Source organism: Diadema setosum, chromosome 4, assembly GCF_964275005.1.
Source record: "Diadema setosum chromosome 4, eeDiaSeto1, whole genome shotgun sequence".
Lineage (NCBI taxonomy): Eukaryota > Metazoa > Echinodermata > Echinoidea > Diadematoida > Diadematidae > Diadema > Diadema setosum.
This window is the reverse complement of record NC_092688.1, coordinates 15,918,837-16,185,414: the sequence shown is the minus strand read 5'-3', so window position 1 is coordinate 16,185,414 and position 266,578 is coordinate 15,918,837. Positions and strand designations below refer to the sequence as shown.

General features: G+C 38.4%; 6 protein-coding genes and 1 long non-coding RNA gene across 7 annotated transcripts in view; 4 read left to right on the top strand and 3 right to left on the bottom strand.

Annotated features, from left to right (window-relative positions):
• LOC140227652 (carboxypeptidase B-like) overlaps positions 1-20,498 on the top strand; it is a 23,645-nt gene extending 3,147 nt beyond the window's left edge. Inside the window, exons 2-10 of the mRNA XM_072308069.1 lie at positions 6,597-6,772; positions 9,668-9,889; positions 10,738-10,839; positions 12,467-12,571; positions 13,145-13,255; positions 14,562-14,652; positions 15,751-15,959; positions 19,403-19,487; positions 20,106-20,498. Coding sequence (XP_072164170.1) covers positions 6,597-6,772; positions 9,668-9,889; positions 10,738-10,839; positions 12,467-12,571; positions 13,145-13,255; positions 14,562-14,652; positions 15,751-15,959; positions 19,403-19,487; positions 20,106-20,296 — 1,292 coding nt within the window. The 3' untranslated portion in view covers positions 20,297-20,498. The remainder of the gene's footprint in view (positions 1-6,596; positions 6,773-9,667; positions 9,890-10,737; positions 10,840-12,466; positions 12,572-13,144; positions 13,256-14,561; positions 14,653-15,750; positions 15,960-19,402; positions 19,488-20,105) is intronic.
• A 7,547-nt stretch (positions 20,499-28,045) lies between these two features.
• Positions 28,046-45,323, top strand: LOC140226946 (carboxypeptidase B-like). The gene is made up of 10 exons (XM_072307375.1): positions 28,046-28,153; positions 30,682-30,763; positions 31,552-31,770; positions 33,062-33,163; positions 34,173-34,277; positions 35,279-35,389; positions 38,862-38,952; positions 42,255-42,463; positions 44,175-44,259; positions 44,788-45,323. The coding sequence occupies exons 1-10, from the start codon at positions 28,095-28,097 to the stop codon at positions 44,976-44,978; spliced, it is 1,254 nt and encodes a 417-aa protein (XP_072163476.1). The 5' UTR covers positions 28,046-28,094; the 3' UTR covers positions 44,979-45,323.
• A 7,658-nt stretch (positions 45,324-52,981) lies between these two features.
• On the top strand, positions 52,982-57,558 carry LOC140226945 (uncharacterized). Its single transcript, XM_072307373.1, has 3 exons — positions 52,982-53,156; positions 55,437-55,968; positions 56,870-57,558. Exons 2-3 carry the CDS (start codon positions 55,440-55,442, stop codon positions 57,496-57,498), a joined length of 1,158 nt encoding a protein of 385 aa, XP_072163474.1. The 5' UTR covers positions 52,982-53,156; positions 55,437-55,439; the 3' UTR covers positions 57,499-57,558.
• A 6,000-nt stretch (positions 57,559-63,558) lies between these two features.
• LOC140227594 (uncharacterized) lies at positions 63,559-65,175 on the bottom strand. The gene is made up of 3 exons (XR_011901061.1): positions 65,082-65,175; positions 64,525-64,664; positions 63,559-63,592 (listed from the first exon to the last, which is right to left on the bottom strand). It is a non-coding gene; the product is annotated as an uncharacterized lncRNA (long non-coding RNA).
• Positions 65,176-90,940: 25,765 nt separating this feature from the next.
• LOC140227650 (uncharacterized) lies at positions 90,941-156,366 on the top strand. Its single transcript, XM_072308068.1, has 17 exons — positions 90,941-91,078; positions 102,466-102,543; positions 121,724-122,611; positions 123,532-123,612; positions 133,541-133,688; positions 134,414-134,601; positions 135,317-135,541; positions 136,305-136,510; positions 137,854-137,988; positions 140,146-140,278; positions 140,344-140,491; positions 144,624-144,847; positions 145,779-146,444; positions 149,441-149,636; positions 150,011-150,124; positions 154,765-154,838; positions 156,348-156,366. The coding sequence occupies exons 1-16, from the start codon at positions 90,941-90,943 to the stop codon at positions 154,821-154,823; spliced, it is 3,627 nt and encodes a 1,208-aa protein (XP_072164169.1). The 3' UTR covers positions 154,824-154,838; positions 156,348-156,366.
• A 10,004-nt stretch (positions 156,367-166,370) lies between these two features.
• LOC140226944 (pescadillo homolog) lies at positions 166,371-185,501 on the bottom strand. The gene is made up of 14 exons (XM_072307372.1): positions 185,409-185,501; positions 183,430-183,509; positions 181,771-181,924; positions 180,933-181,042; positions 179,757-179,928; positions 178,626-178,715; positions 177,977-178,093; positions 177,245-177,433; positions 176,709-176,842; positions 173,888-174,013; positions 172,918-173,090; positions 172,094-172,326; positions 169,680-169,847; positions 166,371-168,493 (listed from the first exon to the last, which is right to left on the bottom strand). The coding sequence occupies exons 1-14, from the start codon at positions 185,427-185,429 to the stop codon at positions 168,413-168,415; spliced, it is 1,848 nt and encodes a 615-aa protein (XP_072163473.1). The 5' UTR covers positions 185,430-185,501; the 3' UTR covers positions 166,371-168,412.
• Positions 185,502-193,553: 8,052 nt separating this feature from the next.
• On the bottom strand, positions 193,554-217,110 carry LOC140227649 (sodium-dependent serotonin transporter-like). The gene is made up of 12 exons (XM_072308067.1): positions 216,477-217,110; positions 201,337-201,471; positions 200,773-200,983; positions 200,098-200,236; positions 199,443-199,577; positions 198,648-198,751; positions 197,478-197,602; positions 196,639-196,751; positions 196,191-196,322; positions 195,172-195,372; positions 194,183-194,350; positions 193,554-193,622 (listed from the first exon to the last, which is right to left on the bottom strand). The coding sequence occupies exons 1-12, from the start codon at positions 217,108-217,110 to the stop codon at positions 193,554-193,556; spliced, it is 2,166 nt and encodes a 721-aa protein (XP_072164168.1).
• Positions 217,111-266,578: the final 49,468 nt, after the last annotated feature.

Here is a 266,578-nt window from a genome sequence, read left to right as displayed (position 1 = left end):
CCGGGGGGGGGGGGGATGGGGGGATATATCCCCCCTGAAATGGAGGAGGGGGGGATGGCCTGTACAATCATCCCCCCTGAATTTTGAAAAAAAAAATGGAAGCAGAAATGTGATTGTATCAATTTTGGCATATTGCATGACGTTTGTACGCCGGCCTTCAGACAGGTAACAGAGCTGAACAGTCAAGACAGTATTCTATCTTGTAGGAAAATGTATACATAATTTTCTCAAGCGCTCGCTCGCTTTGCTCGCTCGCGAAGAAAGTAATATCGACATACACTGTAAGGTATGGCTCAGACGTTGACAACGTCAAATAGTATAGGCCTACATGTAAACATGCTATGACGCGAGTAACTGGGGACCATCTGCAAAATAAGTACGAAAACAAACAAACAAACAATAACAAAAACTATATCGCCATAATTGAACCCCCTCCATTTCCTGAATCATTCCTGAGAAACGACAGTGACTGGTGACTCAGTCAGGATACATCTATGGGCATACCCAGGGAAGATCAGGGGCGTCGAATCTATCTCGGGGTGGGGGGGGGGGGGCAAAGGGGCATTTGCTACGCCCCTGCGGAAGTGTTTAGGCAGACAAATCATTTATCCCCCAAGCAATTCCCGAGATAAGGACAAATCTCGAACTTTCTTAATGGAAAATTGTCCAAATATCGCCAGAACTATGCACCAGATCGTTGTATTGCAATCATAAATATGCAAAAGCTCCGCTATACAGGATCCCTTTCGATAGACTTTGTACACTTTTGAGATTGACGTATATTTCCCTAATTTATCAAAGAGTGTGCAGCAGATCTTTCACTTAACAAAAGCACCCTCATATGCAGAGGCGTCGATGGGGGTGGGGGATGGTTCCCCCGTAAAAGTGGGACAAACAAAAGCGAAAAATATAGCTACAAACGGCAGTTTTTGAAGTGTAAAATGTCAAAACTTTAAAGCTCGCTCGCTCGCATTTAATCGCTATGCCATTCTCCTGATGTTGCTGCCAGTGAATGGCAGCAGTTGCGCCCGGTGCGCCCCCCTTAATTTTCAAAGCGAAAAACATAGCTACAAACGGCAGTTTTTGGACTGTAAAATGTCAAAATTTTGAAGCTCGCTCGCTTCGTTCGCTCGCATATGCCATTCTGATGTTGCAGCCAGTAATTGCCAGCAGTTTTCGCCCGATGCGCCCCCTTAATTTCCAAAGCGAAAAATATAGCTACAAACGGCAGTTTGGGGACTGTAAAATGTCAAAAATTTGAAGCTCGCTCGCTTCGCTGGCTCGCATTTATGCCATTCTCCTGATGTTGCTGCTAGTAAATGCCAGTAGTTTTCGCCCGGTGCGCCTTCTTAATTTCCAAAGCGAAAAAATACAGCCACAAACGACAGTTTTTGGGACTGTAAAATGCCAAAATTTTCAAGCTCACTCGCTTCGCTTCGCTCGCATTTAATTGTTATACCATTCTCCTGATGTTGCTGCCAGTAACTGCCAGCAGTTTTCGCCCAGTGCGCCCCCTTAATTTCCAAAGCGAAAAAATACAGCCACAAAGGACAGTTTTTGGGACTGTAAAATATCAAAATTTTCAAGCTCACTCGCTTCACTCGCTCGCATTTAATCATTATGCCATTCTCCTGATGCTGCTGCCAGTAATTGCCGGCAGTTGCGCCCGGTGTGCCCCCCCCCCTTAATTTCCAAAGCGAAAAAATACAGCCACAAACGACATTTTGGGGACTGTAAAATGTCAAAATTTTCAAACTCGCTCGCTTCGCTCGTTTGCATTTAATCGTTATGCCATTCTCCTGATGTTGCATGTTGCCAGTAATTGCCAGTATTTGTGCCCGGTCCCCCCCCCCCTTAATTTCCAAAGCGAAAAATATAGCTACAAACGACAGTTTTGGAACTGTCAAAAGTCAAAATTTTCAAGCTCATTCGCTTCGCTCGCTCGCATGTAATCGTTATGCCGTTCCATTGATGTTGCTGCCAGTAACTGCCAGCAGTTGCGCCCGGTGCGCCCCCCTTAATTTCCAAAGCGAAAAAATACAGCCAAAAGCGGCAGTTTGGGGACTGTGAAATGTCAAAATTTTCAAGCTCGCTCGCTTCACTCGCTCGCATTTAATTGGTATGCCATTCTCCTGATGTTGCTGCCAGTAATTGCCAGCAGTTGCACACGGTGCGCCCCCTTAATATCCAAAGCAAAAAAATACAGCCACAAACGGCAGTTTTTGGACTGTAAAATGTCAGATTTTTCAAGCTCGCTCGCTCCGCTCGCTCGCATTCAGTCGCTATACCATTCTCCTGATGTTGCTGCCAGTGACTGACAGCAGTTGCGCCCGGTGCGGCCCCCCTTAATTTCCAAAGCGAAGAAGTATAGCTACAAACGGCAGTTTTTAGACTGTAAAAGTATTATGTCAAAATTTTCAAGCTCGCTCGCTCTGCTCGCTCGCATTCAATCGCTATGCCATTCTCCTGATGTTGCTGCCAGTGATTGACAGCAGTTGCACCCGGTGTGCCCCCCCCCTTAATTTCCAAAGCGAAGAATGTAGCTACAAACGGCAGTTTTTGGACTGTAAAATGTCAAAATTTTCAATGTAAAAAGATTTCACCGTGGGAGGGGGAAACCCCCTACCATACCCTCCCCTCCCCCCGCTTGCTTCGCTCCCTCACGATCTCATAACCGCTCCCCCTTCCTGTCTACGCCGGTGATAGGCCCCACTATTTAGTAGGCATTCGCAGTGATGTCGCACAGGCGGAGCAAGAGCTGAAATACCACGATTTAGTCATTCAATAATATATTGTGAATATTTCATTTTCTATTGTTATTTTTTTCAGAAAAAAAAATTTCACCAAAAGTGTGCACCAGATCGCTGAATTTCAGGACTTAAAATGGAAAATCTTCCTCGTGTGGGAGAGGGATACACTCCCCCCCCCCCATACACACCCTCCCCCCATTCGGTCGCTCCGCTCCCTCTCACAGATATTTCAAAAACAAAAAATGTCTTCATACTTTTAAGGTTTGATTTTCCGCCGCAAGTCATCTGACAAGCAAAAAAAAAAAAGCAACAACAAGAACAAAAAGTTTTCATATTTTTGCTCCCACTTTCCTCCCACTTTATATTTCATGCAAAAGAGTGGGACATCCGATCCCTGTAAAGTGTGCGCCGGTCCGGTTATGGGCTTGTAATCGTGGTGATGGTGACCATCCCCCCAACTCCTCAGTGCGCATTTACGCCGTTGCGGGGGATACCCCCTCCGAAGCACGAGAGATTTTGCATTTTTTAAATTGAAATTTAGCGATCTGGTGCACCCTTTGAATGAAGTATTGAAATTATGATCTAACTTGATGAAAGGTTGAAAGGGAGACCCGCCTCATGTACATGCATACAGTATACACGCATTTTTTTCCGCCTCCTAAATCCCCGGTCCTAATCTTGGGGGGGGGGGGGGGGGATCGCTCCCATCGCCCCCCCCCCCCCCCCCCCCGTGGAGGTGTGTCAGAAAAGTTCCAGGACTGGTGTTATAAAATGTTTATTTCAAACCCAAACTTGAAACTAAGAGGTTTCACCTTCAAAGTAATCTATCTTGAGTATGTAACTGTGATCTTAGCTCTCTACAGCCATCACATTTTTTCTACACAATTTTATATACACATCCTCTGTTTAACGTCGTTCAGCAATGAGCACAGAACAATGAACAAACTTGAAGTTTCAAGTAGGGTTGGGGAACTCTGTCAGAAGCGCTGAAAGTGTTGTAGCAAGTCAATGGAGATGAGACGATGTCGTGCACATGTGTTTTTGAGTGGTGCAAGAGGTTTAAAGAAAGATGAGAAGATGTGGAAGATGACCCCATGAGCAGAAGGATCCCTCAATGACCAGGACTGAGGTGATGACTGGTAATGACTCTCCCTAGCAAGTCTGGTTTTGTTTCAAGTTTCAAGGCGCTCGATGATGTCGTGGCAAACTTGCAAGCGTCGATTCTTCTGGTCATCACTCGGGAGTTTTGGCACCATCTTTCCGCATGTCTAAATCTTCAGTGAGAATCTTCCAGACGCTGTCCCAATTCACGCCCACCTCATTTGCCATCATTCGAACAGTCTGCCGACGACACACCATCTGCCTGACGCACTCAATGTTGACTTCAGTCCTGGTCGTTGAGGACCTTCCGCTCCTATGGGGTCATCTTCCACGTCTTCTAATCCTTCTTTAAACCTCTTGCAACACTCAAAAGCATGTGTGCATGACTTCATATCACCTCCGTAGACTTGCTGCAGCACTTTCAGCGCTTCTGACAGAGTTCCCCGGCCCTACTCGAAACTTCAAGTTTGTTCATTGCTCTGTGCTCATTGCTGAACGACGTGAAACAGAGGATGTGTATACAAAATTGTGTAGAAAAAAAAATGATGGCTGTAGAGAGCCAAGATCACAGTCACATACTCAAGATAGATTACTTTGAAAGTGAAACTTCTTAGTTTGAAGTTTGGGTTTGAAATAAATTCTATGATATCAGTTCTGGAACTTTTCTGACACCTCGTACGTGAGGGATGAGACCTCATTGACTCTTTTTTTTTTTTTTTTTTACTGGATATGTTAACAGTATTCCATCAGATCCCATGCCCTTAGCAGATTTCAAGACTGAAGTGACACAAGTTGGTTTAGGCCGTATAGATATGAGACATCAAAACACATTAGATCATCATTGTTTTTTCTATGGCATTTTCATTAACCATTATTTTATGTGTGTCTATAGTTAGTTCAGATGGTGATCCTTCGAGGATAAGCTCTATGGAGTGCTAAGTGTCAAACGGTCGATTTCGTTTAAAATACGAAATTGACCGTGCGACACTTGGCGCCCCATAGAGCTTATCTTCGAAGGTAGCTTGGAATCATCCACGAGATTAAAGATCTCACACCGCGTCTGTACGTAACTTGTTTATTATGGATGTGCTTCTGATGTTAATTTGCATCACTGTGCAATTCTAACAAGGTCACCCAAGTATAATTTGAGTGAATGAAGCAATATCAGTAGAACACATAAGTGAAAGTTTGCGTAAAATCAGACAATCCGTTCAAAAGTTATGCATATTTGAAGTTTTGGGGCAACCATGGCTTGAGTACGCTGGGTGCTTTTTGCGATCTTTCAGGGATCTTTCAATAGTCTTAGTGGTCTCTCAGTGAACGTTCGCAAACTTCAAGGTCTCACAGAGATCTCTGAGAAATTTGTTGGAAAGTTACTTTTTGGTCTTTCAATGATAAATGTACAGGGTTTTCAGAGGCATTCCGCATAGACGTTGTTTTTCTCTAGTCTTGGAGACTGCTGAGGACCTTACCAATTTTTGGTCTTCCAATGGTCTCTCAAGGGCTTCCCACCTCCCTGGTCTTAGTTATGTGGGATGGGGGTGTTGTGGTTCAAAATATTTATTCCGCAGTCTTTCGTGAAAATAGTCTTTCTGTGGTCTTTCAGTTGTGCTTCAGCCATCTCACAAGGAGAACTCACGGTTCTTATCAGTCTTGCAATTATCTTTCGATAGTCTCTCAAGAATTGACACATTTAGTTTGAGACGATTACTGAAAGTTTATCGAGGGACCATTGAAGTATCCTTGAAGATCTCGGAGATCTCAGGAAGTGGGCCTATTCCTGACGATTTTTCAATGATCTCTGAATAATCTTATTGGTCTCTCAGTAGATATACGGCAATCTGATTGAAAATTTTGCTGGAAACGTACTTCTTGTTCTTCTAAATGAGCTTTCAAGAATTTTGTTTTTGCTTTGTAAAGCTTAAGCCATTCCACATAGACACAATTTTCATATGGTCTTGAAGACTGCTGAGGGATTTTGCAATTTTGCGTGTCTTTGTGGTCTCTCAAGGGTCTCCTCTTTGTGGAATGGGGGCCTGGTGCACTACATCATTTTTTATTGTCGTTGCCACTCGGATTTTGGTCAAAGACTTCCACCGTCGAATCCAGCGCGTCTATTCACAGCCAACATTTTCTCCACTTGCCTTGCTTCCTTATGCCAAGATTTCCCCTCGCATACAAATGGACGTCTACGAGGCATCCTTAGCCCTCACCTAAACGAAAACAAACAACAAAACAATGCTTGCCTTTCGTTGGATCTTTGACATCACATTTGTTTGTTAGAGCAAAAGGATCTGGGTTTTATGCTATAAGGTCTTGTCTTAGAATAGCATTGGGACTTTGTCATTACATCTGCTTGTCGTAGCAAAAGGTTCTGAACTTTAAGAAGGTCTTGGACTCTAGGATAGTTTTGGATTCCAGCCTAAAGACTCAAACCTTCTCCAATTTTATGGGTGATCCACTGTTTCATTTACTTCATTGATTTACCCCGTCCTCCGTTTTTCAATATTTCTGTCAACGCCTCGTATTTGTCTTCTTCATTTATTGTTTTCTTTATTCAGTTTGCAACTGGCAACTTTAAAGTAAAACGCAGATACCGGTTTTATAACGTGCAATGGCACTCTGATTGCTGCGTATCTGCTCTTTGCCCAAATTTGAGATAACCCTATACACAATGACACGACTTCTCCCTCCATCTACACCTATCCCCTACCCCTATAATAACCATATCCCTATTCCTATCAGTATATACCAAGTCCTCTCCCGCCACAAAGAAACCCATCAACATGTTGGATTATCTTAATGGAATCCTGCTTCGTTTTCTGCTGTATCGGAACAGATACCAAACTCTTTCCATCCAGCCGCGTGACGAAATCCAGCTGAAATTTCTTTCTTCCCTCGAGTCCAAACTAGTTGGAAAGGTAAGCCCTCATGAACATCAAGTGCAACCTGTATATCACATACGTTCAGACGGTGATCCTTAAAGGCATGATTTACCATTTGCAGATGAAACAAAACCCCAGCATTAGTGCTTTGAAATAGTTCCAAAATCTGAGCTTGGGGTAGAAGCAACCACTGCAAAAATTTGAATCAGTATAATCAATGTTAAGTATTGTTAGCTTCACGAAATGTGAACAATAGTTATGATAAGAATGTTGCCAGACTAAACCGTCTACAGTTATGGTTTAATGAGAAAAATACTGATACCTCCTTATATTTAAGGCTTTATTGCAAACTTTTTATTTGGTAGGATGTTTTGTGATAAAACTGACGTACACATATGCATCAAATGTGATATCTTGAACATATTCAAAATCATTGTTGCCAAAGGTAGATAGGACCTTTAATCTCCATCATAAACTAACCTCGAGGATAAGATCTACGGGGCGCCATGTGTCGCACAGTCCTTTTCGTAACAAGTGGCGTTTGTGTTTGTGTGTTCATCCTCCAACCATTATACATGTAGCAAGACAATACATATTACAGTCATGTAAATTCCAGCATAAACAATACAAAACCAGCATTGTATGGTTGGATCCGATAGTGTTCTTCTCTATTCATGTTGACATTTCAAACTCGCCAATTTCAACTGTTTGAATGCTAACGTATATATGCCGTCACTTCCCAGGTCAAAAAACCAGTAGAAACCAGTAGAAACCAGTAAGCATTTTTAACTGGTCGTTACTGGTTTTAACTGGTCTTAACTGGTCTTAAATGGTTTCAACTGGCACCAGTTGAAACCAGCAAGGTAACTCCAACTTTCCAGTAACAAAATGAGCAATTCTAATTGAAACCAGTTGAAGACCTACTGGTACCAGTTGATACCAGTTTAATCCTACTGGTACGAGTTTATACCAGTTGAAGTTGCACTGCTTACCAGTTGAAACCAGTAAAAGTCTACTGATGGCCAGTTGTATACCAGTTCAAGTATCACTGTACCAGTTGGCAACAGTTTCTGTCGGTTGAAGTCTTATGGTACCAGTTGATACCAGTTCAAGTGTCATTTTGTACCAGTTGATACCAGTTGAAGTCTTACTGGTACCAGTTTATCCCATTTGAAGTTGCACTACTTACCAGTCCAGTTGGAGCCATTAAGTCTACTGTTTACCAGTTGATACCAGTTCAAATATCATTTTGTACCAGTTGGTAACAGTTCCTGCCAGTTGAAATTTTACTGATACCAGTTGATACCAGTTCAAGTCTCATTGTGTACCAGATGATATCAATTGAAAGTCTACTCTATTGGTCTATGAGTTGATACCAGTTCAAGTCTCAATGTGTACCACGGTGCCACTTGATACCAATTGTAATCTACTGGTACAAGTGGATACCAGTTGAAGTCTCATTGTGTACCAGTTGATATCTTAAGGTAATGGTAACTGCGTCTGATGCCAGTTTGAGTCTTACCTGGAGTCTACTTTTTGAATTCGATCAGTTCATCAAACTGAATTAAAAAGTAAATTTGATGTTTTAAAACATCAAATTAAAAAGTAAACAAAACAAAATGATGCAAAACATTTGACATGATTGAACTTGGACTCTTAATGACTTCAACTTAATTCAACTGGAACCAATGTAGATCAGTTGACACTTAAACTGAAAGACTGTATTTCGACCAGTTTGTGTGTGTTTGTGTCGGTTTGTGTGCAAATGGTTAGTTGACACAATTTGAAACCCATGTACCTGACTGCATGGACTTGCTTACCACTTCATTCTAGATTAAAACCCAGTGACTAAAACATTGAAATGTTGATACCACTTGATACCAGTTGGTTTCTATTGGTTTCTACTGGTTCTAGTGCGCATGAATATTCATAAGCTATTCAAATCCTCTATGTGAAAAAGATAGAATATTGTTAAATTTATTGTTTTCATGATTTCAATAAACTCCTAAATGTCTGAAATGTAATTAGAAATTTATCTAATATTATTGCCGTGATATTCACAATTTCCACTTGTGCCTTTGATGAGGTATTTTCATATTTTTATAATAAAAATGTAATCTACTTGGTAACCATGTCTTAAAGTATTGCAACTAGATGGCCCTATATATATGAATGAAATATCCCTTGCACTAACTAGGTCTAGGACATAGGCTAAGCCTAGATGTACTTGTAGGTATAGGCTTTAAGTCTAGCTGTAGGATTATGATAGGGTAAATATTAACAATGTCGTGACATACACATGTTCTGGTATGAACCCATACATCAAATAATTCTACAATAAATTGATTTTGTCAACTGGATCCTAGTTGATTCCAGTTGATACCAGTTGATTCCAACTGGTACCAGTTGATTCCATTTGGACGAATACCAGTTGATACCAGTTGATTCCAGGTCCCATTTTCCATATTGAAACCAGTTGCCCTAACTGGAATCAACTGGTACCAGTACCAGTTAGTCAACTGGTTTTTCGACCTGGGTTGGAATTTTACACCATAACGATCCTTTAAATTCCACAGAGAATCACTACACAAAATTGTAAAAATGGAAATAGATTGACAGGCCTGGATGGGGCCCATTCACTATGAGGTCTGCAATTATTGTACTGTGCAGCAATCGCAATCACTCTGGCAACATTCAGGAAGTTAGAAAAACAACAACAATAACAATGGTGGGCATTTAAGTTGTGGCATAACTGCACATCACTGCAAATTTAAACAAGTGCAAAATGATGGAATGGGTCCCTGTTGATGCAGAATGCTATCTCACTCTATCTCACTATTGATTTGTGTTACGTTTTCATGTTAACAAACAAAACAGAAAGAACAATGAAGAAATCATAATAACATGCTTTGATAACGGCTATATATGCAGGTCAACTTCTGGTCATACCCCTCCACCACCACTCGGCGCTCCACTGACGTCCTCGTTCCACCGCAATTCTTGGACGAGTTTAAGGAACTTCTGGAGTCTGTCGGACTCGAGTTTTCTATCATGATCAACGACGTCCAAGCCTTAATCGACGAGACCATGCCTTCTCGAGAAATCGACGCGGCTGCCGACTTCGATTACAGCGTATACCACACGTACGATGAGGTAAGGCTTTGGTTGCTCGACTTTTGTTAAGGGATGAAATCAATCGATCGTATGACTTGTGTCCTATGTTGCTACCGTTTGAAATGAATGTCAGTCAGTGATAGAGAATCTAAACATAATCTTTGAAACGGAAACTATTGATTCAAAGACATTGCTCATATACCAAACAAATTTCATCCACTCTTACGTGCAATCAGTAAGGAAATATAAATCTCGGAACGTGAGTAATTCTGGACTTAAAGACCGATATTCTATCACACTGCGAAAATGATCTCATACGATTCGATTCAAGAGTCAAACATTTCTCAGATCAGATTATAAGAAAAATTAAAGGCAAAATCTGTTGAATGTGTAGAAAAAAACAAAGGTTCCGTTGTGCTTCAAACATTGTCAAATGTGGTAAGACCAGGCTCTATCTTTGACAATTCATGGCAGTCAGTTTTCGCAGTCTATATGAACATCCAAACCATCAGCTTGCACTCGGTATAGATTCAAGTGAACAGTCATCAGGTCTCTGATGTTGACCATTGGTCAAAACCTTCTTTTCATCCGAAACTTGACCATCATCATTCTATAGAGCAAAATATGTTTTATGTCTGGAAGGGGGAACAAGGATATTAGCGATTACTGGCACTTCTTCACTATGCATGGTATACGATCAGCCTCGGTCTTTAATATTTTGTGGCACTGACTCGTCTGTGTTAAAAAAAAAAATCTTGTTCGTTTTTGGAGTCAAAGCTTCATAAGGAGGAAAATGCACAAGAGTCAGCTGGATGAGGACAAAACTTATTTGGATAATATCATTATCATCATGATTATGAGGTATGCTTTCTCCTGCACCCCAACAGATCCAGCAGTGGACGGCTGATATTGCAACTCAGTACAGCTCGATGGTTGAGCGATTTCAAATTGCCGAATCTGGAGAGGGACGACCAATCAATGCCCTCAAAGTGAGTTTGTTTGTGATATAGGCTATGTTGATGATTTCTCTATACGTAATCATTCAGGGGTTAGTTGTTTCACAAACGAGACTTTCACTCGTGCGAAACCTCCCAAATCATGCGTACACTCGTAATTTTACAATGTTTACGTATACAAATGTAAATTTTGTTGCAACAAAGCTCCTTAAAGTTATGCGTCATTTCTTCGCAGGCCTCATGAGTCATGCGTAGTCTTACGCTTATTCGAATTCATGCGTAAAGTTCATACATTAAACTTTAGAGAAGTGAAATTTCAATGTAAAATGTAAATCTGATACATAGTATTCAGCTTCCGAGATACAATAATGCCTAGTTAATACGCTGTTATTCGCAGTATTGGTAATATGACTCCTTAATGTAGTCACCATGATAATAAACTTTGTGTATCCCTTTTGCAACCATGAAAATTAAATTGCTTTCATAAGCTGGTATATTGCTGAGGTAGGTCAGTGTTAAGGGCTTTTTACACTTGTAAATTTTTGCTTAGCCCCGGACCAACGGTGGGGCTATAAGGGGGGGGGGGGGGGGGGGGGGGGCTTAGCCCCACCGTTGATACGGGACTATCCTTAGCCCACTTTCTGTTTACACTCGTTTTTGCCAAGGTGGGCTAGCCCCACCGATAGTACGGTACTATCTGGCCCTGCAAAATAGCAGGGGTTAGCACCGCAATTGCGGTGCCAAGCAAGTGAGTGTAAACAGAACGAAAAAAATAACATAATCCTGAGCTAAGCGACGAAGACGAAGTCCGACCCTCACTGACCAATCAGAAACGAGGTAATCAAGTGCTGCCGGTGCGTGCGTGTACGTGTACAGTACACAGCATAATTATGAATATTCATGTGGTTTGGAAAGTCCGGGGCTAAGAAATACGAGTGTAAAAAGGTCAGTTTTCTCCCTAGCCCCGGACAGGAGATAGTACGGGACTACTACATAATTGGCGAGTGTAAAAAGCTGAAAAAATTGGTACGGGACTAACGATAGTCCTGGGTCAGAGAAAGTCCGGGGTTAAGAAACACAAGTGTAAAAAGCCCTTTAGACATTTCCTCAGAATGATGCAACAGTTGAATGAATAAGTAAATTATTTATAGTTATTCAAAGTTTTGTGATACGCAAGAATTCTTGGCATTCCAAGCTTTCTATGAATAGTTAGGCTTATAAAGTATCGATATTAATTATTGCTTTCTAGATTGTGACAAAAAACAAACACACAAACAAACTTGCAGGCCTACTGGGTGAGAAGGGTCCTGAATTGATATAAATGTATGGATTTGGTGCATAAAGATGATTAGCAATACAGTATACGTGGAGATGTGAAAGGAAAACAAGAGACTGTCAAGAGAGGAAAATTGTGTAGCATTCTGATCATTTTGGTGTATGTATAACAAAGATACTTCATGAGCATGAATTTAGGATAGGCCTACGTTCTCGTTTCGGTGTCTAAGAAGTGAACAGCTCATACCAAATCAAATTGAATGTAAGACCGTCAGTAAAATTTATGTTGAAAGCGTCATTTCCACGTGATGCAAGTTACTGTAAAGATTGATTATGACATCTATAACTGTAACACTATGTCTCATACCATATTCCTCACCGATAGATTCGTACTGGTGGCGTCGGAACCAAGAAGGCGGTGTACTGGCAGGGCGGTCTCCACGCCCGTGAATGGATCACACCAGCCACTGTCATGTACATCACCAATACGGTAAGTGCAGATTTCCCGGCGTAAAGACATGCGGGAGCAAGAATCATGTCGTGTTGCGATGGATTGACCACCGTAAATGGATCGAGGGACGGAAGATTCCGGGTTCAGTACTTATCCAGTGCGCACGCTCATTGTCGACCAAGTTGTCAAACTTTCAGTATCCTTCAGTCATTAACGACCGATGTTATAGAAATGTTATATACAAATAGTCAACCTTTATAAGTGCGATTCTTCCAAATAATTTCATGAGCGTGCGAATTTGACCGTTTTATTCAACGACGCGAAGTTGAATAGAATGGTTAAACTTGCACCGAATTTAATTCGAACTGTCGCACTAATGATACAACATTGAATATATATATATATATATATATATATATATATATATATATATATATATATATATATATATTTGTAATACAACACACGATATAGGCCTGGTCTAGACCAAATTAGATCTAAGCTTATATCTAGGAGGAGGACTTACAGTTAAGCTTGAATTTACGTCTAAGTCTGGCTGTAGGTTTTGAAAAAAAACAACTAACGAAGTGTGGTATAATTTCATCAATGCAGCTCCTCGAAAATTACGGAATTGACCCTGATGTGACGGAGATCTTGGATACCTTCGACTTCGTCATCGTCCCCGCAGTCAACGTCGATGGATACATTTACTCCTGGACCAACGTGAGCTCATGCTAAAATGAAACGATTTGTACTGACAATCATCTCCGATTTGAATTGTAGCTCATAATTTCGCCTCTTATAGTATTTGTGGAAACGGTGTTGTAAGTACATTTTCAGTTGCATACAGTCACTATTTCAATTTCGATTTCAATTTCATAGATTTCATAGGAGTCAATAAAGGTTGCGTTTGCCTACCCCCACCCCCAACACACACGAGTGAGGTTTTGCAATTGTTAGAACGGAAATTCAACGATCTGACACGCTTTTGTGGAATATATGGAGAAAATGGGTTTAAAAATCTGTCAAAAGTAGTACGATACCGTTTTTTTTGTTCCTATGGCAAAAAAACATAAACAACAACACATACACCGTGAAGTAAATTCTTTAATCAAATCGTAGCTCTTTCATTTATTGATCAAAATGAAAGTGTAATATCTAAGCGACCGAGTGAGGGCAACCTTATTCATTCATTCATTCATTCATTCATTCATTCATTTAATTTTAGAGTTTAAATTCACTGATCTTGGTCCCTTTTCATAAAACTTGTTATCGATAACAAGTTACGACAGTAACTACTGAAATCATCGCATATGATTGGCTTGAGAACAAATTTGTTACAGAAATGTGGCAGTTCTTACTGATAACTAACTATACACAGCCCAGTCGCTGTGCTTCTCAATGCGTCTGGCCGGGGTAACTAATAACAAGCTTTATGAAACTGGACCCTGGTGAACAGGTTGGGTGGAATATTTTAACGTAATGGTTTTCTATCAAAATTTCATTAAAGTAACCCATATCCAACCAGTCTTGATTATTTACGTTGTATGACTTTCTGTATTGCTGATTATATCATTTGAAGTTTATAATATCCGACTCTAAAAACAACCCACAACCTGTCATATCGTGGATTATGGGGAGAGGAATATCTTTAAACGTAAACTAAATATTGTTCAAGAAGGCACTGCTCGCCGGCGGGGGAGCGGGAGGGGGAGGGAGGGTCGTTACCCCCGTACACCTATCCTCCCTCCCTCCTAGGTACGGGACTGAATATGGGCCTATACTGTGATCATAAAGAGCGAAAGTGAAAATGGACCTAAACTCAAACTCATAACCCAAAACTCATATTTCAAAATTCAAACCTTAAAACTCAAACTCAAATCCAAACCTAAACCAAAACACACACTCAGGTAAATTCAATCCCAAACACAATTCATATATATTGTTATGAGTTGTTCCATTCCCGGACCCTTTATATAAAGTGTTTACTGAGAGGTGTTGAACATTACGTTCTCTCACTATTTCTCAGGACCGTCTGTGGAGGAAGACTCGCTCCAACAACGCCGGCAGCGTCTGCCGTGGAGTCGACCCCAACAGGAACTACCCCTTCCAGTGGGGAGGTATGTCGGGGGGGGGGGGGATGTCTTCATATACCAATTTATTCATGCTACTCTTTTTCTCGTTCTCTTTCCTTTTTTCATGCTCTTTCTCTTTCCACCCTGTCATGTTAGCTCGTCTATCTATCTATCCATCTATCTAATCTATCTATCTATCTATCTATCGATCTATCTATTTCATCTATCTATCTATCTATCTATCTATCTATCTATCTATCTATTTACTCTGTCTATCTATATCTATCTATCTATCCATCTATCTATCTATGTATCTCCATGAATTCATTCATCTGTCTGTCTATCTATCTATCTATCTATCCATCCTCGTTTATCCCTCTGTGTTCATATCCTGTTCCATGTGGACCGTGCTTTCATTTCTATCTTGGTGTTATGGCCGGGTCAAGCCAGAACAGCTTGGTGGCCCAGGCAACAAGTTCTACTTGAAAAGGAACTCGATTTGTGAATGCATGCGTATATCGCAAGCCAAATGTTCAATAATTCGAAAAACTCGGTTTATCGATCGATTTACTGGACGTTTGGCTTGCCATATACTTATGTAGACCTACAATAAGTTACATTGTAACATGTGCACTGCACTTTCTCACGTGCACTAAAGGTCATGAAAGTTTTTTCGTCATAAAAACTGTTATCGTCTGATTATAACTAGAAGACATCCATAACGGCGCGACCTCAAATTTTCCGATGACACAATCGTATTTTCCCCAGTATCGTGAAAACGATTGTAATCATCTGGTCTGTGGCATTCTTTGTTACAATCCCGAGTTTGAAATAGTTATGTTGTACCATATGGGGAGGAAAAAAAAACTAATTTATAAGGGCCTAGCATACGTTGTGTAGCTCACATCAGAATGTATTCGATTGACTCATATTCAAAACACAGAGGTGATTCAATTCTTCTGCTCACCAGATTCGAGAAATAACACACTGTAATAATGATAATTGAAGATGTCACTACCAGGTTGTTCTTGTTATAAGTTTTTTTTTTTTTTTTTTTTTTTTTTTTTTTTAATTCAGAGTATTCGGAGTAACAAACTTGTAGGACCTATTTGCATTTTTAATATATTGCAATAAATGTTACAGGAGAGGGCGCCAGCACCAGCGCGTGCTCCGATACGTATCGTGGGCCTAAGGCAGCCTCCGAGCCCGAGGTCGATCAAACTGCTCAGTGGCTACTCGATTCCAACCAGGAGTACGTCTGCTTCATCGACTTCCACAGCTATTCGCAGCTCTGGCTGGCACCGTGGTCGTACACGGCGAGGGCCATCCTCCCGCAGGAAAAGGACGATCACGTGAGTGATGGTGGTCGAGGTGATGGGGAGGGATTTGGAGGGACTGGGCGGGATCGGGGTATAAAGGATTTGATGGATGATTAAGAACTTTACCATTCATTATCTATTTTTCATCTTTATTGTTTAGGATGATGGGAACTGAAAACAAGACAGGCAGGATTAGTACACACGATGAAGACTGCAGTAATAATGATGCCAATGCTTTTTGGATATGAAAAGGCGAAACAATTGCTATTCAAATTCAAATGATATCATTTCCATATATAAAGTAATACAAAGTTGTATGCATACAGCTTACATGAGTACAGAATATATATATGTATTAACCCTATTAAGCCCAAGCTATTTTGACCCCTCGCAGGCCCAAGGGGGGGCACATTGTGCCCCCCCCCCTATATAACTTTTTTATTATTTGATGTATCATCGTCATATTTGGCACGTGGGTAGAGTAACTCATACTCTACATGACCGTACATTTGAATTTTCACAAGGTCACCCATGGAGGGCGCTATTTACAAAAATATAAAGAAATACATAGGAAATATGCTAAAAACATGATTTTTCGGTATAATTTCTTTATCCCCATTATATATGTCTTATTATAGACCAAACATTTTCATATTTGCCACAAGTGATAAGCAAGTGGAATTTTATTATTTGTTATGTTTGAAATTTCTCAAGGTCACCACGTGGGGGCGCTATTCATATCAACATAGTAATACATTATGAGACCTGAGATGAAATGTTTGGGATGGGTACATGTATAGTTATGACATTTCATATTTGCATAATAGTGGAATTTTGAGATTGCAAATTGATAACATGATAAACTAATGATATTAGAGGCATGACTTGGGTGAAGGAATCAAAATAACTCAAAATATAAGGGCAATCTGTAGAAAATATTATTGTTTTCAATTATCTCTATTATATCTATTGTTTTATGCCTTTGTCACATAAAAACAAAGGAAATAATAAGAAAAACTTTCCAGGACCATAATTACTTCAAATTTTGCTTCTTCAACAAATTTCAGCCAAGAAATACCCATTTCATACACCGTAATGCTGTTAAATGAAATGGGAACAGAAAAAAGATGCAAAATCTGACTGACATGGTTGTCAGTTTATGGTTGCCATGGCAACCAGCAACATCAAATATAGCTAAATTATATATCAAAATGTTCGCAATAAGATTTTAGGAAAAGTCACCAAATTTGGTTGAAATCGGATTAAGGACGAAGGAGTGGCAAACGAAAATCTGGTAGGGGGGGGGGGCACAATGTGCCCCCCCTTGGGCTTTATAGGGTTAATAGAATGTATACAATCAATTATCAGCTTTATATTTTGATGAGTTAACACGTATGTAAATACAATTCAATTCTTTTTAACTGTACATGTATATGGAAAAGAGGAATTCACAAGAGAAGAATAACTTGTAAATTTTGTGAATTACTCTGGAAAATGAGGGCATCTCAAGATCCGTCAAGGACTCCATGTATGAAAATTTTGATATGACGTCAGGACTATGACAAGCACAAGTAGAAAAACAAGGACGAAACAAGCCGGAAAACAAACTAAAGATAGGCATAACAAAAAAAAAAAGGGAAACAAAAACTTAATTCATGAAATTCACGACCCACATACTCCGATCATTAATTTCTATATTCTATATTTTGTTTATGATATCGTCATCAGTCTTATGAGTAGGCCCTACTAAGTTCGAGTGTCATTGTAATTAACTTCTTTTTATTCCCAACATTATAATTGCATTATCTTCCTCGTCTTCCCCACCGATACCATCTTGCGAGAACACACTTCGTAGTTTGATTAACTATTCATGATCCAAGACCTATAACCTAAGTACTACCAATGATAAGATGTGAAATGATTCAACGAGACAGTTTGACGAGGCAGATAATTATCTGAACATAGCACCAAGTTTCAATGAGAAGGTAGTTCTACATGTAAATGTATTTTCCCCTTTGTTCTAAGAATGTGTATTTTCATTTTGTACAGTAGTGTTGCTATTGCGTTAATTTCTCCTGACTTCATTATTAAAAAATTCCTATTACCTCACCAATACGCGATTTTAATGCCGATAATCGCCCTGCCAATATTATATCGAAATCACATCGGCCCTCACAGCGGGATATTTCTTCTAATGCTTTCTTGCCATCACATGAATTACCTTTTTTTTGACACTTTTTATAATTGATATGTCCATCAGAACAACATTAATCATGTTATGAATTTATACAGTAGGATCAACATGCAGCAACAAAAATGAAACAACAAAAACAACAACAAAAATGTGAGAAATTACATCATAGTTATACACATAGCGCGTAATGATATTAAGTATAAGGATCAAACTAAATTTTCTGCTGGGAACTGTTTCTCGTAATGAATTTCTTTAGTTACACATGAATTATCGTATCCACTATATTTCTGCTATCATTCACTCTTATACCAGCGGCCATCCTCTTCATTTCCACATTATAATTAACAATCATGCAATAATGTTCCTACCACCAGTGTCTTATATCAATTGAGTTAGTCAAGTACCGGTTAGTGATTGGCTAAACACAGTCACTTGATGGAGGCACATTGGTTATGTTCGCCCATGGGCAGAACAGTTTTGTAATGTTCTCCCATGGGAAAAATTTTTCACGTAACAAATGACAAACGATACCAAACGATTGAATGATCATATTTTTCACGCAATCGATAGGATAAATTTGCCTATTCCATACAATGTGAAAAAGCAGATGACCGATGATGGTATTTGACTAACCCATAAAATATAACAGATTATGACTTTTGTTGTTGGGAACATGTACCAATCGTTCCACCCTCAGGGTTTGAAATACTATTTCGGGGGAGGCTATACATCCCTCGACTTCGTCTCGGGACTTATAATCTCCCTCGATAGCATTTCAAACCCTCGACGGGTGGAACATTCGGTATGTGCCCTCCCCCGCCAGTCATCATCTATTATAATATACACCACCTTGCCAACGATCTTCCAAACCACCAACCGACAATCGTCAAAATAAATCACTAAATTTGCTAATGCCTCCATCTATCGTCCTATATCAACATTCTCCTCTCATCATTCGATTTGCATCAGTCCTCTTGCTGTTATACAAATGGACCTCTTCCAGATTGGTAGTCTCGGCACCAATATGTTGTCCTGCCAACAAACCACCTTACCACCAGACACCTTCCAACAATTTCTACTGGCCCCAGTTACATCCCAACGCGTTTCAATTCATCACAATATAGTCCAATTATCCATGAGTATACCAAAATTAATATTGTCCTTTCACCATCTCCCCCTGCCCTTTACAACCTCTCCTTCTGTGTGCGAGTACAATGTATCAATGAATTTCTGAGCTGCATCAGTCCACAAATTTCTTCTTACCACTGTTTTTACCTTTAAGGACGCAGCTTCCGCTAAAGCCGTGAACGCCTTACAGAGTGTCTACGGAACCGAATACATCTATGGACCATCAGCTAGGACTCTATGTAAGTGTAACACCTGCAAACACTCCTGAAAAGAACACGAAACGGAAGATTTTTAGCCCCTTTTTGAATTCAACCAAACAAACTGATTGTGCTAGTATAGTTCAGATTAGAATCTTACGAAGCATGTGATGTTTTCTTTTTTAATAAGTAACTTGTGGAACATGTGTCGTTTTAAGCTGGCAGCAGTTGATTTGAAGAACCGGCCTCTATGACATCAGTTTGAGCCTTTCTATAATATTTTGTTGCCTATCGGACCCTTGGATTTTGTATACAGTGTATGGGAATTGAGAAACTCGTATAGGAAGTGAGTTAGTGCATGTCCGTGTTTATTAGTGTGCGGGATTATCTTTGCATGACCATTCTCTTATAGCGTCATTGCTTGAATCCATCTCCGCATAGATTATCATCATTAAAGAAAAAAGTATCTGTGTCGATGGAGGGCAATTTTTCAATCAGTTGCAAAGTATCTGTGTGTGTGTGTGTGTGTGTGTGTGTGTGTGTGTGTTTACAAATTCTTGCTTCGAAACTCACGAAACGCACAAAATACGTCCACTCTCCACTCGATTTGCTATGCCCTCGTTTAACTACTCATTCTCTGCCACGGTGTTCCTCCCACAGATGCGGCGTCGGGTTGCAGCGTAGACTGGGGCTTCGCTACTTTGAAGGCCAAGTATTCGTACGTGTTGGAGCTGAGGGACGACGGCACGTACGGCTTCCTCCTCCCCGAGCGGCAAATCCTGCCGACAGGACGGGAGACTTACGAAGCTATCAAGGCTCTCTGCATACACATGGTGGAGGAATACAAGTAAAGCCTGGACTATGGGGACTGAATTGGCATGTGAAGTTACACATCAACCTATATGTTAATAATGATGATCTTACTACACTGTGCAATAACAAGCTATACAGATTGTTATAGACAGATAGAGATGCCTTCATTATCTCACAGATCATATAGAAATTAAAAGATAATTCGAGCACTTTATTTTTGAGAGTTGTTTTAAAACAACAAAGGGCAAAATGAAAAGTACATTGTTCTGTACAGTGGAGATCATTCCTACAGACAGTGACGCTAGCTCGTACTGTACATAATGGGGGGGGGGGGGAGAAGAGAAGAGAAAAATAAAACCAAATAAAACAAACTATTTGAAACGTGCAAATGCGTTCAAGCATTCTTTTCTTGTGTCATTCTTTTAATCAAGGTTTAGATTCTCAAATTACTGAATACAGATGTTTACACTAAATAAACGACTCAACTTGATCTACATTGCATCGCAAAGTTCGTCGTGGGCTTAAGTGTACATATACAGATGACTGTTTTTGAACCCATGCAATTCTTCCAGATACGTCTTCCAAATTTCTCTATTATATGAATACCCACACTCATACACGTAATGGTGATTAATGAAGGTGATGATTGACTAATATTTGCCTTCACTCTAAAACACACGTAAAATCAAAGGCATATTGTTATTTCGTCTAAACAGGCATGTGACATCCCTGGTCTAAACAATATTAATACAGTGAAAATGAATGACAAATGGATAACAGGAATGATACATGAATTCAAAATCATATATTTTATTATATATATATATATATATATATATATATATATATATATATATAGGTCTTCCTAAAGATGGATCAACAGTTATTATAAACTCTTAAAGATCGGTAAAAACTTTAATAACATTTCAAATGTTGTCACTCCTCCGAACTTACGTTAAAGAAGAAATCAACTCCAAATTTGTTCATTTTCATGAGAAAGAGAAAAAAACCTGCAATACAGTGCAAAAATAGTCAAAATCGGATAAGAAATATGAATGTTATGACATTCAGAAATTTCATTTTTTTTTCGAAAACAGTTCTTGACTGTCGTTATGCATATTCAAATCAGCATGTAGATGATTCCATGCACTCGCAATTTCTCATTATTTTATTCTATATGAAATGACTACAAATCTTATATTTCAGCTGTGCAAATAAAAAAAAAACTTACCTTAGATTACGGTGAATACTCTTATTCATATTATACTATTCACATTATATTTTTGAAATATCTTTGGCTAATTTTGTAACATGAGATCTGTAATAATGAAACGTTCCAAGGGACTTTTTCTTTATACCGAGTTTGATAAGCTGTTTTCCCCTAGTCTTTTTGGATATGTAAACTAGGCGGAATTATTGTACATGTAATATGCATGATGTGGGCAAAGGTATTAGCTCTCGTGCACACAGCACCAGATAATACAGACAACTCAAGGAGACTTTGTCATAGAGTGATAAGAAACACTGCATCTGATAAGTTACGGAAATTTTAGTATACCATGTCCAAAACACCTGTCACGTCACACCAAACTGGGAAAAAATGGTAGTATACAATATTTCAAGCTTATTATAATACATGTACATTATGTAGTCCACATGCTGCAAGTAGGCCTAATCATTGCAATAAAAAGATTTTATGGCGAAGACGTTTGTGTTTTTTCTCAACTGACTGATGAATTTGCGGTATACGGAGTATGGTTTTAAGACCATTAAACACCAAGAGGGAACACTAAATACTTTGCATTTTGATGTGAGGAAGCATGATGTATAAATACATAAATATGTGTAAGTGTATAGGTGTGAGTGTGTTTGGAGAAGGTTGTTATGGGAAAGCAAGGAGCTTCGCGACGCTCCTTGGGGAAAGCAGCACACAGTTTGTTTGTTCATTTTACATCTGAGAAGATGGCTGGATAGTCAGCTATGCTAAGCTATTATAGTAGTCTTCTCATCCAGTGACGCGGCACTGAAACTTCAAAAAATCATAACTATCTATAGCCTTTTAAAGGTTTATCCCCAGTTAGAGGACAAGTTCACCTTAATATGCATGCATGTGAATTGAGAAAATGCAGGCGTATCAATAGAACACATCAGTGAAAGTATGAGGAAATCGGACAAACCTTTAAAAGACTATAGATAGTTATGATTTTTTTTTTGAAGTTTCAGTGCTGCGTCGCTGGATGACAAGACTACTACAGCTTGGTAATGTCACATGCGTAGAAGGATATCAAGAAGATAAAACGAAATTTAACATATTTTTCTCGCATGATTGAAGAGCGCTTGACTTGCCTCTTTCAGAAGACAGGGAGAATAATATTGTATTACCCTTAACATACGTCTGTAACAAGACGAGGGAATGTGCATTTTTAAAAGAAATTTTGTGGAATTTTCTTTATATTTTCCTTATATTGCTCTACGCATGTGACATCATAAACTGCAATAGTCTTCTCATCCAGCAGAAACTTTAAAAATTCATAATTTTTTTAATGGATTGTCCGATTTGACTCAAATTTCACTGATGTGTTCTACGGATACTGCTGCATTCTCTCAATACATTTGTCTGTGAAGGTGAACTTGTCCTTAAAGGGATGGTACAGTATTGGTTGAGATGATAATTGGGCTTTTAACTTTTTGCGAGATACCAAGAAAACACTTATGATATATAGTACATCGCCAGAGCATTCCATTTTAAGAGGAAATCAAAGTTTATTTAATGAAAATCGGGTTTGGAATGACTGAAACATCAAAAAAACAAAGTAAAACAAAGCTATCGTAACAATGTGGGTCCTACACTTTATTAGAATCGCTCTTTCTTTTTGATATCTCAGCTATTTCAAAACCAATTTTCATCAAATAAGTGTTGAATTCCTCATAGAATTACATGGTCTTTCATGTTTCATAAGAGGTTTCTCATTATCTCATCAAAAAATGTAGAAACCTGAAATAGGTCTCAATCAATACTATACAATCCCTTTAAAGTCTTTTCTCACTGTGTGTGTTAAACAGGAAGCAGCATGCATGGCATGCATCAACTGAAGGGCACAATTGCCACCGTGTTATACTATTACATTATATACACGAAGTTATACTTGTGGCTCAATGGAAGAGATTACAGACTACCAATAACGATGTTGGTGGTTCAAGTCCCCTGGCTGCAGCGATTGCGCCCTGAGGCAAAGCACTGATGCATCCTCATTGCCTATATAGTCCTTAGAAGGGCACTTTTTAAAACCGTCGGTCTAGTGCTTGCTTGCCTATAATAGGGCCTGTATAAAACATTCAATGGTCTAATAGAAATTACGTAAAATAAATCCATATTAAACTCAAGTATCAGATGTCAACACAAGATTACAAGTTACCATGTCATTCTTCTGTAATGCAACAGAGTGTCTATACCAAACATCAGCACAAAAGCGCAAACTATCGTGTAACTTTCGTCGTTGTTTTGTTACAACAAAACAAAGTCACAGGTAAAATGGTAGGTCCTACAAGTCGTCATGTCGTACGTTGTTACTCAAGAAATAGTGCCAAACATCAAACCCAAAACAAGTCATCTGTTGTTTGATGTTATACATTTTGTACAACACCTGAAATAATTTTGCTAGATACAGGCCTACTAGCGAATGGTTACAATTTCGATGGCGCAAAATTTTGCACTCTTGACCATTCCTCTAAAGAAGAGTTGGGACTTAAAATAACTTATGTCAAAGTTTGAGCATGGACAGTTAGTTATCCGCAAAGGAAGACAAGCACATAGGTATTACTCTTATTGCATGTTTTTATATTCCAATACTATTACATACGATATATGCCAAAAACAGGTCTGAGGAAAATTTCTCTAGGGAAAAAGTAAGAATTTGTGAATTTTTGTAAACAAGCCGAATAGAAAGCTGGTCAACACCTGTATTACACAGAAGCCAATTAATTTAACTCCCTAAACTTTTACAATTCATAATAATTTGTACGTTCGAGTTTTTCCGCCAAATTTTCACTGACCTACGTCTCTGATTTTCCTGTTTTCATTCTTAGCAGCAAAATGTCAGGATGGGATTCCCCCTTAATAGTTCAACTGTAAAGAAAGAGTAAATATCTATAAGCTCAACAGTGAAAATTTGATCAAAATGGGATAAAAATCAAGGAAGCCATGAAATTGTGATTTTTGACGTTTTTCACAAAACAGTTCTTGAACAGTCAATATGAATATGCAAATGAATTATATGATGCTATCGCCTCACAACTTGCCGTATAATCTTTACTCTAGATTTTAGCTTTTTTTTTTGTTCAAACACAATGATGCCCCAGTGTCGATCTTAATAATAATCTGACTGATCATCATTAATTTTTGTAGCAAAGGAATTGAATTTCCTTTTTATTTTAATAAACACAACCAATGGAAAACTGTGAGATGATGACAACATCATCACTCATTCATTTGAGTATTCATATCAACTGTCTGAAAACTGTTTTGAGAAATATTAGGGATTCCTTAAAATTCCATAACTTCCATGATAATATAGGTTTTCTCGGCCAATTTCGCACTTTTGTCAGTACATTTGATAGAAGGTTCATTCATTTTAGCAAAAACCCCTCGTTATCGCACAGTCTGTTATTCAAAATTGCAACTTGTGCTTTCAATTGAGCATTTCGATCAATGAAATTTGCACATGTGGCTTTCAAATTCGTAAATAGGGCATTCAAATTGGCTCGTCTACGTTCATTCAAATTCACCACCACTCGCCGAAAAGGGTACTTGAGTCATTCACTTTCGCAAATGGGCAGTCAAATTCCGAACATTTTCATTCAAATTAACGTCATGTTATTTCTTTTTTTTTTTTGAATAGGTGAGAACATTTAAATGTTTGCATTTCTATGTGACTACTTTGTTTCACCCACACACTGTTGAGTAGTAAAAGTATTATTTTTTGACCCGATATAACTCGAGTTTGTTGTTCTGTGACTCCCCTTTTCTTTCATACAATAGGCCTACATCTACCAATACTACAGATTAACTTCATCTTCTTACAGTCATGACAGCTTTAGTTACTGTACTTACAGACGTATATTTCAAGAAGAAAGAGAAAGAATTATAGGAACATTTGATGATCATAACCTTGACTTCCTAGAACTGGCCGACACACTCGGAATAAAGCGCTCAACCGCCAGATAAGTTGTGGCCACATGTACTATCTTCGGACTGGGAGACTCAATAAGCACATTGAAAAAAAAAAACTGTTGCCGAAATCTCCAAAATGAATACGAAAATATGAAGTGTAATGATGCTTACAAAACGATAACTATGTTGTATGAAATAAAGAAAGAACCAAAGCATGAACATGTGTGCTAAATTGACTGCAAAAGATGTTAGATCGGATGCCCAAAAATGAATTCGCATGAACGAGCGCAGCATATACATGATCACATTGACCATATCATTCTAAGTTGAATGAACAAATAACGAAATGGTGCTTGTTTTACGAATTTAGATTGAAAAAGTGTTAATTAGAATGAGGTTAAAAAATAATTTGAATGCTCCAAAATGAATTTAAATGAAGAGATCATAAAATTGAAAAACCGAACACGTCATCTACGCTGAATTTTGCTAAATTGAAAGCAGCAATAAGGAATTGGACTGACAAAAGTGCGAAATTGGCCGGGAAAACCTGTAATAATCTGTAATCTGTTAAACATTTAGCAGTAGAATAAGATGGTCTTAACTATGGCTGACAATTTGCAAGGAGTTTGTCAACACTTAGATATGCGTAAAGTTGACGCTCTGTCCAATAGTTTGGACAAGGTTGTTAGCACAGAAATTGGTCTAAAATTATCAATTTCAGAAGATCCCCCTTTAGCGGCTGTCTTAAAATCTGTATAGGAGGAATCCATGCTTGAAAAGTCGCATTGAATAAATGGGTCAAAGGGCCACCTATATACTCTACAGACAGTTTCAGAAGCTAATAGAGTAATAACATACTCACGAATCTTAACCAAATTCTATTTTTTTTTTACATGGAATGATAAAGAAAACTTGTATCCTTCGCATGACAGTTTTTTTTTTTTTGCATTAAAAGAAACCAGTGTTTACTTTTTTTTTTGAGTTGTACAACATTGTAGTTGGTACAAAGTAATCATCCACTAAAATCGTGAGCTTTTTCATGAAAAATTTGTGCGCAGACAAAAATTATATCGTTACCTCAGCTAATTAACATAAACATTATGTGGCTTTGACCATTATCAAGTGAGAGAGAGAGAAAAAAAAGGTGGATCTGTTGATACTTCAACCACTCGGTCGTCTATCCTTACGTCTGTCTGTCAGTCCGATGAAGGAGCTACAAGGTCCGATCTTCGACTTGAGAATGATGTGGAGTTGCACTTTTGGTTTGCACACGACCCCTTGTTCGAGGGTACAGCTTTTATGCACTCGGCACAAATGAATTGTATTCCGATTCTCATTCCTCGGTTCTCCAATCCTTTCTCAGAATACTGTAAGTCACGCCTCCATACAGGCACAATGTATTGTGATGCAGCAATGAGGAACAAGATGAAAGTCCTAATGACGCGAACTCGCGTGCAGCAGTGCTATATACGTGCCGTTGATTAATATCATACATGTGAATGGTTGCCAGCTGTGAAAATTCTCACCACTGATAAAGGAAAAAAAAATAGAATAAATGGCAAGGTGCTAACCAATGTCCTGTAAACGAGCCACCTTGCAGTTTTGCATGTGTCTGAATTGACCATGACAAAATATCGTTTTTTTTTTTTTTTTTTACTGTACTGACGTTGATGAGTTCGCCTCGTTTTTGTTTTATTTTGTTTTTCTTACTGTACGCTATTTTGTGTATGTTTATTTAGTCTCCATAGACAAGAGCTGAATGGATGTTCCAACCATATTTTACGGCTCTTTTCTTAATTCCTTCATTCTATTGTTTATTTATTTTGGCTTTTTTTTTTGGCAAAGTTGTCAATAGTTGTCTATTGTACTATTCAATGAGTTCGGAAACTAAATAAATAAGTACAAAATACATATTTACCCTTTTGAATGCAATATACAAATGCTCATCATTAAGTCACACAATGCGCCTAAATGTGAACATACAACTGGGATTCAAGTAATAAATATAGTAATTATATGAAAATGGAGAGTAACCTAAGAAAATGCATTCTTTCACTACCTTTTTGTTTTTCTATAGATCTATTCAGCCATCACGTCGTTATCACTTAATCATTAATAATTGCGTGGGAAATATGACTCGTGTCTCTCCTATCAGCTCTCTACCCCACTCTGAATATGGTAACTGAATTTGCCAAATTATACAAGACTTAGTATTTGTATACTGCATATCTAGACAGTCTGTTGATAAGATAATTATTCTTTTGGCCAGCGTGTTTGTGCGTTACCATTGCTTCCTATATATTTCAAAAGTTTGGGGCCGATATGTATTAGTACCGCGGCCGTCTTGTATTGTTGTTGTTTTGTTGTTGTTGTTGTTGTTGTTTTTATTTGGGGGGGGGGGGGGGGAGGGGCTACTTGCAAGCGAATGACTGAAAAGATAATCCCTGCATATTGTCTGCAGTTACTGGGCGTGGAAAATTAATCGTGAACCGTTGTGGGCAGTGCTTAACTCCATTTTGTGGGCGTTACAATTAATGGCTGATTTCAATCCTGTGTAGTCTGCTCACATCCAGTAAACTTGGGGAGGCAAAGACCAGTAGGAATCCGAATCTTTATAAGTCACAGCGGAGACAACTTCTATAGGGTTCTGATCCCAAACTACCACGATGAAGCTCCTGCTTTTTCCCGCTCTTTTTGCGCTCGTTTCGGCTGTCCGCTACGATGGGTAAGTATAGGCCTATTTTGTATATATCATTATAATAGCTGTAAATCTATCTCTCTTAGCACTTTTCTCTGTCATTGGCCTGCAACATTATGTGACTTTCTCTTGTCTTTTTCATTAGCAGTCGCAGTATATCAGTTTGTGCTCTTAATTTTCTCCTTTTTCTTCGATTTGTGCTCGTGCTACGCCTTTTTCATTCTTTTTCTTTCTACTTCTTCTTCTTTCTTTTTTCTCTTGTTGGTCCACCCCTCTTCGACTCAGTCCCTGAGGTCAAGGTGGACTTTAAAGGAAACCCAAACCCAAAGAAAAATGTGGATTGAGTGAAAGCAGCAACATTAGTAGAACACATCAGTGAAAGTTTGAGGAAAATCGGACAATCGATGCAAAAGTTATGAATTTTGAAAGTTTTGGTGTTGGAACCACCGGATAAGGAGACTACTAGAGTTCATGACGTCATGTGTGGACAACAATAGAAAGAAAACATAAAGAGAATTCCACAAAAATTCATTTTTCATGAAAAGTACAAATTACAACTTGATACTGACATATGATGTTAAGAGTAGTAATGGTTCCCCCTGTTTTCTGAAAGCGGTTTGTAAAGTGCTCGTTCGTTACCCTATATAGAAAAGTGAAAGCATGTTGAATTTTCTTTATACATGCATTCCAATGTTAAAGGACATTTGAATGGATATCTTTCATTGCAATTTTTCATTCATATTTTCGTTTTTTTTTTGTTTTTTTTGTTTTTCAAATCAACCTGAACGTGGAATGGGGTTTTCCTCCGCGCCATTATAGTGAGAGCATATAATGCTGACTTCAGTGTGTGATGACGATATTGTTTGTGTACAGACACACACACACACACACACACACAAAATAATGTGATGTAAGGCCTATAGGCAGCATACCTAAACATGACGAAAAGGAGTCATCCTCTGTTGCTCGTTTCATTGTTGCTAGTATAATAATAGATGGTCAATGCATTTGGCGCCACTGATTACATCCCATTTCACATTGAGCCAAGACCTCTGAAAGACCACTGAAAGACCGCAAAAATTGACAGATCTCTCGGTGATCTTTCAGTAAACTTTCTATGATCTCCGAAGTCTTTCATGCCTCCTAAGTGATCTTTCGGTGAATTTCGTCGTCTCTGTGTCTCAAAAAAAAAAAAGAAGAAAAGAAAAGTGAAACGGTTCAAAATAGTCTTTGGGCAGTTTTTCATGAAATGGTCTTTCTGTGGTCTTTTAGGAATCTTTCAGCGATCTCTCAATGATCATTCAATGGTCTTAGTAGTCTTTCAATTATCTTTAGACAGTCTCTCAAGAATTGCCACATTTTTTGGAGAAGATCAATGAAAGATTATTGAAAGATCATTGAGGGATATCATTGAAAGATTAGTCTCTCAGAGATAATGATAGATCTCTCGAAGATCTGTGGAAATATAATTATGTCTGATTATTTTTCAGTGATCTCTCCAGAGTCTTATCGGTCTCTCAGTGAACATGGTGAACGTTCAGTAATCTTCAAGGTCCCACAAAGTTCTCTGATTGAGAAATTTGCTGGAAAATTACTTCTTGTTCTTTTAATGATCTTTCAAGTTTTTTTTTTTTTTTTTTGCTTTGTTCATTCTAAGCCATTCCACATAAACACTATTTCCATCTTGTCTTGGAGACTGCTGGGGGAGCTTGCAAATTTTCTCAAGGGTCTCCTTTATGTGGAATGGGGCCTTATGCATTACATCCTATTTTTGTTCCTGCCACGTGGATTTTGGGTCATAGACGTCTAACACCTTATCCTCCGTCTCTTTAGCAAAAAAAAAAAAAAAAAAAAAAAAAAAATCCTTGCACTTGCTTGTGCCAAGACTTCCCCTCCCATACAAATGGACGACTCCGTGACATCTTTAGCCCTGCTACTTATAAATGACTTAAAAATTGTTGTCTTTCCTTGGATCTTCGTCATCAAATCTGTTTGTTGAAGCAAAAGGATCTGGACTTTAAGCAGGTCTTGTCTTAGAATAGTCTTATGATAGTGTTTGGTCTTTGTCATTACATCTGTTTGTTGAGACAAAAGGTTCTGAACTTTAAGCAGGTCTTATACTTTAGAATAGTTTTGGATTCGAGCCTAAAAACTCGAACCCTTCCCTTTTTAGATATTATGTTTAATTGATAACTTACACTGCCTTACCCTGTCCTTTATTTCCGTCTCAAACATTCGTTTTCCAGACTCGCATTCATGTTCTCAAAGCATTCTGTTTTCTTTACGGTTTGCAACTGCCAGCTTACAAATTAAAGTTAAACGCAGATGTTGGTTGTCATGGTTGTATAACATGCAATGGCACTCCGATTGCTGCGTGTCCGGTCTCTGCCCAAATTTGAAATAACCCTATACACAATGACACCACTTCTCCCTCCATCTACACCTATCCCTCCTCCCAGCCATATCCCTAACCCTGTAGCATACCAAGTCCTCTCCGGTCGCAAAGAAACCCACTTTCATGAATCCTTGTTTCGTTTTCTGCTGTATCGGAACAGATACCAAACTCTTTCCATCCAGCCCCGTGACGAAACCCAGCTGAAATTCCTTTCTTCCCTCGAATCCAAACTAGACGGAAAGGTGAGCTCTTATGAACATACAAGTATATCTACGTTCAGACGGTGATCCATAATCTCGAGAATAAGCTAACTTCGAGGATAAGCTCTATGGGGCGCCATGTGTAGCACGGTCGATTTTGTAACGAATTACAATTTCGAAACGAAATCGACCGTGCGGCACTTGGCGCCCCATAGAGTTTATCCTCGAAGTTAGCTTATCCTTGAAGTTCAGGATCACCGTCTGAAAGTAACTATTTGTGTGTGCGTGTGTGTGTGTGTGTGTGTGTGTAACAAAATGCATACAGTCATGTAAATTCCAGCATATAGACCATACAAAACTAGCACTAACCTGATTGCATCCCATAGTATTCCTCTCTATGCACCATGTTAACATTTCAAACGTGCCAACTGCTTGTATGCTAATGTCATATGCTGTCACTTAGATTTTACATCGTCCTTTGAATTCCACAAAGGACTCCTACGCAAAACTGCAAACATGAAAATAGATTAGATGAGTTTGATTGATATGCCTGGATGGGGGCCATTATTGTACAGTGCAGCAATTACGGTCACGCTGGGAACAGCCAGAGAATTTTAAATAGAAAGCAATACTGGGCATTTAAGTTGTTATGGTAACTGCAATCACTGCAAATTTAAACAACTGCTAAATGATGGAATAGGTCCCCGTTCATGCAGAGTACTATCTTACTTAAAATTAATGCTGGATCTGTGTAACGCGTACATTTACAAATTAAACAGAAAGAACAAAGAAATTAAAATAACATGTTTTGATTACGGCTCGATATGCAGGTCAGCTTCTGGTCGCATCCCCGCACCACTCAGCGCTCCACTGATGTCCTCGTTCCACCGCGATTCCTGGACGAGTTTAAGGAACTTCTGGAGTCCGTCGGTCTCGAGTTCTCCGTCATGATCAACGACGTCCAAGCCTTGATCGACGAGACCACGCGTTCTCAAGAAATCGACGCGGCTGCCGACTTCGATTACAGCGTATACCACACGTACGCTGAGGTAGGTCTTTAAATTGTTTGTCAAAGTTTTGTTTGAGGATAAGATAAATTGATTTGCTGACTTATTTCTGATGATACTACAGTTTGGAATGAAGGTCAGTTAGTGATCGAGATTTTAAACATAATCTTTACAACAAAAACTAGTGATACAGAGATATTGCTCATAACAAACGAGTATAGCATACACTCGATTGAGTGATTAGTAAGGAAAAATAGATCTCAAAACGTGAGTTATTCTGGACAGAAAGACTAAGTTTCTATCACAATGCAAAATGATCTCATATGATTCGATTCAAGAGTCAAGCATTTCTTCACACTTGAATATTTTCAGTATTTCTCAGATCAGATTTTAATGGGTGTGTACAGTTCTGGTTGAGGTGAGGATTTAGCTTTTAATGTTTTGCGAGATATTCAGAAACCACTCTATGAGATGTCAAAGAGCATGCAATTCTAGGGGTATCAAAAGTTTATTTGATGAAAATCGGTTTTGAAATGGCTGAGATATCCAAAAACATGGTGAAACAAAGAGATCCTCATAAAAGGCGTGGCCTGTCGCCTTTTATTATTATCATTTTTTTTTTGGCTATCTCAGCCAATTGAAAACCAATTTCCATCAAAAAAAAACTTTGAATTCTTCTTAAAATTACATGCTTTTTCATATTTCATAAGAGATTTCTCATTATCTCACTTAGGAATGTTCAAAACATGAATCCCCACCTCAACCAGTACTGTACTGTCCCTTTAACAGAAATCTAACTTTAACAGAAATTTAAGGCAAAATCTGTTTTATGTATAGAAGAACAAGGATTTCATAAGTGATGACTTGCACTTCTGCTTCAAGATGTGGATGTAGTAAGATCAGGCTCTGTCTTTGATTATTCATGGCGGTCACTCTCTGCAGTCTTATGAACATCCAAACCATCAGCTTGTACTTGCCATACAGTTTCAAAAGAACAATCAGGTCTCTGACGTTAACCATTGGTCAACCTTCCTTTTATGCGGCAATTGATCATCATCTATCTTTAGGGCAAAATAAATCATGTTTCATGTCTGGAAGAACAAGAATTCCATAGATTACTGGCACTTCTTCACTATGCATGGTAAGACCAGCCTCTGTCTTTAATATTTTGTGGCAGTGACTCTCTGTGTTAAAAATTTTATTTTCTTGTTCGTTTTTGGAGTCAAAGCTTTATGAGGAGTCAAATACACAAGAGTCAGCTGGGTGACGAAAGATGAGAATTATGCTATTATCATTATGATTAAGAAGTATGTTTTCGCCTTCACACCAACAGATCCAACAGTGGACGGCTGATATTGCAACTCAGTACAGCTCGATGGTTGAGCGATTTCAAATTGCCGAATCTGGAGAGGGACGACAAATCAATGCCCTCAAAGTGAGTCTATGATATAGATTATGTTAATTATTTATATTATATATAATCATTCAGGGGTTAATTGTTTTACAAACGAGACTTTGACTCATGCGTATAAACTCCAAAAATTATGCGCACATGTAATTTGACAGTGTTTACGCACAACTTTAAATTTAGTTCCACAAAACTCTTTTAAGTCATGCGTAATTTCTGCGTAGGCCTCATGAGTCATGCATAATTTTGCACATGATTTATTCAAATTCATTCATTAAGTTCATAAATTCGACTAAGATGGTTGTAGTCACCATGATGATAAAGTTTGTGTGTCCCTTTTTCAACCCTGAAAATCAGATTGCTTTCATAAACTGGTATATTGTAGAGGTAGGTAATTGAGACCTTTCCTCAGAATGATAAAACAGTAAAATGAATAAATGAACAGTATAGTCATTTATGGTTTTGTGATGCACTTGGTTGGCGTCTCAAGCTTTCTATGAATTGTTAGGGTTACAATATTTACGATATTAAGTGCCAAATTGCTTTCTATGTTCCAAAGGAAAAAAAAAATGTTCTAGATGAGAAGTGTCCTGAAGCAAAAGTGTGTGGATTTAGCGTATAACGATAACATAAGTGGTACAGGAGGAGGTGCAAGGGGAAGAAAAAAGAGAGACTGTCGAGAGAGGAAAATTATGAACGCAAATCATAAACATTCTCATTATTTTGTTGCACACGTATAATAAAATAAACACTTCATGATAATGAACTTAGGATTTGTGTCTCGTTTCCTTGTCTAGGAAGTGAAGAGTTCATGCCAACCCCAATTAAATTTAAGATATTAAACATTCCATATTATAAATATCCTTACTTTGTGATGCAAGTTTACTGTCAAAATTGATTCTGATATTCCAAGAACAACCAAGTCCCTCTGAAAAGAGGATGAAAAATAAGGGCAGGGAGGGGGCGGGCTTCAGCTAAAGGCATACTCGTACTTATTTTCCTCATCCATCCACTTATGCATACCACTCCTCAATAGATTAGCACTGGTGGCTTCGGAACTAGGAAGGCGGTGTACTGGCAGGGTGGTATCCACGCCCGTGAATGGATCTCACCAGCCACTCTCATGTACATCACCAATTCGGTAAGTGCAGACTTCCTGTATCCTATACTCAGTATATGGGAGCTGATATCTATGTCGTGCTGTTGTGGCGGATGAACCATCGTGAATGGGTCCAGGAACGGAATATTCCGAGTTCAATGCCTGCCCAGTGCGCAAGCGCAATGTTGAACAAGGTGTCAAACTTTCAATGTCCTTCAGTCACGATCATTCATAGCGACCGATATTATAATAATATGATTTATGTTATCATCAAAATAATTATCATCTTGATAATCACCATATAGTAGCAGTAATCGCTATCAGCAGAAATTATTGTCAAAGTGCATGGTAATTGAAATAGTTGAAGTTGTAAAACTTGTATTGGTAGTTGTAGCTGTAACTACAGTGCAATCAAATGTTACAAATTCAAGTAGTAGAGGTACAATATATAACAGTCTTTCTGGACATGCTTCCTGCTTTCCATACTGCAGAAGAGGGCAACTGAAATCAGTGCTTTGTCATCACGTTCGTTTTGTTTTCAAAGGGTTTCAGATTGCTTTGATACTGCATGAGGTCGTCGTGAATTCTGATGATGATGATGATGATGATGATTATTATTATCATGTATATATTTATTTGGCATTTCAAAACAAAATACAAGCAGAAAATCACATTACATGAAACAAAGTTTGTGGTGATTCTGATGAGCTCAAAGCTCTAATTTTTACAATCACTACACCGTTATACACATGCACAAAGACTCAATACCCGTACACAAAGACGATGCTATATGCTCTTGTAAATGACGAATTTTCCACTCTCTTGGATATACAATGCAAATTATGATGTAATGTAGAAGCAGAGAAAAAAAATTAACGATTGAAATGCAGTTGACAACCACCAATTTGATTCTTTTATGTGCACAATCCTTAAGAGTATAACCGATAACGGAACAAACACTGTCACACTGCAGCAAACAAAGGTATAAGGGACTGGTTTCTACATGGCAACTAACAAAGTGTAATGACATTTCATTTTTGCAGCTCCTCGAAAATTACGGAATTGACGCTGATGTGACGGAGATCTTGAATACCTTCGACTTCGTCATCGTCCCCTCACTCAACGTCGATGGATACGCGTACACCTGGAGCGACGTGAGTTCATGAAACAATTTTAACTGACAATCGTCTCCGATTAGATTAGATATAAATCTAGTATTTGTGCCAACGGTTGTGCAAGTATATCTTGCAGTTGCATACAGTGACTATTTCAATTTCAATTTCAGTTTCATAGAGTAGATAAACTTTCTGTTTGCTTACCCCCCCCCCCCCACACACACACATACACACACACACACACACACACACACACAAAATACAACCAAATGAGATTTTGCATTTTTAACGATCCGGTGCACACCTTTTGCGGAATATTTGTAAAAAAAAAAAAAAAATCTATCAAAAATAATACGATACGTTTTTATTTGTTTAGATGCCAACAGAAAAAAAAAACAACAACCATAAACTAAATTCTTTAATTACTTAGTGACTTTCTCATTGACTGATTTACTGATCAAATTATATGAAAGTGTCCCTCCATGGAGCTTTAGTAGCTCCATGGTCCCTCCCATGCCGACTTATACACGAGGGAGCCTTTTTTTTTTAATTTAGGGTTGAAATCATTATTATTCTTTCTAGTGAACAATTTGGGTCGAATATTTTCAAAATCTTGAATAAAAAAGAAGTTAGATAACGCGATGGGTTTCTATTCAGGTTGCAAAAAACGCAAACAAACAAACCACTCAAAATTCATTACGTTGCATGATTTTCTGTTTTGCTGATCAAGTTATATGAAGTCTCTATCCGAGTCTAAAAATGACCCCCCCCCCCCCGCCTCATACCACCACAATAGATTATGGGGAAAAGAATATCTTTAAACGTGAAATCAATTGTAGGTAAAATGAAATTTCAATCTGTTTCAATTTTTCGAAAGATAAACTCTTATATCCTCTAGTATAGAATATTCGTCTTCCAGTATATATACGTAGTTAAGATGAAATAACATGACGAACATAGCAATTTGAGAGCGTTTCCTCGCCAAAAGTGTTCGATTTAATTTGTGATAATGACATTATGAAGACGTCATAACAAGGAGTCAGCACAGCTTGCATGCATCGACCGATCAATGTGGACAATTGTCTATGCGAAATCGCACATGAAAGATGTTAAGGGACAAGTTCACCTTCATAAACATGTGGATTGAGTGAATGCAGCGATATTAACAGAGCACATCAGCAAGAGTTTGAGGAAAATTGGACAATCCGTTTAAAAGTTATGAATTTTTGAAGTTTCTACAAGTCACTGCTGGATGAGGAGACTACTACAGCTTGTGATGTCACATGTGTACAACTATATAAAGAAAGTATAAGGAAAATTCATGATATTTTCACTTTTCTCGCATAATAAAAAAACACCTGATTTCCCTCTTTCAGAAGGCAAGAGGAATATTACCCTTAACATAGTCAGTGACGAGTCGAGGATACGTGGACTTTTTACAAAAAGTAACATTTTGTGAAAGTCTCTTTATATTTTCCTTATAACGTTGTACGCATGTGACATCACACATAGTAGTCTTCTCATCCAGCAGTGACTGTGAACTTTTGAAGGGATCGTCCAATTTTCCCTAAACTTTCACTGATGTGTTCTACAATATTGCTGCATTCACTCAATCCATATATATATATATATATATATATATATATATATATATATATGAAGGTGGACTTGTCCTTTAATTACTGGGAGGATTAACTTTTTTTTTTGCAGATTATTGCAGTTTTAGTGTGATATGTTCCGATTTCTAATATAATTTTGGAATTGTAGATGTAACATGGCCAGCCTAGAGTAGAGAAAATCCTCTCGTATCACTTTGCTATAATGGGCTTATGACCCACTACTGATCCGCGCCGGCCAGTTATTTTCAGTTCAAAACGCCCTAAAGGGGGCGTTTCAGCTTAGTGGAACATCTTAGCCTAATCTATTCCTAATTGATGATTGGCTTACCGATTTTATGAATTAATCCGAAAAAAGTTGTGTTTCTTGCACCGGCCTCTCAGCTGCCTTCCCAAAACACAGCGCAAGCTACTGTGTATAGCTCGATACGGTGTGCGCACGCACAGAGCACTTGAATTCAACAGCGCTGTGTTTTCGAAGGTAGCTGCATGCAAGACTTGTGCCAGAGAAACACCTTTTTTTTTTGGGGGGGGGGGGGGTGGGGGTTAATGCACAAAATCAGTAAACCAAACACTCTTTAATTAAGAATAGATTAGGCCAAGATAATGTTCCAATAGAGCTGACTCAGTGAGGCTGAATGCCCCTTTTAGGGCGTTTTTAGCTGAAAATTTTACAAGAGAGCGCAGATCAGTAGTATTGCATAGCAAAATAATGATGGATACGAGAAAACTGTGTCTCTACTCTGGGCTGATCCCAGACGATGTTACATCTACAATTCCAACGTTATAGATAAGAAGCCCTGCGAGAAGAGACAGATACCATCGGTCTATACTTACCTTTTTTATTTTCTTTTGAGATATGCTCCTCTGAAACTTGAACGTTCTTGAAGAGTCAGCCTCATTAGGCTCAGCTGTATACGTAGTTGAACATGAAGCGGCACCATGAGGGCGTACCGCGGCACTGCTAGTAGCAGAACCTGGCTCGGCGGTGGAAAGAGTTCGTTGTGTATAGAACGTGCGATTGTTGGTGCTTTGATTATTGAAACTGACAATAAGGATTAACTTAAATAGACAATAGAAACCCAATTTCCTCTTTATTGCCACAAATTTATCAATACTTTCATCTTTGAAATGCTCCGAGCATATTATACCAAGGAGTGTTTCGTAAAATTAAATTCAGAACCTCAGTGCCATTTTAGAAATCGGAACATATTAATTTTCAAAAAGTAATCTTTAAAGTAACATCTTTCATGTGCGATTTCGCATTGATAGCTGTGTACATGAGTGTAGCTCGGTCTGTCGGTCGATGCATGCAAGCTGTGCCAACTCCTAGTTATGACGTCTGCATGTCATTATCATAAATTACATCGGAAACGTTTTTGGCAAGGAAGCGCTGCGGGGGTGGTCGTGCTCCCCGTACACCCATCCTCTCTCCCTCCTAGTTACGGGCCTGAACATGAATCTATACTGTGGTCTTAAAAAACCCCGAAGGTTAAAATGAACCTAAACTCAAAATGGACCTTAACTCAAACTCAAAACTTTTAAAAACTCAAAGCTTTAAAGCTCTAAAATAAAAAAAAAATAAAAAAGTACAAAATCTAAGATCTAAGATCTTAAATCTAAAATCTAAAATCTAAACTCAAATCTCAAAATTCTAACCTTAAACTTCAACTTTAACGCAAACCCAATCCCAAATTAAAACTCAAACTCAGACTAAAACTAAAACTCAAATCCAAACCCAAACCTAAACACAAACTCAAACAAAATTCAGTCTCAAACACAAGATGTTACGTTACCGATGTATATCGGTATGAGCTGTTCCATTACACACACTGTGTTTATAGAGTGTTTCCCGAGTGGTGTCGTTGTGCTTCATCACTCTTTCTCTTCTGTAGGACCGTATGTGGAGGAAGACTCGCTCCATCAACGCCGGCAGCCTCTGCCGTGGTGTCGACCCCAACAGGAACTACCCCTACCAGTGGGGAGGTATGTCTGGAAAATGTCTTCATATACCAATTTTCCATACTTCTCTCTTGTTCCCTCTCTTCCTCTGTCCATTCTGTCATCTACGCCCATCTATCTATCTATCTATCTATCTATCTATCTATCTACCTATCTATCTATCTATCTATCTACCTATCTATCTATCTATCTATCTATCTATCTATCTATCAATCTATCTATCTATAGTAAGCAAATAATCAACATTGATTAAGGATGTTGGGACAAACTATCCTTTCCGAGGAGATCTGAATGTAGATATCTTTCCGAAGCGCAGCTGATTAAAGGACAAGTCCACCTTCATATACATGTGGATTAAGTGAAGGCAATAATATCAGAAGAACACATCAGTGAAAGTTTGGGGAAAATCGGACAATCCGTTAAAAAGTTATGATTTTTTAAAGTATCTGTGCAGTCTCTGCTGGATGAGAAGACTACTACAGTGTGTGATGTCACATGCGTACAACAATATAAGGAAAATGAAAAGAGAATTTCACAAAACTTTACTTTTTGAATAAAGTGCACATTTCTTCGACTTGTTACTGACGTATGTTTAGGGTAATATTATTCCCCCTGCCTTCTGAAAGAGAGAAGTCGAGTGTTTTGGTTTTTTTTTTTGTTATGCAAGAAAAATTGAAATATGTTGAATTTTCTTTATTCTTTCTTTTCTATCGTTGTACGCATGTGACATCACAATCTATAGTAGTCTTCTCATCCAGCTGTGACTGAGTACAAACTTCAAAAAGTCATAACTTTTGAACGGATTATCCGATTTTCCTCAAACTCTCACTGATGTGTTCTACCAAGGAGGTTCGAGAAATGGAGTCACAACAGTCTTATTCGCTTTGATCCCATGCTCGAAGCCGCAACTCAAAAATATTTGAAGTATGTGTCAAACTGATCTGCCGATCAGATGCGAAGACAATTGACTCGTGTCTCATTGCATAATCACCAGCCACTTTCCAAGGAAGATATGTCTTTGTGATGGTAATTACTTTTCGCTATCCCTACTTACAAACGATGGGCGGAAGACAATGGTAAAGGCACAGGGGTGCGCGAATAGAAATTGCTCAAATATTGCTGAAATAGATATCAAAATTACTCGAATGTACGTGATTGTACGCTAATCTGACATATTTATTTATAAAGAACTATACTTGAAGATGATACCATATTAGTTTCATTTTTGCGGAAATAAGGAGAAAAGTGATAAAACCGGCTTTCCATGAGGGTAAAATTTCAAACACTTTCACAAAATACAGCTCAGATTTACACTTTTCCACATATTTTCGAACGGAATTGACTTTTGTTTTATATGCTTTATCATTAGGTGACTTAATTTCATTGCACTTGATACGTAAACGAGCAGCATATACCCGATATTATGTTAGCGTTAAAAATGAATCTTCAGATTTCTCAGAAAGATAGCGGCTTCAAGCATCGAACATCAAAGGCAAAAATGCACCTGTGGAATTCTTTTGTCCATCCATAGAAAACTGACAGCTGATTGAATAATTATAGTCAGTTGTAACTCCATCTCTCGAACCTCCTTGGTTCTACTAATATTGCTGCATTTGCACTCAACCCACATGTCTATGAAGGTGAACTTGTCCTTTAAAGATAGCGTACACATTCAAATTGCAGAGGAAGTGGTAGTTTGTCTCATTGCCGGAAACCAGAAGTTGACTATTTGCTTTATTATATTCCACATCTATATTCCCATTTAATTCCACATCTGAAGCCATTTTAACTGACGGGAACAGGACGAGGGGGGGGGGGGTGGGCGAACAACACAGCTAATTAGACTAAATAGGTATAAAAAAATTTAAAGTGCAGAGCGAACGTTATGTCTTGTTAGAGACGGAGAGTCACCTACGTAGGTATAGAAATCCGGCTTAGGCTACGTTAAGTTACCAATCATGTTGTTGCTAATACTGAGCGTTCTGAAACACGAGCAAGGCAAAACTCCAACAAGGCAACTAGACTACTTACACGCACGGTAACATACGAGTCAACTTTAGACGTAGCTGACAATTACAACAAATTTGATTGTAATTGCCGTGCACCGCGGCACCGTCTCACTGACGCTCGGACTATCACCTGACCTAGGTCAAAGGATAGTCCACAGTGTAACGCACTTTTATATCGCACGTCAAAACTATAAGTGATTCACGCGCTACTGATGTGTGGACTGAAGAGATCAGCGAAGCAAAAATGACTATCACCATATTAATAGTGTAACGAAGGTGCTGTGATGGGTAAAACTACGCTTTATCACGTGATCAGCTCTTGACCAATCCTATAGCAAGATTCTTAGTATGTGGAATATAAATCTATCTATCTATGCATTCACTCATCTGTCTGTGTGTCTGTCTATCTATCTATCTATCTATCTATCTATCTATCTATCTATCTATCTATCTATCTATCTATCTTTCTGTCTATCCCTCATGTTTGTTCATATCCTTTCCCGTGTATATTGTGCTTTTATTTCTACCTCAGTGTCATGGCCGGGTCTACGCAGAACACTTTGGTGGCTCTGGCAACAACACATTTTTCATGAAAAGAAACTCGATTTGTGAATGCGGGCGTACATGGCAAGCCAAACGTTCAATAAATCGAAAAACTCGGCTTAATATATCGACCAATTTATGGAACGTTTGGCTTGCCATATACGTATGTGTAAGGTACATGTATAATGTGTATGTTTTCTTAAATCACGAGCATTGAAGCTCATGAAGTTCTTTCATTTCAAAGTTGTTATGGGCTGATCGTGACTGAAGTTAAATGACAACCTCAATCAAGCCACCTTCAACTTTTCCGATGACACAATCGAATTTTCCCCAGCAGATAACGGGTTTTTGCAACCCGGGCCGATTGGTTCGAAGGCAGACGCGCTACCGACTGAGCCAAGTCACCGCCCTTGTGTGATCGTGCACGGAGCAATTTAAGTTATCGAGACGAAGTTTTGTTTTGTTTTGTTTTGTTTTGTTTTTCATTCAGAGTATTCGGAGGAACAAACTTGTATGAGCATTTATATTAACAAATATTGTAATACATGTTGCGGATGCCATTCATAAACGTCTGTATTGTTTTGCGTACGAACCCATGATACGATACGCAACGCAACATACACACACATCGACTTACACAATTTACACGTATTCACCCCATTAAAAACAAAAACAACAACCAAACGCACGCACACACCGACATTCTCACAAACTTAGCAAAAAAAAAATAAATAAATAAATAAATAAAAATTTATGCGCATAATAACATTACAGGTCAAGGCGCCAGCACCAACCCGTGCTATAGCACGTATCGTGGGCCTAATGCAGCCTCCGAACCCGAGGTCGCTCAAACTACTCAGTGGCTACTCGATTCCAACAAGGATTACGTCTGCTTCATCGACTTCCATAGCTATTCGCAGCTCTGGTTGGCCCCTTGGTCGTACTCGGCAACAGCCGTCCTCCCGCAGGAGAAGGACGATCACGTGAGCAATGGCAGTTGGGGTGATGGGGAGGGATTTAGAGGGGCGGGGCGGGATCGGGGTATAAAGGATTTGATGGATGATGAAGAACTTTACCGTTCATCATTTTCATCTTTATTGTTTAGGATGATGGGAACGTAAAACGAGGCTAGTCTGAATTTTGGAACACACGATGGTGATTGCGGTGATTATAATAGCAGTCAATGCATGTCGGATATGAAAGCGAAAACGATTTTACTTCATAAAATCCACGGCACACAAACTGTGTCATTAATACTATTTATGTTCATATTCTATATTTTGTTTGTGATATCGTCATTAGTGTTATGCGTACTAAGTGTGATTGTCATGTAAGTTTACTTTTTTTTTTATTCCCACCATCATCATTGCATTATCTTCTTCCTCTTCCCCAATCTTGCGCCAACACTCTTCGTAGTTTAATTAACTGTTCATGAATCATGACCTAAATACCCTAACTATTATACCAATGTTGAGATGTGTAATGATTCAACTTACACTCGCTCTTTGACGAGGCACCTTCTGGACATCTGAACGTAGCACCAAAATTCGACGAGATAAACCATGAGGTTAAGCTGTTCCTATTTGACAAAATATGTATTATCTTCTTTTGTTCAAGAATGTCTTTGTCCATTAATGTCGCTAATGCATTAAAGGGATGGTATAGTTTTGGTTGAGACCTGGCTTCAGGTTTCTAACTTTTGTGGTGAGATGATGAGAAATCTTTTATGAAATGTGAAAGAGCATGTAACTCCAAGAGGAATTCAACATTTATTAGATGAAAATTGGTTTTGAAATGGCTGAGACATCCAAAACAAGCGATACTAATAAACGGTGGCACCCACCTTTTATTAGGATCTCTTTGTTTTATTTTGTTTTCGGATATCTCAGCCATTTCAAAACCGATTTTCATCAAATAAACTTTGACTTCCTCTTAGAATGGTTTGCTCTGTAACATTTCATAAGTGGTTTCTCAGTACCTTGCAAAAAGTTAAAAGCTCAATCATCATCACCACAAAAACTATACTATCTCTTTAATTTCCCCTGACTTCATCATTAAAATTCCTTTTACCTCACCAATCGGCAATTTTAACGCGCAATGCCGACAATTGCCCGGCCAAATAACTTAACCTGACATCGGCCATCCCAGCGCTATATCTCCACTAATGTTTTCATGCCATGGTATTGATTGTCTTATCCACTATTATTCTGCCATCATTCACCTATATACCAGCGGTCATTTCCTTCATTTCCACATTATCTCAACGATTCTGCAATCATGTTCCTATACCTCCAGTCTCTACACCATCTTACCAACGATCTCCCTAAACACAATCAACAATCGTCGAATCATTCATTTTCTAATAATTCTCCAACAATCCTCCTAAAAAAAAAAAAAAATCCCCTCATCATTCAAATAGCATCAGTCCTCTTGCAATTATACCGCTTTTTCATCCTGTAACTGTCCAGATTAGAAGTCTCAGCTCGTCATACCAACAAACTTCCTACCATCAGCCACCTGCCAACAATACTAACTACTGGCATCATTAACCAACAGGCTTCAAACCGTCATTTCCATACCAATTAATAATATCCTTCCACTAACTCCCCCTCCCCTGAACAACCTTGTACCCACTATAACTTCTGAGCTGCATCACTCAACAAACTCTTTCCCACCACTGTTTCTGCCTTGAAGGACGCAGCTTCCGCTAAAGCCGTGAACGCCTTGCAGAGTGTCTACGGGACCTCGTACACCTATGGACCATCAGCCAGGACTCTGTGTAAGTGTTGTATAGCACATGACAGCGTTAAAAAGAAAACGGAACGGAATGATTTTTAGTACCTTTGCGAATTCAACCAAACAAAACTCGATTATGCTAGTATTTCTAATTAGAATCTTACAATTTTAAGCAGCTTGTGCAACGTGGTAATCACAAACAGACAGCTGTTAACTTGAACCGACCTGTACAATATCAATACGAGCCATTCAATCCTATGCCCATCGGACCTGTTGAATTTTTGTATACCGTGTATGAGAATTTTAGAATCTCGTGGGGAATGAGTTAAGCAAAGTGTCCGTGTTTAGCATAGTGTTTCGGATTATCTTTGCATGTTCATTGTCTAATAGCAACAATCCTTGAGTCCCGATCTCAGCTTATTTATATGAAAAAGAAAGAAAGAAAGTCACTGTGTTTTTATTTTAAACGAATTCTTGCTTCGAAACTCACAAAACGCACAAAATACGACCACTCTCCATTGATTTGCTATACCCTTACTACTCATTCCCTGCCGCGGTTTTCCTCCCACAGATGCGGCGTCGGGTTGCAGCGAAGATTGGGGCTTCGCTACTCTGAATGCCAAGTACTCGTACGTGGTGGAGCTGAGGGACACGGGCAACTATGGCTTCCTCCTCCCCGAGGAGCAAATCCTGCCAACCGGACTGGAGACTTACGAAGCTGTCAAGGCGCTCTGCAAACACATGGTTGAGGAATATAACTGAAGCCTGGACTATGGAGACTATAATGACAACTCCAAAGTTACACATCAACCTACATGTTGATATTTATGATGATCTTACTACATTGTGCAATGATAAACATAGATTGTTATAAAGACGCCTTCATTATCTCACAGATCATTATTAAGGTATTTTCATTTCTTTTAAAGAAAATGAATCCGAGCATTTTATCTTTGGGTTTTAGTTTAAAATGACAAAGGGCAAAATAAAAAGTACATGAGGATAAAGTGTAGATCATTCCTGCGGCGATGCCTATACATAATGTAGAGGAAAAAAAAGAAGAGGAGAGAAAAATAGAACAACCCCACCCCCCCCCCAACAAAAAAAAAACAACAACAACCATAACAACAGATGGACAATTCCAAAAGATAAAACACGTTTGAGTATTCCTTTTATCTTATGACATTAGTTATCAAGATCTGACTTCTCCATCTAGTAAACACAAATGCTTCCTTATAAAAAGTCGCAAAATAATTCAAATTTCTTTGCTTTCTTTTCTAATTTTAAGTGTTAGATGACTGTCTTGGAAACCACACCATTCTACCAGATATATACGCATATACCAACATGCTTATATGAATATCAACGTTAATAAGGGTGCTTAATTACAATGATAAGGATTAATACTTGCGTTGTATTGAAACACACGTAAAATTAAAGTCTTGGTGATTTCGTCTGAACAGTAATCTTTTTTACGTTGTTTAAATTCTGCGTTTTAGGGCTCGGGGAATGTGTTCAATGTGATGTAGTCGCCTGCCACCACACTCGGAATGTTGTTCTTGATGATGATGATGATGATGATGATGATGATGAAGATACTGCTTCTACGGTTACTACACTAAGACAACCCCTTATCGTTTTAGATACATAATAAAAACAAAAAGTTTAGATTGTTTATTGTTAAACCACAAGACCCGTTGTTTTTTTTCGCAGGAGAGAGCATTATCTTTGCACCGCATTTTGCTACACTGCAGGCGAAGTTATTTATAACAAAATATTCAAACATATTCCCTCGTTGGTCAATATAGCACCGAATACGCTTAAAGATGCTTAGGGTAAAGTGCCTGTTGCCTTTATTGCGAATTACATGGATTACACAAATTACATAATTGTGTGTGGATGTATACACACACACACACACACACACACAATATATATATATATATATATATATATATATATATATATTATACACACACACATGGTATTATCATAATATATCTAATTTCTGTAATTTGTATTGCACAATGTATCCTGAATTATATGTAAGCGTTCGCGTGTGTGTGTGTATTGTTTTCTATACGAATCGTATATAAGAGTGAGACATTGGCGTGAATTCACGAAGGTGGTACAGTCTTGCCCATGGTTTAAACCATGGACAAGATTGTGTACCACCTTTGTGAATTCGGGCCATTGGGTTTTCAACTTGCCCTTTATCAGTCTAAAAAGGAAACTCATTATAATTTGTGAATGGAGGTGTTTATGTTATGTAAGATAAACGAAAGAATAATATAGCGAGGCGTATTAATATCATAACAAAGTCAGAGAACACAGCATTTGATCAGGGGCATCACTAGTCTTAAGCAGTGAAATAGAATCGTTAAATCATACAACGGCAAATATGAGACAAATTCCATGGCATGCATTTTCACATTTTGCTAAAGATTTTGTTTTTCTTTTTGTTCCCCCTTCTGTTGTAACCTTAAAAGAGAGTCCATGCACTCCGTGATTTATAGTAAATTGAATAAGGAATAACACAGTCAAACTCTTGTGTAGACTAAACTATACAAAATCTTCTTTGGAAAAATGATTAAAAGAAGAAGTACCATCGTCTTCCTTCAAATTGCTCTAGAGATGTAATGATAAAATCAATTTGATGAATGTGAAGGAAGGGGGGTGGTCAGTATTGCTTCACTATTGACCAAAAGTGGTCTGTAGTATAATGATAATGTCCAGACCAACACAATATTTATGAAACTGTGACACTGTCACTTCATTCAATTTTCACAATGTAATATGACCAACTTAATCAAGATGATAAAATTAAAAGGTGAAAACATATAAGATTCCATAAGTTTCTCCATAGTTTCGGCTTTGATAACACCTATTACAGTTCAGTTTAAGTTTGACTCAACTCCGTTTATCAAAATAAGCTGTATAAGGTATGAGCAGTGATTGGAGCACGCCTGTTGTCGTTTTTCCTCCATCACGCCTCGAAAGCAGGCGTCAACTAGCAGATCTCAGAGAGAAAATAAACTGGTGCTGTTCGTTATTCCGAAGGTTCGATATTCCGAAGGTTCGTTGTTCCGAAGGTTCGTTAATCCGAAACACACAAATTCCCTATACCTAGAGGTTCGTTAATCCGAAAATGAAAAAGGGTTTGTTAATCCGAACATTTGTGGCGTTATTCCGAAGGTTCGTCATTCCGAAGATTTGTTAATCCGAAAATGAAATTCGGAAAAACGAACCTTCGGAATAACGAATCTTCGGACTGAAGAGCCTTCGGAATAAGTTCAAGTTGTTGATTTCAAGTTGATTTATTTCATTTCCAACAAACAAAATAATTGGAAGTACAATGAAACATTCGTATACAAAGATGTGAGAGAATCAGTACCACAATGCGATGAACAGAAATAACATTGTAAAAAAGATACAGGTAAATTATCAACAGAGATACAATAAACAATATATACATAAACAATATTGCTGGAAATGGAGGGGACTGCTAAAAAGCAGAGCTTGTAGAATGCAGTCCCCTTATACAGAAAAAAAACCAAAGTAGCAAAAACAACAACAATTTCCCTAAGCGGTAGTAAAAAAAAAAAAAAAGACAGAGTAATACACACATACATGCACACATACCAAGACACATTGACAAACACAAGGCGGCTCTCTTGTAAGGAAAGATTGATGAGAGGATAGAAAGATAGTGAGGAAGGTAGTAAGTCCGAGGTGGACAAGGGGGGGGGGGGGAGGGGGAGAGGAGAGGGAAACGATGGGTCATAACCAGGGCACTGAAGGCACAGAAGCTCGGGCTCACTGATAAACAGAGAGTAGTGAGATTACCGAGCAACAACAGTTTTGAAAATCAAAAGTAAAAAAAAAAGAATGAATCATTATGCGGCATACGAAGTTTTTAAATAATTCTTTAACTTTAAAGAAAATGTATTAAAACTTAAAGCTTCTTTTATATCATTATCAAGAGAATTCCAGAATTTTGGTCCAGAAAAGGAGAATAAAGATTTTGCAAAAACCGTCCTAGTCAAAGGCAAATGATATTCATGGGATTGACGGGTTGGATATGCATGAACAGTTTCATTCTTTAAAAACATAGAATCAAACACAAGGGGGAGAGAATGGTTGGTGAGTTTATACATGAATTGTCCTAATTGCAAACGATAAAGGTCATACATTTTCAAAATATTATTTTCGTGAAATAAATTATTAGTACGACTTCTCCACGATTCGTGACAAATGATACGAAGAGCTTTTTTCTGTAATAATAATATTCTTTCTGTGTAAGTAGAAAAAGTGTTTCCCCATGCGAGTATCCCATAGTTTAAGTAAGGTATAGTATCAAAGTAGAATATAACATAAAAAGTATATTTTGGGAAGATAAAATTTAACTTTGTTTATAATACCTATATTCCTTGAAATAACACGACATACAGAATCAATATGCAATCTCCAGGAAGTTTATTGTCCAGAATCAAACCTAAAAATTTGATGGAAGAGACTTCTTCTATGACCGTGTCTTCCAGAAAAACATTTCTCGGTAAATTTTCCAGCGAATTACTGAACAGCATCAATACATTTAGTTTTTTTTTTTTTTTTGCAAATTTATAGACAGTTTATTCGCTCTTATCCAATGAAATAACTTCGTTAATTCACTGTTTAAAGTATCAATTAATCGATCAGAATCAGAATTAGATAAAAACACATTAGTATCATCCGCAAATAATAAGAAAGAGAGGATGTTTGAAGAATTTGACATATCATTGACATAGAGAATAAATAAAAGGGGACCTAGTAAACTTCCTTGAGGAACACCACAGTTAACATTTTGCATAGTCGATGCGTGACCGTTGATAAATACAAATTGTTTTCGATTAGAAATATAACTTTTGAACCACTTGGCAAGGCCTTTCCCCTGATGTAATGTGATAATTTGTGAAGCAGTATGTTGTGGTCTATGGTATCAAAGGCCTTGGAGGGGTCCAGGAAGACTCCAATAGTATGATGAAATGTATCTATCGCTTTTGAAACCCTGTCAAGGAAGGTAAGGATTGCATGAGATGTGCAATGCTTTTGCCGAAAACCGAATTGATGGTCAGAAATAATTTTATGAGTGTCTAAGAACTTCAAAAGCCTGGTGTAAACAACCCTTTCTAACATTTTCGAAACGGAGGTTAGCAGGGATATTGGTCTATAATTGGAGACATCTTCCCTTTCCCCCTTTTTATGGACAGGAATTACTTTCGAGACTTTCATAGCCTCAGGGACAACACCATTACTTATAGACAAATTAAATACATGTGCAATTGGATCAACGATATAATCAAAAATACTTTTTAAAAGGACATTATCAATGCCGTCATAACCAGAGTTTTTTTTTTTTTTAATTCTGAACTATATCTAATAATTCATTTTTGGGCAAAGGCGTGAAAAACAATGAGCTAGGATTGGGGACTTCTAAATAATCTTGAAAATTCAGATGAGTATTTGGAATATTTTGGGCAAGATTACTTCCTATTTGTGAAAAATACTGATTAAAAATATCAGCTATTGAGGAAACATCATCAACAAATAAATCACCGTATTTGATTGATGTAATACGGGGTTTGTCCTTATTTTTATTGATAGCCATATTAATAACTTTGCAAGTATTTTAAATGTTATGTTTAAACAAACTTATCTGATTAGTAAAGTATTATTGTTTCTCGTAACGTAATATTTGTGTGAGGACGTTTTTATATGACGTGTATCTATCATGAGATTGCTGGGTATATACGTTTAATTTTGTCAGCATAATACAAATTATTCTTTCGATTGATTGATCGCAGAAAAGACCTAGATATCCATGGAAGTCTAGGGGATCTTTTATAATTTCCTGATTTCTTTTTAACAACAGGAACATGCTTATCCATAAGCGGAATTAAAGTACTCATAAACAAATAATAAGCCTCATTTATATTTTCGGTATTATATACAGAAGACCAATCAACATTACCGAGGTCATTTTGCAACCTCTCTACATTTCCAGGTGTCACTTTCGAACCTTCGGAATAACGAGCTGTAACCAAATAAACAACCATCACCATTCTGATTCTGATTTGATTCTGACTTCTCTCTTCTATCTCATATTTGCAATTGTATGATTGTGCGATTCTATTTTACTGCTCACAAGTGATGCCCCTGATCGAAGCCTGTGTCTCTGACTTTATTATGATATTAATACCCCTCGCTATATACTTTCGTTTATCTTACATAACACCTCCATTCACAAATTATAATGAGTTTCCTATTTAGAATGATAAAGCTCCTTATTCCGAAAATGATAAAGGGTTTACCAATCAAAACATGATTCTGTGTCCGTCAATTTTTTTTTTTTTTTGACGGGGAAGGGGTCTATCATTTTGTCCAAAATCGTCTCCATGAGGTGATCAGTTGCCTTCCATGCCAGTTTTCACTCCGGTGTGCAGCGATATTATAGTGATTTGACTTCCTCGCTCTGCAACGGGTTCTTTGCAAACTATCCCTGCATCTGATCTGACCACCACCAACCCCACCCTCCCCCGAGAAACAAACAAAGAAACAAACAATAAAACAAACATGGAAACAAAAACACACACAAAAATCCAAAACCAATTGTTAATCCTACTATATGGCCCATTTCTTATCTTCCCTGAAAATCCCGTCCAGATCTGTTCACAGCTCTGCGTATAAGACATCTTACAAACTGACAAACAAACCAAGTTACAGAAAAAACAAACAAACACTTGAACTTTGTAAAAATTCGATGAAAGAAGTCCGATGTGCATAGGGCCTGGCTGCTGCACCGATTGTGCATCATGAAGTTCTCTGTCAGATGTGGTGACTATAGCGCGCGGACCAGTTCACTTATATCTCCTTGCTATATCTTGGACCTACCACATCGCTCGTTTATTAATTCAAACATCTGTTTCTGTGAAAAGCAGCACAATAACATTTCAAAGATGCTTTCCTGTTGATCTCATCGTGCATCACCGACAGCCAGCTTTGCCTTAAAGGGGCCCTGAAATCCAAATGCATGTTGATTTGTGCTGATTTATGATACCCGGCCTCAACATCACTTTTGCGGTAAAACCAATATCTAGAAACATTCCATATATTTTTGACGATTTTTTCTTTTATTTTTCTTCAGATTACTTGGGAATTACGCCCACAAAAAATCCTTCCAAACCAATATTCTTGAGATGACATCATCTGTCAATCATTGCTAAAGTACTGAAATGTTTAATAAAAGACATTGGAATGCACCTTCCTCTCGACTAAGCATAACTTCCATGTTTCTGTGATATTAATGTGACTATAACAAGACATGGCGAGGGAACATGCAAGTTATGCTGAGTCGAGAGGAAGGTGCATTCCGATGTCTTTTGTTAAACATTTCAGTACTTTAGCAACGATTGACAATAAAGACGATGTCATCTCAAGACTATTGGTTTGGAAGGATTTTTTATGGGCGTTCCCAAGTAATCCGAAGAAAAATAGAAGAAAAATCGTTAAAAATATATGTAATGTTTCTAGATATTCGTTTCACCACACAAAAGTGATGTTGAGGGTATCATAAATCAACACAAATCAACATGCATTTGGATTTCAGGGCCCCTTTAAAAACAAGACAGCGCTTTTGAGACATTTAAAAACTACATCATGCGCAGAAGATAATAACTCTCTTAAATCAAGAAAAATGCATGTGCAGTTGTAGTTTACATAGGGAAACCATCGCTCAGTTAATTTCATTTGCGAAATGCACGTACTTTACGAGAGAAAGCAAGTATTTCGGCAGGTTGGTTGTAATTTGAAATCTTATTTTTCCCATTTTTCGCACATTGTTTCAGAGTGAACATGGACAGTAATGGTAGACGACATTATGTCTTATATACACCATTAAGCAACGTTACATGCGCGTCCACAAGCGTCCTGTACTAATTTCGTGACACGAAATTTGTCATGATTTGAGGTTTGCTGCTCCCCATCATTGTCGATTTCCCAAAGGCAGTTAAAGGGACATTCCAGACGATTTTCATAATTTCACATCATGTAGTACATAAATCGACAACTCCATGTATAGATTTGTGGAATTTATTGTGGTTCTCGAGCAGAGAAACAGTAGTTTGAAAAACCTTAATCAAATTACACTGTACAAGGATGATGACATAGGAGGTTCACATATTCTAGCAATGTAGCAGTGTAATTCCATTACAATACCGCTTGCTTGCGAGTTCACCTGTGTATAATCTATGCATGCCTTCTTCTTTTGTTCTGCTTCCTTGAGCCCCAACTCATGGATTCTTATGGTGACTCTGCCATGTCATCATCCTTGTTCATTGCAATTTGTTCTCAATTTTGAAAATATTCTTATTCTTCATCCCAATTACCACAAATTCTGAAACTCTGTCCTCAGTATAACTAATTTATAGTTGTTCAAATGTAAAAATCTGAAAATCATCCGGAGGTCTCCTTTAAGTCTGAAAGGCACCTCAGCGAAATAAAACCGAAATGAAGGAAACGGTTCTGTTGTCAGTCGGGATGAACGATTACACAATCGTCATTGTCCATACATGTAATCATCAAGATGCACGTAATCAGGTGGCGGCGATGCAGGTCGGATCAAAGAAAAGACCTCCGTTCATAGTCCATGTGTGTAGTAGGTCCATGCTTATATCATGACCTATTGTGAGCGTATTATTATGTGGAATAACACTTGTACTTCCAAAGGCAATGATCCGGGCATTATGGTCACATGAATGAGACTTATCACCGACATTAGAACTCGCCATTAGAAGCAACTCAAGTGCAGTCCAGCGCTAGACGCAGCATATAGTTCCAATGAGCTCCAGATGATCGCTGCTGTTTCTCATCACTGTACGTCTCTTTGCGTAGCTGTTTTCTGCCGTAAGTTTGCTAGTGCTCATCATCATGTTACACGTTATCACGCGATACTGCGTCTGTTTCGCAACATTTGATTTGGTCAGACTATTGCAAAGACAAGTGTATCTCACCTCTTTGTTTCATGTATCTTCGGTATGTTTTCTGGTCGTTGGATACTTCGGTCCCTACACTGGCTCCCTGTAGAAAAACGTATTAACTTCAAGATTCTTCTTCTTGTTTACCGTAAATTGCACAAATTTGCCCCTGTCTACTTTCAAAGTACTCTTCATCTTCACCAACCACCACGTAATCTCCGTTCATCATACTCGCTAAAATTACAGGTACCTCGAATCAAGCATAATTGGGGGGACCGGGCTTTTTCATAATATGGGCCCAAAACTATGGAATGGCCTACCAAAATCTCTTAGAGAAGCATCTTCCATTGACGGTTTCAAAAAGAATCTCAAGACCTACCTTTTCAATTTAAATTGACAATTGTATACCTGTATGTATATGTGTACGTATATATTGTTTGTTGGTTTGTTATTATTTTCTGTGATACTGTTGTAACGTGACACAATATGTACTCTGTTATATAGCGCCTTGAGTATCTTTTTTTAGGTAGAAATGAGCGCTTTATAAGAGTCTCACTATTATTATTATTATATGAGGACATTGTTTCCAAATATAACAGTTGGACTGTCTTTTTTTATAACGATAATAGTAAAAAAAAAATGGCGAGATTATGCAAAGCAGTTGATATCTTTTACATGTAAAATGTAAAATCATTCCATGTAGTAATTTGGGTACATGTATACCACAATCGGTAGATAACAATATAACATTGACTGACCACGAGGGTCTGGAATACTCTGGATACGACGTATGTTGCCAGAACAAGATTCATATTGCAAGAGTCGAAGACGAGGGCTGTATGGATCTTAGTTTTATGACAATACGTCGTATCATTGAAAGAGTCAATCATTATCATTTACCAATCATTTACCATATCAGACACATTGAGCAGCGACGGAAATAAGTAAAAAAAAAAGAAAAAAAAAAGAAAGATCAGATTTAAACTTTGTGTAACAGTACCAAAGTACTACAGATGTACTAGTAAACGTAATGGAATGCTGTGTTTGTTTGCAACTTCCCAGCAGTAAAGATTTTCCACGCAGCACCATCTCGAGCTCTACACCATTGCGCTGCATGTATGCATGCACATAACATACACAGCTCCTCCACGCGGCACGCGTATACAGTGCACATGACGGGATGGGTTACGGAAAATATGCAATCTGATTTGTCAATTACCATGTAATGATTTCTCACTGACTGCATGCATAATCTTCCTTTCAGTCATACAATTTTCCATAACCATGCGTATATAATATAACTCCATACATCCGGTATAATATGTACGGGACGTATTACTTTTCCCAGTCAGCGCGCAGATTAGCCATAATAAAAGTTTCTACGCATTTTGTAAAACAAGCAGGTGATTCACAGTTTTGTTTTGTTTTGTTTTTGTTTGTTAGTTGTTGTTTTTTGCACAACCGCAGCTCAAGTTAATCTGTCTATTATGAGTAGTAATCCACAGAGGTACATTTTCGCTTATAAAGTCCTGATTTTGATTTATGGAATGAGGAAATTGGCGTTGGAGATTCCATTCAGGTAGCAACTTCAATGTTGAACAGCAGTGATCTGGTTTGATACAGTAGGTCCATCAACAGTGCGGTAGATACGCTTTGCATTTCTGTATCGTATAGGACAGACAGTCTTGTTAGCTCTTATCGGGATTCTCAGGGCGTCGAAGCATCATTAGATAAGCAGAACAAACTACGTTAACTCTTCCGACTAAATGGGGATTATTAAGTCTAAACAACACTGTAGTCCTAACTCTGTTTCATAACGCAAAATGGTACTAGTTACCCCTCCCCCCCCCCCCCCCCCCGGCGGTCAACCGTACACAGTCATGTTCTAGAGATACCCCATGGAAATGGAGGAATATTTTGACCCCTTATTACAAGTTTTTGGAAGGGAAGCTATATAACAAAGCAGCGTGACAAAATTTTAACAAAATCAAATTCAAAAGTGATGAACTTCGAGGAACTTGCATCGAAAAACGACAGACATTCATCACTTTCGTCTCCTGTCCATGTAAGAAGAAAATAATATCGCTATAGTTAGAATAAATTCTTATCACGGAGCTGCTGTGTTGTAGCTTCATGTTCTCATCATCATACATCGGAAATAGCATCATATCTTATTTACTGCATTGTTGTCCCTTTATTTACTTCACAGAAAATGATAATCTCGTGCAAGCTCGGCATCTGCGTGATAGTTGTTGCCATCATTCTCGCAGTCTTTACCCAGCGATGTCTTCCAAACCAGTACGATCCACACGTCTACCCTGAGAAGGGGCCCTTCATCGAGGGCTGGTACATGAGACTAATCGACGCAGACAACGCGCGGTCGCTTGGCGTCCTCTTCGGCCGCGTTCTCCCCCGCGGTGACGATGGAAATTCTCCCGGAGAGTCCAGCTCCGATGCACCTGACACATATCTCGGCCTGATACGCAGCAACGGGAGCGATGCCTCTATGGTGGTCGTTGAAGCCTATCCCAACGAAGACGACATCGAGGTAACCGTAAAGGGCGGGAAACCGGTGACGAAAAATCCTTATCTGATGCCGTCGTCTTATTTTGAATGGACAGCTCGTTCTTATGGGTTTTTCAACGTGACGCCGAATTCAACGGTCTTCGATTTCACAATAGATGAAATCAACTTTTCTGGAAACTTTTCAGGACCGGTTGCCTGGGACTCTTCAGGAAGAGGTATCTATTTTACCAATGCAATTGAGATTTATTTGCATTTTATTCGTTCACACACAAAAAAACGTAAAAGATACAAAGTATACATTATACAATCACCCTTTTTATTTTTCTACCCATCAAATTAGTTCTGGGCTATTTATAGTGTCAATGAATTGTTTTTACAAAAGTATCAATAGGCATGGTAGGTTCGATAAAAGGTTACATGTCAGCGTGATTGTACTGTCCCTGAAAAGTCTCGTACAAAACGTATTATACTGTATACTGATAGACACTCAAGTTAAAACTGATATTTCTTCTGCTGTTGATCGGCCTTTGACCATGTTGGACAGCTTGTTGGGGGCCGGCTTCGCACGAAATTGAATATTCTGCATCCATATTGCCATCTTGTTGTCAATTTCGAGACAGTGTGACCCCATCTTAACCAAGCGACAAGCTAAACTATAGGTGATATCTCGCGTTCCATTTCAGTGTTGCATTTTTTTTTCGGCATAAAAGTTCTATAAATGTAACAAGACGATCTTATCTTTTATTTTGATGGCTGTGGTAGAAGAGCTTGCATGGTTCGTCGACATAATATTCTAATGACTCATCCACCCACCAATGTGCATGGCGCGTTGAAGTTGAAGCCGAGATGTTGATAAAGACAGCTATACCACTTCTCTGAGAGTTCTCTATATCACTTATTTAGTATTATATCTTTTCGTTCAGAAACTTTTGACACTGATCACGAAGTGGAAATAGTATCATATTATAGGCCTATGCACTATGTGTAGTAGGCCTACTGGCGCTGTTTAAAATGTTTGGTGAGAAACCGCATTTGACCTTCACAACAATGAATGTCGAGACGCACATAACTCTAAACTGTGTTTACAGTCATGAATTACGTTATCATTTTGCATAGGTCCAGAGGGTTGGCTCACGCATCTACCTTCGCTGCCTATCCATTGGTTTGTCTACAGCCTTGCGTCACCCGGTACCTACACCTGGCGCAATCTCGACACCGGGCGGACGCTGTCGGGAAATGCTCACGCTCATCAGGAAAAGAACTGGGGATCGGGATTCCCGGAAGGCTGGGTGTGGACACAAGGTTTCAACAAGTCCACAAACACTGCTTTTGCCGGTACTTTCGGCGTCTTGTCCCCGTACGGACTGCCAGCCATCGTCCCGGCGCATTTGTTCGGCTACAGGAATTTTGCGCGTAATCTTAGTCTCGACTTCAGACCCGACAATTCTGTGACAACTCGAGATCTTCATCCGTGCGAGGGACGTGCAGCTATACGAATTTATAGCCCGACTCATCGCGTCGAGTTGACAATGATAGCACCTGTGGCCACCTTCGATCGGTGTTTGCGAGGTCCAGTCGAGACCGGCTTCGAATACAACTTGGTAGAAACCTATGTGGCAACGATTGCGATTTCGATTGAAGAACTTGGACTGTGGGGTTATTACGTGATAGAAACGGGAACATTCCATAGCGCCGCCTTCGAGTTCGGAAAAACATACATGTGCCCACAAAACCCGTGCACGTAAAACTTATCCTCACCAGCATGTTTTCTGTTAAAGAGATACCAGCCTTGCAGCTTTTGTTTGATTGCTAAAGGTGCAATCACACATCGCCGGTTTAGACGGCGGTTCATGGCGGTTCAGCAAATCGCCGTGCTCCGCCAAAGACCGTGTTTACACCGTACACAAACCGTGGTCATCCGTCACTCATCCGCCATGAACCGCGAGAACCGCGGGGAACCGCGGGGAACCGCCAGAAAAATTAAACATGTTTAATTTTTCGTGGCGGTCTTGGCGGTTTGAAATGGACCGTGTTCACATCGCCGTTCATCGTGTAAAGAACGGCATCCTCCGTGTTTGCACCTCAAGATCCGTGATAATACCGTGTTAACACCGCCATAATTTTCAAGCGAAAAGAAACAATGAACTTAAAAGAGAATAATGGCTCCGGCGACACTTTGCGGCGGAGCAATAAGAATGGAAAAAAAAAAAAGCAAAAATGAACCCATAATTCAAGATCGGGTAAATATATTGAATGTTATAGTTTCCTTATACTTCTTTAACACATAGTATTATACAGTAACAAATAAAGTTTGATGTTCAAAAAGTTGTTAGGTATGTTGAATTACCTTATTTACATCAAAACCATCATTTTCATTAACTGGTAACTTCATAATTTTACTTAAGCTTATAAATAACAGCTTTTAAGATGGCCAGCCTCGTGAACGTGATGAGTTATACACAGAAGACTTATGTAAATATGTTATGTTGATACAGATAAAAATATTATGTTGAAACTTAAGAGAGTAGAGGGATGTGCAATGTTGAAAATTGAAAAAAAAGACACCATTATTATGTTACGTGAACCTGTAAGTAAAGAGGAAACTATGCACACATACTGTATATGCTTGTTTGATAATGTATAATATACATAAATGTCTTTTTATTGACTGTTGTTAAAGGTATTATTATTATTATTATATTATCATCATTGCCGCTCTAATAAAGCGCATATACCTTTGGCAAGGTCTTATATGCGCTTTAGAGGGGGAACAAAAGATAAACAGGAAAAGGTAATTCCAGAAACAGCAACATGCTCCTCTAATCATCATCTACAAACACTATGTTACTATTTTATCAGATAAGTTTTTAAAAACATTTTGGACTTATTGATGGAACTTGCATGTTTTATCTCTTGGACTGCTGTTCCACAGTCCTGGAGCGGCGTAAACTACGTTTGCCATAGTAGTTTGTTGTAATGGATCGAGGGTATCACATACAGATTCCCCTTACGATTTAGGAACTCTCATAGGCTCATATTTCACAAGGAGCACTGAAAGGTAAGAAGGAGCAATTTTGTGAAAACATGGATAAACAAGCAGCAAGATCTTAAATTCAATACGCGAAATAACTATGTGAACACTAAAAGGGGTTAATGAAAAAGAGAGATGTTGAAACAAGCAAGTACTCGTACGTCACTTGATGAATAAACCTGCAAATGAACAGGAAACTTCGGAAACTATGTTGGATTCTGCTTTGATATGCATGTCTTTTAATGACAGTTAATACAGATATTTTGAAAATCAAAAGAGAAAGAGAGAAAGCACGTTGAAACTTGAAGATAATTGCTTGTTGCATCACTAATATCAATCTGTAAAACATAGGGGGCTACAACGATTCATAATTTCTTTAAAATTGCGTTTACCTAACAAAGCAAAACGCTCCTTGTTGAAACCCATTGAGGACAAGTGAAAGGGCTCTGATTGCATCCAAATACACGGGCTTGGTATGGACTCCTCCACCTTTCGGGGAGATCCGCGTTACTACCGCGTCAATCCGCGTTTGCTCCGTGTTCAGATCGTGTTGAGAACGTAGTCAAAGTGCTTTCCGCCATCATTGGGACACGGTTCACGGCGGTTTGAGAACCGCCATGAACCGCCATCTAAACCGGCGATGTGTGATCGCACCTTTAGTGAATTACAGGAGGAAAAATCATTTCGCCACATTCAGTCAGCATAACTGAAGGCTGGACCCCCCTTTTTTTTTTTCTTTCGTTTTTTTTTTTTTTATTTACAGAGAAGAGATTTCATTTCTATATTCTTAACCAACACTTTCTTGTAACGGTTCTATAGGGCAATTACCCCCTGGACAATTACCCCAGACCCTTCTCCTAACCCTCACCCTAATCCTAATCCTGAACCCAATCCTAGCCCTAGCCCTAACCCAAACTCTAACCCTAAACCTAACCCTAACCTTAATCTTTACTCTAACCTTATCACTAACCAGTGTTAGCCGGGGTGCAGTATTGTCCTCGGGGGGTAATTGCCCAGATACGCTTCTAAAGTGTATTGTATAACGACGCTTTATGTGTGTAATTTGATGCATAGTGATATAGTAGGCCAGCCAAGACGATTTGATTTACTTTGGACGGCAAAATTTGTTAATGCTAAGTTTCCCAGCTGAAAGTCTTGCAAAAATACTGAATTTTAGCGTACGGCCGGATGTCAAGCGCGTTTTTGCCAAAAAATGCCTTTTTTAGCCCAAAATTTGAAAGAATGTCAAAAATCACGATTTTTATTTTTTTATCGAAATAAGTAATGGTTGATAAGTACCTTTCAAACTAGAAATGTGTTATCTTCCATTTCAAGTTTAGAACCTGACTAATATACATTTGAATGTAGAATATTACACGCACATATATGGCGCAATGAAATATAAACCGTGATTTACTCAAAATTGTACTTTGTAAAATCTACCAATACTTCAAAGTTTTTTTACACTACCTAAATCAATCTATTCAAAAGTTTTTATTTTTTCGAAATATAATATACGTTCTGATATGTTATGCAGCAAAAAAATTATAAGATAAGGCGAAAGATAACTCGTTTTATGTTATCCTAAATGGGACGATGTATTTTTACTGGACGCGCATTTTGAATGAAAAATCGAATGTATAGCGTAGGCCCATATATAATGTGTATGGTATAGTGCGTGTAAGTATATTATCTTACATAATCGGCGACGTCAATGGACAGGTTGGATAGCTGACTGCAAAAACCCTTTGTGGCACCTTGATATGACTGAAATGTGCTTCTTTGCACAAAAAAAAAAAAAATACAAAGAGGGGTGGTCATTAGTGTTGTTACCATGGCAACTGATCATTATTAGGTCACTCCCTGAAAATTTCAAATATTCATGATTGTAAAACGTACAAGTGTTGAAACATGTTTTGTGTGTGTGTGTGTGTGTGTGAAAAATGTATCAATCTAACTAATCTATGTTTAACAATGAAACCTAAGAGTTATATATGAATTGTTTACTCTGTTTGGAAATGGTTGTCATGGAAACCGTGATAACAAATCACGTTTTACTGGGAAAAATTACGATACCAAATCCCCCATCCTGCATACTCACCCCTTCCCCCGAGAATGCTTGGGAATTCATGGTTATCAATACAATGCTATATAGTTTGCATTCTCAGGCCCTGAAACGCAGCCCTGCAAGGGATAGGCACGAAATCACTGTTACTTTTGGAATGTTCTAAGGCGAGGTGTTTGCATTTTATTTTGATCTATCCTCCCGAAGACTTACTAAATGTTTCTTTTATGATGGTTGATTGTTTACATGAACGTTGTTTGGAACGCACACTTATTCGGCGACATAAGAATATTATATATGTACCCCAGATACTTGTGTGAAAAAGTAAGGCAAATATCACCCTCAAAAAAGAAAACAAGAAGTAAAAAAGAACTAGAATTGAAATGCGTACAATGCAATAACAGCCTCATTTCCCCTTCCCATCATTAAGTCGGTTGAATTATCTAGTCTATAGTACAGATTATATTTATCCTTAGCCAAGTTCTATGTCCTTGGAGCAGACATGTAACAAATTGTTTGTTTGCAATTCGATTTTTTTTTCTATATTATCACATCTTTGTGAAAAAAAAAATCATTTCAGTTATCACCAACACTCTATATTCCCAGTCAACCAACAAAACGTACTACACAATGTGCACACCACGCCCGCAACCACCGTCTCAAACAGCGTTCACGGACTATATCAACACACAATGAAATATAGTAAACAGTAAACGGGACAATTTCTCTTTTTTTAAATAATGATTTGCCATTAGCGTACATTTACTAGAATAGCAGCACTTGACATCAATGTTGCTGGTTACCAAAATTCTGATAGAAATACCATACACAGTAAGAACATGCTTGAATCCTGCAAAATATAAATAAGAACCTCAGTCTCGATTTGTGGACATCTAAAAACAAAAACAAAAATTCCATCTGAAAGCAATCTTCTTAATGATTAAAAGCATTAAAAGAGAATGAGTCCTCAGTGAAAATTTTTATCATGAACAAATCTCTGTGACATACATCCAAAGACTTTGAAAATCAACAATACAAATTGCGCTGACTACATTAACTGCATTGATAAACTCATTTTTTTAATGTGACATATACTATGTGTCCACCATCACAAACATTACACCAGTAAGAAAAGCAAAATTTTCTCTGTAGGCAATATTTCAATATCTCTATCTTTTTCACAGTTTTGTGGTTACATATCCTAGCTAATTATGACTGTACGCTGTTGCATTGAACTTTCGTCACTGTACAACTAAATTAGAATGCTGACTGCCAAATTTTTAAGATTCTGCTTTTAGTCTGATATCATTTTTGTGTTCAGCAGACCAGTGTGATAAGATATCTGTACTGAGTATTTGTCTCTCAGTGAAGAAGAAGAAAAAAAAAAAAGAAATCACCTCTCCAAAATACGTGGGTAATGCTACCCTCTAATACTTTCCCTTATTCTAAGTACCAGAATACATTGCTGGGGCCCTGAATAGCTAACATATATTACAGTATTACCAACATCATGACAATTACGGCACATGTGAAAAAAAAAAACTGGCAAAACATACATCTTGACCAGATCATATTCTTTTTCACTACTTCTTGTACTTGGTGTTTGGATTGGAACCTTTTACTTATGTCTTTCATATCTTAAACTAGAAAAAAAAAACATGCTCTGTGCTATTTCCCTTCAGATTCACGAACTGTTCCTTTGTGAAGTTTTCTCTTTTTAAGCACTTCAACATGCAGTTTTCTTTTTCTTTTCTGACCAACATGTCATATATTTTCCTCCATCTGATGAAGAAAGGCAAAGTTCACTTCCCTTTTGTTGACTCCCCCCATAAAACCAAAAACAATAGACATTCCAATCTGACAGGATTAAAATGTTGGCGTTTGGGCTTCAAAGGAAATAAGAGGATCAATTTCCATGAACTACTAGTATGCGGCTTGTAACTGTGAGTCTCAAAGGCATGGTATAGTTTTGGTTGAGATGGAGATTCAGACTTTAACTTTTTGCAAGCAAATTAAAAACAACTTATGAAATATGAAAGAGCATCAAATTCTTAGAGTAATCTGAAGTTTGTTTGATTAAAGTTGTTGGTTTTGAAATGGCCGAGAAATTTTTAAGAAAGTGACACAGAATAATAATTAAAAGTGGGTGCCACCTTTTATTAGGACCTCTTTGTTTTCGTACATCTCAGCCTTTTCAAAACCAATTTTTAACAAATAAATTTGGAATTCCTCTTGGTATTGTTTACTCTTTAATATTTCATAACATGGTTCTCATTATTTCACAAAATCTCCATCTCAGCCCCCATCTCAACCAAAAGTAGACCATCCCTCATCCCTTTAATGCTGCAATCAAAATTGGAAGTATATCTGTATCAAATCATATTGTAAATTCTGTTTGCCAAGTACTGTTGAGCACATTTTGATATCAGACCTTGTTTTACTTCATCACTAAGAAAAAAAAGAACAAAATGGTTGGAAAAGAAGCATTTAATCTGGATTAGTAGAAATTCCTAATGTATACACATGTCTTTCATGTATATATATATATATATATATATACATATATATATATATATATATATATATATATATAGCTGTATTCAACTTATATGATAGTCCTGAAAGCACATTGTGATTACATTTGAGAAGTTTAGATGGATGCATTCCACATGTAAGTTCAGGTTCTAATGACATCCTTCATACGGAATCTGGATGCGGACCGGATAGCCTAGCAGGGTTGTTTCTGGAGAGAGAGAGAGAGAGAGAGAGAGAAAAGAATGGTGTTACATCTGTCTTTACTTTTTGAGGAAAGTGACATGGGCATTTTAATCTTTGGTGAAGACACAGTGACATATATGCTAAAGATATATGGTTACTTGATTTCCTCTATAAGTAGTGTTTCCTTAAAACGGTAGTATATTTTATACAGTAGATCCTAATTGCAGCAATTTAACCGTGAGTACACAATGAAATATAAAATGTAGGAAACTTTCATGATCCAAATATCCAATTCTGTCCATTAAGCTTTTTATTCCATTCAGAAGAATTTCAAGGTAGTGCTTGCCTGATACTGCAACTGGATACATTCAACACTTTCGCGCATATGATAACCCGGTGACCTTTCACATCAATACTCTCATACCTAATCAAAGTCAAATTGCTTAGAGGTTATGGTAACTTTGCCATCCAAAGGTAAATACAATACCATGGTAGCAATGCTCTACAGTCAATAGAAATCAGGGCTTCCATGTAATTTACAATCAGCGGCAAAATCACAACAGAAACTAAAATGCTACAAGGCCCAGGTAATCATCTCTTCTGTATAAAACCAAATTTGAAGATGATCTGCTGAGTACATGTTAAGTTACTGCAAGATGAGAATCTATAGGACAGATGTGCCACGGTGTGAATGGATGACTGCAACAACATTGAAAGACTCCTGCAATCATCTTTGACAGAGGCTCAAAAAAAAAAAAAATCAGCTAATTCATGTGAATCTTGGTTGTTGGAGTGATTGACTACATGCATATGCAGTACTGCATTCATTTAGCAAATCATGCATTAATTTTCTGCCCAATGAACGATCGACAGTCAAAAATTTGGTCAAGATGTCAAAGGCTTGACAAAATATTCCAACCTATTTGGGGTTTACATTTTACATGCATTATTGCTTACCTCCCGTATTTCCTTTCGAAATAGGGTACAGGATGCACAGATTAGAAGTTGGTAGTCAGGACATCTGTCTTTTTTTTTTTCTGTCTTGTCCGTAGTTGGCTGTGGTTTGCAGGGTCCATTTTGTCCACTTTGTGCTAATTCTGGTCGAAAATATAATTAACAAAAACTTAAATAATTTATCATTTTTATGAGTGAAACAGGATACTTATACTGCAACAAAAACAAACACATTCATTATGAATTAGAATTAATCATCACGATCTCATGAATCCCTTAGTATGAGATTTTGGATCTTCAGGTCACTGTCAACATTAATTTGTATTACATGTAATACATTAATCTTGTCATTGTTATTATCATCTTTGATGCTCTGAAGCCATATCTTACTGAAAATGAATTATATAGGATGGAAGTCATCTTGACACCTATAATTCCTGTACACAAATATTTGATTTTATCATGCTCTCATTTGTATGTGGATTAGGATATGATTTCCTTGCATAAATCAGTTTGTATTCATGACATAATATTCCTAATTTCAAATCGTTGACACTTACTTGTGAGCTCATCGCAGTCAAGACATCTTTCTATCTCCCCCTCACTCTAGTGGATGTGATCTCAAACTCAGCATGTCCATTTGTTGCTGACACCTTGATAAAAATAAAGAACAATACATCACAGCATATTACCCTTACATCATACTTAGCGCAACATAATAATAATGGAAAGTAAATTGATTTGAGACTACAGACGTATTTTCATCTGTGCACACATTAAACACTTGTGCCACGGCCATTTCCATTTGACATGGTTGAGAAATATTTCATTACATATAATATCTTACTTGATTACATTTATGTTTGATTTTTATATCATCTCCTCTTCAGTGGATAGAATACCATTCTTTCATATGATCCTCTACAATAGAACATGCAATGAATATACCAAAAAAAAAAAAAAAAAACCAAGAATACACACTTGATCATAGATTTGCTCCCCTTTGTATATAAATGGAGATATAAAATTCTTCTCCTCTCTTTGTTTGCAAAGTACTTGTACATTGTATTGTAATGCAACTGTCAAAGTGAAAACATGCTTGTTTCAACTTATTCAAATGGAATAGGAATACTTAATACTCAATGTATTTAGATTTGTCATTATTTTCAACTGAGCACTTAACTGATACATTTGATAATGAAGCACTTAGTAACTTCGTATTTAAAATATGTTTGAAATTAGACCGCCATAATGTATTTCAGACATTTACCGTTTCTTACCTTCTGGTTGTTCTGCACTTTGTTGTAGGTAGAAAGAGTTACTTTACAATTAGATTTTGGCAAGTCGGGATATGTCTCTCTCTGGCGAAGTTTGAAGACAAGACTCAGTCTGTCCACTTGTTGGTACATCTAGCTGAAAACAGAAATCAACATGACTCAAATAATTTTTTTTTCCATCTTTAAAGCAGAGCATTATAAGCTAACAGTGAACAAAAAAAAAAAATCAATTTGAAATTTGTTTTGAAAAGGCATCTTGGCATTGACATAATTTTCTTTATTCCCCATGCAAATCAATTATAACAATAGATATATACTGTATCTCTTTTATTGAGATGCGATTTTTTTTTTTTTTTTTAGCTTTTTGAAAATTTAAAAAAGAAGAAGAAAGATATTCAGGTTTCAGTGAGTCGGTATAAATGATCCATTAAAAATGTAATATTTACATTTTTTTTTCAAATGAACCTTTATTCTATGAGACATTAACATAAGAAGTTGGTACTTTATATGAGTAAGGACATTTCTAAAGAGTTCCTTTTTGACTATCTACCTTATTTGTAAACTAGTAGAAGAGTACAATGATTCACAGATTAGGAGAGGTTGGCAGTCAGGACTGAACACTTTCTCTCTCTCTCTTTCGGGCATATTCGAATGGAAAGATCACTTGGTTGTAGACCCACTTTTATAAAACACCTAGGCCTAAATCCTAGACTCTTTTTCTAAACCCATGTAGGTCTACAGTACCATAAAGAGTGGATCGAGTCAACCTCAGACCTCTGCTGTAGAGACTGCTAACGTTAGAGCTAATGTTAGGATATTCTAATGTTAGATCAAGATAGAAATGTTGGATCTAATTAACGTGAACTTTTACTTAGATCAAAGTTAGCCCAACGTTAGATATATAATATATGCATAGATTTTAGAACCTCTAGATGTCTAAACTTAGGTCTAGCTAGGCCTTGTTAGCTGGGTCTTTACAACAAAACTGCCTAGTAGATATCTAGTAGGTTACTAGAATTAGAAACCTCTAACGTTAGGTAGAATCAGTGTCCCAGATCTCGACTAAGGTTAGATCCTATTCCTAATTCTAGACGCCAGCTATTTATACTTCAGACCCGCTAGATTTTATACAGGTCTAGTATTTGATTAGACTCTATAGATCTAGACTTCTGTATAGATTACAGTCCCTTGCCCTGGACCTGGCTCTAGCCCTACAAATACATCTAACGTTAGTAGTAGTGGGCCTGTACTGTCTACGTGACTACGTTATACAAAGTGTTCTGCTAATGTGCTAACGGTAAAGTTCATTGTGACTAGGGCCTAGCCCGATTGAATAATTGTTTTGGCATTAACAGGCGTAGGCTAGCCGTACATCTAACACTTTAGTGACAGTAACCCCTAACGATAGCTAATGTCGACAGTTAGACTCGGAGAGAGTGTAACCGTATAGATTAGACCTAACGTTAGACGAGGATTCAGTCTAACTGCATGTGATGAGGCCATAGATTAGAAACCTCGATCGAACGAACAAGACACCTAAATCTAGAGGTAGGCCTAGACCTATAAATGTGTAGACCTCTTTTCGCACCGTGTCAAGACGTGCCTTGCGGAATAATCGGTGTTCCACTAACAAGCACCGCCGGCACTGTCGGGTGGCGGCCCGGGGGTTGGTAGGCATGCCCACGGGATCGGTGCGAAATACAGTCACAAGACATCGGCCTAACGTTAGATTCTACTAGCGCTTGAACCTTGATATTTACCAAGTCTCAGATCAAAGTTGTATATCTAACTGTTAGATCAAAACAGATTTTAAACTTCCCATATGCAGTGCAATAAAGAACTATGTATTTATTTACTAATTTACTTACATTCAAAGGAAATATAGTCCCTTTTTCAGTCACCACGTTTCCAGCTCAACGACTGAAACATGCAGCTAGCTCTAGTAAGTCCCGCGAGAGACTTTACCTACGCACACGTATTCAGCATTTGCGCGCACACAAGCAGCGCGGGGCTACTGGAAAATGCTCGAAAATGCATTTTCTGAGTTCCTACATGTTCAGAGATTTTATTAAAAGTAAAAATTTCTTCAAGAAAACTAGAAATAATATTGACATATTCAATTAAAGAAGCATTTGTAGTTTTATAAAACATTGAATTACTTTTGGAAGATCATCTAATTAGCTTGGAAAAACAAACTTTGCAGAACGTTAATTAATCTGTGAATATTATTTCGAGAAAACAACACCCAAACATTTGAGAGCCCCATATATGGCTGTACAAAATGACCTTTTAAAATGCTAAGGAAACACATTTAAATTGCAATTTCATGAAAAGGGACAACTGAAACTCAAGATCTTTCAAATATGAATTGAATGCAAGAAAAAAATAAAAATCGTGATTTTTGATATGCTTCTGAATTTTGAGCTAAAAATGACATTTTTCGGCAAAAATACGCTTGACATCCGGCCGTACGCTATTCCTTAGTATTTTTGCAAGACTTTCATCAGGAGAACGGAGCATTAACAAAAAATGCCGTCGAATCCTTATCTAGAGCCTTTTTTGAGGTTTGGCTGGTCTACTAATACGTTTGTTTGTAGCTCCGTCTTTTGTTATTTTTCATGTACTTTTATGAAAGTGTGAAATAAACGCAGGCATTGTTGACATTGTTGGAAGTAACTTGACACGCACTTAAGACATAAAAAAAAATATCAGAAGTGAAAAAAAAAACCCACTGAAGAATTAAAAAAAAAAAACTTTCAGACAAACTTTCACAGTTTCTGAAGGTCATGCCGTGTTGTTTTGAGGCTAAAGTGACACGAAACAAAAGCAAATCCATGATTCGGAAGGGGGCAGTTACTGTCAGCATCACGTAATAATTTCTGTCTAATGCCAAACGTATACTTGATTGTATATTCTTGGTCTAATTGGTACCTCTGAAGAGTCTGAACTTACACATCGAGAACTGAAAATAATCATGCAATATAAGCCTGTTCGGGGTTCCACTTTGAGCATGAGCAGAAAAAGGTCATCTGTACCAGCAGAGCATGTTGGTTTTTAAATTCACTGAGATAAGCATCTATGATGTAATGATTATTCAAGTGATACTTATAAGTGGTGCTTGCCAGCACATCCACCTGACAGCAAAAGCGGTATCTGACAATATCGATAGAAAGAGACTGTTAGTACATTCAATACAAAATAATGAAATGAATGCTTTCCAAAAATACCAATGGAAGGACCATTCTGGTCACCTGATCTACACAAGTTCATCCTTTGTTTGAACATGACTGATGAATTCCAAAAATTGTCACGTTGGGCAAGCTTATAGTAGCCATATGTTCAGACGTATTTCTAGTCGGAGTAAAAATCTATGGCACGGCAAATAAAATTCAAATTAATGCATATCTTACCACGACCCTTGTGTCCACATGACGGTCGTGGGAAGAGAGTGGGGTACTGATGTAGAGGAAATTGTAATTCCCAATGATAAGAACTCTCGAATTTTCAAGAGGGAGCTTTATTTTAAGAAATATTTCCAATACTTCAATGATTCGCAGTGAAATTTTAAAGCAAAGTCCGTCGGGCAAATCCCAAGTGCGAGGGTCGGTATAACTTCCGGAAGTGGTAGCGCCGTGCTCGTCGACCATGGTATTGTTTTTTACCAGTGGCATTTGTCTTCTCCATTCTTGTTGACGGAAATTTCTGCATGAGCGCTAGCTTCTTCGTCGCAATCGACTAGGTTAGAATTGCACTACACGCGTACGTGTAGTCGCAAAATGTCAACATTGCGATTTGACCCAGGAAGTTTTACCTAGGTCGTAAGGCATGTAAGTTCATAGATGCTCCGAGGGCTTGTCCGCACGGGCAATTTACTCTGACCGGCTAGTCGTGGTTGCGAGATACTCCTGAGAAAACTCAGGAGTATCTCGTTCGGAGGAAGAGGTCGTGGTAAGTTCCTCCGATCCGAGGAAGTTACCACGACCTTGTTCAGACGGGCACTACTCCGACCTATCCTCCGAATTTACTCCGACCAAGCTTCCTCCGACTCTTCCTCCGCAGTTACTCCGACCAAAACTGCCTCCGTCTGAACACAGCTAATGCCTTCTGTTGCTTGAAACTAGTGGAGTGTCTTATCAACTGAGAAAGAAGAAAGGTCATTTGTACCCATGTGCCCATGGGCTAACCCCGAACTGGCTTATTCACTTTGGTCTTGTGTACAGTTGTATAATTTTGTACTGCAATTCCAGTGTTCCCTCACACAAAATATCTCCCCTTAGTAAATCCCGATGCGAAAATGAACAATGTACGAGGTTTATCTGTCAGGCTTTCGTCCATTGAACATAGACATTACATCAGTTCAATAACCATAGTTCAACTGGTGCACTTCACGAGACCGACACCCACAAGTCATACAGCCCTCGAGTCATACAGCCCATGAGTTATACAGCCCACAAGTTATATACAGCTCACGAGTCATCTGATAGCCCATGAGTTCGACACTAACAAGGCCCACGAGCCCGACACATTAAGCGCCGTGTTGTATCTGTCGAACTCGTGGGCTGTTTTTGCCTAGTGTCGAACTCGTGGGCTTTATTTGCCTAGTGTCGAACTCATGGGCTGTGTGACTCTTGAGCTGTATGACTCATGGACCTGATCTCAATGTCGAACTGGTGGGCTGTATGACTCGTGGATGTCGGTCTAGTGGGATGACCCCAGTTCAACGTCTTCCTGTGCACACATGCTACACGGTAAACTTCAACGTGGTTAGAGTGCTGTTACGAAACTTTTCTTCCAGAACCCCTGAACAATCTGTATTCAATGTGATACAAGATTTTTTTCTTTCAGTAATCTGTATTTCTAATTCCATGAAATCCAAAGGTAATCTACACAGTCACTTTTAATTGTTATTGAAATGAACAAAACAATTTATGCAAAATATTCTTAATGAACAAATAAACTAATTATGATTAAAATGGAGGAAATGTTGTGCATTATTTTGACACTGAATTATCGTGATTATAGGAGGGGTATATAGAGGGCTGATAATTTTCCCAATAATTTATTCACTTCCATTCAAATAACACCCAAAAAACCCCAACAACAACAACAACAGCAATTCAATTGCTGTATAATGTAACAAAAAATTCTTTAATAACATGTCCGCACTTGAAAATAGAAATTAGCAAAGGTACAACAATTGAGACACACGTTTCATTTTTCATTGTATCAAAACGGAATGAAAGCAGTTCAGCAAATTACCAACCAACCCCCCCCCCCTAAAAAATGGAAGAATCATATCAAAAATAAAAACCCATCCCAAAAACATTTTCCCTTCTCCCAATACACCCCTCTACACATATTATCTAGGCACAAATACAAGCACACACAAGCAAAAATACACAACGGCACGCGCGCGCACACACACACACACTAAAATGGCTATATCTTCATCCATTATCAGTCTTGTTGTTTACCAATTTAGCCCAAGGGCAAGCGACTGGCTCCAATTACGGTTGTGTACACATGGTTAAGTGAATATTAAACTGTGATACAAGGAACCTGTTTCATAAGGAGCTACGATTGATCTTACGCTCAAAACTCGGGAAATCGAGCATAAGATGAGTGCAATCGTAAGTCTTGTTTCATAAAGGTGCTTATGGTTGATTTAAAGTACAGATTAAATAGCAGATTGAGCGTTACTTTTTGAATCGCATCAATCGTAAGATCAGTCTTACGATCAATCTTTATGTAACGCATGCCCACTTTCAGTTTGTCTGATATCAGTAAACCCTATTAACCTCTTTCTGTCATCAGACTGAGAATTTGGGATTTAAAAGAATAAATTTGTCACATCAGATGTTTAAAGTTGTATCAACCCGAAATTCACGTCATCTTTGCCGCGGAAATCAAATGTCACCCCGTTATTTTACACCACCGGCAGAAAAAAAAAAAAAAAAAAATGTATTATGATGCATCTTGTGCTGACTATAGCTACTGTGCAAGATAGCTGATTAAAAATGAAACACGGCGGCACTTTTCAGCTATGACAAATAAAAAACAACTGAAAATTGAGTGATATCATATAGAAATGGTAGTAATTCAAACATGTATTCAAACCTTACATTATTTTGTTACGGAAGCCTTGATTCTATCATGCTTTCATCACAGCCCCATGCAGCTTGATTGATTTTCCGTGAAATATTATAAAAATGGGGCTCGCCCCCCCCCCACCCCCATTTTTTTTTTTTTTTTTTTTGGTTATAATACAAAGGAGTATAGGGTCTTAGGTCTTTGTTTTGTATTGTTTAGTTTTGTTTTGTTTTGTTTTTTGCTTCTCAGCTGATGAAACCCGGAAGTGGCACCAGAAATATAAACTGTCCCCAGTGGCGTATCTAGGGAAAACGGCGCCCGGGGCAAGCATGAAAATTGCGCCCCTAATTTCTGAAAAAGTGTTCAACCCCAACCCCATCCCGGTATAAGGGACTTTAAACAAAGTCCACATGATGCTTTTTCAAGCACTTAAAAGGGATCTTTTGAGGGTGATTTAAATGTAATGAATTTTGATAGATTTTTGTATTTCAGCTTACAAAACATGGAATTTTTGTCATTTTTTGCTTACCAAATCTTGCAATTCTAATCAAGATATAGTGACGGCCTTATAGATAACAATTTATACCAAAAAACTGAGGACTTTAAAAAATACTCTAAATTAGTGCGCGCGAGTGAGCTGAATATATGTCCTCGTCATCATCACGTATTGTTTTTATCTTTTTTATATAAATCTTGGCGAGCGAGCGCAGCGAGCGAGCCGAAAATTTTTGTATTTCAGCTTACAAAACATGGAATTCTTGTCATTTTTTGCTTATTAAATCTTACAAGTCTAATCAAGATATAGTGACGTCCTTTAACGATTTATACCAACAAACTGAGGACTTGAAAAAATACTCTAAATTACTATGCGAGTGAGCCGAAATTTGTATATTTCCGCGTCATCATTACGTTTTGCTATTATCTTGTTTGATTTGTTGTTTGTTTGTTTTTTTGCGCCCCCGTATGTTCGAAACCGTTGGCGCCTTCTTTTGATCCAATTGGCGATCGCTTCAGAACGAGAGAAATTGTAGCTGCTAAATTAGTGCGCGCGAGTGAGCTGAAATTTGTATATGTCCTCGTCATCATCACGTATTGTACTTATCTTTTTTTATATAAATTTTGGCGAGCGAGCGCAGCGAGCGAGCCGAAAATTTTTGTATTTCAGCTTACAAAACATGGAATTTTTGTCATTTTTTGCTTACCAAATCTTACAATTCTAATCAAGATAATAGTGACGGCCTTATAGATAACGATTTATACCAAAAAACTGAGGACTTTAAAAAATACTCTAAATTAGTGCGCGCGAGTGAGCTGAAATTTGTATATGTCCTCGTTATCATCACGTATTCTTATCTTTTTTATATAAATTTTGGCGAGCGAGCGCAGCGAACGAGCCGAAAATGTTTGTATTTCAGCTTACAAATCATGAAACTCTTGTCATTTTTTGCTTATTAAATCTTACAAGTCTAATCAAGATATAGTGACGTCCTTTAACGATTTATACCAACAAACTGAGGACTTGAAAAAATACTCTAAATTACTATGCGAGTGAGCCGAAATTTGTATATTTCCGCGTCATCATTACGTTTTGCTATTATCTTGTTTGATTTGTTGTTTGTTTGTTTTTTTGCGCCCCCGTATGTTCGAAACCGTTGGCGCCTTCTTTTGATCCAATTGGCGATCGCTTCAGAACGAGAGAAATTGTAGCCGCTGCTCCATGTAACGTTTTGCCTGCTAAATATGAAATGACATGTGTGAACACAATAGACACTGTCATTTTGTCATCATCACGTTTTGTTCTTACCTTCTTTTTTATATAAATTCATTTGGCGAGCGAGCGCAGCGAGCGAGCCGAAAATGTTTGTATTTCAGCTCACAGAACATGGAATTTCTGTGTGAACACAATAAACATTGTCATTTTGTCCGCGTCATCATCATGTTTTGTTTTTATCTTGTTTGATTTGGTTTTCTGCCCCCCCCCCACATACACACACACACCATTCTCCCTCCCCCCTTTCCGGGCGAGTTTTTTTTTTTCCTTCTTCTTTTCTTTTTTTCTTCTTCTTCGTTTTTTTTTTTTTCGTTTTTTTCTTCTTCTTCTTCGTATTTTTTTTCGGTTTTTTTTTGCGCCCCCAAGGATTGGCGCCCGGGGCACGTGCCCCCCTTGCCCCCCCCCCCCCCCCCCATACGCCACTGACTGTCTCCACTTTTAAAAACGCGCCGCCGGTCCTGCATGAGGTTTAATGCCGAGTGAAGTTTTTTAGAGCAAGAATTCATTTCGTCAACCACCATTCTATTCAAGGTATTTGATATGAAGGACTTTTTTTTTTTGAGGGGGGAGGGTAAAGGTCAATCATTTTGTTTTGACATTTTTGAAGTCAAGGTTATCAAGAGCATAATCCTACCGCGACAAAATTAATGTGCAACAAGAAATTATGTGAGTTTCATCAGGAATCTGCTCAAGGAGAAATCACAGACCACCTCAAATTTAGCCTGAAAGGAACGACTAAACTGTGATAAGAAAAGAAAAAGAAACAAAACAAAGCAAAAAAAAATACAAACAAACAAACTAATAAATAAACAAAGTAAAAAAAAAACAAAAATTGATTAGAATCGGATATAAATCAGGGAAGATCAGACATTTTCAAGTTTCGCTAATTTTTGCAAAAAGTTATATGGAACAGTTTGTAAATATACAAACGAGTGAGGGGAAAATTGTTATAAACGAGAAAGAGCGAAAAAGAGTATGTGACTGAAGGAGTGGAAAGTGATGATGGCAATGAAAACACTAAACACATTACATACAGACATCCTCCCAGCTAAAATAACCAAACAAAAAAAAAAAAAAAAAACAACCCCAAAACAAGTCATCACAAAAGCACCGCTGTAGCTGTGGAGGACACAAACAGGGAGGGGTTTACTGTTCCAAGTCGGGAGAGGGCAGTCTTACACCACCTGAAAGTATAAAGGGACAGCTAACCTGGCTCTCACCAGGGAAATTGGAAAGTGTGTGTGTGCAATGCTTTGGGGATTTCCCTGCCTATTGGACAGTCAAAGGACCCAAAGGGTTAAAGCGATACTAGTCACAGTCACATTAGCATAATATTTTACATGCTTCAAAATCATGGAGCCATAGGCCCTTTGTATTCACCACGCCTGCTCATTACACTTATTGTGTTCCCTTTCGTTTTCACCTGAATTCGTGGTCAAGCGATAACAGTGTAGGGATATCCTTCACCCCCCCCCCCAAAAAAAAAAAAAAAAAAAAAAAAAAAAAAAAATGTCCAGTGTTGTCAGATTTTTAATAGATATAGTGAATTTGTGGTGGAAAGGTATAGTCAAGTGTATCCTTGTTTTATCAACACACAAGTATTTCACAATCTTTTTAGGAACAAAATATTTGGGAAAGTTGTGAGAATCTGATGGTTGCGCAATTTCCTGTAACACGCTTTGCTGAAACGTATATTGATGTTTCGCGAAAATACGTCATAATTTGAAATTTCGTATTCAATTTATTTTATACAAGCAAAAGCGTCTACGTCATTCTTTGCTTGTTTTGCTTGCCTCGAGATTTTTTTCAGATTAAAGTAGAAAAAAGGGGGTGGGGGTAGAGTAAGGATTGGAATTTGCCTGCTAATAATTTGCCACTTAAAGCAGTGAATTTGCATACGTTTGCGTGAAACTGAACATCAGGATTTTAACCCATCAGCAATGACCGCACCCAATTTCCGTCACTTCGTGCAGAGGGCTGTAAAGAAACTATCTATTCCTTTTGCACCAAAAGGCTAAACACCACTCTGACTTGTGCAGATCAATATACTTTAGCACAATCAAATGGACGACTCCATGGAAAGAATTTTCATATTGGACAACCGATTTGAACTCGTAGGAGTTTCAAGTGTCACAATAACGTTCTCATCCGTGCGCTGTCGGTCATAACCCGTAATATACTAGTATTGAAAATAAAAATTATTACATGACGCAACAATCATGTTATTTCGTCACAATGCCTTCATTATAATTTTTGCTAAAGTATTACGATTAAAAAATGCATGTGGAATAAATCATTTTGTCTTCTCAAATCTTATCAGAGAAGAAATGAATGAAGACTTGAGTCATTTAAGGATAGTTAAGAGTTGATGACGTTGTTTCCTCTTTGTGTGATATTATAGGTTTTCCTGGCCACTTTCGCACTTTTTTCAATCCAATTCGTAATTGCTGCATTCAATTTAGCACAATTTAGCCTAGATGGCATGTTCGGTATTTCAATTTTATAATCTTTTCATTCAAATTCATTTTGGAGCAATCAAATTACCTTTAACATCATTCGAATCAGCACTTTTTCAGTTCAAATTCGTAAGACGAGCACCATTTCGCAAATCGTTCATTCAATTTAGCATGATATAGTCACGTGATCACGTATACGCTGCGCTCGTTCATTCGAATTCATTCTTGGGCATCCAATTTCGCATATACTGCAGTCAATTTAGCAGACACGTTTATGCTTTGATTCCTTTCTTCATTTTCATTCATCATAGGTATTGTTTGCAAGCATCTTGACATTTCATATTTTCGTATTCATTCTTTATTCTGATATCATCTTTGCAATAGTACTTTCAAAATAATATTTTGAAAGTACTATTGCAATTCAATGTCTAAACAAACTTAAGATTAATGTATCTGTGAATAAAACAATGCTATCGAACATTATAAACACATACACATAATATGTGTATGTGAACATACACATAATATGTGTATGTGTATGTGTTTATAATGTTCGATAGCATTGTTTTATTCACAGATACATTAATCTTAAGTTTGTTTTGACATTGATTGGGAGAAGGAGGTTTCAATTTACATCGTGATTATTTCCTTCATCTGCATGTTTCATTATTTTCATTTGGTGGGTGCTATATTGCGTTAATCATCATTAGGAATAAAGTTCTTGGATCACCTGTAGAGATCAATGTGTCAAGGTTATTACCCTCAAATGCTTCTATGATTCTTTCCCTGTCTTCTTGAGAGATATGCCTGTATCTAACTTGTGCTGCCATGACTGGACATAAGAAAGTGAAGTGAATCTATGGTAGTGGTGCATGTATAGTTCTGAGGGGCATTACAGAACAACAAACTTGAGTTATTTAGGATCAAAGATACCTTTACTATACTTAACAGTGTGTGGATGAAACAAAAATTCACATTTAAATACGTATAAATCACGGTCCTCACCTTTTCAAAAGAGAAATAACATTACGCCAATTTGAATGAACTTGTTTGGAATTTGACTGCCCATACGCGAAATTGAATGACTGAAATACCATTTGCCGCCAGTGCTGGCGAATTTGAATGACTGAAGAGCACGTGTCAATTTGAATGCCCGTTTTACGAATTCGAAAGGCACATGTGCGAATTTCATTGATCGAAATGCTAAATTGAACGAACAAGTTGCAATTTTGAATGACAGAATGTGCAGTGACGAGGATTTTCGCTAAATTGAATGAACCTTTTATCAAAAGGACTGACAAAAGTGCGAAATTGGCCGGGAAAACCTATACTAGTATTCTAGTTTTTAAAGCCAACGATAAACAACAACAACAAAAATACATTTCACATAAACTTGTATATACTCGTGTTTCCCCGTATGCATTAACGTACAATTCATCGAAGGATACGGAGAGATTGAGAAAAGCAAATTGTAGGTCTAGTAGTAACTGTTGTAGCATGAAATGAGTTTCGAGACATGGATGGCTGTATCGCAACGGACGCCATTATACCGTATGTCCCCCCCCCCCCAAAAAAAAAGATATATATATATATATATTTATATATATAAAACGGGACCTTCCACAATGACAGCTTTAAAAAATAGTGAATCAATCCAAATACAATTTCCGGGTATGAAACTATAACTTATTACTCACATCTTACAGAAAACCCCATCCGATTTGCTTCAGTGGTCAAAGAGAAATGAGGAGTTTTGTTAAGCATGTCAGAAATCCCTTCCCTCAAGTTCTCTCTATTGTGTTTACACATTATGCAGTTCCAAGAGACCAATGACATGCATTCGTATACAGTAACTCACATTTATTTTCTCTGTGACCACTTTACCAAATTGAATTGGGTTTTCTGTATAATATAGCTAAGATATTTCATTTTAAGACCATGAAGTAGTATTTAGACAGTTTAATTATATTAGAAGTTATCTATGTGAAAATCCGATTGCAATTTTTTTTTTTTTTTTTTTTTTGTTTGTTGGGGGGGGGGGGGGGACAAAGATTGTACACTGTACTTTCGAACGCTCATGTCGGTACCACGGAAAACCACCTGTTTGATGAACCATTAAGTGGTATGCTGCCATCTGTTGTCGAGAGTCCACCAAAACATTGTCAAGGTTTCAGCCACGAAAACCCGAAGCCAGCGCGCGTCGCGCGAGAGCCCAGCAAATCCAGTGGTTCATGTTGGGGTGTGCTGCAACTGTCAGGTGAGGTGAATAATATCACCGTCATATCACACGGCACGGACACCCGTTTATCCTTGGGAAATCTTGAGGTGGTTGGTAGAGATTTGAGAATCAGTGACAATTGGTGAGTATTTACTCTTTGATAAGACAATCAGGGGCCTTATGGTGAAATGTGAATCAATACTGTGTAGGTACCGGTAAATCATTTAGCTACCAAGTCACTGATCTAACGTTAGCTTTCTGTTCTGTAATTTTGTCGTAGGTCCGTCGAGTAGTTTAGATACCGGGGTTGGTTTGTGTATTGGTGGGTTAGTTATGATGTTCGTAGCAGTCACTGCACCCTCCGTCCAGCTTGGCCAAACAACCTCCAGTATAAGGACTAATTTAAGCAGTAGAAATGGTAGAGTCCAGAGCATAAGTACTAGAACACTTTGCTTGTTTTGTGACTGGGGATTGTAAACTGAAAAATGAGTGACTCTAGATCTATCCATTGTGATTCAGCTGAATGGATAGTGATGATGTTCGGTATATAGTCTAAATGGATCGATGAACATATCCTCAACAAGATACAAACCAATTTTTTCGGTCAAAAAGGTACAGGCCCTACCACTACCAGTACCATACCAGCTACAACTTTGAAGTGTGCAGTAGACCATGCCTGGTCCGATCCTGGAATGCCTTTTATTCCATACTTATCATGCTGCTTGTGGAATGATAGAATTTAGTAGTATTCATTTGGTTGTGATGGATAGGTAGGAGATGATACTTTCATTCATTTCATTCATTTCTAGCCCGACCAGACCCTGTGCGCTAAGCTAGCACGGGGTCTGACGGTGTGTGATACACATATCTACGGAACCCCATACACATATCTACTAAACCCCTCGAACACGGCCACACAACAACAAAACTATTGAAAATTTCTACATTCTTTTCACAAATTTTACGAATCACTCACGTGAATTGAGATACTTGGACTATGAGCATGGTATTTCAGTCCATAGTGAGCCCTCACGCAACATACACTGAGCAAAAAGTCCAATCTTAACCCGGAAAGCTGTGATCATCGCGGGGCCATTCAAAATATATTTCCCAGCTTTGAACGATGCAAATTGCGCTGCTAGAGTTTGTACGCCCGCGAAGTCGACAGCGCCCTCTTTGCCCAGTGCTACGCCGACATTTCGAATCATTTCTGCAATTTCTACGATTTCTGCGGCGTACAGGATTAAAAAAGGTGCAATTTTTGGTAAGTTATAAAATGAGTATATCAATATCAATAGCTGAAAACGGTAGGTAAATAGATAAAGTTTTCACCTTATGTAGTCTTAGTAACAAATATGGTGCAGTAAATTAAAAATCGCGTCGGCGTCCCGGAATACAGAGATTACGGAGTGTCCACACCGTACAGCCCTGTCGTGACTTACACTTGTGTACAGCGACAGGGCTGTGTATAATTAATTCATTTCAAGAATATTATGTGCACAATTACCTGGTTGATACTGTTTGGTGCTGGAAACATAGTGATAGGGTATTGCCTGTATTCCGAGTGTATGAAATCTACTGAAAGACAGAATTACAAACAAATTAGATAATTCATTTCCTTGTCTTTTCTGGTACCCATCTTTTCTAATATAAAAATAATATGTGTGTGCATGGTTTATGTGTGTGTGTTGTTGATGTTTTTTTTTTCTTTTTCCTGTGAAGTCATACAAAACATTCTTTAAAATATATGAATGTAAAATAATCTTTTGGTTAGTATATTATGCCTTGAGAGTTTCTTGTTAAAACTATGGGCAGAGGTGACTCCAAATCATACTTTTGGAGACATCAATGTCACAATTGCTTTTTTTTTCACAAACTATATGCACTATATTTAGGAAATGTCGAATATTAAAGTGAAGTGACATAATTTTCCAAATAGTATAAGATGGAGTGTCACACACACCAACATGCTGAAATAGTTACTGTGTAAAACATGATATATTCGCGGTATGAAATTTTCGTGAATTGGAGCGGACAGCCTTTTTTGCGAATTGCCACTGCCATTCAATGTATATACTGTAGTGTAGACGAACTTTCGCTACATTTTAATTTTGCGAATCTTGGCACTCGCGAAATTCGCAAAATTAAAATGCATGTGAACATTCCTCGTTTTACAGTATACATATGATCATGTGGGCTTGTGCCGAAAGGGTGGGTTGGGTGGTGGCGCGTCGCGTTAATGGGAACATCACCCTTCGTCCAAAGCCCCCCCGGTTTTGCCGAAAGGGTGCGTTGGGAGCGTTGGATCGCGTCGCGTTGACTGGAACCCCACCCTTCGTCCAAATCCCCCCCGGTTTTGCCGAAAGGGTGCGTTGGTACTTTTTCTCTTTTTCTCATGTAACCCTATAAAGCCCAAGCTATTTTGATGTTATTTTTTGATGTTTCATCGTCACATTTGGCACATGGGTAGAGCAACTCATAGTCTACATGACCACATACTTGATTTTTTTCATGGTGACACATAGAGGGCGCTATTTACCATAATATAAAGAAATACATAGGAAATATGCTAAAAACATGATTTTTCTGTATAATTTCTTTATCCCCAGTATGTCTTATCATAGACCAATATTTTTCATATTTGCCACAAATGATCTGCAAGTCAAAGCTCATTAGTTTTTATGGTTGAAATTTCTCAAGGTCACTACATGGGGGCGCTATTCATAACAAAATAAAGAAATACATTATGAGACCTGTGATGTATTGTTAGGGATAGGTACATGCATAGTTATCATATTTCATAGTCCAATAATATCGGAATTTTAAGTTTGCAGATTGATAATGTGATAAACAAATGATATTAGAGGTATAACTTGGGTGGAGGAATCAAAATGACACAAAATAGAATGGCAATCTTTGGAAAATACTGTTATTTTCAAGTATCTCTACTATAGCTACTGTTTTATGGCATTGTCACAGAAAAACAAAGGAAATAATAGGAAAAACATTTCAGGGCGATAATTACTTCACATTTTGCTCCTTCAGCAAATTTCAGCCAACAAACGCCCATTTTATACATTATAATATGGTTAATTGGAATTGGAACAGAAAAATATGCAAAATCTGACTGACATGGTTGTCAGTTTTATTGTTGCCATGGCAACCAGCAATATCAAATATAGCTAAACTATATATCAAAATGTTGGAAATAAGATTTTTTGGAAATAAGATTTTTGGAAAAGTCACCAAATTTGGTTAAAACTGGATTAAGGGCGAAGGAGTGGCGAATGAAAATCTGGTAGGGGGCACAATGTGCCCCCCCCCCCCTTGGGCTTTATAGGGTTAAAAGACGAGTTTTGTATTAAACAACAAATAGCAATTAGACCAAACAGTAATTGGACGAAATGATGACTAGACCAACTGGTATATATCAGACCAACTGATATTAAACAGTCTATTAGACCAACTGGCTGTAGACCAAGTTGTAATAGAGTGTAAACCGATCCGGACGATAGCCTCTTTGAAATGGTTGTTTGAAGGTTAAATATAAATTCAAAACGCGTCTTTTAATATTACATGAGAAAAAGTACCAACGCACCCTTTCGGCAAAACCGGGGGGGCTTTGGACGAAGGGTGGGGTTCCAGTCAACGCGACGCGACCCAACGCTCCCAACGCACCCTTTCGGCAAAACCGGGGGGGCTTTGGACGAAGGGTGGTGTTCCCATTAACGCGACGCGCCACCACCCAACCCACCCTTTCGGCACAAGCCGATCATGTGAGGTTCTTTCAACTAATCACTAAAACATTAATTTTTGATCCATAATACCCGCTAATGCTGTAATTAAACAGTCCCCAATATGTACTGTGAATAATATTGTGCAAATGCAAAAGAGAGTCGATTGTCTAAACATTTTTTACATGGTCAAGATGAGGAAAGTTGGACCGAGGCAGGGGAAATAAAGAACACACGTATTGAAATTAAGATTTTATAGAATACTCTTCAACGAAGCAGTAGCCTGCAAGTTATTTCTTAAACTCTAGCGTTGCGAAGGACTATTAACCCGTTGAGGACGAGTCCCGAATATACTCGGGCAGGTGTCTGTGGGAAATGCGTGTTGTAGCAAAATCAGTCCGTCCTCAACGGGTTAAACTGTCCACAGCTTTATACAGGTTGACTTGATATTATCTGTCAACTGCTATAGCCATACAAAGTCATTGTCCATGTATGCACTGTATTTAAATCTCACCAGTCAGATTGCACACATGCTGTATACCATACAAGGGATGATGCAGTTATCAGAGGAAGTAATCACGATCTTATCAGATCAATCTCCAGAAAGACAAATTTTTTCAGCATGACTGTAATTGTGTAGGACTGGGGAAAAGGGCAGGTGAAATATTGTACATGTACGTCATCAATTAGTCATTGTTTACTAGTTGTATATTGCTCAACAAGCACAGCAAGTATGAAGCATGACAAAACAGACAATACTTTGCAACATCGACTATGATGAACTTCTTTAATGGTTCCGTTACATTTACGTGTTTGTACCCGGTAAACACTATTAACCCGTTAAGGATGGACAGATTTGCTACAACATGCATTTCCAGTAGACACCTGCCTGGGTATACTCGGGTCTCGTCCTCAATGGGTTAAAGAAAGAAAGAAAGAAAGAATACGTGTATAAAGTTCTATTCTCTCTGGCTTCAGATGGTTATGAATCATCATTTTGATGTGTTTGTATTAAAATCAGTCCTTTCATTTTCATCTCCACTCGTGAAGCTTCCGATTAACTTCAGCAAGACAACAGACAAAGTCATTGACTCTGCAAATGCAGGGAGCATTTCACGTAATGTAAACACATTCACATTTTAATAGGAGAGACATTTTAATAGGAGAGTAGTGAACATATTTAACATGTACATTAAGCAGTGAAAAGTAGGCCATATAAAGTCCCTGCAGGAAGTGAAAAGCTCATTACAAGCTTCACGTTACGTATAATTATCCAGCCTGCAGTGACATGTTTTGATCTTATTCAAGTGTTTTGCAAACACTTGTGGTAGATGTATTCCACTGCACTCTCATTGTTTTGTGACCTATTGCATAGTGTACAAATTCTTAGATTATCAGCACAACTATTACAGCCACTGGTGTATGTATGATTTCCTGTACAATCAGTGAGGATCCATGTAAGAAATTGGACCCCCCTCCCCTCATTTGGATGGGATTGAGATATTGGGCAAGGGGCTCACTGCAGCTGAAAATAGCTCATAACTCATCTTTCTTGGCCTCACTGGGCAGACAGTAAATTTATTCATACTGAAATACACCAAACCCTTTGAGTCTGGGTGCCAGTACAACATGTCAGTGAAGAGGTGATTTGGAGTTGCTGAAAGATGTTACTTTTAGGTTGTAAAAGAGCGAAATGCCAAACACTTTCACAAGTAAATAAAAGAGAATACTTTTTTTTTTTGGGAGGGGGGGGGGGGTAATTTTAAGCTGTCTGATGAATTCAACCTTTAGACATGAAGAATATCTTTTTACTTGAGGAACAATTCATTGATTTTTCTCAACTGAGTGTGTTGTTTGTTTGAAAACATGAAATTTTAGTTTTGAAATCATCCAGATTTGAATTTAAATAGCTTGCTCAGAAAATTAGGGATTACAAGTTAGGGAGCCAACTAAGGTACTTTAGATATACATTTAAATCCAGAAGGAAGCTGTAAACATTCTACGACAGTGTTTAGTGGAAATAATAGCAAAAATAAATAGTATGAAAAAGAGAGGAATAGATGTCATCCCAGCCATCCATGATCCATGGTGCATTCAGTTCATGCTCAAACCAAGATACAACACACACTACAAAGTTTATTGCATGTTGTTCATGAAACCTTGAATTGAAATTGATTTTTATTTCTTTCTTCTTTTTTTCTCCCCATATTTTTAAGGGTCACTGTTTCGTACCCTGTAGTTTTTCATCTATGATGTGTGAGCATGCATGAAAACAATACGACAAGATGTACTCATCATCAGCATGCATGCTTTTTTGTTTCTGTGATTGGTCCATAGTCATACTCTGTCCCATTTTCATTTCTTTTAAGAGAAAAAAAAAACACACACAAAAGAAATAATAAATTAAAGAACAATGAAACAATTATAGGCTGGATATTACCTGCTTATTTTGGTATAGTGCTTTAATTTTTTGATTTAATTCTCACCAATGTAAAACAGAAATATTGGTTGCAAGTTCATACCACTATGCATTAGCATTGATACCATGATGAGCATTGTTTATAGTACAATGTATGAACTGTTAAAGGACCCGATAGTGTGGGTATGCATGAGGCCCGATTCATTCGCAACCCATACAGGTATATTTATTCAAAAAATTATGAATAGCAATGGTCATCGAAGCATATGCATACATGTAATTATATACTCATCAGTAGTGGTCAACTCCAGTCAGGATTCTTCAACTGTGTATGCACTTGCATGGAGATCAGGGGGGCATTTCATGAAACGGTTTGTCAGATATTTCGTCTGACAAACTGTTAAAAGCTACAGAAATCCTTACATCTGATTGGCTGACAGCAAATTTGTCTGACAAGTTGTCGGACAAAATGCTTCATGAAATGCCCCCCAGTGATATAAAGCTTTATACAGTGTACAGTTTGTTGCGGGGATTACGTGTATCTATTGAATATCTCTATGTCTGAACTGGGCCCACCTTCCCACTCTACAAATCCCCATGCTATGGGGTCTTTAAATGATGCGTTAGTCTCTCTTCTCTATCTATTATTCGTTATGAGGGTCCTCGATTATATCCATGTCGGGCTAGCCTTCCCTCTCCGTGGTGTACCCATGTTCCTGGGTCTTTAATACTTGCAAGCCCATGAAAAGCCACAACAACAACAAAAAATATCCGGTACAATCTGCAGAGGATGTGATCGTCAAATGAGAGCAGCGTATTGATCCATTGTTGTTTTTTTTGACACCATGCTCTCTGTCCAGGTTTGGCACGAGGGGTGTCGTGTGCTATAAAAAGATCAGCCACAGTTGCTGTGTTGCTACATTACATACAATGTTGTATGGCACACAGTGCATGCACATCCTACACCCCTGTTGTGGTGGATCTAACATTGGAATTATTCCAATAAGTTGAAAGTTGAACTTGGCTCCAGCTTTAGTTCTTGGTCATCCCACAACTGTGAGTTCTGTTCTTTTTTTCGTCTTTCTTTTTCAAATCAATTCTGACTATCAAAGGGTATGTACAGTTCCGGTTGAGCTGAGGATTTAGCTTTTAACGTTATGAGAGATATTCAGAAACCACTCTATGAGATGTCAAAGAGCATGCAATTCTAAGGGGTATCAAAAATTTGTTTGATGAAAATCAGTTTTGAAATGGCCGAGATATCCAAAAACAAGGTGAAACAAAAAGATCCTAATAAAAGGCGTGGCCTGTTGCCTTTTATTATTATCACTTTTTTGGATATCTCAGCCATTTGAAAACCAATTTTCATCAAGTAAACATTTAATCCTTCTTAAAATTACATGCTCTTTCATATTTCATAAGAGGTTTCTCCTTATCTCACTTATTAATGTTATAAACCTGAATCCCCACCTCAACCAGTATTGGTACTGTATAGGCCCTTTCTTAAAGCTTGTGATGTTTTCTTGAAATTACTCAAATGTGGTACATGTATTTGTATCAAAATATATAGTTTCGTAGTTAAAGGTATACCACATAGGCCCTACATGTATTACAAATTTGAGTTCATTGTTTGGCTTGATATACAAAACTGTAGTTCCCATGTTTAGTGAAACCCAGCCCAAATGTGTACAGTAATCTGTCTACCGCATTTGAGTTCTGCAGGATTGTACAATTATTTCTTAATTTGATATGAATTAATCCATGCAGACTTGATTCAGTTCCTGTCTTGTTTTCTTTCTTTTTTTTTTTTGAGGTAGGAATATCCCCTCCAAATTGATATTGATGTTTTCAGCCCTCAACCAAATTACAGCCTGTACTATGATTTCTAGTATGAGCTACACGTTCATTCATATGTACGTGTAGAGAACATCTGAAAAGTGTTTTGGGAATGCAAGTCACAGTGAACCTATTTTCTGTCGGGATTGGGTCCTTGATGCTATATTTGTGAGGGGCTCCTGGCTTCTAGGGAATATTATGGAACTTCATGTTGTTGATGTGCATTCTATCGTTATAACCCTCAATTGTTTAGCCAAGGAATAAAAATATCCTAGTTAAAATGGAGATGGAGAGCTTGTACACAGTTCATTATGCATGTTTTCCTCTGTTTGTTTAAACTACTTTGTAACAACAGAGTTGATAAAGTTAAACTAACAATTTGTGAGCAAGGTAACATGTATGTTCATGGCATAGGCCCTACATTGTACATCTGCTAAAACAAAGGACTATGGATATTTGTCACAGCTACCCATTGTAAATCAGTAACAGTATCTCCACAGCATGTTATGGGAAATGTATTTACCCTCTGTAGTAATGATCCAGCTTCATTATAAATCTGTTCATGTGCAGTGTGGATTTTAGTTAAATGACATGATTTAATTGTGTTTATGCATGATTGTAAATAGCTTTTTGCAAGTATAGACTTTAAATGATTAGAATTCAAAGATAAAAGTCCCTACAGATGGTGTATTTGTATAACAATACAAATTGTAGATTAGATTTTGCAAAGGGAATAGATTTTCACCTGCATTGTTTGGAATGCTTAATTTGTAACGTACAGCTTGTACAGGTAACTGGTAATGCGACTATTCCAGGTCTTGTGAACAAGATAACAACAAAAAACTTGCACAGGAACAATCTTGTTCTGGAGCATGAGCTCAGGTATTATGATGTAGCCTGGGTCTCACTGAATGATGATGATCTTCAAAGATATACATCCGTACATAAATGAGAGAATGTACAGTGTATGTGATATGTCAGTAATTTTGACATAAAGTTTTGTAAAGATACCTTTTTTGTTCCTTATATCTTGGGACTTACATGTGGATGTACAAATGCGGCAATGTACATGTACAATGTATCCTGTTCTAGTGGTGTTTATGAGAGCACAAATGTCTTGTGAGATTTTTTTTTTTCCAAACCACATTTTTTGCATTTATCTATTTTGCATAGAATGCCTTCTGCTGATTTACTTTTAATTATGAAACCCTCACCAAATTTTTGTCATCTATGTATGGACCTTGAAACACCCAGGGTATGAAAGCAAATCAAACAGTGTCGATGTACAATCACATTTAATAATTTCATTGTTTGCGTGAGATATTTTTCAAACTAAACTGTGTAAATGTTTTTTCTGAAGGGCAGTGGTTTTTGCGAATATAGGGAAGTTGGAAAGAATACGATTTGTTATTGTAGTTTATTATACTGTAGCTCTTGGAATGAATTCAGTTTCAGTGCATTGCAGATTTGTACAACATGTAGTTTACGAGGTGTCTTCCTCTTTTTTTCCTGCATTCATGAATGATTAATGCATTTGAAAAGGTATGGTAGTCTTGATTATGATTGTTCTTTCATAAGATGGCAACGTTTGAGGCCAGGCTGTTGAAAAGTTTCCATACACTGTAAGTGCACTGCTGGTTTCGATTCATGTAATTCAAAAGATGCGATTGAGAGACCCACTTTATGCTTTTATTTTACTTTCTTTTTTGAGAGGGAGAAAGTGAACAGCAGTAGTAGCTTAGTTTCTGTGAAATTAGCTATAGTTCAAAGGGTGGTTGCATTTTGATGTTGGAAAAATTAGTTTTCCTGTGACAATTCCAGCTTTACAAACTAGGTTTCCTTTCTTCCCCACCCCTCCCCCTCTCTGTGAATAAAGAGTGCGGGTTCACGTGTGTATGATTCAAATGACTCATCTCGAGAATCATTCAAATGACATGTTTAGGCCGAGTGTATGCAAACATGTATCGCGGCGGGTGATTTTAATAATTCCGATCGATATTCGAGTAATAGTTCTGGGTTGTTTTCTTGTCACAATTCTCCAAAATTACAGAATAAAACATTTGTATGTACGGATTGACCTCCATGTTTGGGAGGAGGGGTGGAGCTTATAATGTCCTTTCAACCACTTCCGCCAAAAAAAAAAAAGAAAAAAGAAAAAAAAAAAGGGCTCCTCAAATGCTTGCACTGCAGTCAAAGCGCGCTAGTTACTGCTCGAGAGTGATTGATGTGAAGTCAAAAAGAAGCCACGCCTCCTCTTCTCACTCTGAAATTTAAAAAAAAAGGCAGAATCCGTGAAGCCTTCCTTAGTCGTGTATGGGCGATAATTCTAATTGTAATTTAGCATTGCAGACGTTTTTTGGCCTGTGTGAAAATGGCCTAAGACTCAAGCTTTGATAACTGGCTGTTTCCCTGTATCACATGAGCAGCCAGGGTCAATAAACAGATATTTTGGCAAACAGCAAAATAATACAAATATTGTACATAGTCTTCACACTGTGCATCCTGGGAACAATTAGGGCATTAGTTGGTACCCACAGTATGTGAGGATTTCTTTGGGTGTGTCTACCAGACTTAACCCGTTGAGGACGAGTCCTGAGTATACTCAGGCAGGTATCTATGGGAAATGAGTGTTGTAGCAAAATCTGCCCGTCCTCAATGGGTTTAGATTCATTGTTGTGTAGAATATCAAGAGCTGTCAACTTTTGGATGGATTGATAATATTTATGGTGTACATTGAGACTATCAAGAGAAACTGCTCTATCTGCATGTTTGCTGAATCAAGCAGTGTCAAAGTCCAAAGAAGTGCATTTCTGTGAAAAATGTATTAAGTGTTTGAGTTTCCGTTTTACTGTAAGACCAAAATGAGCCAAATAAAATCCCCTTTCCAAATTTTGTGATAAGTACAGATCTATGTAACTTCTGCTATAATTCCAAAGGCATCCTTAGCTATAAAGAGTCTGGGGCCGTATTCTGAGAGCTTATTAAGTGTCTGATGAGCACTTACCAAATCAGTATTCTGAGAGCTTGATTAAGTAGGGGGTTTATTAACTACCATGACAACAAGCATTTTGGCGGGAAAGTCTTACGCGCTTGCGCGTATCAATGCGCGTACACCTCTGAGAGGACTTAATCACAGAGTTAATTACAAATCGGTATTCTAAGCATATATTAAGTATGAAAGTTAATGGAAAACTTAATGATACTGAAGAGTGTCATTAACTACTCCGATATTACGCATTACAGAGCTTTTTCTCGGCCACAACGATGCTTACCGTCTTCGGTAACCAAGGAGCAGTTGACTCTTGTTGTCATGGTATCCGCAGAATTCAGAGAAAAAAAGAGACAAGGCGATCTTCGGGGAATTTTGTCATTTTATGTGAGCTCTTCGCGTGCGTAGGTGAAGGGTTGTGATCAGAGACCGAAGTGTGCGCTTGGAGCTCTTGCGTGGTAATTACAGGGGAAGTGTGGAGGAGCGTGCATTCAGGGCATATTTGCGCGAGTGATCATCATTTTGGCTTCTAACAACGGTTTTGATTGGCCGGAATAACAATTAGATGGGAGGAACCTAAGATAATTATAGGGGACTTAATCATACCTTGATTATGTCCTCAGAATACCTATTCTGCCCATGATTAAGGGTCTATTAACTTTTCAACTTAATTACAAAGTTAATCACATACTTAATTGCGACCTCAGAATACCACCCCTGATTTAAGTCAGGATTTTACTGATTTCATTCTGATAGTAGACTGTGTTGTTTAAAGTACATTCATATTTTGCAAGCATGGTATTGCAGACCATTTGTTATCGAGAACCGCAGGAACAGAATGAAAAGTACAGTAAGCACCGTAGCTTTCAAATTTATGCAACATGAGCAACTGTCTACATGTACATTGTACCTCTGGCAATAGTGTACTTTGTATGTTGCACTGGCGGTGAAGTAAGTAATTATCTTTTGCATTCTCATTGTGTGTTGTATTAGTTGACAGGTCAAATAAATGAAAAAATATCAATGTACCAAAAATGAATGATGTACACAGTATTTCATTTCATTCATGTCTTCCAATCATACCTAGATGCTTCTGTCCCTTAAAGATCCGCGGTACATTAGAAAATGAGGAATAGCACCAGTCATCAAATACTGTAAAACGAGGAATGTTCGCATGCATTTTAATTTCACGAATTTCGCGAGCATGAAGATTCGCGAAATTAAAATGCACACAAAAGTTCTTGTCTACACTATATGCATTGAATACCAGTGGCACTTCGCAAAAATTTCATGCCGCAAAAAGGCCGTCGGCTCCAATTTGTGAAAAATTCATGCCGTGAATATATCATGTTTTACAGTATGTGCATTGAAGTGAAGACATATTGGTAACAGTCAACTCCTGTTAAGATTCTTTGGCTGTGTGACTGTGCACTTACACAGAGATCAGTGATATATTAGCTGTACACAATTTGTTACAGGAATTCACATACATGTATGTCTTCCCACTACACGAATCCCCGCATTACGGATTCTTTACATGATGCGTTTGTCTCTCTCTACTCTGTATCTCTTATAGGGGATGGTCCTTAGTTTGCCCCGCCAGCACGCCGAGAGCCGAGGATCGTAGTGATGTCCCAGGACGCACCGAGGGACCTGGAAGCCCTAGACTCTTTGTTCAGCAAGTACGGACAGGGTGCCAGCAGCAGCCGCAGCCTCTCCGAGTCTCGCAAGAAGGAGATCATTTCGGGCGCCGGGTACCACGAAGAGGTACGGAGGAAAAGTCCAACCCTTCATAATGGGATGGACCATGTGATTTTTTAGCTCCACTAAGAGTATTAAGTCGGGTCACTGAACACAAAATTGCATGGAAAAAATAAATGGAAAATATGCTATTCACATTTTTTCATCAGTAATCTATCTCAGTGGGATACTCATGAGTGGATTATGTCAAAGTATCTCATATTGAAAACTTATAAATCATTATAACTTGGTTGCATAAGTGATCATCACCTTTAAGAACTACTATACAGATAAATTGCTCTCTGCTGCACACCTCTTTAAATATTTTTTTTTAATGTGTGTGTGTGTGTGTCTGTGTCTGTGTAGATGCAAACATTGCCACATTTGAAATGTGTTTCTACATTGTATTTGTTTGTTTTTTAGCTGGGGCCAATTGTATTTTTTTTTTAAAGTAGTATTTGTTCTCCCCTTGCTGACCATGACTCACTTTGTATTCATATTGCTTAGCCAGAAAATGTGGATCTGGATCAGGGCCCTCTTTTGCAGAGATATCATTACAAAGTACAAAGAAAAAAAAGAAAAGAAAACAGTTACCTTGGTAACAGTTGCAGTGCTCACGGCTGCATGGCTGCTGTACTTGTTACCTCAAGTTGAGGGTGATGTGCAGAGCAGGGCTGTGTTGTACTTGTTTGATATGGTGGTGCTTAATAATGATATTAATATGTAGAAGTCAATCTGATGCTCAATACAAATATATCCACACACCTGCCAAGTGAACTAGGATGAACCTGGATAAACTGAGCACCAAGCTGGAAAAAACAAAACAAAAACAAAAACAAAAAACAAAAAACAAAAAACAAACTCTTTCTGTCCAATGCCGGTCTTAAAATTGATGTGTAAGAATCTTTCAGTCTAACATGCAAAAAGGATGACACATTGTTATTGTAAATAGTAACCCGTTGAGGACAAGTCCTGAGTATACTCCCAGGTGTCTATGGGAAATGCGTGTTGTAGCAAAATCAGTCCGTCCTCATTGGGTTAAACAGAAATCATTGTCAAACAACCTCACAGCTTGCGTAAACTGAGATACATACAGAGTGCCAAAACATGAGGAAGGAAACGATGAAAAAGTGTGAGACAGCAAAAGAAAGAGGGGGAAAAAAACAACCTGATAGTGTGGTGAGTTCAATTCAAGTTTTAAAGGGAAGATAAACCCAAAGAACAATGTGGATTGAGTGAAAGCAGCAACATTATTAGAACACATCAGTGAAAGTTTGAAGAAAATCGGACAATCGATGCAAAAGTTATGAATTTTTAAAGTTTTGGTGTTGGAACCGCTGGATGAGGAGACTACTAGAGGTTATGACGTATGAGTGGACTACAATATCAAGAAAATATAAAGAAAATACTACAAAAATCCATTTTTCATGAAAATTACATATTCCATCAACTTGATATTGACATAATGTTAAGGGTAGCAATTATTCCCCCTGCTTTATGAAAGCGGTTGGTCCACTGCTCTTTCATAATTCTAGAAAAGTGAATTTTTGTTGAATATCCTTTATATTTTCTTTGTATTGTTGTCCACTCATACGTCATATCCTCTAGTAGTCTCCTCATCCAGCGGTTCCAATACCAAAACTTTAAAAATTCATAACTTTTGCATCGATTGTCCGATTTTTCTCAAACTTTCACTGATGTGTTCTACTAATGTTGCTGCTTTCACTCAATCCACATTGCTCTTTGGGTTTATCTTCCCTTTAACTGATAAACTGTGACATGCCGTGGGAGCTGTGAGGAGCCTGCATGTGTAGAGAGTTGCATGATTCAAATTTTGTCAGTCAATGTGATAGAAACTGAGAGTACAAAGATGAGCACATTGATATGACAGCAGATGAACTGAGTCTCCCTGATTCTACAGAAGCCCCATCTCAATAAATCAAACAAACAAACAAAACAAACAAACAAAACAAAACAAAACAAAACAAAACAAAAAATAAACAAAAACCAAACAAACTTAAAACAACAACAAAAACAAAACAAAAACAACACCCAACACACAGTCACACCAGAAACAGAGTTACTGTAGGCCTTTAGATACATTGTATGCTGAATATTTGGCAAGGTTTTTATTTTCGTGAATTTTCACAAGTCTGGTGCTATTCGCAGATTTAAAAGCATGCGAAAATAGTAACTCTAATCCCCACGTGAATGTGACATGCACACAAACATGTGCACATTTCTGTGATCAGTGTGGTACTCCACAATCGCAGATTTTTAAAGCACTCATGAAATTGTCAGGAAGTCCCGATTCGCAAAAACAAAACAACAACCCAAAAGTAGACTTGCTAAATACATGGCACATACATTTCTTTGTGTTCTGACAAACAAGTAGAAAAGCTTGCCTGATTTGTGATTAAATTATCATATGCTTATTGAGATGCATCATGAACATATCCCACACAAGTATCTCCCAGATTACTCATCGGAAACTTCCTTATGTCAATGCCTCTGAATGTTGGCAGCCTTGTGACAGACATGAAACTGCTTATTACAGACATACATTGTAAACCCCCAGAGTATGCTGTGTGGAAAGGTATACCCTTTATGATTGGTTTCTATTTTACACAACAACCTGATTACACTGCTACCAACATCCCACTGGGAGTGAGAACAAAAAACATTAGGAGGTCATTTACCACAGGAAGGAAAGTGGATTTGGTTCAATTCAAGGAGTCAAGTCACAGCTGAACGCAGTTAATAGTATGTGTATACAGTATACTATGGCATTATACGTCTTGATGACAGCTGTACATTTACGTATATCTTGTATCTTCACATTAAAATTAATTGTTCAGCATTTCCATTAAGGTGAACCCTGATATTTCCCTGAAGGCATTGTAATTGTGGAGATGTATTTTTAAAACTTAAAACTTCTGTTGTTTTGCTTTGGAACTGTCAATTGCTCTTTTTTTAATTAATTATATATATTGCTTGTTTTTGTGGGGGGGGGGGGGTGACTACAAATTGTACTTTATACTCTTTGGAAATTCACTTTAGTGACTCATTGCTACATCATCACCCTAATAAAATCATTTTATTCATTTAAAGTCAGGGAAATTGTGAATTTAGGTGATCTTTGGAAAAATTAGGAAAATAAGAACTTGTTTAAGAATTGAAAGTTTCATGGTATCTGCCAGGATGGAATGTAGAATTTATATGTGATTTTAAAACTAAAAAAAAAAAAAAAAAAAAAAAAATGTTGAGATTTTCACCATGATGATCTTAATAGAAGATGCTACACCTGAATGTATGCAATACACATAAGTATTTCTCACTATCAATGACCTTGCAGATTATGTAGAGAATAGTTGTATCTCTTCACACCTCTACAAAGTAGAGTTCATTAAATCATCAGCTTCAACTGATTTAAGCTTTCAGTGATGTGTGTGGACTGCCATTCTCTCAGACCACAATGCACTGAAAACCATAAAATGCAATTTGTACAAAATTAAACTAGTGCATTCTATGGCCGCTGTGAAATACATGGTGGGCCAGTGACACACTGTCAATCAATAAAGTGCATAGCACATGTGTCAAGCTCTACATACTCAAGGACCCAACAGCTTTAGCACAGACAAAGGGTGTGTATGATGCTGCAAAGCCCAGGGCCCCGTTGATAGAAACTTTGCGTTTAAACGCAACTTGCAACTGATTGTCACTGGCCAATCAAAATCATTGTTGCATGCATGTCTTCTTAATAGGGCAGACCCTGAGCCAATCAGAATGGTTGTTTCAAAATTAGCAATTATTTGCAATTGATTGCAACTTTCTTGCAACGGGGCCCTGTACTGTTCTTGAAAATGACAGGAGATTTGATATATATAATAGGCCCGTTCACACACAAGGGAAAAAGTGAGATTTAAAAATTGATTTTCTTATCGCGATCAAAATTTCGACATTTTTTCCTGTGTGGACAGAAAAATTTCACTAATTTTCGCGATCCTAATCGCGATCCAACTCGCACTATTAAAGCGATTTTTCAGAATAATCGAGATTATTTTGCCAAGCGTCGTGTGTGTGAGCGCGATCGAGATTCGGAAATCGGTATTTTTAATCCCATCGTTCCTAGCGCGTGAACGTCAACATTATTGGGACCGCAGGGTCAGTCTTCGGTCATGCAAGTTTCGCGCATGTGCAATTTGGCCACTGATCATTCTTTCCTTGCTGCGAAGTGCGATTTTTCCTTGTGTATGAACGGTCAAAAAAAAAAAATCGAAATGTGGATCGCGATTGTAATTTCGATTTTCATTGTGTGTGCACGGGCCTATTGAGAAAGTGCATTGTACAAATGTATCTGTGAATATATAACCACATTGCATTATACAATGTATCACATCTACAAGGTGTATAGGCATAGAGTCTCGATTAAGTTGATCTTTCACAAAAACACAGGGATGCATTAGCATACCATACCATGTGGTACAGAATTGTATACAGATTTGATCTTATTTTTAAAGCAGATGACTATTTGTAGCACAACAAACCAGCACAGACCGATTGGAAAATGACAGCTGTGAGGCCAGTTTGAAGTTTATCATCTAATAGCCTACCTTTGAGTACTCTTCATGTATCTATCCTAGTGAGTGCCAGTTGGTAATGCTGATTTAAAAAATCTCAATCATGAGTGATTTTAGGGGCCTACTTTTAATGCAAGATATAAGACTCTTTTACATTGTTACATTTACACTGTTAGATGCTTATTAATCATAAGTATACATGTAGGAATATAAGTTGAGAGTTTTTTTGAATTGTGCAATAATTCAAAGTTGGCTAACCCTGGCCTCAAAAATGAGAATATTGCATAATGTACATTGTACTTTGTACCAAGTGATTGCATTCCACTTTCTTTTTACTTGAACCCATTGAGGATGGGTTGATTTTGCAACAACATGCATTTCCCATAGACCCCCGCCCAAGTATACTCGGGACTTGTCATTCGGTATTGAAGAAATTATTGTAATTTATAGCTGTAATAAAAGTAGTGAATAGAAAGAGGCAAAAATGGGGAAAAAAAAGGCATCTTGACTCAAGACTAGACTGTAGGAGTTCTTCCTGCATTGAGTTCAAAGGTGTGTGGAGATACAGGTATTTCAACCAAGACATGACCTCTCTTCTGATAAGGAGGCATGTATGTGAGATAGATAGTTAATCCGCACCAAATAGTTTTATCTTGCTTCTAGCTGTAAGTTTTTCTTTTCTACTGTGACACCATGGAGCTACATGGTCCATGATCATACCAAGACATTAAAGGGGTCGTATAGTTTTGGTTGAGACCTAATTACAGGTTTCTAACATTTTTGGGTGAGATAATGAGAACCCTCTTATGAAATATGGAAGAGCATGTAATTCTATGAGGAATTCAACGTTTATTTGATGAAAATTGGTTTTGAAATGGCTGAGATATCCAAAACAGAGCAATTCTAATAAAGTGTGGGACCCACACTTTTTACGATCGCTTTGCTTTACTTTGTTTTTGGATGTTTCAATCATTCCAAACCCGATTTTCATCAAATAAACTTTGAATCCCTCTTAGAATGGTATGCTCTGTACTATTTCATAAGTGTTTTCTTGGTATCCAACAAAAAGTTAAAAGCCTAATTCTCATCTCCACCAATACTGTACCATCCCTTTAAAGTGGACCACTGAAAATGTCATAATGTCACAAATAAAGTTTGCTGTTGTATTTAGGTGATCCGAGTATCCTCTCGGATCACCTTCTGTATCTGTACGGATTCTTTGTTCTTCTTCTTCTTCTTTCTTTATTTCTGGACAAAAGTTGTGTATCTACGTACTCAGAAAGTACTCAGAGTATCAACTTCAATCTCATACCATATATGTATCATGTCCCAAAGACGACAAATCTAATGTATCATTGAGATCAGTCGACCGTGACGTCACTATGACGTCATTATATGAAAACACATTTTCATTTATATCTCATTAATAAAATGGAATTTTTCCATGAAATTTACGTCACATGTATTTCAAGTTATGCGCATTCTACTCATATTCTCAAAATTCATATTTTCTCTTAATACGTGCGCGTACGCGCGCGTTGAAATATTTGTATGCTCCAATCGAGCTCAAATTTTTTTTGCACACGTTTCAGACCATTTGGAGCATTTTTTGAAAAATTGAAAAAATTGGACGGACGCGTACGCGCGCGCACATATACGCACGCGCAGCTCATATGCAATAGAAATTTCCCATTTTTTCACACTTATCGGATGATTGAAATGTCAAGGAATATTTCTACCAAGTTTCAAGTCAATCCGACTCAATATGACGTCATACGGACCCGTCAAAGTTGAAATTCCGCGCGCGCGTCAATGGCGATATACAGTTTAACACTGCCAAAAAAACGCCAATTTTGAATCCGATTTTACTCGTCAGGATGGACGGTGACCCCCCATTTTCTTTACATATTCTGAAAGCTGATGAGTTGTACATGTCACTTCATGGGTTGGCGATGCTGGAAAAATGATTAAAAGATATCAAATTTCTTAATGAAATTAAAAAAGTTAAATTTCAAAATGACGTCATCAAATTCCACGTTCACTCGAGCGTATCTCACTTATCCTTTGCCAATTTTCACCCAGATTTCAGTATGTTGTAGCTTATTAAATGTTCTTTCATAAATATAGTAACAAAATTTTGAATGGATGACGGCATCACCTCGTAAAAATGGATTGAATGTAAATTTGTCAAATTTGACCAGTTTACGTGTTATCTCTATGGGAGTGCAGTTTTTCTGGAAATGAAAATTGACATGACTATCTTTTTCGAGCACTAGCTCACTTATGCTTCGGTAAATTTCTCCCAGATTTTGATATGTTGTAGCTGAGACTATGGGCTATCGTAAATGTGCCCTTCGTTTTTTCATACGGTGTCGGGATCACGTCCAAAAACTTGGTTGAAATTAAAGCTTATCTTCCATGTATTGAGATATTCCTTTCTTTTTGCAACTTTCTTTACAATAACTCAAGAAAAACATGACCTATCAGCCCAATATTTTGCACATGTTTAGTTCATGTCACGTACATTATTTCATAAAATAACAACTACTTAATCAGACGTCATCTTGGGTATGTAAATTAGGGTCAAAGGTCATAAATGTATCATCTTGTATCTTGGTGAATACATGTCCTATCTTTTCCATAATTTGCACACGTAAAGACCATGTTACAAGGATCATTTCACAAAATAACCACTTTTTGCTCAGATGCCATCTTGGCTGTGCAAAGTGGGGTCAAAGGTCATGTACTTCTTTCTTTATCTTCGTTATGACGTGTTATCTCTATGGGAGGGAATTTTTGTAGATGTGAAAATTGACATGATTGTCTTTATCGAGCACTAGCTCACTTGTGCTTCGGTGAATTTCACCCAGATTTTAATATGTTGTAGCTGAGACTTTGGGCTATCGAGAGTGTGCCCTCCATTTTTCATACGATGTCGGAATCACGTCAAAAAACGTGGTTGAAATTAAAGCTTATCTTCGATGTATTGAGATATTTCTTTCTTTCTGCAACTTTCTTTGCAATAACTCAAGAAAAACAGGCCTTATCACCCCCATATTTTGCACATGTTTAGTTCATGTCACGTACATTATTTCATAAAATAACAACTACTTGATTAGACGTCATCTTGGGTATGTAAATTAGGGTCAAAGGTCATAAATGTATCATCCTGTATCTTGGTGAATACATGTCCTATCTTTCCCATATTTTGCACACGTAAAGACCATGTTACAAGGATCATTTCACAAAATAACAACTTTTTGCTCAGATGCCATCTTGTCTGTGCAAAGTGGGGTCAAAGGTCAAATATACTTCATTCTGTATCTTCGTTAGTGTATACGGAATTCGGTACCAAAGATGGAGGGTCTGACTCCCTTTTCTAAATGAGACTCCAAACATCACATGGCCAATGTCCCCTCAACACAGATGAAACCTGTATGGTCATGCCTATTGGGATCAGGACTCAAATCATTGATTTCCCAATAGATCGGATCACCTAATTTGTCAACTTGATGACAAATTCCGAGTCTAGTTCTGATTTTGTGATAGTACTGATGGATCATATAATACAATTATATATGGATTTTTTTTTTTTTGAGAATTAAGGTTTCTAGACAATTTTGATGAATCTGGTGCTATACTGTACAGTACTTGTAATGTTTCTTCCATGCAAGGACATTTCCCATGGAATTATGCACTTTGTTTAGTTTGTTTGTATTACAGGCACTATACCATTTACCATGTAGAACCAGTTTCTAAACAGTGTTGTGTATAAATGGATATTCCTATTATTCTGATTATTGCTATATTCATTCATTATTATCATTATTATTACTATTACAAGTAGTAGCATTCTGATGCAATGCTTTGTAGTACATGTATGTAGCACTTTTCCTTGTTTAAACTTAATTTCTAGATTGGGTTTTGACCAATTCATGTAAGTGCGCACATGCACACTTAGAGTCCTTGTGGTTGATATCACTGCACACATGCACACTTAGAGTCCTTGTGGTTGGTATCATGTTGAAGTGAGTGATTTTCGCAACTTTAATATTCCAAAGGATGAATATGCAGCAAAGCCAGTAAAATCAAGAGAAAGAACAATTCCTAGTGAAACAGCAACCTCTATACATCTCTACACTTCAGTACTTTAGAGTCATTTCAGCAGACAGAATTTGAAGAAAACCCACTGTTTACATGTTTTTACCTTGCATTGTTCTGTTCATTGCACCAGTTGTCCACTGATTTCAGTCCATTTTCCTGGTCCAGAGTGTGCAGTGAAGGTTGCCACTTATTTGCATAAGAAGATTAGTGAGACATAACAAATACCTGCCTACCTTTCAACCTTCCAGTGTGTAAATTTTACAGTAAAATGCAGAAAGAGGTCTGGGCGTGCATACAGTGTACATAGCTACACCAGTTGTGTTAATGTGAGGACTCCCAAGGGCATTCCATTCAACTCGGTTCCTTGTTTCAGCCCTTACACGGAGGAGCACTTTTTTTCTTGTCCCTTTCCTTTCTTTGTTTTTACAGTTCACTGGTGGTGCGATGAGTGATGCTATTCGTATGTAAGTTGTGAACGTACAACTTGTAACTGTACATTTGCAGTGGATTTGTGTAAAAGTGGTCACTGTTTGGTATCTTATTGACCAGATTGTAACAGTCCTTTCTGTGTGTGCCTGAATAACAGTTCCATGTATTATGCTGTATGTGCGGTCTTTTAACATAATTTATTAGTGACTTTTATGTGATTTAGGGGCTAACTACTGAAGTAGACCCTGTTGCAAAACTTTTTTGTTTTAAATGGTTTTCTCTAATATTTTGCAGTGAAATGCTGTTGTGCTGGACAACAGTGATTCATTCAATTGTCACAAATCAGCTATTTTAAAGGGGATGGCTAGTAACCGATCAGTGGGAATCAGTGGGAATGCTGAGGGATGATTGTTCCAATCCTTGTGGGATTCATTTAAGAGTACATTATATATCTACTGTTGTGTGAAAATTATTTGCTTCAGAACGGTCTCATACAAGTATTGTATTCAAGTAATGTGCAGATTATTTCCCCGTCACTGACCAGGCACGCTAACCTGGAAACATTAAACTGCACATTACTTGAATATGAGACCATTCTGAAGCAAATAATTTTCACACAACAGTAGATATACATACAAGGATTGGAACAATCATCCTCCAGCATTCCCACTGATTCCCACTGATCCGTTACTAGCCATCCCCTTTAAATAGTTACATCATTGCACTTTCCAGTCTGTCTATGACGGAATGTGTTGTATGTCATGTACGTGTACATGTAATGTTGTCAAGGTCAAATTGTGACAGAGCTTGTTTGTTGTTGTAACGAAAGCATTGAATGCCATCAATGTAAACTTCCATTGAAATGCATTGTATTTGTTGTCATGGAGCACCAAACTATGATTTGGAATATTTTCTTTATCTGTTGCCGTAACTTTTAGTTGTTTAGAGGATGACAGTAATTCTAAACAGTGTGTGCATACATTTAATGCATGATAATCTTTACTAGTATGGGTGTTTCTAGATTCTGCTGGCACTCATAAACCCTAACATCGTTTGATACTAAGAAACAATGGAATGATGATAAAACTTCATGAGTGTAAATAGAGGTTTGGATGGGATAGTATGGAAAATTGTGAAGTCTTGACAAGGGTGGTTGCCTTCCGTGCTTTTGTGTAGGTGCTTTCTTACAGTGTCATACCCAAGTTGACTGGGATTATTCTGTCAGCTGGTTGTAGTGCGGTGTACAAAAGCAAGTTTGCATGACAGTTGGTTACAGGCTTCATCACTTTATATCTATAGTATGCTGTATCAGTGTAGCTCTAGCTGATCCCGGGAGGAAACTTGTGCAAACTGCTTTTTGTAGACTTGTGGAAACTTTGATATTGTATCACAGTTGATACTTCGTTTCTCTTTCAGTTTGATTATTTTTGTTGTGTTTGATTAATAATAGTTTTGTTGTGCTGAGTATACGTGTAGCTTGTTCTTCAAGTGGTGAAAAATTTGTGACAGTAACTGTCACAAATTTGGGTCTGTATGGATTTAGACATCCCTCCCCCCACACAAAAATACCCTGGTTTGCAGTTGTGTTGGCTGTTTATCTGTCCAATTTGAATTCAGCTTTTAATGTAGAGATTAAGAACAGCCTTTAAAAAAGACTACTCCCCGTACTGTTTCCTTTTTGTTTTCTTTGGTTTTCTTTACGTGCAACTGACTAGAAAAATGAAAGACTGTTATGTGTGATGTGCATTCTTAGTGGTGGTCTTGGAGTTGGAAAATGATGAAACATACGTACATGTATTTACTTCCCAGGTAGAGCCATGTTAATGTAATCTAGAGTTCAGTGAATAGATAGAGAGCATTGCTAGCCTGATTTCATGTAACCCGGCAAACTCAGTGAATATTCTCATTCATAGAAATAACTGTGATTACATGTTTGTTTCTAATGGCGCCACTGTGGTCGGTGATATGAAAGTTTAATGGGCCCTGTTGCAGTGATTACTCGGCAAGCTATGGTAATCATCAGTGATTTATTGGCTTTCACTGGCTATGGAATACCATTGATATGGTAGTTATGTACCACTGATTACAGAGCTACCATTAAATTGTAATAAAAGTTACTTGTACCATAGCTTCATGCAATGGTGCCCTCATTTATTTTCCTTCGCATTTCATGGCATACTGTACATGTACATACTGTAGGCCTATACATGTAGGGTCTGTGGCAGCTGCAGTATACATGTAAATGTTATAATTTACATTATTAATGGAAGCCCACTTTATCTTCTTTTGATTCCCTTGCAGGATACAAAGAGTAGTCATACCCAAGATACTATAAAATCCCTCTTGGACTTCCACGAGACTGTTCCTGATCGAGAAGTGGTAAGTGAGCCAGGAGCCAATCAGCTCCTTGCATTGTAGTCATGTGACTTGGCTGAGAGGCTTTTAATACTGGTACTCCACTGACTGTCCTGCTTCTTTCAAATGCACACAGCATCTGCTTTAAATTGCACTGTTTGCAATCTTCTTTCACTCAACAGTATGATATATTAAATGGTCTACATATAGTGGTTGATGAGTGGCCATTTCTATGCAAAAATGTTACTATTAAATCCACCAAAGATAGAAATCATTATATATTGCCTGTAGTAAGAGGGATAACAGATAAAAACAAAAAGATAAACAAGCAAAAAGCACTTAGCCTCTGTACCCCCTCCTTTAATACAGAGATGTATACACATATTTGCTTTCCTTCCACCCATAACAACTGAGAATAGTATATATTATATATAGTGCGAGAGATAGTTCCCTTCCCAAACGTGTGCAGTGCCTCATTATGGGTAACATATATACTGAAAGAAATTAGACTGAGGCGGATGTTGCTCTCGATCTTGAGTCTCCCTTTTATTCAGTCAAGCTTTCGGCTTTATTTTTACAAATATTTTATATATATATATATATATATATATATATATATATATATATATATATATATATATATATATATATATATATACATATACATTTATTCAACTTTCAGTGCTTGATGCTATGGTACATATAGCACACATTGTCAAGAGTTGGTGTGATATGCCTACTTTTACTTTTCATTGCACACTATTTCAATATTGTTGTTTTTTTTCTCTGCATTACACAATGTGTGAAAAGAAAGTTTTTCTCATTGTGGTTCACATTAGTATTGATATTGTGTGCATGACAGGCATTCTTAGAATTTGTGGATTCTGTTTTTTATAAACCTTCCGAAGATAGAGTTTCAAATACTTAACCTTTAATAGTGCTAACTTTTGCATCAGGATCCTCCTTGGGATCAACATTTGTTTGCTTATTTATGTTTTCTCAGCATAACAGTTTCAGTGGTTTGATACTATTTGCTTTTCCTGTTTTCTCTGAATAGTCACAGTGTCTCCTACTTGCCCCAACACACACACCCAATGAATATTGTATATCGCTCACATCAGCTGCTTAATCATGCGCCATATATTGGTGGCAAGCATACTTATGAAGAAAAAGGGAGAGAGATCGAGAGAGAGAGAGAAAAAGGTTGCTAATTTGCCAGTATTTATAGTTGTCAGTGTATCCTAGGAAAGATTTGTACTGTTTTTGTTTCTTTTTTTTTATATGATGTAGCCGTTGTGCTTTATTGGTGATACGCCCCCCCCCCCCCTCGAATTTCCTGTAGTAGGAAGAGGAGGAAGTTTTTCTGGTCTGGGTCCTTTTCCTTTACACACCAGGTTTAGACCAGGTCTATTGTTGCCGTAATCCAACACGTAGACTCCGACAAGTGCGTGGTGACAGTTTTTGGAGTCGTGCATATTACAGTATTCTGTGGAAATCTCGCTGCAGTTGGAGTCGGCGAGCCAGTTTTGTGATGTAATCAACTTTTATACCGATGCTGATCATCGGATAGCTCCTCTCGCAGGTGTGTGTACCAAGTATAGGTGTCAAATAGAGAGCTGTGCATGGTGCCCCACAAAGGATATTTCTCCCGCCTGCTTGAGTGGATATCTGGGGCAAGGCCCCATACTTCAACCCTTTCAGATCTTCCATCGAGGTAGGCCTCTGATTTGGACATCAGTTTGTTTGCCGGTGGTAATGACAGTCTAGGTAAAAGAGGGCAAGGACTCCTGCATTTCTACTTGCTGGACGGTAAGTCTTAGTTGCCCTGGGCAAGCATAGAGGATAGTCTGTAGCACCCCTTAATAGGCAATGTTACATATTTTTATGTAGGAAGGAGACCAGGAATTTAGAATCCTGAGGAAGCTTTGAACAAAAATATACAAATTTTGAAAGGTATACAGATAATAACTGTGTGTTTGGGTTTTTTTTTTTTTTTTTTTTTTCACCAAAACTGATCATACATTACAACCAAGTTCATACCAATTTTATGAATTCAGTATGCGTATGTTGTTGCAGTGTTGATAAAGCCTTTAGCAAGTATTCTTTGTTCGGCACAGCTGATGGGAGTGCTACCAACTAGTGGAATACTTATAAATATCGTTACTCTCAGGTGTACTGTTTGAGATACAGTGCAATTACAAGTGTACACCTCATGTTCAAATTGGCTGTAATGAACAGAGTAGAGTCAGATAAACAGATTAGTTGAGGTTTCATTTGAATGGGACATATACAGACAAGAAAAAAATTTGGAATTTTATCTATCCATTTACGCATTCATTTTATATTGGGAAATTTAGATGTTTCCACAAACATTCAGTGGCAAACACACACACAAACTGGACAAGATGAGAATGTCCACAAGTCACATGTCTCCTATTGACCCAAAGATAAGTATTTATTTTACTAAATTTCTCTATAATGACAAAAAAAAATAATAAAGATGTGAGATAATGACATCATCCCTTCTGCTCATCTGTGTGGATGGTTGTAACCAGAAGAAGTTTGAAACTGTAGAATGTAATAACCGTCTTATTCATGTGTGATTATGATAATATTTCGGCCAACCATTTCATCTGATTTTATTCCATTTTCCATTAGATCAAGTCAACTTGAATGTGGTGTGTAATCACACTTTTAAGCAACAGGATTCTCATAAAAAACAGAATAAAACAAAACAAAACAAACCCATTGTACCTGATTACCTAAGCCACCACATTTGCCACTAACCGAATTGGCGAAGTGTTGGGGTATTGCTTACAGTATACAGATAAAATTGCCAGACCCTACTAATTGCCCATACTGGCAGATGTGAAAGTCATTATCATGATGCTGTATGTGTTGATACATCCTTGTGGGAATATGATATAAAGTTCCAAATGCCATGAAATTATATCCTGATACAAAATTGATGTAGAAGGCATAAAAATGTAAAAATCATATGTTATTGAGGTATGTATTTTTTAATATAAGGGATCTGTGTTCCGATATCCCAACGATATTTGATACTCTGCCCCATTTCTCTTTCTCGATAAAGATGGTTTACGATTTGTCCCACCTACCCAAAGTCACATGTTGGTCTGACAGGGTACTGTAGTATTGTCTTCAATAACCATCGTGCTTTTATTGAATTGTCTTATTATGGCTAGCAGGCAAATACTGACTTGTGACTGTTTGTTCACATAGATGACATTTGTGTTGTCTTGATGCAATTTACAATCAATGCTAGTGAAGGTCTGCCATGTTTAGATGGAGGGAGTTTATTCAGCTCATATTTCAAGTCAAGTCTGAATTGCACGTGACAAATTAGAAGGTCACCGAATACAGACTCTTGGACAATGACGAACGAAATATCGCGCTGTAGGAACCATGTTTTTTCTGTTATAATGTTAACAACACTCCCCCCCCCCAAAAAAAAAAAAAAAAAGTAAAAAGAGTAGCTGACAATCTTTAGTGACAACATTGAGGTAAGAATTGCACACGAAAGATACTGTGTAATTAATCATACTGACAGTGTATATCTAGCTTTCTTTTTTTTTTTTAATACAAAAGAGTATCACAGCTGTGGAAAAATACAGGTTGACATGTGGATGCACTTTTATAGGTAATGTGAACATGGTGTGCATGATTGAATGTAAAAAAACGTACTTCTACAGGTTCCTGACCAACTAGTACTGCAAAGAGATCAAAATCTAAATGACGAGCAAGGGAAATGAATGCTTTTATTATGGTGTGAGTGTAGAAGTGGGTCTGCGTAGTTTGAGTTGCATGTTTACAGTGCAGAGTGCATGGATAGGTCACTTGTGGGTGCGGAAACTGGAACAATCAGAGAAAAACTGAGGGGAGGTCAGTAAATGTTTTCAGCTCTGACTTTATTGTGACATCAGCGTGCCGTGCTTTGGAGGACTGTTTTGCATCAGGATAACAATGGACCCAGGTAGACAGACTTTATCTCTCTGACCTTTTTGGTTTGAAAATCCTGTTGCTGTGGTGCTGTACAGGTGGTACAACGGGACTGTTTCAGCAGGCTGTACCATAATACAAGTTTGCAAGGTCAAATCCTTGTAGGGGTCCTTACAGGATGTGGCCACATTTGGTTTTTTTAAAGCTGACAGGTGAGAAAAACTCAAATTACCACAACATTCATTTGTATTTTTAATTCTGTTTGATTTCATTTTATAACAGTGTATAAAAAAAAAACTAACAATGTCATGACCGGTTGAATCAGACTACACGTGTACAACACATTCAATGTGTTTGTCTGCAAAGAGAAATAGACGGGATCCTCCCTCTCTTCAAGTATTTCAAGGGGTATTCCAGGAAAGGTTTTGGCATATATAGATGCTGTAAACTTATAATTTGTATTTGTGGCTCAGATTTGAGACGTGCTGCTATTTGTGATGTAGGCCTGTAGTTAGGGATTGCAATGAGGGTAACTACATTTGCACTTGATGACAAAATTCAAAGGGATAGTTTAAGCAAAGTTTTATTAGTTTATTTTATGTGTGTGCACATGTATGTACTGAAATATCACCTAAACTTAATGTGATATCTTGCAAGTGATTATTTGTGTTTATTTGTTTATTATTATTCTTCTTTTTTTTTTAAAAGAGAGATGACTACGTGTAAATGTAATGCAGCAATACATGAATGAAAATGGCCGAAGTTATAGGCCTAACTTTTTTGCACAAAAAAAAAAAAAGAAAGAAGAAAACATTCTGACCATACTCTCTTTCATATTACTATATAGGATGCCATATGTTTAGGGAGCCTAAGCTTTCATGAATCAGGATTTTGTGACAATTTTGCAAGTTGTTGAATTCAGGATTGTGGAGTAGAGTATTAAATGACTGGCAAAGTGTTGGGAGTCCATGTCAGATAACTGTCAGGGGATTAGTGGGAGATATTTTCCATGTGTAGTTAATTTTGCGAATAGTACAACCGACTCACAAATTTGTAAAAGAAAAGCCCCACAAAATATATGGTGTATGCACTGCCAAGCATCAGGTCTACCTCATTCAAATGGAATTTATGATATTCCCTGCATTAAATGGATATTTGAGTTAAAAATTCATGTTGATTCTGATAGAAGATTAGAAATTTAGATCCCTGGGACAGGGTAATGCACATGCAATGTATTTTGGTATTGCACACTGTATAAAAACTTATTTTGCATTTTCCATGGTCTATTTATTGACTGTGTCATACGGTCACTCTACTTGCCTATTGCAGTGTCCGTTACAGTCCAGATATCATGGGGTGGTGGTTTTATTGACCCGCCCTTGGACCTGGTGTTTACATTGCCAATGATCTCTTATCTGTGCCAGGACAAGCCTACCCACAAGACTTTATGCCTTTAGAATTAGTCTCCCCTTATTGTAAATAAAGAAGGACTGAAATGGTAACTTACGTTTCTTTTTACATAATGACTTGAAAAGATTATAGTACAATGTATAATGTAAAAGCTGATACTTTCGCGAATTTCGCGAATCACTGTTGGGTCACAAATTTAACCGCAATCGAAAATACTGGTATCGTGAATGGACAGGCACTATGCACTTACGATAGCCTCAATTTCAACTTGCGAAAACAACATCTTGCAAAATTGTCTGTTACCTCCTCATTCTCAAAAATATCTGCATGCAAAAATAACCGCCTTTAAATACAGTAATTGTTCAAATAATGCATAGGTGTATTTCAATCATTCTCTGTCCCACACAAATATTCTAGTCCTGTATAAAAAGGTGGTAATAAATTGGAAAGTAGCTTATGAGTGTGCAAGGAGTTTCTTGTCAACAAGAAGAAGCCAACTTTGCTGTGTGATCTGGAGAACAATGCACAGTGCCAGACCCAGAATTTCCAGAGAAATGCTATTGAAACTTACCAAGAGCTGCTGGCATAATGCCACCACCTGTGGAAGGAAACAGTGCTGAAGCTCACTCAAAGGTACTATTTCCATTGAGAGCAGTGATTTAAAAAAGGTTTGAGATATCACATTTGATGCATATAAAGGTCTGTTGTATCACAAAACATCCAATAAAGGCTAAGTTTTTCTCTGTAAACCAGAACTGTAGATGGTTTAGTTTTTGTTATAACTATTGTTCACATTTTGTGTATTTAACAATTTACTTTTAACATTAAGTATTCTGATTCACATTTTTACATCCTTTTGTTTCTAGATCCGTAACTCACATTTTAGGACTATTTTGAAGCACTAATGCTGGGTTTTTGTTTCATATTCTACAAATGGTAAATGATGCCTTCAATCCTGGTGTCACGCAATGCTGCAGTATTTTGCCACACAAGGTGTGTTCATTCCTTTTGGGAAATATATCGCACTGTCAAAAACAATAGCAAAAACAAAAACAATAAAAACTCAAAGAAAACATGTTGCTAAATACAGTAACTCAGTGTTTGACCTAGAGCTGCGTTCACACTGCAATGAACATGTGTGACGTTGGAACAGTTGAGACAGATATTAAGATTTTATGCAACAGTGGAATACATATGTGTGATTCAATGATCTGCAGCAGAACCTGCACATTTTGTTGGGGGGAGGGGGGGGGGGGGAATGGGAGAGTGAGTCACATGACAAATGTAATTTTAATTTTTTTCTGCAGTGAGCATTCTCATTGCAAATCTTCATACACAATAGCAAATTTCCTGTAGAGATGGGAAAATAGCACATAGGTGTGCAACTCTTGTTGTTATAGTTTTTCTTTTTTTCTTCTTAGCAAGTGTTTTGGCTGGCTTCTGTTAATGCTGCATAGCAACAGTTACCAAAATGTCCTTTTTTTCCCGTCTGTGTGTAATTTTTCTAGCAATGCTTTAGGGTGGTTTTTGGCACAGTTGTAAAGATAGCAACTCTCACTGAAAGGTCATAATTTTTCTCCGGCAAATGTGAAAGACCCTGTAGAAGTACATGTACATATAGTTATTGTTGTTACATCACAACGTTGGTATTCATGCACTCGTATTATTACACTGATTTCATGTCACCATTGACCCAAGCATTGTTGATAGGAAGCAGTCTTAATATCTCCAAGAATTTTGGACTAACCATCAGTTTGTTCCATTGTCTGTGGAAGTTGGTGTGTCTCACAGCAAGATGGGAGTTAGCTTTTCATAATATAGAGTAGTATGAACAAAAAAGTCAACATGGTGATTATGACATGGTGTGCAGGTGAAAGATTACAGAAATTACATAGGTTTGCAGACAGAAATATTAAAACTGCCTCTCATTTTCCACGAAAAACTTGCAAACTCACCATGATTGAAAGTTGATGTTAATCTTCACCATGTCTGTGGTACTGTGTAGATTTTGGTAGTCTAGACTACACCCACAAGCTCAGAGCCAAAAAGGGCAGAAATAATTCTGAAAATACGCTGGGAAGATTTGTGCATTTTGCGGATGACTCCTGTAAGCTCTCGGAGAGGAGTCGGCTAAAGTGGCCCAATTACGGGGGAGCGAGAAACCTGGCTGGATGGTGTTGATGAAGTGTTGGGCGACACGCCGCACAAATGTTTAGCTGAGGGTGATCCTCTCTGTCAGTGGGTGCCGTCCATGCCACTGATAGCCGCTTTCCTGTTTGGGTGGTGCGGATGTTGGCGGCATTTTGGCAGCAGCGGGGTGCGTTGAACCCCATCGCGGGGCCGAGTGAGCTTTCATTCATGGAGCGTAAAGATTCGAGCCATGTTCTCACCTCAGAAGCTGCTCAGATGTCTCTGACAAAAGGACAGATAGCACCATGGAGAATGAGAAGAATTTTATGGAAAATCAATTTGACTGGGCTTTGTACAATATTACATGATCCATGTCTGAGATATGGCGTCGTCTCTTGATGTATGTGCAAGATTTGTGCTACTTACAATTTAATTCGTCACCATCCACTTCCATCATGTCATAAAATAGAAATCTACCATTGTCAAGTTAGTTTGTTCTTACATGTAAAACAACAATTCACAAATTCTATCTCTAATATCTTTTCACACCGTCAAAAAGAAATATTTACGTCAAAGTTCATGCAAAACAGTAAAAAATTCTGTTTGTGGTCAAAATGATATTACAGACCTGGTTTTTGGTTGAGATGGTGCTTTCAACAGGAAATAGTTGGAAATGAAGAAGCAGTCATTGACATTGGATCTGTATAATGGTGGTTATGTGATCTTTAAGGATTCAGCTATTCCACATAATCCCATTAATATCCCATTTCCTGTCTTCGGCCATCTTGTCATTTTCTCGAATATTGGTTCAAGTGCATCATATTGTTCTGAGTACAGCAAAATTTTCAATAAATACATTTTCCTAAGATATGTATATACAGACAAAATAACATGAAAACATGGATTTTTTTTTATGAGTTAGAAGTTAAGATATCAGTATCTGTCTTTCGTCATGATATGGAAACATTGATGAATATAATGTTTTCCTTCTTTACAATGTTATTTTGATACCAAGCTTGATAAAAGTGAATGAATTTGATTCACAAAAAGAAATCGATGTTGAATGATTTCTGCGCCCACTGAATCTTTCTTGCTCGTAGTTTTGTTTGCTTAAATCTAAAACTTGATTTTTATGAGAGAAAAATGCTGTAGTCTCATTGTAATAGTAAGATTGCATATTTTTATGAGAGAAAAATGCTGTAGTCTCATTGTAATAGTAAGATTGCATATTTTTATGAGAGAAAAATGCTGTAGTCTCATTGTAATAGTAAGATTGCGTTGAATGTCATAAAAAGCATTGGTTGAGTCACAAAGGGAGGAGTGTGACACGGGCCCAGTGATGAAACATGCGGTGCGGTGTTTGTGGATCAGGACACTTCCTGCAACAGCCGTACTCCCCAATATACCAGGGATGTACAATACCATCGTCCCGTCGCGACCAAATTAAGTTTGAAGGGGCAACGTGAACAGTTAGTTGTATGTAGGGATTCTCATGTGGTCTTTTGGATTGATGGTTGATTAGCTGTCAACTGTTTTTTTTTTCTTTTAAATGATTGCAATTATTATGCCACCTACATGTATGTTGGTCTTGATGTACACACTTTTATGGCACTTTATACCCCCCCCCCCCCTTTCTTTTTGGAGATTTGTAGAAAGTGTGCAAAATCTCCCTGGTAAATGGCAGTCTACAAGGAAGAATGATAAAATACTTTGGCAAAGCAAAATTTTTCCCCAGAATTGAAATGTGGTGTCACAAGTGGAATACTCCTCAGCAGGGAAAAACTGTCATTTCAGTGGCAAAAAAGAAGAAGAAGAAAAGTCGCATGTGGTAATCTAATACCCCTTTCATAAACTCAATAATGCGGATAATATCCGCAACATTTGGTCGTAAAATCGGAGCGGGGATAGAATAATGCGCATTATTTCGACCCTTCTATTATCCGCATAATAGCAGCGTCGGGACCAGATTTTGAGTTTATGAACGCAAACCCAAATAATGCGGATAATTGCCGGGATGCGGTCAAACGTCACCTGTCTTTCCCGCAGGAGGGACGTGTGCAGTCACCATGACGATTATCCGCCTTTTTCAGGACGGGCGCTCGTAAAAATAATGCGGATTATTTTCAGAGTTTGTGAACGCATTTTTTATTGAATTGTCCGCATTATTCTTATGCGGATAATAGGAGGATGAGTTTATGAAAGGGGTATTAGCTTTCTAATCGTGAATCCAGTAGTGTGAAATCTTGTAAAGTATTTGACATGCCATGCTCCCTTGTGTATTCACTCCAGATGCAGCACACTTTGTATAGACAGGAAACTCATTTGTACATTTGCATGCGATGCACCTCAAAAAAATGTTGAGATTTGAAGGCACTGTAGTAATTTGGTTTATGATGATACTGATAACTAATATAATCTTATTTACCAAGGGTAGCCATTTCATTAACAAGAGATTTATTTTCCCTGTGAATTTAAAAATATGTTTATACAGTTCTGATCCAGTTGACTTGTTTATATCAGCAGCAGTTGTTGATGAAGGCTTGTACAGGCTATTAGCCATCATTTGGGGGTCAGTAGGATGTTTGTAATAAGATAATCTAGTTTTGGCTCTTGTGCTGCTTCAAGAAGATCAGGAAAATTGACCTTCTCATAAAGTATGAAGGGCTACTTTATTCCACCATCAGTTGAAGTGAGCCTCCTGTCAAGAATGCCTACAAATAGTCCATGGGCCAAGACCCCAAAAATGGGTTATTGGTACCACCTGAGGTGGCAAAACCTTTTTGGTGTCATTTTGTTTGTCGGGCATAGATATGCTTATCAAGCTATGATAGCATTTCCAAATGAGTAGCTTAGTCATAATAAATGAATGTTTAACCAATTTGGTCTCGTTTTTATATCCCTATACTTCTGAATCGAAACTAACCGCTATACAAAGAAGAGCACAGTCTTCTGTATGTCCACAGGTGTTCTGTTGTAAACGCGGTGCACTTATTCTTTATTCAAGGCAGCGAAGGGAATATCCAAGAGGTTATGATGTCCACAGCTGTCACGCGGTGCGTTTAGTCTTTATCTAGAACAATGTACCGTTATCATATCTAAAATTCCTAATAAAAGGATTATCTATACTGTTTTTATACTACCCTCTCAATAAGTACATCAGTTTTAAACAAAAATCACTCTGTTCATTTACAATATTATTTATTATAATGTATTGTAGTGTACTGGTACATTATTTTTGCATTATCTTTCATTGTTGGATGGAAATAAAGCGACAATGGCGTGGTATTAGCGTTTTCACAGTAGTGTTTTCACCGGAAAATGATAAATAATTGAAAAATACGGTAAAATTCACGAGGAATTGTTTATTTTTTGTTCTTGCTGTTTTTAGATAAAGGGATATACACTGTATCATAAGCTTTGGATATTCCCTTCGCCGTCTTGAATAAGAACTAAGCGCTATGGACATCATAACCTTTGGATATTCCCTTCGCTGCCTTGAATAAAGACTAAGCACACCGCGTTTACAACAGAACACCTGTGGACATACAGAAGACAGTATTCTTCTTTATATAGCGGTTAGTCTAGATTCAGAAGTATAGGGATACAACGAGACCAAATTGGTTAAAAATTCATTTATTATGACTAAGCTACTCATTTTGAAATGCTATCATAGCTTGATAAGCATATCTATGGCCGACAAACAAAATGACACCAAAAAGGTTTTGCCACCTCAGGTGGTACCAATATCTGGCCTGGCCCATGGACTGAAAGCACTGCAAGTTTCTTTGATAGAAATAGGGTTAGCATAATGTAACGACCTATTTTGTGAAGATGTTATGTAAGGAATGACTACTGATTTGTCACATTGAAATTGGGTGGACATTTTCAGCATGGCAGCGTTCACACGTGATCACCAGTCATTGACAGTCTTTGTTATCACTTTACAATCTGTGATCTCAGACAATTGAAACTGCAGTCATCAATTTCAAAACAATGCTTGCCATGTTTTGATAATAGTCTGCAGTTGGAGATCTGATCGAAACTAGTATAGAAATATTCCCACGTACATGATCGTGGTGTTCCTTTTTAGGATGACATTTAGTTCCTATTGTTTGGAATCGATACAAGCAAAGTCATCCAGGTTTGAGTGTAACTATGAAAACAAGACAAAAGAAAGCTCCAGCCTGAATTTGGATGTAAACCGTGGCAGGCCTACGTGTACAGACTGTATGTCAGTTGTGATGTTTATAAAGGGAAATGAGTATTAGCATCCCTCTTAACCGTTTTAGAAGGAGATATTTGACTTAATCTTGTAGATTAACACAATGGATAGTTGTCTTTCATAGGGTGGGTATGTTTAATAGCAGATCATTTCACACCTTAGTATCAGTTATGCGATATGTAAGCCAGCCATGCACGCACATGCTCTGTGTGGTATATTGATATCTAAGAACAGAATCTTTATGTGAAAATGTCTTTTTTAGTGATGGGTTATATTGTGGTATTTTATATCTGGCAAGGAGGGCAATTCTTGTGAAAACAGACCATTTATTTTAAACATGCACAATTGTTTTAGATTCATTTTTAATTAGTTGCTTTTAAACATACACCTAACGTGTATTTGATTCATTGGAAAGAACAAAAAACAAATCTAATCTGAATATCATTTGCCATTCCTGGTCCAATTGATCATATGTGACCCGCTACAACAAAAGGATCCGAAAGTCGGGGGAGGACAATTTTCTGAAAATGACATGATATTATTCCCGTACTCTTCTACTTTAATTTCATGTATAGCACAACTCATATAAGTACTCGGTTGCGGAGATATCGATGATTTTATCAGCGCATGTCAAGTGGTTGAGGAAATCAGAGTTTCGAGAAAAACGCCTTCAAAGTTGTCCTTCCGACGCTATCATGGTCATGGGGAGGCGAGACAGTTTTCACCGCTTGACAATAGAAGGCACGCTCCTAGCGACCTCCGCCATGTTCAGTCAAGCTTAGCGCCAGCGGTCTACGCATGACCAATTGGTAATCAGGATGCCACGCACTGACCAATAAGATCACTCCCTCGTTGCTAGGGGCGGAGTCTAGTTGCGGCGCTAAATCGAAATCTTCGGACACGTTTCTCTTACATTGGAAGTCGGAAAGTCATGGCCCAGAAAAAAAAAGCTAATTTCTTGCCTTTCCCTTGATCATTTAGCTTCGAAATTTCGGCAGATGATGGACAAAACATTAGACTATAAAATTATGCCAAAAACAGAAATCCGATTGTTTTGACCAATTTTGATGTTGTGACTTCAAACTCGATTTTCTCGGTTCGACCGTCAGCGACTTTAGGATCCTTTTGTTGTAGCGGGTCACATATTTTCCTTTCCCCAGTCATACAATTTATAGCACAACAATTAATTAAGTCAGCCTTGCAGCACAAATTGTAGATGTGAGGTTGCCAATACCTATTGTTAGAGTGTGATACTGATCCTTTAGCAGAATGACATCATAGTCACATGACCTGGAAGGCCCGCCCACTTTTTGGCGCTCATAGAAAGCTAATATCTCACCCATATATTCACACAGCAATGACTTTGCTTATATTATCCATTATTTTTGTCTCATACAATGTATATAGTCACCATAGCATTAGCTAATTACATCTGCTTGATCTCTTGAGGAGAGTACATTTCTTTCCCCATTAATGTAAAAGGCATCTTTAGATTTTTTTTTTCAATTTTATGTTGATGAATATAATTTTTTGATGTTTCTTAATTCAAACCCTCCAGTAGTATTAACATGATGGATGACTGCATTTCCATGCCATAAAAAGTTGCTATGGCAGCTCTCACTGCAATGGCAAGTGTTGTGATAATGCCAAATGTTTTGCTTCATGATGGCTCTTGCTACAAGATGTTACCATTCTAGCAAAGAATTGCTGTCATAACGTCTTCTATGAAATGAGACCCAGATGCTATATACACATTTCCTAAAATGCTCTTTACTCTCCTTTATGGTACATTACTGTGGTCATAAGAGGAAAAAAAAATAGGAGACAGGGTAGTATTTGTCTGATATTTTTCTAATTCAACTCTGTCTTGATCTATTGAAAGTGCTTGCCTTGATCTATTGAAAGTGCTTGCCTTGAGAAGAGATTGGGGCTTTGGTATGAAGTAGGGGAGAAAATCACCGTGAAACATTCTCCAAGCCTAACATATTATTGTCAGCTGAGAACCAGAAGGGCATTATCACAATTTTTGAGGGTACTGAGTGTTTGGGTATTAGGCCTACATTGTAGAGCTCAATCTCCTCTACATTATGGTATCAATTTTTTAAATTGTTTCATTTTCTGTAAAATTTTAAAAATCAAAATCACAATTGTGCTATTATACCCAAAATTTGGAACAATGCTTTTACTATAAATCTACCCACTTGTGATTAAATAAACTTTTCATTTCATGAAAACTGATTGTTTTGTTTTTATCTATGCTCAAATCTTAGAGCGCGATAGCACCCTTCTGGTTCTCAACCAACATTATGTCATCTTTGAATTGAATATAAATAAAGAGTCAGAGAGCAGAATACATTGTACTGCTTGCTTCTACATGCAGTAAAGTGCTCAAAAGGGTCGTGGAAACTGAAAGTACAGTGTGATGTGATGAAGGATTCGTATCGTGGACATTGGGAATAGTCACAATCATACACGTATCATGGAAGGAACATAGCAACAGGAAAATAAGTGACTCGTCTAGCACTGTGTGGAGTTGACAGAAGTATGTAGCTAAAAACAAAAAAGAGTGTTATTGCATTCTGTCTGTAAATGGTTGAGATTTATGAGCACCAAGATGTGCATTGTCACTCTCAATTTGGAGCACAGTAGACTTCCTTTTAGACTTTAGCGTACACAGCGGACTTTATTCTCTTCTGCAGGATGTACAGTGTGTAAGCATTGTCAGAGTGACAATTTTGTCCCTGCTTTTCTGTTTGACTGATGTCTTACACAGCAGAAATTGTACATGTGATAAATTGACTCTAGAGTACTAGAGTGATGATGTCACAGTCATTTGTTATAGCTTGGGTCAGAACCAGAGGGTGCGTGCGTAAAACACTTGGGACAGGTGAGGTTGTTTACAACCAGTTTCTATGGTGATAAATGGTTATGACATCACACTTTAGGTACTCTATTGACTGCACCATTAGACAGCTTGGATCTAGATGACTAATTCTTAAAGTCACGATGCCATTAATTTCCCTTCTGTAGAGAACATTACTGATGTATCACTGTAACATGAAATTTTAGTACAATGAACCACCAGAATGAATCAATTTTTTTCATTATGTGCTTTGGAATAGGGAAAGTGCTAGATACAATAGTACTTTAGTAATGTCTCTGTTTTTTTTTTTTTTTTTTTTTTGTCTTGTCCATATAGTTACAGTGAGTGAGAGACAGCCAATTAGCTTGGCAAGATTTGATATCCCTCTCCTTTTTTTCATGACCTCATCTGTTTCCATAGTTACTCTGTTTATTTTTTTATTTATTTTGTTGTTTTTTATTTTTCTTTCTTTTTTTTCAGTTTTTTAACCTGCATGATTTCATGTATACACAATGCAAATGTGCTTTGTATGGCAGAGGAATTATATATCTTATTAAGGGTTGTGAGATATTTCAAAGGTGCTGTTCATTTATGAGAATGTGTTTGATATGTAATGAGTGACTGAATTAGAATGGAAGATGGATCAATACGAATGATTGATGAAATGACAGATGGATATGAATGAACTGCTAGAGTTTGCGTTGCTTCACATGGAGTGTGTTCATTCCTAAATGAAGGAATGGACCGTTTCTGTAACATATTAAGATTCATTGACATTTCTTTTTCCTACAGCCTAGTAACGAGCCATCTTATTCACCTGCTTCCTCCATGTGAGTTACTGTATTAGGCAGGAATTCACTTAGCATTCATCAGTTGTTGCTAGGTAGGGCAAGCCTCCATCACATTCTGTAGTTAAGGCAGTCTTTTGTAAACAAAGCATGAGTAGAATTTTAATGTATTACAAAAATTGTCTATATCAGATTAATCATTTTCAGTCGATAGCAATACAGAACACATAACAAATTGTAACCTGCAAAAATAGTGAGGCACATTTTAGTCATTTAGTGTTAGTGAAAATCCGATGAGAAATGACAAAGTTTACTCTAATGAAGGCCTCTGACCGTTTTAATCAATGCTGATATCGTTAAGGCAACACATGGGTACAACTTCCTTTCAATGTATGCTCCCCTGCTTCCACATCACGCTCAGGTTCACTCGGCTGGCTGTATATCAATTCACAGCAAGCTGTCAGGGCTAAAGATAGTAATTCCTGTTGGCTTTCCACAGTCAGTTTTCGTCTTCATCGACATTGATGCGCACCTTTTTTTTTCTTTTTGATAAGTCACGGTGAGATTGTATGTATCTGTAGGCCAATTAGACTCTCACTGTGCCCCAGTGCCTCTTTCGTTATAGGAAGCCAACAGATTGGGGGGGGGGGGGGAAAGTGGCAGCTTTGGCCCCTCATGAATGTGAGGGATGGGAGTGTTTGGAGCTATCTGTGGATTCACACCCAGCCTTGCATCATTATCATTGCAGGTCTAGAAATATATACCTGGCTTTTGCAGCTTTCATTAGTGGAAGGAAAAAAAAAAAAAAACTGGGCAAAGTCGAACTGGCTGTTGCCCTATAGCTAAATATAATATATTTCTATATCATTCTGTTACACTTTGCTGTGTCGATCAGGGCTTCTGTAGAGGGGAATCCTTAGTTTGCAAATGTTGCACTATCTGAAGAGAGTGCTCTTTTCACTACTATCAGTAAGTACGATCACATCAAAAAATGAAGTAAAGTTGAGAGCAGAGATTGTGAAGCAGTTAGCAATCATTTGAAAGTCTGATACTCAGAAGTTAATGCAACTTCATATCCCTTGTGCCATTCTAATTGTAGATGCCTTAGACATTGAACTGCAACATCCCCAGAACTGCATGTTTTTATTTCTTTATTGGAGATAAAGATACAGGATACTTATTATACAGATCCGTATCATTTTTCCCCCTCCATATTACTCAAGAATATCTGGGCAAAACAAAAGCAGGTTTGGTATTAATTCATTTGCATATGTTGGATTTAATTGTTTTTCAAAACATGTATGCTGCACATATCACAACACCACACAGATGTTGAAGGCAAACTGCTGTAAATGTAATATCCTAAACCTTGACTGTAGAAAAGAAATTTATTACAAGTTTTCAAATAATCAGTTTTCTGTAATCTCACACTAGATTGTACAAATTGTAAAGTTCATAGAACTAATTAGAAAAAAAATGATATAGTCTTGTTGGATGTAGGTAAAGTAATCATATCAGATTGACAAAACCATTTGACCAAACGTATATATGATAGAGTATGCACTTTGTCATCTACGCTATGTAAGTTTGATGAAACTTTCCAGCTGTATCATGATTAAGTTTCCAGATGTAAACAACCTGGTAAATTAGGGATAGTAGTTTTAGGCTGTCTCTTATAGGCAGAGAAGCCCCACCCTTCCCCTTTAATAGTACTCTTGTGTGATGCATCAAAAAGCCAGGGAATCCATGTGAAAATTAATCACTACCCTTGTGTTTAGTTGTTGTTGTTTTATTCATGATAAGCAACGAACTTGTTAATATTCAAAGATGAACTGCAACAGGATGTAGGCCCATTACAAAGGACGCCCACGTTAGGACCGAATCCCAGTGACTGTGCAAGCTCCAAAATTTGAGACTGCCTGTCTCATTTCCCTATCGGTGTACATAGGGACCCTCAAATCCGTGATAAAAATCCCCTCCCCCCTCCCCACTTCCCTTCCTCCTCCACCTGACAGCTAGATATCAACCCATTCAGCTCTGCCGACCCGCCTGGTGCAGCAGCATCTGCTCGGAGCTTCCCTCCTGGACTAACTCATGTGGCTTTTTAATAGCATAGCGTGAAGATCACTTCAGTACCAGGAATATATCACGTAGTACACAGTGGAAGAGAAGGAATTTCCACTTTCATTGTGCTTGCAACAGTTTTTTGTCTGGAGATGCTGTGAATCTGCTCTGCTTTTTCTCTGTAGAGCTTTTTGTCTTTGCGTGTTATCAAGAATGTATTTCTCTGAGATGTACACACACTTTGTGGTAAGATCCGAATTTGATGATTGTTAGGTAGTGGTGGATGTGGTGGCAATGTCGATGGCATCTGTGAATGAGAATGATCAGGGGGGTGTTTCATCAACGTTTGTCGGCGCTGACAACTTGAATCACCATAGTAACAGTCAGTGACCAGAGCATCTCAGCCAATCAAAACCAAGGATTTTGCTGAAATTGGTCAGTGCCGACAGTTGTCGGCGCTGACAAGCGTTGATGAAACACCTCCCAGGTTGTCACCTCCAGTATGGGTACAAAACATCATTATGATTTGAGTTTTGTTGTACAGTTCGACCTCGATTATTCGGCCTCCTTTTATCCGGAAATCTCTATTATCCGGACGCAATCACGCAGTGAAGGACTTTTTTTTTCATCCAAAAGTTGAGAAAAAAGAGTGACTTTCATGGATCTATTTCACTAATTTCATAAGATGTGCATGATAGGTTTCTTAATATCTAATGAGGTAAAACGTGTATGATTTTCGCATGAAGATATACTTTATTTTTGTGAAGAAGGGACTACAATTTTGCGCAGGCTAGCATAGATTACACCACAGTTGCGGGGTACGCTACCTGCCTAGCTGCCCAGTGCACTGGGACGGCAGCTTGGACGGCAGCTATATACATTAACATTGTGTCTCCCATATCCGGCCAATTTGCTTATCCGGATGAGCGCCGGTCCCGACATGGCCGGATAATCGAGGTCGAACTGTATTTCAATGCACACTTCCTGAATGTTCATGAAGTCATCACCCATTTCTGTGCCATTTTGTATGTACCTGCTTATCTTGTCATGTCCTTACGAAGGAAAATAGAATGCCTCCCTCATTTTTTGAAATTGTTTCTGCCCATTGGGATGGATGTATTAAACACAATGATATCGCACAGATTGCTCTTGGAACCTTCCTGATTTGGTGTGTGAATGCTTGCATTCCTTTCATTACTCTTTTGTTGTGTGGATACATGTGTATGTACACATTCAGTGTATCACTCCAGTTTGGGGTTCTGCAGTATGTTTCTTTTGGAACATGCAAGCATATCACATTGGTGTATGAGTTTTTATTTTATGTTTTTCTTTTTTTCTTTTTTTTTTTTGCTCAGTTATGTGCAATTACTGGAGTATTGAGAGGGGATTGAATTCCACTGTCCCTGTGCACATGTTGTAGATGTAGTCCTGTGTGCATGTTTTTTAACGTGCAATTATGAAAAGTTAATTGCTGTGAATACAATGGATGCCATGCATTGCACGTAGTATTAATCTTACTTTCCCCCATAATACACACACACGCTATGAAAAGAAACTCATGCATACTCACACAGACAGACAGAGAGACAGACACACACAATGTATCCATCTTTGTTCTGAGGGTTGTTCTTCTGGACCTTAAAATGCTTAGCTTTCATTCTTTTTTTCACCTAGAATTCAGTGATCTGCCACAACCATGCCCCCATAAGATCGCACATACACGCTTCACCCATTGCACCAAAATGTCTGTCTGTGTCTCTTTTGCAGGATGAATTTGTGACGAAGATCCGAGACACCCGTCTGTTGGATGATTACCCGGATGGTGAGGAACTCCCCGGCGACAGCGACCCCACCCCTGCCTTTAACCCCTGGCCACTAGACGACGATAGCCCCTCCCCAGCCATGGCTGACCCCTTGAGCGGAGAGATTGTGGTGACGGACCTCCAGACAAGTCAGAGCAAACCAGAGAAAGAAGATGCAGTTGCCAAGGAAACAAAAGATGCAAAGCCTGATGCTCAGGATGATGTCGATGCAACATTGTCTGTTGAAGATGACGACGATGATGATGGTGACGAGGATGCAGTTGATTTGTCAGAGGACTTTGCGAAGGGAGACAGTGCTGTTGGAGGACCAGCTGTAGATGAGAAATCATCATCAGCCCCTGGAGATCACCATGGCAACGCTGCTGATAAGGAGGAGGGTGATGGAGATGACTGGGAAATGATACCAAGAGTGGATGATGATGTGGATTTGAAAAAGCCTGTTTCCGATCTATCAGCAGCAAAAGAAGATGCCACAGCTGTTGATGATGAGGATGATGATGATGAGGAAGAAAAGGAGGAGGAGGAGGAAGGGGAAAAAGAGGATACAAATGCGGCATTGAAGAAAGAGGAGGATGAAGTTATGAAGGAAGGTAGCAAAACTGAGGATGAAGCTCCCCAAGAAGAAGAGAAGCAGGACCTGAAGGAGAAGCAGAATGTTGAGAACAAATCAGACACAGATGCAGATATGGTGGACATTGATGTAGATTCAAGGACAGAGAAATCTGACAAAAAGACAGATTCAGATCTTGATCCAAAGCCAGAGGATGCAAGCGATAGCAATAAATCAGCTGCCTTAACAGAAACGGACGGAATGCCTTCAAAGCCAGTCGAGGTAGCCATTATCAATTTCTTCCTCTCTGTAGCATTGTTATGATGGTGTACGATTTGTTATGTACCAAATGATTTCAATGTTATGGGGTCTTAAATAAAAAGTGGGAAAGTGATGCTGTGCTCACAAGTTTATGCACTTAAATGTCATAGTTGAAATGCTTGAAGATGTAGTTTCTGCACAGTGCTGCAAGAAGTCGTTTTGCATTCACAATCTTTGCTGCACCTTTGAATGTTCACTGTTACTAATGTGCAGGTGGCATCATAATGGTTGTTTTTGCTCATGATTATAGTGTATGCCAGACCAAGAACTAATCCTGCAGCCAAAATCCAAATGAATGCAGTACTCACCCTCACAATGAAACAATATACTTGGATATCAGTGCATACATAGTCCAAGTGACAACAAAGTCATATTGGGAGATTGAAATATGTCCTAAGTACTCACTTTTTTAAGGTGTGACATACAGATTATGTGAGCATTATGTTTAAAATCAACAGTTCAAAATTTGTTGTTGTTGTTGTTGTTTATAGATTTTAGTACTTATTCAGAGCAGGCTAGTGTCTATGATTACTCAGAACATTAGATGTAGCTATGAGATCGTGTTGTGCAGCGATTCCCACATCATATATTGAGCAGTAGGATTAACTCTTTATGCCACTTCATATTAGAGTATTACAAACTCTTCCTATACTCACAATGTTAAAGGTATAATGAAGTCATATTAATGTCTGATTCTTCTGTTCTCGTGTTAGAAAATTTCTCTTCGATGTAGATGTCATGTATTCCATATATTTTTCTCTGCAACAGACATATTTCTCAGAGAGTTTTCATGTATTTAACACTCAACCGTGCTCTCATTCTGTCTCTGTGAGTGTATTAACCTTGCTTCTGTCCATCTGTCTGTCTGTGCCACCAAACAGAAATCTCAAGCGCCTTCAAAAGTGGCCACCAGCCCGGGGAAGAAGCATGTCCCTGACTTTGAGACGTTTCTGGCAGAAATGGTAAGTAGATCGATGGGATGGCAATTCACATTCTGTGCACGTTTAACTTTTGTGGTTTGTCTCTGCTGTACTTTGAGAGCCTTTACAGTACAGTCCAATCGGGATAATTTGGTCCTCTCTCAGCCAGACTTCTCTATTATCCAGACGCCTTCAAGCAGTGAAGACAATAAAAGAAAAGAAAAGAAAAGAAAAGAAGAGTGATTTCAAATGCAATTAAAACTCCAACAAAACTCATGATATGAATTTTACAATAAACAGTAAAATGTTTTAATTTCATGCTTATGATATTAAGTAGGCTAGCATACAATTGTAAGTTAACTTACAGTACTGTTGCAGTGTACACTGTCTACTTAGCTACCATTTTGTCAGTAGCCTGCTTGTACTCTTGTACAGTGTGTACATACAGATCTGAACATTGTTTCTCCCACATCTGGCCAAAGCACTTTATCTCGATGGCTGCCAGTCACGACATGGCTGGATGATAGAGGTTGGAATGAAGTGCGGCTTGACGACCTCATTTATAATAGTGAGGCAGGCTAGAAGAGCACACAATATTGCTTCAAGTGATGTCTGTAGTTTTGTCTAGAGTGAACATGGCACCTGTACGTCACATTGCTTGCGTACTGGTCAGAGCAGTGGATCCATTTCAAGCTATTTCATAGGCTTAAAAACTCACTGTACAAGACTAACTATTAAACCCCGATAGTAGAAATTCCCCACATTAAAAGCAAAGAATAATCCCATTGATATGATGTGATTTAATTGAAAAGAAAACATTTGAAGTTTTATCAGGGTATCAAACATAGATGTCATTACTACCTCTTTGTTACTACCTCTTTATTTAAATTCACCTGTATTACTTTGAAAGTAAGTGAATGTTTTGAAACTCAACCATTTTCTTTCTTTTTGATTAAAAAATGTGTTTTAAATCAGTTTTACCAGTATATGTGTAGAAATAATGTATAATATCTTCAGTATGCTTGAATACACTTAATCTTTTAATCTTTTTCTTTTATTTTTTTTTCTATAAAATCATTTGGTTACTAGCTCCTTTGTATTTATGATATATTTCATATCAGTGGAAATATTAGAGTCCAGAAAAATCTAATGGTACCACGATCAGCAAATAAAGTTTGCCAGATTAATCATCTGGTTTTCTTGTTAGTCGGCCACTGTATACTGGATAATGTTTCCCAGTGGTTTTGGGATCACAGTAGGGAAATTATATCTTGTATACGATGACAGGGACACATTGGTGTCTAAATTATTGAGAAAGAAGAACCAAATTTTGATTTTACATAGAATGGAAGAGGGAAGGAAAGTTGCATTCTCCTTTCATATGCTCTGCTCATATTAAAGGAGCGAGGGCCTCGTTTTATCAAAAGATAAAATCGATTTTAAATTTCCTTACTGCACAGGCTTCCATAGACTTACAGTTGAAATCAACTATATAATCAGTTTTAACTCTTCATAAAACAGGGCCCAGATACCAAAACAATGTCTTGTACAGCACAGCACGTATGATTCAAGGGCTTTCCTTAGAATGTGAATATCTAGGAATGAATCTAGCATTGTTGTTGGCCAGTGTAAATCGAGAGCAAGTAAAGCCCTGCCACCTTAAAGGGGGTGGCTAGTAACTGATCAGTGGGAATCAGTGGGAATGCTGGGGGATGATTGTTCCAATGCTTGTGGGATTCATTTAAGAGTACATTATATATCTATTGTTGTGTGAAAATTATTTGCTTCAGAATGGTCTTATATTCAAGTAATGTGCAGTTTAATGCCCCGTCACTGTACAGGCATGCTAACCTGGAAACATTAAACTGCACATTACTTGAATATGAGACCATTCTGAAGCAAATAATTTTCACTCAACAATAGATATAAAATGTACTCTTAAATGAATCCCACAAGGATTGGAACAATCATCCTCCAGCATTCCGTTGATTCCCACTGATCAGTTACTAGCCACCCCCTTTAAACCCATTCTGTACCATGGACTTTGGACAGTGTGTACAATGCTATGGGTTTTTGTGCCAATCAGCACGTAAAACACACAAAGGGTTAATGCACATGTGTAAAGGCTCTTTTCTTCACTGCTGATTATAGGCAGAGTGGCTGGAACCAACAGCTTAGGTAATACACCAAACGTAACACACAGGAGGAAGACTTCTAATGCCACAAGAATACTCTATACGCCAATATTTTCGCGTACAGATATTTTCGCGAATGCACGGTATCAGTGGCATTTTCGCGTGTTGTTAAATTTGTGATTGATACTAGTAGTAGTAGGGTCTACTGCCAAGCCCGAGAAACATGTTCAAAGACTTGCCAATGTACTCGTAACGTTTTTTCCATTTGCATTGTGACTTCCCAAACATGACAATAGAAAAGACACAGTAGAAGATTTATGAAATGAAACAATAATTACGGGAACTTGCAGTGAGACACTCACACACGGCATTCACAAGTACCTACCAAATGTTGCAACAAATAGATGTAGACTACAAAGTTTCAGAGCTGCGCTAGCGCTAGCGAAAGTTTTACATGCATCCCTAACTGTTAGGCCTCACCCAACCACGTCGAGCCGGTGTTCGTTCGCGTAGGGTAACGTAGCACGGAGATTGCACATTTTGATGCATGTTTATCATCGTACTGCACTTCCAGAATCGGTCGCACCATATGCACTCGATTTTGTCATCAATTTGTACATAAGGTATGACGGGGTAATATTTTCACGTGTCTTGAATTTCGCGATCAGCCCAAAGCTCGCGAAATTCGCGAAAATAACAGCGTATACAGTAGATAGAATAGAAGTAGATGACCAGTTGAAAGTTAAAGCTGCTTCATGTAGGATTTCAGAAGAAGATGTTCTTGTGACCACATATTGTGCAATACCAATAAGGAGCAGTGCCTCTACACCTTGCTTGTGTATTTGAAAGCTTTTGAATAAGATGTTGAGGTGTTTTTTAAAACCTTCCTCATAAACCTCAAGTATTGCTTGTATGGCTCTTAATACATTCAGGATTTCAAACTTGTCATATATTCGCCTAGTTGTCTCTTGCAGAATTTAAAATTAAAAGTCTCAATATTGAAGACTAGGCAATGGGGGGGGGGTACATAGACTGAGTGGTTAGTCTAGCCTAACAACACACTGACCACATACATGTAGTGTATACAATATGTGGTTTAAAATGTGTCAGGAAACCCTTTTCTCATCACTTGCTTGTGGTTATCACTGTCATGCCATGACAGAGTAGGCCTATTGTCACTTCATAAAGGATTGGTCTTCTCATTGCTCTCATATCCTGGTTAGGTATAAAATTATTCCATGATGACTGTATTTTTTGCATTGTTTCTTTAGGGTAAAAGGTAAACTGCTTTGATTTTGTTTTTCATTGCGAAAATCAAAGCCAATCTTCCCATTTTGGTATGTCAAAATGTTCATTTAACTCGTGTTAGGTTTCAGAAATATGCCAAGAAGATACCTTCTTGGGTAGGCCTATTCCTTAATGCATATATCACAACATATGGATACAGTAGGATGCTTTCATTGTGTTTCTAGGTTTTCAATATATGGGATACACTGTAGTGGAAAAGTTAATTTTGTGTGCTTTCTTTTGAGTAGGTCATTTTTATTGTCCCCGCCGAACGAGTTCGAGCAGGGGACTATGAAACGGGCTCCGTACGTGTGTGTGTCCGTCCGTCCGTCCGTGCGTCCGTCCGTGCGTCCGTGTGTCCGTGTGTGCGTCCGTGTGTGATCAAAATCTTCAATTTGCTACTTCTCTGTCATTTATGAGCCAATTTTGATTCTGTTTGCTTTATATGATAGCACTACATGGGAGCTTTGAAACTTCTACACAGAATTTCAGTCGTGACCTTTGACCTTGACCTTTGACCTATATTGTACATTTTGCTACAAAATGCTACTCCTTCGCCATTTCTAACCCGATTTCGATTCCGTTTGCTTTATATGATGGCACTAGGTGAGGGCTTCAAAACTTCTACACAGAATTTTGACCTTTGACTTCTTTGACCTTTGACCTTGATTTTTGACCTATATTGTACATTTTGCTACAAAATGCTACTCCTTCGCCATTTCTAACCCGATTTCGATTCCGTTTGCTTTATGTGATGGCACTAGGTGAGGGCTTCAAAACTTCTACACAGAATTTTGACCTTTGCCTTCTTTGACCTTTGACCTTGATTTTTGACCTATATTGTACATTTTGCTACAATATGCTACTCCTTTGCCATTTCTAACCCGATTTCGATTCCGTTTGCTTTATGTGGTGGCACTAGGTGAGGGCTTCAAACCTTCTACATAGAATTTTGACCTTTGACCTTTGACCTTGATTTTTGACCTATATTGTACATTTTGCTGCAAAATGCTACTCCTTCGCCATTTCTAACCCGATTTCGATTCCGTTTGCTTTATGTGATGGCACTAGGTGAGGGCTTCAAAACGTTACACAGAATTTTGACCTTTGCCTTCTTTGACCTTTGACCTTGATTTTTGACCTACATTTTGCTACAAAATGCTACTCCTTCGCCATTTCTAACCCGATTTCGATTCCGTTTGCTTTATGTGATGGCACTAGGTGAGGGCTTCAAAACTTCTACACAGAATTTTGACCTTTGCCTTCTTTGACCTTCGACCTTGATTTTTGACCTGTATTGTACATTGGCTACAAAATGCTACTCCTTCGCCATTTCTAACCTGATTTCGATTCCGTTTGCTTTATGTGATGGCACTAGGTGAGGGCTTCAAAACGTTACACAGAATTTTGACCTTTGCCTTCTTTGACCTTTGACCTTGATTTTTGACCTGTATTGTACATTGGCTATAAAATGCTACTCCTTTGCCATTTCTAACCCGATTTCGATTCCGTTTACTTTATGTGATGGCACTAGGTGAGGGCTTCAAAACTTTTACACAGAATTTTGACCTTTGACTTCTTTGACCTTTGACCTTGATTTTTTACCTATATTGCACATTTTGCTACAAAATGCTACTTCCGGCGGGGACATATATTACGCACCGCGTAATTTCTACTTTTCCTTGTTTGAATTCTGTCAGGGATATAGTGTTGAAAAGAAGATAATGGCATATACTTCACAGATCCCTGTAGCAATAACTAGTGATAGGTGGTACATTTTTTATGGAAACCTGGAGGATGTGAGCTGAGGTTAAGACAACATCTGTAATTCTCAGTATTTTTTCACTACAGGTTACCCAAATACATGAGAAAATTTCCTCTATCACGTAATAAAGGAAATATGGAGCATAAATGCAAAATATTTTCAGGGAAACATTGCTATTAAATGACACGTTGCCTTGTCACTCTGACTGTCTCCTGTTCCGCCTGGCTACAGCAAGGCAACCCTCCCGCTGTACGCGGCTTTCTCGACTGGAGACAAATTAAATGTGACAGCTTGAATAGACTTTTGGGATGTACTTATTAGCCATCGCCATGGAAAATGTTGGATTCTTGTGATGAGAATTTGAGATGGCAGATTGCTTCGCAGAACAGCTTCGTCAAGATGTCTCCTTCGGGGTGGGGGGGGGGGGTTGAGAAGTGAATAGAGTTCTATAAATGTGCCCTGAAAAATGAGTATTAAAAAAAAAAAGAAGTAGAAAAGCTGGATAAAAGCCATTGAAGGTAACAGAATGATGAGGTAGAAAATGAAGGGATGAGATAAGTTTAGATTGCATTGGATCAAACTCTAAGCCCGTTCAACGCCAAATTCTGAAATCCCCATAGATTTAATACACAGGCCGCCAGGTTCCCATAGAGAGTGGGTTAAAATTCATACACGTAGAGTGATGTTACTGTGGATAAAATGTGTTATGAAATATTTATTATCACAATGTCGCAGTAAACAAATGCCAGTGAAATATGCAGTGCTCTTTTTTGTTTATTAAAGAGACTAGGTTATGCTTTATGTAGCATCTCTGTCAAACTTTCCTCTACATTTGCTGTGGATACATGATTCTTTCATTGCAAAATAAGAAACCGTCGGTCTTACGCTAAAAGGGCCTTAAACCACTTCCACTGTTATGCCAAAAGGCCCTTAACACTATAGACTTTGTACACTGTTAGTGCCCTTTTGGCGTAACAGGGGAAGTTCTTTAAGGCCCTTTTGGCATAAGGCCGACGAAATTTTCTTGCTGTTACGTAGAAACGTAGAAGGGCATGCTGTATACATAGTTATTCTCTGAAGAAAATTTTATTGGTATTTTATGTGACCCCAATAGATTGGCTGTAGGGATATGCTATGAGGGAGGGACGAAGCAATGAAGGCTTAACCAAGGCTATATGAGGAAGATATTTATAGAATTTGTTAGTGGTGGTTTATGCGGTGCGCTTTATTAGACCAGCAACAGTTCGCGAAAGGGCGACGATGATGGCGATGTACAAGATCCAGTCAGGTGCTTGTAGTACACAGATTCTGTATAATGTGAAGAGTGCATTGTATCTTCATCATGATCTGTGGGTGTGTGATGGTGCTCCCACAGGAAATATAGAATAAGAAAACATAAATTGTCCACAGAAGGCTTTGTATGAAAGATGTATTATGTAAATATGTATACATGTATTTTTAAGAGTATGCAAAATAAAGATGTGTTCAGATAGGCAGAAAAGAAATTAATGAAAATATGAAAATTTGCAGAGAGGAAAGGACCAGTTATGGATTATGCTTGTCACTATTTCCAATAGATAACACTTACAAGTTGAGGGAAAACTTAAGTGTGCTGGGGTGGGGCAGGGGGTGACATGGCTGTGGGGAGAATTTGGCACGTACATGTACAAGATGAAAAAATGTTCAGCACAATATGTGCGGTTCGGCACAATATGTGCTGTGCAGCTATATGTAGTTCTGTTGGCTGCATGTATGGGGGGGGGGGGTAGGGTTGGATATATCTGAGGGTTCTGTTCCTTGTCGCCAGTCATAGAACGTGGTACTCACAATCACAAGGCATTCATTAACGGGGAGGATCCATGGCATCCACACAACGGTTCAGTTCTATTTTTAACCGAGATCAGCAGGGATTAGAGTGGGGATTATTCGACATGATTCATATTTTTTTACCCCCTTTCTTGACTTATTGTGAGGTGTGAGCTACCTTGACGTGTATGTGTCTGCTGTTCTTGCAGTAGATGATGAGCGTACCAGTCGGTGAATGCTCACTCAATAAAGTTATGTGAGTGACATGCATGAGTTCAATTGAATGGAAGTAATTTTGACAGAACTATGTTTCATGGCAGGAAGTAAATTACACAGCCCTTTTGAAGGTTGATTTACCTTCAAGGAAATGTCATTTTTGATCAAGGGAAGAAATTGTTTGAATTTTTATTGTCAGTCACAATTGTTTGTTTCTTCTGTTTAGTATAGATATCTATGACATCATCCAGATTCCTTGCTTTCCAGTTTAATAGATATGATCATGCTTTCCTTTACAGAACTCAAACAATCAAATAAACAAAGCACACCTACCAGAACTAATATCATGTGAACCTGCTGCCTGATAAATGGCATTTTTGTGAAAATGAGCTTTGTACATGTACATGTAGGTGCACTTCAGTTTGTATGAGAGCAGGCAGTCAAATTTAAATAGATAAACATGGAATATTTAGCAGCTAGTGTGGAAATGATCATGACCTTCGCGCACTGCTAGACTACAGTTTTGTATCATAAAAATATGGTAAACACACAAATATTTTGGGGAGATATTGAAATATGACAGGAAAAAAAAAGTCTCATCCGCATAATTGCGGTGATTCTGGACAGTGGGTGGAATCTAAACCACTACACTGACATTCTTTGGAAAGAATGCTGAGTTTCATTTGTCAGGCAGGGTGTTTGTAAAAGTTGATTAAAAAGTTGATAAACTGGCTATTTTGTGTATTGTATTTCCCTTCTATTTTGTATGCTGTATTATGCAGGATATAATATTGAATTAACGCTTACTGTGTGTCTAATTTTCTAACCTGAAGTTTGATATGAAATCCAGCACAAATTGTGTCTGTCCAACTTTTCTAATTAGCACAGAAAAAGACAATGTGGCACAAAGTTTTCCCTTTGTGACTGTAACCAGAGTAGCTTCCTTTGTTGTCCAGCCAAAATAGCTTTGACTGTAAAACCTACAATTCTCGCTATCGCCAATGACGTAAAAAGTACCCGGATGTGGCTTTTTCGTCAAGATTTAGTGCACTTGGTAGCAAGGGCACTTCCGGCGCGGAGCATAATTTGCACAACGCTAGTGTGCGCGTACGTGTACCTTACCTATAGCGCCGCGCTGACCACGGATACTACTAGCGAGTGACCAGGCCTGTCATGCTCGTACACTGTAGTCGAGTCCCCGCCGGCGGCCGGCCGGCCTTGCATTAGCGTGCACCACTGCACGCAGCGCATTAACTAACACATACCGGTACAGCGTACTGCTTGATCATGCGATCGATGTGCACATCACAGATCAGTCATCTCTGCATACGCTGAAAATATGCTGGAAAATATTCACCCACCTGGATATCGTCATAGAATGCCCATCTTTTTTTTATTTGTTCTCTGTCGAAATGTCGCGAACACAATCGGGAACAAACAGTGATCTCGAACTTATCCTGTCTCCGAAGCAACTTCTTCCAAGTAAGTACAGTACGTACAATGTACGTAGGCACTAGGCCTACTACCTAGTGCTACGCTACTACCACTATTAGTAAGTCGTGCGTGCACATACTGCGCTGTGGAGTCACCCGCAAACTTCACCCACGCGGCCACGTCACGTCTCGCATGCCAGTAAGGGTCCTATTTCTGCAGATTTTTTTCATTTATTGTTGTGCGAACAACACATGGCAGCTTCGCAGCAACAGCCAATATTCGTATTAACAGCAATTTCGTAAGAATTTAGAAATTTCAAATCATATTAAAGCTGTAATTCAAGTCGAGAAAACAGGAAGTACACGTAGAATACGGTCGGTTGTGTGTGTAAAGAGCATTAGTCACGTATCACGCGCGTACGAACGGAAGTGATTTTGCTACCGGACCATCCCATAATGCACTGTAAATGAAGCTTAAATCAACATCCGGGTACTTTTTACGTCATTGGCGATAGCGAGAATTGTATGCTGTATGTTGTGGTTGTGCAACGCACCAGAGTTTGTGGGGTTTTTTTTTTTCTCTCTCAAGCTGTGGCTAGATGGCAAAGTTGCTGGTAAAAGTGATACTAAGTGTAGTATGAAATTACATTTGCTCTGCATTGCCCAGGTACTTGAGTTGGCCATGAATAGATGAGTGATGAGCAGTCCTTTTATTGTTGTTGTCATTCTGGTGGTAGTGATGGTGATGTTGTTGTTTTATATAAAGAATATATGGATCATCTCCGTCAATGGACCCTATATTTCATTTCACCCCTTTGAAGGTTACAAAAAATTTGTACATGTTGGATGGCTATTGCTGGCGATGCTAGTGAAATATTATTCTGTCCGTGTTTTTCGTGGCTTTGATTTGAGAATAAAATAATATAGAATTGCGTAGAAATTCAAAAAATGAAGGATTAACACCATGACCATGAAACCTGTTCAAATGTTGTAGCATATTTTCACTGTGACTTTTCAGTGAGATGGCTTCTGTACATGCTGAAATCATATGAAAACTTTTAATGAGTCGTCAAGACATACACATGTTCCAACTTGAATAGAGGAGCTTGGTTATCTAATTTCTGCTTGTGCTTACTTATTATTGTAGCAGGAATTGCAGTAATCTACAGTAGTCTCCTTTTGTTGTGAAATTTCTCACCGTAAGTGCCCAATGGAAAACATTGCTGAATTAGGCAGAACTCAGTATTAAAGAAAACAGAAAGGAAGAAAGAAAGAAAAGTCTTACTGGTAGTCTTGGATCTAATCATGCTCCTATTCCGTCTCCCCAGGGACTGGATCCCATTGAAACGTTGGACAACGAGGCCCAGAAGTCCCGGGCCAGGCTCAGCCGAGTGGGGCCCCTGGCCCAACGGAGACCCATCACCAAGCGCTTCTCTGGTGGTGAGGAGGAGAAGTGGATGTTTGTTGACTCGACAGGTGGGTATCAAATGATGTGAGCATAATTACTCCCATAACTGTTTAATTACCAAATCCCATAATTGACCTTGAAGATTGAAACCATTTATTTACAGGCTTACTAGAAACTCAGCCAATATTACATGAAGGACTTGTATGATGTATAGCCGCATTTATAGTCTTTTGTTACTGTAAAAGTGGATATTTTCGCGCGACTAATTTTTCACGCTTGGCCGGGTGAGAAGAGTTTCGCGTGTTTTTAATTCCGCGAAATCACACGCCAAGTACAGGAACATACGGCAAACAAAAATATTCGCATGCTTTTATTTTCGCACTAGTTTCTGGTTACGCAAGATGCGCGAAAATTTCATCACCGCGAAAATTTCCACTTTTACAGTATGTCATTATTTGTGTGTGTGTGTGTGTTTGTCTTACTTGTATGTGTGTGTGTGTTTGTTGATCAAGTTGGAGGGAAAATGAATGGATGGGGATATTATAAATGCATCTGCTGTGACCAAATTTTTGAATAGGACAAACAAGGATGAAGATTAAGGCAAGTCAAAAGGAGACAAGGAATAAGTTGATGGAATCACAAGATGCCAAGTATCTTTTGAGTATGGTGTCGAATTTACCATTCATGAGCTGTTATTTGAAAATGAGGAAAGAGAAAAAAAGCTGAAGAAGATCCAGTCGGGTAAATCAAAGTCAAATACCAAAGACCAGACGTCTCTGTGCTGTCTCTGCAGAGCCTCGACCAAAGAAAAACAGCATCGACGAGGAAGAGGAGGAGGATGAAGCCAGCCAGACCAAGTCCACTCCACCGGAGCCAGCCAGCAAGCCAGGCATGGGGGGCAGGAGGCCGCCTGGAGGTATAGGCCTAGGGCCCATGATCCTGCCTGTGCTTGGAGCGGGACTCGGAGCTGCCAAATTAAAAGTAAGTATATCTCCTTAAATTAAAAGTTTATATACCTGCCTGAATTAATATTGAGTATATTTCCCTTTCGTCCATATTGCAGCTCATGGAGAAATGGTGTGTGTTTAATGCTTTGGTATGTGTGTTTGAAGTTTATAAATCATTCATGAATGACTCCACATCCTTGTAACTCTCTGTAGTGGTATCAAGAAATGATCACCATCATCCAATCGTACAAAGTCTGACAGCATTTCGCTGTAGAGAGGAGTGAGATTTGTAGATAGCAAGTTTTGACTAAAGGAGTTATCTCACTGAGAGGCGACTGTTTGTGAACGTAGCAAATTTTGGGTTTCGTCAGGCAATCAAGTTCGTAAACAGATGCATGTTCAGATTTCTCTGCACATGGAAATCTGTTTGCAAATTTGATTGCAACTGTTTATGAACCATGATGAAACCTAAAATTCCCGTGTTCGCAAACATATGTAAACTTTCTCTGTTCAGTGAGACACCCCCTTTTAGTCAAAAGTTTTTAACATTTTTGGTAGTTCCATTACACTTGCCTTTTAACGTCAGATACATCAAGATGTAACTGCGTTAATGTCGATTCTGTTTGAAGTTCTTATATAAGCTAGACGGACTGCAAAATGAATCCTGTATGCAGCTTGGAGTGAGCCTGATGTGTCACATCAGTTGAGTCAAATCAGATCTCATGAAAGATCCCGTTTCATCACTGCAGAAAACGCCCGCAAGCACGCCCAGCAAGAGTCCGCGCAGCTCACTGGAAGGGTCATCCTCCTCTGAGGTGACGCCCGAATCCCGGACCACGCCCCCCAAGTTGGCACCAGTGGGCAAAAAGGTTCTGCCCATCCCTACTGGTAAACCCTCCCTTCAGACCAGGCCGAAGCCAACGACTAAACCACGCCCTGAATCACAGGCACTACCTGCCAAAGAGCCTTCCAAGGTAAGCTTGTCTGTTGAAATCTGAAACTATTAGGATGGGTGGGGGGGGGGGGGGGATGAGGATGAAGAGGACTTGCCTATTAAAAAGGCTTGGACCCAAATTCACGAAGATGGTACAATTTAAACCATGGTTTAAACCATGGACAATTTGTGTGGAGCGCCAAGTGTCGTATGACCTACAGGTGTATTTCGTTACGAAATCAGTCATTTCGTCGAAGAAATGATCATTTCGTAATGACATGACAACATATCGTCGACGAAATGATCATTTCATTTCATTAATGAACATTACGTCTACGAAATAGGCCATGCAACACTTGGCGCTCCTTACAAATTGTCCATGGTTTAAACATGGTTTCAATTGTACCACCTTCGTGAATTTGGGTCAGAGTCCTGCGGGAAAACAGGCTGATGAGTGATACATCAATGTAAAAAAATGTAGATTGTGCACCTGTTCTTGTGATTACATGGTTCAGCATTTGCAGTGGCTCAGTGGCCTGGGGTAATTAAAACATGTCGGGTCACCAAATTTCCAAAAAGTTTAGCTTCATAGGTGTCCCACTCAGGCAACTAATTCTTAGAATGAATTGTTATGTTTTCATTATTTTGGGCCAATACATTTCTAGTCCGCGCAACCAAAATTTCAATTCAAAAGAATGGAGTGGCCCGAGTTGGTCCCAAAGAGAGAGAGAGAGAGAGAGAAAAAAAAAAAATGCAGTGTTGAGCCGTGAATTATTGATGGTAATGGTTGGTATCATTACAAGCCTGCCTGGCTGACGGAGCTGAAGAAGAAACCCAGACCAGTCTCCGAGGTGCCAGAAACGAGGACCGAGGTGAAGGAGGCGGAAAAGAAGGGGGAGAAAGCCGTAAACTCGGACATACTCCACCCGAAGGAGGAGGCGGAGCCCACGACGCCGAAGACGCCCTCGTGGTTGGCAAACGGCAATGCCAAGAAGCTGCCCCCAATCCCGTGAGTGGTTGTGATTTGTAATTCTGCCAGCTGGCAGATGGGGTCCCGTTCCTTGTGAAAGACTTGACGTTTTTAAAGGCATTATTTACCATTTGCAGATGAAACAAAAACCCCAGCTTTAGTGCTTCAAAATAGTTCTAAAATGTGAAGTAGGGATAGAAACAACCAATGTAAAAATTTTGATCATTATAGTCCATGGTAAGTATTGTTACATATATAAAATGTGAACAATAGTTATGATAAATTTTTTCTGGACTAAACTGTCTTCAGTTATGGTTTAGTGAGAAAAATAGTGATATCTCCTTATATTTTAGGCTTTATTGCAAAATGTTTATGTGGTAAGATGTTTTGTGATACAACTGACCTACTGTACACATATGCATCAAATGTGATAACTCAAACATTTTTAGATGACTGCTCCCAGTGGTAAACAATACCTTTAATTGGAAATGTTCTCATCACACTTCAGAATCCTTGCCTTGTGATCTTGCCAACTCCTTCAAGGGTTGGAGGTTTATTTCTCTAGGTTAATTTTTCTGAAATAACTCTAGAAATCCTTCAACCAAATTGACTTATCCTGTCCCAATGGATCTTTTTTTTCTTAAAAACTATGGGAAGCAAACATTTATTGTTGTTTTATTTCAAAGGGGAATCTAAGTGAGGTAAAAAAAATGGTAGTAGGAGACCCTATGTAGTTTTCAGCAAGCTGGGAGGCATTCATACACTTCATTGTATGTGGATTTTTCCTGCAGATTTGTGCATCCTATTCTGTCCACATTATAGCGGTATACTTTGTTTTGCAAGAGGAGTGATCAATAATGGAAAACATCTAGACAATTTGGGATAAGGTTTATAATTTTAAATGAAAATCAACCACCTACTGCAGAAGTCAAGATACTGTGTACCTCATGATGTCTATTATGGCATGTACTAGTGGCGTAGGTTGTACAGAGCTAATAAATTTGACCACACAGAATACATCTTTTGACTGAGACCATAGTTTGACTTTTTTCCCATTATTTGCCTTGATGTTTTGTCACAACTTACCTTTGAAAATTTGTTGATATTTTTTCTATATGGATTATTATTAACATTTGATACCATCATTATAATTCTTGTCATGTTAAAGATCATGACTGTCATTGACTGTATCATTGTTAGATATTGCCATCATTGCCATCATCATCAGGATAATTATCAAGTACAGTGGATAGTAAAATGAACAGATGGGTTTTGTATTAGCTAGCAACACGTTTCATTGCTGCCTGTAACCTGTCGAGTCTCCAGTCTAATAGGAGCAGTCAGATGGAATTTATTCAAAATTCACTCCTTGTCCTCCACAGGTCAACCACCTCACCGAGACAAGAGGATCCTGCGGCCAAGCCCAGTGTGCCAGCCTGGAAGCAGGAGCTCATGAACAAGAAGAAAGCAATACCGCCACCAACCAGTGAGCACAAGACGCTTTTCTATGTCTATTAGTACAGTGGACTCCCGTAATAAGGAAGTCCTCGGGATTGGCAGATGTCTTTCGTTCATATTGAAATTTCATTATAACCGAATAGATAAACAATAAAGAAACATAGAGCCGATAATTTTGCGACCTGGATTTTAATTTCATTGTAACCAGAATTTTGCCATTACCATGTCCGTTATAACTGGATTCCACTCTATTGCCAGGTGCTCTGCGCCAATCATGTTTGCTGCATTTGCCAAAAGCTCTTCTAGCTTTCTCTGGCCTGGGCCCTATTGCATTTAAGCAGATGCAATCAGATATGAGTTTGGGGGAAAAAAAAAATCAAACATTTGTCAGGTATCTGCAAATCAGAATCGAGTATTTGGAGACTAATGTTTCATTTTCTGGCTTTTAATATGCTTGATCTCAACTTTAAATGCATCAGGGCCCTGGTCAAACTAGTGCACGTACTGTGCACAGACAGCAGTGATCGCCATTATTGGCTAATTTTGAGCATCCCAGAGTTTCATAATGAGGGTGTTTAGTGCTCATTTCCCAAGCAATGTTTGTGAGAAAATTACATTGAAGTAATATCTTCTGCCCACAGGTGTATGCTCTGAAGAAAAACAAAAACAAAAACATTAACCGTCTTTCGCCTGAGCGTACAGAGAGGCTGTCAGAGAGAACCTGCCAATCAAGACACTAACTCCTCTGTCTGACATGGTCGCAACATCCTCCGAAGATGAAGGGGTTATAATTCTTTCCTAATTGAATTACATTCCTGACATGGTAGAGGACGTTGTCCTGCCGTGAGCCAGCATGGCGTTCGCTCAGCGAGAAAAATCTTTCTGTTCCTGCATACAAGCGATTCTCTAATCGTCAGCAATTGTTGTCTTCGTTAGAGCTCATATCCTGTTTTCAACCTATTAAAGTGCAGTCCATCCGTGGAAACTGCAGGGATGAAATGTGTCGTTTCAAGAGAAAAGGGAATTAGATTATGATAGACTCCATACCAGGTCATTAAAGCAATTATGTACTTGGGCATGTGTGGAGGATGTTGAGTTGAACATTGAAGAATAGAACAGCGCCTTTCTTGAATCTAATGTGTACTCATGGTGCATTACTTTGACCAGGGAGGTGTAAGAAAAGGAGAGACAACTCCTGCTCTCCTTCGAAGGATGCGCGGTACCGCCGAGAAGTTATGCGCTTAACTACAGGTGGAAATCAGGTGCTTTGACAAAAGAGAGCATCAATAATCGGGACTAGCGCTCTCACATCTAGAAATACTTGCCCCTACTGCATTTCACTCTCTCTCTTTCAATGTGATGGCAACAGTGAATTTGTGTACCTTGAATTGGAGCAGCGAATCAGAATGCAGTGTAAAACTGACAATCTTAATAGCAAATAGTTTAAAAGCACACTGGAGCACGCTTTAGCGGAGTACTTTATTTGAAAGATCAAAATATCCCAGATTAAAGGATAGAAAACTAACATGCGGAAATGTGCGCATTATAGAAAAATATTAGGTTTTTAAGAGGGCCTGATTTTCATTTCATTTCGATTTGCGCATTAACAAAGAAACGAGAAATACATGTTTATAATATTGAATTCTTTCCTAAACTACTCTTAATCAATTTGAGTATTAAATTTAAAATTTTACGGGGAAATAAAGCTTGTAATTCAACGAAAGGTGAAATGCGTTTTTCATCTCCGAACTTCGCCTTGCAACTAGAGCGGTGCAGAGCATGACTTCAAAGTGTATAGTGGAATGCTAGACATCCTATTGTAACGCTTTGAACCCAAACATGTGTTTGCATGAATTACAAGGGAGTTGTCTCTCCTTTTCTTACACCTCCTTGCTTTGACATACATAGGATGGGAAATAGCACCTGAAATCTTTCAAGCCTATCTTTGCAAGATTTTCAAATAACATTTCAGGTCAAATTGTAATTCTATTACGTAATACTCGTATAAGTCTTCAGAGGTTAGCATTTCCCAGGTGTTTAAGGCAGTGAAGTCACATAATGAAATTCAAAGTAGGTAAAAATTCCAGGCAGTCCCAGTTGGCTATAAATACCCGTGTCAGTGAGCAGTAAGCATCTTTTTCAAGTGTGACGGCAGTGAATTATACCAGGGAGGTGAGACACCTCCCTGATTATACATCTCAAACTCCAATGTCTAGTGATCAGGAAGACGACGCTACCTCTCAGCCCCCATCCCCGCGGGGAGATCAGGGCATGGAAGGCCGCCTTGAAGCTCAACTAGAGAGACCCAGATACTCTCCCGCTTCATGGATAGGGCGGCGGCACACCGTGGTAATGACAAACGGCATGTGAGCCATGCCAGCTGGTGCAGGAGAGCTTCTCCTCCCGGCGATTAGTGCGGACATGCGAGCCATGTCCGCGGGGACAGGGGTGCTGCCCCGCCCATCGAAGACTTCAGCGAGCTAGCCATCCCCATCGGCAGCTCAACAGACGACGATATTCTCATGTCAGCCTCCTTCCTGGCAAAACTTATTGCGTTGCCCTGTATGGGTGGCCTTGACTCTGCCCTTGTGGTTATGGTCATTTTGACAACCGAATTGATCCGGATGCCATGTCCTTGCAGCCAAACTCTTTCAAAGCCTGGTACCAAATTTGATTTTAACTTAAATTCTGATCTCATTTGGGCCAAATTTAAAAATTGGCTGATTTGCTAATGAAGGCAGTCACACTGCCCATATCGGAAGGTAAGTGCTCTATTAAATCGCGAAGCAAATGCTCAATTGCCATCGAATGCCCAAGCAGTTCTCACGCCAAAAATCGAGAGCAAAAATTTGGGCGATCCTCCTTCACGAGGCCTTGGGTCTTGTGAGCTCCCAACCTCTACAACAAAATGTAGTGAAGGGACTTCTACCACATAGATCCTTTCTGAAATTCACAGATCATGCACGGATAATCATCCATGCAATTGACACAACGAGAATTTTAACAACTCATGTCACCATCGATGACCTGACACTCCCGGGCTTTGCTTATCGTATGATCTGAGCATGCACCATCGAGGTATCTTGAAACCCCTTCTCAACCCTTCTCAGCAACACTTGCGCAGCAAGTCGATTCCACTAGGTAGAAAGTTGTTCAGAAAGACATCTGAGAAAAATTGACAAGTGTCACATAAGCATACATCGTGTGTCATGAATGTCTCTACGCAAGCCAGCAAAAAAAAAAAAAAAAAAAAAAAGGATGAGTACTGCCCAAAACCGTTCAGTGCTGGAAATCTCAAGCTTTCCAAAGATGACTGGTAAAAATAATTCCAGAGCCTTGGATATTGGCCACAATATTTGGCTATGAAGCCAATAATTTCATTTCAACCCCATACCAATAAATTTTTCCTCTACAAAGTGTACATTCTACCGAGGAGGAAAAGGCAACCCATGAAGAATTGTCTCCGAACATTCTCGCAAAGCAAGCTATAGAGAGATTCCTCACATGGAGTATCAACTCTATTCTAGCGCTACCAAAGACTGGCGGTCTAAGTCCAATCATAAATTTGAAAAACTTGAACAAATTTGTAAGATACGAACACTTCAGAGTGGAACAGCTTCGCTTGATTACGGCCTTAATTTTGCCCCTCCAAAGGGTGCATATGTGTATCCGTATCCGTTCACCTTGTTCATCAAGCATAGTCTTTCGAATGGAAATACTAAGTAGTATTTTCACTGCATTCCTTCAGTGCCTTCCATCTGGCCTTAATTCAACCCCACAGAATTTCCTTAAAGTTATGAAACCTGTCTTTGCCTCGGTGAGTAGTGGCATTAGAACAATCACCTATTTCGATGATATCCATATTCTTTCTCACACCAGAGAAGAGTGTCTTGACAAAGCCAATGATCAACTTGTCACCCTTAAAGAGTTTCAGTAAGGATTTCGACAAATCCAGTTTCAACCCAAAGCACGTCGAGACCTTCCTTGGTTCTCATATTAATTCCCAGCAAATGATTTTCAGTTTTTTCCTCAGAACAAGATTGACAAGGTTACTGCCCTTGGAAATTCAATCTTGTATGGCAACGAAACCAAATTTCGGGATTTTAATGCCTTCCACAAAGAAACTTACATTCTCGTCACTTGGGACTAGAAAAAATAAATCAACTAATGCCCTGCGTAAAGCAAAAGATGACATCGACACGAAGTTTGGTGTCGTTATCTAGTCATGCGATACAAAACATTCTTTGGCGGTGGCTGTCTCGCAAGACAAAGAATTATTTTCCACCTTCATTAGCATGATAATTTCAAGCGATGCTTGCATCTCAGTATGGAGAGTAGTTAATTCTGAACAATGATAATTCCTTTGCTCAGAGAGTCTGGAGTGCCAAACAGAATTCCCCGCATAGCAATGTGTGTAAAGCTCTTGCAATTCAGAACGGTCTTGAAGCCCTATGTGGCTCGTGTACAAAAAAAATGTGCTTATTCATAGTTCGGTCAGACATTTCTACAGCTAGTAGCATACCTGACCCGAACGAATTCACGGCCAACATTGGAATTGGTGTCTAGCAGTAGATATCAGCTTCACATTCAACAGATGTAGATAATTCTGAAGTTTTCTGCTTGTCTCGCAGAGACATGAACAACTAATTACTATTTTACATGTTTTTCACCACACAATCCACAAACTCTACATATGGATTAGCAACACTCCTCATGTCAAATGGAAGCCAAGTTTTATTGCCCTGAATTTTGATGCCTTTTTCCTTACCCTAGAACGTTTTCAGTCCTCCACACGAGTCAGATAAGACACAAGACCATAAATCACGTTACGTTGTGCATTGGAAAATGGCGACACATTATTCGGCCACTCGTTTAGGAGATTCGGTCCACCAAACTGATGAATTTAAACTCCTATATCAACCCAAAATGCAATGGACTTGCCTCTAATTATTGCTGCAATATTACTATGCCGAGTATGAACTGGTTAATGTCTAATTCTCCCTTCAAATGTACATGAATATTAAGGAACATGATTAGGATTATGCCTTGATTGGAAAATCGGTACAAGAGGTCCATCGTATTTGATTAATTTGTCTGTGCGCTATCATGCTTAATCCTGCTCCAGTTAAAGCACGCAAGTTATCAAAATGATATCATACTCAAAACCTATGCCTTGCACCTTATACTAGTAGGTTCTCAAGCAAACTTTGCTTGAGTTCTTCTCTTGTTTGCGACAATGTGTGTCACCATCGATAGACATTCTCTATGCATGAGGAGTCATGACCAAAGTTTCAACCTTGTTGTGAAAACTGTCCATCATCCTTCTTGTCCTCTTACCCTGACTCATGCCACTAGAGACTGACTTCTGTACGGAACTTTGAACATGCTAACCTCTGAAGACTTATACGAGTATTACGTAATAGAATTCCTAAATTATACAAGTAATAAGAAGTATAATTAGAATTCTATTAGTAATAATGAAGTATAAGTCGAAGAGGTTCCCACCCAGCATCACATTTGATCGATACTCTTCAGTTCTGAACCCTCCCTTTACAACACTGTACAGAAGTCAAAACTGGTGGGCCTTTATACTGTATGCTGATGTTCTGCTTATTGGTTGACTTGAGATGTCCATACGTATAAGAATGCTCCGTGCCTTTGGAACAGCAATGATTGTGCTTTATTTATTGCTTGTCTGTATGATGAGAAGGACCAGTGAGCTAATCGTCTGCATTGCACCCAATACTGCATGGTGTTGCTGGTCTGCCTATTTAAAGCCGTATTCTCTTTGAAACGATGCTTACTGCTCACTGACACGGGTATTTATAGCCAACTGGGACTGCCTGGAATTTTTACCTACTTTGAATTTCATTATGTGACTTCACTGCCTTAAACACCTGGGAAATGCTAACCTCTTCGACTTATACTTCATTATTACTAATAGAATTCTAATTATACTTCTTATTACTTGTATAATTTAGGAATTATACCCTGCAGCTGGTTTGTGTAGAACATTTGAAATTCACTGTTGTTATAATGCTGAACCGGGAAGTTCATGCATATTCATGGCATGATGAATATTCATGTATTTCACATTACCACATTTAGATATTGTGCCCATCCAGCTTTCTAATAATTTTCAGAATTCAACAATGTGTTACATGGATGCAGACTCTGGCTTCGCTGTAACACATGTATCTTGATGAACTTTACAGGTTTAGGAGTGAGAAAATGGACTGTGTTGGTGATATTTTTTCTTCTGGTGTCTCCCTGAAAGCCTCCTGTTTGTTCCTGTTGTATCGAAGATAAAAGATTAGATTCTGTGTAGAATTGTCAAATTTTGGACCAGTCATGAATTGTTGCAATGCCATTTTCTGCCACTAAACACAAATATCAACACAAGAAACAATACATCATTCTGCATTGAGGCAAGTGACTTTAGTGCAGATAGCCAACCAAATTGTTACTGTAAAACCTGAAACATTCACAGCATGAAACTTTTGCCAATTTGAGCTGACGGCCCTTTTCGCAACATTTTTTTGAATTGGCAATTGCCATTCAATGCATTATGTCGACTAAAACTTTTGTGTGGGCGCTTTACTTTCACCAATCTTGGCTCCCTGCGAAATTTGCGTAAGTTTCGTGCATGCAAAAATTTCTAGTTTTACAGCACTCTTCCACATTCCATCCGCAGCTGCTCAGAAGCCCTCCCAGAAGACACCGATCAAGCCCCCAGCCAAGCCTGCTGCCAAGCCGGAGACCTTAGCGCCCCCATCCAAGTCTCCTGCTAAGCCGCCCATCGCCAGGAAGCCAGGCCTGCAGAAGGGCACCTCCAAGGATGTAGAGAGCAGCAAGGAGGAGGAGGAGGAAGAGAAGAGTAAGGACGAGACAGACTCCAAGAAGCTCAAACTGTCTGAGGTGAGTCCGATTTGCTCCTAGCCTTTGTCCAAGACCCTCTCACTGCAGCAATTGTCAGAGAAGCTAGCAGAGGGTCATCAGACATGACAGTGTCAAGTCAGCAGTTACAGGCAAGACCCAACAAGAGGATCTGTCTAAAATTATGTACCAGCAGTTGGTAGCAAAAATCACAGCCAATCAGCAGAACTCTGTTCCAAGAAACTCATGCATGATACATTTCGCATCGATGGTCGATTTGTAAATCCACTGGTCGAAGTAATAGGGGTTGTGCGTGGATTAGTTTTTCTATTGGCTCATTTAAATAGTAATAATCATATTTACAGATCTCAAAATTATCAGGTTTGCATGCACTCACTCTAATTGATATTGTAGCTGTTGAAAAAACAGTATGGATGATTTGAACCAGATAAAGAAACACACTAATGTTTTCACGCACCACATCCCCACATATTCAAGGGGTGGCCACTGATGGGTCAGTGATTTTGTATGAGAGGCGGTTGTAGAAGGATGAATGTATAATGCATAAAATGATGGTAATTTTACCATTACCTCTTAACCACATGTCGTCATGCTTCCTTGTCATTGTGTTATGTATGTTATGAGGCCCCCAATGCTGTAGATGAACTTTATTGTAATTGGCAAAAAAAGAAAAAGGAAAGAAAGCACATGATGAAAGACATGCTTGTCATATATGAGCCCGCCCCGTGGCTTTTTTTTTTTGCCTAATCAGAAGTATTCATTCTGTTTTCATACTGTCGAGATCATTGGTCCTTGTGGGCACCATTCATTAGCTTTTGCAAACTGATGCCAAACTTTAAACCCGTAGAGCATAATCTGATTTTACTTTAACAAGCATTTCCAGTAGACACCTGCCCGAGTATTCTTGGGACTAGTCTTCAACGGGTTAACTCCTCTCCTTGGTGCATTTCAGGAGGAGGAGACCGAGAAGGAAGACGAGAAGATGGAGGTGGATGTCATGACGACGGGACAGAAGGAAGAACCCGCCAAGGAGGAGGAGGAGGAGACGGCGGAGAATGACGTGGAGATGAAGGAGGAAGAGGAGAACAGTGAAGTGAAGGAAGATGAAGAGGTGAAAAGAGTCAAAAGTCAGGAGGTGAAGGGTGTCACGATAATCAGAAAGACCCCGCCCAAGAAAGAGGGGGTTAAAACTGAAGAGAGGAAAGTGAAAATTGTGAGGAAGTCCGATGCTAAGAACGAGAAGTCCAACGAGAAACAGGGCGATGTCGTAAAAACGGATAGGATAGGACCAAAGGGGGAAAAACTAGGGGAAAAGCCAGTTATTATCATTCCAAAACCAGACGTGAAGAAAGGTGACGTGAGTAAGGTTAAATCGGGGGAGCAGAAAGCTTCCCTAGTGTCTAAGGAGGGGTCCAAGAAGGAAGAGAAGAAAGAGGAAAAGGCCAAAACGGAGGAGAGGAAGGTCACCATTGTTACAAAGTCTGACCCGCAGAAGAAGGGGGAGAAGATCGTGACGAAGACGGAGGAGATCAAGAAAGCCGAGCCCGACTCGATGCCCAAGTGGAAGCGAGAAGCCCTGGAGAGAAAGCAGAAGAGGAAGATGTCGGCAGGCAATGCCGTGAGTCTGTCTCCCCTCCCCCTTGTGCCTGTCGGTTGTTTCGCTTTCTCCCCCTTCCTCAAACTCTCCTGCTGCTCCTCCATGGTCCCACCTGTGTATTCTTGTGTTGTGTCTTGTTGCCTCCTCCTCCTCTTTTCCCTGGCACCTATAAAGTTCACTCCCATGCACCCACACCCAAAATCATTCTCCTCTGTCATTTAGCACTTTTCACACACTGTCATGTACGCACTGTCCTGCACAATGCCTTTCAAAATAGTATGATTGGGTATTGGCAATTTTTTTAATGTCTGCTGCTGTGAACGCTGCATGTGAATAGTATAAGGGACAGCCAAAAAAATAGAAAATAAAAAATAATTTTTTTTTTTAAATTTAAAAAAATTCTTTGCTTCTGTGCGTTTCCTGGTTTAGCTTGAGAAGTTGTCTTGTCTTTGTTCTCTGCTTTCACATCTCCTTTCATTCTACCTTGCCATTGTGCTTGTATGAAATGGTCTTAATGCGCTTGTGATGAGTATTTTCAAACATTTTAGCCTCTCTGGAAGCTTTTGCAAGTTGTTTTACATGGGAATGTAAGAAAAGCAAGCAGTCTTCATTTGCTGTTGCTTTGTTTATTTGGTTTTATGAAAGTTCCTTGATTGCCAGAAGCGTATGATATGAGGGTCTGCTCTAAAATAAACAAATAAAAGAGCAAGACCAAATGCTTGCTTTCCTATTCTGTTGTTATGCCACCAACCCTAAGGATGCCAGAGCACCGTAAATTCATGCAGGCCTTGTGGTTCGATTTCAGAATTTTCATCAATTCATCCACACAATATTCATCACGAATCCTTGTGCCTTGTGTCATGTACACAGGGGCTTGACTTGAGGAGGACTTGTCACGTCAAAGATATAACGTTAAAATGTAGCTTGGATTTGACTGTGTGTCAGGAGATGTTCCAGCAAACAGACTCTGTTTTACAGTTCCTCTCTTTGCTGACGAGCCTTTGCCGTCTCTTCATCAGCTTCGATGGTTTGGATGGAACGAGTGCCACTTCCTAGTCGGCAGTTTTCACCTTTGTATTTATTTCTTATTTTCGTTCTTGCATTTATTTCCTTTCTATTCTTAGTCTGGATTCTATTTATAATGGTATTTTTGTTTTCTGCCTTAGTCTTGATTCTATTTGTGTAGGTATTTTTGTTTTTTGCGTTAGTCATGATTCTATTTGTATGGGTATTTTCATTTTCGCCTTCGTCTTGATTCTATTTGTATGGGTGTTTTCGTTTTCTGCCTTCGTCTTGATTCTATTTGTATTGTTTTGTCTTTTTTTTTTCTGCTGTCTGCCTTCAAGTGATAAAAGATCTGAAGTCATACAAAATTTATTTACTTCCTGTCTTCCTCATGCATTATATCATAAATTATCTTCTTTGGTTGCGCACTGTACTTTCTCTTCTACTTTTACTATTCTTGTGAGTATGACCACATCCTTTTTTTCTTTTTTTCTCCCATTTCCCTTCCTGAGAAGTTCCTAGCTCCCTTTTCATCTTGTAGCAGTAACTGCAAGCCCACAATGTCACTCTCTGTATTGTTGCTTAATTGGTAAAACAGCTCATGGTGTCTGATCCTGTCTTCCTCTAATATGCTAATATGGGTAATATATTTGTATCTTGTGGACTGTATCAATGCATCTGTGTAAAAATAATGTCTCCTGTCTATGCTTTTCTTGGCTAAAAGAGTAATTCCTTGGGCCAAGATGCATTAAAAAAAAAATTAAACAAGATGCGTTAAAAAAGAAATTAGAAATGAAGTACTTTTAAGTGTATAATAGTCTTGTCACCATGACAACTTTTTGAAATTTATGAAAGCTGATTGCTTGTTTTTATTGTAGCTGAATTAAATTGAATTTCTTTCCTTATTATTGAGTGGAACACTCTGATCAGCAAAGCCAGTTTCAATGGGAGTCGGCAATTGGACCCCTATTACTGTTATTTTGTTGAAGGTGCTCTGTGGAACAGAGCCCAGCTGTATTCTGCGGTCATTGCTGTTGTGTGTTGTGGCCTTACAGTAATAATGTTTGCTGCTTTTGGTGCTGTGCTCTTCTATACTGTGCTTATTTCATGTTTCTTTGCAACTCCCCCTTCCCCATTTTTTTTTTTCTTGCACTCTCCCAAACAGCCATGCTTGCTGTCTTTGTGTCTGATGATCACTCACAATGCTGTAGTCCCTTCCAAAGCTTTTTGTGTTTCCTTCTATCTTCTAGGCTTTGTGGTTGCTTTGGTGACTTTTATTATCACTGTGTATTACGTAATACCCTTCCTTGCTTTATACCTTTCAACCCGTCCTGCACCTGTTGCCTGTCTGCACACAATGCACGCGCTTTATCTCTGAAAGTCATGCGGCATGATATCGTGTCGTATCGATTTAAGTTACAGTCATCAATGTGGTTATTCATCATTTGAGACTCAAGTATGATTTATCTTAAGATATGTTGTATGTCGTTGCCTTTCTGGGAGAATTATCCAAAGAATGTTGGGATTTACAGTACTCCATTTTGATTATAGTTATGATGCAGTTAACTGAAGAGAAGGAAAATCAAACTATTTTGCAGAAACTGTTTTCCAGGTCTTTGGTGAAACATATTCTGAAGATAAGTGGATATTACAACTGTCTCGCAAACAAAAAAAATCAGCATTAGTCATCTTTTGTTTGAAATCAGTGGCACCAACACTTTCAATTTCTCTTTGGTGAGTGATAAAGTCCTGTTGCAACTGATTTTTCATTTTCATGAATTTGGATAAGATTCTGTTTGTTAAATGGAGTACCTGATGGGAAAGAATGATTAATTTAAATATCACATGGGAAAAGTATATAACATTATTCAACTTTGTAGAACTTATTCTGATGCTAGGCACATCTCACAGATTTAAGGAATATTGTTACTTACAGGAGAGGTATAATGTGCAACATCTGTCAGTTGTGCCTTTCTCATAGTGTGACTTTACTTAATCATGGCTTCATTCAGTTGCCCAAATCACCGCTCGATCCGACGATTGCGACGTCGACAACCAACGGCAACAACAACGTGCCGCAGTGGAAGAAGGACCTCATGGAAAAGAAGAAACTGATCCCAAGGTTGCCCTCATTTGACCGGGAGGAGAAAGGTTCCGTGGAGTCCAACAAGTCGGAGAAGGGCCTGAAGAGGCATACCATTGCGGCAGGTAACTTACATTTTTCCCTTTAAAGGTATATCCCTTTATTATTTCCTTTGGTATGATATATGATGATGTGGTATTTGAAAATTGTCCTACTGATGTCTTGATTCTTGATGTCTTGATTCCGCGGAATTAAAAACATGTGAAAGTTATCTTACCCGGCCGAGTGCAAAAAATTAGTCGGGCAAAAATATCCACTTTTACAGTAACATATCCTGCAGTTTACCAGTCGCAAACAAGGGAGGCGTTAACCACAGTACAGAGTTTATGGATTTGTAGATGGTACTCTGCTTCTTAATAGACACTACGTGTAGATGCACCTAAAAGTGCTTAATCAAGTATAAACATTTACAATCACATTATTTGCCTGTTGGGTACAGATCTTCCAACCATCAACATTCCCCCTGGGCAGAAGACGGGGACACCCTCGTGGAAACAGGAGCTAGAGAAGAAGAACGCCCGACTAGCCAAACACCTCGCCAACAAAGATGCAGGTATGATTGCCCTCTGTTAACCCCATTGTTGCTGTCAGCTACCCATCTGCACACTTTGCCAACGTTGTTCTTAGACTGTGATCCTTCAAGAGTTAAACGCTATCTTCTCTCCACCTATGCTGAAGTGTGTATTGAGTGATTGCACAAACAGTCCTAGGACAAAAGAGTCTCAGCCTTGAAGCAAGGCTAACCTGTGTTTCTCTCATATTATGGTGTTGGCGCTCACTGTACTATCATACTGTCAAGATGCGACACACAGTGTACTGCTTGTAAGAGATATTGCAAAGTAGTGTTTGGTGAGTTTTTTCTGTCCCTTATCTATTGCAGTCCTGGCTGTGAGGTTGGTAAAGATACAAACTTGTGCATCTGCTCTGAGTCTTTAGGGGGAGTGGGTTAGATCGTGGACAGTGATGGTAGTATCCTACATTGTGCGGCCTTTGCACATGCATACAATTGTATATCATTTCAACTGAAAGAGTCTCATTTGAGTACTCCAATCAAGAAATTTAAGGAAGGGTGATTTCTTTTCAACTTTTATTCTTTGTTATTGGGTATTTACATTTTCCTATTTCATCTTTGCTCCAAACATAGAGGTATTCGCAAGCAGATTTGTCAAGATATGTATTAAGGCTTGTGCAGCCCATCTCATGTGATGTATATCAAATCTGTCGCTAGCCATCAGCAACCTCATCACTGCACAAAATGTTACTGACGATTTCTGACAGTACCATTAGGAGGGTTAAAGCTCAAGTGCATCTTCCTTCTTGCAGAATAGTTCGTGCAAACTTTTCCTAAGACTTGTCATTTCATGAATAATACCTTTCAAATACAAATTTTGCTGCCATTGCGGGATCTGGAATAACTCATCCACCAACTATGTGTATCTTCCTTTCTAAAAAAATTGAAAAGCTCATTTGAATCTAAGCAAGCACCTCTTCCACTTTGAAATATTGGATGGCAACATTTCTGGTGGCACTATTGATGGTATTGTGAAAGCAAATTTGAAGTGGGTATCTGCCTTGTCTTTTCATCTCTGCATGAAAGAGGGTTTACATCAGATGTGGCGAACTAAGAAGACATATTTCCATGTAGAAATTGAGTCTTCTTGCAACAGCAAAACATTTCTCCTCAGCACTTTTTCATGGTTGATATGTAGCTTAAGCTCCTATTAGATAGAGGCCTTTTCAATGTTAAGCATGTGTGTAGGATCATATAATATCTCAAGAAAACCTCAAATGCAATAACCACTGTTTGCGATGTGTTGAGCGATATCCTATATACTTCAATAAGAAGCAGTGGGTTCCCATGAAATGTTGACTCACAAAGATTGATATGTCTCCATATTACATGTATGGTCCTTCCTCATAACTCACTGATGGGTTTAGAACTCCAAAGTTAGTATTCACGTTCAAGTTTGAAAAAAATTGACTGAGTATCAGTGGATAACCATTGTATTGCAGTGCATAGTATGTGGGAGCTGGAGCTGAAATTCTGGCAGGGGTATTCATGGGGGATGAATGCTGACAAAACTGCGCACACTCCCCTTAATCATCCCACTCCTGCTAAAGATAGCATACTTACAAATTAACCCTTTGTTTCCTCCAAGTGCCGATTGGCTCAGAAAAACCCCATAGCGCTGTACACACTGTCCAAAGTCCTTAGCATGGGAAGGGTTAACCTGCACAGAGACTGTCCTCTCCTTTCTCTTGTACTGCACCGATATAACAGTATACCTGTTGCTCTTATTCGTGAGAAAATATGGTAACACTCTCTCCTGACATTAGAAAAACTAGTTAGCAAGAAGCACATGGACTTTTATAGAAGATGGAAAAAAGCAAAATCCTGCCTCCTCTTGTACCTCCCCCAGTGTCTCATGTCGCCATGGAAACAGACTTATCAATGCTAGGTTCTATTTCTGTTCCCATGTCTTGTTTTCATTATCCATGTACAAAAGTATATGGGAGCTCTTTTTTCCCCTCTCTCACCATCCCTCTGATCTCTTGGCATTACTTTTTTTGTACGCTGATGAAGAATTGTCACCCCTTATTGTTAATTTGGACTTAGAAACTCTTGAAGAGTGTATAGATTCATAAGTCAGGGTGTTATACATTGTGACAGACGGAATCCTTTCAGAAAAGAGCCTGCTACATTCGCAAGTATTTTGAAAGATGTAATTAAAGGGACCCATTCCGCTACAATACATCTTTCACCACAACATTTATTTGTTTGCTAGGTTCTTTTGCTTGTTTTTCTTTCCCAAAAAGTGGTTTTGGAGGCCGAAAGGAGAAGTAGTTGAATTGTACAATAAAACATGAATCTTAATTATACAAAAAGTGGGACTGGCAATCAAGATTTTACTCAAATAAAGATTCTGATATGGGATCATGTAATGACCAGTCAGAAAGGTACAAATTATGTCTTGAGTTAAAAACCTACTGTTCAGCCTTTCCTAAAAGGATAATTCATTTAGGTGATCAACAGTGGTGTAAAAAGGCAAGCTTGTTGTCTATTTGCAAGCTTCAAAATATCATGAATGGTGTGTGGATATTTGTGAAGAAGAACACTTTCAACAAAATCAGCAGTTCTGTATTAGACTTGTGTTCAGAATCAAAAAAAAAAAAAAATCACAGATTGAAGTTGTGACCATTGTAATGTATCTATTGTGGTAGACAACCCAGAGGTGATGTAGAAAGACTATCTTCTTCTTTTTTTTTTAAGTGACTCTTCTGTTTTTGATGGTGTTTTTTTTTTTTTTTTTACATCCACAGTTTTCATTATTTATTTTTGTACATAGAATACATACTTGGCATAAATTCTTAAAGACAAATATTTTTAAGAAATGGCATAAAATACATTGAAAAATTTTCTTACATATCCTGTTGGACAGACAGATTATTTGATATGAATTTAAAGAAAATTACCAAGTTGTTTTGCATACAGAGCAGATACACTGTGCTTGCAAAAATAGTTGCTAGTCTTTAACAAGAAGGATGACATTTTTGAGGTGGTCATGAGATGTTTTGGTAGATGACTGACCAACATAAAAAGTTTATTATTGTTGTTGTTATTATTATTTGTCATGTTTTATTCCTAGCATTTCACTGATCTCCTTCATTCAGGTTCAAGCAGTCATTTGTTAATCTTATCTTTTTTCCTTCATAATTCTCCTTTGAAATGTTTTAGACTGCAATGATTTGTTAAGGGAACACATTAAAGCTGAATGTTTATTGTCATATCAAATATCTATGCACATCAGTCACTGGTACAGCTGTAGCTGTGTATATTGATTAAAACAAATTAAAAAGCAGATGATATTTTCCATAACTTTTTTTTAGTACTTCTTAACAAAAAAATACAATAAATTCTACAGAGAAAAGGCAGAAGTATTGCTTGTTTTGGACTATGTGGTTTTCCTTACTATGGCTGTTTAAGCTCTTTGCTCCTAGCATTGTTATTTCTCTTTTTATTTGAAAGATTTTGTCCTTCTCCTTGTGAATGTCTGTAAAGTCTTCTTAAAGAAAAGTGTTAACGTGTGCACTTTGCTGGCTTACCTTTTCCCCTCTTTCTTCCCTTTCATTCCATCCCCACTCCCTCTCCGTGGTTGGATCTCTTCATATCACCCTCCCAATGACCCACCTGTGTTTTTGTTATAAATGCATGTGATTTGTTTCAAACAAAATAACCAAACAAACATGTGTTGTGTCTGGTGATGCACCCTTGTGATATTGTTTCACCTCTAACATTCCCGATCACATCTCCCCTCATTTTGCAATCTCTACCGATCCCTTATGTTATATCTTGTCATAAATTAATCTTTGCTGTGTGCATTTTTCCATTTTGTTATGTGTTTGTTTGTTTTTTTCACATTACTTGCCAATCTGCACGCTTATCTAAAATCACAATTTTGTGACTTTTCTGTTTATTGGCACCACTTCCTACAATTTTCCTCTACTAATTATGATTTTGTGTCATATTTTTATTTTTGTTAATCTGCCTAACCTATTACTGCTGTTGATGGTAAAAACAAAACAAAAACAAATCTAAAAAATTATATTTTGTTTGTTCTGTGTTGATTTCATACATGTGTTGCCCATGCCTGTGTTGTGCACATGTTTATCTCTACTTCTGACAAACCAAAATATTTTCAATGTGTCATGAAACAAAAATTTGTTTTTGTTGATTCCAAAAAAAATTGCATTCAACTCCATATTTTTTGTGTTGTGGTATCATTTTTCTTGATGTTATGTTGTATTGTAAATACATATTTCCTGCATCTGTATCACTGCCCATGCTCTGTGACCATATCTAATATTTTTCAATTTTGCTGTCAATGTCACCTTTATTTCATGCTTTACACTCATTTGGTTTTTTTTTTAAAATGAATACATGTGTATTTTGTTTCGTGTTTTGTTATACTGTAATTTGCAAATATTGCGTACTAACCACTGCGACCATGACATTTGTTGCCACTTGTGGGCTTGGCCATGCTCAACCATGCATCAATTCATCCTAACAATGTAAAAACCTCATCGCCACACCCACACAAACAACCCCTCCGTCATACCCTCCCATTCTCTGCAATGCCCTTCTGCCACTGCGCCCCTCTGCCCCACCCCCCTCCCCACACCCACACTCGCTAGGTCCCGAGATCAAATCGTCCGGGGGAAACGTGGAAAATGTGACCACCGCCAGTTCGTGAGCTGTGCCTATAATGGTATAAACGTGATTCTCTCTTCTTCTCATGTGCGTATCTCTCATACCTGTTGCGGCAAAGCTCCTTTCGATTTAAAAAAAAAGTTTTTGTTTTGTTTCTTTCTTGTTCTCTCTGCCCTGTCACCCAGCGCTGACTTTGTTCTGAAGATTTGTTATTGAGTTTTCATTTTTTTGGTAATTTTCTAGATTTCTGCTCAGAGAGAAGAATTCTTTCTCATAATAAACAACTTCAATCATGTTTGAAGTCATTCCTTAGCATGGGTACAATGATGCCATCAGGGTTTTTGTTTTGCGCCTCTGTTGTAAATGAGTTTACAGATACTGTGGGATTATATTTCAGTTTGATTGAACTAAGTACATGGCTGTACATCAACATCACCTTGAGAGCCAGGAAAAGAAGCTGTAGTCAATATACCAGTAAAACCAAATTGGCCACATCAGTGCACCGATACAAAAATCAGTAGAAAAACAGACTTTGCACATGTAATGGTCTTTTTCTTCCTTTGAATAGTACTAAGTATACAGTATATATATTTTTTTTTTTTCTTTCTTTCTTTTTTTTTTTTTTAAGGCAACAATTAACCATGATTTTTTTTTTTTTTTAATGGACATGTTGGATTTTGTGTGCATTACATTAATGTTTTTTATTTTTTTTTGGTATCTTCTTTTTTTTTTAATCAACTCCAATCTCAAGCTGGATAATAGATCTGTATGGTATTCCAATGCATACTCTCCTTTTCAAAGAAATTTTTGGGATGTGGCTTATAAATATGAACAAATCTTGCCAAATTTCACACATCTTATACTAAAGTTTTCATATCAGCTTCAGCAATGCTTTAGAATTGCTATTACATGAACATATACAGCTACATGTACAAGGCATGAATCTCCTTTGATTTGCAGCATATTTTGCATAAACTCTGTGGGATTTCTGGGGTCTTTTTAAAGTCTTTTTTATTATCATGGATATTATGAGAGCTTCTTTATCAGTCTGATGGCATTCATTTCTTCCAAAGAATATCTTCAAAAGAATTTTGGCTGCTTTCATTCCAGAAAATCCTACAAATACAGAATGCTTATCTTTCATACAGAAATGTCAAGGTCTCATTTCATGGAACGACATTCAGGCATAAATTGTACACGGTTGCTATCAAACTGATCATTGATAGCCCTAGTTTGTTTTTCATATTGCAATTGGGAAAAGTAAGCTCACTGTTTTTTATTTCTATTTCTCACATTGTGCTGTGGGAGAAAAAAATGAATAATGTTTTAACAAGTCGAAAATTGTAGCAGTTAATGTACGGTAGCAATGAGACTAACACCATCTCCAGGCACTACCACATACGCAATGAAAGGGGGAAGACATAGTGACATGTCTGCAAAATTATCAGAGCAACATACATTGTATGCAAAGTATCTCGCCTTGATAGCACTTCATGAAGAGGATGCCTCAATCTGATATTTTTTGTTCATTTCTGTTGTCATTTTGCTCACCCCACCTATTTCACAGAACGAGAGAAGGAGTAGGACACCTGTTAGCAGGCACTGGACCCATTGTTGATTGAGAGACACTGGTAGGATTGTCGACTGCCATGCTTGGTGACCTTTGAACCCTCTCAGGCATGGACACACTGCAGGGTGTTTCTTTTCTTTCCCTCATGAATATTAATTACGTAATGACAGCCCCAGACTTGGATCGATCCATTGCGAGAGAGAGAGAGGGGTGCAGGCAGCATGCCAAGTGAGGGGGTAACCACGGGTATAGCAAGCTGTGCATTACAGCTGAAACGGTGGATGCATGCTCCCTGTCATCCACCCCCACACCTGCTTCCTACCAAACGTACCGGACTCGATGAGCGAAATCACGGTGAAAGTTCACTGCTCCAACGAGTAAACTTTGCAGGAAAGCTCCTGTGAATGGATCACGTCTGTAGCGTCAGCCACGCCAGCCTGTCTGCTTCAGATTGATATTAAAGCTACTTGATGTTAGGAAGACTAACTGCGGGAGTGGGATCCAAGTGGGGACTTCGAGCCTAATTGCCCGAGGATCAAGTTCAGCGGTAACCAAAGCTTCCATGGCAGCAAGTAGATATCCCTACAGCCAACTTAGTGTCGCTGTGATGGTAGCAACTGCTCCAAGCTACAGTGATACGGAGTCATTGGTGGAATTGGGCCTTGATATCTCATATAGTAATATGTTAAAGTGAGGATTGATTGTGAAGTGATGTACATAGGTTGGCCTGTTTAGTTTTCCCTTCACATTTAATTTCTTATTTCCATTTTCTGTGTGATTTCTCGGTATGCCTATATTAACCGCTACTTGTTTATCTTCACCCGGAATTCACTGTCGGAATTGCACTAAGGCCTCTCTAATTGTGGATGAGTAATTGCTATAATTGCCAACCATTTATAGCCACTTATGATTTTGTGAATATGTAATGATTGTTTCGTGTATATATTGCAAAATGTTTTTCAACAAAGTCTCTATGTTTATTGAACATGTGTAGTATTAAAAGTCAAAGATACATAGTCTATTAGTCTTGGTTGAATGTTTTATATGTTGTGAAGTTTCAAAGTTTATATTGCTTTTATTTAATGAATCAGAAAGAGAAAAAATAATCATTATTAAAGCGGAATTTTCAAGACATTGGAATGTGAGCCGTTCATAGTTTACTAACTTGTGTATGTTGAGTGTTATGTAGTGATACTGTGAAATTTTGTTTATTTTGCCTTTTTTCGAGACGGGAAAAGAATGCATTACTTCCCATTTACAGTTTAAATCATACCCTGAGAAATGACTATAAATCAAAAACAATAACCTCTGTCAATTACTTCGTAAGTCTTAAACAACCGCATTGGTGTTGACCAAATTACAAATCGTAGCTAAGAGCTCCTACCGTTGATTCTCCATCACCATTTTGAAATGACAAAGATAACTTTTATTATACGCGCTCTATCTCTATGTATAATGATGTATGCAGTGACTGGGGTTAATGATAGTCTGTAAAGTGCATTGAGATACTGAACAAGTGTGAAGCTACTGTAAAAGTGGAAATTTTCGCGGTGTTGAAATTTTCGCGCATTTCGCGCAACCAGAAACTAGCAATGAAACTAGAAAGTGATAGTCTGTAAAGTGCATTGAGATACTGAACAAGTGTGAAGCTACTGTAAAAGTGGAAATTTTCGCGGTGTTGAAATTTTCGCGCATTTCGCGCAACCAGAAACTAGCGCGAAAATAAAAACACATGAATATTTTTGCTTGCCATACGTTCCTGTGCGTGATGTCTTGATTCCGCGGAATTAAAAACACGCGAAACTCTTCTGACCCGGCCTACCGCGAAAAATTAGTCACGCGAAAATATCCACTTTTACAGTATATAAAAACTAACTTTTTTATTATTATGTATTGCTCTTATTCTGTGATAAACTTGTCAATTTGATACTCATGAATCAAAGCATGAAGCATAGGTTGATGGATTTCTAAATACAACATAGTATAAAAAAAGGTAGGAAAAAAAGACAAGCAAAATTACAAAGTAGTCCCAAAGCCCCAACCTCCTAAGATAGTTTAACCCTTTTCGTGCTTCGTTTGCTGATCAGCACAGATGTCTGGAAACTAGATGTCAATGAATAAATCCCTCTATTCCCTATTGTGTTAACCAGGGCCTTTGCTAATGAAAAGGAAAAAAATAGATAAAAAAGAATGGGCAAGTTCAGCTTCGTTTCTGAGCACATAAAGAGTCATGAAAGTCAGTACAGAGATGTTTCATAGTGATACTTAATTCCAAACATGACAGAGGTATAAAGTTCGTTATTTGATCCTGCGATGCTCACTCCCAGTCGTGAAAGTTGCAAAATTACCCTAAGTGAGTCTTCCCATGTTGTTTGAATATTACGAAATTCATTGATGCATAATGTGAGTTGAATATGCCGGAAAGGATAAAAGAACAGTCGTTCATATGAAAATTTCACTGTACATTGTGCGTAATCATTGTGGTCTTACGTGTACACATCATACAATTCCGCGAAGTTGTTTGCCCCATGTAAATTTTAACTTCAGAAGAAATTAATGTTGGAAATCATCACACATGCTAGTCTGCTCCTCATTTAGCTCAGACTTCAAATCTCTGAGTTTGTTTGATGTTGCTTATGGAGTTGAACTGTTTATGTGTGTTTGTGCAGCACTGTTCTTAATTCATAAATGTGTTATTTTGATGTAAAGTGATTTATATGCAGTTAAACCACTACATTTGAGCAATGATACATGAAGTATTTGAGGTAATTACTTTCACATTGTCATGTTTTCCAAGTGTATGCAAGTAATCAAAACCTACAGCTCATATAGAAATTTTATGCAGAGACCAATTCCAGGTAAACAGTAAATGTTGTCAGTGCTATTGCCATGTGCACTCAATGTTGTATTGGAGAAGTTCCGCATCAACTTGGGGTGCTTTTAAAGCAAACTTTTGTGGCTAGAAACATGGTTTTAAAGCTGTTTTGTAGCCTATATGATTGTAAATGGTAGTAGTGATTACAATTTTGGTTTTTGTATATGGTTTTGAAAGCAAAACACTGTGGAGGTGTAAATCAAAACCGCAATTCTCTAGAAAAAAGCTTTTGAAAGTTATAAAATAATGCAGTGTGGTTTCAATGATGCCACAGTTGCGCATGCCGTTTGACGCAGTTGCCAAGGGACAAGCTGTGTATAATAAGATTCACAGTGGCACAACCCGAGCAAGCCTCAGTCAGAAACATGCTTGGGAGAAACTCTTTGAAATGCTCCTCGCTCAAACCATGTTTCAAAGCCATGTTTCAAAATTGCATTTTAAAACCGTGTTTTTAAACCATGTTTGAAAGCCATGATTTAAAACTATGTTTCAAAACCGTGCTTTAAAACCATGCTTCAAAACCATGTTTCAAAACCATGTTTCAAAACCATGTTTTAAAGCCATGTTTCAAAACAGCAATTCTTGGTATGCAAAATCTTGTAAACGCAGCCTAACTCTAGCAGGCAAAGACATTTCAATAGTTTTCCATTCTAAACCAGAGCTGTACATTCTGAATACAAAGATCGTTGTATCAGCAATATGTAAAATTGTTTCCATCGCGTCTGCTATCTGTAAAAATCATTTCAAGCTACAGGAAAGCATGTCAACAGATGGAAGTTGATGTAGTAGGTTGGAGGATAGTGTTGGATGATGTTTGCATTTTTCCCCTGGGATCTGTGTCCTGACTGCCTAATCTAATGGTCATCTATGCAAATTAGGAGTAGGAGAGAGATGGGTGAACTGTGGCAAGAATTAGAGGAAATTGTGTGTAAACAATATTGGCTGATTAAAACCCACAAGGCACAAGTTCCTTAGCTTGTGTTCCATCGATGCCAGGAAATAACCGCAGAACTTCTAGAATTTGTGCTATCTCTATAAAGCTGTGCATAAAGAGGTTGATCTGTTAATGGCAGAATGCAAGATTTTACACTGCCCTGCAACTGGTCCCTGTTGTTCAAGAGGTTAAACATTAAAACAGGACTACAAGAACACTTGACCATGAGACTTGAATGCTAAGTTCTTGTTGATCACAATATGAGTTATTTCAGTACACTGTAGTTTATGTTTTGACAAAAACAACAACACTGGTCCAGGTTAGAAAACAAAATCAACTGAACATTTTACATGATTTTCTTGTCACTGCCATTTAATATCTTCACCAATGAGAGTTTGATGATGTGATGGAGATAGCAAACATTTGCAATGTGTGTATGGATGGATGTTGCCGCTCTCGGTCTATTCATTACAAGGTGGGAATTTGACTGGGTTCTCAAAGTATGCCAAATGTTAGATAAAATTCTGTGTCGGTTAAATTTTCGAAAAAGAAGATATTAATCGTAACTGGCATTAGGAAAGAAAGTGATATGTTATTGTGTTCTCACAATTACGTAATAAGGTCAGTATTTTTATGTTATTAAACTGCCCATATAATTTTGAATGAAGCTGAGTTACTCTTAACAGGTACATGATGTTCTGAAGGTCATTTCCCAGCTCTCTATGTACATGTATTTGTTTGTCAAGTGTTAATAATTAGTGTGTATGGTCATGCGAAGTTAAATGTTTTGGTGTTTCATCTTTCATATCAGTATTGATATTTTAACAAAGACATGGGATAATGGTCAAGTCTTGGATGTCAAGATGTTATGTTTCATTGTAAAATTATGTTCCAGTGTCAGTATTTGTACATGCAAACTGACTGAAATGGACGTTGATACATTTCTGAGGGTTGGATTGCCTATTCTAGAGATAACTTCACTCTCTATATTTGTTTTCCTTCCTCTACCCAAATGCATGGTGGGGATGAAACCTGTATGATGCTCTGGTAAAGAATGTCTACAATACACTGCCCAAAGTGACATCCTAGAATGAAATATGTCTACTTTCAGTTTAATCAGCAAGCTACAACTTCATTATTTTTTTCAATTCTTGACGAAAAGATGAAGATAGAATGTGGATAATATACATGTATGTATACATACACTTTAAGCACGTAGTATGTAATTAGTAACAGAGATGCAGTGTCTGTCCTTTAAGGCTTATACTTTCTGTGGTATTTCCTGTGTACATGCAGCATGAAATTGCAGATTTATGATGCTTGAAGTTGTCAGGAGTAGGGGTCTTAAAGGAATAGATTTAGTAGGAAGGAAAGAAAAAAATGACAACAAATTGAAACAAAACTGAAAGGTGTTGAAAAATGTTGCCCAGAATATGCCTCGGTCATCAACGCAGTTTGATTTGTGATCGACAGTGCCTTCTGCCTGTAGAAAACATAAAACAGTCACAATCACAATCACAGTTATAGACTAAGGTAGTATCCCTTCTGTGCAGGCTCTGCCATTTTGTCTCAAAATATTCCATCATGGTGGACTTTGGTATCAGATCAACCCTTGGTAAATTGTAGGGTCCCGCACTCTTAAGGCCATGGGTTATGAGTACACTCTATAAAAGGAGTCAACATGAATAGCATCTCAGATGCCAATGAGAAGATGAAGTGTATGATTTTAATAGATTCAAATCAAATGGTGTTCTGTTATAAATTATGAATGGCGAAATAGTTTGAATTTCCACATTTTTGCACAATATATCAGGGTTAACTTTTCATTGTAATAGATTGAACAAGTTTCATCGTTATCTCCTTTTGTAGTTTGAAATGAATTTGGAGATACATAATCACGTACTTATGAGACTACTGTTAGACCTGCGCTTCTCAACAGGTGGGCTGTTTAGCTCCCACATGTGGGCTATGAAGTTGGACAAAAATAAGATGAACTTGATTTGTATTTGATCTGACTGGAACTAGAAAAAATTTGTGGAAGCCAGAGGGCCTCGGATGGATAAAGGTTAAGAAGCACAGAGTGCTTTATTGTAGTTCTCTCATAGCTTACGCAGTAGGGATACTACCTCTAGAAAAGGAAAAAGTGACAGGGTTCTCAGTGAAAAATTGTCTTAATTTTTTTGTATTGAATCAGCAATGGTGCCTTACAGGGATCAGACAGCGCGTGAAACTGTGATTACTGTTACCACAGACTCATTGTACTTGTATATACATTATGGTGACGTGAATACATGAGATTTAATGAAGCTGCAAGAGAAATTCCAGGGTAGTCAGAGGGTTTACCATTGAGTGCCTAAAAGAAATTAGGATGAGTCGGATCTTGAGTACCATTCTGTGGTACCCAAAATGGAAAAAGATGGCAGGAAAAGTATGACATTTTGTGCTTCTTGTCCGTAAAGTGGAAAAGAATAAAAGATGCCCAACTATGATAGTCACATAAAGATTGCTAAGAATGCAAAAGAGATATCTTAGAAGTGGATCATCTTCTAGTGTAGCTATCATTTGAAAACATAATGAGACTGCCATGATTATCTTTTCTAAATCATACGAGTACGACTGTCATTAAAAAAGAATGAAATGAAATATTGGACATGATACGTGTTGCTCTTTTTGTTTTGTAAAATAGCAAAAAAAAAAAAAAAAAGGGATGGAGATTGACACTTTGGGACTCTGCTGTTTAGACTATTGTAGAGTACTGGTTATGGTTAGGGTGCCTGTTACAATGTAGGTTACAGCAATCAATTAAAAATAATGTTAACTTTTTAATGACTTCTAAAGTAAGCTTTTGGTTGACTTTCAACTAATCTAGAGTAATATTTGTTCACAACAAAAACGCCCAAAATGTTGTGAAGTGCGATAGACTGTAAAGAAAAAAAAAACCCAACAACAACCCTACATTCACTATGTTGTGATCTGTGGAACAGAAGCATGCTTTTTTATGAGGAAAAGGCTTGTCTGAACAGTGTTCAAGCGTTGCTTGTCATGAACATTATTTACTACAGTAGAGTCAAAACACTTGTGTGATGAACATGTGTTCGACAAATGCAGGGAACTATCCAGTGACGAGCTCAGATATTTTCGCTTTATTGTGTCATTTCCTGAACAATGAATTGCAGTTTTAGCGCCATCTGTTTTTGTTTTTGTTTTTATTGATCCATTCCAACCATTCCAGCAACCAGTTTTGAGATCTGATATATTTTTGTAGAGTGATGCAGGCATGTGCCACGGCTGGACTTCTGCTATTGTTCCATTTTCATTACCATTCTTTTTTGCCTGTTTCTTATAGTTAATATCTTGCACGTGCCACTGCTGGGTTTTTGTTTCCAAATTGAGCTTGATTTCTCTGTACATTTCTGGTTGTGTTGAGTTTATATCACTTCTGCTAGTAATCATTTGTGTATATTTCTGCTCGTCTGTGTGTGATGTAGCTGCCTCGTTTTCAGATCACGATTTATTAACATCTACATGTGGGTTTCAGACCTTGTTTGTGTAAAATTGTGTATTTGTTTCATTTTATTACTCAACTATCAAAGAGAAATTGACATGTTTTATTTGTAATATGGATAATGAAGTATACAGAATAGATGAGAATATATTGGGGCCAAGTTGTCATTGGCACAACACTCACTTGAACGAATATTCATACTGGATAGCAGTGCTATGAAGAGAAAAAAAAAATATGACAGCAAACTATAAACTCTTATTCCCATTATCAAGCCATCTGTGTTTTGGATATTACTTAGAATATGAATAGTTCATATGTAATATTAACTCAAATATATAGTGTGTTTGTATATTTAGATGTCATAATTTTTAATTACTTGTTTGCATCTGCTGTCATTAAATCATGTGTACATAAAAGAAAGCAAGGTACAAAATGTGTAGTACATGGAACTATCATTAAATGAAAGTATAAAAGGGACTGTGCTCGGATGACAAAATAATTAACAGGTATATTTAAAACTATGTATCAAACGTGATAAATGGACCATCCAGTAGACAGAATTAAAATACATCACTCTATCTTTCTCTTCAGTGGCATGTAGTATATTTGAACATAACATAAATGTTTCATGAGTAGATAGGAAGGCATTAGTGGTGGTAATCAACATTCCTCAAGTTTAACTCTTATTTCCATTTCAAAATACCTCTTGGAAAACATTCTTTCTTTATTCCTTTTGACCACAAAACTGTATTTATTTACTATTCCAAACCCTCTTTTCCTGTTATATACTAGATATATATCATATTATATTTTTACCATCCAGCAAGCTATGATTTTCAGGTCATACCAAATCATATACAGTGTATCCTGGTGTTTGTTGTTTTTTCTCTAGTTGTTTCAGTTGTAGTTCTCAACATGATGTCACAGTAATGTTAAAACACCAGGGGCCTGTTGCATAAAACTTTTTACCCGAGAAAAACTCTGGTATGAACTAAAAACTCGGGTTAGCATTATTCTGCCATTGACTTTTAACACGGGAAAAAGCGTGGTTAAAAATAACCCGAGTTTTCTCAGCTTGAAAATTTTATGCAATCGGTCTCAGATGGTAGAATAGGGGAAAGCTGAGTGGAAAAGTACACTATATCATGCCTTCTACAGGTATATATATATGTAATTGCTGTAATCAGAGTGGAGCAGAGTGTATTTGAATGAGAATATATGCGCCATGAGGAGTGTTGCTTGTGTGCAGTCCCGTATCGTAGCCATTATGTGTACACTATGTATTTAAAGTGAAAGGGGAGAGCGGAAAGCCATGCTTCAGAATCAATCATGTTTGAATCATAGAATGTATAATGTACAGGACTTCAATGGTGGCCTTGAATTTGTACCCTTTCATCATGGCTCACAGGAAGGGGGAAAAAGTACTTGGGGTGAAAAAGTCTTCTTTTGTTCCTGTAACAAGAATTGTTAACCGTTTGATAAAACCAAGTACGAAAATTTGCACTACAATGAATAAATTCTTTTCCTTTCTTTTTTAATAATGTGAAACTTGTAGTCACATGGGCTTTTTTATTTATGTCTCTCCTGAAAATGAGTGGATGGAAGTGGCTGAACTAGTGTACATTATATAACGCCTGAAGAGATCCTTGTCATTTGATTGGTTGTTTGACATTGATCATTCGTCCTAAAATGTATTTCACTATAACGTCATCATCCGTGCAATTGTGGCTCCATTTACCGCGCAATTCTGGATCCATACAATTTGCTCCATTGCACGCTAGCTGAGAGCCCAACACACTTGAGTTTGCAGTGTGTTTATGCGACAGCGCGCTAGCGTAAAGGGCTCAGTGAGCACCCTCGCGATCTCAGATTCTCTTGTTTCTAAATTACTAAAACATCAAATGACAAGGATCTATTTTAGGCGTTACACGTATATAAAACAAATAATAAATGTTTTTCATTTGTGCAATGGACAGAATATTTCATTCCGGGAAAGACAAAATGTTTGATCCATTCAACGAGGTTGCGCCTCGTTGAATGGATCATTTCATCTTTCACTTCATGAAATATTCTGTCCATTGCACTCATACACATTCATTATTTGTATATTATATAACGACTGAAGAGATCCTTGTCATTTGATTGGTTGTTTGACATTGATTATTCGGCCCATTTCACTATGACGTCATCATTTGTGCAATTTTGGATCCATACGATCTGCTCCATTGCACGCTCACTGCAAGCCCGGTTTACTACGCGTATGCGCTTGCATGTACGTGTTGCAGTGTATGTATGCGACAGCGCGCTACTGATAATAGCGTAAAGGCTAAAGCACTCAGTGAGCACTCTCGCGATCTCAGATTCTCTCTTGTTTCTAAAATGAATAAAACATGAAAGGACAAGGATCTCTTTCAGGCGTTATATAAAACAAATAATAAATGTTTTTCATTCGTGCAATGGACAGAATATTTCATTCGGTGAAAGATGAAATGTTCGATCCATTCAACTCGGCTGCGCCTCGTTGAATGGATCATTTCATCTTTCACCTCATAAAATATTCTGTTCATTGCACTCATAAACATTCATTATTTGTATAATATACAGTATCTCAGAAAGGATTGCGTGAAGTGTTGTGTAAGACACAGGGGCATTCAAGAGAATCGTGTGCATGCACTGAAACATAGGTGATATTACATGTACATTACACATTTTCAAAGTTCATCTTCCACAAGACAAATATACAGGTTTGGATGATTTGATTTATTTAGGCTTCAATACATTAAATGAATTTCACTGGACTTGATTCTGGTGAGTAAACTGTGCATCAGAGACTGACTGCAGGACAAGTACTGGTGGTACCCAAGGATAAAAAATAAAATATGATGTATAGTGCACTCCCATTGTAACGAAAATGGTTCAAAATAACAAAATTTCAGTTCCAACAAAATAGAAATTAAGGCCGCAACATTATCGGCTCTTTGTCTTTTTTATTGTTTATTTGTTCGGTTATAACAAAATTTCAATGTAATGAAAGAAAACCGCTGGTCCTGAGGACTTCGTTACAATGGGAGTCCACTGTATCATCTGCCCAGCAGAAGGGCCCAGCATGAAATTTCACAACCAAATAAAATTTCTGTTCGTGAATAAATTTGACAGTTTAGAAAGCTCTTCCACATGATGTGACCATAGGGGTTTTTTAGGCATGTGATTTTCAAGCCTGCAAGCTTAAGGGCCCTAGTGCCGGGAGGGCGACAGTATGACTCAATAGGACAACGGCATAATGATTTAAATGAGAATAGACTTAAAGCAATGTGTATGGGGGAATGGGATATTTCACAATCTAGGCAAAACATCCTGCAAGCGACAATACAGTGGAAACTCAATGAAATGATATCCAATATAACAAAACTACCTGATACAACAAAGTGACTTCTCCAGTCCCAACGAATTTATTTCCTTTGTTTTGTATTGTTGATTGACTACAATTGTACCTATAATAACAAAATATCTGACAACACGAACAAATTGTCTTGGTCCCCAAGGATCTCGTTATACTGAGTTTCCACTGTACTTGAATGAGAATCCATTCTTCTACCTGTCATTTAACCCATGTACTTGTTGTATTTATTCATTTCATGTTTTCAAACACTGCCCTGCACAAAAAATGCATCAGACACAAATATTTAAAGGGATACAGACAACTGTATAATAAGCTTAGTTGGTGTTCAACAGCCCCATCCCTTGCCAGAAAAAAAAAAAAAAAAAAAACACAACAAAAACAACCTGGTGTCACATAATGAATAACTGAATTTAATCTTAGAAATAATGTAGATAAAATATCAATTCCATAATATCAATTATCTCTTCTCTCAATACCAATATTTATGATATGTTCTGAACAATTAAAAAGCAAAAATGCTCCAAATACAGCTAAAACTTGCATTAGTGTGAGGTGTTAATCAATGAAGCAGGGACTTTTATCACTTTTACTACGCTGCTGGAAACACCCTGGAATGAACCAAATGAACTAACGCCTCGTATTCACTGCTTCCATTCAAACTTGTAACTCACCAAAACATCACATTCATATTGTGATACAGTTGAAACATGTAGAAGGCAAGTTTTTTATTATCTCCCTTAAACCTGAAACCTGATAAAGATGCAGGGTCACAAGACTAGTACCAACATCAAAGGTCTAGGCATGCTTGTTTACTTGGGTTCAACAGCAGCAGTGTGCCATGCGCTCCCATTATAACAAACCTGGTTATAATGAAATTCTCATTAAAAACTGAGGTCCCAAAAGTACCATCTATATATCTTTATATATTTTACTGTTTGACTGACCAAACTTCGATACCAAAAGAAAACTGCCGGTCCTGAGGACTTAATTGTAATGGGAGTCACCTGTATTCCTGATACAGTTGCAAACCTGTGTGAGGCGAGTTTTTACTACCTCCCTTGAACCTGAAACCTGATAAAGTCACTGGATCAAGAGTTGAGGACCGAGGCCAACGGTCTAGACATGCTTGTTTACTATATAGGGGCTCCAGAGCAACAGTGTCCATCCAACAAGTTTGTCCACTCTGGGCATGATTGATGTCCACTCAAGTACAGAACTTGTGTCATCAAAAATCTGGCTGTGTCACAAATGAGGTCTGAAGATAGGCTCTTTGGAGTCCAGGAAGTCACATAAAAATACAACACTGAAATTTAGTCCTTTCTGTTCATATCTAATGTCAAAGTTTGTCTCATTTTCCCGCCTTCACTTTTTTCTTCTTTGCTTTCTGCTCCATGTCGTGCTTCAGACGTTTTTCCTTGAGCTTGCGAACCTATAGGATTGAGAAAAGGGACAAGGCATCAAATAAAATGGCCATGATGTCAAGATAAGACAGTTCAAAGTTTACTAACTTGCTGGTTTAGAATCTACCTGTTCTGCCTGATTAAATATCTCTCCAACTGCAGTCACAAGACTACACGTTGTACCTGTGCAAAGTGAGGGTTACGTTGGACAACATGACATGAAATTCTAGCACTAAAAATGTTTGTAACAAGAAATGAAATTCGTAGCTACTGCATGCAGATGAAAATTCATGTATACAACTAAATATTCACTGGCCTTTAGAGCTTGACTTCTGTCATCAACAGCAGCAGCCTGTCTGCTAGAATTAGCTTTCCTTCAAGGCTGCCAGTACAATTTTGTGATACACAAAAAAAATATACAAAATATCAGAGTGCCAACAATTCTACATGAGATCTGTGGCTTCCTCATGTTACAGGTTTTAGGGTTTCACATAAAAAGCAGAGTCAGAAAATCTTTTTGTTGTCTTTGTTTTTAATGAAACTGCTGCCAATATTAATTGTTTTCTGGTGAAAACAAAAATGGAGGACTATTTTCAGTAATATCACAGTCACAAAGGACCAAATGTGAAGCTAAACACCTTACAATCACGAACTGAAGACATTCACAGGCTCTTAAAACATCCTGATATTTGCCAGTGGCAGAAAATTTTTGCTGTATCTTGTACGGGTGTATGCATTTTATTTTACTGTTCCACCAAAACCATGTCATCTTTTAAAGTGAAAACAAACCTTTCCTGTGAGGTAAAATCTCCAAGCTGTGATGATGCACAGATATAGCAGTGGAGGAGTGAACAATTCACACAAGTCAACAGTGTGCCATGCATGGTGTAAGATGCTATCAGTAACCTACATTATGCCAGTAGATTATAGTGTACCATAATGGACACAATGGCAGATGCACAACGTGCATCGATGATACATGACATTGATTACATAGGCTGAAAAATAAAGTGACACAACATTTGCTCTTGGACAATTGCTTGGGTCTTATCTTCTCCAAGGACTTTGGGGTTATGGGGTGTGATAGGGTTTTAGGTTTAGTTTGATTAGGGTTATATTTGTGGGTAGAATTTGTGTTTGGCTAATAGCATGCAAATATTTCATGGGAGCAATTGTCGCAGGAGCAACTGTCATGGAACCAAAAAATACACATACCTCCTTGGCCTTCTCTTTCTTCTTCTTCATGAGTCTCTCGTACAGTCGCTTCCTCTTCTTGGGGATCATCATCTCCTGGAGGCGTCTCTCCTGCCGTGCCGTCTTCTGGGCCTCGAAGGAGACGTCGACCATCTCCACTGCTCCCTCCGTCACCTTCAGCTTACTGATCTGTGTGGCACCAAATCAATGTAGAAGAGAACATTGAGAACTTGAGTGGCTTTCTCTGGTCTTTATAAAACTTTCTTCAAGTAAGGACATTTTCATTTTCCATCTGTACAAGAAGGCTAGATATAGCCCATTTTCAGCTGCACTAGCTGGCCTTCCATGGTGTCCATTCATATTGTACTATAGGCAGACCACTTCATCTGGATATGCACCCTGCTCTTTTTAACACAGTGAATGAATGAAATGGGATCTTTTATGTGCCCAGGTTGTGACTCATTTACACACGGGACCTCCATTTTATATCCTATCAAAAGGACAGTGTGTTTGCCTCTTACCAGGAGGACAGCATGATAACACATAACACTGCTCAGCAAGGCCTCATTCGAATATGTAAATAGTCACCACTGCCATAAAACTGTATATTTAATGCATCCTTAAAAAAAAAAGAAAAGAAAACAAAATCTGGATCTGGATCATTATTACCATCAAATAACATTCACCCGTTCCTTTTACCACAGGGGATCTATGTTCAAAATTTCATCCACAATTATTCCAAAATCTTCAAAACAATAATACTGACAGATGAACAAACAGATAAATAACAACAAACAGCATAACTTTATTGGCGGAAATTACAAATCATACAGCCAACTGAGCATAATCTTCATTTTCATGAAAATAAAAAGAGAATTTTGGGGGGCTCTTTAACAAAATGCAGTCATTTTACCTTTCAAATAGCACACATCAAACTGCAAAAAGCACAAGAGTTACCAGGCGGTTAGAGAAAGATTTGATTGGACAGTTTCACTCTCAAGGAATACTGCTGGCAAAAAAAGATGCGAACTCTTACAATGATGAATTCCAGGGGAGCATCGAAAAATGCTTCACTTTATCAAACTTTATCACGTCTAGGGTTGCTGATGCAAACAAGATTCAAGGAAGTGATATCTCCAACAGGAGAAACAAACAACAAGGCAGCCTTGAAGACCCTCAACTCGACTCTACCTTTAATTACGGTAATGCCAGAGTGGGTTCCCAGCCACGTGGGGGACATGTTATTGAGAGTATCGCTCACTCATCATCCAAATCTGCACATCGTCCAACCTGTAAACAATACCATCTGACCTCAAAATAGATACTGTCCACAAAACAATGCTGTCACATCCAATGCCAAGTCTGAAAATCTTCTCAGGATTAATTCTCATGAGGCCACAATAATCCCTACATCAAGGAAAAGGTCTTGAAAAATTGCCAGCTAGGAACAAACTACATGGATGTACAAGGAAGGCGTGTTAAGAAACTGGAAATTTGATTAAAACTCAAGAACAAAACATGCACACAAACTCACACACTCAATCACTTAATAAAAACAGTTCAAGAGGAAGACTTACCAAATTTATATTTTGAATTTAGTAAATGCAGAAAAATTGCTGGTTACTGAAACATGCAATGAAAGTTTGAGGAAAATCAGCTAATCCCATAAAAAGTTGGGGAATTCACTCCAGTTGATCTCATGTGTCGTCCTCTCTCTATGTATGGGTACTCTTCAACATAATTAGTGAAAATGTAAAATGAATTTCACCAATCTTTCTGCAAAGCACGCATTCCCATACCCCATCACTGAGATATAGAAAAGTTAATCCTTTTCTCCAGGCCTTCTGGAAGAGCTGGGCAAGGTTTTGTTTTGTTTTGTTTTGTTTTGTTTTGTTTTGTTTTTTAATGTCCTACAGACATTTCACTTGGTAAAATTGCCTCCATGCTTTGACAGTGAGGAGATTCTCAAGACCTGGTGCAGGATACACATCACTTGAAGAAAGAGATATCTGTCTTACCTACAGCTCATCAAATGCTACACAATCCAACCGCTACACAACTCTGGAGGCAAGCTGGGTCGCACGACAAGTCTCACGACTCGACACTGCACACTACGTGATCAGACCACATACATGTAGCATGCGCACTTTACTTCTGTCATAGCATGAGGTCACTATATATACTGTAGCGTGATCACGACCTGTCGTGAACATTTGACATGTCAAATCTTCACGACTGGCAATGCGACCAAATTGCACAACTGGAAACTGGTAAGGCTGGCAATGTGGCATTTCTGGTTGCTAGTTCGTATGACCAGTGAGTAATGGAAAAGTTGTGTGGTGTGTGTGCAGTGGCCTTTTGAGCTCTAGTCAAAATACTTCTCCATTTTGAAGAAGTCATTTGTGGTTGTCTGCATCCTTCATTCATACACTCACCTGCTTTTCTTTCTCCTTTCTGAGTTGCTGTAATCTCTTCTTCTCCACCTTGCCCAGAGCGTGTTCTGCCCTCTCCTCCTCCTCCTCATCATCATCATCTTCATCGTCTTCATCATCGTCATCATTCTCCTTGTCCAGATCCTCCTCGTTCTCGCTCTCGCCAATGATCTCCTCCTCCTCCTCCTCTTCTTCCTCTCCTGATTTCCCTTCATCCTCCTCTTCATCCTTGTTGTCTACGGTTATCAAGTCACAATTGATAAAACATGGCTGATTTAACAAATATTCCACGTACATGCAAATTTCACAGGTCATCACTGACACACTATCATAAATATTTCCAATGCAAAATATACATTTTCTTTTATCTCCTGCACACAAGTTATCTTAGACACTGCCATTTGTCACTGACAAAGCTCAATTCTATCTGGATTTTTATTTTCTTGCTGTCCAAGTATTGAAATAAAAGATTATATCACTTAATGGAAATAACAGAATTGTATGACAGAGGATACTCATGTGAACAAAACAATATTCTTTGCATCTTATCCTCTTAATCATACAGAATTAGGATATTACTTATCCGGTTAGAAAACCGACAGGAATTTCTTTAAGAGCATTGCTAACAGAGTGCCTCATAAATGAGTTTTAACATATTTTCCAATATTGGCACCTTATGATTAACAAAGAGTATACTCAATCTTAACCTGTTGAGGACGAGTCCCGAGTATACTCGGGCAAGTGTCTATGGGAAATGCATGTTGTAGCAAAATCAGCCCATCCTCAACAGGTTAACAACAAGTATAAGAAGCAACTATGCTACTCACCTTCTGCCTTGGTGAGAGATGCCATCCTCTCCGGGGGCAGATATTCCCCTTCCTTCTCCTCCACAAAGGGGGAGAGATGGGGTGGCAGGGAGGCACCGGGAAAGTAGTCCTCCATGGGGAGCAGGGTCCTGGCATTCACACAGTCAAAGACCCACTGGGGCTGGACATAGTACCTGGTAGGTGTGTGGAGAAGGAGAAAAAAAGGGGGGGGGGGAGTGGGTGGGAGATAGGGGAAGACAAAGTGATGTGTTATCAAGTGCAAGCTGTAAACTTTGCAATGTATATACAGGGCTGCACACTAACCCATTTTTTCTACTGATCCGACTTTTCTGTCGGACAAGTAGGTAACCAGTTTTCCATTTTTTACAGGTCCATTCCTGAAAAAGTTACTGGTCCAACAGTGATTTTTACTAGTTAGTGACCCTCGGACCAGTGTCACTGTGCAGCGTTGGTATATAGTTTATTCTCTCTACTGGTAATGATTATAAAGACTGCAGAAAGGAAAGGCAGAAAAGACTCTAAAGCTTTACTAATTTTTACCCAATGGGAATGATGCTGGACAAATTACTGAATACAAAAATTATATAAACTGAAAAGTCATCATTGTTTTGACAAATCTCTAAGGTTTGAAGGACATATAAGGTGAAATAAGTGATACTACAGTCTACACAATATGTCTTTCCCTAAATGCTAAAATGACAATAGGCAATTAATCCAACATATGTTTTCTGAATCACTGCATTTCAATCTATAGAGGGCAGACTTCAAACACAGGGTGTTTTGCCTCATGTCAAGCTTTTAAGCCTGCCAAAAGATTTGGTTGTTAGGGAAGTCCGCACAGAACGTTGCTTCACTCTAGCGATGCACTCCTGTAGTAGGCCTTGCTCTTTTTTTTTCTTTTTTTCCTTTTTTTTTTTCACAGTTAGATTTATAACAAAAATTTGTTTTAATTTGCCCTCTTCTCTCTTACCTGGATAAAAACTGCTTCTCCTGCTGTGGTCTATCCACTATCTGATGCGTGATGGATTCATCGTCGACGTCGTAGGTCGCCCCCATGTACATCGTCTTGTCCCAAGACACTCGACCACCAAAGCATCTGTAAGTTAGTTCAATGGAGGAATTGAAAACATTGACAGACGACCACACTTTACACCCAGTTGCCTGAAAGTATATTCAGTTTTTTAAACCAATCTAGTCCCAAATATTTAATTTATATGGAGTAATGTGGCAACTTTTATCAACATCTATATCTATTCATTGGTAGCATTTCAGACAGTGGAATAAAAGCTTCTGTTATTTCTTTTTTTTTTAGCCCTAGTTTGAATATACACTATTATTGGTTGCAGGATTATTAACAAGCTAAATTTTGCTACATTCTTATCTAATCCTCAAATTGGTCAAAAATGCCGAGGTACTGTAAGAGGAAAACTTAAAAAGGAACAAAATATGGTCTTCTAACAGGCTTCATAACACAACATCGATTGTTTAAGGGATTGTATAGTTTTGGTTAAGACCTAATTTCAGGTTTCTAACATTTTTGGTGAGATAATGAGAAACCTCTCATAAAATATGAGAGAGCATGTAATTCCATGAGGAATTCAACGTTTATTTGATGAAAATTGGCCGAGATATCCAAAACAGAGCGATTCTAATAAAGTGTGGGACCCACATTTTTTTAATGATCGCTTTGTTTTACTTTGTTTTTGGATGCTTCAGTCATTCCAAACCCGATTTTCATCAAATAAACTTTGAATTCCTCTTAGAATGGTATGCTCTGTACTATTTCATAAGTGTTTTCTTGGTATCTCGCAAGAAGTTAAAAGCCCAATTCTCATCTCCACCAATACTGTACCATCCCTTTAAGTCTTGATAATGGCAAATTGTTAAGAAACTACCCAAAGTATGCTAAACAGATTGCACAATGAGAATGTCTCATAGTGTACGGCAGTCAAAGAGTGAATTCCATCACATCTGGTGTTCATACAAATCAATAATGTACATGGTAGATTTTGTGCTGGCTGTTTTTGCAACAGGATTACCATTATGTAACTCATCTGCCCACAGTAGATGTACATAAGTGAAATGAAAATGAATGTGAAGTACATGTATATGTAAACAGAATTTTGTTTTGTTCTGTGTTCTTTGGATTGCTACAAGGACTATCAAATGCAGATGTATGAGTTTTGGGTGACTTTGAATTCTGGTTGTCTGACATGCCTTTGAAGGTTTGGAGAGCATCCAACACAATATGAAGTCACACAATTTCAACCCCTACAAACCTGCTGGGTTTGCCAATTCTAGGTTGACAGCAGTGATTTCATAAAAGAATTCTTCTTAGTAGAGGGAATCAGTATTATCTGTGCAGCTAGTTTGATTACAAGCTTGGTAACTACACTTGTGCAGCTTCAGAAGGTAGAAATAATGAGTCTAGTGTTTGCGTGTGGTTTCCCCCCTTTTCCCCTGCTGTTTTGCTCTTAAAGTTTGATGTGGCCATAAAAATCAGATAGGGCTTCCTCCTTCAGCAGTTCAATTGCTTCTCTGACATATCCCTTGTAACAAAATTACTTGCATGGAAATCTCACAAAATTTCTTTCATTTCAGTAAACAAATGTATGGCTTCCTGCAGATGAATCTCTTCAAATGATAGATTTCTTGTCATACACCTCATTTTATGATTTTCTTCACTTTGCCCGCTTGAAATCGAGGGCATACATTGAACGACTGCCTTCAACTGTTTTACAAATAGTATACAAATAATGACTGCTATGAGGGGCACAGTTAAAATTATGGGCCCAAGGTGATGTGAAAACCGTAACTATGCCCGAAGCGAAGCTGAGGGCATGGTTATGGTTTTCACATCACCGAGGGCCTACATAATTTTAACTGTAACCCGAATATCAAGCAGTCATTATTTGTTTTATATACCGACAATATAGATTCCGAAATATAGATACCGAAAATATAGATTCTCGTCTCTTTTGCAGCACTCGTAATCAATGCTGATCGACAGCGCGGCGGTCGTATCATTGGTGCGTACATGAGTGATCATCTATGTGTACAGTGTACGGGGTTCGACTGTCTCCAAACTAGTCCACTAGTCTCTTTTACAGCACGCTGATCGAATGCGCAGTGGTCGTATCATTGGTGCGTACATTATGAGCGATCTATATATGTGTACGGGGTCGCGACTGTCTCCAAACCTATTTACTAACTGTGCCCGGGCCCCGGTCACAGTAACTCAAAAATAGGGCACAGCTATTTTCATGACTCCCCTTTTAACCAATCAGATGAGAGGATTCTAGAAATGAGGTATATAATACTATACATACTGCTGCATAGTACCCAAACTGCCCCATAGCACTAAACTGTCCCATAGTACTAAACTGCCCTACTTTGGGGCATAGCAATACGTATGTAAATATACTTACGTGCTTGGCTTCTACAGTGCAAAAGGTGACCCTTGTTTGATGCGACTGCAATGCAAAGGTGAACTGGCTGGCACGATCATGATCAACCAAGTAAGATTTCATTTAATACAGCCAGGTATACAAAACAAATATGGACTACTTTTATTCCGGGCATTGTTGATATCACTGCCCCTAAGGATCTCAACTCCATGACTCTCAAAGCTTGCAACCTCGGGAGGGGGTGGAGGGAAATATTATGAAGGCACTGGTATAGGATCATCAAGGAACATTGGTCAAGCAAGAACTTCATAGATTTACGCAAAATCTCTCCGATTTTCGAGCGAGAAAACATTCATGTAAAGCCAGATCTAGTGACCCACTGACCTGATGACAAACGTGATGGCTTCCCGCGGCACCTCCCTCGAGAGAAAGAACTTGCATCCTTCGAAGAGCTTCTTGAATCGCTTCGTCTTCTCTCTCTCCTCTCGCGCCTTCTTCACCGTTTCTTCGTCAACTGTCTGATGGTAAGATGAGATACGTTTTTCGGGAGACATAAGTGAGATATTGAAAAATTCACAGTAAGATATGTTTGATATTGCAGTGTACAAATACCCCTGCACTTCTTGGTTTTACAACTAAAATCAACAATGTACAACACCTGCAAGTATCTCTAAATGTATAACGAAATGTATAAGTATGTGACAGAAACACATGAAATGCTGAATATGATTTTTTTTCATTGCAATTTGGTCATAAATACTAATATGGAGTAAGAGGTTTTCCAACCACACACAAACAAGTGGTTTTAGGGGCTTGCTGAACCAAAATTATCATGTACCATATCGGGACCACATCTAAATGGTTCTATCCTTCTATCGGAAGATGTATAAGAATAAGAAAAGACAAATGAGGTTCCTTACCCCTCCTGCAATGAGGACCTCCTCCTGATCCTCATCATGATCCTCCTCATCCTCCCCATCTGACCTCACCCCGCGATCGACCTTTGACAGGTCGTGGGCGAAGGAGGAGATGAGGTCTTCGGCCATCTCGTCGTCTTGCTCCTGGTCTTGCTCCGTTTCTGATTTTGTGCTCGGACCCGAAACAGACAGCTGCAATTATGGGGGCAAACATTGTGTGAGAGAGAGAGAGGGAGAGAGTAGTGCAGTAACTCTAACACATGACAGAAGTTGTCAATTTGCACATTCACTAATTCACTGCACACAAACCCATAGATTTTGCATTTTGTATGGGAAAGAAGGGTTCACGATGGGGGGTGGGGGGTCATGTTATCACCTCATTTCCATAAGCAAACATTAGATAGGCACTAGCGGTGGCCCGGTGGCCCGGTGGCCCAGGGCCACCAAAAACACACGACGGGCCACCAAAATTGCATAAATGAAGAATTTGGTGGCCCGATCGGGCCACCAAAAAAGGTCAGATGTTTGCATTTGGGCCACCAAAAATAAAAGTTAGTGTGGAGCCCTGAGATAGGTATCGCATATTAAAGTTCAGTAAGACTTGATCTTCAATTGACCCAGGTTCCACCGGAGGCTTTAATGAAAAATGTTCATCTTGGAAAATCTTTTGTATGAGGGAGGGGAAACGGGAAAAGCGCAAGAGGCCAAGGAAGACAACCTTGCTACGTAACTGACCTGTGGTGGGTAGCGCAGGTTGAGACTGTGGTAGAGCTTGAAGTTGATGAAGCCGAGAAGGGTGGTGTAGAACTCTGTGAATGTTGACATGATCTTCAAATCTACATCCCCCGGGACCTGGGCAGCAGGAATAAATTAGAAGGAGAAGGCAATGGAAGAGATACTGTAATCAATTTAGAACTTTAATACTACACACAACAAAGACACTTTCAGTCGGAGAAAAATCACTTATTTCACGATTAAGTTTTAACAACGCTGGGGCCAATCTTGTGAGGAACAAGCAATCATATCTCCTATAACATATCACTAGATGAGTCTTCTTGATAAATTCTGATAGCAATATGACAGGAATTCATAGTACCAAGTCCAGTGGCAAACCCCATTGGTCCTGTACTTAAAACCATTGTTCAAACGTATGCTTGAGAAAATGGAGCGTAGGTCCTTCCTTTTCACAAAACAATCATTGCAAAGAATAAACACAACATGGAAATATCCTACAACTATTGTGAACGACCCTCATTAACATTATTCATATCCATTCTTTATATAACAAATATAAAGATAAAAACAGAAATAAAAGATTTCAAAGACCACAAGTGGTCTGAAGATGTGTTGAGAAGCAAAAAGACAGAGAATGGAGTCAACTTACTTGATATCCAAAGTTGTAAGGGATGATCCATGTTATTGTCTGTCCCTGAACTTCAACCTGGAAGTAGATACCTTTGATTGACAGGAACACCTGTAAAGTAAAGAAAGAAACCTTTGCTATCAAGAATCTTTCATATACACAATGCATTTCAAAACAGATGACTATCTCTGTTGATATGGGCCTTTAAGTCCTGCTACAGAATATAGCTCTACCATATGTACAGTGGTGAAAGTATTCTGGGGCCCCATTCCATAAAAAAAAAGTTGATATGATAGCAACTCTTGCTGGAATGGCAACTGTCATGATAATGACAAGAATCTAGCTTCCTGATTAGTTGTTGCTAATATGAGAAGTTGCCATTCCAGCAAGAGTTGCTATCCTAAAATCTTTCATGAAATGGGGGCCTGGGAATGCACAAACAAATGATGAGATTTCCATCAATATCAATGCAGAGTAAAAGGGATCATCACACACAAAGATCAATTAAACTTTTGAGTATGTACACATTGAGTGATCACAATAAAACATTGTCTAAAATCCAACTCCGTAAAATGACCAAGCCTTTTACATTGTGGAGCAAATTCTGCTCAAAAGGTGGAGATGGAACAGAGAATGCACTATGAATATAAGTACCATCAGATTTGGGGGTCAAAATAATCTTGCTATCCCTTCACGAGAATAGGCACCTATAGCATACTGTAATTAGTTAAGTCTTTTCATCAGCATTCAGTAAACAATCTAAACTTGACCTACACATAGTTGTAGATTAACAGGTCCACTTTGCCTCGCAATATGCTTCAGTCTAAGAAGGCGGCCATGAAACATATTAAGGATTAGGGGATTAGGTAGTCTCTATTCATTTAATTCATAGATACAGTGGACTCCCGTTATAACGAAGTCCTCGGGACCGGCAGTTTTCTTTCGTTATAACGAAATTTCGTTATAACCGAATGAATAAACAATAAAAATACATAGAGTTGATAATGTTGCGGCCCTAAATTTTATTTCATTGTAACCGGAATTTCGTTATAACCGTGTTCGTTATAACGGGAGTGCACTGTACTAGACATCTGAGCCAATTGGTGAAGAAAGCACAGGAAGGACTAAACACAGATGAAGCCGCCAAGCTACCTTTTGTAATGACCTTGATGCGATGACATAGTTCATGAACTCCACGATGAGACGTCTGCATAGAGGTATGACCTCACTCTGAACTTTGGCATTCTTTCTGAATGTGCTGAACAAGGAACAGAGGGTCAAGGGGTCATCTATATCACGTAGAGCATCAACAAATGTAGGATACCTGGAGTGAGGGACATGATGGGGAAACAGAAAAGTGGAATCTGATGAATGAACGGTTACCACTATACATAATCACATGCTATGCCCAATATGCCCAATATGAGTCTAATTCTCTACCGAACTGCATTCTTATGACAACAGATTGTAACAATGACATCTAGAAATCTCATGACTTTGGGAGACAATACATGTAACAATGCTGGCAGCCTAAAGTGCCACCACAGGGCCAAACAACCCCGAGACTCTAGGTTGCACTCCACAATCTTTAAAGGAGACGGAAGACGAAGATGAAGAATAAAGAGAAGGGAGAGAATAATAAGACAGAGAAAAAGGAGGAAGAAAATGACGAAAAAGAATGAAAGAAAAAGAGTAGAGGGTACTTCTTGAACTCTAATTTTGTTGGCCAATGAACATCTGGACTGAGTCATTAACAGTGCTGCTAAAATGAAACTGCCACAACTCGTAGTATACTACTAGACTTTGAAACGCTCCATGGACTAACACCTGTGTAATCTATTAGCACACTAATGTTGCAGCACAACACCAAGGCACACAATTGATGCTGTTTTGATAAAAAATCCTGTGGTGAAACATCCACTTCAAAAGAAGAGTAACCTTTAATATGTGACCTAGGATACAAATGTATGTTTGCTCCACGAAATTAAGCCGTAAGGACGGACCAATTCTGCTATAGCATGCATTTCCCATAGACACCTGCCACAGTATTCTTGGGGCTCGTCTTCAACTGGTTGAATACTATCCAATAAACTTCCAAACACTAATTCAAAGCACAAAATCAATGTGGGTTTCCAGTTCTTTTTTGTTTGTTGGTTTGTTTGTTTGTTTTTCATGGAGATACATTAATACCGATACTTCAAATTCTCATACCTTCATGACTTAATATGTAATGTGCAACTAAAATGCATTTGTATAGTAGAACCATGCAAAATATTCATATTGAAATCAATGACCATGTAATCATCACTATATTCATGCCATATGTACCTCTCTCTGACGATGTGATCCAATCTGTATTTTGGTTCATTCCTGTACAGTCTGTTCACAGAGTCCCATTCTTTCTTTGCCTTGGCTTTCCTCACCTTTCTCACAAATACCTTAGATTAGAAAATAATAATGGTAGCATGGGTTGAGGAAAATGAAGGTCTTCACACAGTGGCAAAATGGCATCAATCAAGCAGGGCAATCAGGGAGAATTATCATACGAATGGAATTCTATATTTTGCTCCATATTCTATTTACCTAGTCATCTAGATTATCTACATGAAGCACTGCACTTCTTCTTCTTCTTCACAAGATCTGTAACATCTGATTTTCAGAAAGTTACATTATTGGGAAAATGTGTTTATCCTTTGGACAATGTGGTGTGCAAAGTATTTGTGATAGCATTTTTTCAAAATGGTTTTGAACTACATATATCTGGTAATTTGCTCTCGAGAATCTGAATAGATAAAATACATATAAGTAATTTAAGTACTCTGTACAATGCAAGACTTCCACCAAAATCTTCTCACAATGAGCACATTTCACATCAAAAAGTGATACATCTGTAAATAGAGATAAAGCATCATTACTTCCCATTCACAAGTGTGCTCAAAAAGTGATTTTAGCAATGCAATCAATGCACTATTATGTGAATATTTCTGACTGAAAACACCTCAAAGATGTATTGAAACTCATTTATTTGAAAAAAAAAAAACAACCTCTATGATTTCATGATATGTTTCCGTTCCTCCATATTTCAATACATGTACAGCACAAATCTTGTCAGCCAGAAATCCCAACCCCATTAGTCAGCTCTAATGTAGAAATAACCAGAACTCACCCTGTGTTCTCTGAACTTCTGAACGATAGGCTCATGGGCGAGGAACTGGATGTCCTTAAACCTGAAGTAAGTCCGGTGAACCCGCTGACCCTTGCCCGCCTTCTTGATGCTCTTGGGTTCCACAGGATAGATACCCTTTAGGATGCACAGCCGCCTGATTGAAGGCATACATGTATGCAAAGTGTAGATTAACCCCAACACCTCTGAACAATGACCAGTGCAGATGGCACTGCTCTACTTCACAGACTCACACAACTCACTTTGGGAAAGTATAGAATCATGTCAGAGGCACAGAAAATGAACTTTTCCTCGCTTATTTTGATGCTTATTAATGCATACTAAGATATTGCAATGATGAAAAAAAAAAATCTCGTCCTACTTTATAATATGCACAGCTTGAGTATGTATGCTCTTGATTTCTTTTTGTCATGGCTACTACTAAAACACTGATCAATTCAGTGCTTACATTTATTTGTGTCAATAAAGGGCAATTCGTTAAACAGTTGCAATAAACTTTTATTCACAGTATACCCACAGCAAAGTTCCATGTGCTACTGATCTGCACTTCTCACATTGTGGATCTGATACAGAAGCCTGTAGTGTTGGGAACTAAGGGTGTGTGTCTTCTTAGCATACACAGACACACTTGTCCCCCAGGAAGAATGCTAAAAAAAATAGTCTTACTTCTGTGATGATCTCCATATAAAAGAGACAATTACATGTATGAAAAGTAGTATTGGCAGTACCTATTGCAGTAGGAAAGGCTGAGAACTTCTGCTGTATTGCTGGCAAAAGCAAATGTATTCCAGCAGCTACAATGTTTTTTTTTTTTTTTTTTTTTTCATTGACTCAATGATTCCTCAGTGGTCTGTCATTTTCATGCAACTGTAGGTTGCAGAATTAAACATAGTTGATAAAAAGATCATAAGGAGGTAAATAAACCTTGCCTTAGGTGATTTGTTTAAAAATATGTATATTACAAATCAAAAAATAATGAAATTTGAAAAAATGAGAAAATTCAGCTCTTTTATAATGTACACACATAACACAACTGACTTCACCATACATTATAGCTGTTTACTGCACACCATCTTTGACATTGCTGCCAACTGTTAATTGTACAGTTTTGGTTGAGCTGGGGTTTCAGATTTCCTTTTTTATGAATTTTTTGAGACACTGAGAAACCTTTAATATGAAATATTGAACACATACAGCTGTAATTCTAAGAGGAATTTAAAGTGTATTTGATGAATATTGGTTATGAAATGATTGAGATACAATGCATCCCAAAGAAAGTAATCCTAACAAAAGGTGGGATCCAACTTCTGTCAGGGTCACTTAGTTTTACATTGTTTTGAATATCACAGCCATTTCGAAACCATTTTTTCATCAAATAAACTAAATTCCTCTTAGAATTGTATGCTCTTCAACATTTCTCTATATTAACTTTGCAGATTCAGAGTCAGTAAGAGACAAACTCTATGGCATGGAATAAGGCAAGCATAAAATATTCTGGTATGGTACTGATACAAAATATAAAAACAACTTCTTCACCAATTCATTTAAGTATATGCACGTACAGTACTTGTTACACTATTACAAGGCAAGAAATAGCTAACACTTTACAGGTAACTAGTGTAATGCAAGGGTAATCTTTACCTGAAATTGACCAGATTTAACTGCAGCCTCTTGACAGCTGATGCTCTAGTGATGAAACTTGTGGCAATACCACTCTTGAACTGAATGATGACAAGAGAAAAAGAACAAATACAGCGTCAAAGAAGCAAAGTGGAAGAAAACTGACAATTGAGTGCTCACAAATAGTACATAGATGCTCATACAAATTTCATGCTATAGCACTCATCATGATATCACAGCACCCACACCAAGCCCAAATGGTTTGACTGTGCGCATAAAGCATGTTTCTTACAGACATGATGTACATGTAGCAGCTGGTTGAATTTTGGACAGCGTTGTGGTCAAATTATGAGGGGGGGGGGGGGTCGCATTAAATTACTTTAAGTCACTACTTTATTCATGACATGTATGTTGCTAGGTCTAGACCCTATCAGTTTTCCGAGGTGAGGCAACGTAAAGAAGTGCATAATAAAGAAAAAAAAAAGGGGGGGGGGGGTTGCATGTCATGACAAACTCTTACTAGCTAGTCTATGCAGTTCACACAAGTTATGGAAAATTAAATTTAAGAGTTCTGAGACCTGTATCAGTGTATGTATGTATGCCAGCACTTGTATTAATTCTCCATGACAATGTGTCTCTACGAACATGTCTCCGTAGCTCGTGGCTACATGTATGTCATACTACATCTATTACATCAATTACCAGATTTATAGTCGCCACTTGCGTGGATTTCCTATGCACTCCCGGTAGCCGGGTTGGCGAACTAACGATCTGTATAGGCACTGACTGAATTAGTTCGCCGCCCATAGCCTGCCACGTATTATTAGCGTGTGTTTGTGTGTTTATACACACACTTCAATGTAGGATGCATTATGCATCATCACATTTGAAAAAGTTTGTTAATCTGCCATCTGAAATCCATTCAAAATCAAAAGCATTCTTGCATTAAAAATGGTTTTGTCACCTGTTACATATGGTAAAATACATTTGGATTGTATTTGTGTTTTTATGGAGGAAAAAGGTGAATTAAGAAAGTCTCCTTGAGAGAGATAAAAATCCTTCGCCTGCCCCAGCTGATCTCCAATCGCAGCGCGCGTTACATGCGATCAGAATGTCTGGCGACTTTAATTGTATAAGCCAGTTCACAGTTAACAGTTAGCACTAGTCTGCAATGACCTCTCCAACCACAGAGTTTGCAAAACATGGAATAGTCTTCCAGAAGAGCAGTTGAAAACAGCAATGCAGGCAGTGTTAATTTACATGTCAGTGCTGCATGAATGGCTTTTGTTAATGTTGCTGAAAAGAATGCACATTCACCTGTAAATACCAATCTGCACCTGGTTCATTTACGACACAGACTAAATTTACAGTTGTCAAGAAGCCCTAGGCCTACATGTATCTACCGATCATTCCGATAGAACTAGGTTCTGAATACCTCAGTTGCAAATCCATTTCAAGAGAAGGTCTGCAATGACCTTTATCTGCACTACGCTCAGATCGTAACTGTGAACTAGCTTATTACATCGGTAATTGACGATAGTGGTCGGTCGCGGTCTAGACCTAGTTAGAAACCGGCATTATCAATTATCGTGATTATCGCGAAATAGTCCACCACTGTCCACTCCACTGCACTGGCTCTGCTCCATTCACCGCCGTTCATTTCATCATAGCCGGGGACTTCTTTCAACCTCCACAGACTTTGCACATAGATAGTGGAGACGCACACGCAGAACGAGAGGGGACCGATATTACGATCTGGCCCTAGAAACCCGAAAATATTATAATAATCTACTAGACTTCTAATTCTAATAACACGAACAGAAGTTATTCCTTCGCGTTCTTAATTACATCGAAAAGAATATACGGGACTAACAACTTAGTCACGGACACATCATTCCCTCACAGCACATGCACTGTCAACGGTTATTTTTACAGTTGCTCACATGAAAGACAATGTCGGACGTGGACAAGATTACAAAGCATGATTATGTCAAACTTACCTTTTTCTTTTCTTTTCCCATTGCAGGGAAGTATGAATTTCTTACCCAGCGCAAAAAGCACTCACACACAACGTGTACTGGTATGTTATCTCTCCGTTGACAAACCACGTGTTGTGTGATGTCCTGTACAGTACAGTTAGTGTGTATAGGTACAAGTTTAATACAATATAATGATACACTGTACGACTGCAGTGAATTGTGTACGACTATGCATGTGCACACACAACTCAGTTACATGTAGTCGCTCATCCAGTCGCGTTACTTCATTCGCAATCTTAAAGGTAGCACTGCACACTTTGTACTTAAAGGTACATGTACTATGAATTATTTTCGGCGAGATCATGGGTATACTACACGTTCTGCACCTGCTACTACGGGGGGGGGGGGGGGGGGTTCAAGGGTTCAAGGGTTCGAACAACAACGTCCCCCTCCCGATGGCGAGCAGGGTCCGACAACAACAACAACAAAGAAAAAAAGTGAATGCCTCTTCCCAAATCTCCACATGCAACATCAGAGTTTCTGTTTCTTTATAGGGATTTCAAAATAATGTTAAAAAATCCAAATCCATATAAATAAAATTGACTGGTTGAATCCCCCACCCCCTCCCACTTCATCGACGTTTATGCAGTGGCGTATCTAGGGGGGGGGGGGGCAAGGGGGGCACGTGCCCCGGGCGCCACTCCTTGGGGCGCAAAAAAAAAAAAAAGGAGAAGAAAGAAAAAAGAACAAAGAAAGAAAAAAAAGAAAAAAGAAAAAAAAGAAGAAGAAGAAGAAGAAGAAGAAGAAACAACTCACCGGAAGGGGGGGGGGGGGGAGGAAGAATGGTGGGGGGGGGGGGCAAAAAACCAAATAAAAACAAAATAAAAACAAAACACAATGATGACTCGGACAAAATGACGATGTTTATTGTGTTCACACAAGAATTCCATGTTATGTAAGCTGAAATACAACAATTTTCGGCTCGCTCGCTGCGCTCGCTCTCTAAATTTTATATAGAAGAAGAAGGTGAGAACAAAATGTGATGATGGCGCGGACAAAATGACAATGTCTATTGTGTTCACACATGTCATTTTATGTTTAGCAGGCAAAATGTTTCACGGGGCTGCGGCTGCAATTTCTTTTGTTCTGAAGCGATCGCCAATTGGATCAAAAGAAGGCGCCAACGGTTTCGAAAATACGGGGGGGGGGCGCCAAAAAAATCAAACAAGATAAGAACAAAACATAATGATGACGTGGAAATATACAAATTTCGGCTCAATCGCTCGTACTAATTTAGAGTATTTCTTCAAGTCCTCAGTTTGTTGGTAAAAATCGTTATCTATAAGGCCGTCACTATATCTTGATTAGAATTGTAAGATTTGATAAGCAAAAAATGACAAGAGTTCCATGTGCCATATAAGCTGAAATACAAAAATTTTCGGCTCGCTCGCTGCGCTCGCTCGCCAAAATTTATCAAAATAAAAAGGAAATAAGAACAAAACGTCATGATGACGCGGAAATATACAAATTTCGGCTCACTCACTCGTACTAATTTAGAGTATTTTTTCAAGTCTTCAGTTTGTTGGTAAAAATCGTTATCTATAAGGCCGTCACTATATCTTGATTAGAATTGTAAGATTTGATAAGCAAAAAAATGACAAGAGTTCCATGTTTTGTAAGCTGAAATACCAAAATTTTCGCGCTCGCTCGCTGCGCTCGCTCGCCAAAATTTATCAAAACAAAAAGTAGGTAAGAACAAAACGTCATGATGACGCGGAAATATACAAATTTCGGCTCACTCGCGCGTACATGGGGGGCATTTCATGAAGCAATTTGTCAGATATCTCGTCTGACAAACTGTTAAAAGCTACTGAAATCCTTGCTTCTGATTGGCTGAGAGCAAATTTTGTTCGACAAGTTGCGTTCATGAAATGCCCCCCTGATTTAGAATATTTTTTAAAGTACTCAGTTTCTTGGTATAGATAAATCGTTATCTATAAGGCCGTCACTATCTTGATTAGAAGTGTAAGATTTGATAAGCAAAAAATGACAAGAATTCCATGTTTTGTCAGCTGAAATACAAAAATTTTCGGCTCGCTCGCTGCGCTCGCTCGCCAAAATTTATCAAAATTCATTACATTTAAATCACTTTCAAAAGACCCCTTTTAAGGGCTTGAAAAGCATATCATGTGGACTTTGCTTAAAGTCCCTACCGGGATCGGGTTGGGGTTGAACACTAGTCTATTTCAGAAATTAGGGACGCAATTTTCGCGCTTGCCCCGGGCGCCGTTTTCCCTAGATACGCCACTGCGTTTATGGCTGAGAGTCCTAACTCAACGTGCAGGCATTCTCTTCAATCTTTCTTTCTTTCTTTCTTTCTTTTTTCCTATTATTCTGTTTTGCGTCATTCCTTTCAATCGTATATACCCACAGTCATGTCGTGTTGTTGCGTTTCTCATGTTTCGTTCCGTCCTGTTTTAAATTATTTTTGTCCAAGTATTTGTAGAATTTGTATTTGTATTCTCGTAGAATCTTTTGAGTGTTTCACAATAATACAAGCTCTGCATGCTTTATAGTGGACCTCTCATTCCCCCCCCCCCCCCTCTAAACATAACTTTGTATTTTGCCGGTATGCATGTATATCTTTATTTGTAAACTATCAATTATTTTTCGCACAGTCGAATTTTTCGCACAGTCGAATGTATGCCTGTGACAGGATTTATTCTGTGTTATGTTTTGTCGGAAAAAAAAAGAATGAAAATTGAAATTGAATTGAATTGAATTGAATTGAATTGAACTGAATTGAATTGAACTGAATTGAATTGAATTGAATTGAATTGAATCGAATTGAATTGAATTGAATTGAATCGAATTGAATCGAATTGAATTGAATTGAATTGAATCGAATTGAATTGAATTGAATTGAATTGAATTGAATTGAATTGAATTGAATTGACTCCGATTTAACGACTGATTCCGGGCTGAGCGAGGTATCTTGAGAGCCAGTGTGCCCAAGGAAGTATATAAGCCCAAACTCGACCATGGCCGTACGCAGCTGGGAGGAAGAGTTTCACTTTTTTTTCTAGACTTATATATTAGATATCCAAATAATTTTGATCGGTAAATATAAGGAAATTTCAGAATTTAGGGATTTTTCTTCTATTTCTTCAATGCATTACATAATTTTGTGGATGTGGAAACCTTACTTTAATTATACTCCTTGCTTGATGATGAATAGAACGATGTTGAAAGCCAAACTCAAGTGATAATATCACGGCCTACACAGTATCTTACACTGACTGACATACACGTCAGTAGTATCCTATTCACTTTTATGTACCTATTTCTCTCAAGCTTATGTTCGTTTGCTGTATATATTCTGCACACACACGCACGCATATAATTATATATATATTCAAATGTAGATATAAATAAATAAATAACTATATTTCATATGTTATATGGGATGTGTGTGTGTTGTGTCTGTTATGTGTCAACAAGTTTTTCTTTCGTATAATGTATAATGAAGCAAGTTGCACTTAAACAAAAAGTGATTATGTCTCTTTCATCTCCTGAAAACCTATGAAACACACGAGACAAAAACATCACACGAACGTCTTGTTTCCCTCCATCTTATAACCAGCTTTAATTGCACGAAAAAAAAAAAGAAGTACTTGAAGGACTAAGATAGTGCACCATTCTACAAATCAGAGAACAACGTGACCATGATTCATTGCAAAGTTAACAGTTGGATTATTCCAAACACATTGACATTCTATTGTGAAATGGAAAGTACAAGGGAGATCAGTAACGTGAGATTGAATACTGACATGTAAAATACAGTATATATACATAACATCTTACAACAAGAACTTGTTGCAAAGTCTCGATATTTCAAGCGTATGAACTATATCTTGTTTTGTCGAGATTTCTCGAGGGCAACCGCCCTTACATAATAAGCTGTTTTGTCCCATGCATTTTGTCAAAAACACGATCTTACTCACAGAGAGTAACAGTACACACACAAAAAAAGAAAGAAATACATTGTCAATCTTGTTTCTTGATATCAAAGTTCAAGTTTCTGTATAACTCGCATAAATCATCTCACATCACCGGTCCAACAAAGATGATATGCCTAGCTTATTTTTGTAAGGTCACCACTAAGAACCGAGCATTTATGACTATCATATCAGATACATTGTAATTGTTTTCTAGAGCATAGTTAGCAGTGTCTACCTTGTATATATCCATTTTCATCATGAAAATCTTAAGTAAATCAAATTAACCCCTTTTCGAGGGCATCAACAAAAATGGTAACATATTTAACTAACAATACGTACTGAGAGGAGTTCCGTTTGGTTACTAATTGCTTATTTATCATGTATTCTGTGTATCATGTATTTTTCCTTGATAGAAATAGATAAGCAATGAATTGAATTGAATATATTCATGATCATTACATTTTTCCTTGACAATTTACGGGGATACTTCATATTAAGATAAAGCAAAGATTAACCTCCTCGCCTTCTGGAGCAGCAAAGTTAAGTGCTTTCTATAGGTGTAGTAATGAATAAATAGATTAATAAGTAAATAAACATAATAGGCCCCTATATACATACATAAACATACATACTTTCTTTACTCCATTTTTTTTTTATTTTGTGCATATAGCTCTACTATGTATATTGTGACATCAAGTATTCTTTTTGTGCACCTTTAATTCTTAGAAAGAAAGGCTCACGGACGTTAAGAAAATTTTTAAAATTTCCTTCTTACAAATAATTTTAGGGGCAGATTGTACGATTTCCTTAACTTTCACTGAGCATGCATTTCATCAATCGTTCTTCATTTGCCGAATTTAATGTAATATTGTGAGGGGAAACTTCGCCTTTACCTTTATTCCTTATTTCGAATCACTTGTGATTTTCATGATGAAATTGGATATATCAACGGCAGACTCTGCTTTAGGATGAATTTTAGGATGAATATGAAAACAATCATTTAATACGATTATTATAGATGCCCGGTTTTTCGTAGTGACTTTACAGAAAATAAGCTAGACCTATTACAATACATCATCTTTGTTGGAGCGCTAATGTGAAATTTTTGTACGAGTTACCGAAAAACCTGAACTTTCATATTAGATATTAACAAAAAAAAATTGACAATCTTTACGGATCGCATCGAAATCATGAAAATGTTCAGAAAGAGAAAGAAACGGTTTTTTTTAATGTAAGCTATGTAGTGAATTACACATGTAATTCTACCATTTATATCACAACAATTGCTTCAAAAACATTAAGAAAAAAAAAAACACCCCTGAAACATTAAAATACCACGACATTCTTTAGGTAATGAATTTCAATCTTGCATTAAAATGTTTGTATTCATGTTGGGTTGTTAAATTTTCTCGGAACTGCCAATCTTGCCTTTAATAAATTATTTCTGTATCAAATAACATTTCAGTACATCCAAGTGCGACTAAGATGGCAGATATAGACTTACACTATACAAACAAATCAATACCTGAAAAATTAAATACATTTAACAGCCATACGATTTGACTCGGCATTGTCATATACTGTAATATACCATAGGTAACCATTAGGTGTTCTATATATGTAAAAGTGAAATACGACATAGACGCAGCACTACAAGTAAATTCCAATGATGAATACATAAATATAAGAAAGAAAAATAAATATGCAGATTTGTTTATCCGAAGAATACACCCGTCAATTACAAGAAAATCAAGTGGCGATTCTAGTTTGTTGATAACGTGAAGGGTCCGGTTATATCTGCAGCATTATGTCACAAGTGGAGAAACATAACAGACAAAATAAATGCCAACTGTACATTCATACATCCCTTCATAGATAGGAAAACTGATACAAAATTCATGCAAATACAACAATACACAAAGGTTACTTTACACATTCCCGTAGCATTCATGAATTTTAAAGTTTTGCTCGAAAGAAGATTCTAGCTGACTTTCATGTGAATCATTTCTCAAGCATAATATTTTATATTATGTCATTTTGATATTAATATTTCATATTTTAAATCACAATTCGTGCCAAATGGCGCACTATCATGCCTGCCATAAAGCCTCAAAGCTATACCAGTATATGCTATCCCACATGCAGCTGTCTTCCTCTGTACAAATGTATTTGTAAGATCGCAACTGGCTGATCCATACTTTGAACAATTATGTCGGGGAAAAATGTCAGAGGGAGACAACTGATAAAAAATCTGTCTCAGCACATCTCCATCCCTTTGCTTTGATATTCTGTAGCTATCAAAAAAAAAGTCCGGTGTTAAATATGAAACACCGAGCTGGTGTTAAATTTCCGATGCTCATTGTTTGTGGTGTGAGATTAGCACCTCTGGGTGTCACTTCAAAATATAAAACTGTTTTGTGAATAGTTCTTTAGTTACTGTTCTTCTTGTTGATTTTGACCTTCAACGAGACGATCAAGAACTTTCCGATAAAGTACTTCATTAAAAAAAAAAAAAAAAAAAAAAAAAAAAGGTGTGAACGCATTTACACCACAGTAACACCAGTTGGTGTGGTCTCATATTGACACTGGGCGGGTGGTATACCATTGAAATTTACACCAGCAATATCAAATCAACAATCATATGGTGTCAATGTTGAATTAACACCAGCTCAGTGTCAGAAATATCACCAGCTACAGTGTCAAATTAACACCACAAAGTGCCAGGAGAACACTTTTCAACACAATCACAGCATACTTTCTGCACCTGTCGGTGTGGTCCTCTATTGACACTTGATCAGTGTTAGATTTAACACCCATGATGTTAAATCTAACACCAATGTTTTTGCAGTATGGTCAACATAGTCTTGTGGCTCGAGCCAGACGATTCTGCCTCGTATCGAAAAACTTTCGACACTCTTTCTTGAGATGGTATTACAATTAGTACTGTATTATGGAGATATCAAAGACCCCCTTCAGCCCTTAAAAGAAATAAACAAGCAAACAAACAAAACAACATTATTTTTGACAAAATTTTGGCCTCATCCTTACACCTCAATATATAGATGTCACAATTCCTAAGGCTAATACAGAAACAAAAACAAAAAACAAATAAAACTTTCCAAAACAAAAGACAATAGAAAATAGGTTCTCAAATAGTACAAAGACTCTGCACTTAAAAACGCTTAGACATGTTATAAGCAAATATGGTACTCGCACACCTATAGATTTAGCACCACTGAGTGAATTTAAAGTAAACCAAAATACAAAACGTCGACTTAATATAAATCCACTTGTCACTACTAGTAAAAAACAAAACAAAAAACGACACCAGTGATTAAACCTGATATGACGACTAAACGACAATGATTTACCTCTATATACTTTACTACCAATGATGTTTTTATATGCTTGGGATCTACAGAAATGCTTCAAAAACGTTTTGCATCTTGTTTCATTTCTCAGTCATATCTACGGTAACATGTTTTTTTTTTTCTTTGCTTGATTACTCGTGAGGAAATCAGTGTGACTCGTTGTGTTGAAAGATGTGCAACGAAAAAGAAATCTAGTTCAACAAATTAAACTTCCTGCTCAGCCACACGTAATATTGTTTGATAATGCAACTGAGATGCATCAGTTTGTTTTGTCAAATATTATCTATTCGAAGGAAAATAAATTTAATCAAACGAAAAATAGTTTAAAAAGACAAGTTGATGCATTAATTTTTCCCCACGAATAGTCCCTTTCATAAATAAATCATAAGAAAATTCAATTGCTTGTTCACTAATTCGCTCCCCACATAGCAAAGTAACGTTCTCATTGTACTTAACCCTTTCGAAACCATCCCAAATATGTCATTGGTATTGAATACGAAGGGGTCGCCAACGGAACAGAGAAGAGAGTTAAGCCAAATTACTAAACTGTCATCCTATGCAAGGCAAACTGCTGACAACATACATAAATGAATGAAATGAAATATATGGAGTCCAACTGTTGATCGATTAGGAAAGTCACCAGTATATATTTCAACTTGACATGCATTGATGTCACACAGTTCTTCGTGTTTAAAATTTTCTTTTTTGTTTTTGTGTGTTTTTCTTTAAACTCCGGATTTCAATCCAAAGTCGTCGTCTCCAAGACTCGACGCGTGTCAAACGTTGCTGGCGCGTCATACGTTACTGGCACAGGATACTTTGTGATCAGGGTGCTCTTCCGGCCGCGTAATCTTCACCAAACGCTGTGAAAGACAGACAAGCATAACGATGTAAACAATTCAGTAGATTTTCAGCATATTTCCATAAACCTCCTATATGAAATTTTATTTTAGAGATTCCATTTCCTCTTTCTTTCTTTATTTCTTTGCCCTCTTTACAGATGCTATTTATTCTATTCTGTTCACAGGCTTACCTGTTACCTTATGGTATTACAATTCACGCTGATCGGGTAAAAATGATTGACACACTATGTATCTATACACTAAAGTTGTCCTCATGACAGGGTATTCTTTTTTTAATGGAATATAAATGAAATGAAATTGAATAAAATTCTTTCAATAATTGTTGTTAGATGAAAACTTTTTAAAACTAACTTACGAAACACTTACAACAAATGTTAATATTACCAAAAAAAAAATAGTATCCCATCAAACCATAGAAATTGAGTTTAGTGGAATTGGTAGTTTAATTACAATTGTATATATATATATATATATATATATATATATATATATATATATATATGTGTGTGTGTGTGTGTGTGTGTGTGTGTGTGTGTGTGTATTTTTTTTAAATCTCTAACCTGTCTGAGAGACCCCGGAGTGATGCAAAATTTGTAAAGAGCGAAAGCCGGTACGCATATCATGGCGGTTGATGTCAGACACCAACCCAGCCCGTTGGCCCAAGCCGGGTACGGCTTTCCAGCGAACGTGAGCGGGCCGCTGGTCACGATTCCGAAAACAACGATGAACTGCCGTGGGAAGAAAGGTATGATTCATGTTTTCTCATTCGACGATACAGTCACGTGTCCAGACGCATGCTACCCAAAACAATCACTCGTGTTACGTAATAAAGTGAAGCAGGAAGAAAGTATAAGACAATTATAGTGCTGTGCAAATTAGCCATCAATTAAAGTGTTCAGTTTCGAATGGCAGTTTGCTGTTCCTATTATGTAGATAATGATTTTCTGATTTAAGTTTTCTTCCCATAGTTTCATTATTATCATCATAACCAATATCACTAGAATGATAATGATAATGAAAACAGTAATGGCAATGATAATGATGACAATGATAATGATAATGATAATAATGATAATAATAGTCAGGAGCGGATCCAGGAATTCCATAAAAGGGAAGCGGCTTTACAAAATTAAAGGGGTGGCGCACGCCCCCCCCCCCCATTTTTTTATATTTCTTTTGCTTTGACCAAAAAAAAAAAAAAATAAAAAAAAATAACAATAAAAAGAGGGCGGGCGCCCGGTGCGCCCCCTCTGGATCTACCACTGATAATAATAATGATAATGATAATAATAGTAATAATAATAATAATAATAACAATAATAATAACATTACATGTACATGTAATAGTAGTAAAATAACATTGTTGTTGTTGTTGTTATTATTATTATTATTATTATTACTACTACTACTAGTACTACTATTACTAAAGCTACTAATACTACTTTTTCTATTATCATTATCGTTGTTGTTGATGTTGTTGCTGTTGTTGTTGTTGTTAATGTTGTTATCATTATCATCATAAATACGGAATAGTGACTTCGAAACTCACCAGGAGCATGGCTGGACTGAGGAAGCGCCAGCAAAGCTGCCAGTAGAGACTCGGCGTGTAGCCGAGAATGGTGCGGACGTCGTTGGTAAAATTGCCCAGGCCGTAGAACCACGTTACGGAAACCGACTCCAAAATTACGACGAAGAGCAGCGTACCACCGCCCCCGAAATGGTCGACGAGCTCAATGACATACTGCCCACCCTGCCCGGTAAAAGAAATCAGAAATAGACTGATGTGTATAAAGAATGGCAGCACTGGTAGACACACGAACACTTATCAACAAAAGTATTAACACAATAGACCTGGCAATATTCCTGGGGTCTGACAAAAATGAAAATTCATTCATTATCTGGTATGTGCAAATTATTCTCAGATGAAATAACAAAAGTATGGAAAAGTGTAAGATTGAAATTACATTACCAATGGTACAACGTAAACGAAGATCTACGTTTCGGAAGATGATAGTGTAAGAAGACGATAGAGAGGACAATAGCAAGTGAGTTGAACCTGCAAGAACATGGTCATTACATACTGTACTTCTCTTTTTTAATGAGAGTAAACTCAAGTAAAAGCGAGGTGCCAATGATACAATCCAATTTGATTTATCTCTTCCAATCATAAAATGGTGTGCAAATTAAAAACTTTGTACAAAATCTGATGTTCAAGGTGTATCGCAAATGCTGCAAAGAAAATTCATTTGCTTACACATCGACTTGTGACCGTCTGCTGATCATAGCCAACGAAGACCAATGGCAAAATAACGATAGTAATGTTCGGTCTTTGGCTCCTTTTTGCTTCGAGCTGAGCCTGTTTCCATAGAAACAACGGCGTACATCAACATGAACAATGTCATAATTCTCGGTCTGCAAAATGTCAAATTTTGCGATTGTAGTGCCTTGGCATGTTTTCCACTGATATCTTTGGACACATATTTGACAACAGCGTAACCTTAGAGAAATAATCCCAAAGTATTTCCAACTGTGGGATTTCTTTAGAGATACACGAAACGGCTTACTCACGTAAGTCACCGTCGAGAGCGCTGCGAGAAATATCGAACTGACGACAAAAGCCACGAATATTTCCCGATGCTTGCCGATCACCTTCGGGTTTCGATCGCACCACGCTGTCAATATCGATTCCAATCCGCCGAACTGCAGAAATGAGCAGATCAAAATCGTCACCATGGCAGCACGAGCAATAATCATCACCACCACACATTCTTGTTATTTAATAAAGTATCAACAACAACAATAAAGCATTATGATTTTTTTCTAAAGAAGCATCACTTTAGCAATATTTTGATAACGACCATAAAATACAGAAAAGGTTTAAAAGGTTTAAAATGCATGATTTTATGTTCAGAAGGTGATCTCAAAAGCAAAGGCGCTCGTCAACAGGTAATCAGCACTGCATTATAATAACAGATTATACGCTGAACCACTGAAGGAGACTGGTATCATTTCTTACCGTGCTATCTAAACCTAGGGAAATAATCATGACGAAAAAGATAATGGCCCACCAAGTCGAACCAGGCAACTGGGAAATGGCTTCGGGGATAGCAATGAAAATGAGTCCGGGTCCTGCATGTAGGGAAAGATCCGTAAAATATTAAGAATTATTTCTTCTATCGAGAACCCATATATTATCGTAATGGTTAATGACATTGCTGAACAGAATGGTAACAAAAAATACAGTTGAGAGGAATGATTATGACGGTATCGCTGATACATAACACACATAACAGTAACAAGAATGACAATTTATCTCTGTTTATAGGGGGTGTTGGGAATGATACTAATCCTAAATGAATTATTCTTCTGATAACCTACTTTATTAGCAAAAAAAAAAAAAAAATGACGAACGAGACTTCAGTGAAAACTTCAGTTTATCGCAATCAGACATTATTCATATTTTGAACGGAACACGGCGCATTCTGCAAAAAAAAAAAAAAAAAATGTTTTTCGTAAATACTGATTTTTTCTCTTTAACTTAAAGACGCATATACACCATTATTATTATTATTGTTATTCTTCTTATTATTACTATTATCATCATTATTTTCATTACTTCGATAATGACGATTTCTTATAACCATCATTATCATTATTATTCATTTGATCAATAGATAATACAGTAGCCTACATCAGCAAATACAATGCAAATACTTTACACAGTATGATAAATCAACAATGAAGAAAGGAAAATGCTTTACACAACAGGAAGGCGTGATACATGGTTGTTGTTGTTTTTTCCGACACTATTGTTGATTATTTAAAGATAGTTCCACTGTCTTCAAGAATCCCTACCATCGTGGGTGACCTCCTCCACGGGCTTGCCTTGCTGCTCGGCCATGAAGCCGAGGACGGAGAAGATGGCGAAGCCGGCGAAGAAGCTCGTCAAACAGTTGATTCCGCTGACGATGATCGCGTCCCTGAAATGAAAGCAGCATGGAATGGTGATTAACGAAGACTGATTATCCCGATACCACTTTTTCAAAACGTCAAACACAAGAATTTTCTTGAATTGGAAAAACAGAAATACTGAAACACGTATTATTAAAGGGATGGTCACATAGTATTGGTTGAGGTGAGATTTCGGTTTTTAACTTTTTGCGAGATATTGAGAAACCACCTCATGAAACTTAAAGAAGTCTACAATTCTTTGAGGAATTTAAAGTTTATTTTGATGGAAATCGGTTTTGAAATGGCTGAGATATCTAAAAACAATATAAAACAAAGCGATCCTAATTAAAAGTTGGTCCTATCTTTTTATTAAGATCGCTTTTGCTTTGGATATCTCAGCCATTTCAAAGCCAATTTTCATCAAATAATCTTTAAATTCCTTTTAGAATTATATGCTCTTTCATATTTGATAAGATGTTTCTTATCCACTCCCCCCGCCAAAAAACAAACAAACAAATCTTTGAAAAACGTTGGAAACCTCAAACCCCATCTCAACCAAAACTGTACCATCTCTTTAACTTATTGATTCGTGAATTCATCATTTTTGTATGTTTTATTGGAATAGCAATGCCCACGAGTTCGACGCATCGTAAAAACGACTAACGACTTCGACATTTACATCACGGGGCTTGATATGTCGGTCACGTGGGCCTTGTTTGCTTAGTGTGGAACTCGTGGGCCTTGTTTGCCACGTGTCGGAATCAGTGGCCCTAATTGCTTAGTGTCGAACTCATGGGATGTATGACTCGTGGACTGTATGACTCGTAGGCTATATAAGTCGTGGGCTGTATGACTCGTGGGCTGTATGATTCGTGGGTGTTGAACGAACTCGTAACGTGCACCCGTACAACCTACATCAGACACCATCGTAGAATGGATAAATAATGTTCTACGTTTATCTTAAATTGCTAGAGGTGTACACGCATAGGCCTACATGCCTGCAGATCTCAATAAATGTATTATTGTTTTTATTACTTTACTTCCGGGTAAATGTTGACTTTGTAAAAGGCTTACTTGAAGCAGTTATTTTGAAGTTTGTTGTAGCTGGAGAAGGCGAGAATGACGCCGAAACCAGGACCGAGGGAGAAAAAGACTTGCGCTGCTGCGTCTTCCCAAACCTATAGTCCAGAGCAAAGTAGAGATGGGGAGTAGGCTACTCCACTGAGACTCGATATTTACAAGGAGACTTTCTCTCAAGACAAAACATTTGTACAGTGCACTCAGGTTATAACGAACACGGTTATAAAGAAATTTCGGTTACAACGAAGCAAAAATTCAGGTCGCAAAATTATCCGTTCTTTGTTCTGTATTGTTTATTAAATTTGTTCGGTTATAACGAAATGTAACGAAAGAAAATTACCTGTCCCGAGGACTTCCGTTATAACGGGAGTCCACTGTAACCAGTGCTTATGTTAAATCTCGTTGTCACAAGGACCTGTTTACATCAAGTTCCTCCGTAATGGCAAAATGTTCTGATGGCTCTGATGTTAATACTCTTCAAAAAAATAAATAAATGAATAAAAATGATGCGTCTTTTATCGGCATTTCTTACATTCCACTCCAGAGGGTTGGACATTAATTTGATTATTTTTGTTTGAAACCTTGTCTTTTGAGTGCAATGGAGACAAAATAAATTCAAAGAAGAAAAAGTTCTAAGCCTTGAAAAATCGGCAAATTAGATGCTGAAGATTTTTACCAAAACGGAAAATACATTCAGACTAGGTCAAATGATAGATAGTCATCAGAAACATTCAGTGGCATGATACGATATCGTTTACGCATGCGTGGAAATGTAATTTGAACACTCACGTTTGCATTACGCAACAGATGCCAACGCGGGGTCAGATAGAAGACAATACCGCGAAATGAGCCCTCTAGCGACGCACCGCGTATCAGGAGGACGAGCAGACAGATGTAAGGTAGAGTGGCTGTTACCCAGACAACCTGTATGAATTATACAACACATAATGCACAAACGAGGTTAAGTATAAAACCCTTATCTCTTGAAAGATCAAGCCTCAAACTTTATAGCCACATTTTACTATAACCCATGCTACAACACAAACATAATCACTAGACTTAAGCTGAAAAGAATATCCCTTAGATTGATATGTATATGTTTACATGTGTGTTTGAGTATGCATGTGTGTGAGTGTGTGTGTGTGTGCGTGTGTGTGTGCGTGCGTGCGTGTGTGTGTGGGGGGGGGGAGTGTTAGTGTAGGTTGTGTATGGGGGATAAGGGTATCATTGAATCATCTTTCTCCCCAAGATTTCTGACTTATTTGACAATGATTTGACCAGGGATTTGAATCTTCTCTCCCACCTGGCATAGAAGAATTGTGAATAGAATGTAAAGACTAGACAATGATAATTATCATTGCTACCATCAGAGGAAAAAAAAATAACAAAGCAAATTCACGACACAGCCATTATTTTGTTTTCGTAATCGATGAGGGTAAGATACCTTTCCGGAGGCTTTGATCCCCTTCAGAATACTGAAGAAGACGACGATGAAGAGGAGCAGGAGACAGAGAGCCAAGTCCCACTTGACTCCACCGACGTCATCGATCCCGGTCGACTGGTGGAAACCCAGAACCCGACGCCTGCAGAGACAGCCAAAAACTAGGACTATTCTAGAGCATGGCACTACGTAATGCAACCGACAAGACAGATTGCATTGGCATTACATTCCGCTTCCTTGTATTTTTTTTTTTTTTTTGTGTGTCAAATATGAGTTAATGTAATCACAAATAATTTGGGTCCACTCGATTTGATTCAATTTGATTCGATTTGATATGGATCGTTTTTATTTTCGGCCGATCGAATTCCATTTGATCTGACTTAGTTTGGCTCGAATCTGGTCGAATTGATTTGATTAAATTTGACCTTGGCTGTTTTCCTATACGATTTAATAAAATTTGATTCAGTTTCATCATCAGTTTCCCCTTCCAGAATATAGCGTCTCACTGAACACTTCGTTTAAACCACCTCTGCCAAATATGCCCCTTTCCTGGTACGTTGAGTATTTTAACCCTTTCTGTGCTGATGTTAAATGTGCACAAATTTCGTAAATAAATGTGGCACTCAGAAGGTTAAACAAACGAACACGAATGCATTTCAATATGCGCAAGTCACTTACTCGAAGAATTCAGTTGCTGGCGTTACGCTCTCGTTGGTGTAATTTCCGCCGAACGGGTCGGCGCAGGAGTCCGTGTTCCACGAGTTACCACATGTGGTCCATGGCAGGGTACGGGCGAACGAAGCGATGAGATAGTACACCGCCCATGCAATGATGGTGGAGTAGTACAGACCCACGAAGAAATTCATGATGCAGATTGCATAACCCAGTCCTTCCAACATCACATACATAGTAAAAATGAATAAATGAATAAATGAATAAATGAATGAATGAATAAGTATATAAACAAATGAATAAATAAATAGAAGTGGTATGAATAAATAAAATGAATGAATGATTTAATGATTGAATGAATGAATGAATGAATGAATGAATGAATGAGTCAATCAATCAATCAATCAATCAATCAATCAATCGATCAATCAATCAATCAATCCATTAGATAATTAATTAATTGATTAGGTTAGGTTTCATCAGGCCATCACTTCGCCATCCCCCCCCCCCCTTCCCCCTCACCAAAGTGGGTTCGTTATACAACTCATCATAATCGGCATTGGTTTTTACCTTCCATAATCGGGCAGATTCTCCTCCAGACGGTGATACAGCCAGTCCTCTGGTATTGGCCGAGGGCCATCTCCATGTAGAGAAGTGGAATCCCGCCAAAGACCGCCATCAAGGTATAGGGTATCAGAAATGCACCTGTCAAATGCCCAACGAGATAGGATAGGCAGGCAAATCGGGTGATATTCGGGTTTTTTTTTTTTCCGAAGGTTCGTTTAATAATCCGAAAACAAACCAAGTTACGTCATTCCAAAGCACACAAACCATTCCGTATACCAAGATGTTTGATAATCCAAAAATTAAAATCATTTTAATCTGTATCAAAACATGAGTTGTCATCCAATAATACCCCATCTCCAACCGAACATACACCATCTCACATTTATTCCGAAGGTTCTTTAATACGGATCATCACATTGAGTCTAATAATCTTTTTGATTTTTTTTTTTCAATCTGCTTACAGGTCACGGCACAGTACTGAGTCAGCTCTAGTAAAAGTGAAAAATGATATCATGTTTGCCATTGATTCAAACAAGGTTGTTCTTGCTGTACTTTTAGATCTGTCAGCCGCATTTGACACGATTGACCATCACATTTTTCTTTCCCGTTTATATAAACGAACAGGTATTAGGCCAACAGTTTTGTCCTGGTTTCAGTCATACCTTTTTGGATGGTCTTCTCAAGCTGACATTGCCGGCAATTTGTCAAACCCCACAATGTTAGAGTTTGGACTTCCCCAGGGATAAATATTAGAACCCATAGGATACTCAGTTTATACTCTTCCAGTTGGCGAGATAGCCCAACATTACGATGTTAATTACCATCTTTATGCTGATGACATACAGTCATATATTTCTTATGACCCGAAGACTCCAGGAGCTTCTTTTAATGCCATTACTAAACTTCAAACGTGTATTTTAGATATTAAGAAATGGATGGTAGCAAATAAGTTGAAACTGAATGATTCAAAGACTGAGTTTTTTTGTTGCAGCTTCAGCCCACAATCTGCGCGGTCTTCCAAACATTCAGCTCAATGTTGGTTGTACATTAGCCCCTCAGAAACGATAAGAAATCTTGGTGTTATTTTTGATCGTCGAATGTCAATGTCTCAACATATTTCTCAAATTTGTAGTACTGTTACGTTTTATTTAAGAAATATTGCTAGAATTAGGAGATTTATTGATCAATCTGCATGTCATAACGCAGTGCGTTCTTTAGTTCTTTACTTGATGCCCGATGAAACACAAAATACGACATAGATTATAGTAACGGGCTTCTCTCTAATTCCATTCCTTCAACTCAATTGGATTGTGTGCAGCGACTTCAAAATTGGGCAGCCCGATTGGTGTTTCAGGTTTCTAGGGACTACCCTTCTCAGCCCCTTCTGAAGTCGTTGCACTGGCTTCCTTTAAAGCAACGGATAATCTTCAAACTAGTTTTGTTTGTCTATAAAATCCTCAACAATCAAGCTCCGAAATATCTAGACGCCTGTTTGACTTTATATACACCTACCAGAAATTTGAGGTCATCCAGTGATCCGCTTCGTCTCACATACTCAATTACTCGCACCTTAGCCGGTGATAGGTTCTTACCTAAATAAATCCTCTTTTTTTCAATTAAGTTGAGCGAAATCAGCACTCTTTGAAAACTCATGAATGAAGACAACCGCATATTGCTGCAGAGCATACAATATCGATTTGAACATTTTAATTTTACACATTTTGTATACGAATCCACAAACATTAAGATATGGGCCTCACAGTACATTTTGAAACTTATCACTAGAATTATCAATTTTTCTTTGTCATCTTTCTACCAGACAGAGTATCGATCCAAACACAAGGAATAAATGAATTTAGAAAACATTTACACACAATGTATGTCGTTATGAGTTTAGTAACTATAACTTGGTATTATAAATTTATATGAATCAATAAAATAGGCAGTCACTTGTCTTTGTTTTTGTTTTTTCAAATGCAAACTTATGGAAGGGACACGTGCATACAAACAGTAATGGATCATTGATTGATCGGATGGCATATGGCACGATTGTGTTGATTGCAAGGCTCTGCCTAACGCGTGATACTAGCAATACAGCTGAATACAACTGAATTATATGCGTTTCGTTACTGTTGGATCGAATCGATCATGTTTGTGTCGGTGTTTAATCCGGCTTTCCTAGTATCATTACCAAAGGGCTTTTTACACTTGTAAATTTTTGCTTAGCCCCGGACTATCGGTGGGGCTAAGGGGGGGGGGGGGGGGCCTTAGCCCCACCGATAGTACGGGACTATCCTTAGCCCACTTTCTGTTTACACTCGTTTTTGCCAAAGTGGGCTAGCCCCACCGATAGTACGGTACTATCTGGCCCTGCAAAATAGCAGGGGTTAGCACCGCAATTGCGGTGCCAAGCAAGTGAGTGTAAACAGGGCCCCGTTGCTAGAAACTTTGCGTTTAAACGCAACTTGCAACTGATTGTCACTGACCATTCTGATTGGCTCAGGGTCTGCCCTATTAAGAAGACATGCATGCAACAATGATTTTGATTGGCCAGTGACAATCAGTTGCAAGTTGCGTTTAAACGCAAAGTTTCTAGCAACGGGGCCCAGAACGAAAAAATAATCCTGGGCTAAGCGACGGAGACGAAGTGCGACCCTCACTGACCAATCAGAAACGAGGTAATCAAGTGCTGCCGGTGCGTGCGTGTACGTGTACAGTACACAGCGTAATTATGAATATTCATGTGGTTTGGAAAGTCCGGGGCTAAGAAAGACGAGTGTAAAAAGGTCAGTTTTCTCCTTAGCCCCGGACAAGAGATAGTACGGGACTAATTGGCGAGTGTAAAAAGCTGAAAAAATTGGTACGGGACTAACGATAGTCCTGGGTCAGAGAAAGTCCGGGGTTAAGAAACACAAGTGTAAAAAGCCCTCAAGTGTATGCAAGAAGAAGACAGTTATTAATCCCCCGAGATTTTCCTATCATCATTATTCAGGACTCATAAAGAATCTCCGTCACTCCGTAGCGCATGATAGCGTAACTCGTCGTGTCATTACCACGGGTAAGTATCCCGCGAGGGATAATCATTGAATACTCCTTTAATAGTGTGAAAACTACACGCAATTTGACATTGAGCATAAGCCAGGTTTGTTATTAACACGGTGAAAGCTTCAATACCTACAACACCATGTACCATAACACTCACTACATCATTATGTCAACGTATGTAGTGATGTTGAGGATAATAATTAATAGTTGAAAGGGATGCTAATTGCAATATTGACTTTAATCGCTGCATGATAGCTGATGAAAATGCCGATTTGTTGAAAAGGTAATTTATATTGTTTTCAGTCATTTTTTTAAAGTGTTTTCCTTGTATGACAAACAAGTTGAATAAAATGTCCTATTCTGAGTTGCACACTTCCTGTCATATTTACAAAATAGCCCTTTGTGTATGGACGGCATCTTTTCATAGTTGTGCTGCAAAGTGGGCATATTTATGCGATGGAAGGCTGAAAATTAAAGACTTAATCGTCCTGCTAAATATCATTGTAATCCTCGCTGTGGACCCTTGCATGTTCAAGCCATCTAGGGTTTGCTTGGTCTTTCTCAGTTCTATCTCAACATGAACGCTCCCTTTATTTCAAGGTATTAACCCATGTCTCAGTCCATACTATGTAAATCTCCCGAGTCAGTACACCTCTCCGAGTTAGTACACCGCATTGCTGAGTTCCGTCGGTATATTCGGTTGAAACCAGTAACAGTAAAACATTTCAAAAACTAATGATGAGATGACAGGAGAAATCCATTCAACAGGTCAAAGATAATACAAAGAGCATTCCATCCTGTCATCAATGCAGTGCGTTCGGAAAAGTTTGAAACAGAAAACATCGTTCAAAATTTTTAATGTTGATTGTATACACCTATTATCTTTGAGTGCTTCACAACATACAAGCTTGCTTTTTTGTGGACCTCTCAATGATTTTTTTTTATCTCAACTGAAGCATAACTTTGTACTTTTTTTTGACAGTATGCATTCTTTTGTTTATCTGTATCATTTATCTTTTGCAAAGTCGAATGTTTATGTTTATGAATGTAATTCCAGATTTATTATGTGTTATGTTTTGTTGGGAAAAACAGAATGAAAATAAATAAATTGAAATAAGAAAATAACTTTAAACATTTTGCGACGACATATTCTGTAGAATTAGATTTATTCTAAATTTCTCACAATCCAATCACACAGTATCCAAAAAAAAAAAAAAAAACAAACAAACAAAAAAAAAAACAAACAAAAAAAAACCCACCAGAAACGGGATCTTCTAATATATCCTCGTAAGAACAGATTTGTATCCTGCGAGATTTTAAAACATGCAGTATGCTGATGGATGCACCCCCATTGACATGTCTTTTAGACAATCTTGTTAAATGGATTTATAATTTAATGATGTTTACACAACAGGCGTACTAGGCGCACTCGTGATTCTTTGAGAAGTGATGATGACAATTTTTACAGTTCTCATACATAGAGATAAAGCAAGAGGTAAGCCGAAACAAAGTAACAACACGCGTGACGTAACTCAGACGGAACAGACCAGAGAGATAGTACATCCTGATGAGGCTTATAAAAGGGTTGGTACAGTTTTGGTTGAGATGGGAACTATGATTTTTTTCACTTTTTTTGCGAGATAATGAGAAACCTCCCATGAAATAATAAAGATCATACAATTCCAAGAGAAATCCAAAGTTTATTCGATAAAATCGGCTTTCAAATGGCTGAGATATATACCCATAAACAAAGTAAGAAAAGCGATCCTAATAAAAGGTGGGTAACACCATTAGGATTACTTTGTTTTGGATATCTCGGCAATTTCAAAACCAATTTTTATCAAATGAAATTCCTCATAGAGATTGTATGATCTTTAATATTTCAGGTTGAGGTTTCTCATTATATTTCACAAAAAAGTTTGAAACCTGAAGTCCATCTCAACCAAAACTATACTATCCCTTTAAAAAGGAAAACCCGTATATTGCCTAACCAAGTTTGCACTTTGTCCATTTTGTCAAAGAGAATAGGCCATTATTTTCGTAATCAACTCACGAGCACATTATTTTCGAAAAATTGCCTTTCTTTTTTTCACTTGGTTAGGCACTTCAATTATTTTCAAAGCGACATTAATGTATATGGGCTTGTCTGTATATAGGGTAAAAATTATGGAATTCATGTTCAAGCAAAGAATATCCTTCCGTAAACCAGCAGGTGACCAGTGGGAAGCATCCATTAGTTGCTTTGCATTGAATGTTAAAACAAAAAATCTATAATTATTGCCAAATACTAAACTTTAATGAACACTTTGTTGATGTCAGATGGATGTGTTGGCAAGAACTACTATATGGATTAGTTGAATCATTATTACATCACAGATGTTTATCTCGGTGAATTTGATAACCTATACATGTCTGTTATGGCAAAATTCAATCACCCTTTTTGCTTTAGTTTTGCTTATTATATTTTATCATCTTATAAATACCCAAAGTGGAAATACCAAATGGCTGCTACAGGACACATGAAGGAAGCAGCAACTTTTCAAATAACTTCGCTAATTAGCTTTGTTTTATTTTCTCATGTAGAGCACGAAGAATTACATGACTAACTACTGCACTTCTATCATTCTTCTCGCTAAAAGGGAGAACATCAATGAAATAATTGGCACTGTTGCTTACAGCGGCATTTACGCAAAATCGATGAAGAATGTGTTCCCCAGAATGTTCCTATTCATCGAGTTTGGCACGCGCGAAAGGTTACTACAGTGGAAAGAGATTCAAAGTCAGCCCAGCCAATCTTCAACCAAACTCGCGAACCTGTTTCCTGTTGACCACGGTATATTATGCAACATTCAATTTAATCAGGTGGTTGTTTCTGGAAAGTAGGTCTCAGTGCCATAAGAAGTATTTTGCCATGTACATGGAAAATGTAACTTCCAGCAAAAACCTTGTTTGATATGAAAGTATATTCTCCACACTAATGCTTACTGTGCAAATGACTTTTCTCTTTCGAAGCTGTTATTCTGTGTTGCCAAAATCCGAAAAGACATTCATTATCAACTGATTATAGCTTGCACTAAAGCATAAAATATGATCAGTCATAAAAGCCTATGAAAAAGTGTCAACTGGAACATAATTATTGTGTAATAGACGACAAAATTAGAGCGATATTTAAACTGTCCTTTTCCATTCATGCTTTCATACTGATTCCTTACTACTAAAACTTGGAATTGTGAATTGCGGAGGAATACAACTCACACACTGACAATAAGTCAGACATTGATAAGTTTCAGTCTCAGTTTCAGTAAACAGTTGCTTGAATAAGTGTGTCTATCAGCTGTCCTTTCATACAAAGAACTCCAGGAGATGAAATCTCTTGAATAAAAATCGTCGGATAGAAACAAACAACGAAATTTGAGTGAAATCGGACGATTGGTGAGAATGTACTGAAATCTTGACCGTCAATCATGCACTATAGCATCAAAGAATTTGAAGAAAATCAAAATCAGAAGGTAGCCATTCTTTTATTCCGTACGATAATAATATCTCTTGGGTTATACCCACTTTTTTAGGCACACAAAATTTTTCAAAATCGGGTATTTGTTTTCTTCTTAAACTTGCACGAATGTATTGTTTTATGTCGAAAAATTCGTAGTAAATGCATTGGGTATATTCTCTCTTGTTGCAAAAAAGCAAATTGGTGATATTTTATGTTCAAAATGAATGCGAAGTACCACACAAGTGACATCACACGCGAATGTCCTTTTGATTTTCTCCGTACAAATCTAAAGTTCGTGACATTCTTTACGTATATTTAACATTGCTCAAACCCGTCAAATCATATCCTGGAAATCGTCAATGCAATGTTGCTTTTGGTTTATCGATTTCATGCAAAGTAAAATTCTTGTCATTGCCGAAAAATGGTCTCAGCTCGAATGCGAAGTAGAACAGACCCTGGGTAGACTGTAATGTGGTAAACGGGACAATGCGCTATTATTGCGTCAGTGCGTTAGGGCGCGTTGTGACCATGCCAATGACGCAGCTTGTGTGCGGTTGGCATCGTTGGCATGGACGCAGCGCAACTTTTATTTTTATGAGAATACACAAAGACACAGAGACGCAGATTCAATTCATTTTTATATCTACTCCAGAGACATTTGGACGTAATTTTTGTGACAGCGTCTCGGTACATATTTTATATATTCGTTACAAGCACTATGTACACGATAGCTGCGGGAACCCGGATTTTAACGTAATCATTATATCGACAGACTGGTGAGTAAAACCCTTTCGATATAATATTATCATGATTCTTCTTCTTCTTCTCCTTCTCCTTTTTCTTCTTCTACTACTACTTCTTTACTAAGTCAAACTGGAATTGCTGTTAAACGTGAATATTTGTATGAAATCAAAATATTGAGTTAATGATATATGAAATTTATATTGATTGCAAAGTGAGAGACTGGTTGAAATCATTTCATTTGTGAAATAGTCACTGTTATAAATAATTGTAAAGTTTGACAATTATTTATGTTTGTTTACCCTTTATAGGGGCTGTTTTGGCTCCCTAATAAAATCTTTGCAACGTCAACTGGAGACTGGATCAGCGTCATCATTGAGCCGGCTTACAACAAATGGTGTCAGGAGTGGGATCTGATGACAGCCTGACGGAGTGATCTACTTTATCTAGTTGAGGAGCCGAGGAACCCTGAGGGATGACAGCCTCGAGTCTGACGGGAGATTACGTTCCGAGGAGTCAGAAGTCAACGCTACTTCTTCGCCGAGTCGACTGATTGACTGCATGAGAATCGACGTGTACGGAAGTAAGAACTGTGCCGTGGACTTTGTCGACTATTTATTTTGATTGCGCCATCGTATGATACTGCCAGTATTTAAGTACGTGTAATATTTTAGATCGTTTCGGCTGTTCTTGATTTAGTGTCAATGTACCGTACTGCTTATCATATATTTATGGTTGCCAAGGCACGTTCTGGTATATTTTTGTGAATAACGTATATCCATAGCACTGCAGTTGTGTGTTCTCTATAACAAGTAGAAATCATGAGTCAAGGCGAAGGTGACACTAGTTCTGCTAATGTGGAGATGATGGCTCGAGTTTTTAAGAGAGCCATGGGTTTCGGGGGTATTCTGCCACCTGGTCGTTTGGCAAAATTCAAGGGGAACCCACAAAGAAACGGTGATATCTCTCTCAATGAATGGCTAGAGGAATTCGATGACGCCACGAGTGGTTTGGGCTTGAGTGAAGGGGAGAAAGCGAAAGTATTCGTCGATCATTTGACTGGCGCGGCAAAAGAGGAGATCGCATGTCTGCCGGAAAGCGCAAAAGGGAAAATCAAGGAGATGAAAGAGGCTCTGCGGTTGTGTTTCGGCCATCATGAAAGCTCACACTCCCTCAGTACTATCTTCCATAGTCGCCAACAACAGGAAGCGGAAACGTTGGCAGATTTCAGTCGCGCACTCAAGAAGCTGTACTCGAGGATGGAAAACGCAGCAGTAACGCAGGAAGAATCAGTTGCGCTCAAACAGTTGAGAGATAAATCTCTCTGTGAGCAATTCGTTCAAGGAGCAAAAGAGGTGTGGGTGAGGCGAGAACTCCGTCGAATATACCTTGCAAACGAGAGAACGACCTTCGATGACATGAGAAGAGAGGCTCTGCTCCTTTTCCAAGAAAGACAGGAACCGGAAGCCAGACGAGTTCGTGTATAAGAGAGACAGTCGTCGAGGAATGTGCCGTTTCATCGCTTCCAAAGTTGTCTGACGTGTTAGACCAACAACGACATCTTATCCAAGAAGTTACCCACATGAGAGATGAAATGTCGGGACTCCGCTCTATGGTACAAGGCTTGAAGTCAAACAGACCTAGACGCAAACCATTGTCTGAGGTGGTCTGTTATAAGTGTAAACAGACTGGCCACTACAAGAGTTCGTGTCCTGAAATGGCAAATCAGTCAGAATCATGGTCTTCTGCTCCGGGTGCAAGATATACTTCGGAAAACTAGATTTCTCTGTCGTTGCGGGCAAAACGACAGAGAATGTTGACGCAAGGCCCATGGCAAATATGAACAATGTACATGTTGATACAGGGAACATTGATTTGAGTCGCCAAGATGAACACAGGCCCAATACTTTACAAGAATTGTTGATATCTCCCAGTCCAAGGACAGTGGCGGAGATAGGTGATGTAAGTATTGGTTGCATACTGGACACAGGCGCAGAGGCTTCCCTTATTCCAATGCAGATCTATCAGTCGAGGCTGGAGACGTTAGGACCAATTGGAAAGTTAGAGTCCTCCGTTAAGATTGTTGGCGTGGAAGGACGTGGAATTCCAGTTGAAGGATACGTCAAGGCCCCGGTTAAAGTTGGAGATCATAAAGCCATGGTTGGATTTCTCATTGTAGATCAACAAATCATAACCGGAACAAGACAGGAAGATTATCCTATTTTATTAGGATGCAACGCTCTTCGAGTACTTCTTGGTAAAGAAGACAGAGATAACGATTTGAGCATAACCATTCAGAGCCTGATGATGCCACAGAAGAATAAAAGAGGAACTCAAAATGGAACAAAAAGGATGGATGTTGTTACTGGAGCAACACTAGAGGTTATTCCTCCCATGTCAATTAGGACCCTGCGATGCTGTCTTCGTAGTAACTCGGAAGTTGAACCGGATAAATTGTGGTTGGTAGGATCTTCGGAACACTGTAAGCATCCATCTCTACAGACTGTCGAAGGATGTGTATCGGGACAACTGCCAATGGACATACTGGTAGTTAACAATGAGGAAAATGAGGTAATACTTGAACCACATACCGTCCTGTCAACTGCAATAGAACTTGATGCAAGAGAAGAGGTAATCACTCGTTCAAACGATGAGACTATTGAAGTAAATGTATCCGAAGTCTTTGTGGAAAATGACATGGAATCACGTGATACTTCAGAAGAAGTTGTCTTTGAACATGGAAGAGACAAAAATTTGACACCTACACCTGGTGAGGAAAAGAAAAGCCATGCGGGGAAGTTTGCATTTGCTGATGGTTCGACTATAGATTTGCCAGATGGAGTCTGTCTGGATTCATTGAAGTATGATGAAGCATGTATGGTGGCGGAAATGTTGCATAACAATAGAGAAGCTTTTTCTTCTGATGACTATGACTTGGGATACTGCGATCTGATACCGCATGAAATCAAGGTAACCGATGATAAGAATATCAGACTGCCATATAGGAGAATACATCCTCACCAGATGGAAGAGGTAAAAACCCTCTTACAAGATCTACTGGACAGGAAAATAATTCGCCCATCAGCCAGTCCATATGCTAGCCCGGTCGTGCTAGTACGGAAGAAAACAGGAGCACTCAGACTATGTATTGACTATAGACAACTGAATGCCATCACGATCAAGGACTCATTTCCCCTCCCCAAGATTGAAGAGAGTCTGGAAGCCATGTCAGGAGCCAAGTATTTCACATCCATGGATTTATCACATGGTTACTTTCAGCTGGCAATGAAAGAAGAGTCAATCCCTTTCACAGCTTTCCGTGTCCCATGGGGACTCTACGAGTTTCTACGCCTCCCACAAGGATTGTGCAACAGTCCAGGAACATTCCAACGCGTCATGGAACAGATATTTGGTGACATGAATCTACAACGATTAATCTTGTATTTGGATGATGTTTTGGTGTTCTCCAAGACGCTAGAAGAACATGTTGCCACACTGAATGAAGTATTCCAGCGTTTGATCAAACACGGGCTCAAGCTGAAGGGAAAGAAGTGCAAGTTGCTCCAGTCAGAAGTTGAACATCTTGGCCACATCGTGAGTGCTGACGGCATAGCAGCTAATCCTGACAAAATCGCACGTGTCAAGAGTTGGCCAACACCAAAGTCAAGTAACGAGCTTAGTTCATTCCTAGGACTTGCTTCGTATTACAGACGATTTGTACCTCGTTTTGCAGAGATAGCAGCACCACTTCATCAGTGTGTGGGGAAACAGACATCTCGACGGAAAATCAACAAAAGACAAGCTCCTGACCTTGGTGAGGCACCGCTGGCCACCACTTTTCAATGGACAGATGAAGCCGAACGTTCCTTTCAAGCCCTGAAAGACGCGTTGTCTTCCCCACCTGTACTTGTGTACCCAAAGTTCGACAAGGAGTTCTTTGTAGAAGTGGATGCGTCACTCAAAGGACTCGGAGCATGCCTCTTACAATCCGACGAGGAGGGAAAGTTGCATCCAGTCGCATACGCTAGCAGAGGTTTACGCGGAGCAGAACGGAGGTATCCCGACTTTTCAAGCTTCAAGATTGAACTCCTAGCACTGAAGTGGGCAGTGACAGAAAAGTTCAAAGGATATCTTCAATACGCTAAGTGCACAGTCTTGACTGATAACAATCCCTTGGTACACTTACAGACCGCACAACTTGGAGCAACTGAACAGAGATGGGTAGCACAATTAGCACCATTCAATATTCGGATTCAGTACAAACCAGGTCGACTCAACACCTGTGCAGATGCGTTAAGTCGATGTCCAGCGAATGACGATGAAATCAAAGCATCTATTGGAGCTGCAATGAATTGTAGCATCCTTCCCGCTGAACTCCAGATCAATGGACCAGATGATGCACCAACCGAACCCCCATCAACTCCTTCGGCTGTGTTTCCCTCATACACACATGCACAGTTAGCTACTATGCAGAGAGAGGATGAGTGCCTTGGAATTGTTTGGACATGCTGGGAGACTGGTTGGAAACCAGGTGACGCAATACCATCCTCATCCACAGAAGTAAAGGGATGGTTGAAACAGTTCCACAAGTTAACTGCACACCAAGGAGTACTGTATCGTCAAATGACAGATCAAGATACAGGTCCTTACAGACAGCTACTTATCCCAAAGTGTCTGCGTTCGAAGATGTTGGAACATGCACATGACCAGTGGGGACATCAAGGAGTCAATCGAACCACAGGTATACTCAAGACAAGATGCTTCTGGCCTGCATTACAGCAAGACGTGAAAGCATATGTAAAGAAGTGTTTCTCATGTGCGGTGACGAAAACACCAACCCCAGCGGTTCACACTCCCAGGAGACATCTCATTGCTTTCCAACCAATGGAACTACTTGCCATTGATTTCCTGAAACTAGACCGAGGTAAAGGGGGCTATGAAGATGTTCTTGTTATAACAGATGCCTTCACGAAATACGCCCAGGCGGTACCTTGCAGGAATCAGACAGCACCTGTGGTAGCTCGTGTACTTCATGAAACATGGTTCGTGCACTATGGCGTTCCTCTCCGAATACATTCCGACCAAGGAAAGAACTTTGAAAGTTCTTTGATTCGAGAGCTGTGCCATCTGTACAACATTGAAAAGTCACGAACATCACCATATCATCCTGAAGGAAACGGACAGACAGAACGTTTCAACCGAACATTGTGTACCATGATTAGGTCTCTTGCTCCTTCGGATCGAAGAAAATGGCCTGAACTCATCAGTAACATCGTGTTTCTGTACAACAGTACACCGCATCGAGTTACGGGAATGTCGCCATACAAGCTCCTCTTTGGTAGAGAACCATACACCCCCCTGGACCAACTCCTGTCTAATGTAGAACTTACTTGGGATGAAGACTTCGTAGCTCAGCAGGCTAAAGCTATGAAATGTGCCCACGAGTGCGCAAAGAAGCACATTGAACAATCCCAACAAAGGCAGAAAGAGAGGAATAATGTCCAAACAATCAGTAAATCACTGACAGTCGGTTCCAGAGTGTTACTCAAACGGTGCGCCTTTGATGGCCGACACAAACTGGAAGACAAATTCCATCGATCTCCTTTCATAGTAATGGACGTGAATGCACATCAAGACGTGTACGCTATTCGACCCTTACTTGGTGGACCTACAAAATGGGTGAACAGAAAATTACTCATTGAGGATCCAAGAGAAGGACTACCTCAAATTGAAGAGAATGAAGTAATGCCAACATACGAGGGAGATGTCACTGTAGAAGCTTGTGGAGAAGGAAGTAGTGATGATACTTCTGACACTCGTGACCTATGGTACTGGATAACCCAAAATGGAAATGATCAAACCATTTCCTTGCGCAGATCAAATAGATCCACCAAGGGTAAACACAGAAACCCATTCCATCTCCCCAGATCAGTGCAGCCTTCATAAGGAGATCACACAATGTATTCGTGTATATAGCTATGTTATGATTGAAGTGGCTGTATGTCCACATTCTCATTTTTTTGTTGGTTATTGTGGACTATATTTCATGACTGTATATTTTATTTTCTAAGTTAGCAGACATCGGAGTTAAATTTCAGTTGTGAGATTTTTACATTACACGAGTCGTGTAATGAAAATAGCGGGGAAGGTGGTGGTTATATGAATATATATCATCAATACATGAATGTATTATTCATAACTTGGAATTTCGGATTTGGATTGCAGTCTCACTGCCGTCGATGTATACTTTATATGAATTATATCATCAATGCATGAATGTATTATTCATAACTTGGAATGTCGGATTTGGATTGCAGTCTCACTGCCGTCGATGTATACTTTATCATTTTTGTTTGTATATATTATACCATGTCTGTATAATATGCCGAAGTTTGATGTATACATAAATGTAAACACGGCTGTGGTTGCCATTATACAATAGTTTTTATGAAATTATTTATGATAGGCATGTATATTAGACTCTGTATATTGTGTTTCGATATAAATTCGAATTACTCACACAGACATTGATATATGGTTTTATATACGACGCAGAACATGTTATGTTGTTCTGTTACGGCATGGTTGACGTCATTCTGGGCTTTTACGCATCATTTTCTCTGAGAATCTGTATATAACTAACAATGTGGAACGACTGAGCTTTACATTGAAAGTCGAACTGAAGATAATTGTAATATATTATTGATGTATTATTCTTTTGGCACGGAACTTATACGACACTTGCGTGTGTTTTGTTTATTCTGACAAATTTGACCTCACTTTTGTACAAAGTATCAAATATGAGTGTTAAGTGTTAATGATTTAAATACTATTAATTTGTAAGAGGTTCCAAAGTTGCAACTTTTGGCAGACTTCTTGTAAGCTGAATTTTGTTGCATTCCCTCGTTGTATATATATGGCCGGAAAAGCGGGGAACACACACTTTTCTGGAATATATTATTTTTGCAATCATTCACTGTTCTGCTCTATATGGAATTGCTCTAATGACTTGACATTGCTCTAATGACTTGACATTAAGAGCGGGGAATTTTTTTTTTGTTATGTATTATTATGTATGATATGAAAATGATATGACGTGATCGAGATTATATAACACATGGGTTGTGTTATATAATCGCGGGGAAGTTTGTGGTAAACGGGACAATGCGCTATTATTGCGTCAGTGCGTTAGGGCGCGTTGTGACCATGCCAATGACGCAGCTTGTGTGCGGTTGGCATCGTTGGCATGGACGCAGCGCAACTTTTATTTTTATGAGAATACACAAAGACACAGAGACGCAGATTCAATTCATTTTTATATCTACTCCAGAGACATTTGGACGTAATTTTTGTGACAGCGTCTCGGTACATATTTTATATATTCGTTACAAGCACTATGTACACGATAGCTGCGGGAACCCGGATTTTAACGTAATCATTATATCGACAGACTGGTGAGTAAAACCCTTTCGATATAATATTATCATGATTCTTCTTCTTCTTCTCCTTCTCCTTTTTCTTCTTCTACTACTACTTCTTTACTAAGTCAAACTGGAATTGCTGTTAAACGTGAATATTTGTATGAAATCAAAATATTGAGTTAATGATATATGAAATTTATATTGATTGCAAAGTGAGAGACTGGTTGAAATCATTTCATTTGTGAAATAGTCACTGTTATAAATAATTGTAAAGTTTGACAATTATTTATGTTTGTTTACCCTTTATAGGGGCTGTTTTGGCTCCCTAATAAAATCTTTGCAACGTCAACTGGAGACTGGATCAGCGTCATCATTGAGCCGGCTTACAACAGTAAGAGAAGTCACTGGTGCTCATTAATCTGACTGTAAAGCTTTCTTACCTCCTCCGTTTTTGTAACAGATGTAGGGAAATCTCCAAATGTTGCCCAAGTCCACTGCAAAGCCGACGACGGAGAGCAAGAAATCGGTTTTAGTGCTCCAAGTCTCTCGCTCCTGGACCTGGTCCTGGTCCTGGCGTGCCTGTGGACTCTGTACAGCATTTCCGCTGCTCGCCTTCCCGTTGGCAACGCGCACACAGTGGCCATTCCCGCGGGCGTGTTTCGGCGAGTCGTCCGGCTCCAAATCGGAGGCCGGGATCTCGGCGACTAACACTTGCTTTTCCTTGCGCGCCTGCGGCCAGTTTTTCCCAGTCATGCTTCCACCTTTGGCGTGGTCGAACTGGAATGGGCTCGTCGGCTCGCTGGGCGAGCACAGAGGTGTCTCCATCGTCTCCATCTTCACCAAGTTGATTGACTGGGGGCCCAGCGAGGTCGATTTCGAGCTCACTGCTGCAGAAGTGGCAAAGTTTGCGCCTTTGGTTAATGAAGTGTCGTCTGCGACACGCGCTGATGATAGTCCTGCTGTCGACGACGCGGTGACATTCCAAGGTCTGTAGGCTTGCTCTGGCCACACCTTTCCTCTTTTTGTCCTCTCACAGTTGCCATGACAATCTACTTGAAAGGCTTTGTTATCCATGATACCGAGGAGAAGACTTATCCACCAATTAAATAATCTGAATGGACAAGAAGAGATGTTGATGATGATTCCGCGGGGGCGTTTCCCGTGTCCTGTTAAAAAACAAAATAAGTAGAACTGCAGTCAGAGAGAGAGAGAGAGAGAGAGACAGAGGGAAAAGAGGGGATCTCTAGTGATTTCATGGATTGTTATTTCGCAACTCGATATGCAGAAACCGGGAGTAAATTTTCTTCCTCATCAATATACCGTCGTAATTTCCCCCATGCTTCATTTTACTAATGACCAATTAGAGATTATTCTCTTTTCTTCTTCTCGATGAACCAGACTCGATATCGACGTTAAGAACTTGAAAGGGACGTAGAGGTACAAAAAAGTGAAGAAAAAAAGAACAAAAATGTTCGTACTAGGTAATGACAACTCACTAACCAACCATGCGTTGGGGGTGACATGCGATGGTCACATTGCCTGAGTGTCCAGATCCCGTTTGATTTTTGTTCGACTTCACCTTGCTACAAATTAATGATAAGATTGTGTCCAAACGAATGACGCAACGAATCACATGAATCCTTAACTTGCGTGGGCAGAGCTGAGCAATGTCCTAGCCGAAATGCAACACAACGCGCCTGTTCAAGCTTTTCATAACATTATGACTCCCATCACAGACGCACCTCTACTAAATCTTCAGGAGAATGTCTTTCTTTGGCGTTGTATTTTTGTCTGAGATGCATAAAAACATTCTCAGACTGTTAATAGAGGCAAAGAGAGAATTTTCCCCTTTTCTGTAAATCTGACTTTGCCCAAAGATTCCACTTAGGGAAATTGTTTCTGTTTTTGTTATTTTGCAATTAGATTTTTTTTTTTTTTAATGAGGGGACTGCATTCTACAAGCTCTGCTCTTCAGTAGTCCCCTCCATTTCCAGCAATTTTGTTTCTGCCTTTACCACAGTGACGTAACAGTTATTTGTATCTCTGTTGATAATTTACCTGTATTTCTTTTGCAATGTTATTCTGTTCATCGCATTGTGGTACTGATTTCCTGACATCTGTATATACCAGTGTTTCATTGTATTTCTAACTATTTGTTTGTTGGAAATGAAATGAATCAACTTGAACTTGAACTTGAACACTCGCATCTATCAGTAATAGCTTTAGTCTTCCCATCACTACTGTTCATATTAAACGTTTGAGTAGTGCCAAAACGATTAATGAATGCATTTACTATTTCATATTTGAGTGAATGGAGAAAACGGCCCTGGTTTTCCACCCAGTGAGTAGGAGGATTTCTTGATGATCTTTCGTGTGTAATTCTGGCATTCTTCGTTTTAACCACTCCTCCAGCTATTGAAAATTGTGATGTTTATATGACAAAGAAAATGTCGGTTGAACAAAATCAAGTGAGAGGTAGATCATTCAATTGTCGTGTACAGAGAGGTATGCATTGAAGTTGTTGGAGGTAATGCTGGATTAGAGCTCTTCCTTAATATCGGCAATGAAAACTACCTGTGAATCATTAGGAGTTATAGTGCCAAGTGTTGGGGGCTGGTTCTTAGAAGTCAGAAACAGAAATAAAGGGGTTGCGAGATAGACAGATAGACAGATATAGATAGATAGACGGGAGGGGAGGTGGAGGGGGTTTGCCAAAATCAAACTGTCTTGCCAGTTTAAATCGTAACGGCAGCTGTTCATTTTTGTTGCTGTCTGCAGTGGAGAGGAAATCGTCTGCTGTAATGGAGAAAGGGGAGGCCTGGCTGAAGTAAGGGCAACGAACTTGTTCTATAACTGTTTCGATGACTCACTAATATCCTCAGACATTGTCAGAGTGTGATTTGTATACTCGTCAACATAACATAATTATTATAGCATAACATAACACCATCCCCATATGCCTGAACAAATACAAACTTGCAATGACAACAGGTTCATAAAGCAGCGACGTTTTTTTTTTTTTTTTTTTTGTCACGAAACCATAACTATAGGGCACGTACGTTTTTGTTTTTGTTTTTTTGTAAGAGAACAAGCAAAATGCAGATCAAGCCCAAAACGTAAATCATAAACGTAATCATAAACGTAAATCAAAACGTAAAAAAATCATTTCAACTAAGAACCAGAAAAAAAAAATCTTCGTTTTCCGTTAAAATTGGCAACAAGAGAGGATCACAACCGCTTCACAAAGCAATTTGGAAAACGCCAGTAGGAAGTTGACGCAACAATTAAGGAGAACCATGATAAATCGGAAAACAAGAGAGAAATGATCTCTGTAACACCTGCTTTCCAGGTCTATATAAAAGATAATATTGATTGCACTGGTGTTTATACTAGACTCTAATGTCAAGCATTCCATTCTTAAGTAAATGCATCTTGAGGGAAATTTGTAAAACAAGAATTGATCAGGGAAGCTGAATTTAAAAGTATAGTGAAATAGAAAGTATCTTCCTGCAATTTCATGTGAACTACATGTATGTGCATTAGCGTTTTTGTGACACGTGTTTGTGTGATTGAATGTGTGTGTTTGTGTGCGTGTGTATGTGTGCTTGTGTTGCATCTGTCCTATGCAAATATGTTACTATTATACTTCTTGTTAATATGCTTAAACTTTAGTATGTTTTGTTTTATATGTTTATCCGGGACTCCTTTTTTACAAGCTCTGCTTCTTTTGGGGTCCCAAACCATTCATTATTCTTAATGCTGTATCCTTTTTTAAAATGTCAAATTAATGAATTGGTTTAATAAAACTTGAACTTGAACTTGTAAATTAAACAGTAAATGAAATGTCAGGGTCCTATGACGGATGACCGTCTAATATAGGTGATCACTGAACTCCTTTCCCTGAAATCGCATGTTTTAGTATGTATCATAACACATCAGCGAATGATTAAGGAAGTATCGGGCTGTGAATATATTTCCCTCTGCAATGTTACGTCATAATGACTTATCGCTATGACTACACAGTATTTTACAAAGCACATTCTACAAGAGACTTACATGAAATAGAGCGAGCTTTCAGTTCAGGCATTTTGATATAAAACAAACGAGAGAGAGAGAGAGAGAAAACCGATAAAAGGAGACGAGTGTTTGATGTGTTTGCCAATACCGATCTGTCCACAAAGAGTCGAGAATAGACTCGGGCTGGAGAGAGCACAAAATAGAAGTTATGCTATATAAAGGACCGAGATTCTTATGCTTTTGCACAACGCGTACGGAAAAAAAAAAAAAAAAAAAACGTCGACTAAAATTATTGCATGATAAAAGCTTAGTGAACTCTCTGTATCAACTGTTCAGTATCTAGTGTGTTCATATAGTATTATGCTGTGAGGTACATGTATCTAGTCATTTACTCTTACATAACACCTCGTATTTTGAAGGAAATGCTTTCGCCTCGTCACAACAGAAAACATGGCGGAACTGTCAATTTTTGGTGACAAAGATAGCCAGATTTGATGGCCGGAACCTAAGATCGTGCCAACTCCTCTGTCATCTTCCAATTGATGTGAGCAAATGCCAGGGTTTTTTGCGCAGTCACATGGAATAACACTGACCAAAAACTATCACAAAATAACCGAGCATTCTATTTGATACGACCCGTCACCTTGAAAGGCCGATAGAGTGAACCGGACACTGATTTTACAGACTTCGGCATTGCCAAATTCAAAAGGCTTTAAGCTTTCAAATGATATGTTATTTATCCCACTTTATCCACTCGTCTAAACACACACACGCACACGCACACGCACGCACACACACACACACTCAAAGAACACGAACAGGCAGACAAACAAACACATAAAAACAACCAAAAACAAAATTAAAACAAAATTATACACATGGAAAGTAAGGAGACAACAGGCAAATGAGGATTTATTCTATGTTATGTTCCGTAGGAAAAAAAAAAAGAAAATTAATAGAATTGAATTGAATTTGATTGAATTTAATTTAATTCAATTTGATCTAATTAAATTGAGGCCTCCAGAAAATCAAATTTTTGAGTAAATCGAATTCTAACTCAAGATTCAGCTGGTCAAATGGAGAGAAAGCATTTAGACACAATAGGTTAATCGCAAAAAACAAAACAAAACACAAAAATAAAATCATATTGTAACAGTGATGACCTCTTAAATCAGAACCGTTTCGAATTTGTAATAATTTTTGGGCTTTGGAATTAGGAAAATAAATTACTTACGTATAGTTTTCACTTCTGTAATGTGTAATGGTTCTTCAGAGTAATCTTGGAGATGAATTGCAAATGGTTAATAAGGTGTACAACAGCAACAACAAGAACAAAATTTATAGGAATAAAAACTAATATTCATATTCACATCGAGACTTTTTTTTTTTTGCATTTAATGTCGACAAGAATGTTTTATCTATCCCGCGTATTGGTATTTTCGCATGTAAAGTACTCCAATAACATGAACATACACAATCAAACAAACAATTTAAAATCCAAACCAAGCACAAATATACAAACTGTATGAGAGCAGCAGTATCGATGATTTTAAACCACAGTGGTGACAATGATTACTGCCTAAAAAAGTGTAAAGTATTCGCATATTATTTTGGTCAATCAATGCGCAAACAGGACGAGGAAGGAAGCCATACAAGGGAAAAAAAGGGGGAGGGGAAGGGCCTAGGAAAGAATTTCTGACAAACACCAGATCGAACCTTCTAGCTTTGTGCAGGCGAAACATTGAATTAAGCATTCATTACCTTGAATTAAGCCGACGTGATCAAGCCGCTTGAAACGAAAAGAGTCCGAGTTATCGATGCCACCGTATCCATCATCGTCTAAAGTATAATAATATCTGTTCTATAATACCTGTTTTTCTATAGTGTACACTGCGCTTGGGATTCTTGAGGACCATCAACAATTTTATGAAAATGATTTTCTTTTCCTTGTAACGACCATTCGCACATATGCAAATGAAAGAACGTTGCCCCATTAAACTTTTAAGAGGTGGGAATTTCCGTGGTTTTTATCCCTCGTTTCGCAAACTGCCCAAACATGAGCGATGTGTCGCACAACCGCAGCTGTAATGCTGTCTGCATCTCGAGAATGAATCATTTTCGACTATACATGATTTATGTGGCTATGAAATAACATAATGATAGCTGTTGGAAACGAAACGCGTGATTGGCTCGGTGATGCATGGGGTGCCTGGACAATCTGAAATCTTGGGCATGTTTGTTGTGTGCGCCGACAAACTTTTCTTTATTCAAACGAATGAAGAAACAGTTTATTTGACCTATTGTTAATAAGACTTTGTCACTATTACAAAGTGACTATCATAACGTAAACATTGTTTATGGGTTTTAGAGAGTGAGGTACGCCGACACTCTTTCTTTTTCAGCCGTTAAATCTGCTTTTTATTCAACCCATTAAAAACGGGACTTTATTTCTCACATCCATAAAACACACACACGCATACAAAGAAGAAGGCAAAAAACCCCGCAAACATTTACAGTAACTGGCGATAATAAAACTACTGCACACCGAGTACCAAGTAAGGGATATTTTCATTATCTTTTGTTATTTATACAGTAGTATTATATATATTACATGATAACTTCTGTTTGAGGGGTGTTGTAAATCACCTCACCAGTGTCACAACACACTAACACACACACACACACACAAACACACACACACACACACATTCACGCCCACAGAGGGACAGAAACCGTATAAATGATGGAATCTCTACAGAATGAGTTTGGAGAAGCCCAATGCATGAACGCTATACATATTGATTTCCCATGAATCGTCAATGATGTCTGTGTTATCTGGAGATACCAAACTCCACACAATTTTGATTGCGAAAAAAGGAATATAAATTGCTACTTCAAGCATTATTGTGAGCTACGCTGGTCGTGCAACACCAGATTTAATGAAGAAGCCATACATATTGGAATAGGAGAAAAAAAATATGGTTCGCGAATACTTTGACCCGTTATACCGTACAGGGATATTATTCAAAAACGGCAACAACAACAACAACAACAATAACAATAACAACAATAACAACGACAACAACGACAAATGAATCAATGAGTAAACAGACAAATCAATCAGTGAAAGCATCAATCAAACGGTGAGTAATCATTGGGTATGAAATAACCAACGCTTACTGGAAAGCAATATGAAAATAATGTTCATTCTTACAGTAACTATTCTGAATGATGAGAACAAACGAAACAAATATAAAAACTTTACCTTCCTTTAGAATGAGAAATTGTCACTGAAATAAAAATATATGGAAGCAATGTAAAAGGAATGAAAAGTAAAAGAAGTACAAAATTAATGCAAATTGCATTATTACTTACAATACACCTCTTGTGGGGGAAAAAAGTGATAGTCCGTTGAGATTCGCTGTAATCCTGATATCGTCTGCTAAGAATTCTCCCTGCGAAGTGACCTTGAATTCAGTCGATGAGAAATGCTCTGCTCCAAAGATTTCAAGCATAAGTTTAGTCATCTGTCGGAATAACGGACTTATCAGTAGATTTATATGAATCTCATCAGGTCCCGAGTAAAGACATGGCGGAAACGAATTGAATAAAAACTAAGGTACGCTGAGAGTGGAAGGAGCGGTGAACTCAGTCACAGGGTCAAGGCAGATGACCTTTTACACCTAGAGGACGTGACGACGTCCATTTACTTCCGGTTCAAGGTTAGGGTCGAGGTCTCGTCTGTCCCTTTGTTGTCATTTCGTAGAGCTGTTTACTTCCGGTCAGAATTGTTTCTGTTTTGTGTGTTTTCGTTGAAAAACAAATAAAAACGTAGACAGCGGTCAGTTTTTAAAGTCTCACCGGAATTAAATTCAAGGAACGAACAAGTAAAAAGTAAGAGAAAGAAACTAATTGCTTTCGACACTGACAGATTGTATTGCATACGTGTACTATCATCACTGTGTGCGTTTTCTGTTTGTGTGTGTGCTTGTGTTGTCATGTGTGTGTGTACTATGGTGTGTGTGTGTGTGTGTGTGTGTGTGTGTGTGTGTGTGTGTGTGTAAATGATGTGTGCGTGTAGATAATGTGTGTATGTGTGTGCATAGCTGCTTGACTCTGGAGTGTAACATGAAAATAATCTTTAATTCACCTGTCAACCCTGTGTATTCGACAGTGTTCGATGCCCTGCAACATCTTTCACATTATTCTTCTCACCCCTATCTGCACCTGTTGGTCGAAATAAAGGGGAGTAATAGTGAGTCGTATGTTTGCCTTGAAAACTGAGTCGCACATTCGATGAACTCTTCTGATTCATCAGGATACATCCTAAATTTTGACCAGGGTCCAGCAAAATTAATAAAGAATTATTATTTTTTGAAAAGCTTTCTCCTGACGATTTTAAAGGCATAAAAGGGCTGAATTAGACGTTCGTTGAACCTTTGTGTTCTTAAACCTCGACCGACTTTTCCTGGTATCCGGTATCTGTGATTGTCCTTCCGTCCAACCTGGTTTTCTTTTGATAGGTTCTGGTTCAAGTTCCCTCCAGAACACATGCGCTGCATCCTTGCTTTCATTTCGTTTCGGTTTGTTAGACCTGTTCGTGCTTTGATTCCAAGCAACAGCCAGTTGGGTGTAAGACTAACCTGTTCCATACTGAATTCTGAAATGCCCATAGGCTTAATACACAGGCCACCAGGTTCCCATACAGAACAGGTTAAAAGAGAACATCGAACTTTTGACACTGTATTAAGTTACCTTTGAGATAAGGAGAGGGTTATTAAAGAGCTACGAGTCTCAAATGTTTAAACTTTCCAAAGTATGAACACACAACCAGTCATAAAATCTGCTACGACGCTCATCAGTTTGATTATCATCCAAAGAGATTCTGTTCAGTGTGGAAGCTCTTTGTTATCATCACTTTTGTGTCAGCTTACACAGGTCTCTGGAATACACATTATTTCACTGCTGTTCTCACATGCAGCACCTCGGTTGTAATAGGAGATCGCCCTCTATGTTCACAAATGGCAACGTCTTGAATCTCTCTCGATAAACTTCATGGCTGTGGAACAAAGTTATAACTATACAATACCGCAGCGGACTTCTTCATACGAAGGTTATTGGGTGCAAATTATCATGGGTGCAGCAGAACTTTTCATTCTGGGAGGAATATCCATTGTGAAATATAGGTTTGGCGCTACGTTGAGACTTAAAACGACCAGGCATTCAATTTGATTTTTTTTTCGTAGATCATACTTTCCTGACCACGTTTCTAACAAACAAACAAACAAACAAACAAACAAACTAACAAACTAACTAACTAACTAACTAACCAACTAACTAACTAACTAACTAACTAACTAACTAACTAACTAACTAACTAACTAACTAACTAACTAACTAACTAACTAACTACTAGTAACTAACTAACTAAAATGCTGACTCTAATATTAATTGTCACGTTAACCCGTTGAGGATGAGTCCTGAGTATACTCGGGCAAGTGTCTATGGAAAATGCGTGTGGTAGCAAAATCAGACCGTCCTCAACGGTGAAAAGAACAAGAAATGCATCATCAGCAACAGCAGCAGCAGCAGCAGTAACAACAACAACAACAACAACAACACAAAATAATGACAAAGTCACTGTATCCCAAAGCTAACCAATGGTCAAGGCAAGGATGGCATCAAGTTCAAGCCTTTGATTTCATAATGTATTGAGTGAAGCCAAACACACGCAAACAAGAACAACAAGAAATACACTCCAACATCTCATCACACACATCCTAAAATGGACTTGATGACACATCATTTCTCATCCAACCCTTTCATTGTTGCATGATGATTTGGAGTGAGTTTTAGAATTTGGGTCCCATTACAAAACTAATATGGGTCAAGAAAAATGATTTTGAGTTCGAGTTTTCTTTTCTTAAGGACTTATAAATCCTTCTAATGACCACTAATAATTTAAAATCAGTAGTAATGTAAAATATGGTTTCCAGCCATGCATGCTTCCTCTAGTCTACTTCATGACACTTTTTTTTCAAACATTTGTTTTTTTGTTTCGTTTTTTTTTTCTTTATTAGCCTTGCATGTTTTCTGAGCAGCAGCGAACCATAGCCTAATTTGGAACTCTCTTAGGCAGGGCCATCTGAATTAGTTATTGTTTGCTTTTGCACATATATATATATATATATATATATATATATATATATATATATATATATATATATTATATATATATATATATATATATAACGTGAAGCGGGCTTGGCCTCGTACGTGGTGGGTGCTGCATTATTGGGTATATGTGTGACGGAGAATGACTTGCAGTATAGACGTTGCAGTGATGTTCACTATGGCCTTTATTTCCCAAGCTTTCGACTGTGTAACCAGCCTTTTTCAAGGGCTCTTAAGGCGTTGGGATTTGCTTGTGTGTGGTGTGGTGTCAGAGGGATGACACCCTCTGATCATCCCTCTGACCCCACACCACACACAACAAGCAAATCCCAACGCCTTAAAAGCCCTTGAAAAAGGCTGGTTACACAGTCGAAAGCTTGGGAAATGAAGGCCATAGTGAACATCACTGCAACGTCTATACTGCAAGTCATTCTCCGTCACACACACACACACACACACACACACACACACACACCCACCCACACACACACACACACACACACACACACACACACACACACATATATATATATATATATGTATATAATATGATCCTTATTGATTTAAAATTTGGAGGCACAAAATAGAGTGAGAGTAGAGTTTCAAACTATTTGGTTACAGCAAGTTTTCTTTGGTCTGTTGCTGCGTGTGCTTTATGTGTTGCCCAGTCTCGGGAAGATCTGCTTATCTCTTTATGATGGTTCCAATATCATAACCACGCAATTTATTCATGCTTACTTTTAAGCCCGCTTGCTTCTTGGAATGCCATGAGCTGTGGGAAACGCACTTTTCTTCTTCTTCTTTTTTTCTTCTTCTTCTTTTTCGGGATCCACAGAAATCCAGTGCTATTGCTCGAACAATTTTCTGCACTTAGAATTTGCGCAGTTGCCAGGGGTTACCACAAGTTTCCCCTTGGCCATGCATCCAGACGTTCACTTCCGAGCGGCACGTCGTTCAGTCTGCTGCTCTCTATCGTCAGACTAGGGAAAGGGAAATCAAAATAGCTTGCCGTCTCTGTACTTCTCGTGCCAATTGAATTACTGCCGCGGAGGAAGGGAAGGAGCCGACTGATATCCCTTCATCTCAGCAAGTTTGGATAGTTTTTAAACAGTTTGGGGCAAAAAATCGGAATATAAGCCAGGCATGCTCTTTGTCGACCAAACTGAAATTAAAGTCAAAAAGTGATCATTTCACAATGTTCTCTTCCTTTCTACTGCGACTGAAAAGAAATTATTTGATCTTAGGAAATATATATTAAATGACGTTTGTTAATGCGGATAAGAAACAGTATTAATCCATTACGAGATTTGTATGAATTGATATCTTTTACCTCTTGAAGAAAATATGACAAAAATGATCTCCGCAATGTTCGTCGATGCGAGATAATCACTCTTGATATGGATGATTATTACATAATATTAGCTGGACAGTGGTGGTGGGGGAGGGGGATAGTAGATAGGATTGTGGAGGGAAGCACTGGTTACTGTCACCTGTTATCAACCACACAGCGTTGGATCATATCAAGCGTTACGCACAAACATATTTTACGACTTGCACGCACTTTTCCCGCTACGGAGTTGTTGAAGATGCGCCTTGCATATTCGATAATGATCTGAAGGAATTATGTTGTATTACCTCTATAGTCTTCGTTATTTTTATGGACTATTTCCGCGGAGATCCGGCTTGGACCCCCACACGTTTCTTGAAATAAACATACATTCTCCGTGCTCAACATCCAGGGTTATCATTATCAACAAATTTGACAGTAAACGAAGTCTTCGGTCCCCAAGGTATGTATATTTTGTCATGTATTTCACATACCCTTTGCCATATTGAATTTCGCGTGATGTTTTCTCCCACTCACAGATTGCAAACGGAAGACAGTGTGCATGCGAATATCAAAGGAAAATTAGGGGAGACTCAAGAAATAGATTATATTTTGTTTACTTCATGATAGATATGAATAAATCAAAAGCAAAATGTTTATGACCACATAACAATGGACTTCAGTTATTGCGAGGAATGACACTTGTATAGGTATCACATGTATTCGTGTAGTGTGAAATGATGCTAATGATTAGTGTTAGTCCTAATGGATATTTGTATGCTTTGTTAATACTGCAGTAGTGATGCTCGTGATAATGATGGTGATGATGATGATGGTGATGGTGATGTTAATGATATGGACATAGGAAAACACGTGCCCCAAGAGACTGCTCTGCGATTGTGAAAAGTGTAGCCACATTGAGAGAAGATCGAACCAAAGGTAGCTATAAATAAAAATGAGAAAAGTGTCATGTGAACTTGTTGCTGTTAGCGTTGATGAGAAATACACCTAGGACAATGATGCTACGGAGAATGATAATGAGATACAAACTTTAAATAGTAACAATAGAACCATTGTGAGTGCAATGATTGATATTATGATTAAAATGACTATTGTACAAATCATTACTTTCATATCACTTATTTATACACCTGATAGAATAGCGAAAATTGACAATTGCTGGAAAAGAACATTACACATGGAAACGATAGAAAACAGGAGACCAATTTGACTACTGACCAAACACGACACACGCAGGGAATAATATCCTGTGTCATCAACTCAGTCATCATTATTATAATTCATTATGGCAGAAGACCGAAGATGCTCAACTCAAAGCTCACTATAATCTTACAATAAGAGTAACATTCATAAAAGCTGCACTTCCTGAAAATGTACTTCATATCCTAGGTTCGACGTTAGTTGCTTTCTTTTCCGTTTGTTTTTGTTTTGGTCTGGAAGAGCATTTGTGCCCAAGAGTAAGTACTATAGTACTCGCGGAATGTCTTGTACAATGACCTTTTGGCGAAACGCGCGCGCAGTTTTCTGAGATGGAAGTATTGTGTGTCGTATTGAGCAGGCTGCAGTGTTCCTTGCCAGGTCCTCCTCGAAGCAGAGACGGGTGAGTTCCGGCATCTTTCATCGTCTCAGAGACTCACTCACCTCCAAGGTCGGCTTTCTCTCGCTCGATGAACTTCGTTGTCCTGGAGAGTAAAGGGAGAGAGGCATTTCTCAAGTAAAGGGATAGAGGGATGTCGAGAAAGACAGGGAAAGGGAAGGAGAAAGAGATGAAGAGAGAGAGAAAGAAAGAAAGAGAGAGGGGGAGAAGAGAGAGGGAGGGAGAGAAGAGAAACAATGAGGGAGAGAGGTATAAGTGATGGATTTAGAGAGAGAGAGAAGGGGCGAAATGTCAGTTCCGAAGTTCTTCAATGATAGTACATGTATAGGCAGTTGCACCTTTAAACATCCTCTCGCCGTATCCTTATTTCTGAGACGCGAACTGAATAGCATAAAAACCCACAATCAAACAAACAAAAACACAAACCCACACAAAACAAAACAAAACAAACAAAACAAAAAACTGAGACATACACATGCACCACATAAAACAAATCCCAAAATTCTTCGTGAACAAGTGAAGATAAAAAACAAACAAACAAACAAACAAACAAACAAACAAACAAACAAACGAAGACAGACAAGTAGGGAATGACTTTAGGCGTTCTCTAAACAACATTCAACGGTATCACTTCAATGAGGTCTAATTCACATCATAACATTAACTCTTCAATCGTCATACCGACTGCCACTCATTTTCCTTCCTTACAGCAACTTTTGCAAGTTATACCGGTAAATGTCAGTTCCGGGTCTCACAGAAAAGCCGCCAACTTCTACATGACTTCAGCAGATTAAGTTTAAGATTAAGTGATCCAAGTCGGAAGAGACTCATAAATGCTGGATTTAAACGTTGATGGAAGAGTCGCAATTCATTAATTCATTCAATGTTTTATCATGAATTCAATTCAGTGAAGGCAATTCCCTATGCTGACGGAAGGAAGCAATTAAAACGGAATGTAAGTTCCTTGCCAGAAAGCAAATACTGTTTGGCTGGTGTTGCCAATTTACAACTTCCGAAAAGCGACGAAGACCTTGTGACGTCAAAAGAAACCAACGTATCGCTGCCTGGCATAAAGTTTAGAACCTCAACGATGTACATATCGTGATTAACAGTAAGAAAGAACATAAACAAACAGAAAACAAAGAAAAAAAACCGACTTCTTGGTTGTAAGTTCTGCCACTTGTAATATGTTTTTTTTTTCGATTGTTATCAGACACATTAATTTTCTCCCAAAAGTTTTGAAGAATTTTCATTGTCATGCAGTTATCGCTTGTATAATGAGATTGAGGAACATTTTTCAACTGACATCTCACTTAGTACATTTAGTACAGTTAAAATGCCAATATCAATGGCAACAATGATGAAAACTATTTTAGTACATGCAATTTAGTATTGTAACAATAATAAAAAAATATAGAAATAAAAACAGCAATATAATGATATCAATAATATCAATAATGATAATAATAACAATAATAATAATGATAATTATAATAATGATATAATAAACATATAACAGTATCAATATCAACAACGACAGTATTAATGATAACAACAATCATAACCACTTTTAACCTTCTACAGCATGCAGCCTCTGCAGTATTACTCTTCTCGAGAACCTGTCTTAATCATGATACCTATTTTTGCATAAAGACTGTGGGATTTCTTTTGTCATCATAATTATGTCTGCACTGATCATCGGGGTCGAACCTTGGAGCTGGTATAGGGATGAGTTTGTGTGGGGGGGGGATTTCCCTTCTTGTTACTCGTGTCATGTCGTGTTTGGTTTTTTGTTGGCGTTTTTATAAGCATCAGAGACGTGAATGCCATTAATGTCAATATGAGGACCTTATGCCAGCCATACGACCTCGCTTGTCACGATGACAACTAAATTTCCTCTTTTTGTGACAACTATAAAAACGTATGAATTGTGTATGTGCATGCATGTGTGTGTTCGCGTGGGTGTGCGATGTGGAGGTGGTGTGGGGGATTAAACGTATTCACAATGGAATTGTTATAATGGAATAAAAATCACGGAAAACATGACAATTTGCAGGAAAGTAATTCAGTGCGTATGTCCCTCGGTCTTCTGCATACCCTATGATTGTGTAAACAGCCTAAATTATCCTTGAATTTATTTGAACACAATTTGCTTTGAAAGTATTCACTATTGTGATGTGCTGCGAAAAAAAAAAAATCAGTGCAACGTCGCTTTTATTAGAAATAGTGATAGTGAATGGGAAACGCTTTGGGATATCAGATTAAAAGGGAGCATTATGCTGTGAAATCAAAACCTATTATATTCCTTCTCTGACTCAACCTAGACGACCAGATACAGCTGCAAGTACTAGTAGCATGTTATTTCGTGCGACAATCTGATGGAAATTAATTTCGACACAGAGACGTTATAGCGCAACCCAAGAACATGTGTTTAGTTACGGGTAAACATGTTTTACATTCGTTAAAACATCAAACATGATTAGAATCAAATTTTCAAAGACAAACGTCTGACGTGACATATTTGATTTTAGAATCAACTCAGAGCTACCTAGATTTATCATGAACCCATTGTTTGATTTTGAAAAGATGGTAAGAGAGAATCCTTACTCCATGCTAGAATAGACTTTATTGGAGTGAGCTAAAGCCAAACAAAATAGTGAGAGCCTTATGAAAAAAAAAATGAAAGTATAGATAAGGCTCTTAGATCCTTTCCTTTTTTTCAAGTTTGACACATTTTACAAAACGAAATAATTTATCAAGTTCACGTGCATAATGGAAGTCTTATTAGGCCATATTTATCATCATCGCCCCATATTTCCTCTAAATTATTTTGATCGAAAATGCATTTTTATAAAAACTGATTTTAGACATTTCGGCAATTCACCCCTCCCTGATTGTTAACATATTTTAACTGTACGCTCCTGCGGATGACACCTTCTTCTTTTTTCTTCTTTAAATTCTGTTCAGTGTTTAAACAGGATATCTCCTTCCGTGAAAGTTGCTGTGTGTCTAGGCCAATGAAAAAGAGATGATGAAATTGATGCACCTAAACTAATTATAAATCATGCATGCGATTGTGATTAACATCACTATTTTATGACGAGTTACTTATTAATTCTCTATCATATTCTCAGTCTTTGACTTATGGACAGTTTAAACAAAACATCGATGGCTTCTTTTCGCTTGATCTTTATATGTATTCATTTAAGGTCTGCTTATAAAGTGGTGACGTTTCACTTTGACCACTATCAATATTGCAATAAGAAATGGATAGATAGATAGATAGACAGATAGATAGATATGTACAGATATATATATAGATAGATAGATAGATAGATAGATAGATAGATGATAGGTAGATAGATAGATAGATGAATAGATAGTACCTATATGTACAGATATATAGATAAATAAATAGATTAATATATGAAGAAATAAGTAAACACGAATAATAGGAGTTTATAAAGAGCAGCCGATCTATTGGCCCATTTCTTGCCCATGGCTACGAGGAGAATAACCGAAGATCCCGCAGCTATCTAAGGGCTTGCTGACAAAATAAGTAAACTCTTTCGTTGCAAAATGTGTTTCCTTTGGCCAAACAGCAGCGATCGGCGGGGTGAAGGAGGACCTGTGCTTCAAAGAGAGCATCCTGTAGGTCGATGTATCATGCGTTTACCGCTACAAAGTAGAATCATGACACGGGGCAATTACCTATTTTATTTCCTCTCATTAGCCGTCGTGAAAGACATTTACTGGAAATCATGTCTGATATTCTGTCATTTCATTCACATTTTTATTGTTCAAACATCCTTTTATTAGACAAAACGCTCGGGTGAGTCATCGACGACATTTCCACAATAATCATTCCCAAAAGACCATTCGAACAATACTGATTCAAAATCATTCCAATATACTCCTACATAGATTTGCGAAGAGACTATAGTAATGAGAACATCCTCGTCATCTACAGTAAAATCAGTAACAGCAACAACAGGAGTAATGACAATAACCTAAAGCAACAGTAACAACAATAATGCTGTTCTCGTCTTAGCTGGTTTCCAAAGATATAGTAAAAGATCTCGCGACTATATCGTCGGACCTCATTAGACCTGTTATCCTTGTACGGTATATCACCGCTTTATTAGATCGGCCGCCATTCCCAGGGCAAAGTAATTGGCTACTCGGAAAAAAAAAAAAAACAAACGCCATGTTGGTGGAACAACTTTAGGGGATGAGCTGATATTCAGCGGAAGGTTGTTAGTTTAAGCAGGCTTTCGTATGACCAGTGGAAGGCTCGATTTCGCTTTGGATCACCTCACCTCTTTCACACTCCCTTTAATACACCCCCAGCCGATAAACCCCGCTCCTGTAGAGAACTAGCTTGTTCCCATTTCATTGCCTTTAGTCTATACTTCGTCTCCCTGTACATTTTTTTTTTCTCGGAAGTAGCAATGTAGTCATCCATTAATCTATCCATTGATCTTCCTATATATATATATATATATATATATATATATATATATATATTTATCTATCTATCTATCTATCTATCTATCTATCTATCTATCTATCTATCTATGTATCTATCTATCTATCTATCTATCTATCTATCTATCTATCCAGGCTCATCTATCGAATATAAGCTTTCTACGCTTGCTAACGACAGAGTCTGTGTGTTGACCATCAGATATGTTAAATCTGATTCTGAAACACCCACTCTCCCCCCTGTCAATAGAAGCAGAGGGTGCTTTGCTACCCTCCAGATAATACATCCGTCACCCGTTATAATCCAACGTCCTGACTTGGATTAGGGTGCCTATTCTTCTCCCTGACAATTTACTTGGCTTGAATAATCTCATTCAATCCCGAGACACAATAGGATAAAGGCCGAAGGGTTATATTGGTAGAATAATTCCCTTCCATAAAACTTTTCCCTTCTCTATCTCGCTCGTTCTCTTTCCTATTTAAACCCGTAATGTCGGAAAGTCAAAGGATTTTTACTTGTCTGCGTCTTCTCCCACTCACATTCTTTTTCACGGTTGCTTCACGCCTGATACAGTGTAATTATTCAGTTCATCCGACGGGGACCCTGAAGAAGCTCAGCATGTATAACAATAAAGTGCATCGTTGTAGACGGAGATCCTGAGACCAGCTGAACATTGTGTGGTGCATGGGGCTGCTGCCAAAACTCTCACGTTGGAATATTCTATTCCAACATTAAGGGTAAAAGACAAGCTTTCCTCTTCATATAAAGTTTGTCTGGCCAAGGAAGTTGGTATTGCCAAAACTTTTTCTCGATCTCCCTTCAGCCCCCCCCCCCCTCCTCCCCCATCTTTACTCGAATTGACCAAGCATCACCACTGGGTTCCTACGAAGTTCTCATCGTTATAGGCAAAGTAGGCCCCCTTTTCCCCTTTTCATGTTTACCAAAATTTGTCCTGCTCATTGAGGCTTACGTCGGGGTTCGTGTCTTGTGTATAGGAAGCCAGAAGCGTCAAACTGTGAAACTCTTATCGCCTGCTGCCATGGGATGAATGACATGAAGGGAGAGGGACATTAAAACTGGAAGGTTTGACTGAATGTTTTTGTATCGCTCGTCAGTGGACAAAGCGCGAACTCTCGTGTCACCCTGCGTGGAGAAACTCGCAAACCATAGAAATATCTTCATAATATTCTCAGGCCGGCCTAGACTGCGTTCTACTCGTGATGAGCACACGTACCTCCAGTTAAGGGATCTATCGGAGAATAACTGAGTTTACCTGTGATGTTCCGCTGACCTAGATAACAGTGGGTAAGTGCAATGTGTCACATTCTATAGGATACATGTACGTCGTCATTATTATGATGTACATCAGTGTGTCATCTGAAACAATAATTCACTGTTTAGCCCTGCAATCCCCTCGTGTGTTGGGATTATAGCTTGGCAGCTTATGCACTGAAGAGGGTGTCATGTCTATCTGCTGGTGAATATTGCTGGTGACAATGACGAGACAGAAATCACCATGCTAAGGAATCGTTAGTCTGGGTTTTTGATTTGATTTATGTTGTAAAAAAGAAACCTAGAACACCATCTAAAGCAAACGCTGAAACGGTCATGATAAACTGTCAAAGAGTCAAGATGGATCTTGGCCAACGCATAAGACGTGAACGTTGCTATAGAAAAAAAAAAGACGAAGGCAAAGAAATAACCATAACATTTTGCTTTAAGGCCTTCGGAAGGATGACAACACTGTATAGATAGGCCAGTCATTTAAAATAGCTGTTTTACAAAGAGAATCCCAAGGGGAGATTATATAAACATGATTTATAATCATGAGTATCCAGTTACTTTGTAGTATTGAAATGACTCAATGGTGATTTCTGATTGGATCGAGTGTTCAAATGAAATAACACTCCGTGTGACAAAACAACAACAAACAACAACAACAACACAACATCAGCATCAACACAACAACAACAATACCATCATCATCACCACCACCAACAACAACTACAACAACAACAACAACACCAATGGGGAAAAAGATCTGCCATACTAAAACGATCACGAAATGTCATTAGTGAAGATGTATATGATTGTGGCGTAGCATCACCGTTATCCTGATCTTTATGTGTGTATTATCTGTTCATTGCTAGAGGTGTGGCCATGCCAAGGACTGTACATTAGGGTATTTTCCTTTTTCTTTTCTTTTTTTTTTTTTTTTGCATCACTGGATGCGTTATTTTTCCAAGCATCATAAACTCCGTTAAACAGGCATGTTTCAAGTTTCCCAGATCGCATTGCCGTCTTATTAAGCGATGAAAGGCGAGTGTTCCTCGGATTTCCTTCCATTACAACGTGTCTGGTAGTTTTTCAGTCACGGACTGTTTGCCTCAAATGCTGTGAGATTGTATAGTAAAAGAGAGAGAGACACACACACACACAATTCACCACTTCAAGCAACAATGGTTCTGTTCCCTTTGGGGCACCCCTCCCTCACAGCCATTCATTATCAGCAAACCGTTCACCTGCCCCCTCCATATACTTATAAACACGACCATCACGACACACAAGACACGCACATGCACACACATACACATAAACATGATAAACATGCCGAACACCATACACATCACGCAAGTCCCTCCCCCCCCCCCCCCCCGCCGAAATGATTTGATGATTTGTAGCAGCTAGTAGAGAACTCCTAAGTTCATTGCATGTTGTGAAGTATTAATATTCCTGAATCACATGGTGCTTGCATATTAAATGGATACGTCCTGTTGGGCCTATGGTATATAGGCCTTACTGTCAACGTGGGGCACTTCCTATCAGTTGGTATTGAAAACATCGCGTGAAGATATGAATACATACACCGATAATACGGTTTGGCTTTCTGAATTGACTCGCTCATGTTATGGGGCTTAGGGTGCCAATATAATAGTTTCATTTTTGCTTTTCTTTAAGTGCGCCACATGCACTGACGCATGGCTCATATCAGTTTAAAAATTAATTAAAGAGAAAAAATGTATAATACACGTATATACTATATACAAAATTATAATGACCAGCTGTTATATTAAAGGGGTCGATGGAACCCTAATGGGGAAAAAGAAAAGATATGAGCTAACGAAGATAGCTATTAAGAGGGTTATGACTGTTCAAAAGTTAGAAATGCAGCCCTAAATCCTCTGAGATAACGTGAAGGACATTAAAAGAAAAAAAAATCAATAATATCATTTTTTTTTCAGAATTCGTTTCAAGCAATTTTACTTTTAAATGCATCACTCGCTTTAATGTACGCATTTCTTGTACATTTCCTGAAAACAATAACCACAAAACAATTATCACATACTGGTAGTGAAAACGTTTCTTTTTCTTTCGCTTTTTATGATGGAATTATAGGTTATATCTTATCCGTTTAGTATTGGTTTACATGAGCGGAAAACTAGAGCAAATATTACAGCCCTATTTTTCCACCCTAAATCTTTTGTAAGAGGGTACACTGGTGCAGAAAATAAACAACGTTCGTTTGAAATGATCCGCGATTTTGAAAAAAAAAAAAAAATCATGCACTAGTAAGAACTTTGTTTGGAGGCGGGTCCTCCAAACTAATTTCCCGGATCCACTTGTACGGTGAACAGACGTTATTAACGGTCTGCATGGGAAGCTGAGATAAGCAAATATTTAACTTGATATGAAACCTTAACGGGATCATTGTGCAGGATGAGATGTATTGTTCTTTTGCAAACTCCTACTCAAGCGTTCAAGCGGATCACTCCTGTAATCCTGGTATTGGAAGAAGAATTAGGGTATAATGCAACCCGAGGATGAATCCGGGACAAGATGCCGTGTTCTTCTCACAAAGTGTTACACCCCCGAAAAGAGAAGAACTAGGGTGGAAATGCTTATTGCGAATCATATCAACATCTATGTTATGCGCAGTGTTTGTTTGTTTGTTTTCATTTTCCATCTGACAAGATGGCTGGAGACTAGCCCATGCTCAGCTGCACTAGCTGGTCTTCCATGGGGTCCTCCAGTTGCCTGAACTTTGGGGCGGACCACTTTATACCGGGTTCACCCCCTCCTCTTTTATGATGAATGAATGAAGCGGAATCTTTGACGTGCATGAGTTGTGACTGTCTCACACACAGGGCCTCCATTTGATGTCCTTCCTATTCGAGGGACAGAGCGTTTTGCCTCTACTAGAGGCGACAACATGATAATACACAACATTGCTCGGTAAGACTCACTAGGATTCGAACCCGCGACCGAACTGGAGACATTTGACTTAAAGGCAGATACCAACTGAGCCACTGAGTCACTCTACTATGTATAGATAGTGCAGGTAGTGATCTGATAATGTTATGAACACAGGATATGATTCTGATTGTTCAGGGCTTTCCTTATTCTTTTTTTATGATTCACTCTTTACTTTTTTCCTTTACTCTGTCGGTGACACAGGTCCTACGATCGTTATAAAACATGAAACACTTGACAATCATTTAGGAAAAAAAGAAATGTAGGTAGGCCTACATTGATAAAATGTGAATATGACTGCTGACTTTTTTTTTTTTTTTTTTTTTTTTTTACATTTCAGAACCTGCATGCTGTATTATTGAAGTCATTCCTGCGTTTATGCATGTTCTGCATGATGGCAGCCATGTAACGTCCTGTATAACGTAAGTAAGACTGATTACTCGTTCGCACAGAGCAAAACATTTCGAATGTCTCAAAATACTCACTAAACAATGTTCTCGAAAGGTCAGAGTATAAACGATGTGGACTATATAACAGTCGACCCCGCACGCCGTTTTGTGGAACTTACTTCCTCTTCATTTTAGGCGTGACGCTTACCTTGCCCGAAACAATGCTCTCACAAATCACCCAAGAAAAGGCAAAATTTATTTTCAGGACAAACTAAGTCAACCGAATAGTTTGCCGGGGGAATCAAGATATAGCGACGATAAAAGACTACCCTACCATGCCTACGCTCGGGGAAAAAAAAGCGCAAGCGACAAGTCATCCAAATCTGAGTTTGAATACTCTCAGATTGAAGCTACCACCTTCTACTCTTGCTGCTGAGTTTTGAGCAGTCACACTCAATGTACTCAGATGTATCTAATGCAAGACGACATGATGCCACTTTATAGAAGACAGATGAGTTTGGCTGGTATAAAGAAATTGGGCTCTTGTCACTTACTTCCATCTGCAACTGTAGAGAAAAGTCACTAAAGAACGCCAGTGTCTCTGGCAGTACTACGAGATGTAAAGCACGACAAGTCAATGAAGTTAACATGACTAGCATATCCCCAAATGCAATTTATTATCTCATCGAGCTTATTACGATGTTAAGGTAATCATAGGTAACCAACAAAGAATTCAGCACATGTTAAACAACAAACCTCCCTCGGACCTTCTTCTTCTTCTTTTTTTTTTTTTTTTTTTTTTTTTTTTTGCATCCACTTCTTTCATATCATTATATGATTCGGAGACATAAAAACAAATTTAATAAAAACACATCACAGTACACCCATATCATCTTATACATTACAAATGTATTTTGTATACGATATTTCATCGTCAAACTTTTTGATGTAGGATTTTTGCTCTTTTTAGTAATAAATTATTTAAAAAATAATCATGTTTTACCTCTATCTAATTTGCAGAATCAGTAAATCTAGAGCTTTTAGGGTGAAATGCACAACAATCTTGGTATCATGCAGGTGTCTCATATTTTTTATCATGCCGTATTTTACGATCTTAATTCGGAAGTATGTTTTATACACCTTTATTTAAAATTTATCGAATGTTTTGAGTAATATTATTCTCGCACCCAAGATACGATCTTTAAACAAAGTAGGCCCCTACTAGTAGCAATTACAAGAAAATCTTTAGTGCCACTTTTCAAAGACCTCAAGGTCTCAATTTGCAAATGCACAGTCAACGTTGGTGCAGACGCCCATACTTTGAAGTGGGCGGTTACCTCAGAAGTCGCGTTCTTCCAACGAACCGGAACGCCGCATTTATCGGGTCGAAATGGTACTGCATCGTGTCGAGCTAATAGTTTCGTGATTGTGGGCGAACTGACACCCTATTGAGATATTCGGAATCAAATGTAACATGTTTCCATGGGCGACATCCTAGGGGGAAAAAAAAAATCTTCTGCACACTCCCCATGGGCTGATGGGTGATAAGGGCGTTTTGTGCGCACTGTTCAAGAAGTGTCAACAGAGGGCGGTGTACAACCGAAGTAACTCCGGTCCTCAATAGTGCATCTCATACGCACCCTTGAGGATAATTCAAGCTGAAAATAGTTCTCCCTAAAATAAAATCTCTCAAAGCACGTGAATTCCTTTTATTCAGAGGTCTACTTTCACTTAAAAAGTAGGTTAGCATCAGTCAGATAAACGATTTCAAATAGGGTGGCATTTGACATCCCCATCTCAGTGGTCAGTCAGTAAACACTGGCCACTGGCCAGTAATATTCTGATTAGCGTAATGCGTAAATCGGGTCTTACTGTGGAGATATTAGTTCTATCATTGTCTGTAGATAGCCCTATTTGATTTGTCTACGACTGGCATGTGCGCGGAGAAAGGAAGACGCGCAACAGATGAACGAAATCGATGCCATCGACGCCCACAAGATATGTTTGTATCATCACCCCAATTCTTGGCCGCTGAGTAAAATAACTCGGCTCAACTCTGTTCTTGAAGTCGACCCCGAACTACCTTTGACCTTGCCCCTGTCACTTGGACCAGATTTTTTCAGAAAGATGGTTCAAAAGCACTCCGCGTCCAAAACCTCTGGTCTGTTTTAAAAGGTTTTCTTATCCTCCAGGGACGACGATATGACCACGGCACAGCCCCACGGGCCGATTCTGGTGTCTGCGCATTCGACTCGGAAGGGACCGCTTTGATCATAGCTAACTTGATTGTCATTATTCCAGCACTCTGGCTCCTTCTCTTCAAGCAGAGAGAAGAGCTGAGCTGAAAGATGATTATCGTGAGCTGGTAACACGTCTTTCCTGACTGTAGGTCGAAAGGGAGGTGGTGGTTGCCGCGATATACTGAGGAGTATACACTCATTCGAGCTTGTTGCAAGTTTTCAAGACTTCATTTTGCATTAGTGGCCTCGCTCTCAAGGAGACTTTACTCGAGGAATCCTTAGTTCCCTGGAACATCCTTCTATCCGGATTGAAAAAGAAACCAGTGATACCTGTAAGTTGGTGTAATCTGTTTTTATCACGATGGTTCGCTGGATGAGGCAGCAGGCTCCTCCCTGGTGATGCGGAAGTGACCCGCTTCCATAGTCCTGACGCTTGTATCCAAGTTGGCACGCGGTTACCACTGGCAGATGAACAGAAATTTTCTTATCAGGTAGGGCATGATTAACGGAAATGAATCAATTTCTCTATTATCTTCTACCTAGAGCATACCTGCCAACTGTTTCCACTTAATAGGAACATCCATATTGCCATAGGAAAGAAGAAGCTTGATCCAACCTTGTGTGGTAATTTTTGTCAACACCTGCTAATAGCGATGTATGGGAGATGAGTGAAAATTCGTATGTTGTATCATTATGATCCAGTCATTCCCCATGCACTGAATTTTAGGGTTGATAGGTATGCTTCAAATAATGAGCGGCCTTCTCCAGGTTCGCTGGTTGTTCTTAGTGATGAATTGCGTGAAAAATACAATCTATGATTGTATCATATTGTTTCATGTTTAAAGATCACTTTAACGTGTTTAATCTAATGTCCTAGCTATCCCGCTTTAGATAAAATTCAGAATTGAGGAGGTTATGGTACGTCAACATGCATATGAAATGCAAATAATGAGCTCTATGAGTAAACACTAAAGACATGATCATTTACGTAAAATGTAAGTTCTACTTAACTTTAAGGCGTTATTGTATGCTAAATCAGGAGGTGACACCAATTTGACGTGACTATGACTCTACAACCGGATGCCTAGCTTCTTCAGACGAGGCTGTGTAGGCTGAAAAAGGACAACATGCAGATAAAGAACTTTCTGTTGACAGTGTACTTACTCCTTTTTAACTCTGGCGTAGAAGCACGACTTCAAGTTACCTATACGCATACTTTGTCAAACTGCAATTGCCGTCTGATTTGGTGTTGACGAAGGAAAATATTCCTTTTCCTACTATGATATTCCTTTATCACTTTTCTGTTAGTGCTGTCGGCATGATTTATGTATAGGGCCGAGACGCCCTACGTTGACAGCGAATTTGACTGACGGGAATGATTCCATTCAAACTAAAAAGCAGTGTCATGTAGAATGCAAAAAAAGAAAAGAAAAGAAGAAGACAAGAATCAATCGTGAATATGAGCTTGCTTATTATAAGAAGGCATTATATGACAAACCTTTCGTTATCAATTAAAATTTTCTACAATGGACATAGGTGACCAGTTTACAGTTTAATAGAAAAACAGAAAATTGAAAATAAACTATGAAAAAAAAAAAGGAAAAACGTTCTGCGGCCCCTGCTGACATGGCTGAATATCAGAAGCTCCATATTTAGACATGATACTAGTACTTAATTGATTTTAAGTGGGTGTTATTTGGGACATTGTTGTTGCACGAGACTGAAGCATCATTTTGAAAGGAGAAAAAGAAGGAGAAGAAGAAAAAAAACCCCAACAACAACAAATATTCATTCTGTCATGATCGTGATGATGAAGAACTTCCCTGACCACACACAGTTTACTGCGAAGGATCAAAACCATGACCTTTTAAGACCATGATGTGTATTACGAGGTGACGCGTCGACAACATGAATTCTGACAGAACGAAAAGAAAAGAAAAATGTCTAGCACGCAATGATGACTGAAAGATTGATCGACAAAAAGCTAAAACAACGATAAAAATATAGCGGCTGTACCGTGGTATATTTTGTTTTCTTTTATTTCTTTAGATTTGAGTAAGTGCTGAAATTTCACGTCCCTTTCATCATATTTTCCTTTTGAGCTTTTAGTGGGTAGGTGTAACTGACTCCTCAACAAAAGATCCTGGGGTCAAAAATATTCTTTCAGAAGATTTCTAGGCGACAATGTCCTACTTGACCCAGACGAACGAAATTATGGTTACTTTATAGGCAAAGGTGTGGTAATGATAAAGAAATAGAAGGGTCCTCTGGAAGAACTGTGTTAAATGAGTCTACACTGGATCCTTGCCAAGATCGTGTTAGTTTTTATTCTTGCTGTCATCATCTATCTTGACCATCATCTTCAGTTCCTATTCTACCACCGCCTCATCCGTATCATCATCGGTAACGTTCCACCGCATCAGTCTCTAGATTCGTCGACTGTGTGTGTACTTTTATGCCTATAGATCAGTGATAAAGCTGTACACACTATAGTAAAGAAGATTCCGAATATATCCGAGTAGGGCCAGCCTTCCCATTGCACGGTATCCCCCGCGCTTCTGAGTCCTTTAACCCATTGCCTACGGAAGCCGCTTTAACCCTGTACAAAGTATACGAGGATTTCAGAAACTCGCAGGGAACGGGCTGGTTCGTCATCTAATAAGGCGCGACCTTTGTCACCATAGTGTGACCATATTGATCTTGTGACTGTAACGTCTTTAGAAGCCAGTGTACGCAATACTAATTGCTATACTGATTGCTGCACGTTTCAGTTGTTTCAAAGCAACAAAAAGAGAATTAGTACTCTGTTGTATCACAGACAGCTGACCGGATGTACGTTTTTAGAATCCTATCAACTGATGGATTTAATTTGCGGACGCTCCGGAACCTTTCAGTATTATCATTGTTATTATCATTATTATCAAATTAATTTTGCTGTGCTCATATTGATCCGTTTTCGACTCAAGCTTTCATTGACATCCCAGTTTGACTCCCATGCTATCAAGTCTGAAAGATACTCAAGAAATCGTGCTAAAATATCGACATAATCTTCTGTATAAGACGTACCAACAATAAATAATATTTAAATTTATGAAATTCTTTCGTCGGGATGTTTTCATTGCATCGATGTAGGGCAATTTGTCAATCAGTTGCAAAGAAATGATATGTTGCCTGTCATCATATATTTGTCATATGTGTCCTGCCTAGCCACAATGAGCGAAGTGGTCTTGATTGAAGGCTATATCACATTACCATCATGACCATACAGGTGTCGAGGTCACGAGTTCGCTGCTCGGTCACGTGCTCAATGTCAAAGAGGCAGAACATGTTTTCTTTGAACTGCCTCATACAAGGTGATTAGTTCAAATCGAGCGGGAGTCAGGGACGATTTACGACAGCTATTTCGCTTAATTGTCTGAATACACACTACCACGGAATGATAACCTCTCCTCGTCCAATCATTTAATGAGAAGATATTGTTTACTCAAATTGTAAACTTGAAGATCGAAGCTTCAAAACTGGAAAAACATCAAATTACTAGGACGTTCTCTATACGTCGGCGGCATCTATCAGGTGCAATGGCTTCCAATTTCCAAGGGTGGTTACAGCTCGTTATTCCGAAGGTTCGTTATTCCGAAGGCTCTTCAGTCCGAAGATTTGTTATTCCGAAGGTTCGTTATTCCGAATTTCATTTTCGGATTAACAAATCTTCGGAATAACGAACCTTCGGAATAACGCCACAAAATCAATGTTCGGATTAACGAACCCTTTTTCATTTTCGGATTAACGAACCTCTAGGTATAGGGAGTTTGTGTGTTTCGGATTAACGAACCTTCGGAATAACGAACCTTCGGAATAGCGAACCTTCGGAATAACGAACAACATCCCCAAGGGTACACTTAACGTACTCTCTGCAAGATTAAGTATTGAATAGCTTTGAAGAAAAAAAAAAGAGGAGAAACCAAGGGAGGATTTTCTCTGAGCATGATTTGAAAATCATCTTGTCATCAACAAAGTGATATAATCACCATGATCACTGTCTTATCTGTTGATATCTTTACGTTTCTTCACGTTTCAAGTCATTGAGTAACTCATTGAGTGTTCTTCCTGGTGAGTGACCGCATTCAACATGTTGATTATTCTGTCACTTTGTCAGGTAGGTCGGTATTGCACGGCGCAGTAAATTTTGAGTTTAACAACAATATAATTTGCTTCGTTCTTTCTTTCTTTCTTTATTGTCTTCTTTATAAGAGCAGGGTAGTCCCATTCAAGCCGCAAGGCCTGCTTTCCAAGGGAGCCCTGCTGTACAAATCACATTTATGATACAATAAAATACATACATAACAATCACATGCAAACATACGCAATAATACATTTCATAAAAGTGGAGATCCTCTGTAGAATAGATAAAGCGAGAGAGAGAGAGAGAGAGAGAGAGAGAAAGGTGACAGAAAGAATACATGTGTATATCTTTCAAAGAAACGAGAAATTAGCTACTGCTGGTAACCACCTGGATGTTGCGGACATTGCGTTTAAATAGGGGCAGTGAGGCGGAGGATTTGATAAACACAGGTAGTGAGTTAAATAGCTTCGTTGCTGTGTATGAAAAAGACTGCTTTTTATACTCGGTCTTGGGTTTAGCTAAATACAGTTGGTGCATGGAGACTGATCTCGTAGAGTATGGATTAGCTCGTTGTGGTAAAACTCGTCTTAGAATAATAGATAATCCCAAGAAATAATAAAAGTTCATTAAATTGTGTGTTAATCTCCGGTACAATATTAGATGGGGACATCCAAAGAAACCGACATCCAACGAGTCATACAGCACACGAGTTCGACATTTTTAAAAAGGTCCATGAGTCATACAGCCCACGAGTCATACAGCCCATGAGTTTGACATTTACAGGTAAAAACGGCCTACGAGGTCGACGTGGGGTTTGTGCGGTCGCTTGTGTCGAACTCATGGGCTGTATGACTGGTGGGCCTCATAACCCGTGGGCTGTATGAATCATGGGCTGTATGACTCGTGGGCTGTATGATTCGTGGGTGTCGGTCTAATGGCGTGCATTCCAATAATATACCGGGAAAAAGTTTTGAGACTGTCCGTCTAACGATTTTTTGGAATTTCGATCTGGGAATCTCAATTTGAGAATTTCAATTTGTGATTTCGTGGAACCTGAATGTGATGAGCATTTAACGGCATAAAGAATTCACCGAGACTTTAGTAACTTTTGGAGCCAGTCGTTTTAAAGACACGTTTGTGGTGAGAGAAGGGGCATGATCTCACGAAAACTGTGAGGAATTCGATAAGAGCAAAGTTTGATATCTTTTTGGTCTGGTTGTGAATATCAAATGGCATATTTGTTATGCAGTCACCAGGGCCCCATTTCATGAAAGATGTTATGATACCAAGTATTGCTAGAAATTTAAGCAACTTCCCATAGCAAAAACCAATCAGGACGTTGGATTCTTGTCGTTACCATGACACCTGCCATTCCAGCACGAGTTACTATCCTCACATGCCTAACATCTCTTCATGAAATGGGGCCCAGATGATACAAATAATCATGTCCGATCATAATGAAACATTCAAACATGATTGTATTGTACTGCCATTTGTATCCACGGATCAATCATCTCTCTTCTTCGTTTCAAAGATGAAACAAATTGCTATTTTTGCTGATGCCAATGTATGACGAAGTGGATTTCCATTAAAATTTCGTTTTAAATCAAAATCAGTTTGTCGCCAGGTACTGGTCATTACTCAATACAAACTTGTCAGGAGTGACGGCTAAAATTCTTTGAAAGTTGATATAGAGTCATGCACTGGTATTCCTTGGCATCTACATGTAGTCCGCACTGCTTATTGTCGCATACTGATCAACATGGGGGTTTCTTGCATTTCTTGAATGTGATGAAATGTACATGATCCGCAATGATGAGAATTGAGATCTGTAGTGTAGAATACAATTTTTACCCTAGGCGGGAGGCTTTTATCCTTCTTTGATGTTAAAGAAACTAACGATGACTATCAAATTCCTCGTAAACGTCAAACAAAACTTTTTTGTCGTTCTTCCTTTCATGACGATCGCATAAAAAGAGAACAACGGGGAGAAAAGAAAAGAAAATAGGAGAGAGAAAAATTTTACTCTATTCCGCGGAGAAGATATGTCACTTATTTTCGCGCAGGCGACCAATTATCAAGGCAGCGGGGGGTTCAAAATATGTGACCCACATCATGATAATACGAAGAAATAGATTCTCAGTGAGGTCTGGTTTTGATGCGATTTATTAACCGTCTCGGTGGTTTAAGAGGACCTGCAGGCGTGCCTCCTTTTGTCTTTCGCTGATTTTTTTTTTTTTTTTTTTTTTTTTTTTTGACTCCGTCTCTTCGTAGCTGGAGTGGTGTGATAGGATGCTGATTAAATAATTCGAACTGGGAAGAATCTCGGTAGGGCAGTAACACGCTTTGTGTTTTGAGCCACGCATTCCCGCAGAGTATTTTCATCATACTATTGTAAGAGTGCTGGTTTTATGTGTCGGTAGCGTGGTGTGCACTCTCAACTATATAGTATACGATGTCAAGCCACAGTCGAACATTAGTTAATGCAGGAGACAAGGTGGTGGTTCCAAGACATACAATTTAGTTTATTAGATATAATGATCAGGAATTCCAGAATGGTGCATAACATTGACGAGGGAATATTGTCGGTAGTATATATACAGAATACTGTTCCACTCCTTCTTGGCACATGACCGAACAGAGTCGGGGCCGGAGTAAGATTGATTCCTCAACTCCAGAAGCATCAGATATATACATGTAGGGACATGGATAGAAGTTAAGAGATTAGTAGGAGAGGGTCTATGATATGGGGATTATAGGTTCATTGAACAGTACTGTGTAAGGGACTGGTGGTGGGAATTGTAAACACAGTTAGTCTGAATTTACTTAAACTTGATTGAGGACAAAGGGAAGGATTAACTATTAAGTAGAGATTAACCAAAGTAATAACAAAGATGGTTGGGTTCTGAATGGAAGTTTCATTGGAGGTTTGATGGTCTTGTTAATAAAAGGACATGAGCCTATAAAGCTGGGAAGTGTACATAGGGTTTTGGATTGGACTGGTCGTATATTTAGACAGTATAATTGGGGCAGGAGTTGGGGATAAATTCTTAACTTGGTCAATCAAAAGACACTTATAAATTACATGAGGTTTATTCTGTTTTAAGGTTTAAACTCCCTATTTCTCCATCTTACATTCGTCCAATCTTTCAAAAAGAAACGTCCTCGTTTCATAATTATATACTGCAATATTTAAGAAGTTCAAACGATTGACAAATGAAAAAAAAAATTCTAATACATTTACGGCGAGAAAAAAAACTATAAAAAACACTGTTGACATGTAAACATAATAAAAATGATTGCTGCACAAAACATAGTCAAATTGAGTAGCATATTAATAATTTAACAAATTAGTGAAATAATTTAAAAAAAAATTGATGTGTACATAAATCTTTCAGATGAGGTATTAAAAAAAAAATTACCAAAGAAACCTATTTTTCAGGGGACATATCATTGTCTTGAGAGGTGTAGGAAAAACAGTATGGCCTACACATAGCATAGTAACCAATACATACCGAGGTAACAATATACATTAAATTTAGAATGGAAATAGAAGGGATAGGAAAATAAGAGATCATCATAGTAATCCACAAACTGTATGTAAAACTCAAAGAACAATCAGAGGTCCAAGAATTGACAAAAATTATATTACCATACGTTAAACAAACTCTTAACATAAATGACAAAACTACAAACTAGAAGAATACACTGATTGCATACATCTAGTCTTGTGCACAGTAAATATGTTGAAAATGAACAGTAAAATCATTAAAAAAAAACACTTAAGAAGAGGAACAGACAGAGGAGAAAGGAGAATGAAGCAATTAAATTAAATGACCTAAATTATACAGAGTTGGTGTCTTTGAAATGCACCATGCAACAAACTTGTAAATAATGATGTTGATGACTAACATGTAAAAAGATATCTGGCATCAAGAGTAATTCAAATTGTGTAGATAATATTATGTATAAGAAAAAAGTTGGGCAAACAACAGGACATTTATATGTGGTGAAAATGTGCATATACTAGACTGCAACAAGTTTACTAATGGTACAATTTTTTTTCCTATACAAAAGCAATTGATCAGAAAAACAACATTTCTCACAAGAAATCAAAAGTTACAACCATACTTAACTAAGAAATTTATGCTAGAAAATAAAAATACTTATTAATCATATTAAAAAAATTCTTTCAGAAATTAAACACAATACACATGCTAACAATGAAAAACCTAAGTACCAAATAATGTTACAAATTTACATCAGAAGTTAAACTGACATTATTGTTGAGCAAGAAGCAGAAATCGGGATATAAAACGGTCAAGAAAGGGGCAATTGAACGTGACAGAGAGTGAGAAGGGAAAAAAAAGGGAAAGTATGGACAATGCAGAAAAATGAATGAACAGCCATGTGGGACGGGGAGGAGTGAGCAAAATATCATTGAAGGTACAAAAAGAATGTATAAAATAGAGATGACATTAAAAACAAAGTTTCACTACTAAGAAATAGGAATTCAAGTGCCCACGAATCGGAAGGGATAAGGGAACTTGCCATAACTGCTCAATGAGGTTTAAATAATAAATGAGAATCTTGAAATTTGAAATTTGGAAGTAAAAGAAAACAGGTTCATTATATCCTGTCGCAAATATGACATCATAAATTATGATGGATCATAATCAGTTGGGGGATTAGGAAGCTGACTGCCGTGTGTCCGAACACTATCGGCATGGATAACAGCGTGTGGATCGTAAAAGAGGTGTGATGAGGCAATGGACATGACGTGAGATGGGACCACAGAGTCCAAATTCGTGAAGTGGCTGGGAGAGGGCCGAGGAGAGTGAGAATGGGGCAGAGATGGGGGAAGGGACTGAAATGTGTGGGTTTGCAAGGAAACAGTACAGTGAGCTTGAAGAGGGGGTTGGTAGTCGGACAAATCAGGAGGAGAAGAGGTGGAGAAAGGGGTGGAACTGTCCGAATCAGTCCCAGTGGAAGATGATGTAGGGGCGTCGGAGTCAGAGTCAAGGGGAGGAATGTCGCAGTCAATAGAAAGAGGGGAAAGTGGGCTAGAGATGGGGAGATTGCACTTTAGAGATCGGATTGGATTTGGGGGAGATGGGGATGAGGGGTGGGAAATCACTGCACATGTCTGTGGTAGTGAGTGAGGTGGAAAAACTGAAGTGCGATATGAATTACAGGCCTCACAGTGAGAGCAGAGGTCCGCAATGTCTTTGCGCATCCCATGCCAGTAGCAGAGCCCTTCGATAAGCTCAATTGTCTTGGCTGTACCAAAGTGAAAAGCCGACATGGAAGTATGCATGACAGTGAGGACAGTAGGGATCACAGAATAGGGTATGACAATCTGTTCTATCATTATCCCAGAGGGATGTCTCTTCCGCCGACACAACAATCCATCACGAATTACGAAACGCTCAAACTGATGCCGGAACTTGAACAAGCATTCCTCGTAATGAGGGATGGCCGATTTTGGGGGTACATATCCAGAACGGATCCAGGCAGTGACCTGCCGGATGATTAGATTCTGGTGCTGAGCCTGATGAAGGCGTACACCATGTTTTAACAGAACACTACAAAAGGAGGAAACGTTAGTAGGAGGAGCGGGAGGAGAGGGAGGAGATGATATTGGCGATGAATTGGCACATGCTGATGCCGATGACGGAAGTGAAGCTACTTCAATCGGTATAGCTGGTGATGGAGATGAGGGAGGGGATGGGGATGGATTGTGACCTCTGTCTATTGTTGAAGGAAAAGATGAAGATACAGGTAAATCGTCATGGCCACCTTTGTAATGACCGCCAGGAGAAGGAGGCGGGGGTGGAGAAGAAAGCTTTCTCACACCGGGGGTATCATGTGGAGGTGGAGGTGAAGAATGAAGTCTGGTGGAGGTTGGAGAGAATGTATGGGGGCCATATCGATAACGACTTGAATCATCATAACGATGATCGTAACCATACCGACTGGTTGAAGAGATGGAGCGGTTATAGTAGTTAGGGTAATGATCAGGGGAAGGAGAACGCGAGTGATAGCGATGATGTCGGGAATAGGAAGAACTATAGTCATGAGAAGGAGAACGAGGGCAATAGTGTGAACGAGAATGGGAGTAGGATGAATGGCGTTCCGGGGAGGGAGAACGGGAGTGATAGGGCGAGCGATAGGAATGATAGGAGGGTGAATGGGGTCGAAAACTGTGAGATTGATCTCGAGAGTAATTATGATCCCGGGAAGAATACATTGTGTTGAAAAAAAAGTATGTGGAAAAGAAGGAATATCAATGTACAGAATTGATATAACCAAATGTCTAGCGTAACAATGAGAGGAAAAACAGTCAACTAAAGATAAGAACACCAACGACAAATAAGATGGCAAAAAAAAAATATCTAAACGTTATTTACACAATGGTAACACAAAAATGTCAATCAGGCCACGTTACCTTACGGAATTCAAGAAAAAAAATGTTACAATTATTAAGTGTATCTACAACACAGTGTGTTGTGTAAATAAATTGATTTAAGGGATCAACATAATATGGTTCAAGAAAATTCCAATGCAATTTGAATGCAAACGAGGGGGTGGGAATGATAGTGTTCAGAGTCCCAAATTAAAAAAAAATTAACTCAATCAGTGAACTTAGCTGCAACCATTAAGAACTGGAATTATTTTGCAGGGATGTAGAGAATCTGGAGGACACGTGTAGAAGGATCCAACATGGACGCCGTCTGATAAAAGATATGGAGGTTATAGCGGAGATCCTGACCAGGTAGATCCGCCAATGAGCTGAAAACAGGCCGTCAGCGAGACAGAAGAAGATGAAATAGGGTAGGATCATCAGATAGGATGAGGCAGCACACACCAGCACAGGATTCGATGACAAAGTAGATATAACTGGGCAGGCCACTAGCGATGGACGTTCCAAGAAAAAGAAGAGGGCAGAGGTAGTGCAGGTATGAAGGATGTCATAGAAACTGGTAAAGGAAGCGTGCAGGCATCCACAACGCAATGTAGAAACTTGGGTTCTGTATGCATATGTATATGGTTAAGTCACAAACAGCAAAGCGTCCACCGAGTGCAGTTTTTAGGAGCTGACCATTACCCACGAGAAATGCAATGGAATCTGGCAGCTCACAAGGTAAAGGTGTGAAACAGGATTCTCCAAAAACACCAGGGCAGCAATGTTGATATAATGTAGAAAGATGAACTCACAAGTTCGATCTCCGAGCGGGAAGCGATGGCCCCAGTTTACCGCTGCCACCACTGTAAGAGTGCTGGTTTTATGTGTCGGTAGCGTGGTGTGCACTCTCAACTATATAGTATACGATGTCAAGCCACAGTCGAACATTAGTTAATGCAGGAGACAAGGTGGTGGTTCCAAGACATACAATTTAGTTTATTAGATATAATGATCAGGAATTCCAGAATGGTGCATAACATTGACGAGGGAATATTGTCGGTAGTATATATACAGAATACTGTTCCACTCCTTCTTGGCACATGACCGAACAGAGTCGGGGCCGGAGTAAGATTGATTCCTCAACTCCAGAAGCATCAGATATATACATGTAGGGACATGGATAGAAGTTAAGAGATTAGTAGGAGAGGGTCTATGATGTGGGGATTATAGGTTCATTGAACAGTACTGTGTAAGGGACTGGTGGTGGGAATTGTAAACACAGTTAGTCTGAATTTACTTAAACTTGATTGAGGACAAAGGGAAGGATTAACTATTAAGTAGAGATTAACCAAAGTAATAACAAAGATGGTTGGGTTCTGAATGGAAGTTTCATTGGAGGTTTGATGGTCTTGTTAATAAAAGGACATGAGCCTATAAAGCTGGGAAGTGTACATAGGGTTTTGGATTGGACTGGTCGTATATTTAGACAGTATAATTGGGGCAGGAGTTGGGGATAAATTCTTAACTTGGTCAATCAAAAGACACTTATAAATTACATGAGGTTTATTCTGTTTTAAGGTTTAAACTCCCTATTTCTCCATCTTACACTATCATTTCACACAAATAGTCAGTTCTGTGTCTTAGACCTTATTCAAATTGCTCATAATCACTTCTCTTCAAACACTCTTATTTTCATCAAATGAAACAAATCAACCTCACCGAGTTTCGATGACCAACATTAACAAAGGCATCGTTGTTAAAGAAATTTTATTGCTTCTAAAAGAATTTATATCAGCTTAATGACTTTAGAGAAGTTTTATCTCGCTTCTTCGACGTTCGATATTTTCTTGATGCATGGTTCGAATTGAGTGGTACAAATATAAAAAAAAAAAAATGTATAGAGAGTGTTCTGTTATTGTTATTGATTTTAATGAATGGATTTATTCCTGGTGTCTCTGTCGCCACTTAAAATTGCCATGAAACACAACGAATAAAGACCATGGATCCAAAGGCATCTCGAGTGCACATTCTCGATGCTTTGCATGCAGATAATGTACTTCACTTTAAGCTCTGCACTTAATTCACTCGTTTTGATTCCTCCTTTAGTTTGTGAAATAGCTGGTGTGGGATTTAAAGCAAGAAAGTTGAGGATTTTTAACTGATGGAGTTGAAGAATGAGGTAAACTTGAAGTCTAGTCCACTATCTTGTCAACTATGACATCTGGTGAACTCGTCATTGTCTTATCACTCACTGTTCCACGTATTATAGTGACTTCTTATGCTTGTTCCAGCGATCAACAAGCAAGGAGAGTGACCCTTAATCCAGTGCTGCGCATCCCAAAGCCATTTCATTGGCGCGGAGTCAATTCGACCAATAATTACAGCCGCAAAGTTAGTCCTCTTCCCTTTACCCCTCCCCTCTCCCTTCCTCTAACTAAGAATTCACGGTATGCTGCTCATTCACACACACGTAGACCCTTTACAGTTTGGTTTTCATGTTATTATTCTATATGCAGGCCTGCGGAAAGCGCAATGCATGCTGTCGTACGTATTCACTTGTTGCATCCAACCATGCAGTAGCTGTTCTTCGTGCCCATGCGAAGGCAACAAAAGAAACACAAATGGATATATGTATGATAATTTTCCTTAGAAACCTTTCTTAGATAGAAATTTCTTAAAGAATACACTGGTACTGTGTACTACGGCGATTATGAGTTATCTTTACCATTTCATCTTTATTTATCAACATAATTATATGAAGACAAAAAGCTGAATAAGATAAAAAAGTAGATATCGAGTGATCACGTAAATGACCTAATGAAAGCATGGGATTTATGTCTTGCTCCGCTGAAAAATGTTCATCAGCCACATTGCAAATAATAGCTAATGAATACATCCCGAACTTCGTGCGTAATCTCATTTAATAGCAAAAGCTTTGTGGCACTGGTTTAATCGCTGTGGATATTCTAGTCTTCAGAGACAAGTGTACATAAACCGTGAAAGCGCCCCGGCGCGCCGGCACCTTAGCGCTCGTGGTGGACAGCTCAGGTCATATATTATCTACAAAATTTTGTCAGAATTACTGACATAAGCCTCTTGCTTGTGTCACATACGATCTACTTCTTGATTTTATCCAAGTCGTCCATTGAGTAATCATGAAGTGTCTGTCCTCGCAACAATTTATTGAAAGAGTACGGCGCTTTTTTCAACAATGACGAGCCAAGGAAAAAGGCGCCCACTAGCGTTTTAAATGCGAGAAGCCCAACGCGAACTCGCAATTAATTTTTCTCGCTCGTCCGACAACCTACCAGTCACTGCAATGACGTCACAAAATGAGAGAGAGAGAGAAAAAAGGACAGCTATCGACCCGCGCGCACTAATATCAAAGGAAGCAAACAAGTCGGTCTGATGAAGGGAGAGAACATGAAAGCAAAATCACACCAGGGTGTGAGACGGTACCTGGGAGCAGGAATACATTCATATCATACGCGTACTCGTTCGTTTACGCTTGTAACCCCATGAGCCTCGACCGCAATACTGTAGCCGAGCGCTACAGGTGCTCTCAATATTCCGGGTATCGGCTCTGTAAACCATCCCTCACCTCGTAGGATGCTCTCCTCACTCGCAACTCTTCACCACGTATCAATCTTGACAAGAAAACAATAATTTTGCTGAAAGTGCGTCCGCGTGTATGTTTCTTAATCTTCTTCTTTAATCTCCAGTTCATATTGTGGTATAATATGATTTTTGTTTACATGCTATGTTTTACATACTCAGTAACCAGTTCATCCTGCAAACCAAGACATTTTTTTTTATTGTGTTGAATTGACTAAACACAAAATATTCGATATAATAAAAAAAAAATGAATCAACACATCATGAGATTACATTCTTTCACAGTGCAGACCCTACACTTCGGTTAGTGGATGATAAGTTTTACACTAATATTTACATTCACATTTACTGATAATCGTTTCTCAGAAACGATAGTGCGTAAACTATGACCCGGTATTTTCCGCTCAGCATGTCTTGAAACTTTGCATTAAGGGCAAATAGCTCATTGAATAACAGCTAATATAAGCTACTGTTTATAGAATACTGTTAGCGGCATCACTGCCTTAACCAAAATCATATGATGACTTACCAAAGGTTTAGATAATCTTGTCAACTTTATTTTTCCTTTCGAACAGTCGAATTTTTAACAATCGAAGTAAGAAGGGAAGAAATTTCCGGATGTACTAATACATGCAGTACTAATGCCAGATATACGCAGGAAAGCCACAATTTTCGTCAGCATGGTATATCAAAACAGGTCATGAGATATTAAATGACTTTAATTTAGATGATGATGATAATTCATGATAATCATCATTGATTAAAAGATTGATAAAAAAATGCACAAACAGACATTAAGCATTGTGATGATAGTCATTTCAAAACATGACAAAACATACCTCACTGTCTTTCTATCTTAAAAATTCTGTCTATCTATCCTTGTATCAATCTTTCTCACTAATCTTTCTCTCTCATTTTTTTCTTCCTTTACAAGAGAGCTGTCTCGTGATCATTTCCGACAACTCTGTTTCGGAGTTTACCATAAAGATATAGCATTTATTTGTATCTCTGTTAACAATTACCTGTGTCTTTGCTGTATTTTTTTCGTGACATTATTTGTATACTCAAACATTTCATTGTATCCTTAATTTGTTGGAGATGAAATGAAGCAATTTGAACTTGATAAAATAAAATAAAATGAAATAAAATAAAATAAAATAAAATAACATAAAATAACATAACATAACATAACATACCATAACAAAAAATAAAATCCAGAGAGTTTCTATAAGCGCCTTTTTATCACTACTTCAGAAGCAAGAGACAAGCACAGTCATGTATACACAAACTGTCATGACAGTCACAGAGCATAATAAACAGACACACACATAACAAAATACAAGCATGCACGCAAACGGACACACACGGCTGATACACACGATTTCGGAACCAAACGCCAGACTGAAAGGAAATGTTTAAATCTCGAAATTAGGACACCATAATAAAATCTGCCTTCTCGGAAAAAAAAAGGAAGACATTAGTTCTTCGAGGTTTTCTTTTCCTGATTCTCTTGTCACAGGCCAGGGAACACTCTTTTCATGTAGTTATATCCTGACCGGCTGACTGTTTTCCCTTCGAGCTTGAAAAAAAAAAATCCTGCAAAGTGGAGAGAGTGTTCTCAATGTCTGCTTCAAACCACGGTATTTCCAAGTGCCATCATCATTCTGGTTTGATAGCCGTGCGCAGCAACCGGGGAATCATCAGGACCGGACGCCAAATGATCTAGAATCGCAGCCCATATTGCTTATGATCCGAGTCAACATTCTGTGATGATTGCTAGGTGTTAATCGTGAGTCAAGACCCCCCCCCCCCCCCACCACCACCCTTCCTCTGTCTTCATCGCTCTCCATATCATTTCCTTGTCTCGGTACACCTTACTTTCTTGTCTTATTTTCTGAAGAAAAAAAAAAAGAAGAAGCCCGAGCCATTTACAGTAGTACTTGGCCCCATGGAAACGTTAAGATGACGCGAGGCATACCCTTGAGAAATCGAGCGGATGAATAATTCGTGTCCTTGGTGGCGGTATTTGCTGCTCTTCTCCGTCACCCCCCCCCCCCCTTTTTCTTTTTTCTTTTTTTCCCCTTTTGCTACCAGCAGCACCCAAACACTGCTTTCTATGGTGGCGTCAAGGAGTGCACGAAAGGGCAAATCATTAAACGAGTACCCTCGCGTGCTGCCTGGACGTCCCTGCATAATGACAACCAGCGAAAAAAAAAAAGAAAAAAAAAAAGAAGAGAAAAGCTTTGGAACCAATCCAGCGCCAGAGCTCCGCACCCCCAAAGAGGAGTATAAACTTGCGCAGAACAAAGTTGAATGCGGAACTCAGGATGTGTGTATGACTTATAAAGGTGTATTGCGCTTTGATCTACTACAGACTGGGAACGTATATGAAGCTGATCCATTGCAAAACACACACAACACACACATACACTCATATACAAACATTATGGAATCATATGGTGCTGAAATAACATTTCATCATGGTTCAGAAAGAACAGAAAAATGGGAGGAGGAGGAGGAGGAGAAGAAAAAGTAAGAGAGAGATAGAAAAAAAAAAGGGGGGAGAAGGAGAGATGAAAAACGTCGCGTCCTTGGAAAGAGGAGCACGGTTAATGGTTACAGGTATCTATTTTAGTGCAAGACTTGTATTTCACCTAGATTTAGCGTTAGCGGAAAATAATCTGTATGTTTGTACTCGGTGCAGACAGTTTATTTTGTATTAGAGAGCAAACTTGACAGGTGGTTTTGAAAGTGCTTCAGCGTCACCAATTTGGACTCCAAATTCGATGAATCCGGCCGAGGAACATTAGTTTAAACACTCCCCACGTGTTGTTGCAAATGTTTCGGCAGAAAGCCAGACGAAATGCTAGTGATAAGTATCATGAATGCTACTGCTGATGTTTCGATTCCGTTAACTAGTAGAATCGCGAAAGACTCGACTGTCTGCTTCCGATGTTAGGGTCGCACGCGAATCAAATTTGACGATGAGGAGTACCACGTGACGCCACCAGCTCAGAGCTCGCTGAATAATTCTCCAGCCAAACCAGGTGGTACTTCTGCACTTTCTTTCTTGCCTCATTGTTACCGACTGGACGATTTTTTTACATTTTCTCTTTTATCTGTTCTTTATCGTCCTGACTTTTCCTCGATGCAATTTTCTTCCTCCTAGCCATAAAATGCATTTCCTAATGTTATCCAAAAGTCCAGATTTCCACGTTTTCAGTTATGTTATAAATGAAAGAATCTTGATCGCCTTTTATATGACATTTACTTGCTGCTCCTAAAGTAGTTTATGCATTCACCATGTTTTATTTTTTCGTTTATGTCTTCCTTCCCATATCAATTCATTTGTCTATCAATTCATTCGTTTCGTTTATTCATTTATTAACTTGTTTAGATATTGTCATACTTTCCTCTATATACCTAGTTCGAGCTGACTTATTCTCGTTTACTTACGATGTATCCATACCGTCATTTTGATTTTAGAAAAAAAAAGGAAGATAATGTATCCCATCAGATTAGCCTACTCATGTCAACGGACTTTATTCGGTATGATTTTGTTCTTATTTTGTTCTTATCGTCAAAAGTCATCTTCAGAATACAGGGAGACTGCGCGGATTCTAGCGAACGCACGTCAAAAAGTGCTAGAGACGATATCATTATTCATACTGTTCTGAAGATTTCTAGTTGAACGTTGTTTTTCTTTGGGTTTCTTTTGTAAGGCCCCATGCAGTATCTGCCTCTAAACTCATGTTTCATCGCATGGAGAAATAATGAATCTGTCCTTCGTTGTAATGTGGACAAGGAGATTCGTATAGTCAGAATTAATTAGTGTGCGATTTTTTTTTTTGATTTTTTTTTACTGCCTCCGCGGGCAATCTCATCGGGGCTATTTCGTGCTAAGTTAACGCGGCGATTAAGTTACATTGAGCCGAGATGTACCTGCAAAGAATCGATCGTCTGAATTTCGCTGCGTCTTCTGCTGTTGGCGGGAAACCGCGTCGTGTGGCTCTTAATTGCTCGCAGAAGAATTGAACGTGCATATAGGTTTAATTACGAAGTTGCAGCCGCTTCTGATTTTTCACCCATAACATGATATAATCAGGATCGTGGGAGATCATTTCTATTCGTGGCACACGAGTAGAAAGAAAAATAAAGATCTGGCACAAGGAATGTACACGAAAACTTACTCCTTGGCCATTGTTGACGGTAGTGTATGAAGTCGTTCCGGAGGAATAACGTGAGAGACAAGAGTCAATAGTGACAACTAAAAACACACACAAAAAAAAAGTTTGGCCGAGTGTAGAACATGATCGTAACGCGTAATGAGCCATTATCAGTGAATGCATTGTGACCTGTAAAATAAGAGCAGAAAGAAAGTAAAGTACAGTATATTAGATAATATAACCACCAACCGCCGCGGCGCGCCGTACAGCTCTGAAGTAAAATGTTTATGGCGGATTCCGATTTAAAAACAAAGGAACAGATTTTGGTTTCCAAAGAGATCTGAAGGTATGGTACATCGTGACATCCGGTACAAAAGAATTTAGAGCCTATGGATAATTCTGATATCCGGAATCTATTCTAAGGAAACAAATTCTGTAAAGATTAAATGCACAATGCTTTCTTGGTCTTGACTGAGAAGTATTGAGGACAATTCTAAAATCGATATGAAAACGAGCAGACGACCCTTAAGGACCAACATGTTTAGGAATCGATGGGACTACTGCGGTCATCTTTCACTTGCTAAAGTCGATTATTAGGATTGTAATTTGTATTTCACAATATCTGATGATATACAAATCAACAAACAAGCACTATTTGCGCAAAACACAGAACTGAATTGGTCTTTCATATTGTCTTCGTGACGAATAATGGTTTGGTATCATCTTTTTTTCTGGCAGTTCCCGGAACTGTTCTTGGGTTTTAAGAAGAGGAGAGTGATGAAACCTTGCGTCAGAAGCAGTAAAAAGATGTGTTCTTGAAATCTACCTTCAGCAATGATCGTCTGCCCCGTAAATCTATGGTCAAAAAATGCTAGCGGGTTGTGGCCGCTGAAGGGAGTGGGGGAGAGCCGAGTGGGTTTGCGGGACTCTGCGGGAATGGCGGTGAGTCAGGACTGATGTTGCTTTCTCGGCGAAACCGACAGTGACCGTGAACGGCCGCCTAATTGATTGCACGCATTGTATCCATGAATAAATGCAGGGGAAAAAGCATATCAGTGAGACCGCCATCATTAAAATGACTTTATCGCTACAATGCATGATTTTAAAAGAGTGCCTTGGCAATTCAAAGGTCGGTGCGATGTGCATGTTGAGCTGCGGTGTAAAAAGACAATGATGTGTAGAAATGGTTAACAAAATGTATAAAACCCAGATCGTCTGCTACTTACAGATGGCACGAATATTATGGAATTCATTACAAGAATCTTGCATCACGTTTCAGGTTGTCTGCATCTTGTTTTCACAGTGGACATTACTCGTCACGTGATTTGCTGTCAAGATTTTCGAGAATACTATCTGTATTTTCTCATGCAATTCTGCATGATAATACCAACTCAGCTTCGAAATAGTCTCTTGACTATTGTTATTTTTTTTACAATAAAGTTTTTACGATTACCATATGCACAATTTTGTACTGAAATCAAAGTGTTTTGCACAACTTTCTAGAACAATTTACCCCCCTCATACGCTTAAACACAGGGCTAATCATTCCGTAAGCAACATGTATAATGTCTTGATAAATTCATTAAAGTATAAGCCAGGAAGAAAGTGAAGTCTTTTCGTAGTGTGTTGATCGAGTGAAATCTCTGAGATGAGAAAGTTAATTGCTCGTCGTAAGATCATAATTATGACGTCACGTTGCCTAGAGCACAGTTTCTGTGCACCTTTGAGGACAAGCGAGGAGAAAGCAAAAATTAGTGAAATAATACTTTAAAAAATGATAACAGAAGAAGTGAAGTAATCCGTCAGACATAGGCGTAAGTATAGATTGCGTTTGGTCAGTCGAGCACGTACAGGGTGAAATTCTTTTGTGAGTTACTTTAACCTAGGAATATGGATCATAGTAAATCGAAGGGGGGGGGGAGCGATGGGTAGGGGGGAGTGGGAGACGGAGGGGGACAATACAGTATTATCAAGCTCAATGCTGCTAATTAGGCTACGAATGTTGTTCAGCTCATACTGTACACGTGAGTGTATCTCCTTTATTGATATTTTGTTTTTGCAACTTTGCAGAGTAAAGAAATTGATTGAAAACCACCTGGACTCGACATCTCACACCGTTAACACCTTCCTCTTTTGGATGAGGTGGTAGCCAAAACAATAGTCCCCGGCACGTGGATACCAACTGCCCGTCGTGTCGTACATTGAGGTTGGTATACCCATGGATTAAGGAAAGCTTGATGCAGTCCATGAGTCAAGTGTCTGTCAGAACTGATGCGATTTGCCTCCTTTAATAACTTGAATAATGTGATCGGAGAATTTTCGCAATAGGAATAGAATGTTGGCTGACCAAAATGTTCTCATTAGCTATGTTAAAACAACAAAAACAACAACAACAAAGAAAAATCCACTTATACAATGACAAGACAGTAGCAAACCCATCACATCAAGGGAGAGTTTAAAACACGTATACTGCTATTTATATGCGACCTGCATGGGTTCAAACTTGAGCTTGAACGAACAATTTGTTCCTTCTTTGTTATCAGGCTGTAAGTGACTGTGAGATGTGAAGTGCAGTGGCCTTTTGCGGGCAAGGATAGACACATGTTTAGCGCGTTAACGGGTTAATTCGCTGGTTAACGTGTATAGAGGGGTGTTTCTTGCCCATGACCATGTTTGCGGCTGAACTTGGCTCGATTCGCCCTGTGTGGCGATCGTACGCTAATTTCATCAGCAAAGCCAGGTGGGCTCGTATGCTCTGCCTGAAAAAAGAATGTCAGTCAGCCAAACAAGTAAAATTATTATGCATCGACACAGGTGGATATTGGATGGTATAGGGGATGTGCTTAGAGTGTGTGTGTGTGGGGGGGGGGGGGGGAGGGTGGGGGGAGGGGGGGGGGGAGAGGGGAGGGGGAGGGGGGCAAGAACAGATCTCGGGAGAGAGAAAGGAGAACAAGTATACACAACGACGTGTGTTGTTGAATAAAGGGTGATTCCTATGACTTTTTTGTACTACAACGTGTATAATTATACTACCACTTTTATTACATCTACAACCTCTACTACGGACAGTGTCTATTACTATCCCCTAACCCGTTCAAATTTGTCGACAGTGTTATACACCGGCCGTAGATGTCCAGGAGTAGTCCTTGAAGTGGTGTTAACCTATGTGAAGAACTACAAGTAGCAGAAGTGGAAGAAATGCTGACGGTAGTATCGGAGAAACGGTGAATCGCGATTACGGGAAGCGATAAGCTTTGTGAAAGACGGGTACAATTCATAATATTGTAAAGTGCATATTGCATATTCATTATCAATATTTGAAAGGACGCCGAATGTATTGGCGAGGTTATACTTTATATCAAATATGATAAATTTGGCAATTTTTATATGTCATTTTTTTCGGAAGGATTGCCCCATTTATGAATCTATACTCTATCATAATTCTGAGCATTTAAAGAGTTAGCAGTGGTTAGTAAATGAAAGTAGACCCTTCATTTCATTTCATTTATTAAGTTTCCACACAAATCAAAATCATACAGTGTTGTATTTACAACATCCATCCATGACAATATAAATATAAATTAACACATAGATTATAAGTTCAGTATTTAAAAAAAATACCAAAGACAAAGTATATGATGCACCTTGGAAAGTTTCCTTTCCTTCCGTTTTATCTATTTCAGTTTCTATATTCTGTTCTTGATACAATGTGTTAATATGAGAGTTCTCGATACATGAACTGTCGTAATATGCACGGGGTTTTTCACAGATGCCACACACACACAGACACACAAAATGATGAAACGATGTTCAGAGCTTCATAGAATAATACAAGAGAGGCGGAAAGAAATCAACATCTTTTCAAAGTTAAATGTCCATGTCTTCCCACAATCTGGAAAAATAAACCCAACAAATCATACAAAGTAAAACAAACAGACGCCCAAATCACAAAATAAGTGACACCCGAGTGTGGTTAGATCAACCAAGCCCTACAAGCTTTATTGTTATAGAGTTACAATTCCAAACAAGAGTAATTGACACTGGTTACATGTAAATTAAGAAAACAAATTAAAAAAAAGAGAATTTCTTTTTAAATAATCAACTTGAAAGAATTGGATGAAGAGAGAGATGGTGGTGATGGTAAAATGATGATAATGATGATGATGATGGTGATGATGATGATAAAGAAGAAGACAAGGAGGAGGAAAAGCAAGAAGAAGAAGAAGACAAAGAAGAAGAAGAAGACAAGGTGTAGTAGAAGAAGAAAAAGAATGAAAAAAAAAAGGGAAAAAATAAGTATAGAAAAGATGTGGAATCCCAAAAAGTCAGCAAATCGGAGAACCCGTTTCAAACTGACACGCATCAACTCCGGCTGTCTATACACTACACGACAATGAAACTGAAACGAAGAAGGAGGAGGAGAAGGAAAAAAAGGAGAAGGAGGAGAAGATGAAGAAGAAGAAGAAGAAGGAGAAGAAGAAGAAGAAGAAGAAGAAGAAGAAGAAGAAGAAGAAGAAGAAGAAGAAGAATAACGACTACAACGAAATGTCCTAACACCGTTTAATTGAAATCTTTGAAGAAACACAGAATATGAATCGGTACGCAACTGCATGAAGACGGCACAACGGGACATAAATGAAGTCTGGCCACATTTAACCTTCATCATGTCTGAAGTTAATCGATATGATAATTAGTATGTAGAAAAGTTAGCACTCGTTGGAAGAAGACTAATTCTTTCGCAGAAATTGTATGGCAGTTAATTTTTAGATTGCCTTCTTGTGAAAGGGACTGCATGATAGCTCCCATGCCATATGTCCTTGAATTCTATCGCATGTGGTGACTAAGATTTTCATTATGAGACATGTTCAAAACGATTTTTCGTTCAAAGAAATTTGGAGTGGTGGACAATATATCGGAAGATGACTGAGTCAGAAGTCGATCGAACATGTGTAGTGACACAAATCTGGACAAGTAGGTCAGAACCTTACACGTTTTCTCCGAAGAAACGTGCAATTTGATCGCATCGTTGCTAGCGCTATTATAATCACGTATGGGGTGTGATCTACAAAGTATTACCAAGAAAAGGACATCTTTTGTGTGCACTAGGCTTGATATCAACAGAAACTTCCTTTCTCTCTTCCTACCTCTGTTCTTTCTTTCTGTCTTCTTCTCTTTCTGTCTATCTCTCTTCTCTCTCTCTCTCTCTCTCTCTCTCTCTCTCTCTCTCTCTCACAAACACACACACACACACACAATCATTTTTTTTTCTGAACTTTCCAAAGTATTCTATATCTCAACTGTAAAAGTGCGTTCAACTTAATTTTCCTTGAAATTTTCTCTTTTTGTAATCTCTGCAGGAGAGGATACCTGCAAATGTTTCCTTTGATGTTTTTTTTATTTTCTAAAGTTAGACTGAGAGGCGCCCCCAAAAAGTAATACAAATAGAAGGAAAGAAAGAGAGAAAAAATAGAAGAGAGAGAGATAATTATATCAAAAGATAGAAGAGAGAAAGAAAAAGAAGGGGGAAGGAAGGAACATCTGCAGGGTTTCTGTTTTCGAAATGCTTTTATTTTGAGAAGTGAAGGCTTGATGTAACGCCCGCATGCATAAAAGGCGTCGAGCAACAAGTCTCGGCCTATTGTGGGCGCCAATTAGGGTGCGACAGGAACATCACCGCTTTCAGCTTCTTGACGTCATTGCTGAAAGATGGAGGCCGCGATCCGCTCAGCCAGAGCGCAGTTTTCGCAGCTTTGGCGTGGTCTGGTCGCACATTTGACTCACATGGAGCAAGGAAAGAATCGGTCTAACCGAGATTGATTTCAAGTAGGGTATATTATGTACTTCATGAGCAGACAAGCACATACACTTTAAAAGTACTTACCTATGGTGGAACATGCCACGTACTTTTATGCTTTTAATCTGAGGGACAACCGCGCTTTCAAGTCTTGAGCACTTGATAAGAACACTGTAAATTTCTGTTAATTTTCCCTTTGTTAACAAGGTGGGTTAAAACAAAACGAAACGTTGTTGCACATTTATCGATTAGTAAATAAAATATCTCATAAAATAATGACGTTATACATTGTTGACTAAAGCAAGAAGTGTGGATTGCCTGATTCGGTAAGGTAGTAACATTATTCAATACAGAACAAGATTGCGAAAGGTGTATATAACTAGTATATTCAGCGTAGAATAATTGATTTTTAGCAGAGCATCATATTCACAATAATATCGATTCTCTGCCTTAATGCTACAGATGTGGGTAATGACTTCCATGCGAACGTAATGATGAAAACTACACGGAGAGGAATTAAATATAGACAGAGAGGAAAAGATATAAAATGAAAGATAACATTGTCATGAAGTACCCAACGAGATTCTATGTAGTATAGAATCGCTTTGGAAATACCTCTATAGAGTTTGAAGAGAGTTTGATATAGGTTTTTGTTGCATTTTTTTTTTTGTCAGATCTGCAGTGAGACTGAGTAAGAGTCTGTTTCAAGCGTCCAAATCATCTCCACAAAAGAATCAGAAAGACTTAACAACAACAAGTTTTTTGAAACAATGATATTTCAAAAAGAATGGTGTTTCGGAGTAATTTTGGTGACAACTTTATGAATGAAAAAAAAATCGAGAAAATTTTGAATTTCAATATTTCGATGAAACTGTCGAATCAGAAAGTGATCACTATGGTGAAACAACCATACATATTTCTGTTCCAAGTTAATAGGTCAAGTATAGGGTCCCCTTAGAGAAAAAAAGGTAATAAGGACCCGAGGCATATACCGTCTGATTACAATGTGTATGGCATGAAAAAAAATGACAATATTATCTGATTATGTCAAATCGGGGAGTAGCGGTGAATTCTGAGCCGCCGTTAACAAATCAGATACTCTACTCTGCACATTGTTTTTTTTTTTGATTTGTTTTGTTTTGTTTTTGGTTTTTTTGCACATGACCATGTAAGTCATCGAACCACGTTCCTCGTGGCGTAATCAAGTCATCTTGATGGCGCCACCAACGGGCAGTCTATGCATCGAAGAACCGATGAAAGGATCACCGCTTTCTATTAGCTTATCTTTAAAAGGGCTTCTTACAATGATGTGCCCTTTTTAGAGGGATATTTGATTTCATGAACGTCAGAGCCAATTGTCCGTGTTTGCACAACATCGAGTTTAAGAATGAATATGGTATAACCGTTTATACTTAGATGCAATTATTAATATTCTTGAATTGATATTTTCTTTAATATCCCATTCTCATCTCAGCATGGTGGTCTTCAATCTCCACACGGATTAATTTTCCCCAAACGTGGCTCATGCCACGTTTCGCGGACGCGGCGGTTGTGAAGAAAAAGTGAGAAGTATCTACACAACACGTGGCTTCAGCTTTGGTTGGCCTGCTGGCCTGGACAAACATTGCTTTAGATTGAGATTCAGAGGGAACGTTTGGACGTTCAGAGAGTATATAACACGACGTTATTACATGGTACTGCCATATCGCACTGCTACACAGTTAGAGTATAGCAGTTAGTGTTTCATTAGAATCTTTCCTTTCATGCCACCTACCACTTTTGATTTGATGTTGAAATGGGTAGATTCGAAACAGAACGTGTAGTGAAAAGGTTGATCCGACAATTCTACAAGTTTCCAATCTATATGACCATTAAAAACCATGCTAATATCTTTTCATTTTTTTTTAAAGGTGGAGGACAGAATTACTATCATCTA

Excerpts from the sequence above, each read along its gene's own strand:
- LOC140226946 (XM_072307375.1), top strand. The coding sequence starts at position 28,095 with ATGAAGCTCCTGCTTTTTCCCGCTCTTTTTGCGCTCGTTTCGGCTGTC. Across the intron at positions 33,164-34,172 it reads GACAAATCAATGCCCTCAAA|ATTAGCACTGGTGGCTTCGG; the intron begins GTGAGTCTATGA and ends ACTCCTCAATAG. Across the intron at positions 44,260-44,787 it reads ACCATCAGCCAGGACTCTGT|ATGCGGCGTCGGGTTGCAGC; the intron begins GTAAGTGTTGTA and ends TTCCTCCCACAG.
- LOC140226945 (XM_072307373.1), top strand. The coding sequence starts at position 55,440 with ATGATAATCTCGTGCAAGCTCGGCATCTGCGTGATAGTTGTTGCCATC. Across the intron at positions 55,969-56,869 it reads CTGGGACTCTTCAGGAAGAG|GTCCAGAGGGTTGGCTCACG; the intron begins GTATCTATTTTA and ends CATTTTGCATAG.
- LOC140227650 (XM_072308068.1), top strand. The coding sequence starts at position 90,941 with ATGTCCCAGGACGCACCGAGGGACCTGGAAGCCCTAGACTCTTTGTTC. Across the intron at positions 102,544-121,723 it reads CTGTTCCTGATCGAGAAGTG|GATGAATTTGTGACGAAGAT; the intron begins GTAAGTGAGCCA and ends TCTCTTTTGCAG. Across the intron at positions 136,511-137,853 it reads AAGAAGCTGCCCCCAATCCC|GTCAACCACCTCACCGAGAC; the intron begins GTGAGTGGTTGT and ends TGTCCTCCACAG.
- LOC140226944 (XM_072307372.1), bottom strand. The coding sequence starts at position 185,429 with ATGGGAAAAGAAAAGAAAAAG. Across the intron at positions 183,510-185,408 it reads TGGGAAAAGAAAAGAAAAAG|TTCAAGAGTGGTATTGCCAC; the intron begins GTAAGTTTGACA and ends GTCATCATTCAG. Across the intron at positions 173,091-173,887 it reads GAGAAGCAGTTTTTATCCAG|GTACTATGTCCAGCCCCAGT; the intron begins GTAAGAGAGAAG and ends CACACCTACCAG.
- LOC140227649 (XM_072308067.1), bottom strand. The coding sequence starts at position 217,110 with ATGGATAACAAAGCCTTTCAAGTAGATTGTCATGGCAACTGTGAGAGG. Across the intron at positions 196,752-197,477 it reads GGAGGAGGTCACCCACGATG|GACCCGGACTCATTTTCATT; the intron begins GTAGGGATTCTT and ends CCCTACATGCAG. Across the intron at positions 194,351-195,171 it reads TCAGTCCAGCCATGCTCCTG|TTCATCGTTGTTTTCGGAAT; the intron begins GTGAGTTTCGAA and ends TTCCCACGGCAG.